The sequence below is a fragment of the Colletes latitarsis genome, chromosome 3, assembly GCF_051014445.1.
Source record: "Colletes latitarsis isolate SP2378_abdomen chromosome 3, iyColLati1, whole genome shotgun sequence".
NCBI lineage: Eukaryota > Metazoa > Arthropoda > Insecta > Hymenoptera > Colletidae > Colletes > Colletes latitarsis.
This window is the reverse complement of record NC_135136.1, coordinates 19687742-19976099: the sequence shown is the minus strand read 5'-3', so window position 1 is coordinate 19976099 and position 288358 is coordinate 19687742.

Sequence of the window (288358 nt, the reverse complement as noted above, 5' to 3'; positions counted from 1 at the left end):
TCAGGCTCATACTTTCGCATAATTCTCATACTTCATGGCTAGATCCTGGGCTGTTTCAGGATTGTATCACGTAGTAATGTGGTAACACGCTGAAACAGTCGATTGAACCTGGTTTCGAACAATATTTTAGAGGATAACGCATGTTAGGTCTGGGTTAGGTCTAGGATTTGCCCTCATCAGGCTCATACTTTCGCATATTTCTCATACTTCATGGCTAGATCCTGGGCTGTTTCAGGATTGTATCACGTAGTAATGTGGTACCACGCTGAAACAGTCGATTGAACCTGGTTTCGATCAATATTTTAGAGGATAACGCATGTTAGGTCTGGGTTAGTTCTAGGATTTGCCCTCATCAGGCTCATACTTTCGCATATTTCTCATACTTCATGGCTGGACCCTGGGCTATTTCTGGATTGGATCACGTAGTAAAGTGGTACCACACTGAAACGTACAATGAAACCTGGTTTGGATAAATATTTTAGAGGATAACGCATCTTAGGTCTGGGTTAGGTCTAGGATTTGCCCTCATCAGGGTCATACTTTCGCATATTTCTTATACTTCATGGATAGATCCTGGGCTATTTCTGGATTGGATCACGTAGTAATGTGGTACCACACCGAAACAGTCAATTAAACCTGGTTTCGTTCAATATTTTCGAGGATAACGCTAGTTATGTCTGGTATAGTTCTGGGATTTGCTCTCATCAGGCTCATTCTTTCGCATATTTCTCATACTTGATGGCTAGATCCGGGGCTTTTTCTGGATTGCGTCACGTAGTATTGAAGTACGACACTGAAACAGTCAATTAAACCTGGTTTCCATCAATATTTTAGAGGACAACGCATGTTAGGTATAGGTTACGCCTGGGATCTGCCCTCATCAGGGTCATACTTTCGCAGTTTTTACATACATGTTGACCTGATCGAGGGTTTTTTCTGCTTTGGATCACGTAGTAAAGTGGTACCACACTGAAGCAGTCCATTAAACCTGGTATCGATCAATATTTTAGAGGATAACGCAAGTTAGGTCTGGGATAGGTCTGGGATTCGCCCTCACCAGGCTCATACTTTCGCATTATTCTAATACTTCATGGCTAGATCCTGGGCTATTTCTGGATTGTATCACGTAGTAATGGGGTACCACACTGAAACATTCAATTGAACCTGGTCTTGATAAATATTTTAGAGGATAACGTATGTTAGGTCTGGGTTACGTCTAGGATTTGCCCTCATCAGGCTCATACTTTCGCATTATTCAAATACTTCATGGCTAGATCCTGGGCTATTTCTGGATTGGATCACGTAGTAATGTGGTACCACACTGAAACAGTCAATTAAACCTGGTTTCGATCATTATTTTTGAGGATAACGCATGATAGGTCTAGGTTTGGCCTGGGATTTTCACTCATCAGACGCATACTTTCGCATTCTTCACATACCTGTTGAACGGATCCTGGGTTTTTTCTGGTGTGGATCGCGTAGTAATGTGGGACCACACTGAAACAATCAATTAAACCTGGTCTTGATAAATATTTTAGAGGATAACGCGTGTTAGGTCTGGGTTAGGTCTAGGATTTGCCCTCATAAGGCTCATACTTTCGCGTTTTTCACATACTTGTTGAACAGATCCTGGATTTTTTCTGTATTGCATCACGTAGTAATGTAGTACCACACTGAAACAGTCAATGAAACCTGGTTTCCATCAATATTTTAGAGGACAACGCTAGTTAGGTCTGGGATAGGTCTGGGATTTGCCCTCATCAGTGTCATACTTTCGCATTTTTCACATACTTGTTGAACGGATCCTGGGTTTTTTCTGGTTTGGTTTACGTAGTAATGTGGTACCACACTGATACATTCAATTAAACCTGGTCTTGATAAATATTTTAGAGGATAACGCTTGATAGGTTTGGGTTAGGTCTAGGATTTGCCCTCATCAGGCTCAAACTTTCGCATATTTCTCATACTTCATGGCTAGATCCTGGGCTGCTTCTGGATTGTATCACGTAGTAAAGTGGTACCACGCTGAAACAGTCAATTAAACCTGGTTTCGATCAATATTTTAGAGGATAACGCAAGTTAGGTCTGGGATAGGTCTGGGATTCGCCCTCATCAGGCTCATACTTTCGCGTTTTTCACATACTTGTTGAACAGATCCTGGATTTTTTCTGTATTGCATCACGTAGTAATGTAGTACCACACTGAAACAGTCAATGAAACCTGGTTTCCATGAATATTTTAGAGGACAACGCTACTTAGGTCTGGGATAGGTCTGGGATTCGCCCTCATCAGGCTCATACTATCGCGTTTTCCACATACTTGTTGAACTGATCCTGGGTTTTTTCTGGTTTGGATCACGTAGCAATGTGGTACCACACTGAAACAGTCGATTAAAGCAGGTTTCGATCAATATTTTTGAGGATAACGCATGTTACGTCTAGGTTAGGCCTGGGATTTTCAGTCATCAGACTCACACTTTCGCATTCTTCACATACTTGTTGAACGGATCCTGGGTTTTCTCTGGTTTGGATCACGTAGTAATGTGGGACCACACTGAAACAATCAATTAAACCTGGTCTGGATAAATATTTTAGAGGATAACGCATGTTAGGTCTGGGTTATGTCTAGGATTTGCCCTCGTCAGGCTCATACTTTCGCATATTTCTCATACTTCATGGCTAGATCCTGGGCTATTTCTGGATTGGATCACGTAGTAATGTGGTACCACACTGAAACAGTCAATTAAACCTGGTTTCGATCAATATTTTAGAGGATAACGCAAGTAAGGCCCGGGATAGGTATGAGATTTGCCCTCATCAGACTCATACTTTCGCACACTTCACATACTCGTTGAACAGATCCTGGGTTTTTTTCTGGTTTGGATCACGTAGTAATGTGGTACCACACTGAAACAGTCGATTAAACCTGGTTTCGATCAATATTATTGAGGATAACGCATGTTAGGTCTTGGTTAGGATTGGGATTTTCACTCATCAGACTAATACTTTCGCATTCTTCACATACTTGTTGGACGGATCTTGGGTTTTTTCTGGTGTGGATCACGTAGTAATGTGGTACCACGCTGAAACAGTCAATTAAACCTGGTCTTGATAAATATTTTAGAGGATAACGCATGTTAGGTCTGGGTTAGGTCTAGGATTTGCCCTCATCAGGCTCATACTTTCGCACATTTCTAATACTTCATGGCTAGATCCTGGGCTATTTCTGGATTGGATCACGTAGTAATGTGGTACCACACTGAAACAGTCGATTAAACCTGGTTTCGATCAATATTTTTGAGGATAACGCTTGTTAGGTCTAGGTTAGGCCTGGGATTTGCCCTCATCAGGCTCATACTTTCGCATATTTCTCATACTTCATAGATAGATCCTGGGCTAGTTCTGCATCGGATCACGCAGTAATGTGGTGCCACACTGAAACAGTCCACTCAACGTGGTTTCGATCAATATTTTAGAGGATAACGCATGTTATGTCTAGGTTAGGCCTAGGATTTGCCCTCATCAGGCTCATACTTTCGCATATTTCTCTTACTTCATAGCTAGATCCTGGGCTAATTCTGCATCGGATCACGCAGTAATGTGGTACCACACTGAAACAGTCCACTCAACGTGGTTTCGATCAATATTTTAGAGGATAACGTATGTTAGGTCAAGTTTAGGCCTGGGATTTGCCCTCATCAGGGACATACTTTCGCAGTTTTAACATACATGTTGACCTAATCGAGGGTTTTTTCTGCTTTGGATCACGTAGTAAAGTGGTACCACACTAAAACAGTCAATTAAACCTGGTTTCGATCAATATTTTAGAGGACAACGCAAGTTAGGTCTGGGATAGTTCTGGGATATGCCCTCATGAGGCTCATACTTTCGCGTTTTTCACATACTTGTTGAACAGATCCTGGGTTTTTTTTTGTTTGGATTAGGTAGTAATGAGGTACCACACTGAAGCAGTCCATTAAACCTGGTTTCGATCAATATTTTAGAGGATAACGCATGTTAGGTCAAGTTTAGGCCTGGGATTTGCCCTCATCAGGGACATACTTTCGCAGTTTTAACATACATGTTGACCTAATCGAGGGTTTTTTCTGCTTTGGATCACGTAGTAAAGTGGTACCACACTAAAACAGTCAATTAAACCTGGTTTCGATCAATATTTTAGAGGACAACGCATGTTAGGTCAAGTTTAGGCCTGGGATTTGCCCTCATCAGGGACATACTTTCGCAGTTTTAACATACATGATGACCTAATCGAGGGTTTTTTCTGCTTTGGATCACGTAGTAAAGTGGTACCACACTAAAACAGTCCATTAAACCTGGTTTCGATCAATATTTTTGGGGATAACGCATGTTAGGTCTAGGTTAGGCCTGGGATTTGCCCTCATCAGTCTCATACTTTCGCATATTTCTCATACTTCATAGCTAGATCCTGGGCTATTTTTGCATTGGATCACGCAGTAATGTGGTACCACACTGAAACAGTCAATTAGACCTGGTTTCGATCAATATTTTAGAGGATAACGCATGTTAGGTCTGGGTTAGGTCTGGGATTTGCCCCCATCAGACTCATAGTTTCGCATTTTTCACATACTGGTTGAACAGATCCTGGGTTTTTTCTGGTTTGGATCAGGCAGTAATGTGGTACCACACTGAAACAGTCCACTCAACGTGGTTTCGATCAATATCTTAGAGGATAACGCATGTTATGTCTAGGTTAGTCCTGGGATTTGCCCTCATCAGGCTCATACTTTCGCATATTTCACATACTTCATAGCTAGATCCAGGGCTATTTCTGCATTGGATCACGCAGTAATGTGGTACCACACTGAAACAGTCCACTCAACGTGGTTTCGATGAATATTTTAAAGGATAACTCATGTTAGGTCTAGGTTAGACCTGGGATTTGCCCTCATCAGAGTCATACTTTCGCATTTTTAACATACATGTTGACCTGATCGAGGGTTTTTTCTGCTTTGGGTCACGTAGTAGAGTGGTACCACACTGCAACAGTCCACTAAACCTGGTTTCGATCAATATTTTAGAGGATAACGCATGTTAGGTCTAGGTTAGGTCTGGGATTTGCTCTCATCAGGCTCATTCTTTCGCATATATCTCATACTTCATGGCTACATCCTCGGCTATTTCTGGATTGGATCACGTAGTAATGTGGTACCACACTGAAACAGTCAATTAAACCTGGTTTCGATGAATATTTTAGAGGATAACGCATGTTAGGTCTGGGATAGGTCTGGGATTTACCCTCATCAGACCCATACTTTCGCATATTTCTCATACTTCATGGCTAGATCCTGGGCTTTTTCTGCATTGGATCACGTAGTAATGTGGTACCACTCTGAAACAGTCCACTCAACGTGGTTTCGATCAATATTTTAGAGGATAACGCATGTTATGTCTGGGTTAGGCCTGGGATTTGCCCTCATCAGACTCATACTTTCGCATTTTTCACATACTTGTTAAACAGATCCATGGGTTTTTTTCTGGTTTCGATCATGTAGTAATGTGGTACCACACTGAAACAGTCGATTAAACCTGGTTTCGCTCAATATTTTTGAGGATAACGCATGTTAGGTCTAGGTTAGGCCTGGGTTTATCACTCATCAGACTCATACTTTCGCATTCTTCACATACTTGTTGAACGGATCCTGGGTTTTCTCTGGTTTGCATCACGTAGTAATGTGGTACCACACTGAAACATTCAATTAAACCTGGTCTTGATAAATATCTTACAGGATAACGCATGTTAGGCCTGGGTAAGGTCTAGGATTTGCCATCATCAGGCTCATACTTTCGCACATTTCTAATACTTCATGGCTAGATCCTGGGCTATTTCTGGATTGGATCACGTAGTAATGTGGTACCACACTGAAACAGTCCATTAAACCTGGTTTCGATCAATATTCTTGAGGATAACGCATGTTAGGTCTAGGTTAGGTCTGGGATTTGCTCTCATCAGGCTCATTCTTTCGCATATATCTCATACTTCATGGCTAGATCCTCGGCTATTTCTGGATTGGATCACGTAGTAATGTGGTACCACACTGAAACAGTCAATTAAACCTGGTTTCGATCAATATTTTTGAGGATAACGCATGTTAGGTCTGGGACAGGTCTGGGATTTGCCCTCATCAGACCCATACTTTCGCATATTTCTCGTACTTCATGGCTAGATCCTGGGCTTTTTCTGCATTGGATCACGTAGTAATGTGGTACCACTCTGAAACAGACCACTCAACGTGGTTTCGATCAATATTTTAGAGGATAACGCATGTTATGTCTAGGTTAGGCCTGGGATTTGCCCTCATCAGACTCATACTATCGCATTTTTCACATACTTGTTGAACAGATCCTGGGTTTTTTTCTGGCTTGGATCACGTAGTAGTGTGGTACCACACTGAAACAGTCGATTAAACCTGGTTTCGATCAATATTTTTGAGGATAACGCATGTTAGGTCTAGGTTAGGCCTGGGATTTGCCCTCATCAGGCTCATACTTTCGCATATTTCTCATACTTCATAGATAGATCCTGGGCTAATTCTGCATCGGATCGCGCAGTAATGTGGTGCCACACTGAAACAGTCCACTCAACGTGGTTTCGATCAATATTTTAGAGGATAACGCATGTTATGTCTAGGTTAGCCCTGGGATTTGCCCTGATCAGGCTCATACTTTCGCATATTTCTCATACTTCATAGCTAGATCCTGGGCTATTTCTGCATCGGATCACGCAGTAATGTGGTACCACAATGAAACAGTTCACTCAACGTGGTTTCGATCAATATTCTAGAGGATAACGCATGTTGTGTCTAGGTTAGGCCTGGGATTTGCCCTCATCAGACTCATACTTTCGCATTTTTCACATACTTGTTGAACAGATCCTGGGTTTTTTTCTGGCTTGGATCACGTAGTAGTGTGGTACCACCCTGAAACAGTCGATTAAACCTGGTTTCGATCAATATTCTAGAGGATAACGCATGTTGTGTCTAGGTTAGGCCTGGGATTTGCCCTCATCAGACTCATACTTTCGCATTTTTCACATACTTGTTGAACAGATCCTGGGTTTTTTTCTGGTTTGGTTCACGTAGTAATGTGGTACCACACTGATACATTCAATTAAACCTGGTCTTGATAAATATTTTAGAGGATAACGCATGTTAGGTCTGGGTTAGGTCTAGGATTTGCCCTCATCAGGCTCATACTTTCGCATAATTCTCATACTTCATGGCTAGATCCTGGGCTGTTTCAGGATTGTATCACGTAGTAATGTGGTACCACGCTGAAACAGTCGATTGAACCTGGTTTCGATCAATATTTTAGAGGATAACGCATGTTAGGTCTGGGTTAGTTCTAGGATTTGCCCTCATCAGGCTCATACTTTCGCATATTTCTCATACTTCATGGCTGGACCCTGGGCTATTTCTGGATTGGATCACGTAGTAAAGTGGTACCACACTGAAACGTACAATGAAACCTGGTTTGGATAAATATTTTAGAGGATAACGCATCTTAGGTCTGGGTTAGGTCTAGGATTTGCCCTCATCAGGGTCATACTTTCGCATATTTCTTATACTTCATGGATAGATCCTGGGCTATTTCTGGATTGGATCACGTAGTAATGTGGTACCACACCGAAACAGTCAATTAAACCTGGTTTCGTTCAATATTTTCGAGGATAACGCTAGTTATGTCTGGTATAGTTCTGGGATTTGCTCTCATCAGGCTCATTCTTTCGCATATTTCTCATACTTGATGGCTAGATCCGGGGCTTTTTCTGGATTGCGTCACGTAGTATTGAAGTACGACACTGAAACAGTCAATTAAACCTGGTTTCCATCAATATTTTAGAGGACAACGCATGTTAGGTATAGGTTACGCCTGGGATCTGCCCTCATCAGGGTCATACTTTCGCAGTTTTTACATACATGTTGACCTGATCGAGGGTTTTTTCTGCTTTGGATCACGTAGTAAAGTGGTACCACACTGAAGCAGTCCATTAAACCTGGTATCGATCAATATTTTAGAGGATAACGCAAGTTAGGTCTGGGATAGGTCTGGGATTCGCCCTCACCAGGCTCATACTTTCGCATTATTCTAATACTTCATGGCTAGATCCTGGGCTATTTCTGGATTGTATCACGTAGTAATGGGGTACCACACTGAAACATTCAATTGAACCTGGTCTTGATAAATATTTTAGAGGATAACGTATGTTAGGTCTGGGTTACGTCTAGGATTTGCCCTCATCAGGCTCATACTTTCGCATTATTCAAATACTTCATGGCTAGATCCTGGGCTATTTCTGGATTGGATCACGTAGTAATGTGGTACCACACTGAAACAGTCAATTAAACCTGGTTTCGATCATTATTTTTGAGGATAACGCATGATAGGTCTAGGTTTGGCCTGGGATTTTCACTCATCAGACGCATACTTTCGCATTCTTCACATACCTGTTGAACGGATCCTGGGTTTTTTCTGGTGTGGATCGCGTAGTAATGTGGGACCACACTGAAACAATCAATTAAACCTGGTCTTGATAAATATTTTAGAGGATAACGCGTGTTAGGTCTGGGTTAGGTCTAGGATTTGCCCTCATAAGGCTCATACTTTCGCGTTTTTCACATACTTGTTGAACAGATCCTGGATTTTTTCTGTATTGCATCACGTAGTAATGTAGTACCACACTGAAACAGTCAATGAAACCTGGTTTCCATCAATATTTTAGAGGACAACGCTAGTTAGGTCTGGGATAGGTCTGGGATTTGCCCTCATCAGTGTCATACTTTCGCATTTTTCACATACTTGTTGAACGGATCCTGGGTTTTCTCTGGTTTGGTTTACGTAGTAATGTGGTACCACACTGATACATTCAATTAAACCTGGTCTTGATAAATATTTTAGAGGATAACGCTTGATAGGTTTGGGTTAGGTCTAGGATTTGCCCTCATCAGGCTCAAACTTTCGCATATTTCTCATACTTCATGGCTAGATCCTGGGCTGCTTCTGGATTGTATCACGTAGTAAAGTGGTACCACGCTGAAACAGTCAATTAAACCTGGTTTCGATCAATATTTTAGAGGATAACGCAAGTTAGGTCTGGGATAGGTCTGGGATTCGCCCTCATCAGGCTCATACTTTCGCGTTTTTCACATACTTGTTGAACAGATCCTGGATTTTTTCTGTATTGCATCACGTAGTAATGTAGTACCACACTGAAACAGTCAATGAAACCTGGTTTCCATGAATATTTTAGAGGACAACGCTACTTAGGTCTGGGATAGGTCTGGGATTCGCCCTCATCAGGCTCATACTATCGCGTTTTCCACATACTTGTTGAACTGATCCTGGGTTTTTTCTGGTTTGGATCACGTAGCAATGTGGTACCACACTGAAACAGTCGATTAAAGCAGGTTTCGATCAATATTTTTGAGGATAACGCATGTTACGTCTAGGTTAGGCCTGGGATTTTCAGTCATCAGACTCACACTTTCGCATTCTTCACATACTTGTTGAACGGATCCTGGGTTTTCTCTGGTTTGGATCACGTAGTAATGTGGGACCACACTGAAACAATCAATTAAACCTGGTCTGGATAAATATTTTAGAGGATAACGCATGTTAGGTCTGGGTTATGTCTAGGATTTGCCCTCGTCAGGCTCATACTTTCGCATATTTCTCATACTTCATGGCTAGATCCTGGGCTATTTCTGGATTGGATCACGTAGTAATGTGGTACCACACTGAAACAGTCAATTAAACCTGGTTTCGATCAATATTTTAGAGGATAACGCAAGTAAGGCCCGGGATAGGTATGAGATTTGCCCTCATCAGACTCATACTTTCGCACACTTCACATACTCGTTGAACAGATCCTGGGTTTTTTTCTGGTTTGGATCACGTAGTAATGTGGTACCACACTGAAACAGTCGATTAAACCTGGTTTCGATCAATATTATTGAGGATAACGCATGTTAGGTCTTGGTTAGGATTGGGATTTTCACTCATCAGACTAATACTTTCGCATTCTTCACATACTTGTTGGACGGATCTTGGGTTTTTTCTGGTGTGGATCACGTAGTAATGTGGTACCACGCTGAAACAGTCAATTAAACCTGGTCTTGATAAATATTTTAGAGGATAACGCATGTTAGGTCTGGGTTAGGTCTAGGATTTGCCCTCATCAGGCTCATACTTTCGCACATTTCTAATACTTCATGGCTAGATCCTGGGCTATTTCTGGATTGGATCACGTAGTAATGTGGTACCACACTGAAACAGTCGATTAAACCTGGTTTCGATCAATATTTTTGAGGATAACGCTTGTTAGGTCTAGGTTAGGCCTGGGATTTGCCCTCATCAGGCTCATACTTTCGCATATTTCTCATACTTCATAGATAGATCCTGGGCTAGTTCTGCATCGGATCACGCAGTAATGTGGTGCCACACTGAAACAGTCCACTCAACGTGGTTTCGATCAATATTTTAGAGGATAACGCATGTTATGTCTAGGTTAGGCCTAGGATTTGCCCTCATCAGGCTCATACTTTCGCATATTTCTCTTACTTCATAGCTAGATCCTGGGCTAATTCTGCATCGGATCACGCAGTAATGTGGTACCACACTGAAACAGTCCACTCAACGTGGTTTCGATCAATATTTTAGAGGATAACGTATGTTAGGTCAAGTTTAGGCCTGGGATTTGCCCTCATCAGGGACATACTTTCGCAGTTTTAACATACATGTTGACCTAATCGAGGGTTTTTTCTGCTTTGGATCACGTAGTAAAGTGGTACCACACTAAAACAGTCAATTAAACCTGGTTTCGATCAATATTTTAGAGGACAACGCAAGTTAGGTCTGGGATAGTTCTGGGATATGCCCTCATGAGGCTCATACTTTCGCGTTTTTCACATACTTGTTGAACAGATCCTGGGTTTTTTTTTGTTTGGATTAGGTAGTAATGAGGTACCACACTGAAGCAGTCCACTAAACCTGGTTTCGATCAATATTTTAGAGGATAACGCATGTTAGGTCAAGTTTAGGCCTGGGATTTGCCCTCATCAGGGACATACTTTCGCAGTTTTAACATACATGTTGACCTAATCGAGGGTTTTTTCTGCTTTGGATCACGTAGTAAAGTGGTACCACACTAAAACAGTCAATTAAACCTGGTTTCGATCAATATTTTAGAGGACAACGCATGTTAGGTCAAGTTTAGGCCTGGGATTTGCCCTCATCAGGGACATACTTTCGCAGTTTTAACATACATGATGACCTAATCGAGGGTTTTTTCTGCTTTGGATCACGTAGTAAAGTGGTACCACACTAAAACAGTCCATTAAACCTGGTTTCGATCAATATTTTTGAGGATAACGCATGTTAGGTCTAGGTTAGGCCTGGGATTTGCCCTCATCAGTCTCATACTTTCGCATATTTCTCATACTTCATAGCTAGATCCTGGGCTATTTTTGCATTGGATCACGCAGTAATGTGGTACCACACTGAAACAGTCAATTAGACCTGGTTTCGATCAATATTTTAGAGGATAACGCATGTTAGGTCTGGGTTAGGTCTGGGATTTGCCCCCATCAGACTCATAGTTTCGCATTTTTCACATACTGGTTGAACAGATCCTGGGTTTTTTCTGGTTTGGATCAGGCAGTAATGTGGTACCACACTGAAACAGTCCACTCAACGTGGTTTCGATCAATATCTTAGAGGATAACGCATGTTATGTCTAGGTTAGTCCTGGGATTTGCCCTCATCAGGCTCATACTTTCGCATATTTCACATACTTCATAGCTAGATCCAGGGCTATTTCTGCATTGGATCACGCAGTAATGTGGTACCACACTGAAACAGTCCACTCAACGTGGTTTCGATGAATATTTTAAAGGATAACTCATGTTAGGTCTAGGTTAGACCTGGGATTTGCCCTCATCAGAGTCATACTTTCGCATTTTTAACATACATGTTGACCTGATCGAGGGTTTTTTCTGCTTTGGGTCACGTAGTAGAGTGGTACCACACTGCAACAGTCCACTAAACCTGGTTTCGATCAATATTTTAGAGGATAACGCATGTTAGGTCTAGGTTAGGTCTGGGATTTGCTCTCATCAGGCTCATTCTTTCGCATATATCTCATACTTCATGGCTACATCCTCGGCTATTTCTGGATTGGATCACGTAGTAATGTGGTACCACACTGAAACAGTCAATTAAACCTGGTTTCGATCAATATTTTAGAGGATAACGCATGTTAGGTCTGGGATAGGTCTGGGATTTACCCTCATCAGACCCATACTTTCGCATATTTCTCATACTTCATGGCTAGATCCTGGGCTTTTTCTGCATTGGATCACGTAGTAATGTGGTACCACTCTGAAACAGTCCACTCAACGTGGTTTCGATCAATATTTTAGAGGATAACGCATGTTATGTCTGGGTTAGGCCTGGGATTTGCCCTCATCAGACTCATACTTTCGCATTTTTCACATACTTGTTAAACAGATCCATGGGTTTTTTTCTGGTTTCGATCATGTAGTAATGTGGTACCACACTGAAACAGTCGATTAAACCTGGTTTCGCTCAATATTTTTGAGGATAACGCATGTTAGGTCTAGGTTAGGCCTGGGTTTATCACTCATCAGACTCATACTTTCGCATTCTTCACATACTTGTTGAACGGATCCTGGGTTTTCTCTGGTTTGCATCACGTAGTAATGTGGTACCACACTGAAACATTCAATTAAACCTGGTCTTGATAAATATCTTACAGGATAACGCATGTTAGGCCTGGGTAAGGTCTAGGATTTGCCATCATCAGGCTCATACTTTCGCACATTTCTAATACTTCATGGCTAGATCCTGGGCTATTTCTGGATTGGATCACGTAGTAATGTGGTACCACACTGAAACAGTCCATTAAACCTGGTTTCGATCAATATTCTTGAGGATAACGCATGTTAGGTCTAGGTTAGGTCTGGGATTTGCTCTCATCAGGCTCATTCTTTCGCATATATCTCATACTTCATGGCTAGATCCTCGGCTATTTCTGGATTGGATCACGTAGTAATGTGGTACCACACTGAAACAGTCAATTAAACCTGGTTTCGATCAATATTTTTGAGGATAACGCATGTTAGGTCTGGGACAGGTCTGGGATTTGCCCTCATCAGACCCATACTTTCGCATATTTCTCGTACTTCATGGCTAGATCCTGGGCTTTTTCTGCATTGGATCACGTAGTAATGTGGTACCACTCTGAAACAGACCACTCAACGTGGTTTCGATCAATATTTTAGAGGATAACGCATGTTATGTCTAGGTTAGGCCTGGGATTTGCCCTCATCAGACTCATACTATCGCATTTTTCACATACTTGTTGAACAGATCCTGGGTTTTTTCTGTATTGCATCACATAGTAATGTAGTACCACACTGAAACAGTCAATGAAACCTGGTTTCCATCAATATTTTAGAGGACAACGCTAGTTAGGTCTGGGATAGGTCTGGGATTTGCCCTCATCAGTGTCATACTTTCGCATTTTTCACATACTTGTTGAACGGATCCTGGGTTTTTTCTGGTTTGGTTCACGTAGTAATGTGGTACCACACTGATACATTCAATTAAACCTGGTCTTGATAAATATTTTAGAGGATAACGCATGTTAGGTCTGGGTTAGGTCTAGGATTTGCCCTCATCAGGCTCATACTTTCGCATAATTCTCATACTTCATGGCTAGATCCTGGGCTGTTTCAGGATTGTATCACGTAGTAATGTGGTAACACGCTGAAACAGTCGATTGAACCTGGTTTCGAACAATATTTTAGAGGATAACGCATGTTAGGTCTGGGTTAGGTCTAGGATTTGCCCTCATCAGGCTCATACTTTCGCATATTTCTCATACTTCATGGCTAGATCCTGGGCTGTTTCAAGATTGTATCACGTAGTAATGTGGTACCACGCAGAAACAGTCGATTGAACCTGGTTTCGATCAATATTTTAGAGGATAACGCATGTTAGGTCTGGGTTAGTTCTAGGATTTGCCCTCATCAGGCTCATACTTTCGCATATTTCTCATACTTCATGGCTGGACCCTGGGCTATTTCTGGATTGGATCACGTAGTAAAGTGGTACCACACTGAAACGTACAATGAAACCTGGTTTGGATAAATATTTTAGAGGATAACGCATCTTAGGTCTGGGTTAGGTCTAGGATTTGCCCTCATCAGGGTCATACTTTCGCATATTTCTTATACTTCATGGATAGATCCTGGGCTATTTCTGGATTGGATCACGTAGTAATGTGGTACCACACCGAAACAGTCAATTAAACCTGGTTTCGTTCAATATTTTCGAGGATAACGCTAGTTATGTCTGGTATAGTTCTGGGATTTGCTCTCATCAGGCTCATTCTTTCGCATATTTCTCATACTTGATGGCTAGATCCGGGGCTTTTTCTGGATTGCGTCACGTAGTATTGAAGTACGACACTGAAACAGTCAATTAAACCTGGTTTCCATCAATATTTTAGAGGACAACGCATGTTAGGTATAGGTTACGCCTGGGATCTGCCCTCATCAGGGTCATACTTTCGCAGTTTTTACATACATGTTGACCTGATCGAGGGTTTTTTCTGCTTTGGATCACGTAGTAAAGTGGTACCACACTGAAGCAGTCCATTAAACCTGGTATCGATCAATATTTTAGAGGATAACGCAAGTTAGGTCTGGGATAGGTCTGGGATTCGCCCTCACCAGGCTCATACTTTCGCATTATTCTAATACTTCATGGCTAGATCCTGGGCTATTTCTGGATTGTATCACGTAGTAATGGGGTACCACACTGAAACATTCAATTGAACCTGGTCTTGATAAATATTTTAGAGGATAACGTATGTTAGGTCTGGGTTACGTCTAGGATTTGCCCTCATCAGGCTCATACTTTCGCATTATTCAAATACTTCATGGCTAGATCCTGGGCTATTTCTGGATTGGATCACGTAGTAATGTGGTACCACACTGAAACAGTCAATTAAACCTGGTTTCGATCATTATTTTTGAGGATAACGCATGATAGGTCTAGGTTTGGCCTGGGATTTTCACTCATCAGACGCATACTTTCGCATTCTTCACATACCTGTTGAACGGATCCTGGGTTTTTTCTGGTGTGGATCGCGTAGTAATGTGGGACCACACTGAAACAATCAATTAAACCTGGTCTTGATAAATATTTTAGAGGATAACGCGTGTTAGGTCTGGGTTAGGTCTAGGATTTGCCCTCATAAGGCTCATACTTTCGCGTTTTTCACATACTTGTTGAACAGATCCTGGATTTTTTCTGTATTGCATCACGTAGTAATGTAGTACCACACTGAAACAGTCAATGAAACCTGGTTTCCATCAATATTTTAGAGGACAACGCTAGTTAGGTCTGGGATAGGTCTGGGATTTGCCCTCATCAGTGTCATACTTTCGCATTTTTCACATACTTGTTGAACGGATCCTGGGTTTTTTCTGGTTTGGTTTACGTAGTAATGTGGTACCACACTGATACATTCAATTAAACCTGGTCTTGATAAATATTTTAGAGGATAACGCTTGATAGGTTTGGGTTAGGTCTAGGATTTGCCCTCATCAGGCTCAAACTTTCGCATATTTCTCATACTTCATGGCTAGATCCTGGGCTGCTTCTGGATTGTATCACGTAGTAAAGTGGTACCACGCTGAAACAGTCAATTAAACCTGGTTTCGATCAATATTTTAGAGGATAACGCAAGTTAGGTCTGGGATAGGTCTGGGATTCGCCCTCATCAGGCTCATACTTTCGCGTTTTTCACATACTTGTTGAACAGATCCTGGATTTTTTCTGTATTGCATCACGTAGTAATGTAGTACCACACTGAAACAGTCAATGAAACCTGGTTTCCATGAATATTTTAGAGGACAACGCTACTTAGGTCTGGGATAGGTCTGGGATTCGCCCTCATCAGGCTCATACTATCGCGTTTTCCACATACTTGTTGAACTGATCCTGGGTTTTTTCTGGTTTGGATCACGTAGCAATGTGGTACCACACTGAAACAGTCGATTAAAGCAGGTTTCGATCAATATTTTTGAGGATAACGCATGTTACGTCTAGGTTAGGCCTGGGATTTTCAGTCATCAGACTCACACTTTCGCATTCTTCACATACTTGTTGAACGGATCCTGGGTTTTCTCTGGTTTGGATCACGTAGTAATGTGGGACCACACTGAAACAATCAATTAAACCTGGTCTGGATAAATATTTTAGAGGATAACGCATGTTAGGTCTGGGTTATGTCTAGGATTTGCCCTCGTCAGGCTCATACTTTCGCATATTTCTCATACTTCATGGCTAGATCCTGGGCTATTTCTGGATTGGATCACGTAGTAATGTGGTACCACACTGAAACAGTCAATTAAACCTGGTTTCGATCAATATTTTAGAGGATAACGCAAGTAAGGCCCGGGATAGGTATGAGATTTGCCCTCATCAGACTCATACTTTCGCACACTTCACATACTCGTTGAACAGATCCTGGGTTTTTTTCTGGTTTGGATCACGTAGTAATGTGGTACCACACTGAAACAGTCGATTAAACCTGGTTTCGATCAATATTATTGAGGATAACGCATGTTAGGTCTTGGTTAGGATTGGGATTTTCACTCATCAGACTAATACTTTCGCATTCTTCACATACTTGTTGGACGGATCTTGGGTTTTTTCTGGTGTGGATCACGTAGTAATGTGGTACCACGCTGAAACAGTCAATTAAACCTGGTCTTGATAAATATTTTAGAGGATAACGCATGTTAGGTCTGGGTTAGGTCTAGGATTTGCCCTCATCAGGCTCATACTTTCGCACATTTCTAATACTTCATGGCTAGATCCTGGGCTATTTCTGGATTGGATCACGTAGTAATGTGGTACCACACTGAAACAGTCGATTAAACCTGGTTTCGATCAATATTTTTGAGGATAACGCTTGTTAGGTCTAGGTTAGGCCTGGGATTTGCCCTCATCAGGCTCATACTTTCGCATATTTCTCATACTTCATAGATAGATCCTGGGCTAGTTCTGCATCGGATCACGCAGTAATGTGGTGCCACACTGAAACAGTCCACTCAACGTGGTTTCGATCAATATTTTAGAGGATAACGCATGTTATGTCTAGGTTAGGCCTAGGATTTGCCCTCATCAGGCTCATACTTTCGCATATTTCTCTTACTTCATAGCTAGATCCTGGGCTAATTCTGCATCGGATCACGCAGTAATGTGGTACCACACTGAAACAGTCCACTCAACGTGGTTTCGATCAATATTTTAGAGGATAACGTATGTTAGGTCAAGTTTAGGCCTGGGATTTGCCCTCATCAGGGACATACTTTCGCAGTTTTAACATACATGTTGACCTAATCGAGGGTTTTTTCTGCTTTGGATCACGTAGTAAAGTGGTACCACACTAAAACAGTCAATTAAACCTGGTTTCGATCAATATTTTAGAGGACAACGCAAGTTAGGTCTGGGATAGTTCTGGGATATGCCCTCATGAGGCTCATACTTTCGCGTTTTTCACATACTTGTTGAACAGATCCTGGGTTTTTTTTTGTTTGGATTAGGTAGTAATGAGGTACCACACTGAAGCAGTCCATTAAACCTGGTTTCGATCAATATTTTAGAGGATAACGCATGTTAGGTCAAGTTTAGGCCTGGGATTTGCCCTCATCAGGGACATACTTTCGCAGTTTTAACATACATGTTGACCTAATCGAGGGTTTTTTCTGCTTTGGATCACGTAGTAAAGTGGTACCACACTAAAACAGTCAATTAAACCTGGTTTCGATCAATATTTTAGAGGACAACGCATGTTAGGTCAAGTTTAGGCCTGGGATTTGCCCTCATCAGGGACATACTTTCGCAGTTTTAACATACATGATGACCTAATCGAGGGTTTTTTCTGCTTTGGATCACGTAGTAAAGTGGTACCACACTAAAACAGTCCATTAAACCTGGTTTCGATCAATATTTTTGAGGATAACGCATGTTAGGTCTAGGTTAGGCCTGGGATTTGCCCTCATCAGTCTCATACTTTCGCATATTTCTCATACTTCATAGCTAGATCCTGGGCTATTTTTGCATTGGATCACGCAGTAATGTGGTACCACACTGAAACAGTCAATTAGACCTGGTTTCGATCAATATTTTAGAGGATAACGCATGTTAGGTCTGGGTTAGGTCTGGGATTTGCCCCCATCAGACTCATAGTTTCGCATTTTTCACATACTGGTTGAACAGATCCTGGGTTTTTTCTGGTTTGGATCAGGCAGTAATGTGGTACCACACTGAAACAGTCCACTCAACGTGGTTTCGATCAATATCTTAGAGGATAACGCATGTTATGTCTAGGTTAGTCCTGGGATTTGCCCTCATCAGGCTCATACTTTCGCATATTTCACATACTTCATAGCTAGATCCAGGGCTATTTCTGCATTGGATCACGCAGTAATGTGGTACCACACTGAAACAGTCCACTCAACGTGGTTTCGATGAATATTTTAAAGGATAACTCATGTTAGGTCTAGGTTAGACCTGGGATTTGCCCTCATCAGAGTCATACTTTCGCATTTTTAACATACATGTTGACCTGATCGAGGGTTTTTTCTGCTTTGGGTCACGTAGTAGAGTGGTACCACACTGCAACAGTCCACTAAACCTGGTTTCGATCAATATTTTAGAGGATAACGCATGTTAGGTCTAGGTTAGGTCTGGGATTTGCTCTCATCAGGCTCATTCTTTCGCATATATCTCATACTTCATGGCTACATCCTCGGCTATTTCTGGATTGGATCACGTAGTAATGTGGTACCACACTGAAACAGTCAATTAAACCTGGTTTCGATCAATATTTTAGAGGATAACGCATGTTAGGTCTGGGATAGGTCTGGGATTTACCCTCATCAGACCCATACTTTCGCATATTTCTCATACTTCATGGCTAGATCCTGGGCTTTTTCTGCATTGGATCACGTAGTAATGTGGTACCACTCTGAAACAGTCCACTCAACGTGGTTTCGATCAATATTTTAGAGGATAACGCATGTTATGTCTGGGTTAGGCCTGGGATTTGCCCTCATCAGACTCATACTTTCGCATTTTTCACATACTTGTTAAACAGATCCATGGGTTTTTTTCTGGTTTCGATCATGTAGTAATGTGGTACCACACTGAAACAGTCGATTAAACCTGGTTTCGCTCAATATTTTTGAGGATAACGCATGTTAGGTCTAGGTTAGGCCTGGGTTTATCACTCATCAGACTCATACTTTCGCATTCTTCACATACTTGTTGAACGGATCCTGGGTTTTCTCTGGTTTGCATCACGTAGTAATGTGGTACCACACTGAAACATTCAATTAAACCTGGTCTTGATAAATATCTTACAGGATAACGCATGTTAGGCCTGGGTAAGGTCTAGGATTTGCCATCATCAGGCTCATACTTTCGCACATTTCTAATACTTCATGGCTAGATCCTGGGCTATTTCTGGATTGGATCACGTAGTAATGTGGTACCACACTGAAACAGTCCATTAAACCTGGTTTCGATCAATATTCTTGAGGATAACGCATGTTAGGTCTAGGTTAGGTCTGGGATTTGCTCTCATCAGGCTCATTCTTTCGCATATATCTCATACTTCATGGCTAGATCCTCGGCTATTTCTGGATTGGATCACGTAGTAATGTGGTACCACACTGAAACAGTCAATTAAACCTGGTTTCGATCAATATTTTTGAGGATAACGCATGTTAGGTCTGGGACAGGTCTGGGATTTGCCCTCATCAGACCCATACTTTCGCATATTTCTCGTACTTCATGGCTAGATCCTGGGCTTTTTCTGCATTGGATCACGTAGTAATGTGGTACCACTCTGAAACAGACCACTCAACGTGGTTTCGATCAATATTTTAGAGGATAACGCATGTTATGTCTAGGTTAGGCCTGGGATTTGCCCTCATCAGACTCATACTATCGCATTTTTCACATACTTGTTGAACAGATCCTGGGTTTTTTTCTGGCTTGGATCACGTAGTAGTGTGGTACCACACTGAAACAGTCGATTAAACCTGGTTTCGATCAATATTTTTGAGGATAACGCATGTTAGGTCTAGGTTAGGCCTGGGATTTGCCCTCATCAGGCTCATACTTTCGCATATTTCTCATACTTCATAGATAGATCCTGGGCTAATTCTGCATCGGATCGCGCAGTAATGTGGTGCCACACTGAAACAGTCCACTCAACGTGGTTTCGATCAATATTTTAGAGGATAACGCATGTTATGTCTAGGTTAGCCCTGGGATTTGCCCTCATCAGGCTCATACTTTCGCATATTTCTCATACTTCATAGCTAGATCCTGGGCTATTTCTGCATCGGATCACGCAGTAATGTGGTACCACAATGAAACAGTTCACTCAACGTGGTTTCGATCAATATTCTAGAGGATAACGCATGTTGTGTCTAGGTTAGGCCTGGGATTTGCCCTCATCAGACTCATACTTTCGCATTTTTCACATACTTGTTGAACAGATCCTGGGTTTTTTTCTGGCTTGGATCACGTAGTAGTGTGGTACCACCCTGAAACAGTCGATTAAACCTGGTTTCGATCAATATTCTAGAGGATAACGCATGTTGTGTCTAGGTTAGGCCTGGGATTTGCCCTCATCAGACTCATACTTTCGCATTTTTCACATACTTGTTGAACAGATCCTGGGTTTTTTTCTGGTTTGGATACCGTAGTAATGTGGTACCACACTGAAACAGTCCACTCAACGTGGTTTCGATCAATATTTTAGAGGATAACGCATGTTATGTCTAGGTTAGGCCTGGGATTTGCCCTCATCAGACTCATACTTTCGGATTTTTCACATACTTGTTGAACAGATCCTGGGTTTTTTCTGGTATGGATCACGCAGTAAAGTGGTGCCACACTAAAACAGTCCATTAAACCTGGATTCGATCAATATTGTAGAGGATAACGCATGTTAGGTCTAGGTTAGGCCTGGGATTTGCCCTCATCAGTGTCACACTTTCGCAGTTTTAACATACATGCTGACCTAATCGAGGGTTCTTTCTGATTTGGATCACGCAGTAATGTGGTACCACACTGCAACAGTCCACTAAACCTGGTTTCGATCAATATTTTAGACGATAACGCATGTTATGTCTAGGTTAGGCCTGGTATTTGCCCCCATCAGACTCATACTTACGCATACTTCACATACTTGTTAAACAGATCCTGGGTTTTTTTCTGGTTTCGATCATGTAGTAATGTGGTACCACACTGAAACAGTCGATTAAACCTGGTTTCGCTCAATATTTTTGAGGATAACGCATGTTAGGTCTTGGTTAGGCCTGGGTTTATCACTCATCAGACTCATACTTTCGCATTCTTCACATACTTGTTGAACGGATCCTGGGTTTTCTCTGGTTTGCATCACGTAGTAATGTGGTACCACACTGAAACATTCAATTAAACCTGGTCTTGATAAATATTTTAGAGGATAACGCATGTTAGGTCCGGGTAAGGTCTAGGATTTGCCATCATCATATATACTTTCGCATATTTCTAATACTTAATGGCTAGATCCTGGGCTATTTCTGGATTGGATCACGTAGTAATGTGGTACCACACTGAAACAGTCCATTAAACCTGGTTTCGATCAATATTTTAGAGGATAACGCAAGTTATGTCTGGGATAGGTCTGGGATTTGCCCTCATCAGGCTCATACTTTCGCATTCTTCACATAGTTGTTGAACGGATCCTGGGTTTTTTCTGGCTTGGATCCCGTAGTAATGTGGTACCACACTGAAACATTCAATTAAACCTGGTCTTGATAAATATTTTACAGGATAACGCATGTTAGGTCTGGGTAAGGTCTAGGATTTGCCATCATCAGGCCCATACTTTCGCATATTTCTAATACTTCATGGCTAGATCCTGGACTATTTCTGGATTGGATTACGTAGTAATGTGGTACCACACTAAAACAGTCCATTAAACCTGGTTTCGATCAATATTTTTGAGGACAACGCATGTTAGGTCTAGGTTAGGTCTGGGATTTGCTCTCATCAGGCTCGTACTTTCGCATATTTCTCATACTTGATGGCCAGATTGTGGGCTTTTTCCGCTTTGGATCACGTAGTAATGTGGTACCACAGTGAAACCGTCGATTAAACCTGGTTTCGATCAATATTTTTGAGGATAACGCATGTTACGTCTAGGTTAGGTCTGGGATTTGCTCTCATCAGGCTCATAATTTCGCATGTTTCTAATACTTCATGGCTAGATCCTGGGCTATTTCTGGATTGGATCACGTAGTAATGTGATGCCACACTGAAACAGTCAATTAAACCTGGTCTTGATAAATATTTTAGAGGATAACGCATGTTAGGTCTGGGTTAGGTCTAGGATTTGCCCTAATCAGGCTCATAATTTCGCATATTTCTCATACTTCATGGCTAGATCCTGGGCTTTGTCTGGATTTGATCACGTAGTAATGTGGTACCACACTGAAACACTAAATTAAACCTGGTTTCGATCAATATTTTAGAGGATAACGCAAGTTTGGTCTGGGATAGGTGTGGGATTTGCCCTCATCAGGCTCATACTTTCGCATTTTTCACATACTTGTAGAACAGATCCTGGGTTTTTTCTGGATTGGATCAGGTAGTAATGTGGTACCACACTGAAACAGTCGGTTGAACCTGGTTTCGATCAATATTTTTGAGGATAACGCATGTTACGTCTAGGTTAGGTCTGGGATTTGCTCTCATCAGGCTCATACTTTCGCATATTTCTCATTCTTGTTGGCCAGATCCAGGGCTTCCACTGGTTTGGATCACGTAGCAATGTGATGCCACACTGAAACAGTCAATTAAACCTGGTCTTGATAAATATTTTAGAGGATAACGCATGTTAGGTCTAGGTTAGGTCTGGGATTTGCCCTAATCAGGCTCATAATTTCGCATGTTTCTAATACTTCATGGCTAGATCCTGGGCTATTTCTGGATTGGATCACGTAGTAATGTGTACCACACTGAAACAGTCCATTAAACCTGGTTTCGATCAATATTTTATAGGATAACGCATGTTAGGTCTAGGTTAGGACTGGGATTTGCCCTCACCAGGGTCATACTTTCACAGTTTTAACTTACATGTTGACCTGATCGAAGGTTTTTTCTGCTTTGGATCACGTAGTAACGTGATGCCACACTGAAACAGTCAATTAAACCTGGTCTTGATAAATATTTTAGAGGATAACGCAAGTTAGGTCTGGGATAGGTCTGGGATTTGCCCTGATCAGTCTCGTACTTTCGCATATTTCTCATACTTGATGGCCAGATTCTGGGCTTTTTAGTGGTTTGGATCCCGTAGTATTGTGGTACCACACTGAAACAGTCAATTAAACCTGGTCTTGATAAATATTTTAGAGGATAACGCATGTTAGATCTGGGTTAGGTCTAGGATTTGCCCTAATCAGGCTCATAATTTCGCATATTTCTCATACTTTATGGCTAGAACCTGGGCTTTTTCTGGATTGGATCACGTAGTAATGTGGTGCCACACTGAAACTGTAAATTAATACTCGTTTCGATCAATATTTTAGAGGATAACGCAAGTTAGGTCTAGGTTAGGTCTGGGATTTGCTCTCATTAGGCTCGTACTTTCACATATTTCTCATACTTGATGGCCAGATTCTGGGCTTTTTGTGGTTTGGATCACGTAGTAATGTGGTACCACACTGAAGCAGTCGATTAAACCTGGTGTCGATAAATATTTTAGAGGATATCGCATGTTAGGTCTGGGTTAGGTCTAGGATTTGCCCTAATCGGGCTCATAATTTCGCATATTTCTCATACTTCATGGCTAGATCCTGGGCTTTTTCTGGTTTGGATCACATTGTAATGTGGTACCACACTGAAACGTTCAATAAAACCTGGTCTTGATAAATATTTTAGAGGATAACGCATGTTATGTCTGGGACAGGTCTGGGATTTGCCCTCGTCAGGCTCAAACTATCGCATTCTTCACATACTTCTTGTACAGATCCTGGGTTTTTTTCTGGTTTGGATCACGTAGTAATGTGGTACCACACTGGAACAGTCGATTAAACCTGGTCTTGATAAATATTCTTGAGGGTAACGCATGTTAGGTCTAGGTTAGGCCTGGTATTTTCCCTCATCAGACACATACTTTCGCATTCTCCACATACTTGTTGGCCAGATTCTGTGCTTTTTCTGGTTTGGATCCCGTAGTAATGTGGTACCACACTGAAACAGTCCATTAAACCTTGTTTCGATCAATATTTTAGAGAATAACGCATGTTAGGTCTTCGTTAGGTCTTGGATTTGATCTCATCAAGCTCGTACTTTCGCATATTTCTCATAGTTGATTGCCAGATTCTGGGCTTTTGCTGGTTTGCATTACGTAGTAATGTGGTACCACACTGAAATAGTCGATTAAACCTGGTCTCGATCAATATTTTAGAGGACAACGCAAGTTAGGTCTGGGATAGGTCTGGGATTTGCCCTGATCAGACTCGTACTTTCGCATTCTTCACATTCTTGTGTACAGATCCCTGGTTTTTTTCTGGTTTGGATCACATAGTAATGTGGTACCACACTGAAACAGTCGATTAAACCTGGTTTGGTCAATATTTTAGAGGATAACGCATGTTAGGTCTGGGATAGGTCTGGAATTTGCCCTCATCAGGCTCATAGTTTCGAGTTTTTCATTATACTTCTTGAACAGATCATGGGGTTTTTCTGGTTTGGATCACGTAGTAATGTAGTACCACACTGAAACAATCAATAAAACCTGGTCTTGATAAATATTTCAGAGGATAACGCATGTCAGGTCTGGGTTAGGTCTGGGATTTTCCCTCGTCAGACACATACTTTCGCATTCTTCACATACATGTTGAACGGATCCTGGGTATTTTTCTGGTTTGCATCACGTAGTGATGTGGTACCACACTGAAACAGTCCATTAAACCTGGTTTCGATCAATATTTTAGAGGGAACGCATGTCAGGTCTAAGTTAGGCCTGGGATTTTCCCTCATCAGTCACATACTTTCGCATTCTTCACATACTTGTTGAACGTATCCTGGGTTTTTTCTGGTTTGGATCACGTAATAATGTGGTACCACACTGAAACTGTCGATTAAACCTGCTTCCGATCAATATTTTTGAGAATAACTCATGTTAGGTCTAGGTTAGGTCTGGGATTTGCTCTCATTAGGCTCGTACTTTCGCAAATTTCTCATACTTGATGGCCAGATTCTGGGCTTTTTCTGGTTTGGATCACGTAGTAATGTGGTACCACACTGAAATAGTCGATTAAGCCTGGTTTCTATCAATATTTTTGAGGGTGACGCATGTTAGGTCTAGGTTAGGCCTGGGATTTTCCCTTATCAGACACAAACTTTCGCATTCTTCACATACTTGTTGAACAGATCCTGCGTTTTTTCTGGTTCGGATCACGTAGTAATGTGGTACCCCACTGAAACAGTCCATTAAACCCGGATTCGATCAATATTTTAGAGAATAACGCATGATAAGTCTTGGTTAGGTCTGGGATTTGATCTCATCAGGCTCGTACTTTCGCATATTTCTCATAGTTGATGGCCAGATTCTGGGCTTTTTCTGGTTTGGATCACGTAGTAATGTGGTGCCACACTGAAACAGTCGGTTAAACCTGATTTCGATCAATATTATTGAGGGTAACGCATGTTAGGTCTAGGTTAGGCCTGGTATTTTCCCTCATCAGACACATACTTTCGCATTCTCCACATACTTGTTGGTCAGATCCTGTGTTTTCTCTGGTTTCGATCACGTAGTAATGTGGTACCACACTGAAACAATCAATTAAACCTGGTCTTGATAAATATTTCAGAGGATAACGCATGTTAGGTCTGGGTTAGGTCTAGGATTTGCCCTAATCTGGCTCATAATTCCGCATATTTCTCATACTTCATGGCTAGATCCTGGACTTTTTCTGGATTGGATCACGTAGTAATGTGGTACCACACTGAAACAGTAAATGAAACTCAGTTTCGAACGATATTTTAGAGGATAACGCATGTTAGGTCTAGGTTAGGCCTGGGATTTGCCCTCATCAGGGTCATAATTCCGCATATTTCTCATACTTTATGGCTAGAACCTGGGCTTTTTCTGGATTGGATCACGTAGTAATGTGGTACCACACTGAAACAGTAAATTAAACCTCGTTTCGATCAATATTTTAGAGGATAACGCAAGTTAGGTCTGGGATAGGTCCGGGATTTGCCCTCATCGGGGTCATATTTTCGCATTTTTCACATACTTAGTTGAACAGATCCCTGGTTTTTTCTGGTTTCGATCGCGTAGTAATGTGGTACCACACTGAAACAGTCGATTAAACCCGATTTCGATCAATATTTTAGTGAATAACTCATGTTAGGTCTAGGTTAGGTCTGGGATTTGCTCTCATTAGGCTCGTACTTTCACATTTTTCTCATACTTGAGGGCCAGATTCTGGGCTTTTTCTGGTTTGGATCACGTAGTAATGTGGTACCACACTGAAATAGTCGATTAAACCTGGTTTCGATCAATATTTTAGAGGATAACGCAAGTTATGTCTGAGATAGGTCCGGGATTTGCCCTCGTCAGGCTCATACTTTCGCATTCTTCACATACTTGTTGTACAGATCCTGGGTTTTTTTCTGGTTTGGAGCACATTGTAATGTGGTACCACACTGAAACATTCAATAAAACCTGGTCTTGATAAATATTTTAGAGGATATCGGATGTTAGGTCTGGGTTAGGTCTAGGATTTGCCCTAATCGGGCTCATAATTTCGCATATTTCTCATACTTCATGGCTAGATTCTGGGCTTTTTCTGGATTGTCTCACGTAGTAATGTGGTACCACCCTGAAACAGTAAATTAAACCCCGTTTCGATCAATATTTTAGAGGATAACGCAAGTTAGGTCTGGGATAGGTCCGGGATTTGCCCTCATCGGGGTCATATTTTCGCATTTTTCACATACTTGTTGAACAGATCCCTGGCTTTTTCTGGTTTGGATCACGTAGTAATGTGGTACCACACTGAAACAGTCGATTAAACCTGGTGTCGATCAATATTTTTGAGGAAAACGCATGTTAGGTCTAGGTTAGTTCTGGGGTTTGCCCTCATCAGGGTCATATTTTCGCATATTTCTCATAGTTGATGGCCAGATTCTGGGCTTTTTCTGGTTTGGATCACATTGTAATGTGGTACCACACTGAAACATTCAATAAAACCTGGTCTTGATAAATATTTTAGAGGATAACGCATGTTAGGTCTGGGTTAGTTCTAGGATTTGCCCTCATCAGACACATACTTTCGCATTCTTCAGATACTTGTTGAACGGATCCTGGGTTTTTTCTGGTTTGGATCACGTAGTAATGTGGTACCACACTGAAACAGTCGATTAAACCTGCTTTCGATCAATATTTTAGAGAATAACTCATGTTAGGCCTAGGTTAGGTCTGGGATTTGCTCTGATCAGGCTCGTACTTTCGCATATTTCTCATACTTGATGGCCAGATTCTGTGCTTTTTCTGGTTTGGATCCCGTAGTAATGTGGTACCACACTCGAAAGTCCATTAATCCTGGTTTCGATCAATATTCTAGAAAATAACGCATGTTAGGTCTTGGTTAGGTCTGGGATTTGCCCTCATCAGACACATACTTTCGCATTTTCCACATACTTGTTAAACAGATCCTGGGGTTTTTCTGGTTTGGATCACGTAGTAATGTGGTACCACACTGAAACATTCAATTAAAACTGGTCTTGATAAATATTTTTGAGGGTAACGCATGTTATGTCTAGGTTAGGCCTGGGATTTGCCCTCATCAGACACATACGTTCGCAATATCCACATACTTCTTGAACAGATCCTGGGTATTTTTCTGGTTTGGATCACGTAGTAATGTGGTACCCCACTGAAACAGTCCATTAAACCTGGTTTCGATCAATATTTTGGAGAATAACTCATGTTAGGCCTAGGTTAGGACTGGGATTTGCTCTGATCAGGCTCGTACTTTCGCATTTTTCTCATACTTGATGGCCAGATTCTGTGCTTTTTCTGGTTTGGATCCCGTAGTAATGTGGTACCACACTCGAACAGTCCATTAATCCTGGTTTCGATCAATATTTTAGAAAATAACGCATGTTAGGTCTTGGTTAGGTCTGGGATTTGCTCTCATCAGGCTCGTACTTTCGCATATGTCTCATACTTGATGGCCAGATTCTGTGCTTTTTCTGGTCTGGATCCCGTAGTAATGTGGTACCACACTGAAACAGTCCATTAATCCTGGTTTCAATCAATATTTTAGAGGATAACGCATGTTACGGCTGGGATAGTTCTGGGATTTGCCCTCATCGGGCTCATAGTTCCGCGTTTTTCACATACTTCTTGAACAGACCCCGGGTTTTTTTTAGTTTGGATCACGTAGTAAGGTGGTACCACACTGAGACATTCAATTAAACCTGGTTTTGATAAATATTTTAAAGGATAACGCATGTTAGGTCTGGGTTAGGTCTAGGATTTGCCCTCATCAGGCTCATACTTTCGCATATTTCTCATACTTGATGGCTAGATCCAGGGCTTTTTCAGGTTTGCATCACGTAGTGATGTGGTACCACACTGAAACAGTCCATTAAACCTGGTTTCGATCAATATTTTAGAGGGTAACACATGTCAGGTCTAAGTTAGGCCTGGGATTTTCCCTCATCAGACACATACTTTCACATTCTTCACATACTTGTTGAACGTATACTGGGTTTTTTTCTGGTTTGGATCACATAGTAATGTGGTACCACACTGAAACAGTCGATTAAACCTGGTTTTGATCAATACTTTACAGGATAACGCATGTTATGTCTAGGTTTGGCCTGGGTTTGAACTCATCAGGCTCATACTGTCGCATATTTCTCATACTTGTTAGCCAGATCCATTGCTTTTTCTGGTTTGGATCATGTCGTAATGTGGTATCACACTGAAACAGTCCATGAAACCTGGTTTCGATCGGTATTTTAGAGGATAACGCATGTTAGGTCTAGGTTAGGCCTGGGGTTTGCCCTTATCAGACTCATACTTTCGCATATTTCACATACCTGTTGAACAGATCCCTGGCTTTTTCTGGTTTGGATCACGTAGTAAAGTGGTACCACACTGAAACAGTCGATTAAACCAGGTAACGATCAATATTCTAGAGAATAACGCATGTTAGGTCTTGGTTAGGTCTGGGATTTGCTCTCAGCTGGCTCGTACGTTCGCATATTTCTCATACTTGATGGCCAGATTCTGGGGCTTTTTCTGGTTTGGATCACGTAGTAAAGTGGTACCACTCAGAAGCAGTCAACTAAACCTGTTTTCGATCAATATTTTAGAGGATAACGCATGCTAGGTCTGGGTTCGGTCTAGGATTTGCCCTCATCAGGCTCATACTGTCGCATATATCTCATACTTGTTAGCCAGATCCATTGCTTTTTCTGATTTGGATCACGTGGTAATGTGGTATCACACTGAAACAGTCCATGAAACCTGGTTTCGATCAGTATTTTAGAGGATAACGCATGTTAGGTCTAGGTTAGGCCTGGGATTTGCCCTCATCAGACTCATACTATCGCATATTTTACATACTTGTTGAACAGATCCCTGGCTTTTTCTGGTTTGGATCACGGAGTATAGTGGTACCACACTGAAACAGTCGATTAATCCTGGTCTCGATCAACATTTTATAGGATAACGCCGGTTAGGACACGGATAGGTGTGGGATTTGGCCTCATCAGGCTCATACTGTCGCATATTTCTCATACTTGTTAGCCAGATCCATTGCTTTCTCTGGTTTGGATCACGTGGTAATGTGGTATCACACTGAAACAGTCCATGAAACCTGGTTTCGACCAATATTTTAGAGGATAACGCATGTTATGTCTGGGAAAGGTCTGGGATTTGCCCTCGTCAGGCTCATACGTTCGCATTTTTCACATACTTGATTTAAAGATCCCTGGCTTTTTCTGGTTTGGATCACGTTCTAAAGTGGTACCACACTGAAACAGTCGATTAATCCTGATCTCGATCAACAATTTATAGGATAACGCCGGGTAGGTCACGGATAGGTGTGGGATTTGCCCTCATCAGGCTCATACTGTCGCATATTCCTCATACTTGTTAGCCAGATCCATTGCTTTTTCTGGTTTGGATCACGTGGTAATGTGGTATCACACTGAAACAGTCCATGAAACCTGGATTCGATCAATATTTTAGAGGATAACGCATGTTAGGTCTAGGTTAGGCCTGGGATTTGCCCTCATCAGACTCATACTTTCGCATATTTCACATACCTGTTGAACAGATCCCTGGCTTTTTCTGGTTTGGATCACGTAGTAAGGTGGTACCACACTGAAACAGTCCATTAAACCTGGTTTTGATCAATATTTTAGATGATAACGCATGTTAGGTCTGGGATAGGTCTGGGATCTGGCCTCATCAGACTCATACCTTCGCATTCTTCACATGCTTGTTGAACAGATCCTGGGTTTTTCTGGTTTGGATCACGTAGTAATGTGGTACCACACTGAAACAGTCGATTAAACCTGGACACGATCAACATTTTAGAGGATAACGCCGGTTAGGACTCGGTTAGGTGTGGGATTTGCACTCACCAGGCTCATACTTTCGCATATTTCTCGTACCTGTTGGTCAGATACGTTGCTTTCTCTGGATTGGATCACATACTGATGTAGTACCACACTGAAACAGTCAATTATACCTGGTCTCGATCAATATTTTAGAGGATAACGCATGTTAGGTCTGGGTCAGGTGCAGGATTTGCCCGCATCAGGCTCATACTTTCGCATATTTCTCATACTTGTCGGCCAGATACAGGGCTTTTTCTGGTCTGGATCACGTAGTAACGTGGTACCACACTGAAACGGTCCATTAGACCTGGTTTCGATCAATATTCTAGAGAATGACGCATGTTAGATCTTGGTTAGGTCTGGGATTTGCTCTCATCAGGCTCGTACGTTCGCATATTTCTCAAACTTGATGACCAGATTCTGGGCTTTCACTGGTCTGGATCACGTAGTAACGTGGTACCACACTGAAACAGTCCATTAAACCTGGTTTCGATCAATGTTTTTGAGGATAACGCATGTTAGGTCTGGATAGGATCTGGGATTTGCCCTCATCAGACTCATACTTTCGCATATTTCACATACTTGTTGAACAGATCCCTGGCTTTTTCTGGTTTGGATCACGTAGTAATGTGATACCACACTGAAACAGTCAATTCAACCTGGTCTCGATAAATATTTTAGATGATAACGCATGTTAGGTCTAGGTTAGGCCTGGGATTTGCCCTCATCAGACTCATACTTTCGCATTCTTCACATACTTGTTGAACGGATCCTGGGTTATTTCTGGTTTGGATCAGGTAGTAATGTGGTACCACTCTGAAACAGTCGATTAAACCCGGTTTCGATCAATATTTTAGAGAATAACGCATGTTAGGTCTTGGTTAGGTCTGGGATTTGCTCTCATCAGGGTCATACATTCGAGTTTTTCACATTCTTGTTGAACAGATCCCTGGCTTATTCTGGTTTGGATCACGTACTAATGTGGTACCACACTGAAACAGTCCATTAAAGCTGCTTTCGATCAATATTTTAGAGGAAAACGCATATTAGGTATAGGTTAGGCCTGGGATTTGCCCTCATCAGACTCATACTTTCGCATAATTCACATACTTGTTGAACAGATCCCTGGCTATTTCTGGTTTGGATCACGTAGTAAAGTGGTACAACACTGAAACAGTCGATTAATCCTGGTCTCGTTCAACATATTATAGGATAACGCCGGTTAGGACACGGTTAGGTGTCGGATTTGCCCTCATCAGGCTCATACTGTCGTATATTTCTCATACTTGTTAGCCAGATCCATTGCTTTTTCTGGTTTGGATCACGTGCAGTGTACTGTGGTATCACACTGAAACAGTCCATTAAACCTGGTTTTGATCAATATTTTAGAGGATAACGCATGTTAGGTCTAGGTTAGGCCTGGGATTTGCCCTTATCAGACTCATACTATCGCATATTTTACATACTTGTTGAACAGATCCCTGGCTTTTTCTGGTTTGGATCACGTAGTAAAGTGGTACCACACTGAAACAGTCAATTCAACCTGGTCTCGATAAATATTTTAGATGATAACGCATGTTAGGTCTAGGTCAGGCCTGGGATTTGCCCTCATCAGACACATACTATCGCATATTTTACATACTTGTTGAACAGATCCCTGGCTTTTTCTGGTTTGGATCACGTAGTATAGTGGTACCACACTGAAACAGTCGATTAATCCTGGTCTCGATCAACGTTCTATAGGATAACGCCGGTTAGGACACGGATAGGTGTCGGATTTTCCCTCATCAACTCATACTTTCGCATTCCTCACATACTTGTTGAACGGATCCTGGGTTTTTTCTGGTTAGGATCACGTAGTAATGTGGTACCACACTGAAACAGTCCATTAAACCTGGTTTTGATCAATATTTTAGAGGATAACGCAAGTTATGTCTGAGATAGGTCCGGGATTTGCCCTCGTCAGGCTCATACTTTCGCATTCTTCACATACTTGTTGTACAGATCCTGGGTTTTTTTCTGGTTTGGAACACATTGTAATGTGGTACCACACTGAAACATTCAATAAAACCTGGTCTTGATAAATATTTTAGAGGATATCGGATGTTAGGTCTGGGTTAGGTCTAGGATTTGCCCTAATCGGGCTCATAATTTCGCATATTTCTCATACTTCATGGCTAGATTCTGGGCTTTTTCTGGATTGTCTCACGTAGTAATGTGGTACCACCCTGAAACAGTAAATTAAACCCCGTTTCGATCAATATTTTAGAGGATAACGCAAGTTAGGTCTGGGATAGGTCCGGGATTTGCCCTCATCGGGGTCATATTTTCGCATTTTTCACATACTTGTTGAACAGATCCCTGGCTTTTTCTGGTTTGGATCACGTAGTAATGTGGTACCACACTGAAACAGTCGATTAAACCTGGTGTCGATCAATATTTTTGAGGAAAACGCATGTTAGGTCTAGGTTAGTTCTGGGGTTTGCCCTCATCAGGGTCATATTTTCGCATATTTCTCATAGTTGATGGCCAGATTCTGGGCTTTTTCTGGTTTGGATCACATTGTAATGTGGTACCACACTGAAACATTCAATAAAACCTGGTCTTGATAAATATTTTAGAGGATAACGCATGTTAGGTCTGGGTTAGTTCTAGGATTTGCCCTCATCAGACACATACTTTCGCATTCTTCAGATACTTTTTTTTTTTTTTTTTTTTTTGTCGTGGGGAAAATCTTCGAAAGACTCCCTCCCACCTCCTTGGGGAGAGGTGGGAGGGGTGTGTGGGATTCCCCGCGCCCGTACAACGACAGGCGCGGGACCTACCCACTAAAAACCCCACGGTGACCCTTCGGCACGCTTTGGGAGGGTACCGGGAATCGCTCGAAGCATTCTTCCGGTATCCTCCCCGTGCCCACGCTTTCGCGCCCATCCCCCGGGGGGACAATCGGTCCCCCCAGTAGACACACTGCCTCATAGCGGCGGGACGGGGCCACTCCATCCCGCCGCTATCCGTCCCGGGGCCGCGTTTAGTGGCGGCTGCGAGCCCCAACTCGCAACCGCCCGCGACCCCGTTTCCACCCCTCGGCGGCCGGGCGTTCATGGCCGCACCAGACCGCCGAGGGTGCCTCCCCTTGCGTCGGACCGGTAGGGGGAGGCACTCCTACCCCCAACCGGTCCGACCCGGCGCCGCCTGGCGGGAGGAGGGTCCCCTCAGGACCCCCCTCCCAGCCTAGGTCATCCGCCACGCCGAGGCGGCCGCCCGCGACGCCTCGCGACCGGGCGACGACCTCGGGCCACCGCACGAGCGCGAGCTTCAGCGCGCCGCTGCACCTCGCGCTCCCTCCCCGCGGCCTCCTTCTGCAACATTACGTTCTCGCAGAAGGAGGCCACGGCCCTCCACTTCTCCTCGCTGCCGAGCATGGCGCGCACCACGCCCGGCAGCGAGACATCCCGCCCGACGACGCCGACCAGGACACGGCGCTCCCCCTCCCACGCGGGGCATACCTCCAGGGTATGATCCGCCGTGTCCTGCTCAGCGTCGCAGTGGCAGCAACGCGCCGTCGGCTCCTTCCCTATCCGGCACAGGTATCTTCCGAAGCTGCCATGCCCGGAAAACACCTGTGCCAGCCGGTAGGTGAGGCTGCCATGGCCTCTGCCCAGCCACTCCTTCAGGAGTGGCCGAACAGCCCCGACAGTCCGGTGCCCCGCGGTTGGCAGAGCCAGCCGCTCCTGCCACGCGAGCAACACGGACTGCCGGGCCTGGCGCTTCAAATCGCCCCAAGCAGGTTCCTGCCCGCCCGGGACCGCCCCCACCCCCGCGCGACGGTCGACGCGGTGCCGGTACATCACCGCGTGCGACCGCGCGAGCAGGTCCATGGGCGGCATCCCCGCTAGAACCGTCGCCGCCTCATGTGACATGGTCCGATACCCGCGGACGACCCTGAGCGCCATGCGCCTCTGCACCCGACGCAGCATAGTCATGCTGCGCCGGGAGGCAGCCAGGTCGTCCGCCCAGACGGGGGCCCCGTATAGGGCCACCGACTGGACCATTGCCACATAGAGGCGACGAACTCGGCCCGTCGGGCCCCCCAGATTGGGCAGGATCTGGCCCAGAGCCGCAACCATCCTTTCCAACCGGGGGACCAGGCAGCGGAAATGCTTCTCGAAACGCCAGTGGCTATCGAGGATCAGCCCCAGATACCTGATCTGGGGCTTCACCTCGATGTCAGCCTCACCCACCCGAATCAGAGGGGGTGGCGGATCCTGCCGAGGTGAATGAAACGCAATCACCTCGGTCTTATGGACCGCCACCGTCATCCTCATCCCCCTGATCCGGTCGACGACGCGTTGCGACCCCTCCTCCGCGCGACGCATGGCCCTCCCCCAGTGCGCCCCGACGGCCAGCACCAGTGTGTCATCCGCATAACACACCGTGCTGACGCCGTCGGGGATTCTTCAGATACTTGTTGAACGGATCCTGGGTTTTTTCTGGTTTGGATCACGTAGTAATGTGGTACCACACTGAAACAGTCGATTAAACCTGCTTTCGATCAATATTTTAGAGAATAACTCATGTTAGGCCTACGTTACGACTGGGATTTGCCCTAATCTGGCTCTTAATTCCGCATATTTCTCATACTTGATGGCCAGATTCTGTGCTTTTTCTGGTTTGGATCCCGTAGTAATGTGGTACCACACTGAAACAGTCCATTAAACCTGGTTTCGATCAATATTTTAGAGGATAACGCATGTTATGTCTAGGTTAGGCCTGGGATTTGCCCTCATCAGACACATACTTTCGCATTTTCCACATACTTGTTGAACAGATCCTGGGTTTTTTCTGGTTTGGATCACGTAGTAATGTGGTACCACACTGAAACATTCAATTAAAACTGGTCTTGATAAATATTTTTGAGGGTAACGCATGTTATGTCTAGGTTAGGCCTGGGATTTGCCCTCATCAGACACATACGTTCGCAATATCCACATACTTCTTGAACAGATCCTGGGTATTTTTCTGGTTTGGATCACGTAGTAATGTGGTACCCCACTGAAACAGTCCATTAAATCTGGTTTCGATCAATATTTTGGAGAATAACTCATGTTAGGCCTAGGTTAGGACTGGGATTTGCTCTGATCAGGCTCGTACTTTCGCATATTTCTCATACTTGATGGCCAGATTCTGTGCTTTTTCTGGTTTGGATCCCGTAGTAATGTGGTACCACACTGAAACAGTCCATTAAACCTGGTTTCGATCAATATTTTAGAGGATAACGCATGTTATGTCTAGGTTAGGCCTGGGATTTGCCCTCATCAGACACATACTTTCGCATTTTCCACATACTTGTTGAACAGATCCTGGGTTTTTTCTGGTTTGGATCACGTAGTAATGTGGTACCACACTGAAACATTCAATTAAAACTGGTCTTGATAAATATTTTTGAGGGTAACGCATGTTATGTCTAGGTTAGGCCTGGGATTTGCCCTCATCAGACACATACGTTCGCAATATCCACATACTTCTTGAACAGATCCTGGGTATTTTTCTGGTTTGGATCACGTAGTAATGTGGTACCCCACTGAAACAGTCCATTAAATCTGGTTTCGATCAATATTTTGGAGAATAACTCATGTTAGGCCTAGGTTAGGACTGGGATTTGCTCTGATCAGGCTCGTACTTTCGCATATTTCTCATACTTGATGGCCAGATTCTGTGCTTTTTCTGGTTTGGATCCCGTAGTAATGTGGTACCACACTGAAACAGTCCATTAAACCTGGTTTCGATCAATATTTTAGAGGATAACGCATGTTATGTCTAGGTTAGGCCTGGGATTTGCCCTCATCAGACACATACTTTCGCATTTTCCACATACTTGTTGAACAGATCCTGGGTTTTTTCTGGTTTGGATCACGTAGTAATGTGGTACCACACTGAAACATTCAATTAAAACTGGTCTTGATAAATATTTTTGAGGGTAACGCATGTTATGTCTAGGTTAGGCCTGGGATTTGCCCTCATCAGACACATACGTTCGCAATATCCACATACTTCTTGAACAGATCCTGGGTATTTTTCTGGTTTGGATCACGTAGTAATGTGGTACCCCACTGAAACAGTCCATTAAACCTGGTTTCGATCAATATTTTGGAGAATAACTCATGTTAGGCCTAGGTTAGGACTGGGATTTGCTCTGATCAGGCTCGTACTTTCGCATTTTTCTCATACTTGATGGCCAGATTCTGTGCTTTTTCTGGTTTGGATCCCGTAGTAATGTGGTACCACACTGGAACAGTCCATTAATCCTGGTTTCGATCAATATTTTAGAAAATAACGCATGTTAGGTCTTGGTTAGGTCTGGGATTTGCTCTCATCAGGCTCGTACTTTCGCATATGTCTCATACTTGATGGCCAGATTCTGTGCTTTTTCTGGTTTGGATCCCGTAGTAATGTGGTACCACACTGAAACAGCCCATTAAACCTGGTTTCAATCAATATTTTAGAGGATAACGCATGTTACGGCTGGGATAGTTCTGGGATTTGCCCTCATCGGGCTCATAGTTCCGCGTTTTTCACATACTTCTTGAACAGACCCCGGGTTTTTTTTAGTTTGGATCACGTAGTAAGGTGGTACCACACTGAGACATTCAATTAAACCTGGTTTTGATAAATATTTTAAAGGATAACGCATGTTAGGTCTGGGTTAGGTCTAGGATTTGCCCTCATCAGGCTCATACTTTCGCATATTTCTCATACTTGATGGCTAGATCCAGGGCTTTTTCTGGATTGGATCACGTAGTAATGTGGTACCACACTGAAACAGTCGATTAAACCTGGTTTCGATCAATATCTTAGATGATAACGCTAGTAATGTCTGGGATAGGTCTGGGATTTGCCCTTGTTAGGCTCATGCTATCGCATTCTTCACATACTTGTTGTAAAGGTCCTGGGTTTTTTTCTGGTTTGGATCACGTAGTAATGTGGTACCACACTGAAACAATCAATTAAACCTGGTCTTGATAAATATTTCAGTGGATAACGCATGGAAGGTCTGGGTTAGGTCTAGGATTTGCCCTAATCAGGCTCATAATTTCGCATATTTCTCATACTTCATGGCTAGATCCTGGACTTTTTCTGGATTGGATCACGTAGTAATGTGGTACCACACTGAAACATTCAATTAAACCTAGTCTTGATAAATATTTCAGAGGATAACGCATGTTAGGTCTGGGTTAGGTCTAGGATTTGCCCTAATCTGGCTCTTAATTCCGCATATTTCTCATACTTCATGGCTAGATCCTGGACTTTTTCTGGATTGGATCACGTAGTAATGTGGTAGCACACTGAAACAGTAAATGAAACTCAGCTTCGATCGATATTTTAGAGGATATCGCATGTTAGGTCTGGGTTAGGCCTAGGATTTGCCCTCATCAGACACATACTTTCGCATTTTCCACATACTTGTTGAACGTATACTGGGTTTTTTTCTGGTTTGGATCACATAGTAATGTGGTACCACACTGAAACAGTCGATTAAACCTGGTTTTGATCAATACTTTACAGGATAACGCATGTTATGTCTAGGTTTGGCCTGGGTTTGAACTCATCAGGCTCATACTGTCGCATATTTCTCATACTTGTTAGCCAGATCCATTGCTTTTTCTGGTTTGGATCATGTCGTAATGTGGTATCACACTGAAACAGTCCATGAAACCTGGTTTCGATCGGTATTTTAGAGGATAACGCATGTTAGGTCTAGGTTAGGCCTGGGGTTTGCCCTCATCAGACTCATACTTTCGCATATTTCACATACCTGTTGAACAGATCCCTGGCTTTTTCTGGTTTGGATCACGTAGTAAAGTGGTACCACACTGAAACAGTCGATTAAACCAGGTATCGATCAATATTCTAGAGAATAACGCATGTTAGGTCTTGGTTAGGTCTGGGATTTGCTCTCAGCTGGCTCGTACGTTCGCATATTTCTCATACTTGATGGCCAGATTCTGGGGCTTTTTCTGGTTTGGATCACGTAGTAAAGTGGTACCACTCAGAAGCAGTCAACTAAACCTGTTTTCGATCAATATTTTAGAGGATAACGCATGTTAGGTCTGGGTTCGGTCTAGGATTTGCCCTCATCAGGCTCATACTGTCGCATATATCTCATACTTGTTAGCCAGATCCATTGCTTTTTCTGATTTGGATCACGTGGTAATGTGGTATCACACTGAAACAGTCCATGAAACCTGGTTTCGATCAGTATTTTAGAGGATAACGCATGTTAGGTCTAGGTTAGGCCTGGGATTTGCCCTCATCAGACTCATACTATCGCATATTTTACATACTTGTTGAACAGATCCCTGGCTTTTTCTGGTTTGGATCACGTAGTATAGTGGTACCACACTGAAACAGTCGATTAATCCTGGTCTCGATCAACATTTTATAGGATAACGCCGGTTAGGACACGGATAGGTGTGGGATTTGGCCTCATCAGGCTCATACTGTCGCATATTTCTCATACTTGTTAGCCAGATCCATTGCTTTCTCTGGTTAGGATCACGTGGTAATGTGGTATCACACTGAAACAGTCCATGAAACCTGGTTTCGACCAATATTTTAGAGGATAACGCATGTTATGTCTGGGAAAGGTCTGGGATTTGCCCTCGTCAGGCTCATACGTTCGCATTTTTCACATACTTGATGTAAAGATCCCTGGCTTTTTCTGGTTTGGATCACGTTCTAAAGTGGTACCACACTGAAACAGTCGATTAATCCTGATCTCGATCAACAATTTATAGGATAACGCCGGGTAGGTCACGGATAGGTGTGGGATTTGCCCTCATCAGGCTCATACTGTCGCATATTCCTCATACTTGTTAGCCAGATCCATTGCTTTTTCTGGTTTGGATCACGTGGTAATGTGGTATCACACTGAAACAGTCCATGAAACCTGGATTCGATCAATATTTTAGAGGATAACGCATGTTAGGTCTAGGTTAGGCCTGGGATTTGCCCTCATCAGACTCATACTTTCGCATATTTCACATACCTGTTGAACAGATCCCTGGCTTTTTCTGGTTTGGATCACGTAGTAAGGTGGTACCACACTGAAACAGTCCATTAAACCTGGTCTCGTTCAACATTTTACAGGATAACGCCGGTTAGGACACGGTTAGGTGTGGGATTTGCCCTCATCAGGCTCATACTGTCGCATATTTCTCATACTTGTCAGCCAGATCCATTGCTTTTTCTGGTTTGGATCACGTCGTAATGTGGTATCACACTGAAACAGTCCATGAAACCTGGTTTCGATCAGTATTTTAGAGGATAACGCATGTTAGGTCTAGGTTAGGCCTGTGGATTGCCCTCATCAGACTCATACTTTCGCATATTTCACATACTTGTTGAACAGATCCCTGGCTTTTTCTGGTTTGGATCACATAGTAATGTGGTACCACACTGTAACAGTCGATTAAACCTGGTTTCGATCAATATTTTAGAGGATAACGCATGTTATGCCTAGGTTAGGCCTGGGATTTGCCCTAATCAGACACATACTTTCGCATTCTACACATACTTGTTGAACAGATCCTGGGTTTTTTCGGGTTTGTATCACGTAGTAATGTGGTACCACACTGAAACAGTCCATTAAACCTGGTTTCGATCAATATCTTAGAGAGTAACTCATGTTAGGTCTAGGTAAGGTCTGGGATTTGCTCTCATCAGGCTCGTATTTTCGGATATTTCTCATACTTGATTACCAGGTTCCGGGCTTTTTCTGGTTTGGATCACGTAGTAATGTGGTACCACACTGAAACAGTCAATTAAACCTGGTTTCGATCAATATTTTGGAGGATAACGCAGGTTATGTCTGGGATAGGTCCGGGATTTGCCCTCGTCAGGCTCATACTTTCGCATTCTTCACATACTAGTTGGCCCGATCCCGGGCTTTTCCTGGTTTGGATCATGTGGTAATGTGGTATCACACTGATACAGCCCATTAAACCTGGTTTCGATGAATAGTTTAGAGGATAACTCATGCTAGGTCAAGGTTAGTCCTGGGATTTGGCCTCATCAGACTCATACTTTCGCATATTTCGCATACTTGTTGGCCAGATCCTGGGTTTTTTTCTGGTCTGGATCACGTAGTAATGTGGTACCACGCTGCATCAGTCCATTAAACCTGGTTTCGATCAATATTTTAGAACTTCGCGCATGTTAGGTCTTGGTTAGGTCTGGGATTTGCTCTCATCAGGATCGTACGTTCGCATATTTCTCATATTTGATGGCCAGATTCTGGGCTTTCACTGATCTGGATCACGTAGTAACGTGGTACCACACTGAGACAGTCCATTAAACCTGGTTTCGACCAATATTTTTGAGGATAACATATGCTAGGTCTGGATAAGGTCTGCGATTTGCTTTCATCAGGGTCATACTTTCGCATATTTCTCATTCTTGTTGGCCAGATACTGGGCTCCCACTGGTTTGGATCACGTAGTAATGTGATGCCACACTGAAACAGTCAATTAAACCTGGTCTTGATAAATATTTTAGAGGATAACGCATGTTAGGTCTGGGTTAGGTCTAGGATTTGCACTCATCAGGCTCATACTGTCGCATATTTCTCATACTTGTTAGCCCGATCCATTGCTTTTTCTGGTTTGGATCATGTCGTAATGTGGTATCACACTGAAACAATCCATGAAACCTGGTTTCGATCAGTATTTTAGAGGATAACGCATGTTATGTCTGGGAAAGGTCTGGGATTTGCCCTCGTCAGGCTCATACGTTCGCATTTTTCACATACTTGATGTAAAGATCCCTGGCTTTTTCTGGTTTGGATCACGTTCTAAAGTGGTACCACACTGAAACAGTCGATTAATCCTGATCTCGATCAACATTTCATAGGATAACGCCGGGTAGGTCACGGATAGGTGTGGGATTTGCCCTCATCAGGCCCATACTGTCGCATATTCCTCATACTTGTTAGCCAGATCCATTGCTTTTTCTGGTTTGGATCACGTGGTAATGTGGTATCACACTGAAACAGTCCATGAAACCTGGATTCGATCAATATTTTAGAGGATAACGCATGTTAGGTCTAGGTTAGGCCTGGGATTTGCCCTCATCAGACTCATACTTTCGCATATTTCACATACCTGTTAAACAGATCCCTGGCTTTTTCTGGTTTGGATCACGTAGTAAGGTGGTACCACACTGAAACAGTCCATTAAACCTGGTTTTGATCAATATTTTAGAGGATATCGCATTTTAGGTCTGGGTTAGGCCTGGGATTTGCCCTCATCAGACACATACTTTCGCATTTTCCACATACTTGTTGAACAGATCCTGGGTTTTTTCTGGTTTGGATCACGTAGAAATGTGGTACCACACTGAAACATTCAATTAAACCTGGTACTGATAAATATTTTTGAGGGAAACGCATGTTAGTACTAGGTTAGGCCTGGGATTTTCCCTCATCAGACACATACTTTCGCATTCTTCACATACATGTTGAACGGAGCCTGGGTATTTTTCAGGTTTGCATCACGTAGTGATGTGGTACCACACTGAAACAGTCCATTAAACCTGGTTTCGATCAATATTTTAGAGGGTAACACATGTCAGGTCTAAGTTAGGCCTGGGATTTTCCCTCATCAGACACATACTTTCGCATTCTTCACATACTTGTTGAACGAATACTGGGTTTTTTTCTGGCTTGGATCACATAGTAATGTGGTACCACACTGAAACAGTCGATTAAACCTGGTTTTGATCAATACTTTACAGGATAACGCATGTTATGTCTAGGTTTGGCCTGGGTTTGAACTCATCAGGCTCATACTGTCGCATATTTCTCATACTTGTTAGCCAGATCCATTGCTTTTTCTGGTTTGGATCATGTCGTAATGTGGTATCACACTGAAACAGTCCATGAAACCTGGTTTCGATCGGTATTTTAGAGGATAACGCATGTTAGGTCTAGGTTAGGCCTGGGGTTTGCCCTCATCAGACTCATACTTTCGCATATTTCACATACCTGTTGAACAGATCCCTGGCTTTTTCTGGTTTGGATCACGTAGTAAAGTGGTACCACACTGAAACAGTCGATTAAACCAGGTATCGATCAATATTCTAGAGAATAACGCATGTTAGGTCTTGGTTAGGTCTGGGATTTGCTCTCAGCTGGCTCGTACGTTCGCATATTTCTCATACTTGATGGCCAGATTCTGGGGCTTTTTCTGGTTTGGATCACGTAGTAAAGTGGTACCACTCAGAAGCAGTCAACTAAACCTGTTTTCGATCAATATTTTAGAGGATAACGCATGTTAGGTCTGGGTTCGGTCTAGGATTTGCCCTCATCAGGCTCATACTGTCGCATATATCTCATACTTGTTAGCCAGATCCATTGCTTTTTCAGATTTGGATCACGTGGTAATGTGGTATCACACTGAAACAGTCCATGAAACCTGGTTTCGATCAGTATTTTAGAGGATAACGCATGTTAGGTCTAGGTTAGGCCTGGGATTTGCCCTCATCAGACTCATACTATCGCATATTTTACATACTTGTTGAACAGATCCCTGGCTTTTTCTGGTTTGGATCACGTAGTATAGTGGTACCACACTGAAACAGTCGATTAATCCTGGTCTCGATCAACATTTTATAGGATAACGCCGGTTAGGACACGGATAGGTGTGGGATTTGGCCTCATCAGGCTCATACTGTCGCATATTTCTCATACTTGTTAGCCAGATCCATTGCTTTCTCTGGTTAGGATCACGTGGTAATGTGGTATCACACTGAAACAGTCCATGAAACCTGGTTTCGACCAATATTTTAGAGGATAACGCATGTTATGTCTGGGAAAGGTCTGGGATTTGCCCTCGTCAGGCTCATACGTTCGCATTTTTCACATACTTGATGTAAAGATCCCTGGCTTTTTCTGGTTTGGATCACGTTCTAAAGTGGTACCACACTGAAACAGTCGATTAATCCTGATCTCGATCAACAATTTATAGGATAACGCCGGGTAGGTCACGGATAGGTGTGGGATTTGCCCTCATCAGGCTCATACTGTCGCATATTCCTCATACTTGTTAGCCAGAACCATTGCTTTTTCTGGTTTGGATCACGTGGTAATGTGGTATCACACTGAAACAGTCGATGAAACCTGGATTCGATCAATATTTTAGAGGATAACGCATGTTAGGTCTAGGTTAGGCCTGGGATTTGCCCTCATCAGACTCATACTTTCGCATATTTCACATACCTGTTGAACACATCCCTGGCTTTTTCTGGTTTGGATCACGTAGTAAGGTGGTACCACACTGAAACAGTCCATTAAACCTGGTCTCGTTCAACATTTTACAGGATAACGCCGGTTAGGACACGGTTAGGTGTGGGATTTGCCCTCATCAGGCTCATACTGTCGCATATTTCTCATACTTGTCAGCCAGATCCATTGCTTTTTCTGGTTTGGATCACGTCGTAATGTGGTATCACACTGAAACAGTCCATGAAACCTGGTTTCGATCAGTATTTTAGAGGATAACGCATGTTAGGTCTAGGTTAGGCCTGGGGATTGCCCTCATCAGACTCATACTTTCGCATATTTCACATACCTGTTGAACAGATCCCTGGCTTTTTCTGGTTTGGATCACGTAGTAAGGTGGTACCACACTGAAACAGTCCATTAAACCTGGTTTCGATCAATATTTTTGAGGATAACGTATGTTAGGTCTGGATAGGATCTGGGATTTGCCCTCATCAGACTCATACTTTCGCATACTTCACATACTTGTTGAACAGATCCCTGGCTTTTTCTGGTTTGGATCACGTAGTATAGTGGTACCACACTGAAACGGCCGAATAATCCTGGTCTCGTTCAACATTTTATAGGATATCGCCGGTTAGGACACGGTTAGGTGTCGGATTTGCCCTCATCAGGCTCATACTGTCGTATATTTCTCATACTTGTTAGCCAGATCCATTGCTTTTTCTGGTTTGGATCACGTACAGTGTACTGTGGTATCACACTGAAACAGTCCATTAAACCTGGTTTTGATCAATATTTTAGATGATAACGCATGTTAGGTCTGGGATAGGTCTGGGATCTGCCCTCATCAGACTCATACCTTCGCATTCTTCACATGCTTGTTGAACAGATCCTGGGTTTTTCTGGTTTGGATCACGTAGTAATGTGGTACCACACTGAAACAGTCGATTAAACCTGGACACGATCAACATTTTAGAGGATAACGCCGGTTAGGACTCGGTTAGGTGTGGGATTTGCACTCACCAGGCTCATACTTTCGCATATTTCTCATACCTGTTGGTCAGATACGTTGCTTTCTCTGGATTGGATCACATACTGATGTAGTACCACACTGAAACAGTCAATTATACCTGGTCTCGATCAATATTTTAGAGGATAACGCATGTTAGGTCTGGGTCAGGTGCAGGATTTGCCCGCATCAGGCTCATACTTTCGCATATTTCTCATACTTGTTGGCCAGATACAGGGCTTTTTCTGGTCTGGATCACGTAGTAATGTGGTACCACACTGAAACGGTCCATTAGACCTGGTTTCGATCAATATTTTAGAGCATAACGCATGATAGGTCTAGGTTAGGCCTGGGATTTGCCCTCATCAGACTCATACTTTCGCATATTTCACATACCTGTTGAACAGATCCCTGGCTTTTTCTGGTTTGGATCACGTAGTAAGGTGGTACCACACTGAAACAGTCCATTAAACCTGGTTTTGGTCAATATTTTAGATGATAACGCATGTTAGGTCTGGGATAGGTCTGGGATCTGCCCACATCAGACTCATACCTTCGCATTCTTCACATGCTTGTTGAACAGGTCCTGGGCTTTTTCTGGTTTGGATCACGCAGTAATGTGATACCACACTGAAACAGTCAATTCAACCTGGTCTCGATAAATATTTTAGATGATAACGCATGTTAGGTCTAGGTTAGGCCTGGGATTTGCCCTCATCAGACTCATACTTTCGCATTCTTCACATACTTGTTGAACGGATCCTGGGTTATTTCTGGTTTGGATCAGGTAGTAATGTGGTACCACTCTGAAACAGTCGATTAAACCTGGTTTCGATCAATATTTTAGAGAATAACGCATGTTAGGTCTTGGTTAGGTCTGGGATTTGCTCTCATCAGGGTCATATATTCGAGTTTTTCACATTCTTGTTGAACAGATCCCTGGCTTATTCTGGTTTGGATCACGTACTAATGTGGTACCACACTGAAACAGTCCATTAAAGCTGCTTTCGATCAATATTTTAGAGGATAACGCATATTAGGTATAGGTTAGGCCTGGGATTTCCCCTCATCAGACTCATACTTTCGCATACTTCACATACTTGTTGAACAGATCCCTGGCTATTTCTGGTTTGGATCACGTAGTAAAGTGGTACCACACTGAAACAGTCGATTAATCCTGGTCTCGTTCAACATTTTATAGGATAACGCCGGTTAGGACACGGTTAGGTGTCGGATTTGCCCTCATCAGGCTCATACTGTCGTATATTTCTCATACTTGTTAGCCAGATCCATTGCTTTTTCTGGTTTGGATCACGTACAGTGTACTGTGGTATCACACTGAAACAGTCCATGAAACCTGGTTTCGATCAGTATTTTAGAGGATAACGCATGTTTGGTCTAGTTCAGGCCTGGGATTTGCCCTCATCAGTCTCATACTATCGCATATTTTAAATACTTGTTGAACAGATCCCTGGCTTTTTCTGGTTTGGATCACGTAGTATAGTGGTACCACACTGAAACAGTCGATTAATCCTGGACTCGATCAACATTTTATAGGATAACGCCGGTTAGGACACGGTTAGGTGTCGGATTTGCCCTCATCAGGCTCATACTGTCGCATATTTCTCATACTTGTTAGCCAGATCCATTGCTTTTTCTGGTTTGGATCACGTGGTAATGTGGTATCACACTGAAACAGTCCATGAAACCTGGTTTCGACCAATATTTTAGAGGATAACGCATGTTAGGTCTAGGTTACGCCTGCGATTTTCCCTCATCAGACTCATACTTTCGCATTCCTCACATACTTGTTGAACGGATCCTGGGTTTTTTCTGGTTAGGATCACGAAGTAATGTGGTACCACACTGAAACAGTCCATTAAACCTGGTTTTGATCAATATTTTAGATGATAACGCATGTTAGGTCTGGGATAGGTCTGGGATCTGCCCTCATCAGACTCATACCTTCGCATTCTTCACATGCTTGTTGAACAGATCCTGGGTTTTTCTGGTTTGGATCACGTAGTAATGTGGTACCACACTGAAACATTCAATTAAACCTGGTCTTGGTAAATATTTTAGAGGATAACGCATGTTAGGTCTGGGATAGGTCTGGGATTTGCCCTCATCAGGCTCATAGTTTCGCATATTTCTCAAACTTGTTGGCCAGATTCTGTGCTTTCACTGGTTTGGATCACGTAGTGATGTTGTACCGCCCTATAGCAGTCAATTCAACCTGGTCTCGATAAATATTTTAGACGATAGCTCATGTTAGGTCTTGGTTAGGCCTGGGATTTGCACTCATCGGGCTCATACTTTCGCATATTTCTCATACTTGTTGGCCAGATCCTGGGTTTTTTTCTGGTCTGGATCACGTAGTAATGTGGTACCACGCTGAAACTGTCCATTAAACCTGGTTTCGATCAATATTTTAGATGATAACGCATGTTAGGTCTAGGTTAGGCCTGGGATTTGCCTTCATCAGACTCATACTTTCGCATTCTTCACATACTTGTTGAACAGATCCTGGGTTATTTCAGGTTTGGATCAGGTAGTAATGTGGTACCACACTGAAACAGCCGATTAAACCTGGACACGATCAACATTTTAGAGGTTAACGCATGTTAGGTCTGGGTTAGGTCCAGGATTTGCCCGCATCAGGCTCATACCTTCGCATTCCTCACATACTTGTTGAACGGATCCTGGGTTTTTTCTGGTTAGGATCACGTAGTAACGTGGTACCACACTGAAACAGTCCATTAAACCTGGTTTTGATCAATATTTTAGATGATAACGCATGTTAGGTCTGGGACAGATCTGGGATCTGCCCTCATCAGACTCATACCTTCGCATTCTTCACATGCTTGTTGAACAGATCCTGGGTTTTTCTGGTTTGGATCACGTAGTAATGTGGTACCACACTGGAACATTCAATTAAACCTGGTCTTGATAAATATTTTAGGGGATAACGCATGTTAGGTCTGGGATAGGTCTAGGATTTGCCCTTATCAGGCTCATACTGTCGCATATTTCTCATACTTGTTAGCCAGATCCATTGCTTTTTCTGGTTTGGATCACGTCGTAATGTGGTACCACACTGAAACAGTCCATTAAACCTGGTTTTGATCAATATTTTAGATGATAACGCATGTCAGGTCTGGGATAGGTCTGGGATCTGCCCCCATCAGACTCATACCTTCGCATATTTCACATACTTGTTGAGCAGATCCCTTGCTTTTTCTGGTTTGGATCACGTAGTAAAGTGGTACCACACTGAAACAGTCGATTAATCCTGGTTTCGTTCAACATTTTATAGGATAACGCCGGTTAGGACACGGTTAGGTGTGGGATTTGCCCTCATCAGGCTCATACTGTCGCATATTTCTCATACTTGTTAGCCAGATCCATTGCTTTTTCTGGTTTGGATCACGTGGTAATGTGGTATCACACTGAAACAGTCCATGAAACCTGGTCTCGACCAATATTTTAGAGGACAACGCATGTTATGTCTGGGATAGGTCTGGGATTTGCCCTCGTCAGGCTCATACGTTCGCATTTTTCACATACTTGTTGTACAGATCCCTGGCTTTTTCTGGTTTGGCTCACGTAGCAAAGTGGTACCACACTGAAACAGTCGATTAATCCTGGTCTCGTTCAACATTTTACAGGATAACGCCGGTTAGGACACGGTTCGGTGTGGGATTTGCCCTCATCAGGCTCATACTGTCGCATATTTCTCATACTTGTTAGCCAGATCCACTGCTTTTTCTGGTTTGGAGCACGTGGTAATGTGGTATCACACTGAAACAGTCCATGAAACCTGGTTCCGACCAATATCTTAGAGGATAACGCATGTTATGTCTGGGATAGGTCTGGGATTTGCCCTCGTCAGGCACGTACTTTCGCATATTTCCCAAACTTGATGGCCAGATTCTGGGCTTTCACTGGTCTGGATCACGTAGTAACGTGGTACCACACTGAAACAGTCCATTAAACCTGGTTTCGATCAATATTTTTGAGGATAACGCATGTTAGGTCTGGATAAGATCTGGGATTTGCTCTCATCAGGCTCATACTGTCGCATATTTCTCATACTTGTTAGCCAGATCCATTGCTTTTTCTGATTTGGATCATGTGGTAATGTGGTATCACACTGAAACAGTCCATGAAACCTGGTTTCGATCAGTATTTTAGAGGATAACGCATGTTAGGTCTAGGTTAGGCCTGGGATTTGCCCTTGTCAGACTCATACTATCGCATATTTTACATACTTGTTGAACAGATCCCTGGCTTTCTCTGGTTTGGATCACGTAGTAATGTGTTACCACACTGAAACAGTCAATTCAACCTGGTCTCGATAAATATTTTAGATGATAACGCATGTTAGGTTTAGGTCAGGCCTGGGATTTGCCCTCATCAGACTCATACTATCGCATATTTTACATACTTGTTGAACAGATCCCTGGCTTTTTCTGGTTTCGATCACGTAGTATAGTGGTACCACACTGAAACAGTCGATTAATCCTGGTCTCGATCAACGTTCTATAGGATAACGCCGGTTAGAACACGGATAGGTGTCGGATTTTCCCTCATCAGACTCATACTTTCGCATTCCTCACATACTTGTTGAACGGATCCTGGGTTTTTTCTGGTTAGGATCACGTAGTAATGTGGTACCACACTGAAACAGTCCATTAAACCTGGTTTTGATCAATATTTTAGATGATAACGCATGTTAGGTCTGGGATAGGTCTGGGATCTGCCCTCATCAGACTCATACCTTCGCATTCTTCACATGCTTGTGGAAACAGATCCTGGGTTTTTCTGGTTTGGATCACGTAGTAATGTGGTACCACACTGAAACATTTAATTAAACCTGGTCTTGATAAATATTTTAGAGGATAACGCATGTTAGGTCTGGGATAGGTCTGGGATTTGCCCTCATCAGGCTCATAGTTTCGCATATTTCTCAAACTTGATGGCCAGATTCTGTGCTTTCACTGGTTTGGATCACGTAGTGATGTTGTACCGCCCTATAGCAGTCAATTCAACCTGGTCTCGATAAATATTTTAGATGATAACTCATGTTAGGTCTTGGTTAGGCCTGGGATTTGCACTCATCGGACTCATACTTTCGCATATTTCTCATACTTGTTGGCCAGATCCTGGGTTTTTTTCTGGTCTGGATCACGTAGTAATGTGGTACCACACTGAAACAGTCCATTAAACCCGGTTTCGATCAATATTTTAGATGATAACGCATGTTAGGTCTAGGTTAGGCCTGGGATTTGCCTTCATCAGACTCATACTTTCGCATTCTTCACATACTTGTTGAACAGATCCTGGGTTATTTCAGGTTTGGATCAGGTAGTAATGTGGTACCACACTGAAACAGTCGATTAAACCTGGACACGATCAACATTTTAGAGGATAACGCATGTTAGGTCTGGGTTAGGTCCAGGATTTGCCCGCATCAGGCTCATACCTTCGCATTCCTCACATACTTGTTGAACGGATCCTGGGTTTTTTCTGGTTTGGATCACGTAGTAATGTGGTACCACACTGAAACATTCAATTAAATCTGGTCTTGATAAATATTTTAGAGGATAACGCAAGTTAGGTCTGGGATAGGTCTAGGATTTGCCCTTATCAGGCTCATACTGTCGCATATTTCTCATACTTGTTAGCCAGATCCATTGCTTTTTCTGGTTTGGATCACGTCGTAATGTGGTACCACACTGAAACAGTCCATTAAACCTGGTTTTGATCAATATTTTAGATGATAACGCATGTCAGGTCTGGGATAGGTCTGGGATCTGCCCCCATCAGACTCATACCTTCGCATATTTCACATACTTGTTGAGCAGATCCCTTGCTTTTTCTGGTTTGGATCACGTAGTAAAGTGGTACCACACTGAAACAGTCGATTAATCCTGGTTTCGTTCACCATTTTATAGGATAACGCCAGTTAGGACACGGTTAGGTGTGGGATTTGCCCTCATCAGGCTCATACTGTCGCATATTTCTCATACTTGTTAGCCAGATCCATTGCTTTTTCTGGTTTGGATCACGTGGTAATGTGGTATCACACTGAAACAGTCCATGAAACCTGGTCTCGACCAATATTTTAGAGGACAACGCATGTTATGTCTGGGATAGGTCTGGGATTTGCCCTCGTCAGGCTCATACGTTCGCATTTTTCACATACTTGTTGTACAGATCCCTGGCTTTTTCTGGTTTGGCTCACGTAGCAAAGTGGTACCACACTGAAACAGTCGATTAATCCTGGTCTCGTTCAACATTTTACAGGATAACGCCGGTTAGGACACGGTTCGGTGTGGGATTTGCCCTCATCAGGCTCATACTGTCGCATATTTCTCATACTTGTTAGCCAGATCCATTGCTTTTTCTGGTTTGGAACACGTGGTAATGTGGTATCACACTGAAACAGTCCATGAAACCTGGTTTCGATCAGTATTTTAGAGGATAACGCATGTTAGGTCTAGGTTAGGCCTGGGATTTGCCCTCATCAGGCTCATACTATCGCATATTTTACATACTTGTTGAACAGATCCCTGGCTTTTTCTGGTTTGGATCACGTAGTATAGTGGTACCACACTGAAACAGTCGATTAATCCTGGTCTCGATCAACATTTTATAGGATAACGCCGGTTAGGACACGGATAGGTGTGGGATTTGGCCTCATCAGGCTCATACTGTCGCATATTTCTCATACTTGCTAGCCAGATCCATTGCTTTCTCTGGTTTGGATCACGTGGTAATGTGGTATCACACTGAAACAGTCCATGAAACCTGGTTTCGACCAATATTTTAGAGGATAACGCATGCTATGTCTGGGAAAGGTCTGGGATTTGCCCTCGTCAGGCTCATACGTTCGCATTATTCACATACTTGTTGTAAAGATCCCTGGCTTTTTCTGGTTTGGATCACGTTCTAAAGTGGTACCACACTGAAACAGTCGATTAATCATGGTCTCGATCAACATTTTATAGGATAACGCCGGGTAGGACACGGATAGGTGTGGGATTTGCCCTCATCAGGCTCATACTGTCGCATATTTCTCATACTTGTTAGCCAGATCCATTGCTTTTTCTGGTTTGGATCACGTGGTAATGTGGTATCACACTGAAACAGTCCATGAAACCTGGATTCGATCAATATTTTAGAGGATAACGCATGTTAGGTCTAGGTTAGGCCTGGGATTTGCCCTCATCAGATTCATACTTTGGCATATTTCACATACCTGTTGAACAGATCCCTGGCTTTTTCTGGTTTGGATCACGTAGTAAGGTGGTACCACACTGAAACAGTCCATTAAACCTGGTCTCGATAAATATTTTAGATGGTAACTCATGTTAGGTCATGGTTAGGCCTGGGATTTGCACTCATCGGACTCATACTTTCGCATATTTCTCATACTTGTTGGCCAGATCCTGGGTTTTTTTCTGGTCTGGATCACGTAGTAATGAGGTACCACACTGAAACAGTCCATTAAACCTGGTTTCGATCAATATTTTAGATGATAACGCATGTTAGGTCTAGGTTAGGTGTGGGATTTGCACTCATCAGGCTCATACTTTCGCATATTTCTCATACCTGTTGGCCAGATACATTGCTTTTTCAGGATTGGATCACATACTGATGTAGTACCACACTGAAACAGTCAATTATACCTGGTCTCGATCAATATTTTAGAGGATAACGCTTGTTAGGTCTTGGTTAGGTCTGGGATTTGCTCTCATCAGGCTCGTACGTTCGCATATTTCTCAAACTTGATGGCCAGATTCTGGGTTTTCACTAGTCTGGATCACGTAGTAACGTGGTACCAGACTGAAGCAGTCCATTAAACCTGGTTTCGATCAATATTTTAGGATAACGCATGTTAGGTCTGGATAAGATCAGGGATTTGCTCTCATCAGGCTCATACTGTCGCATATTTCTCATACGTGTTAGCCAGATCCATTGCTTTTTCTGGTTTGGTTCACGTGCTAATGTGGTATCACACTGAAACAGTCCATGAAACCTGGTTTCGATCAGTATTTTAGAGGATAACGCATGTTAGGTCTAGGTTAGGCCTGGGATTTGCCCTCATCAGACACATACTTTCGCATATATCACATACTTGTTGAACAGATCCCTGGCATTTTCTGGTTTGGATCACGTAGTAAAGTGGTACCACACTGAAACGGTTGATTAATCCTGGTCTCGTTCAACATTTTATAGGATATCGCCGGTTAGGACACGGTTAGGTGTGGGATTTGCCCTCATCAGGCTCATACTGTCGTATATTTCTCATACTTGTTAGCCAGATCCATTGCTTCTTCTGGTTTGGATCACGTGTTAATGTGGTATCACACTGAAACAGTCTATGAAACCTGGTTTCGACCAATATTTTAGAGGATAACGCATGTTACGTCTGGGAAAGGTCTGGGATTTGCCCTCGTCAGGCACGTACTTTCGCATATTTCCCAAACTTGATGGCCAGATTCTGGGCTTTCACTGGTCTGGATCACGTAGTAACGTGGTACCACACTGAAACAGTCCATTAAACCTGGTTTCGATCAATATTTTTGAGGATAACGCATGTTAGGTCTGGATAAGATCTGGGATTTGCTCTCATCAGGCTCATACTGTCGCATATTTCTCATACTTGTTAGCCAGATCCATTGCTTTTTCTGATTTGGATCATGTGGTAATGTGGTATCACACTGAAACAGTCCATGAAACCTGGTTTCGATCAGTATTTTAGAGGATAACGCATGTTAGGTCTAGGTTAGGCCTGGGATTTGCCCTTGTCAGACTCATACTATCGCATATTTTACATACTTGTTGAACAGATCCCTGGCTTTTTCTGGTTTGGATCACGTAGTAATGTGGTACCACACTGAAACAGTCAATTCAACCTGGTCTCGATAAATATTTTAGATGATAACGCATGTTAGGTCTAGGTCAGGCCTGGGATTTGCCCTCATCAGACTCATACTATCGCATATTTTACATACTTGTTGAACAGATCCCTGGCTTTTTCTGGTTTGGATCACGTAGTATAGTGGCACCACACTGAAACAGTCGATTAATCCTGGTCTCGATCAACGTTCTATAGGATAACGCCGGTTAGGACACGGATAGGTGTCGGATTTTCCCTCATCAGACTCATACTTTCGCATTCCTCACATACTTGTTGAACGGATCCTGGGTTTTTTCTGGTTAGGATCACGTAGTAATGTGGTACCACACTGAAACAGTCCATTAAACCTGGTTTTGATCAATATTTTAGATGATAACGCATGTTAGGTCTGGGATAGGTCTGGGATCTGCCCTCATCAGACTCATACCTTCGCATTCTTCACATGCTTGTGGAAACAGATCCTGGGTTTTTCTGGTTTGGATCACGTAGTAATGTGGTACCACACTGAAACATTTAATTAAACCTGGTCTTGATAAATATTTTAGAGGATAACGCATGTTAGGTCTGGGATAGGTCTGGGATTTGCCCTCATCAGGCTCATAGTTTCGCATATTTCTCAAACTTGTTGGCCAGATTCTGTGCTTTCACTGGTTTGGATCACGTAGTGATGTTGTACCGCCCTATAGCAGTCAATTCAACCTGGTCTCGATAAATATTTTAGATGATAACTCATGTTAGGTCTTGGTTAGGCCTGGGATTTGCACTCATCGGACTCATACTTTCGCATATTTCTCATACTTGTTGGCCAGATCCTGGGTTTTTTTCTGGTCTGGATCACGTAGTAATGTGGTACCACACTGAAACAGTCCATTAAACCTGGTTTCGATCAATATTTTAGATGATAACGCATGTTAGGTCTAGGTTAGGCCTGGGATTTGCCTTCATCAGACTCATACTTTCGCATTCTTCACATACTTGTTGAACAGATCCTGGGTTATTTCAGGTTTGGATCAGGTAGTAATGTGGTACCACACTGAAACAGTCGATTAAACCTGGACACGATCAACATTTTAGAGGATAACGCATGTTAGGTCTGGGTTAGGTCCAGGATTTGCCCGCATCAGGCTCATACCTTCGCATTCCTCACATACTTGTTGAACGGATCCTGGGTTTTTTCTGGTTAGGATCACGTAGTAATGTGGTACCACACTGAAACAGTCCATTAAACCTGGTTTTGATCAATATTTTAGATGATAACGCATGTTAGGTCTGGGATAGGTCTGGGATCTGCCCTCATCAGACTCATACCTTCGCATTCTTCTCATGCTTGTTGAACAGATCCTGGGTTTTTCTGGTTTGGATCACGTAGTAATGTAGTACCACACTGAAACATTCAATTAAATCTGGTCTTGATAAATATTTTAGAGGATAACGCAAGTTAGGTCTGGGTTAGGTCTAGGATTTGCCCTTATCAGGCTCATACGGTCGCATATTTCTCATACTTGTTAGCCAGATCCATTGCTTTTTCTGGTTTGGATCACGTCGTAATGTGGTACCACACTGAAACAGTCCATTAAACCTGGTTTTGATCAATATTTTAGATGATAACGCATGTCAGGTCTGGGATAGGTCTGGGATCTGCCCCCATCAGACTCATACCTTCGCATATTTCACATACTTGTTGAGCAGATCCCTTGCTTTTTCTGGTTTGGATCACGTAGTAAAGTGGTACCACACTGAAACAGTCGATTAATCCTGGTTTCGTTCACCATTTTATAGGATAACGCCGGTTAGGACACGGTTAGGTGTGGGATTTGCCCTCATCAGGCTCATACTGTCGCATATTTCTCATACTTGTTAGCCAGATCCATTGCTTTTTCTGGTTTGGATCACGTGGTAATGTGGTATCACACTGAAACAGTCCATGAAACCTGGTCTCGACCAATATTTTAGAGGACAACGCATGTTATGTCTGGGATAGGTCTGGGATTTGCCCTCGTCAGGCTCATACGTTCGCATTTTTCACATACTTGTTGTACAGATCCCTGGCTTTTTCTGGTTTGGCTCACGTAGCAAAGTGGTACCACACTGAAACAGTCGATTAATCCTGGTCTCGTTCAACATTTTACATGATAACGCCGGTTAGGACACGGTTCGGTGTGGGATTTGCCCTCATCAGGCTCATACTGTCGCATATTTCTCATACTTGTTAGCCAGATCCATTGCTTTTTCTGGTTTGGAGCACGTGGTAATGTGGTATCACACTGAAACAGTCCATGAAACCTGGTTTCGATCAGTATTTTAGAGGATAACGCATGTTAGGTCTAGGTTAGGCCTGGGATTTGCCCTCATCAGGCTCATACTATCGCATATTTTACATACTTGTTGAACAGATCCCTGGCTTTTTCTGGTTTGGATCACGTAGTATAGTGGTACCACACTGAAACAGTCGATTAATCCTGGTCTCGATCAACATTTTATAGGATAACGCCGGTTAGGGCACGGATAGGTGTGGGATTTGGCCTCATCAGGCTCATACTGTCGCATATTTCTCATACTTGCTAGCCAGATCCATTGCTTTCTCTGGTTTGGATCACGTGGTAATGTGGTATCACACTGAAACAGTCCATGAAACCTGGTTTCGACCAATATTTTAGAGGATAACGCATGCTATGTCTGGGAAAGGTCTGGGATTTGCCCTCGTCAGGCTCATACGTTCGCATTATTCACATACTTGTTGTAAAGATCCCTGGCTTTTTCTGGTTTGGATCACGTTCTAAAGTGGTACCACACTGAAACAGTCGATTAATCATGGTCTCGATCAACATTTTATAGGATAACGCCGGGTAGGACACGGATAGGTGTGGGATTTGCCCTCATCAGGCTCATACTGTCGCATATTTCTCATACTTGTTAGCCAGATCCATTGCTTTTTCTGGTTTGGATCACGTGGTAATGTGGTATCACACTGAAACAGTCCATGAAACCTGGATTCGATCAATATTTTAGAGGATAACGCATGTTAGGTCTAGGTTAGGCCTGGGATTTGCCCTCATCAGATTCATACTTTCGCATATTTCACATACCTGTTGAACAGATCCCTGGCTTTTTCTGGTTTGGATCACGTAGTAAGGTGGTACCACACTGAAACAGTCCATTAAACCTGGTCTCGATAAATATTTTAGATGGCAACTCATGTTAGGTCATGGTTAGGCCTGGGATTTGCACTCATCGGACTCATACTTTCGCATATTTCTCATACTTGTTGGCCAGATCCTGGGTTTTTTTCTGGTCTGGATCACGTAGTAATGAGGTACCACACTGAAACAGTCCATTAAACCTGGTTTCGATCAATATTTTAGATGATAACGCATGTTAGGTCTAGGTTAGGTGTGGGATTTGCACTCATCAGGCTCATACTTTCGCATATTTCTCATACCTGTTGGCCAGATACATTGCTTTTTCTGGATTGGATCACATACTGATGTAGTACCACACTGAAACAGTCAATTATACCTGGTCTCGATCAATATTTTAGAGGATAACGCTTGTTAGGTCTTGGTTAGGTCTGGGATTTGCTCTCATCAGGCTCGTACGTTCGCATATTTCTCAAACTTGATGGCCAGATTCTGGGTTTTCACTAGTCTGGATCACGTAGTAACGTGGTACCAGACTGAAGGAGTCCATTAAACCTGGTTTCGATCAATATTTTAGGATAACGCATGTTAGGTCTGGATAAGATCAGGGATTTGGCCTCATCAGGCTCATACTGTCGCATATTTCTCATACTTGCTAGCCAGATCCATTGCTTTCTCTGGTTTGGATCACGTGGTAATGTGGTATCACACTGAAACAGTCCATGAAACCTGGTTTCGACCAATATTTTAGAGGATAACGCATGCTATGTCTGGGAAAGGTCTGGGATTTGCCCTCGTCAGGCTCATACGTTCGCATTATTCACATACTTGTTGTAAAGATCCCTGGCTTTTTCTGGTTTGGATCACGTTCTAAAGTGGTACCACACTGAAACAGTCGATTAATCATGGTCTCGATCAACATTTTATAGGATAACGCCGGGTAGGACACGGATAGGTGTGGGATTTGCCCTCATCAGGCTCATACTGTCGCATATTTCTCATACTTGTTAGCCAGATCCATTGCTTTTTCTGGTTTGGATCACGTGGTAATGTGGTATCACACTGAAACAGTCCATGAAACCTGGATTCGATCAATATTTTAGAGGATAACGCATGTTAGGTCTAGGTTAGGCCTGGGATTTGCCCTCATCAGATTCATACTTTCGCATATTTCACATACCTGTTGAACAGATCCCTGGCTTTTTCTGGTTTGGATCACGTAGTAAGGTGGTACCACACTGAAACAGTCCATTAAACCTGGTCTCGATAAATATTTTAGATGGCAACTCATGTTAGGTCATGGTTAGGCCTGGGATTTGCACTCATCGGACTCATACTTTCGCATATTTCTCATACTTGTTGGCCAGATCCTGGGTTTTTTTCTGGTCTGGATCACGTAGTAATGAGGTACCACACTGAAACAGTCCATTAAACCTGGTTTCGATCAATATTTTAGATGATAACGCATGTTAGGTCTAGGTTAGGTGTGGGATTTGCACTCATCAGGCTCATACTTTCGCATATTTCTCATACCTGTTGGCCAGATACATTGCTTTTTCTGGATTGGATCACATACTGATGTAGTACCACACTGAAACAGTCAATTATACCTGGTCTCGATCAATATTTTAGAGGATAACGCTTGTTAGGTCTTGGTTAGGTCTGGGATTTGCTCTCATCAGGCTCGTACGTTCGCATATTTCTCAAACTTGATGGCCAGATTCTGGGTTTTCACTAGTCTGGATCACGTAGTAACGTGGTACCAGACTGAAGGAGTCCATTAAACCTGGTTTCGATCAATATTTTAGGATAACGCATGTTAGGTCTGGATAAGATCAGGGATTTGCTCTCATCAGGCTCATACTGTCGCATATTTCTCATACTTGTTAGCCAGATCCATTGCTTTTTCTGGTTTGGTTCACGTGGTAATGTGGTATCACACTGAAACAGTCCATGGAACCTGGTTTCGATCAGTATTTTAGAGGATAACGCATGTTAGGTCTAGGTTAGGCCTGGGATTTGCCCTCATCAGACTCATACTTTCGCATATATCACATACTTGTTGAACAGATCCCTGGCTTTTTCTGGTTTGGATCACGTAGTAAAGTGGTACCACACTGAAACGGTCGATTAATCCTGGTCTCGATCAACGTTCTATAGGATAACGCCGGTTAGGACACGGATAGGTGTCGGATTTTCCCTCATCAGACTCATACTTTCGCATTCCTCACATACTTGTTGAACGGATCCTGGGTTTTTTCTGGTTAGGATCACGTAGTAATGTGGTACCACACTGAAACAGTCCATTAAACCTGGTTTTGATCAATATTTTAGATGATAACGCATGTTAGGTCTGGGATAGGTCTGGGATCTGCCCTCATCAGACTCATACCTTCGCATTCTTCACATGCTTGTGGAAACAGATCCTGGGTTTTTCTGGTTTGGATCACGTAGTAATGTGGTACCACACTGAAATATTTAATTAAACCTGGTCTTGATAAATATTTTAGAGGATAACGCATGTTAGGTCTGGGATAGGTCTGGGATTTGCCCCCATCAGGCTCATAGTTTCGCATATTTCTCAAACTTGTTGGCCAGATTCTGTGCTTTCACTGGTTTGGATCACGTAGTGATGTTGTACCGCCCTATAGCAGTCAATTCAACCTGGTCTCGATAAATATTTTAGATGATAACTCATGTTAGGTCTTGGTTAGGCCTGGTATTTGCACTCATCGGACTCATACTTGCGCATATTTCTCATACTTGTTGGCCAGATCCTGGGTTTTTTTCTGGTCTGGATCACGTAGTAATGTGGTACCACACTGAAACAGTCCATTAAACCTGGTTTCGATCAATATTTTAGATGATAACGCATGTTAGGTCTAGGTTAGGCCTGGGATTTGCCTTCATCAGACTCATACTTTCGCATTCTTCACATACTTGTTGAACAGATCCTGGGTTATTTCAGGTTTGGATCAGGTAGTAATGTGGTACCACACTGAAACAGTCGATTAAACCTGGACACGATCAACATTTTAGAGGATAACGCATGTTAGGTCTGGGTTAGGTCCAGGATTTGCCCGTATCAGGCTCATACCTTCGCATTCCTCACATACTTGTTGAACGGATCCTGGGTTTTTTCTGGTTAGGATCACGTAGTAATGTGGTACCACACTGAAACAGTCCATTAAACCTGGTTTTGATCAATATTTTAGATGATAACGCATGTTAGGTCTGGGATAGGTCTGGGATCTGCCCTCATCAGACTCATACCTTCGCATTCTTCTCATGCTTGTTGAACAGATCCTGGGTTTTTCTGGTTTGGATCACGTAGTAATGTAGTACCACACTGAAACATTCAATTAAATCTGGTCTTGATAAATATTTTAGAGGATAACGCATGTTAGGTCTGGGATAGGTCTAGGATTTGCCCTTATCAGGCTCATACTGTCGCATATTTCTCATACTTGTTAGCCAGATCCATTGCTTTTTCTGGTTTGGATCACGTCGTAATGTGGTACCACACTGAAACAGTCCATTAAACCTGGTTTTGATCAATATTTTAGAGGATAACGCATGTTAGGTCTAGGTTAGGCCTGGGATTTGCCCTCACCAGATTCATACTTTCGCATATTTCACATACCTGTTGAACAGATCCCTGGCTTTTTCTGGTTTGGATCACGTAGTAAGGTGGTACCACACTGAAACAGTCCATTAAACCTGGTCTCGATAAATATTTTAGATGGTAACTCATGTTAGGTCATGGTTAGGCCTGGGATTTGCACTCATCGGACTCATACTTTCGCATATTTCTCATACTTGTTGGCCAGATCGTGGGTTTTTTCTGGTCTGGATCACGTAGTAATGAGGTACCACACTGAAACAGTCCATTAAACCTGGTTTCGATCAATATTTTAGATGATAACGCATGTTAGGTCTAGGTTAGGTGTGGGATTTGCACTCATCAGGCTCATACTTTCGCATATTTCTCATACCTGTTGGCCAGATACATTGCTTTTTCTGGATTGGATCACATACTGATGTAGTACCACACTGAAACAGTCAATTATACCTGGTCTCGATCAATATTTTAGAGGATAACGCTTGTTAGGTCTTGGTTAGGTCTGGGATTTGCTCTCATCAGGCTCGTACGTTCGCATATTTCTCAAACTTGATGGCCAGATTCTGGGTTTTCACTAGTCTGGATCACGTAGTAACGTGGTACCAGACTGAAGCAGTCCATTAAACCTGGTTTCGATCAATATTTTAGGATAACGCATGTTAGGTCTGGATAAGATCAGGGATTTGCTCTCATCAGGCTCATCCTGTCGCATATTTCTCATACTTGTTAGCCAGATCCATTGCTTTTTCTGGTTTGGTTCACGTGGTAATGTGGTATCACACTGAAACAGTCCATGAAACCTGGTTTCGATCAGTATTTTAGAGGATAACGCATGTTAGGTCTAGGTTAGGCCTGGGATTTGCCCTCATCAGACTCATACTTTCGCATATATCACATACTTGGTGAACAGATCCCTGGCTTTTTCTGGTTTGGATCACGTAGTAAAGTGGTACCACACTGAAACGGTCGATTAATCCTGGTCTCGTTCAACATTTTATAGGATAACGCCGGTTAGGACACGGTTAGGTGTGGGATTTGCCTTCATCAGGCTCATACTGTCGCATATTTCTCATACTTGTTAGCCAGATCCATTGCTTTTTCTGGTTTGGAGCACGTGGTAATGTGGTATCACACTGAAACAGTCCATGAAACCTGGTTCCGACCAATATTTTAGAGGATAACGCATGTTATGTCTGGGATAGGTCTGCGATTTGCACTCGTCAGGCTCGTACTTTCGCATTCTTCACATACTTGTTGAACAGATCCTGGGTTACTTCTGGTTTGGATCAGGTAGTAATGTGGTACCACACTGAAACAGTCGATTAATCCTGGTCTCGTTCAACATTTTACAGGATAACGCCGGTTAGGACACGGTTAGGTGTGGGATTTGCCTTCATCAGGCTCATACTGTCGCATATTTCTCATACTTGTTAGCCAGATCCATTGCTTTTTCTGGTTTGGAGCACGTGGTAATGTGGTATCACACTGAAACAGTCCATGAAACCTGGTTCCGACCAATATTTTAGAGGATAACGCATGTTATGTCTGGGATAGGTCTGCGATTTGCCCTCGTCAGGCACGTACTTTCGCATATTTCACAAACTTGATGGCCAGATTCTGGGCTTTCACTGGTCTGGATCACGTAGTAACGTGGTACCACACTGAAACAGTCCATGAAACCTGGTTTCGATCAATATTTTTGAGGATAACGCATGTTAGGTCTGGATAAGATCTGGGATTTGCTCTCATCAGGCTCATACTGTCGCATATTTCTCATACTCGTTAGCCAGATCCATTGCTTTTTCTGGTTTGCATCACGTGGTAATGTGGTATCACACTGAAACAGTCCATGAAACCTGGTTTCGATCAATATTTTAGAGGACAACGCATGTTAGGTCTGGGTTCGGTCTAGGATTTGCTCTCATCAGGCTCATACTGTCGCATATTTCTCATACCTGTTAGCCAGATCCATTGCTTTTTCTGATTTGGATCACGTGGTAATGTGGTATCACACTGAAACAGTCCATGAAACCTGGTTTCGATCAGTATTTTAGAGGATAACGCATGTTAGGTCTAGGTTTGGCCTGGGATTTGCCCTCATCAGACTCATACTATCGCATATTTTACATACTTGTTGAACAGATCCCTGGCTTTTTCTGGTTTGGATCACGTAGTATAGTGGTACCACACTGAAACAGTCGATTAATCCTGGTCTGGATCAACATTTTATAGGATAACGCCGGTTAGGACACGGATAGGTGTGGGATTTGGCCTCATGAGGCTCATACTGTCGCATATTTCTCATACTTGTTAGCCAGATCCATTGCTTTCTCTGGTTTGGATCACGTGGTAATGTGGTATCACACTGAAACAGTCCATGAAACCTGGTTTCGACCAATATTTTAGAGGATAACGCATGTTATGTCTGGGAAAGGTCTGGGATTTGCCCTCGTCAGGCTCATACGTTCGCATTTTTCACATACTTGTTGTAAAGATCCCTGGCTTTTTCTGGTTTGGATCACGTTCTAAAGTGGTACCACACTGAAACAGTCGATTACTCCTGGTCTCGATCAACATTTTATAGGATAACGCCGGGTAGGACACGGATAGGTGAGGGATTTGCCCTCATCAGGCTCATACTGTCGCATATTTCTCATACGTGTTAGCCAGATCCATTGCTTTTTCTTGTTTGGATCACGTGGTAATGTGGTATCACACTGAAACAGTCCATTAAACCTGGTTTCGATCAATATTTTAGATGATAACGCATGTTAGGTCTAGGTTAGGCCTGGGATTTGCCCTCATCAGACTCATACTTTCGCATATTTCACATACCTGTTGAACAGATCCCTGGCTTTTTCTGGTTTGGATCACGTAGTAAGGTGGTACCACACTGAAACAGTCCATTAAACCTGGTTTTGATCAATATTTTAGATGATAACGCATGTTAGGTCTGGGATAGGTCTGGGATCTGCCCTCATCAGACTCATACCTTCGCATTCTTCACATGCTTGTTGAACAGATCCTGGGTTTTTCTGGTTTGGATCACGTAGTAATGTGGTACCACACTGAAACATTCAATTAAACCTGGTCTTCATAAATATTTTAGAGGATAACGCATGTTAGGTCTGGGATAGGTCTGGGATTTGCCCTCATCAGGCTCATAGTTTCGCATATTTCTCAAACTTGTTGGCCAGATTCTGTGCTTTCACTGGTTTGGATCACGTAGTGATGTTGTACCGCCCTATAACAGTCAATTCAACCTGGTCTCGATAAATATTTTAGATGATAACTCATGTTAGGTCATGGTTAGGCCTGGGATTTGCACTCATCGGACTCATACTTTCGCATATTTCTCATACTTGTTGGCCAGATCCTGGGTTTTTTCTGATCTGGATAACGTAGTAATGTGGTACTACACTGAAACAGTCCATTAAACCTGGTTTCCATCAATATTTTAGATGATAACGCATGTTAGGTCTAGGTTAGGCCTGGGATTTGCCCTCATCAGACTCATGCTTTCGCATTCTTCACATACATGTTGAACAGATCCTGGGTTATTTCTGGTTTGGATCAGGTAGTAATGTGGTACCACACTGAAACAGTCGATTAAACCTGGACACGATCAACATTTTAGACGATAACGCCGGTTAGGACTCGGTTAGGTGTGGGATTTGCACTCATCAGGCTCATACTTTCGCATATTTCTCATACCTGTTGGCCAGATACGTTGCTTTTTCTGGATTGGATCACATACTGATGTAGTACCACACTGAAACAGTCAATTATACCTGGTCTCGATCAATATTTTAGAGGATAACGCATGTTAGGTCTGGGTTAGGTCCAGGATTTGCCCGCATCGGGCTCATACTTTCGCATATTTCTCATACTTGTTGGCCAGATACAGGGCTTTCTCTGGTCTGGATCACGTAGTAAAGTGGTACCATACTGAAACAGTCCATTAAACCTGGTTTCGATCAATATTCTAGGGAATAACGCATATTAGGTCTTGGTTAGGTCTGGGGTTTGCTCTCATCAGGCTCGTACGTTCGCATATTTCTCAAACTTGATGGCCAGATTCTGGGTTTTCACTGGTCTGGATCACGTAGTAACGTGGTACCACACTGAAACAGTCCATTAAACCTGGTTTCGATCAATATTTTAGGATAACGCATGTTAGGTCTGGATAAGATCAGGGATTTGCTCTCATCAGGCTCATACTGTCGCATATTTCTCATACTTGTTAGCCAGATCCATTGCTTTTTCTGGTTTGGATCACGTGGTAATGTGGTATCACACTGAAACAGTCCATGAAACCTGGTTTCGATCAGTATTTTAGAGGATAACGCATGTTAGGTCTAGGTTAGGCCTGGGATTTGCCCTCATCAGACTCATACTTTCGCATATTTCACATACTTGTTGAACAGATCCCTGGCTTTTTCTGGTTTGGATCACGTAGTAAAGTGGTACCACACTGAAACGGTCGATTAATCCTGGTCTCGTTCAACATTTTATAGGATATCGCCGGTTAGGACACGGTTAGGTGTGGGATTTGCCCTCATCAGGCTCATACTGTCGCATATTTCTCATACTTGTTAGCCAGATCCATTGCTTTTTCTGGTCTGGATCACGTGGTAATGTGGTATCCCACTGAAACAGTCCATGAAACCTGGTTTCGATCAGTATTTTAGAGGTCAACGCATGTTAGGTCTAGGTTAGGCCTGGAATTTTCCCTCATCAGACTCATACTTTCGCATTCCTCACATACTTGTTGAACGGATCCTGGGTTTTTTCTGGTTAGGATCACGTAGTAATGTGGTACCTCACTGAAAAAGCCCATTAAAGCTGGTTTTGAGCAATATTTTAGATGATAACGCATATTAGGTCTGGGATAGATCTGGGATCTGCCCTCATCTGACTCATACCTTTGCATTCTTCACATGCTTGTTGAACAGATCCTGGGTTTTTCTGGTTTGGATCACGTAGTAATGTGGTACCACACTGAAACGGTCCATTAAACCTGGTTTTGATCAATATTTTAGATGATAACGCAGGTTAGGTCTGGGATAGGTCTGGGATTTGCCCGCATCAGGCTCATATTTTCGCATATTTCTCAAACTTGTTGGCCAGATTCTGTGCTTTCACTGGTTTGGATCACGTAGTAATGTTGTACCGCCCTGAAACAGTCAATTCAACCTGGTCTCGATAAATTTTTTAGATGATAACGCATGTTAGGTCTAGGTTAGGCCTGGGATTTGCCCTCAACAGACTCATACTTTCGTATATTTGTCATACCTGTTGGCCAGATACGTTGCATTTTCTGGATTGGATCACATACTGATGTAGTACCACACGGAAACAGTCCATTATACCTGGTCTCGATCAATATTTTAGAAGGTAACGCATGTTAGGTCTGGGTTAGGGCTAGGATTTGCCCTCATCAGACACATACTTTCGCATTGTTCACATACTTGTTGAACAGATCCCTGGCTTTTTCTGGTTTGGATCACGTAGTAATGTGATACCACTCTGAAACAGTCGATTAAACCTGGTTTCGATCAATGTTTTAGAGGATAACGCATGTTAGGTCTGGGATAGGTCTGGGATTTGCCCTCATCAGGCTCATAGTTTCGCATATTTCTCAAACTTGTTGGCCAGATTCTGTGCTTTCACTGGTTTGGATCACGTAGTGATGTTGTACCGCCCTATAGCAGTCAATTCAACCTGGTCTCGATAAATATTTTAGATGATAACTCATGTTAGGTCTTGGTTAGGCCTGGGATTTGCACTCATCGGACTCATACTTTCGCATATTTCTCATACTTGTTGGCCAGATCCTGGGATTTTTTCTGGTCTGGATCACGTAGTAATGTGGTACCACACTGAAACAGTCCATTAAACCTGGTTTCGATCAATATTTTAGATGATAACGCATGTTAGGTCTAGGTTAGGCCTGGGATTTGCCTTCATCAGACTCATACTTTCGCATTCTTCACATACTTGTTGAACAGATCCTGGGTTATTTCAGGTTTGGATCAGGTAGTAATGTGGTACCACACTGAAACAGTCGATTAAACCTGGACACGATCAACATTTTAGAGGATAACGCATGTTAGGTCTGGGTTAGGTCCAGGATTTGCCCGTATCAGGCTCATACCTTCGCATTCCTCACATACTTGTTGAACGGATCCTGGGTTTTTTCTGGTTAGGATCACGTAGTAATGTGGTACCACACTGAAACAGTCCATTAAACCTGGTTTTGATCAATATTTTAGATGATAACGCATGTTAGGTCTGGGATAGGTCTGGGATCTGCCCTCATCAGACTCATACCTTCGCATTCTTCTCATGCTTGTTGAACAGATCCTGGGTTTTTCTGGTTTGGATCACGTAGTAATGTAGTACCACACTGAAACATTCAATTAAATCTGGTCTTGATAAATATTTTAGAGGATAACGCATGTTAGGTCTGGGATAGGTCTAGGATTTGCCCTTATCAGGCTCATACTGTCGCATATTTCTCATACTTGTTAGCCAGATCCATTGCTTTTTCTGGTTTGGATCACGTCGTAATGTGGTACCACACTGAAACAGTCCATTAAACCTGGTTTTGATCAATATTTTAGAGGATAACGCATGTTAGGTCTAGGTTAGGCCTGGGATTTGCCCTCATCAGATTCATACTTTCGCATATTTCACATACCTGTTGAACAGATCCCTGGCTTTTTCTGGTTTGGATCACGTAGTAAGGTGGTACCACACTGAAACAGTCCATTAAACCTGGTCTCGATAAATATTTTAGATGGTAACTCATGTTAGGTCATGGTTAGGCCTGGGATTTGCACTCATCGGACTCATACTTTCGCATATTTCTCATACTTGTTGGCCAGATCCTGGGTTTTTTTCTGGTCTGGATCACGTAGTAATGAGGTACCACACTGAAACAGTCCATTAAACCTGGTTTCGATCAATATTTTAGATGATAACGCATGTTAGGTCTAGGTTAGGTGTGGGATTTGCACTCATCAGGCTCATACTTTCGCATATTTCTCATACCTGTTGGCCAGATACATTGCTTTTTCTGGATTGGATCACATACTGATGTAGTACCACACTGAAACAGTCAATTATACCTGGTCTCGATCAATATTTTAGAGGATAACGCTTGTTAGGTCTTGGTTAGGTCTGGGATTTGCTCTCATCAGGCTCGTACGTTCGCATATTTCTCAAACTTGATGGCCAGATTCTGGGTTTTCACTAGTCTGGATCACGTAGTAACGTGGTACCAGACTGAAGCAGTCCATTAAACCTGGTTTCGATCAATATTTTAGGATAACGCATGTTAGGTCTGGATAAGATCAGGGATTTGCTCTCATCAGGCTCATACTGTCGCATATTTCTCATACTTGTTAGCCAGATCCATTGCTTTTTCTGGTTTGGTTCACGTGGTAATGTGGTATCACACTGAAACAGTCCATGAAACCTGGTTTCGATCAGTATTTTAGAGGATAACGCATGTTAGGTCTAGGTTAGGCCTGGGATTTGCCCTCATCAGACTCATACTTTCGCATATATCACATACTTGGTGAACAGATCCCTGGCTTTTTCTGGTTTGGATCACGTAGTAAAGTGGTACCACACTGAAACGGTCGATTAATCCTGGTCTCGTTCAACATTTTATAGGATAACGCCGGTTAGGACACGGTTAGGTGTGGGATTTGCCTTCATCAGGCTCATACTGTCGCATATTTCTCATACTTGTTAGCCAGATCCATTGCTTTTTCTGGTTTGGAGCACGTGGTAATGTGGTATCACACTGAAACAGTCCATGAAACCTGGTTCCGACCAATATTTTAGAGGATAACGCATGTTATGTCTGGGATAGGTCTACGATTTGCACTCGTCAGGCTCGTACTTTCGCATTCTTCACATACTTGTTGAACAGATCCTGGGTTACTTCTGGTTTGGATCAGGTAGTAATGTGGTACCACACTGAAACAGTCGATTAATCCTGGTCTCGTTCAACATTTTACAGGATAACGCCGGTTAGGACACGGTTAGGTGTGGGATTTGCCTTCATCAGGCTCATACTGTCGCATATTTCTCATACTTGTTAGCCAGATCCATTGCTTTTTCTGGTTTGGAGCACGTGGTAATGTGGTATCACACTGAAACAGTCCATGAAACCTGGTTCCGACCAATATTTTAGAGGATAACGCATGTTATGTCTGGGATAGGTCTGCGATTTGCCCTCGTCAGGCACGTACTTTCGCATATTTCACAAACTTGATGGCCAGATTCTGGGCTTTCACTGGTCTGGATCACGTAGTAACGTGGTACCACACTGAAACAGTCCATGAAACCTGGTTTCGATCAATATTTTTGAGGATAACGCATGTTAGGTCTGGATAAGATCTGGGATTTGCTCTCATCAGGCTCATACTGTCGCATATTTCTCATACTCGTTAGCCAGATCCATTGCTTTTTCTGGTTTGCATCACGTGGTAATGTGGTATCACACTGAAACAGTCCATGAAACCTGGTTTCGATCAATATTTTAGAGGACAACGCATGTTAGGTCTGGGTTCGGTCTAGGATTTGCTCTCATCAGGCTCATACTGTCGCATATTTCTCATACCTGTTAGCCAGATCCATTGCTTTTTCTGATTTGGATCACGTGGTAATGTGGTATCACACTGAAACAGTCCATGAAACCTGGTTTCGATCAGTATTTTAGAGGATAACGCATGTTAGGTCTAGGTTTGGCCTGGGATTTGCCCTCATCAGACTCATACTATCGCATATTTTACATACTTGTTGAACAGATCCCTGGCTTTTTCTGGTTTGGATCACGTAGTATAGTGGTACCACACTGAAACAGTCGATTAATCCTGGTCTGGATCAACATTTTATAGGATAACGCCGGTTAGGACACGGATAGGTGTGGGATTTGGCCTCATGAGGCTCATACTGTCGCATATTTCTCATACTTGTTAGCCAGATCCATTGCTTTCTCTGGTTTGGATCACGTGGTAATGTGGTATCACACTGAAACAGTCCATGAAACCTGGTTTCGACCAATATTTTAGAGGATAACGCATGTTATGTCTGGGAAAGGTCTGGGATTTGCCCTCGTCAGGCTCATACGTTCGCATTTTTCACATACTTGTTGTAAAGATCCCTGGCTTTTTCTGGTTTGGATCACGTTCTAAAGTGGTGCCACACTGAAACAGTCGATTACTCCTGGTCTCGATCAACATTTTATAGGATAACGCCGGGTAGGACACGGATAGGTGAGGGATTTGCCCTCATCAGGCTCATACTGTCGCATATTTCTCATACGTGTTAGCCAGATCCATTGCTTTTTCTTGTTTGGATCACGTGGTAATGTGGTATCACACTGAAACAGTCCATTAAACCTGGTTTCGATCAATATTTTAGATGATAACGCATGTTAGGTCTAGGTTAGGCCTGGGATTTGCCCTCATCAGACTCATACTTTCGCATATTTCACATACCTGTTGAACAGATCCCTGGCTTTTTCTGGTTTGGATCACGTAGTAAGGTGGTACCACACTGAAACAGTCCATTAAACCTGGTTTTGATCAATATTTTAGATGATAACGCATGTTAGGTCTGGGATAGGTCTGGGATCTGCCCTCATCAGACTCATACCTTCGCATTCTTCACATGCTTGTTGAACAGATCCTGGGTTTTTCTGGTTTGGATCACGTAGTAATGTGGTACCACACTGAAACATTCAATTAAACCTGGTCTTCATAAATATTTTAGAGGATAACCCATGTTAGGTCTGGGATAGGTCTGGGATTTGCCCTCATCAGGCTCATAGTTTCGCATATTTCTCAAACTTGTTGGCCAGATTCTGTGCTTTCACTGGTTTGGATCACGTAGTGATGTTGTACCGCCCTATAACAGTCAATTCAACCTGGTCTCGATAAATATTTTAGATGATAACTCATGTTAGGTCATGGTTAGGCCTGGGATTTGCACTCATCGGACTCATACTTTCGCATATTTCTCATACTTGTTGGCCAGATCCTGGGTTTTTTCTGATCTGGATAACGTAGTAATGTGGTACTACACTGAAACAGTCCATTAAACCTGGTTTCCATCAATATTTTAGATGATAACGCATGTTAGGTCTAGGTTAGGCCTGGGATTTGCCCTCATCAGACTCATGCTTTCGCATTCTTCACATACATGTTGAACAGATCCTGGGTTATTTCTGGTTTGGATCAGGTAGTAATGTGGTACCACACTGAAACAGTCGATTAAACCTGGACACGATCAACATTTTAGACGATAACGCCGGTTAGGACTCGGTTAGGTGTGGGATTTGCACTCATCAGGCTCATACTTTCGCATATTTCTCATACCTGTTGGCCAGATACGTTGCTTTTTCTGGATTGGATCACATACTGATGTAGTACCACACTGAAACAGTCAATTATACCTGGTCTCGATCAATATTTTAGAGGATAACGCATGTTAGGTCTGGGTTAGGTCCAGGATTTGCCCGCATCGGGCTCATACTTTCGCATATTTCTCATACTTGTTGGCCAGATACAGGGCTTTCTCTGGTCTGGATCACGTAGTAAAGTGGTACCATACTGAAACAGTCCATTAAACCTGGTTTCGATCAATATTCTAGGGAATAACGCATGTTAGGTCTTGGTTAGGTCTGGGGTTTGCTCTCATCAGGCTCGTACGTTCGCATATTTCTCAAACTTGATGGCCAGATTCTGGGTTTTCACTGGTCTGGATCACGTAGTAACGTGGTACCACACTGAAACAGTCCATTAAACCTGGTTTCGATCAATATTTTAGGATAACGCATGTTAGGTCTGGATAAGATCAGGGATTTGCTCTGATCAGGCTCGTACTTTCGCATATTTCTCATACTTGATGGCCAGATTCTGTGCTTTTTCTGGTTTGGATCCCGTAGTAATGTGGTACCACACTGAAACAGTCAATTCAACCTGGTCTCGATAAATTTTTTAGATGATAACGCATGTTAGGTCTAGGTTAGGCCTGGGATTTGCCCTCAACAGACTCATACTTTCGTATATTTGTCATACCTGTTGGCCAGATACGTTGCATTTTCTGGATTGGATCACATACTGATGTAGTACCACACGGAAACAGTCCATTATACCTGGTCTCGATCAATATTTTAGAAGGTAACGCATGTTAGGTCTGGGTTAGGGCTAGGATTTGCCCTCATCAGACACATACTTTCGCATTGTTCACATACTTGTTGAACAGATCCCTGGCTTTTTCTAGTTTGGATCACGTAGTAATGTGATACCACTCTGAAACAGTCGATTAAACCTGGTTTCGATCAATGTTTTAGATGATAACGCATGTTAGGTCTGGGATAGGTCTGGGATCTGCCCTCATCAGACTCATACCTTCGCAATCTTCACATGCTTGTTGAACAGATCCTGGGTTTTTCTGGTTTGGATCACGTAGTACTGTGGTACCACACTGAAACAGTCAATAAAAGCTGGTTCCGAGTAATAGTTTGCAGGATAACGCTGGTTACGTTTGGGTTAGTTCTGGTATTTGCCCTCATCTGGCTCGTACTTTCGCATTTTTCGCATACTTGTCGGCCAGATCTTGGCGTTTTTCTGGCTTGGACCACGTAGTAATGTGGTACCACACTGAAACAGTCAATTAAACCCGGGTCCGATTAATATCTTAGAGGATGACGCCGCTTATGTCTGGGTTAGGTCTGGTATTTGCCCTCATCTGGCTCGTACCTTCGCACTTTTCGCATACTTGTTGGCCAGATTCTGGGTTTTTTCTGGTTTGGATCCCGTAGTAATGTGGTTCCACACCGAAACAGTCAATTAAACCTGCTTGCGATTAATATTTTAGAGGATAACGCCGGTTATGTCTGGGTTACGTCTAGTATTTGCCCTCATGTGTCTCATACTTTCGCGTTTTTCGCATACTTGTTGTCCAGATCCTGGGCATTTTCTCGTTTGGATCACGTAGTAATGTGGTACCACACTGAAACAGTCAATAGAAGCTGGTTCCGCTTAGCATTTTAGAGGATAACGCTGGTTAAGCCTGGGTTAGTTCTGGTATTTGCAATCATCAGGCTCATACTTTCGCGTTTTTCGCATACTTGTTGGCCAGATCCTGGGCTTTTCTGGTTTGGATCCCGTAGTAGTGAGATTCCACAACGAAACAGTCAATTAAACTGGTTGCGATTAATATTTTAGATGATGACGCCGGTTATGCCTCGGGTATGTCTGGGATTTGTCTTCATCTGGCTCGTACTTTCGCGTTTTTCGCATACTTGTTGGGCAGATCCTGGGTTTTTTCTGGTTAGGGTCACGTAGTAACGCGGCACCACACCGATACAGTCAATTAAACCTGGTTGCGATTACTATTTTGGAGGATAACGCCGGTTATGTCTGGGATAGGTCTGGGATTTGCCCTCATCTGGCTCGTACTTTCGCGTTTTTCGCATACTTATTGGCCAGATCCTGAGTTTTTTCTGGTTTGGATCCCATACCAATGTGGTACCACACTGAAACAGTCAATAGAAGCTGGTTCCGCTTAGTATTTTCGAGTATAACGCTGGTTATGCCTGTGTTAGTTCTGGTATTTGCAATCATCTGGCTCATACTTTCGCGTTTTTCGCATAGTTGTTGGCCAGATCCTGGGATTTTTCTGGTTTGGATCACGTAGTAATGTGGTACCACACTGAAACCGTCAATAGAAGCTGGTTCCGATAAGTATTTGAGAGGATAACGCTGTTTATGTCTCGGTTAGGTCTGGGATTTGCCCTCATCTGGCTCGTGCTTTCGTATTTTTCGCATACTTGTTGGCCAGATCCTAGGCTTTTTCTGGTTTGGATCACGTACTAATGTGGTACCACACTGGAACAGTCAATAGAAGCTGGTTCCGAATAGTATTTTAGAGGATAACGCTGGTTATGTCTAGATTAGGTCTGGGATTTGCCATCATCTGGCTCGTACTTTCGTATTTTTCGCATACTTGTTGGCCAGATCCTGAGTTTTTTCTGGTTTGGATCCCGTACCAATGTGGTACCACACCGAAACAGTCAATTAACCCTGGTTGCGAATAATATTTTAGAGGATAACGCTGATTATGTCTGGGTTAGTTCCGGTATTTGCAATCTTCTGGCTCATACTTTCGCGTTCTTCGCATACCTGTTGGCCAGATCCTGGCCTTTTTCTGGCTTTGACATGGCAGTAATGTGGTACCAAACCGAAACAGTCAATTAAATCAGGTTGCGAATAATATTTTAGAGGATAACGCTGGTTACGTCTTGGTTAGGTCTGGGATTTGCAATCATCTGGCTCGTACTTTCGCATTTCTCGCATACTTGTTGGCCAGACCCTGAGTTTTTTCTGGTTTGGATCCAGTAGTAATGCGGTACCACACTGAAACAGTCAATAGAAGCTGGCTCCGATAAGTATTTTAGAGGATAACGCTGGTTATGTCTGGGTTAGTTCTGGTATTTGCTATAATCTGTCACATACCTTCGAGTTTTTCGCATACTTGTTGGCCAGATCCTGGGCTTTTTCTGGTTTGGATCACGTAGTAATGTGGTACCACACTGTAACAGTCAATAGAAGCTGGTTCCGATGAGTATTTGAGAGGATAACGCTGGTTATGTCTGGGTTAGTTCTGGTATTTGCTATCATCTGGCGCATACCTTCGAGTTTTTCGCATACTTGTTGGCCAGATCCTGGCCCTTTTCTGGCAAGGACCACGTAGTAAAGTGGTACCGCACTGAAACAGTCAATAAAACCTGGGTCCGATTAATATTTTAGAGGGTAACGCTGGTTATGTCTGGGTTAGTTCTGGTATTTACTATCATCTGGCGCATACCTTCGAGTTTTTCGCATACTTGTTGGCCAGATCCTGGCCCTTTTCTGGCAAGGACCACGTAGTAAATTGGTACCGCACTGAAACAGTCAATTAAACCTGGTTGCGATTACTATTTTGGAGGATAACGCCGGTTATGTCCCGGTTAGGTCTGGGATTTGCCCTCATCTGGCTCGTACATTCGCGTTTTTCGCATAGTTGATGGCCAGATCCTGGGTGTTTTCTGGTTTGGATCCTGGTAGTAATGTGGTTCCACACCGAAACAGTCAATTAAACCTGGTTGCGATTAATATTTTAGAGGATAACGCCGGTTATGTCTCGGTTAGGTCTGTGATATGCCCTCATGTGGCTCGCACTTTCGCATTTTTCGCATAATTTTTGGCCGGATCCTGGCCTTCTTCTGGCTTGGACCACGTAGTAAAGTGGTACCACACTGAAACAGTCAATTAAACCAGGGTCCGATTAATATTTTAGTGGACAACGCCGGTTCTGTCTCGATTAGGTCTAGGATTTGCCTTCATCTGACTCGTACATTCGCATTTGTCGCATACTTTTTGGCCAGATCATGGCCTTTTTCTGGCTTGGACCGCGTAGTAATGTGGTACCACACTGAAACAGTCAATAGAAGCTGGTTCAGATAAGTATTTTAGAGGATAACGCTGGTTATGTCTGGGTTAGTTCTGGTATTTGCTATCATCTGGCTCATACTTTCGCGCTTTTCGCATACTTGTTGGGCAGATCCTGGGCTTTTCCTGGCTTGGATCACGTAGTAATGTGGTACCACACTGTCAATAAAAGCTGGTTCCGATTAGTATTTTAGAGGATAACGCTGGTTATGTCTGGGTTAGTTCTGGTATTTGCCCTCATCTGGCTCGTCCTTTCGCATTTTTCGCATACTTGTTGGCCAGGTCCTGGGCCTTTTCTGGTTTGGATCACGTAGTAATGCGGTACCACACCGAAACAGTCAATTAAAGCTGGTTGCGATTTGTATTTTAGAGGATAACGCCGGTAACGTCTGGGTTAGGTCTGGTATTTGCCCTCATCTGGCTCGTACTTTCGCATTTTTCGCATACTTGATGGCCAGATCCTGGCCTTTTTCTGGCTTGGACCACGTAGTAATGTGATACCACACCGAAACAATCAATTAATCCTGGTTGCGATTAATATTTTAGAGGATAACGAAGGTTATGTCTCGGTTAGGTCTGGGATTTGCCCTCATCTGGCTCGTACTGTCGCATTTTTCGCTTACTTGTTGGCCAGATCCTGGCCTTTTTCTGGCTTGGACCACGTAGTAATGTGGTACCACACCGAAACAGTCAATTAACCCTGGTGGCGAATAATATTTTAGAGCATAACGCTGATTATGTCTGGGTTAGTTCCGGTATTTGCAATCTTCTGGCTCATACTTTCGCGTTTTTCGCATACTTGTTGGCCAGATCCTGGCCTTTTTCTGGCTTTGACATGGCAGTAATGTGGTACCAAACCGAAACAGTCAATTAAATCAGGTTGCGAATAATATTTTAGAGGATAACGCTGGTTACGTCTGGGTTAGGTCTGGGATTTGCAATCATCTGGCTCGTACTTTCGCATTTCTCGCATACTTTTTGGCCAGATCCTGGCCTTTTTCTGGCTTGGACCACGTAGTAATGTGGTACCACACCGAAACAGTCAATTAAACCTGGTTGCGATTAATATTTTAGAGGATAACGCCGGTAATGTCTCGGTTAGGTCTGGTATTTGCCCTCATCTGGCTTGTACTTTCGCATTTTTCGCATACTTGTTGGCCGGATCCTGGCCTTCTTCTGGCTTGGACCACGTAGTAAAGTGGTACCACACTGAAACAGTTAATTAAACCAGGGTCCGATTAATATTTTAGTGGACAACGCCGGTTATGTCTCGGGTAGTTCTGGGATTTGTCCACATCTGGCTCGTACTTTCGCATTTTTCGCTTACTTGTTGGCCAGATCCTGGGCTTTTTCTGGCTTGGATCACGTAGTAATGTGGTACCACACTGTCAATAAAAGCTGGTTCCGATTAGTATTTTATAGGATAACGCCGGTTATGTCTGGGTTAGTTCTAATATTTGCCCTCATCTGGCTCGTACTTTCGCATTTTTCGCATACTTGTTGGCCGGATCCTGGCCATTTTCTGGTTTGGATCACGTAGTAATGCGGTACCACACCGAAACAGTCAATTAAACCTGGTTGCGATTAATATTTTTGAGGATAACGCCGGTTACGTCTGGGTTAGTTCTGGTATTTCCAACCATCCGGCTCATACTTTCGCATTTTTCGCTTACTTGCCGGGCAGATCCTGGGTTTTTTGTGGTTTGGATACCGTCGTAATGTGGTTCCACACCGAAACAGTCAATTAAACCTGGTTGCGATTAATATTTTACAGGATAACGCCGGTTAAGTCTTGGTTAGTTCTAGTATTTGCCGTCATCTGTCTCATACTTTCGCATGTTTCGCATACTTGTTGGCCAGATCCAGGGCTTTCTCTGGTTTGGATCGCGTACTAATGCGGTACCACACCGAAACAGTCAATTAAACCTGGTTGCGAATAAAATTTTAGAGGATAACGCTGGTTATGTCTGGGTTAGTTCTGGTATTTGCCATCATCTGGCTCATACTTACGCGTTTTTCGCATACTTGTTGGGCATATCCTGGGTTTTTTCTGGTTTGGATAACGTAGTAATGTGGTACTACACTGAAACAGTCAATAAAAGCTGGTTCTTTCGCATTTTTCGCATACTTGTTGGCCAGATCCTGGCCTTTTTCTGGCTATGACAACGTAGTAATGTGGTACCACACTGAAACAGTCAATTAAACCAGGTTGCGATTTATATTTTAGAGGATAACGCCGGTTATGTCTGGGTTACGTCTGGTATTTGCCCTCATCTGGCTCGTACTTTCGCATTTTTCGCATACTTGTTGGGCAGATTCTGGGTTTTTTCTGGTTTGGATAATGTAGTAATGTGGTACCACACTGAAACAGTCAATAAAAGCTGGTTCCGATTAATAGTTTGGAGGATAACGCAGGTTACGTTTGGGTTAGAACTGGTATTTGCAATCATCAGGCACATACTTTCGCATTTTTTGCATACTTGTTGGCCACATCCTGGGATATTTCTGGTTTGGATCACGTATTAATGCGGTACCACACCGAAACAGTCATCTAAACCTGGTTGTGATTAAAATTTTAGAGGGTAACGCCGGTTACGTCTTGGTTAGGTCTGGTATTTGCCCTGATCTGGCTCGTACTTTCGCATCATTCGCATACATGTTGGCCAGATCCAGGCCTTTTTCTGGTTTTGATCACGTAGTAATGCGGTACCTGACCGAAACAGTCAATTAAACCTGGTTGCGATTAATATTTTAGTGGATAGCGCCGGTTATGTCTGGGTTAGGTCTGGAACTTGCCCTCATCTGGCTCGTACTTCTGCGTTTCTCGCATACTTGTTGTCCAGATCCTGAGTTTTTTCTGGTTTGGATCCCGTACCATTGTGGTACCACACTGACACAGTCAATTAAGGCTGGTTCCGATTAATATTTTAGAGGATAACGCTGGTTATGTCTGTGTTAGTTCTGGTATTTGCAATCATCTGGCTCATGCTTTCGCGTATTACGCACACTTGTTGGCCAGATCCAGGTATTTTTTGGTTTGGATCACGTAGTAATGTGGTACCACACTGAAGCAGTCAATTAAACATGTTCGCGATAAATATTTTAGAGGATATCGCCGGTTATGTCTGGGTTAGGTCTGGTATATGCCCTCATCTGGCTCGTACATTCGCGTTTTTCGCATAGTTGTTGGCCAGATCCTGGGATTTTTCTGGTTTGGATCCCGTAGTAATCTGTTTCCACACCGGAACAGTCAATTAAACCTGGTTGCGATTAATATTTTAGAGGATAACGCCGGTTATGTCTGAGTTAGGTCTGGAATTTGCCCTCATCTGGCTCGTACTTTCGGGTTTTTCGCATACTTGTTGGCAGATCGTGAGTTTTTTCTGGTTTGGATCCCGTAGCAATGCGATAGCACACTGAAACAGTCAATAGAAGCTGGTTCCAATAAGTATTTTAGAGGATATCGCTGGTTACGTCTGGGTTAGTTCTGGTATTTGCTATCATCTGGCTCATACTTTCGTGCTTTTCGCATACTTGCTGGCCAGATCCTGGCCTTTTTCTGGCTTGGACCACGTAGTAATGTGGTACCACACTGAAACAGTCAATTAAACCTGGTCCCGATTAATATTTTAGAGGATAACGCCGGTTATGTCTCGGGTAGTTCTGGGATTTGTCCACATCTGGCTCGTACTTTCGCATTTTTCGCTTACTTGTTGGCCAGATCCTGGCCTTTTTCCGGCTTTGACATGGCAGTAATGTGGTACCAAACCGAAGCAGTCAATTAAATCAGGTTGCGAATAATATTTTAGAGGATAACGCTGGTTACGTCTGGGTTAGGTCTGGGATTTGCAATCATCTGGCTCGTACTTTCGCATTTCTCGCATACTTTTTGGCCAGATCCTGGCCATTTTCTGGTTTGGATCACGTAGTAATGCGGTACCACACCGAAACAGTCAATTAAACCTGGTTGCGATTAATATTTTTGAGGATAACGCCGGTTACGTCTGGGTTAGTTCTGGTATTTCCAACCATCCGGCTCATACTTTCGCATTTTTCGCTTACTTGCCGGGCATATCCTGGGTTTTTTGTGGTTTGGATACCGTCGTAATGTGGTTCCACACTGAAACAGTCAATTAAACCTGGTTGCGATTAATATTTTACAGGATAACGCCGGTTAAGTCTTGGTTAGTTCTAGTATTTGCCGTCATCTGTCTCATACTTTCGCATGTTTCGCATACTTGTAGGCCAGATCCAGGGCTTTTTCTGGTTTGGATCGCGTAGTAATGCGGTAGCACACCGAAACAGTCAATTAAACCTGGTTGCGATTAATATTTTCGAGGATAACGCCGGTTATGTCTGGGTTAGTTCTGGTATTTGCCATCATCTGGCTCATACTTACGCGTTTTTCGCATACTTGTTGGGCAGATCCTGGGTTTTTTCTGGTTTGGATAACGTAGTAATGTGGTACTACTCTGAAACAGTCAATAAGAGCTGGTTCTTTCGCATTTTTCGCATACTTGTTGGCCAGATCCTGGCCTTTTTCTGGCTATGACAACGTAGTAATGTGGTACCACACTGAAACAGTCAATTAAACCAGGCTGCGATTAATATTTTAGAGGATAACGCCGGTTATGTCTGGGTTACGTCTGGTATTTGCCCTCATCTGGCTCGTACTTTCGCATTTTTCGCATACTTGTTGGGCAGATTCTGGGTTTTTTTCTGGTTTGAATAATGTAGTAATGTGGTACCACACTGAAACAGTCAATAAAAGCTGGTTCCGATTAATAGTTTGGAGGATAACGCAGGTTACGTTTGGGTTAGGACTGGTATTTGCAATCATCAGGCACATACTTTCGCATTTTTTGCATACTTGTTGGCCACATCCTGGGATATTTCTGGTTTGGATCACGTATTAATGCGGTACCACACCGAAACAGTCATCTAAACCTGGTTGTGATTAAAATTTTAGAGGATAACGCCGGTTACGTCTTGGTTAGGTCTGGTATTTGCCCTCATCTGGCTCGTACTCTCGCATAATTCGCATACTTGTTGGCCAGATCCAGGCCCTTTTCTGGTTTGGATCACGTAGTAATGCGGTACCACACCGAAACAGTCAATTAAACCTGGATGCGATTAATATTTTAGTGGATAACGCCGGTTATGTCTGGGTTAGGTCTGGGATTTGCCCTCATCTGGCTCGTACTTCTGCGTTTCTCGCATACTTGTTGTCCAGATCCTGAGTTTTTTCTGGTTTGGATCCCGTACCATTGTGGTACCACACTGACACAGTCAATTAAGGCTGGTTCCGATTAATATTTTAGAGGATAACGCTGGTTATGTCTGTGTTAGTTCTGGTATTTGCAATCATCTGGCTCATACTTTCGCGTATTACGCACACTTGTTGGCCAGATCCAGGTATTTTTTGGTTTGGATCACGTAGTAATGTGGTACCACACTGAAGCAGTCAATTAAACATGTTCGCGATAAATATTTTAGAGGATATCGCCGGTTATGTCTGGGTTTGGTCTGGTATATGCCCTCATCTGGCTCGTACATTCGCGTTTTTCGCATTGTTGTTGGCCAGATCCTGGGATTTTTCTGGTTTGGATCCCGTAGTAATGTGTTTCCACACCGGAACAGTCAATTAAACCTGGTTGCGATTAATATTTTAGAGGATAACGCCGGTTATGTCTGAGTTAGGTCTGGAATTTGCCCTCATCTGGCTCGTACTTTCGGGTTTTTCGCATACTTGTTGGCAGATCGTGAGTTTTTTCTGGTTCGGATCCCGTACCAATGCGGTACCACACTGAAACAGTCAATAGAATCTGGTTCCGATAAGTATTTTAGAGGATAACGCTGGTTACGTCTGGGTTAGGTCTGGAATTTGCCCTCATCTGGCACGTACTTTCGGGTTTTTCGCATACTTGTTGGCAGATAGTGAGTTTTTTCTGGTTTGGATCCCGTAGCAATGCGATACCACACTGAAACAGTCAATAGAAGCTGGTTCCGATAAGTATTTTAGAGGATATCGCTGGTTACGTCTGGGTTAGTTCTGGTATTTGCTATCATCTGGCTCATACTTTCGCGCTTTTCGCATACTTGCTGGCCAGATCCTGGCCTTTTTCTGGCTTGGACCACGTAGTAATGTGGTACCACACTGAAACAGTCAATTAAGCCTGGTTCCGATTAATATTTTAGAGGATAACGCCGGTTATGTCTCGGGTAGTTCTGGGATTTGTCCACATCTGGCTCGTACTTTCGCATTTTTCGCTTACTTGTTGGGCAGATCCTGGCCTTTTTCTGGCTTGGACCACGTAGTAATGTGGTACCACACCGAAACAGTCAATTAACCCTGGTTGCGAATAATATTTTAGAGGATAACGCTGATTATGTCTGGGTTAGTTCCGGTATTTGCAATCTTCTGGCTCATACTTTCGCGTTTTTCGCATACTTGTTGGCCAGATCCTGGCCTTTTTCTGGCTTTGACATGGCAGTAATGTGGTACCAAACCGAAACAGTCAATTAAATCAGGTTGCGAATAATATTTTAGAGGATAACGCTGGTTACGTCTGGGTTAGGTCTGGGATTTGCAATCTTCTGGCTCGTACTTTCGCATTTCTCGCATACTTTTTGGCCGGATCCTGGCCTTCTTCTGGCTTGGACCACGTAGTAAAGTGGTACGACACTGAAACAGTCAATTAAACCAGGGTCCGATTAATATTTTAGTGGACAACGCCGGTTATGTCTCGGGTAGTTCTGGGATTTGTCCACATCAGGCTCGTACTTTCGCAATTTTCGCTTACTTGTTGGCCAGATCCTGGGCTTTTTCTGGCTTGGATCACGTAATAATGTGGTACCACACTGTCAATAAAAGCTGGTTCCGATTAGTATTTTATAGGATAACGCCGGTTACGTCTGGGTTAGTTCTAATATTTGCCCTCATCTGGCTCGTACTTTCGCATTTTTCGCATACTTTTTGGCCGGATCCTGGCCTTCTTCTGGCTTGGACCACGTAGTAAAGTGGTACGACACTGAAACAGTCAATTAAACCAGGGTCCGATTAATATTTTAGTGGACAACGCCGGTTATGTCTCGGGTAGTTCTGGGATTTGTCCACATCTGGCTCGTACTTTCGCAATTTTCGCTTACTTGTTGGCCAGATCCTGGGCTTTTTCTGGTTTGGATCACGTAGTAATGCGGTACCACACCGAAACAGTCAATTAAACCTGGTTGCGATTAATATTTTCGAGGATAACGCCGGTTATGGCTGGGTTAGTTCTGGTATTTCCAACCATCCGGCTCATACTTTCGCATTTTTCGCTTACTTGCCGGGCAGATCCTGGGTTTTTTGTGGTTTGGATACCGTCGTAATGTGGTTCCACACCGAAACAGTCAATTAAACCTGGTTGCGATTAATATTTTACAGGATCACGCCGGTTAAGTCTTGGTTAGTTCTAGTATTTGCCGTCATCTGTCTCATACTTTCGCATGTTTCGCATACTTGTTGGCCAGATCCAGGGCTTTTTCTGGTTTGGATCGCGTACTAATGCGGTACCACACCGAAACAGTCAATTAAACCCGGTTGCGAATAATATTTTAGAGGATATCGCTGGTTATGTTTGGGTTAGTTCTGGTATTTGCCATCATCTGGCTCATACTTACGCGTTTATCGCATACTTGTTGGCCAGATCCAGGCCTTTTTCTGGTTTTGATCACGTAGTAATGCGGTACCTGACCGAAACAGTCAATTAAACCTGGTTGCGATTAATATTTTAGTGGATAGCGCCGGTTATGTCTGGGTTAGGTCTGGAACTTGCCCTCATCTGGCTCGTACTTCTGCGTTTCTCGCATACTTGTTGTCCAGATCCTGAGTTTTTTCTGGTTTGGATCCCGTACCATTGTGGTACCACACTGACACAGTCAATTAAGGCTGGTTCCGATTAATATTTTAGAGGATAACGCTGGTTATGTCTGTGTTAGTTCTGGTATTTGCAATCATCTGGCTCATGCTTTCGCGTATTACGCACACTTGTTGGCCAGATCCAGGTATTTTTTGGTTTGGATCACGTAGTAATGTGGTACCACACTGAAGCAGTCAATTAAACATGTTCGCGATAAATATTTTAGAGGATATCGCCGGTTATGTCTGGGTTAGGTCTGGTATATGCCCTCATCTGGCTCGTACATTCGCGTTTTTCGCATAGTTGTTGGCCAGATCCTGGGATTTTTCTGGTTTGGATCCCGTAGTAATCTGTTTCCACACCGGAACAGTCAATTAAACCTGGTTGCGATTAATATTTTAGAGGATAACGCCGGTTATGTCTGAGTTAGGTCTGGAATTTGCCCTCATCTGGCTCGTACTTTCGGGTTTTTCGCATACTTGTTGGCAGATCGTGAGTTTTTTCTGGTTTGGATCCCGTAGCAATGCGATAGCACACTGAAACAGTCAATAGAAGCTGGTTCCAATAAGTATTTTAGAGGATATCGCTGGTTACGTCTGGGTTAGTTCTGGTATTTGCTATCATCTGGCTCATACTTTCGTGCTTTTCGCATACTTGCTGGCCAGATCCTGGCCTTTTTCTGGCTTGGACCACGTAGTAATGTGGTACCACACTGAAACAGTCAATTAAACCTGGTCCCGATTAATATTTTAGAGGATAACGCCGGTTATGTCTCGGGTAGTTCTGGGATTTGTCCACATCTGGCTCGTACTTTCGCATTTTTCGCTTACTTGTTGGCCAGATCCTGGCCTTTTTCCGGCTTTGACATGGCAGTAATGTGGTACCAAACCGAAGCAGTCAATTAAATCAGGTTGCGAATAATATTTTAGAGGATAACGCTGGTTACGTCTGGGTTAGGTCTGGGATTTGCAATCATCTGGCTCGTACTTTCGCATTTCTCGCATACTTTTTGGCCAGATCCTGGCCATTTTCTGGTTTGGATCACGTAGTAATGCGGTACCACACCGAAACAGTCAATTAAACCTGGTTGCGATTAATATTTTTGAGGATAACGCCGGTTACGTCTGGGTTAGTTCTGGTATTTCCAACCATCCGGCTCATACTTTCGCATTTTTCGCTTACTTGCCGGGCATATCCTGGGTTTTTTGTGGTTTGGATACCGTCGTAATGTGGTTCCACACTGAAACAGTCAATTAAACCTGGTTGCGATTAATATTTTACAGGATAACGCCGGTTAAGTCTTGGTTAGTTCTAGTATTTGCCGTCATCTGTCTCATACTTTCGCATGTTTCGCATACTTGTAGGCCAGATCCAGGGCTTTTTCTGGTTTGGATCGCGTAGTAATGCGGTAGCACACCGAAACAGTCAATTAAACCTGGTTGCGATTAATATTTTCGAGGATAACGCCGGTTATGTCTGGGTTAGTTCTGGTATTTGCCATCATCTGGCTCATACTTACGCGTTTTTCGCATACTTGTTGGGCAGATCCTGGGTTTTTTCTGGTTTGGATAACGTAGTAATGTGGTACTACTCTGAAACAGTCAATAAGAGCTGGTTCTTTCGCATTTTTCGCATACTTGTTGGCCAGATCCTGGCCTTTTTCTGGCTATGACAACGTAGTAATGTGGTACCACACTGAAACAGTCAATTAAACCAGGCTGCGATTAATATTTTAGAGGATAACGCCGGTTATGTCTGGGTTACGTCTGGTATTTGCCCTCATCTGGCTCGTACTTTCGCATTTTTCGCATACTTGTTGGGCAGATTCTGGGTTTTTTTCTGGTTTGAATAATGTAGTAATGTGGTACCACACTGAAACAGTCAATAAAAGCTGGTTCCGATTAATAGTTTGGAGGATAACGCAGGTTACGTTTGGGTTAGGACTGGTATTTGCAATCATCAGGCACATACTTTCGCATTTTTTGCATACTTGTTGGCCACATCCTGGGATATTTCTGGTTTGGATCACGTATTAATGCGGTACCACACCGAAACAGTCATCTAAACCTGGTTGTGATTAAAATTTTAGAGGATAACGCCGGTTACGTCTTGGTTAGGTCTGGTATTTGCCCTCATCTGGCTCGTACTCTCGCATAATTCGCATACTTGTTGGCCAGATCCAGGCCCTTTTCTGGTTTGGATCACGTAGTAATGCGGTACCACACCGAAACAGTCAATTAAACCTGGATGCGATTAATATTTTAGTGGATAACGCCGGTTATGTCTGGGTTAGGTCTGGGATTTGCCCTCATCTGGCTCGTACTTCTGCGTTTCTCGCATACTTGTTGTCCAGATCCTGAGTTTTTTCTGGTTTGGATCCCGTACCATTGTGGTACCACACTGACACAGTCAATTAAGGCTGGTTCCGATTAATATTTTAGAGGATAACGCTGGTTATGTCTGTGTTAGTTCTGGTATTTGCAATCATCTGGCTCATACTTTCGCGTATTACGCACACTTGTTGGCCAGATCCAGGTATTTTTTGGTTTGGATCACGTAGTAATGTGGTACCACACTGAAGCAGTCAATTAAACATGTTCGCGATAAATATTTTAGAGGATATCGCCGGTTATGTCTGGGTTTGGTCTGGTATATGCCCTCATCTGGCTCGTACATTCGCGTTTTTCGCATTGTTGTTGGCCAGATCCTGGGATTTTTCTGGTTTGGATCCCGTAGTAATGTGTTTCCACACCGGAACAGTCAATTAAACCTGGTTGCGATTAATATTTTAGAGGATAACGCCGGTTATGTCTGAGTTAGGTCTGGAATTTGCCCTCATCTGGCTCGTACTTTCGGGTTTTTCGCATACTTGTTGGCAGATCGTGAGTTTTTTCTGGTTCGGATCCCGTACCAATGCGGTACCACACTGAAACAGTCAATAGAATCTGGTTCCGATAAGTATTTTAGAGGATAACGCTGGTTACGTCTGGGTTAGGTCTGGAATTTGCCCTCATCTGGCACGTACTTTCGGGTTTTTCGCATACTTGTTGGCAGATAGTGAGTTTTTTCTGGTTTGGATCCCGTAGCAATGCGATACCACACTGAAACAGTCAATAGAAGCTGGTTCCGATAAGTATTTTAGAGGATATCGCTGGTTACGTCTGGGTTAGTTCTGGTATTTGCTATCATCTGGCTCATACTTTCGCGCTTTTCGCATACTTGCTGGCCAGATCCTGGCCTTTTTCTGGCTTGGACCACGTAGTAATGTGGTACCACACTGAAACAGTCAATTAAGCCTGGTTCCGATTAATATTTTAGAGGATAACGCCGGTTATGTCTCGGGTAGTTCTGGGATTTGTCCACATCTGGCTCGTACTTTCGCATTTTTCGCTTACTTGTTGGGCAGATCCTGGCCTTTTTCTGGCTTGGACCACGTAGTAATGTGGTACCACACCGAAACAGTCAATTAACCCTGGTTGCGAATAATATTTTAGAGGATAACGCTGATTATGTCTGGGTTAGTTCCGGTATTTGCAATCTTCTGGCTCATACTTTCGCGTTTTTCGCATACTTGTTGGCCAGATCCTGGCCTTTTTCTGGCTTTGACATGGCAGTAATGTGGTACCAAACCGAAACAGTCAATTAAATCAGGTTGCGAATAATATTTTAGAGGATAACGCTGGTTACGTCTGGGTTAGGTCTGGGATTTGCAATCTTCTGGCTCGTACTTTCGCATTTCTCGCATACTTTTTGGCCGGATCCTGGCCTTCTTCTGGCTTGGACCACGTAGTAAAGTGGTACGACACTGAAACAGTCAATTAAACCAGGGTCCGATTAATATTTTAGTGGACAACGCCGGTTATGTCTCGGGTAGTTCTGGGATTTGTCCACATCAGGCTCGTACTTTCGCAATTTTCGCTTACTTGTTGGCCAGATCCTGGGCTTTTTCTGGCTTGGATCACGTAATAATGTGGTACCACACTGTCAATAAAAGCTGGTTCCGATTAGTATTTTATAGGATAACGCCGGTTACGTCTGGGTTAGTTCTAATATTTGCCCTCATCTGGCTCGTACTTTCGCATTTTTCGCATACTTTTTGGCCGGATCCTGGCCTTCTTCTGGCTTGGACCACGTAGTAAAGTGGTACGACACTGAAACAGTCAATTAAACCAGGGTCCGATTAATATTTTAGTGGACAACGCCGGTTATGTCTCGGGTAGTTCTGGGATTTGTCCACATCTGGCTCGTACTTTCGCAATTTTCGCTTACTTGTTGGCCAGATCCTGGGCTTTTTCTGGTTTGGATCACGTAGTAATGCGGTACCACACCGAAACAGTCAATTAAACCTGGTTGCGATTAATATTTTCGAGGATAACGCCGGTTATGGCTGGGTTAGTTCTGGTATTTCCAACCATCCGGCTCATACTTTCGCATTTTTCGCTTACTTGCCGGGCAGATCCTGGGTTTTTTGTGGTTTGGATACCGTCGTAATGTGGTTCCACACCGAAACAGTCAATTAAACCTGGTTGCGATTAATATTTTACAGGATCACGCCGGTTAAGTCTTGGTTAGTTCTAGTATTTGCCGTCATCTGTCTCATACTTTCGCATGTTTCGCATACTTGTTGGCCAGATCCAGGGCTTTTTCTGGTTTGGATCGCGTACTAATGCGGTACCACACCGAAACAGTCAATTAAACCCGGTTGCGAATAATATTTTAGAGGATATCGCTGGTTATGTTTGGGTTAGTTCTGGTATTTGCCATCATCTGGCTCATACTTACGCGTTTATCGCATACTTGTTGGGCAGATCCTGGGTTTTTTCTGGTTTGGATAACGTAGTAATGTGGTACTACACTGAAACAGTCAATAAAAGCTGGTTCTTTCGCATTTTTCGCATACTTGTTGTCCAGATCCTGAGTTTTTTCTGGTTTGGATCCCGTACCATTGTGGTACCACACTGACACAGTCAATTAAGGCTGGTTCCGATTAATATTTTAGAGGATAACGCTGGTTATGTCTGTGTTAGTTCTGGTATTTGCAATCATCTGGCTCATACTTTCGCGTATTACGCACACTTGTTGGCCAGATCCAGGTATTTTTTGGTTTGGATCACGTAGTAATGTGGTACCACACTGAAGCAGTCAATTAAGCATGTTCGCGATAAATATTTTAGAGGATATCGCCGGTTATGTCTGGGTTAGGTCTGGTATATGCCCTCATCTGGCTCGTACTTTCGCGTTTTTCGCATAGTTGTTGGCCAGATCCTGGGATTTTTCTGGTTTGGATCCCGTAGTAATGTGTTTCCACACCGGAACAGTCAATAGAATCTGGTTCCGATAAGTATTTTAGAGGATAACGCTGGTTACGTCTAGGTTAGGTCTGGAATTTGCCCTCATCTGGCTCGTACTTTCGGGTTTTTCGCATACTTGTTGGCAGATCCTGGGCTTTTTCTGGCTTGGATCACATAGTAATGTGGTACCACACTGTCAATAAAAGCTGGTTCCGATTAGTATTTTAGAGGATAACGCTGGTTATGTCTGGGTTAGTTCTGGTATTTGCTATCATCTGGCTCATACTTTCGCGCTTTTCGCATACTTGTTTGGCAGATCCTGGGTCTTTTCTGGCTTGAATCACGTAGTAACGCGGTACCACACCGAAACAGTCAATTAAACCTGGTTGCGATTAATATTTTAGAGGATAACGCCGGTTATGTCTAGGTTAGGTCTGGTATTTGCCCTCATCTGGCTCGTACTATCGCACTTTTCGCATAATTGTTGCCCAGATCCTGCCCTTTTTCTGGTTTGGAACACGTAGTAGTGCGGTACCACACCGAAACAGTCAAATAAACCTGGTTGCGATTAATATTTTAGAGGATAACGCCGGTTATGTCTCGGTTAGGTCTGGGATATGCCCTCATCTGGCTCGTACCTTCGCATTGTTCGCATACTTGTTGGCCAGATCCTGGGCTTTTTCTGGTTTGGATAACGTAGTAATGTGGTACCACACTGAAACAGTCAATAAAAGCTGGTTCTTTCGCATTTTTCGCATACTTGTTGGCCAGATCCTGGGTTTTTTCTGGTTTGGATCATGTAGTAATGTGGTACCACACTGAAACAGTCAATATGAGCTGCTTCCGATTAATAGTTTGGAGGATAACGCTGGTTACGTTTGGGTTAGTTCTGGTACTAGCAATCATCTAGCTCGTACTTTCGCATTTTTGGCATACTTGTTGGCCTGGTCCTGGCCTTTTTCTGGTTTGGATCACGTAGTAATGTGGTACCACACCGAAACAGTCAATTAAACCTGGTTGCGATTAATATTTTAGAGGATAACGCATGTTATGTCTGGGTTAGGTCTGGGATTTGCCCTCATCTGGCTCGTACTTTCGCATTTTTCCCATACTTGCTGGCCAGATCCTGGCCTTTTTCTGGCTTGGACCACGTAGTAATGTGGTACCACACTGAAACAGTCAATTAAACCTGGTTCCGATTAATATTTTAGAGGATAACGCCGGTTATGTCTAGGTTAGGTCTGTAATTTGCCCTCATCTGGCTCGTACTATCGCACTTTTCGCATAATTGTTGCCCAGATCCTGCCCTTTTTCTGGTTTGGAACACAAAGTAGTGCGGTACCACACCGAAACAGTCAAATAAACCTGGTTGCGATTAATATTTTAGAGGATAACGCCGGTTATGTCTCGGTTAGGTCTGGGATATGCCCTCATCTGGCTCGTACCTTCGCATTGTTCGCATACTTGTTGGCCAGATCCTGGGCTTTTTCTGGTTTGGATAACGTAGTAATGTGGTACCACACTGAAACAGTCAATAAAAGCTGGTTCTTTCGCATTTTTCGCATACTTGTTGGCCAGATCCTGGCCTTTTTCTGTCTTTGACAACGTAGTAATGTGGTACCACACTGAAACAGTCAATTAAACCAGGTTGCGATTAATATTTTAGAGGATAACGCCGGTTATGCCTGGGTTACGTCTGGTATTTGCCCTCATCTGGCTCGTACTTTCGCATTTTTCGCATACTTGTTGGCCGGATCCTAGCCATTTTCTGGTTTGGATCACGTAGTAATGCGGTACCACACCGAAACAGTCAATTAAAGCTGGTTGCGATTAATATTTTAGAGGATAACGCCGGTTATGTCTCGGTTAGGTCTGGGATATGCCCTCATCTGGCTCGTACCTTCGCATTGTTCGCATACTTGTTGGCCAGATCCTGGGCTTTTTCTGGTTTGGATAACGTAGTAATGTGGTACCACACTGAAACAGTCAATAAAAGCTGGTTCTTTCGCATTTTTCGCATACTTGTTGGCCAGATCCTGGCCTTTTTCTGTCTTTGACAACGTAGTAATGTGGTACCACACTGAAACAGTCAATTAAACCAGGTTGCGATTAATATTTTAGAGGATAACGCCGGTTATGCCTGGGTTACGTCTGGTATTTGCCCTCATCTGGCTCGTACTTTCGCATTTTTCGCATACTTGTTGGCCGGATCCTAGCCATTTTCTGGTTTGGATCACGTAGTAATGCGGTACCACACCGAAACAGTCAATTAAACCTGGTTGCGATTAATATTTTAGAGGATAACGTCGGTTATGTCTCGGTTAGGTCTGGGATATGCCCTCATCTGGCTCGTACCTTCGCATTGTTCGTATACTTCTTGGCCAGATCCAGGGCTTTTTCTGGTTTGGATCGCGTACTAATGCGGTACCACACCGAAACAGTCAACTAATCCTGGTTGCGATTAATATTTTAGAGGAAAACGCCGATTATGTCTGGGTTAGTTCTGGCATTTGCCCTCATCTGTCTCATACTTTCGCGTCTTTCGCATACTAGTTGGCCAGATCCTGGCCTTTTTATGGTTTGGATCACGTAGTAATGTGGTACCACACTCAAACAGTCAATTAAACCTGGTTGCGATTAATATTTTTGAGGATAACGCTGCTTATGTCTGGGTTAGTTCTGGTATTTGCGTCATCTGGCTCATACTTACGCGTTTTTCGCATACGTGTTGGGCAGATCCTGGGTTTTTTAAGGTTTGGATAACGTAGTAATGTGGTACCACACTGAAACAGTCAATAAAAGCTGGTTCTTTCGCAGTTTTCGCATACTTGTTGGCCAGATCCTGGCCTTTTTCTGGCTCTGACAACGTAGTAATGTGGTACCACACTGAAACAGTCAATTATACCAGGTTGCGATTAATATTTTGGAGGATAACGCCGGTTATGTCTGGGTTGCGTCTGGTATTTGCCCTCATCTGGCTCGAACTTTCGCATTTTTCGCATACTTGTTGGCCGGATCCTGGCCATTTTCTGGTTTGGATCACGTAGTAATGCGGTACCACACCGAAACAATCAATTAAACCTGGTTGCGATTAATATTTTAGAGGATAACGCATGTTATGTCTGGGTTAGGTCTGGGATTTGCCCTCATCTGGCTCGTACTTTCGCATTTTTCGCATACTTGCTGGCCAGATCCTGGCCTTTTTCTGGTTTGGAACACGTAGTAGTGCGGTACCACACCGAAACAGTCAACTAAACCTGGTTGCGATTAATATTTTAGATGATAACGCCGGTTATGTCTCGGTTAGGTCTGGGATATGCCCTCATCTGGCTCGTACCTTCGCATTGTTCGCATACTTGTTGGCCAGATCCTGGGCTTTTTCTGGCTTGGATCACGTAGTAATGTGGTACCACACTGTCAACAAAAGCTGGTTCCGATTAGTATTTTAGAGGATAACGCTGGTTATGCCTGGGTTAGTTCTGGTATTTGCAATCATCTGGCTCATACTTTCGCGTTGTTCACTTACTTGTTGGCCAGATCTCGGGTTTTTTGTGGTTTGGATCCCGTCGTAATGTGGTTCCACACCGAAACAGTCAATTAAACCTGGTTGCGATAAATATTTTGGAGGACTACGCTGGTTATGTTTGGGTTAGTTCTGGTATTTGCAATCATCAGGCACATATGTTCGCATTTCTCGCATACTTGTTGGGCAGATCCTGGCCTTTTACTGGCTTGTACCACGTAGTAATGCGGTACCACACCGAAACAGTCAATCATACCTGGTTGCGATTAATATTTTAGAGGATTACGCTGGTTATCTCTAGATTAGTTTCGGTATTTGCAATCATATGGCTCACACTTTCGCGTTTTTCGCATACTTGTTGGGCAGATCCTGGGTTGTTTCTGGTTTGGATCATGTAGTAATGCGGTACCACACTGAAACAGTCAATAAATGCTGGTTCCAATTAATAGTTCGGAGGATATCGCTGGTTGCGTTTGGGTTAGTTCTAGTATTAGCAATCATCTGGTTCGTACTTACGCGTTTTTCGCATTCTTGTTGGCCAGATCCTGAGTTTTTTCTGGTTTGGATCTCGTACCAATGTGGTACCACACTGAAACAGTCAATTAAAGCTGGTTCCGATTAGTATTTTAGAGGATAACGCTGGTTATGTCTGGGTTAGGTCTGGCATTTGCCCTCATCTGGCTCGTACCTTCGCATTTTTCGCAGACTTGTTGGCCAGATCCTGGACATTTTCTGGCTTGGACCACGTAGTAAAGTGGTTCCACACTGAAACAGTCAATAGAAGCTGGTTCCGATAAGAATTTTAGAGGATAACGCTGGTTATGTCTCGGTTAGGTCTGGGATTTGCCCTCATCTGGCTCGTACTTTCGCGTTTTTCGCATACTTGTTGGCCAGATCCTGGCCTTTTTCTGGCGTGGATCACGTAGTAATGCGGAACCACACCGAAACAGTCAATTAAACCTGGTTGCGATACATATTTTAGAGGATAACGCTGGTTATGTCTGGGTTAGGTCTGGTATTTGCCCTCATCTGGCTCGTACTTTCGCGTTTTTCGCACACTTGTTGGCCAGATCCTGAGTTTTTTCTGTTTTGGATCCCGTAGTAATGCGGTACCACACTGAAACAGTCAATAGAAGCTGGTTCCGATAAGTATTTTAGAGGATAACGCTGGTTATGTCTGGGTTAGTTCTGGTATTTGCTATCATCTGGCGCATACCTTCAAGTTTTTCGCATACTTGTTGGCCAGATCCTGGCCCTTTTCTGGCAAGTACCACGTAGTAAAGTGGTACCGCACTGAAACAGTCAATTAAACCTGGTTGCGATTACTATTTTGGAGGATAACGCCGGTTATGTCTCGGTTAGGTCTGGGATTTGCCCTCATCTGGCTCGTACATTCGCGTTTTTCGCATAGTTGTTGGCTAGATCCTGGGTTATTTCTGGTTTGGATCCCGTAGTTATGTGGTTCCACACCGAAACAGTCAATTAAACCTGGTTGCGATTAATATTTTAGAGGATAACGCCGGTTATGTCTCGGTTAGGTCTGGGATATGCCCTCATGTGGCTCGTACTTTCGCATATTTCGCATACTTGTTGTCCAGATCCTGGGCATTTTCTCGTTTGGATCACGTAGTAATGTGGTACCACACTGAAACAGTCAATTAAACCTGGTTGCGAATAATATTTTAGAGGATAACGCTGGTTATGTCTGTGTTACTTCTGGTATTTGCAATCATCTGGCTCATACTTTTGCGTTTTTCGCACACTTGTTGGCCAGATCCTGGGATTTTTCTGGTTTGGATCACGTAGTAATGTGGTACCACACTGAAACAGTCAATTAAACCTGGTTGCGAATAATATTTTAGAAGATAACGCTGGTTATGTCTGGCATAGTTCTGGTATTTGCAATCATCTGGCTCATACTTTCGCATTTTTCGCATACTTGTTGGCCAGATCCTGAGTTTTTACTGGTTTGGATCCCGTACCAATGTGGTACCACACTGAAACAGTCAATAAAAGCTGGTTCCGATTAATAGTTTGGAGGATAACGCTGGTTACGTTCGGGTTAGTTCTAGTATTAGCAATCATCTGGCTCGTACTTTCGCGTTTATGGCATAGTTGTTGGCCAGATACTGGGCTTTTTCTGGCTTGGATCACGTAATAATGTGGTACCACACTGTCAATAAAAGCTGGTTGCGAATAATATTTTAGAGGATAACGCTGGTTATGTCTGGGAGAGTTCTGGTATTTGCAATCATCTGGCTCATACTTTCGCATTTTTCGCATACTTGTTGGCCAGATCCTGAGTTTTTACTGGTTTGGATCCCGTACCAATGTGGTACCACACTGAAACAGTCAATAAAAGCTGGTTCCGATTAATAGTTTGGAGGATAACGCTGGTTACGTTTGGGTTAGTTCTAGTATTAGCAATCATCTGGCTCGTACTTTCGCGTTTATGGCATACTTGTTGGCCAGATCCTGGGCTTTCTCTGGTTTGGATCACGTAGTAATGTGGTACCACACTGAAACAGTCTATAGAAGCTGGTTCCGATAAGTATTTGAGAGGATAACGCTGGTTATGTCTCGGTTAGTTCTGGGATTTGCCATCATCTGGCTCGTGCATTCGTATTTGTCGCATACTTGTTGGCCAGATCCTAGGCTTTTTCTGGTTTGGATCACGCACTAATGTGGTACCACACTGGAACAGTCAATAGAAGCTGGTTCCGAATAGTAATTTATAGGATAACGCTGGTTATGTCTAGATTAGGTCTGGGATTTGCCATCATCTGGCTCGTGCTTTCGTATTTTTCGCATACTTGTTGGCCAGCTCCTGAGTTTTTTCTTGTTTGGATCCCGTACCAATGTGGTACCACACTGAAACAGTCAATTAAAGCTGGTTCCGATTAGTATTTTCGAGGATAACGCTGGTTATGTCTGTGTTAGTTCTGGTATTTGCAATCATCTGGCTCATACTTTCGCGTTTTTCGCATAATTGTTGGCCAGATCCTGGGATTTTTCTGGTTTATACCGGTATCCTGGTTGGATACCGTAGTAATGTGGTTCCACACCGAAACAGTCAATTAAACCTGGTTGCGATTAATATTTTAGAGGATAGCGCCGGTTATGTCTCGGTTAGGCCTGGTATTTGTCCTCATCTGGCTCGTACTTTCGCATTTTTCGCAGACTTGTTGGCCAGACCCTGGCCTTTTTCTGGCTTGGACCACGTAGTAAAGTGGTTCCACACTGAAACAGTCAATAGAAGCTGGTTCCGATAAGTATTTTAGAGGATAACGCTCGTTATGTCTGGGTTAGTTCTGGTATTTGCTATCATCTGGCACATACCTTCTAGTTTTTCGCATACTTGTTGTCCAGATCCTGGCCTTTTTCTGGTTTGGATCACGTAGTAATGTGGTACCACACTGAAACAGTCAATACAAGCTGGTTCCGATAAGTATTTTAGAGGATGACGCTGGTTATGTCTGGGTTAGTTCTGGTATTTGCTATCATCTGGCACATACCTTCGAGTTTTTCGCATACTTGTTGTCCAGATCCTGGCCTTTTTCTGGTTTGGATCACGTAGTAATGTGGTACCACACTGAAACTGTCAATAGAAGCTGGTTCCGATAAGTATTTGAGAGGATAACGCTGGTTATGTCTCGGTTAGGTCTGGGATTTGCCATCATCTGGCTCGTGCTTTCGTATTTTTCGCATACTTTTTGGCCAGATCCTAGGCTTTTTCTGGTTTGGATCACGTACTAATGTGGTACCACACTGGAACAGTCAATAGACGCTGGTTCCGAATAGTATTTTAGAGGATAACGCTGGTTATGTCTAGATTAGTTCTGGTATTTGCTATCACCTGACTCGTACTTTCGCGTTTTTCGCATACTTGTTGGGCAGATCCTGGGTTTTTTCTGGTTTGGATACCGTAGTAATGTGGTTCCACACCGAAACAGTCAATTAAACCTGGTTGCGATTAATATTTTAGAGGATAGCGCCGGTTATGTCTCGGTTAGGCCTGGTATTTGTCCTCATCTGGCTCGTACTTTCGCATTTTTCGCATACTTCTTGGCCAGATCCTGGCCTTTTTCTGGCGTGGATCGCGTAGTAATGCGGTACCACACCGAAACAGTCAATCAAACCTGCTTGCGATTAATATTTTTGAGGATAACGCCGGTTATGTCTGGGTTAGTTCTGGTATTTCCAACAATCTGGCTCGAATTTTCGTATTTTTCGCATACTTGTCCGGCAGTTCCTGGGTTTTTTGTGGCTTGGATCCCGTTGTAATGTGGTTCCACTCCGAAACAGTCAATTAATCCTGGTTGCGATTAATATTTTAGAGGATAACGCCGGTTATGTCTCGGTTAGGCCTGGTATTTGCCCTCATCTGGCTCGTACTTTCGTATTTTTCGCATACTTTTTGGCCAGATCCTAGGCTTTTTCTGGTTTGGATCACGTACTAATGTGGTACCACACTGGAACAGTCAATAGACGCTGGTTCCGAATAGTATTTTAGAGGATAACGCTGGTTATGTCTAGATTAGTTCTGGTATTTGCTATCACCTGACTCGTACTTTCGCGTTTTTCGCATACTTGTTGGGCAGATCCTGGGTTTTTTCTGGTTTGGATACCGTAGTAATGTGGTTCCACACCGAAACAGTCAATTAAACCTGGTTGCGATTAATATTTTAGAGGATAGCGCCGGTTATGTCTCGGTTAGGCCTGGTATTTGTCCTCATCTGGCTCGTACTTTCGCATTTTTCGCATACTTCTTGGCCAGATCCTGGCCTTTTTCTGGCGTGGATCGCGTAGTAATGCGGTACCACACCGAAACAGTCAATCAAACCTGCTTGCGATTAATATTTTTGAGGATAACGCCGGTTATGTCTGGGTTAGTTCTGGTATTTCCAACAATCTGGCTCGAATTTTCGTATTTTTCGCATACTTGTCCGGCAGTTCCTGGGTTTTTTGTGGCTTGGATCCCGTTGTAATGTGGTTCCACTCCGAAACAGTCAATTAATCCTGGTTGCGATTAATATTTTAGAGGATAACGCCGGTTATGTCTCGGTTAGGCCTGGTATTTGCCCTCATCTGGCTCGTACTTTCGTATTTTTCGCAGACTTGTTGGCCAGATCCTGGCCTTTTTCTGGCTTGGACCACGTAGTAAAGTGGTTCCACACTGAAACAGTCAATTAAACCTTGGTCCGATTAATATTTTAGAGGATAACGCCGGTTATGTCTGCGTTAGGTCTGGTATTTGCCCTCATCTGACTCGTACCTTCGCATTGTTCGCATACTTGTTGGCCAGATCCTGGGCTCTTTCTGGCTTGGATCACGTAGTAATGTGGTACCACACTGTCAATAAAAGCTGGTTCCGATTAGTATTTTAGAGTATAACGCTGGTTACGTTTTGGTTAGTTCTAGTATTAGCAATCATCTGGCTCGTCCTTTCGCATTTTTCGCATACTTGTTGGCCAGGTCCGGCCTTTTCTTGGCTTGGACCACGTAGTAATGTGGTACCACACCGCAACAGTCAGTTAAACCTGGTTGCGATTAATATTTTTGAGGATAACGCCGGTTATGTCTAGGCTAGTTCTGATATTTGCAATCATCAGGCACATACTTTCGCATTTTTCGCATACTTGTTGGCCAGATCCTGGGATATTTCTGGTTTGCATCACGTAGTAATGTGGTACCACAGTGAGATAGTAAATAATAGGTGGTTCCGATTAGTATTTTAGAGGATAACGCTGGTTATGTCTGTGTTAGTTCTGACATTTGCAATCATCTGGCTCATACTTTCGCGTTTTTCGCATGCTGGTTGACCAGATCCTGGCCTTTTTCTGGTTTGGATCACGTAGTAATGTGGTACCACACTGAAACAGTCAATAGAAGCTGGTTCCGCTTAGTATTTTAGAGGATAACGCTGGTTATGCCTGGGTTAGTTCTGGTATTTGCAATCATCAGGCTCATACTTTCGCATTTTTCGCATACTTGTTGGCCAGATCCTGGCCTCTTTCTGGCTTGGACCAAGTAGTAATGTGGGTCCACACTGAAACAGTCAATAAAACCTGGTTGCGATCAATATTTTAGAGGATAATGCCGGTTATGTCTCGGTTAGGTCTAGGATTTGCCATCATCTGGCTCGTACTTTCGCGTTTTTCGCATACTTGTTGGCCAGATCCTGGCCTTTTTCTGGTTTGGATCACGTAGTAATGCGGTACCACACCGAAACAGTCAATTAAAGCTGGTTGCGATTAATATTTTAGAGGATAACGTCGGTTATGTCTCGCTTAGTTCTGGGATTTGCCCTCATCTGGCTCGTACTTTCGGACTTTTCGCATACTTGTTGGCCAGATCCTGGGCTTTTTCTGGCTTGGATCACGTAATAATGTGGTACCACACTGTCAATAAAAACTCGTTCCGATTAGTATTTTAGGGGATAACGGTGGTTATGTCTGGGTTAGTCCTGGTATTTGCCCTCATCTGGCTCAAACTTTCGCATTTTTCGCATACTTGTTGGCCAGATCCTGGCCTTTTTCTGGTTAGGGTCACGTAGTAACGCGGTACCACACCGATACAGTCAATTAAACCTGGTTCCGATTAATATTTTAGAGGATAACGCCGGTTATGTCTCGGTTAGGTCTGGGATATGCCCTCATCTGGCTCGTACCTTCGCATTGTTCGCAGACTTGTTGGCCAGATCCTGGCCTTTTTCTGTCTTTGACAACGTAGTAATGTGGTACCACACTGAAACAGTCAATTAAACCAGGTTGCGATTAATATTTTAGAGGATAACGCCGGTTATGCCTGGGTTACGTCTGGTATTTGCCCTCATCTGGCTCGTACTTTCGCATTATTCGCATACTTGTTGGCCGGATCCTAGCCATTTTCTGGTTTGGATCACGTAGTAATGCGGTACCACACCGAAACAGTCAATTAAACCTGGTTGCGATTAATATTTTTGAGGACAACGCCGGTTATGTCTAGGCTAGTTCTGATATTTGCAGTCATCAGGCACATACTTTCGGACTTTTCGCATACTTGTTGGCCAGATCCTGGGCTTTTTCTGGCTTGGATGACATAATAATGTGGTACCACACTGTCAATAAAAACTCGTTCCGATTAGTATTTTAGAGGATAACGGTGGTTATGTCTGGGTTAGTCCTGGTATTTGCAATCATCTGGCTCGTACTTTCGCATTTTTCGCATACTTGTTGGCCAGATCTTGGCCTTTTTCTGGCTTGGACCACGTAGTAATGTGGTACCACACCGAAACAGTCAATTAAACTTGGTTGCGATTACTATTTTGGAGGATAACGCCGGTTATGTCTGGGATAGGTCTGGGATTTGCCCTCATCTGGCTCGTACTTTCGCGTTTTTGACATACTTGTTGGCCAGATCCTGAGTTTTTTCTGGTTTGGATCCCGTACCAATGTGGTACCACACTGAAACAGTCAATTAAAGCTGGTTCCGATTAGTATTTTCGAGGATAACGCTGGTTTTGTCTGTGTTAGTTCTGGTATTTGCAATCATCTGGCGCATACTTTAGCGTTTTTCGCATAGTTGTTGGCCAGATCCTGGGATTTTTCTGGTTTGGATCACGTAGTAATGTGGTACCACACTGAAACTGTCAATGGAAGCTGGTTCCGATAAGTATTTGAGGGGATAACGCTGGTTATGTCTCGGTTAGGTCTGGGATTTGCCCTCATCTGGCTCGTACTTTCGCGTTTTTCGCATACTTGTTGGCCAGATCCTGGCCTTTTTCTGGTTTGAATCACGTAGTAATGTGGTACCACACTGAAACAGTCAATAGAAGCTGGTTCCGCTTAGTATTTTAGATGATAACGCTGGTTATGCCTGGGTTAGTTCTGGTATTTGCAATCATCTGGCTCGTGCTTTCGTATTTTTCGCATACCTGTTGGCCAGATCCTAGGCTTTTTCTGGTTTGGATCACGTGCTAATGTGGTACCGCACTCGAACAGTCAATAGAAGCTGGTTCCGTATAGTATTTTAGGGGATAACGCTGGTTATGTCTAGATTAGGTCTGGGATTTGCCATCATCTGGCTCGTACTTTCGCGTTTTTCGCACACTTGTTGGCCAGATCCTGGGATTTTTCTGGTTTGGATCACGTAGTAATGTTGTACCACACTGAAGCAGTCAATTAAACATGTTCGCGACAAATATTTTTGAGGATATCGCCGGTTATGTCTGAGTTAGGTCTGGTATTTGCCCTCATCTGGCTCGTACTTTCGCGTTTTTCGCATACTTCTTGGGCAGATCCTGGGTTTTTTCTGGTTTGGATAACGTAGTAATGTGGTACCACACTGAAACAGTCAATAAAAGCTGGTTCCGATTAATAGTTTGGAGGATAACGAAGGTTACGTTTGGGTTAGTACTGGTATTTGCAATCATCAGGCACATACTTTCGCATTTTTCGCATACTTGTTGGCCACATCCTGGGATATTTCTGGTTTTGATCACGTATTAATGCGGTACCACACCGGAACAGTCAACTAAACCTGGTTGCGATTAAAATTTTAGAGGATAACGCCGCTTACGTCTTGGCTAGGTCTGGGATTTGCCCTCATCTGGCTCGTACTTTCGCGTTTTTCGCATACTTCTTGGGCAGATCCTGGGTTTTTTCTGGTTTGGATAACGTAGAAATGTGGTACCACACTGAAACAGTCAATAAAAGCTGGTTCCGATTAATAGTTTGGAGGATAACGAAGGTTACGTTTGGGTTAGTACTGGTATTTGCAATCATCAGGCACATACTTTCGCATTTTTCGCATACTTGTTGGCCAGATCCAGGCCTTTTTCTGGATTGGATCACGTAGTAATGCGGTACCACACCGAAACAGTCAATTAAAGCTGGTTGCGATTAATATTTTAGAGGATAACGGCGGTTATGTCTCGTTTAGGTCTGGGATTTGCCCTAATCTGGCTCGTACTTTCGCACTTTTCGCATACTTGTTGGCCAGATCCTCGGCTTTTTCTGGCTTGGATCACGTAGTAGTGTGGTACCACACTGTCTATAAAAGCTGGTTCCGATTAGTATTTTAGAGGATAACGCTGGTTATGTCTGGGTTAGTCCTGGTATTTGCAATCATCTGGCTCATACCTTCGCGTTTTTCGCATACTTGTTGGGCAGATCCTGGGTTTTTTCTGGTTTGGATCACGTAGTACTGTGGTACCACACTGAAACAGTCAATAAAAGCTGGTTCCGATTAATAGTTTGCCGGATAACTCTGGTTACGTTTGGGTTAGTTCTGGTATTAGCAATCATCTGGCTCGTACTTTCGCATTTTTCGCATACTTGTTCATATCCGGGCCTTCATCTGGCTTGGACCACGTAGTAATGCGGTACCACACCGAAACAGTCATTAAAACCTGGTTGCGATTAATATTTTAGAGGATAACGCCGTATATGTCTCGGTTAGGTCTGGGATTTGCAATCATCTGGCTCGTTCTTTCGCATTTTTCGCATACTTTTTGGCCAGATCCTGGCCTTTTTCTGGCTTGGACCACGTAGTAATGTGGTACCACACCGAAACAGTCAATTAAACTTGGTTGCGAATAATATTTTAGAGGATAACGCTGGTTATGACTGGGTTAGTTCTAATATTTCCAATCATCTGGCTCATACTTTCGCGTCTTTCGCATACTTGTTGGCCAGATCCTGGCCTTTTTCTGGCTTTGACATGACAGTAATGTGGTACCACACTGAAACAGTCAATAAAAGCTGATTCCGATTAATAGTTTGGAGGATAACGCTGGTTACGTTTGGGTTAGTTCTGGTATTAGCAATCACCTGGCTCGTTCTTTCGCATTTTTCGCAAACTTGTTGGCCAGGTCCTGGCCTTTTTCCGGCTTGGATCCCGTAGTAATGTGGTACCACACTGAAACAGTCAATAGAAGCTGGTTCCGATAAGTATTTTAGAGGATAACGCTGGTTATGTCTGGGTTAGTTCTGGTATTTGCTATCATCTGGCACATACTTTCGCGTATTTCGCACACTTGTTGGCCAGATCCTGGGATTTTTTGGTTTGGATCACGTAGTAATGTGGTACCACACTGAAGCAGTCAATTAAACATGTTCGCGATTAATATTTTAGAGGATATCGCCGGTTATGTCTGTGTTAGGTCTGGTATATGCCCTCATCTGGCTCGTACTTTCGCGTTTTTCGCATAGTTGTTTGCCAGATCCTGGGATTTTTCTGGTTTGGACCACGTATTAATGCGGTACCACACCGAAACAGTCAACTAAACCTGGTTGCGATTAATATTTTAGAGGATAACGCCGGTTATGTCTGAGTTAGGTCTGGAATTTGCCATCATCTGGCTCATACTTTCGCGTATTTCGCATACTTGTTGGCCAGATCCTGAGTTTTTTCTGGTTTGGATCCCGTAGTAATGCGGTACCACACTGAAACAGTCAACAGAAGCTGGTTCCGATAAGTATTTTAGAGGATAACGCTGGTTATGTCTGGGTTAGTTCTGGTATTTGCTATCATCTGGCACATACTTTCGCGTTTTTCGCATACTTGTTGGCCAGATCCTGGGCTTTAACTGGTTTGGATCACGTAGTAATGTGGTACCACACTGAGACTGTCAATAGAAGCTGGTTCCGATAAGTATTTTAGAGGATAACGCTGGTTATGTCTGGGTTAGTTCTGGTATTTGCTATCATCTGGCTCATACCTTCGCGCTTTTCGCATACTTGTTGGGCAGATCCTGGGCTTTTTCTGGCTTGGACCACGTAGTAATGTGGTACCACACTGTCAATAAAAGCTGGTTCCGATTAGTATTTTAGAGGATAACGCTGGTTATGTCTGGGTTAGTTCTGGTAATTGCAATCATCTGGCTCATACTTTCGCGATTTTCGGATACATGTTGGGCAGATCCTCGGCTTTTTCTGGCTTGGATCCCGTAGTAATGTGGTACCACACTGTCAATGAAAGCTGGTTCCGATTAGTATTTTAGAGGATAACGCTGGTTATGTCCGGGTTAGTTCTGGTATTTGCTATCATCTGGCACATACTTTCGTGTTTTTCGCATACTTGTTGGCCAGATCCTGGGATTTTTCTGGCTTGGACCACGTAGTAATGTGGTACCACACTGAAACAGTCATTTAAACCTGGTTCCGATTTGTATTTTAGAGGATAACGCTGGTTATGTCGGTGTTAGTTCTGGTATTTGCAATCATCTGGCTCATACTTTCGCGTATTTCGCACACTTGTTGGCCAGATCCAGGCCTTTCTCTGTTTTGGATCACGTAGTAATGCGGTACCACACCGAAGCAGTCAATTAAACCTGGTTGCGATTAATATTTTAGAGGATAACGCCGGTTATGTCTGGGTTAGGTCTGTGATTTGCCCTCATCTGGCTCGTACTTTCGCGTTTCTCGCATACTTGTTGTCCAGATCCTGAGTTTTTTCTGGTCTGGATCCCGTACCAATGTGGTACCACACTGAAACAGTCAATTAAAGCTGGTTCCGATTAGTATTTTAGAGGATAACGCTGGTTATGTCCGGGTTAGTTCTGGTATTTGCTATCATCTGGCACATACTTTCGTGTTTTTCGCTTACTTGATGGCCAGATCCTGGCCTTTCTCTGTTTTGGATCACGTAGTAATGCGGTACCACACCGAAGCAGTCAATTAAACCTGGTTGCGATTAATATTTTAGAGGATAACGCCGGTTATGTCTGGGTTAGGTCTGGTATTTGCAATCATCCGGCTCATACTTTCGCAATTTTCGTGTACTTGTTGGCCAGATCTCGGGTGTTTTGTGGCTTGGATCCCGTCGTAATGTGGTTCCACATCGAAACAGTCAATTAAACCTGGTTGCGATTAATATCTTGGAGGATAGCGCTGGTTATGTTTGGGTTAGTTCTGGTATTTGCAATCATCAGGCACATACTTTCGCATTTTTCGCATACTTGTTGGCCAGATCCTGGGATATTTCTGGTTTGGATCACGTAGTAATGCGGTACCACACCGAAACAGTCAACTAAACCTTTCTGCGATTAATATTTTAGAGGATAACGCCGGTTACGTCTTGGTTAGGTCTGGTATTTGCCCTCATCTGGCTCGAACTTTCGCATTTTTCGCATACTTGTTGGCCAGATCCTGGCCTTTTTCTGGTTTGGATCACGTAGTAATGTGGTACCACACTGAAACAGTCAATTAAACCTGGTCCCGATTAATATTTTATAGGATAACGCCGGTTATGTCTAGGTTAGGTCTGGTATTTGCCCTCATCTGGCTCGTACTTTCGCATCTTTCGCATACTTCTTGGCCAGATCCTGGCCGTTTTCTGGTTTGGATCAGGTAGTAATGTGGTACCACACTGAAACAGTCAATTAAACCTGGTTGCGATTAATATTTTAGAGGATAACGCCGGTTATGTCTCGGGTAGTTCTAGGATTTGTCCGCATCTGGCTCGTACTTTCGCATTTTTCGCATTCTTGTTGGCCGGATCCTGGCTTTTTTCTGGTTTGGACCACGTAGTAATGTGATACCACACCGAAACAGTCAATTAATCCTGTTTGCGATTAATATTTTAGTGGATAACGAAGGTTATGTCATGGTTAGGTCTGGGATTTGCCCTCATATGGCTCGTACTTTCGCATTTTTCGCTTACTTTTTGGCCAGATCCTGGCCTTTTTCTGGTTTGGATCACGTAGTAATGCGGTACCACACTGAAACAGTCAATTAAACCTGGTTCCGATTAATATTTTATAGGATAACGCCGGTTATGTCTAGGTTAGGTCTGGTATTTTCCCTCTGGCTCGTAGTTTCGCATTTTTCGCATACTTGTTGGCCAGATCCTGGCCTTTTTCTGGTTTGGATCACGTAGTAATGTGGTACCACACTGAAACAGTCAATTAAACCTGGTTCCGATTAATATTTTAGAGGATAACGCCGGTTATGTCTGGGTTAGTTCTGGTATTTGCAATCATCCGGCTCATACTTTCGCAATTTTCGTGTACTTGTTGGCCAGATCTCGGGTGTTTTGTGGCTTGGATCCCGTCGTAATGTGGTTCCGCATCGAAACAGTCAATTAAACCTGGTTGCGATTAATATTTTGGAGGATAACGCTGGTTATGTTTGGGTTGGTTCCGGTATATGCAATCATCAGGCACATACTTTCGCATTTTTCGCATACTTGTTGGCCAGATCCTGGGATATTTCTGGTTTGCATCACGTAGTAATGCGGTACCACACCGAAACAGTCAAACAAAACCTGGTTGCGATTAATATTTTAGAGGATAACGCCGGTAATGTCTCGGTTAGGTCTGGTATTTGCAATCGCCAGGCACATACTTTCGCATTTTTCGCATACTTGTTGGCCAGATCCTGGGATAGTTCTCGTTTGGATCAGGTAGTAATGCGGTACCACACCGAAACAGTCAACTAAACCTTTTTGCGATTATTATTTTGGAGGATAACGCTGGTTATGTCTGGGTTAGTTCTGGTATTTGCAATCATCTGGCTCATTCTTTATCGTTTTTCGCATACTTGTTGGGCAGATCCTGGGTTTTTTCTGGTTTGGATCACGTAGTAATGTGGTTTCACACCGAAACAGACAATTAAACCTGGTTGCGATTAATATTTTGGAGGATAATGCTGGTTATGCTTGGGCTAGTTCTGGTATTTGCAATCGCCAGGCACATACTTTCGCATTTATCGCATTCTCGTTGGCCAGATCCTGGGATATTTCTGGTTTGGATCACGTAGTAATGCGGTACCACACCGAAACAGTCCACTAAACCTTTTTGCGATTAATATTTTAGAGGATAACGCCGGTTACGTCTTGGTTAGGTCTGGTATTTGCCCTCATCTGGCTCGAACTTTCGCATTTTTCGCATACTTGTTGGCCAGATCCTGGCCTTTTTCTGGTTTGGACCACGTAGTAATGTGGTACCACACCGAAACAGTCAATTAACCCTGGTTGCGAATAATATTTTAGAGGATAACGCTGGTTATGTCTGGGTTAGTTCCGGTATTTGCAATCTTCTGGCTCATACTTTCGCGTTTTTCGCATACTTGTTGGCCAGATACTGGCCTTTTTCTGGCTTTGACATGGCAGTAATGTGGTACCGCACTGAAACAGTCAATTAAACCTGGTTCCGATTATTATTTTAGAGGATAACGCAGGTTATGTCTGGGTTAGGTCTGGTATTTGCCCTCATCTGGCTCGTACTTTCGCGTTTCTCGCATACTTGTTGTCCAGATCCTGAGTTTTTTCTGGTTTGGATCCCGTACCACTGTGGTACCACACTGAAACAGTCAATCAAACCTGGTTGCGATTAATATTTTAGAGGTTAACGCCGGTTATGTCTCGGTTAGGTTTGGGATTTGCAATCATCTGGATCGTACTTTCGCATTTCTCGCATACTTTCTGGCCAGATGCTGGCTTTTTTCTGGCTTGGACCACGCAGTATTGTGGTACCACACCGAAACGGTCAATTAAACCTGGTTGCGATTAATATTTTGGAGGATAACGCTGGTTATGCTTGGATTAGTTCTGGTATTTGCAATCGCCAGGCACATACTTTCGCATTTTTCGCATACTTGTTGGCCAGATCCTGGGATATTTCTGGTTTGGATCACGTAGTATGCGGTACCACACCGAAACAGTCAACTAAACCTTTTTACGATTAATATTTTAGAGGATAACGCCGGCTACGTCTTGGTTAGGTCTGGTATTTGCCCTCATCTGGCGCGAACTTTCGCATTTTTCGCATACTTGTTGGCCAGATCCTGGCCTTTTTCTGGTTTGGATAACTTAGTAATGTGGTACCACACTGAAACAGTCAATTAAACCTGGTTCCGATTAATATTTTATAGGATAACGCCGGTTATGTCTAGGTTAGGTCTGGTATTTGCCCTCATCTGGCTCGTACTTTCGCATTTTTCGCATACTTGTAGGCCAGATCCTGGCCTTTTTCTGGTTTGGATCACGTAGTAATGTGGTACAACACTGAAACAGTCAATTAAACCTGGTTGCGATTAATATTTTAGAGGATAACGCCGGTTATGTCTCGGGTAGTTCTGGGATTTGTCCACATCTGGCTCGTACTTTCGCATTTTTCGCATTCTTGTTGGCCGGATCCTGGCTTTTTTCTGGTTTGGACCACGTAGTAATGTGATACCATACCGAAACAGTCAATTAAACCTGGTTCCTATTAATATTTTAGAGGATAACGCTGGTTATGTCTGGGTTAGATCTGGTATTTGCAATCATCCGGCTCATACTTCCGCAATTTTCGTGTACTTGTTGGCCAGATCTCGGGTGTTTTGTGGCTTGGATCCCGTCGTAATGTGGTTCCGCATCGAAGCAGTCAATTAAACCTGGTTGCGATTAATATTTTGGAGGATAACGCTGGTTATGTTTGGGTTGGTTCCGGTATATGCAATCATCAGGCACATACTTTCGCATTTTTCGCATACTTGTTGGCCAGATCCTGGGATATTTCTGGTTTGCATCACGTAGTAATGCGGTACCACATCGAAACAGTCAATTAAACCTGGTTGCGACTAATATTTTGGAGGATAACGCTGGTTATGTTTGGGTTAGTTCCGGTATTTGCAATCATCCGGCTCATACTTACGCAATTTTCGCATTCTTGTTGGCCGGATCCTGGCTTTTTTCTGGTTTGGACCACGTAGCAATGTGATACCACACCGAAACAGTCAATTAATCCTGGTTGCGATTAATATTTTAGAGGATAACGAAGGTTATGTCTCGGTTAGGTCTGGGATTTGCCCTCATCTGGCTCGTACATTCGCATTTTTCGCATACTTGTTGGCCAGATCCTGGCCTTTTTCTGGCTTGGATCACGTAGTAATGTGGTACCACACTGAAACAGTCAATTACACCTGGTTCCGATTAATATTTTAGAGGATAACGCCGGTTATGTCTGGGTTACGTCTGGTATTTGCCCTCATATGGCTCGTACTTTCGCATTTTTCGCTTACTTGTTGGCCAGATCCTGGCCTTTTTCTGGTTTGGATCACGTAGTAATGCGGTACCACACCGAAACAGTCAATTAAACATGGTTGCGATTAATATTTTAGAGGATAACGCTGGTTATGTCTGGGTTAGTTCTGGTATTTGCAATCATCCGGCTCATACTTACGCAATTTTCGTGTACTTGTTGGCCAGATCTCGGGTGTTTTGTGACTTGGATCCCGTCGTAATGTGGTTCCACATCGAAACAGTCAATTAAACCTGGTTGCGATTAATATTTTGGAGGATAACGCTGGTTATGTTTGTGTTAGTTCTGGTATTTGCAATCATCAGGCACATACTTTCGCATTTTTCGCATACTTGTTGGCCAGATCCTGGGATATTTCTGGTTTGCATCACGTAGTAATGCGGTACCACACCGAAATAGTCAAACAAAACTTGGTTGCGATTAATATTTTAGAGGATAACGCCGGTTATGTCTCGGTTAGTTCTGGTATTAGCAATCATCTGGCTCGTACTTTCGCATTTTTCGCATACTTTTTGACCAGATCCTGGCCTTTTTCTGGTTTGGACCACGAAGTAATGTGGTACCACACTGTCAATAAAAGCTGGTTCCGATTTGTATTTTAGAGGATATCCCTGGTTATGTCTGGGTTAGTTCTGGTATTTGCTATCATCTGGCACATACTTTCGCGTTTTTCGCATACTTGTTGGCCAGATCCTGGGCTTTTTCTGGTGTGGATCACGTAGTAATGTGGTACCACACTGAAACAGTCAGTAGAAGCTGGTTCCGATAAGTATTTTAGAGGATAACGCTGGTTATGTCTGGGTTAGTTCTGGTATTTGCCATCATCTGGCACATACCTTCGAGTTTTTCGCATACTTGTTGGCCTGGTCCTGGGCTTTTTCTGGTTTGGATCACGTAGTAATGTGGTACCACACGGAAACAGTCAATTAAACCTGGGTCCGATTAATATTTTAGAGGATAACGCCGGTTATGTCTGGGTTAGGTCTGGTATTTGCCCTCATCTGGCTCGAACTTTCGCATTTTTCGCATACTTGGCCAGATCCTGGCCTTTTTCTGGCTTGGACCAAGTAGTAATGTGGGGCCACACTAAAAGAGTCAATTAAACCTGGTTGCGATTAATATTTTAGAGGATACCGCCGGTTATGTCTCGGTTAGGTCTGGTATTTGCCCTCATCTGGCTCGAACTTTCGCATTTTTCGCATACTTGTTGGCCAGATCCTGGCCTTTGTCTGGCTTGGAGCACGTAGTAAAGTGGTACCACACTGAAACAGTCAATTAAACCTGGGTCCGATTAATATTTTAGAAGATAACGCCGGTTATGTCTGGGTTAGGTCTGGTATTTGCCCTTATCTGGCTCGTACTTTCGCATTTTTCGCATACTTGTTGGCCAGATCCTGGCTTTTTTCTGGTTTGAATCACGTAGTAACGCGGTACCACACCGAAACTGTCAATTAAAACTGGTTGCGATTACTATTTTGAAGGATAACGCCGGTTACGTCTGGGTTAGGTCTGGTATTGGCACACATCTGGCTCGTACTTTCGCATTTTTCGCATAGTTGTTGGCCAGATCCTGGCTTTTTTCTGGTTTCGATCACGTAGTAACGCGGTACCACACCGAAACTGTCAATTAAACCTGGTTGCGATTACTATTTTGGAGGATAACGCCGGTTACGTCTGGGTTAGGTCTGGTATTTGCACATATCTGGCTCGTACTTTCGCATTTTTCGCATACTTGTTGGCCAGATCCTGGGTTTCTTCAGGTTTGGATCCCTTAGTAATGTGGTTCCACACCGAAACAGTCAATTAAAGCTGGTTCCGATTTGTATTTTAGAGGATAACGCTGGTTATGTCTGTGTTAGTTCTGGTATTTGCAATCATCTGGCTCATACTTTCGCGTATTACGCACACTTGTTGGCCAGATCCTGGGATATTTCTGGTTTGGATCACGTAGTAATGCGGTACCACACTGAAACAGTCAACTAAACCTTTTTGCGATTAATATTTTAGACGATAACGCCGGTTACGTCTTGGTTAGGTCTGGTATTTGCCCTCATCTGGCTCGAACTTTCGCATTTTTCGCATACTTGTTGGCCAGATCCTGGGTTTCTTCAGATTTGGATCCCGTAGTAATGTGGTTCCACACCGAAACGGTCAATTAAACCTGGTTGCGATTAATATTTTGGAGGATAACGCTGGTTACGCTTGGGTCAGTTCTGGTATTTGCAATCGCCAGGCACATACTTTCGCATTTTTCGCATAATCGTTGGCCAGATCCTGGGATATTTCTGGTTTGGATCACGTAGTAATGCGGTACCACACCGAAACAGTCAACTAAACCTTTTTGCGATTAATATTTTGGAGGATAACGCTGTTTATGTCTGGGTTAGTTCTGGTATTTGCAACCATCTGGCTCATTCTTTCTCGTTTTTCGCATACTTGTTGGGCAGATCCCGGGTTTTTTCTGGTTTGGATCACGTAGTACTGTGGTATCACACAGAAACAGTTAATAAAAGCTGGTTCCGATTAATAGTTTGGAGGATAACGCTGGTTACGTTTGAGTTAGTTCTGGTATTAGCAATCATCTGGCTCGTACTTTCGCATTTTTCGCATACTTTTTGGCCAGATCCTGGCCTTTTTCTGGTTTGGACCACGAAGTAATGTGGTACCACACTGAAACAGTCAGTAGAAGCTGGTTCCGATAAGTATTTTAGAGGATAACGCTGGTTATGTCTGTGTTAGTTCTGGTATTTGCCATCATCTGGCACATACCTTCGAGTTTTTCGCATACTTGTTGGCCTGGTCCTGGGCTTTTTCTGGTTTGGATCACGTAGTAATGTGGTACCACACGGAAACAGTCAATTAAACCTGGGTCCGATTAATATTTTAGAGGATAACGCCGGTTATGTCTGGGTTAGGTCTGGTATTTGCCCTCATCTGGCTCGAACTTCCGCATTTTTCGCATACTTGGCCAGATCCTGGCCTTTTTCTGGCTTGGACCAAGTAGTAATGTGGGACCACACTAAGAGAGTCAATTAAACCTGGTTGCGATTAATATTTTAGAGGATACCGCCGGTTATGTCTCGGTTAGGTCTGGTATTTGCCCTCATCTGGCTCGAACTTTCGCATTTTTCGCATACTTGTTGGCCAGATCCTGGCCTTTGTCTGGCTTGGAGCACGTAGTAAAGTGGAACCACACTGAAACAGTCAATTAAACCTGGGTCCGATTAATATTTTAGAGGATAACGCCGGTTATGTCTGGGTTAGGTCTGGTATTTGCCCTCATCTGGCTCGAACTTTCGCATTTATCGCATACATGGCCAGATCCTGGCCTTTTTCTGGCTTGGACCAAGTAGTAATGTGGGACCACACTAAAAGAGTCAACTAAACCTGGTTGCGATTAATATTTTAGAGGATACCGCCGGTTATGTCTCGGTTAGGTCTGGTATTTGCACTCATCTGGCTCGAACTTTCGCATTTTTCGCATACTTGTTGGCCAGATCCTGGCCTTTGTCTGGCTTGGAGCACGTAGTAAAGTGGTACCACACTGAAACAGTCAATTAAACCTGGGTCCGATTAATATTTTAGAAGATAACGCCGGTTATGTCTGGGTTAGGTCTGGTATTTGCCCTCATCTGGCTCGTACTTTCGCATTTTTCGCATACTTGTTGGCCAGATCCTGGCTTTTTTCTGGTTTGGGTCACGTAGTAACGCGGTACCACACTGAAACAGTCAATTAAACCTGTGTCCGATTAATATTTTAGAGGATAACGCCGGTTATGTCTGGGTTAGGTCTGGTATTTGCCCTTATCTGGCTCGTACTTTCGCATTTTTCGCATACTTGTTGGCCAGATCCTGGCTTTTTTCTGGTTTGGATCACGTAGTAACGCGGTACCACACCGAAACTGTCAATTAAAACTGGTTGCGATTACTATTTTGAAGGATAACGCCGGTTACGTCTGGGTTAGGTCTGGTATTTGCACACATCTGGCTCTTACTTTCGCGTATTACGCACACTTGTTGGCCAGATCCTGGGATATTTCTGGTTTGGATCACGTAGTGATGCGGTACCACACTGAAACAGTCAACTAAACCGTTTTGCGATTAATATTTTGGAGGATAACGCCGGTTACGTCTGGGTTAGGTCTGGTATTTGCACACATCTGGCTCGTACTTTCGCATTTTTCGCATACTTGTTGGCCAGATCCTGGGTTTCTTCAGGTTTGGATCACGTAGTAATGTGGTTCCACACCGAAACAGACAATTAAACCCGGTTGCGATTAATATTTTGGAGGATAACGCTGGTTATGCTTGGGTTTGTTCTGGTGTTTGCAATCGCCAGGCACATACTTTCGCATTTTTCGCATACTTGTTGGCCAGATCCTGGGATATTTCTGGTTTGGATCACGTAGTAATGCGGTACCACACCGAAACAGTCAACTAAACCTTTTTGCGATTAATATTTTAGAGGATAACGCCGGTTACGTCTTGGTTAGGTCTGGTATTTGCCCTCATCTGGCTCGAACTTTCGCATTTTTCGCATACTTGTTAGCCAGATCCTGGCCTCTTTCTGGTTTGGATCACGTAGTAATGCGGTACCACACCGAAACAGTCAATTAAAGCCGGTAGCGATTAATATTTTAGAGGATAACGCCGGTTATGTCTCGGTTAGGTCTGGGATATCCCCTCATCTGGCTCGTACTTTCGCACTTTTCGCATACTTGTTGGCCAGATCCTGGCCTTTTTCCGGCTTGGACCAAGTAGTAATGTGGTGCCACACCGAAACAGTCAGTTATACCTGGTTGCGATTAATATTTTAGAGGATAACGCCGGTTATGTCTAGGTTAGGTCTGGTATTTGCAATTAACTGGCTTGTACTTTCGCGTTTTTCGCATACTTGTTGGGCAGATCCCGGGTTTTTCCTGGTTTGGATCACGTAGTAATGTGGTATCACACTGAAACAGTCAATAAAAGCTGGTTCCGATTAATAGTTTGGAGGATAACGCTGGTTACGTTTGGGTTAGTTCTGGTATTAGCAATCATCTGGCTCGAACTTTCGCATTTTTCGCATACCTGTTGTTCAGATCCTGGCCTTTTTCTGGCTTGGACCACGTAGTAATGCGGTACCACACCGAAACAGTCAATCAAACCTGGTTGCGATTAATATTTTAGAGGTTAACGCCGGTTATGTCTCGGTTAGGTTTGGGATTTGCAATCATCTGGCTCGTACTTTCGCATTTCTCGCATACTTTTTGGCCAGATCCCGTCCTTTTTCTGGCTTGGACCACGTAGTAATGTGGTACCACACCGAAACAGTCAATTAACCCTGGTTGTGAATAATATTTTAGAGGATAACGCTGGTTATGTCTGGGTTAGTTCCGGTATTTGCAATCTTCTGGCTCATACTTTCGCGTTTTTCGCATACTTGTTGGGCAGATCCCGGGTTTTTTCTGGTTTGGATCACGTAGTAATGTGGTATCACACTGAAACAGACAATAAAAGCTGGTTCCGATTAATAGTTTGGAGGATAACGCTGGTTACGTTTGTGTTAGTTCTGGTATTAGCAATCATCTGGCTCGTACTTTCGCGTTTTTTGCATACTTGTTGGGCAGATCCTGGCTTCCTTCTGGCTTGGACCCCTTCGTAATGTGGTCCCACATCGAAACAGTCAATTAAACCTGGTTGCGATTAATATTTTGGAGGATAACGCTGGTTATGTTTGGGTTAGTTCTGGTATTTGCAATCATCAGGCACATACTTTCGCATTTTTCGCATACTTGTTGGCCAGATCCTGGGATATTTCTGGTTTGCATCACGTAGTAATGCGGTACCACACCGAAACAGTCAAACAAACCCTGGTTCCGATTAATATTTTAGAGGATAACGCCGGTTATGTCTCGGTTAGGTCTGGTATTTACAATCATCTGGCTCATACTTTCGCGTTTTTCGCATACTTGTTGGCCAGATCCTGGGTTTCCTCAGGTTTGGATCCCGTAGTAATGTGGTTCCACACCGAAACGGTCAATTAAACCTGGTTGCGATTAATATTTTGGAGGATAACGCTGGTTACGCTTGGGTCAGTTCTGGTATTTGCAATCGCCAGGCACATACTTTCGCATTTTTCGCATAATTGTTGGCCAGATCCTGGGATATTTCTGGTTTGGATCACGTAGTAATGCGGTACCACACCGAAACAGTCAACTAAACCTTTTTGCGATTAATATTTTGGAGGATAACGCCGGTTATGTCTGGGTTAGGTCTGGTATTTGCCCTTATCTGGCTCGTACTTTCGCATTTATCGCATACTTGGCCAGATCCTGGCCTTTTTCTGGCTTGGACCAAGTAGTCATGTGGGACCACACTAAAAGAGTCAATTAAACCTGGTTGCGATTAATATTTTAGAGGATACCGCCGGTTATGTCTCGGTTAGGTCTGGTATTTGCCCTCATCTGGCTCGAACTTTCGCATTTTTCGCATACTTGTTGGCCAGATCCTGGCCTTTGTCTGGCTTGGAGCACGTAGTAAAGTGGTACCACACTGAAACAGTCAATTAAACCTGGGTCCGATTAATATTTTAGAAGATAACGCCGGTTATGTCTGGGTTAGGTCTGGTATTTGACCTCATCTGGCTCGTACTTTCGCATTTTTCGCATACTTGTTGGCCAGATCCTGGCTTTTTTCTGGTTTGGGTCACGTAGTAACGCGGTACCACACTGAAACAGTCAATTAAACCTGTGTCCGATTAATATTTTAGAGGATAACGCCGGTTATGTCTGGGTTAGGTCTGGTATTTGCCCTTATCTGGCTCGTACTTTCGCATTTTTCGCATACTTGTTGGCCAGATCCTGGCTTTTTTCTGGTTTGGGTCACGTAGTAACGCGGTACCACACTGAAACAGTCAATTAAACCTGGGTCCGATTAATATTTTAGAAGATAACGCCGGTTATGTCTGGCTTAGGTCTGGTATTTGACCTCATCTGGTTCGTACTTTCGCATTTTCCGCATACTTGTTGGCCAGATCCTGGCCTTTTTCTGGTTTGTATCACGTAGTAATGCGGTACCACACCGAAACAGTCAACTAAACCTTTTTGCGATTAATATTTTGGAGGATAACGCTGTTTATGTCTGGGTTAGTTCTGGTATTTGCAACCATCTGGCTCATTCTTTCTCGTTTTTCGCATACTTGTTGGGCAGATCCCGGGTTTTTTCTGGTTTGGATCACGTAGTACTGTGGTATCACACAGAAGCAGTTAATAAAAGCTGGTTCCGATTAATAGTTTGGAGGATAACGCTGGTTACGTTTGAGTTAGTTCTGGTATTAGCAATCATCTGGCTCGTACTTTCGCATTTTTCGCATACTTTTTGGCCAGATCCTGGCCTTTTTCTGGTTTGGACCACGAAGTAATGTGGTACCACACTGTCAATAAAAGCTGGTTTCGATTAGTATTTTAGAGGATATCGCTGGTTATGTCTGGGTTAGTTCTGGTATTTGCTATCATCTGGCACATACTTTCGCGTTTTTCGCATACTTGTTGGCCAGATCCTGGGCTTTTTCTGGTGTGGATCACGTAGTAATGTGGTACCACACTGAAACAGTCAGTAGAAGCTGGTTCCGATAAGTATTTTAGAGGATAACGCTGGTTATGTCTGTGTTAGTTCTGGTATTTGCCATCATCTGGCACATACCTTCGAGTTTTTCGCATACTTGTTGGCCTGGTCCTGGGCTTTTTCTGGTTTGGATCACGTAGTAATGTGGTACCACACGGAAACAGTCAATTAAACCTGGGTCCGATTAATATTTTAGAGGATAACGCCGGTTATGTCTGGGTTAGGTCTGGTATTTGCCCTCATCTGGCTCGAACTTCCGCATTTTTCGCATACTTGGCCAGATCCTGGCCTTTTTCTGGCTTGGACCAAGTAGTAATGTGGGACCACACTAAGAGAGTCAATTAAACCTGGTTGCGATTAATATTTTAGAGGATACCGCCGGTTATGTCTCGGTTAGGTCTGGTATTTGCCCTCATCTGGCTCGAACTTTCGCATTTTTCGCATACTTGTTGGCCAGATCCTGGCCTTTGTCTGGCTTGGAGCACGTAGTAAAGTGGAACCACACTGAAACAGTCAATTAAACCTGGGTCCGATTAATATTTTAGAGGATAACGCCGGTTATGTCTGGGTTAGGTCTGGTATTTGCCCTCATCTGGCTCGAACTTTCGCATTTTTCTCATACTTGTTGGCCAGATCCTGGCTTTTTTCTGGTTTGGATCACGTAGTAACGCGGTACCACACCGAAACTGTCAATTAAAACTGGTTGCGATTACTATTTTGAAGGATAACGCCGGTTACGTCTGGGTTAGGTCTGGTATTTGCACACATCTGACTCATACTTTCGCGTATTACGCACACTTGTTGGCCAGATCCTGGGATATTTCTGGTTTGGATCACGTAGTGATGCGGTACCACACTGAAACAGTCAACTAAACCTTTTTGCGATTAATATTTTGGAGGATAACGCCGGTTACGTCTGGGTTAGGTCTGGTATTTGCACACATCTGGCTCGTACTTTCGCATTTTTCGCATACTTGTTGGCCAGATCCTGGGTTTCTTCAGGTTTGGATCACGTAGTAATGTGGTTCCACACCGAAACAGACAATTAAACCCGGTTGCGATTAATATTTTGGAGGATAACGCTGGTTATGCTTGGGTTTGTTCTGGTGTTTGCAATCGCCAGGCACATACTTTCGCATTTTTCGCATACTTGTTGGCCAGATCCTGGGATATTTCTGGTTTGGATCACGTAGTAATGCGGTACCACACCGAAACAGTCAACTAAACCTTTTTGCGATTAATATTTTAGAGGATAACGCCGGTTACGTCTTGGTTAGGTCTGGTATTTGCCCTCATCTGGCTCGAACTTTCGCATTTTTCGCATACTTGTTGGCCAGATCCTGGCCTCTTTCTGGTTTGGATCACGTAGTAATGCGGTACCACACCGAAACAGTCAATTAAAGCCGGTAGCGATTAATATTTTAGAGGATAACGCCGGTTATGTCTCGGTTAGGTCTGGGATATCCCCTCATCTGGCTCGTACTTTCGCACTTTTCGCATACTTGTTGGCCAGATCCTGGCCTTTTTCCGGCTTGGACCAAGTAGTAATGTGGTGCCACACCGAAACAGTCAGTTATACCTGGTTGCGATTAATATTTTAGAGGATAACGCCGGTTATGTCTAGGTTAGGTCTGGTATTTGCAATTAACTGGCTTGTACTTTCGCGTTTTTCGCATACTTGTTGGGCAGATCCCGGGTTTTTCCTGGTTTGGATCACGTAGTAATGTGGTATCACACTGAAACAGTCAATAAAAGCTGGTTCCGATTAATAGTTTGGAGGATAACGCTGGTTACGTTTGGGTTAGTTCTGGTATTAGCAATCATCTGGCTCGTACTTTCGCATTTTTCGCATACCTGTTGTTCAGATCCTGGCCTTTTTCTGGCTTGGACCACGTAGTAATGCGGTACCACACCGAAACAGTCAATCAAACCTGGTTGCGATTAATATTTTAGAGGTTAACGCCGGTTATGTCTCGGTTAGGTTTGGGATTTGCAATCATCTGGCTCGTACTTTCGTATTTCTCGCATACTTTTTGGCCAGATCCCGGCCTTTTTCTGGCTTGGACCACGTAGTAATGTGGTACCACACCGAAACAGTCAATTAACCCTGGTTGCGAATAATATTTTAGAGGATAACGCTGGTTATGTCTGGGTTAGTTCCGGTATTTGCAATCTTCTGGCTCATACTTTCGCGTTTTTCGCATACTTGTTGGGCAGATCCCGGGTTTTTTCTGGTTTGGATCACGTAGTAATGTGGTATCACACTGAAACAGACAATAAAAGCTGGTTCCGATTAATAGTTTGGAGGATAACGCTGGTTACGTTTGTGTTAGTTCTGGTATTAGCAATCATCTGGCTCGTACTTTCGCATTTCTCGCATACTTTTTGGCCAGATCCCGGCCTTTTTCTGGCTTGGACCACGTAGTAATGTGGTACCACACCGAAACAGTCAATTAACCCTGGTTGCGAATAATATTTTAGAGGATAACGCTGGTTATGTCTGGGTTAGTTCCGGTATTTGCAATCTTCTGGCTCATACTTTCGCATTTTTCGCATACCTGTTGTTCAGATCCTGGCCTTTTTCTGGCTTGGACCACGTAGTAATGTGGTACCACACCGAAACAGTCAATTAACCCTGGTTGCGGATAATATTTTAGAGGATAACGCTGGTTAAGTCTGGGTTAGTTCCGGTATTTGCAATCTTCTGGCTCATACTTCCTCGTTTTTCGCATACTTGTTGGGCAGATCCTGGCTTCCTTCTGGCATGGACCACGTAGTAATGTGGTACCACACTGAAACTGTCAATTAAACCTGGTTTCGAATAATATTTAAGAGGATAACGCCGGTTATGTCTGGGTTAGGTCTGGTATTTGCCCTCATCTGGCTCATACTTTCGCAATTTTCATGTACTTGTTGGCCAGATCTCGGGTGTTTTGTGGCTTGGACCCCTTCGTAATGTGGTCCCACATCGAAACAGTCAATTAAACCTGGTTGCGATTAATATTTTGGAGGATAACGCTGGTTATGTTTGGGTTAGTTCTGGTATTTGCAATCATCAGGCACATACTTTCGCATTTTTCGCATACTTGTTGGCCAGATCCTGGGATATTTCTGGTTTGCATCACGTAGTAATGCGGTACCACACCGAAACAGTCAAACAAACCCTGGTTGCGATTAATATTTTAGAGGATAACGCCGGTTATGTCTCGGTTAGGTCTGGTATTTACAATCATCTGGCTCATACTTTCGCGTTTTTCGCATACTTGTTGGCCAGATCCTGGGTTTCCTCAGGTTTGGATCCCGTAGTAATGTGGTTCCACACCGAAACGGTCAATTAAACCTGGTTGCGATTAATATTTTGGAGGATAACGCTGGTTACGCTTGGGTCAGTTCTGGTATTTGCAATCGCCAGGCACATACTTTCGCATTTTTCGCATAATTGTTGGCCAGATCCTGGGATATTTCTGGTTTGGATCACGTAGTAATGCGGTACCACACCGAAACAGTCAACTAAACCTTTTTGCGATTAATATTTTGGAGGATAACGCTGGTTATGTCTGGGTTAGTTCTGGTATTTGCAACCATCTGGCTCATTCTTTCTCGTTTTTCGCATACTTGTTGGGCAGATCCCGGGTTTTTTCTGGTTTGGATCACGTAGTACTGTGGTATCACACAGAAACAGTTAATAAAAGCTGGTACCGATTAATAGTTTGGAGGATAACGCTGGTTACGTTTGAGTTTATTTCTGGTATTAGCAATCATCTGGCTCGTACTTTCGCATTTTTCGCATACTTTTTGGCCAGATCCTGGCCTTTTTCTGGTTTGGACCACGAAGTAATGTGGTACCACACTGTCAATAAAAGCTGGTTCCGATTAGTATTTTAGGGGATATCGCTGGTTATGTCTGGGTTAGTTCTGGTATTTGCTATCATCTGGCACATACTTTCGCGTTTTTCGCATACTTGTTGGCCAGATCCTGGGCTTTTTCTGGTGTGGATCACGTAGTAATGTGGTACCACACTGAAACAGTCAGTAGAAGCTGGTTCCGATAAGTATTTTAGAGGATAACGCTGGTTATGTCTGGGTTAGTTCTGGTATTTGCCATCATCTGGCACATACCTTCGAGTTTTTCGCATACTTGTTGGCCTGGTCCTGGGCTTTTTCTGGTTTGGATCACGTAGTAATGTGGTACCACACGGAAACAGTCAATTAAACCTGGGTCCGATTAATATTTTAGAGGATAACGCCGGTTATGTCTCGGTTAGGTCTGGGTTATCCCCTCATCTGGCTCGTACTTTCGCACATTTCACATACTTGTTGGCCAGATCCTGGCCTTTTTCCGGCTTGGACCAAGTAGTAATGTGGTACCACACCGAAACAGTCAGTTAACCCTGGTTGCGAATAATATTTTAGAGGATAACGCTGGTTATGTCTGGGTTAGTTCCGGTATTTGCAATCTTCTGGTTCATACTTTCGCATTTTTCGCATACCTGTTGTTCAGATCCTGGCCTTTTTCTGGCTTGGACCACGTAGTAATGTGGTACCACACCGAAACAGTCAATTAACCCTGGTTGCGGATAATATTTTAGAGGATAACGCTGGTTATGTCTGGGTTAGTTCCGGTATTTGCAATCTTCTGGCTCATACTTTCTCGTTTTTCGCATACTTGTTGGGCAGATCCTGGCTTCCTTCTGGCATGGACCACGTAGTAATGTGGTACCACACTGAAACTGTCAATTAAACCTGGGTTCGAATAATATTTTAGAGGATAACGCCGGTTATGTCTCTCTTAGGTTTGGGATTTGCAATCATCTGGCTCGTACTTTCGCATTTCTCGCATACTTTCTGGCCAGATCCCGGCCTTTTTCTGGCTTGGACCACGTAGTAATGTGGTACCACACCGAAACAGTCAATTAACCCTGGTTGCGGATAATATTTTAGAGGATAACGCCGGTTATGTCTGGGTTAGGTCTGGTATTTGCCCTCATCTGGCTCATACTTTCGCAATTTTCATGTACTTGTTGGCCAGATCTCGGGTGTTTTGTGGCTTGGACCCCTTCGTAATGTGGTCCCACATCGAAACTGTCAATTAAACCTGGTTGCGATTAATATTTTGGAGGATAACGCTGGTTATGTTTGGGTTAGTTCTGGTATTTGCAATCATCAGGCACATACTTTCGCATTTTTCGCATACTTGTTGGCCAGATCCTGGGATATTTCTGGTTTGCATCACGTAGTAATGCGGTACCACACCGAAACAGTCAAACAAACCCTGGTTGCGATTAATATTTTAGAGGATAACGCCGGTTATGTCTCGGTTAGGTCTGGTATTTACAATCATCTGGCTCATACTTTCGCGTTTTTCGCATACTTGTTGGCCAGATCCTGGGTTTCCTCAGGTTTGGATCCCGTAGTAATGTGGTTCCACACCGAAACGGTCAATTAAACCTGGTTGCGATTAATATTTTGGAGGATAACGCTGGTTACGCTTGGGTCAGTTCTGGTATTTGCAATCGCCAGGCACATACTTTCGCATTTTTCGCATAATTGTTGGCCAGATCCTGGGATATTTCTGGTTTGGATCACGTAGTAATGCGGTACCACACCGAAACAGTCAACTAAACCTTTTTGCGATTAATATTTTGGAGGATAACGCCGGTTATGTCTGGGTTAGGTCTGGTATTTGCCCTTATCTGGCTCGTACTTTCGCATTTATCGCATACTTGGCCAGATCCTGGCCTTTTTCTGGCTTGGACCAAGTAGTCATGTGGGACCACACTAAAAGAGTCAATTAAACCTGGTTGCGATTAATATTTTAGAGGATACCGCCGGTTATGTCTCGGTTAGGTCTGGTATTTGCCCTCATCTGGCTCGAACTTTCGCATTTTTCGCATACTTGTTGGCCAGATCCTGGCCTTTGTCTGGCTTGGAGCACGTAGTAAAGTGGTACCACACTGAAACAGTCAATTAAACCTGGGTCCGATTAATATTTTAGAAGATAACGCCGGTTATGTCTGGGTTAGGTCTGGTATTTGCCCTTATCTGGCTCGTACTTTCGCATTTTTCGCATACTTGTTGGCCAGATCCTGGCTTTTTTCTGGTTTGAATCACATAGTAACGCGGTACCACACCGAAACTGTCAATTAAAACTGGTTACGATTACTATTTTGAAGGATAACGCCGGTTACGTCTGGGTTAGGTCTGGTATTGGCACACATCTGGCTCGTACTTTCGCATTTTTCGCATAGTTGTTGGCCAGATCCTGGGTTTCTTCAGGTTTGGATCCCTTAGTAATGTGGTTCCACACCGAAACAGTCAATCAAAGCTGGTTCCGATTTGTATTTTAGAGGATAACGCTGGTTATGTCTGTGTTAGTTCAGGTATTTGCAATCATCTGGCTCATACTTTCGCGTATTACGCACACTTGTTGGCCAGATCCTGGGATATTTCTGGTTTGGATCACGTAGTAATGCGGTACCACACTGAAACAGTCAACTAAACCTTTTTGCGATTAATATTTTAGACGATAACGCCGGTTACGTCTTGGTTAGGTCTGGTATTTGCCCTCATCTGGCTCGAACTTTCGCATTTTTCGCATACTTGTTGGCCAGATCCTGGGTTTCTTCAGATTTGGATCCCGTAGTAATGTGGTTCCACACCGAAACGGTCAATTAAACCTGGTTGCGATTAATATTTTGGAGGATAACGCTGGTTACGCTTGGGTCAGTTCTGGTATTTGCAATCGCCAGGCACATACTTTCGCATTTTTCGCATAATTGTTGGCCAGATCCTGGGATATTTCTGGTTTGGATCACGTAGTAATGCGGTACCACACCGAAACAGTCAACTAAACCTTTTTGCGATTAATATTTTGGAGGATAACGCTGTTTATGTCTGGGTTAGTTCTGGTATTTGCAACCATCTGGCTCATTCTTTCTCGTTTTTCGCATACTTGTTGGGCAGATCCCGGGTTTTTTCTGGTTTGGATCACGTAGTACTGTGGTATCACACAGAAGCAGTTAATAAAAGCTGGTTCCGATTAATAGTTTGGAGGATAACGCTGGTTACGTTTGAGTTAGTTCTGGTATTAGCAATCATCTGGCTCGTACTTTCGCATTTTTCGCATACTTTTTGGCCAGATCCTGGCCTTTTTCTGGTTTGGACCACGAAGTAATGTGGTACCACACTGTCAATAAAAGCTGGTTTCGATTAGTATTTTAGAGGATATCGCTGGATATGTCTGGGTTAGTTCTGGTATTTGCTATCATCTGGCACATACTTTCGCGTTTTTCGCATACTTGTTGGCCAGATCCTGGGCTTTTTCTGGTGTGGATCACGTAGTAATGTGGTACCACACTGAAACAGTCAGTAGAAGCTGGTTCCGATAAGTATTTTAGAGGATAACGCTGGTTATGTCTGTGTTAGTTCTGGTATTTGCCATCATCTGGCACATACCTTCGAGTTTTTCGCATACTTGTTGGCCTGGTCCTGGGCTTTTTCTGGTTTGGATCACGTAGTAATGTGGTACCACACGGAAACAGTCAATTAAACCTGGGTCCGATTAATATTTTAGAGGATAACGCCGGTTATGTCTGGGTTAGGTCTGGTATTTGCCCTCATCTGGCTCGAACTTCCGCATTTTTCGCATACTTGGCCAGATCCTGGCCTTTTTCTGGCTTGGACCAAGTAGTAATGTGGGACCACACTAAGAGAGTCAATTAAACCTGGTTGCGATTAATATTTTAGAGGATACCGCCGGTTACGTCTCGGTTAGGTCTGGTATTTGCCCTCATCTGGCTCGAACTTTCGCATTTTTTGCATACTTGTTGGCCAGATCCTGGCCTTTGTCTGGCTTGGAGCACGTAGTAAAGTGGAACCACACTGAAACAGTCAATTAAACCTGGGTCCGATTAATATTTTAGAGGATAACGCCGGTTATGTCTGGGTTAGGTCTGGTATTTGCCCTCATCTGGCTCGAACTTTCGCATTTTTCTCATACTTGTTGGCCAGATCCTGGCTTTTTTCTGGTTTGGATCACGTAGTAACGCGGTACCACACCGAAACTGTCAATTAAAACTGGTTGCGATTACTATTTTGAAGGATAACGCCGGTTACGTCTGGGTTAGGTCTGGTATTTGCACACATCTGGCTCATACTTTCGCGTATTACGCACACTTGTTGGCCAGATCCTGGGATATTTCTGGTTTGGATCACGTAGTGATGCGGTACCACACTGAAACAGTCAACTAAACCTTTTTGCGATTAATATTTTGGAGGATAACGCCGGTTACGTCTGGGTTAGGTCTGGTATTTGCACACATCTGGCTCGTACTTTCGCATTTTTCGCATACTTGTTGGCCAGATCCTGGGTTTCTTCAGGTTTGGATCACGTAGTAATGTGGTTCCACACCGAAACAGACAATTAAACCCGGTTGCGATTAATATTTTGGAGGATAACGCTGGTTATGCTTGGGTTTGTTCTGGTGTTTGCAATCGCCAGGCACATACTTTCGCATTTTTCGCATACTTGTTGGCCAGATCCTGGGATATTTCTGGTTTGGATCACGTAGTAATGCGGTACCACACCGAAACAGTCAACTAAACCTTTTTGCGATTAATATTTTAGAGGATAACGCCGGTTACGTCTTGGTTAGGTCTGGTATTTGCCCTCATCTGGCTCGAACTTTCGCATTTTTCGCATACTTGTTGCCCAGATCCTGGCCTCTTTCTGGTTTGGATCACGTAGTAATGCGGTACCACACCGAAACAGTCAATTAAAGCCGGTAGCGATTAATATTTTAGAGGATAACGCCGGTTATGTCTCGGTTAGGTCTGGGATATCCCCTCATCTGGCTCGTACTTTCGCACTTTTCGCATACTTGTTGGCCAGATCCTGGCCTTTTTCCGGCTTGGACCAAGTAGTAATGTGGTGCCACACCGAAACAGTCAGTTATACCTGGTTGCGATTAATATTTTAGAGGATAACGCCGGTTATGTCTAGGTTAGGTCTGGTATTTGCAATTAACTGGCTTGTACTTTCGCGTTTTTCGCATACTTGTTGGGCAGATCCCGGGTTTTTCCTGGTTTGGATCACGTAGTAATGTGGTATCACACTGAAACAGTCAATAAAAGCTGGTTCCGATTAATAGTTTGGAGGATAACGCTGGTTACGTTTGGGTTAGTTCTGGTATTAGCAATCATCTGGCTCGTACTTTCGCATTTTTCGCATACCTGTTGTTCAGATCCTGGCCTTTTTCTGGCTTGGACCACGTAGTAATGCGGTACCACACCGAAACAGTCAATCAAACCTGGTTGCGATTAATATTTTAGAGGTTAACGCCGGTTATGTCTCGGTTAGGTTTGGGATTTGCAATCATCTGGCTCGTACTTTCGTATTTCTCGCATACTTTTTGGCCAGATCCCGGCCTTTTTCTGGCTTGGACCACGTAGTAATGTGGTACCACACCGAAACAGTCAATTAACCCTGGTTGCGAATAATATTTTAGAGGATAACGCTGGTTATGTCTGGGTTAGTTCCGGTATTTGCAATCTTCTGGCTCATACTTTCGCGTTTTTCGCATACTTGTTGGGCAGATCCCGGGTTTTTTCTGGTTTGGATCACGTAGTAATGTGGTATCACACTGAAACAGACAATAAAAGCTGGTTCCGATTAATAGTTTGGAGGATAACGCTGGTTACGTTTGTGTTAGTTCTGGTATTAGCAATCATCTGGCTCGTACTTTCGCATTTCTCGCATACTTTTTGGCCAGATCCCGGCCTTTTTCTGGCTTGGACCACGTAGTAATGTGGTACCACACCGAAACAGTCAATTAACCCTGGTTGCGAATAATATTTTAGAGGATAACGCTGGTTATGTCTGGGTTAGTTCCGGTATTTGCAATCTTCTGGCTCATACTTTCGCATTTTTCGCATACCTGTTGTTCAGATCCTGGCCTTTTTCTGGCTTGGACCACGTAGTAATGTGGTACCACACCGAAACAGTCAATTAACCCTGGTTGCGGATAATATTTTAGAGGATAACGCTGGTTAAGTCTGGGTTAGTTCCGGTATTTGCAATCTTCTGGCTCATACTTCCTCGTTTTTCGCATACTTGTTGGGCAGATCCTGGCTTCCTTCTGGCATGGACCACGTAGTAATGTGGTACCACACTGAAACTGTCAATTAAACCTGGTTTCGAATAATATTTAAGAGGATAACGCCGGTTATGTCTGGGTTAGGTCTGGTATTTGCCCTCATCTGGCTCATACTTTCGCAATTTTCATGTACTTGTTGGCCAGATCTCGGGTGTTTTGTGGCTTGGACCCCTTCGTAATGTGGTCCCACATCGAAACAGTCAATTAAACCTGGTTGCGATTAATATTTTGGAGGATAACGCTGGTTATGTTTGGGTTAGTTCTGGTATTTGCAATCATCAGGCACATACTTTCGCATTTTTCGCATACTTGTTGGCCAGATCCTGGGATATTTCTGGTTTGCATCACGTAGTAATGCGGTACCACACCGAAACAGTCAAACAAACCCTGGTTGCGATTAATATTTTAGAGGATAACGCCGGTTATGTCTCGGTTAGGTCTGGTATTTACAATCATCTGGCTCATACTTTCGCGTTTTTCGCATACTTGTTGGCCAGATCCTGGGTTTCCTCAGGTTTGGATCCCGTAGTAATGTGGTTCCACACCGAAACGGTCAATTAAACCTGGTTGCGATTAATATTTTGGAGGATAACGCTGGTTACGCTTGGGTCAGTTCTGGTATTTGCAATCGCCAGGCACATACTTTCGCATTTTTCGCATAATTGTTGGCCAGATCCTGGGATATTTCTGGTTTGGATCACGTAGTAATGCGGTACCACACCGAAACAGTCAACTAAACCTTTTTGCGATTAATATTTTGGAGGATAACGCTGGTTATGTCTGGGTTAGTTCTGGTATTTGCAACCATCTGGCTCATTCTTTCTCGTTTTTCGCATACTTGTTGGGCAGATCCCGGGTTTTTTCTGGTTTGGATCACGTAGTACTGTGGTATCACACAGAAACAGTTAATAAAAGCTGGTACCGATTAATAGTTTGGAGGATAACGCTGGTTACGTTTGAGTTTATTTCTGGTATTAGCAATCATCTGGCTCGTACTTTCGCATTTTTCGCATACTTTTTGGCCAGATCCTGGCCTTTTTCTGGTTTGGACCACGAAGTAATGTGGTACCACACTGTCAATAAAAGCTGGTTCCGATTAGTATTTTAGGGGATATCGCTGGTTATGTCTGGGTTAGTTCTGGTATTTGCTATCATCTGGCACATACTTTCGCGTTTTTCGCATACTTGTTGGCCAAATCCTGGGCTTTTTCTGGTGTGGATCACGTAGTAATGTGGTACCACACTGAAACAGTCAGTAGAAGCTGGTTCCGATAAGTATTTTAGAGGATAACGCTGGTTATGTCTGGGTTAGTTCTGGTATTTGCCATCATCTGGCACATACCTTCGAGTTTTTCGCATACTTGTTGGCCTGGTCCTGGGCTTTTTCTGGTTTGGATCACGTAGTAATGTGGTACCACACGGAAACAGTCAATTAAACCTGGGTCCGATTAATATTTTAGAGGATAACGCCGGTTATGTCTCGGTTAGGTCTGGGTTATCCCCTCATCTGGCTCGTACTTTCGCACATTTCACATACTTGTTGGCCAGATCCTGGCCTTTTTCCGGCTTGGACCAAGTAGTAATGTGGTACCACACCGAAACAGTCAGTTATCCCTGGTTGCGAATAATATTTTAGAGGATAACGCTGGTTATGTCTGGGTTAGTTCCGGTATTTGCAATCTTCTGGTTCATACTTTCGCATTTTTCGCATACCTGTTGTTCAGATCCTGGCCTTTTTCTGGCTTGGACCACGTAGTAATGTGGTACCACACCGAAACAGTCAATTAACCCTGGTTGCGGATAATATTTTAGAGGATAACGCTGGTTATGTCTGGGTTAGTTCCGGTATTTGCAATCTTCTGGCTCATACTTTCTCGTTTTTCGCATACTTGTTGGGCAGATCCTGGCTTCCTTCTGGCATGGACCACGTAGTAATGTGGTACCACACTGAAACTGTCAATTAAACCTGGGTTCGAATAATATTTTAGAGGATAACGCCGGTTATGTCTGGGTTAGGTCTTGTATTTGCCCTCATCTGGCTCATACTTTCGCAATTTTCATGTACTTGTTGGCCAGATCTCGGGTGTTTTGTGGCTTGGACCCCTTCGTAATGTGGTCCCACATCGAAACAGTCAATTAAACCTGGTTGCGATTAATATTTTGGAGGATAACGCTGGTTATGTTTGGGTTAGTTCTGGTATTTGCAATCATCAGGCACATACTTTCGCATTTTTCGCATACTTGTTGGCCAGATCCTGGGTTTCTTCAGGTTTGGATCCCGTAGTAATGTGGTTCCACACCGAAACGGTCAATTAAACCTGGTTGCGATTAATATTTTGGAGGATAACGCTGGTTATGCTTGGGTCAGTTCTGGTATTTGCAATCGCCAGGCACATACTTTCGCATTTTTCGCATAATTGTTGGCCAGATCCTGGGATATTTCTGGTTTGGATCACGTAGTAATGCGGTACCACACCGAAACAGTCAACTAAACCTTTTTGCGATTAATATTTTGGGGGATAACGCTGGTTATGTCTGGGTTAGTTCTGGTATTTGCAACCATCTGGCTCATTCTTTCTCGTTTTTCGCATACTTGTTGGGCAGATCCCGGGTTTTTTCTGGTTTGGATCACGTAGTACTATGGTATCACACTGAAACAGTTAATAAAAGCTGGTTCCGATTAATAGTTTGGAGGATAACGCTGGTTACGTTTGAGTTAGTTCTGGTATTAGCAATCATCTGGCTCGTACTTTCGCATTTTTCGCATACTTTTTGGCCAGATCCTGGCCTTTTTCTGGTTTGGACCACGAAGTAATGTGGTACCACACTGTCAATAAAAGCTGGTTCCGATTAGTATTTTAGAGGATATCGCTGGTTATGTCTGGGTTAGTTCTGGTATTTGCTATCATCTGGCACATACTTTCGCGTTTTTCGCATACTTGTTGGCCAGATCCTGGGCTTTTTCTGGTGTGGATCACGTAGTAATGTGGTACCACACTGAAACAGTCAGTAGAAGCTGGTTCCGATAAGTATTTTAGAGGATAACGCTGGTTATGTCTGGGTTAGTTCTGGTATTTGCCATCATCTGGCACATACCTTCGAGTTTTTCGCATACTTGTTGGCCTGGTCCTGGGCTTTTTCTGGTTTGGATCACGTAGTAATGTGGTACCACACGGAAACAGTCAATTAAACCTGGGTCCGATTAATATTTTAGAGGATAACGCCGGTTATGTCTGGGTTAGGTCTGGTATTTGCCCTCATCTGGCTCGAACTTTCGCATTTTTCGCATACTTGGCCAGATCCTGGCCTTTTTCTGGCTTGGACCAAGTAATAATGTGGGGCCACACTAAAAGAGTCAATTAAACCTGGTTGCGATTAATATTTTAGAGGATACCGCCGGTTATGTCTCGGTTAGGTCTGGTATTTGCCCTCATCTGGCTCGAACTTTCGCATTTTTCGCATACTTGTTGGCCAGATCCTGGCCTTTGTCTGGCTTGGAGCACGTAGTAAAGTGGTACCACACTGAAACAGTCAATTAAACCTGGGTCCGATTAATATTTTAGAAGATAACGCCGGTTATGTCTGGGTTAGGTCTGGTATTTGACCTCATCTGGCTCGTACTTTCGCATTTTTCGCATACTTGTTGGCCAGATCCTGGCTTTTTTCTGGTTTGGGTCACGTAGTAACGCGGTACCACACTGAAACAGTCAATTAAACCTGTGTCCGATTAATATTTTAGAGGATAACGCCGGTTATGTCTGGGTTAGGTCTGGTATTTGCCCTTATCTGGCTCGTACTTTCGCATTTTTCGCATACTTGTTGGCCAGATCCTGGCTTTTTTCTTGTTTGTATCACGTAGTAACGCGGTACCACACCGAAACTGTCAATTAAAACTGGTTGCGATTACTATTTTGAAGGATAACGCCGGTTACGTCTGGGTTAGGTCTGGTATTGGCACACATCTGGCTCGTACTTTCGCATTTTTCGCATAGTTGTTGGCCAGATTCTGGCTTTTTTCTGGTTTCGATCACGTAGTAACGCGGTACCACACCGAAACTGTCAATTAAACCTGGTTGCGATTACTATTTTGGAGGATAACGCCGGTTACGTTTGTGTTAGTTCTGGTATTAGCAATCATCTGGCTCATACTTTCGCGTTTTTCGCATACTTGTTGGGCAGATCCCGGGTTTTTTCTGGTTTGGATCACGTAGTAATGTGGTATCACACTGAAACAGACAATAAAAGCTGGTTCCGATTAATAGTTTGGAGGATAACGCTGGTTACGTTTGTGTTAGTTCTGGTATTAGCAATCATCTGGCTCATACTTTCGCGTATTACGCACACTTGTTGGCCAGATCCTGGGATATTTCTGGTTTGGATCACGTAGTAATGCGGTACCACACTGAAACAGTCAACTAAACCTTTTTGCGATTAATATTTTAGACGATAACGCCGGTTACGTCTTGGTTAGGTCTGGTATTTGCCCTCATCTGGCTCGAACTTTCGCATTTTTCGCATACTTGTTGGCCAGATCCTGGGTTTCTTCAGATTTGGATCCCGTAGTAATGTGGTTCCACACCGAAACGGTCAATTAAACCTGGTTGCGATTAATATTTTGGAGGATAACGCTGGTTACGCTTGGGTCAGTTCTGGTATTTGCAATCGCCAGGCACATACTTTCGCATTTTTCGCATAATTGTTGGCCAGATCCTGGGATATTTCTGGTTTGGATCACGTAGTAATGCGGTACCACACCGAAACAGTCAACTAAACCTTTTTGCGATTAATATTTTGGAGGATAACGCTGTTTATGTCTGGGTTAGTTCTGGTATTTGCAACCATCTGGCTCATTCTTTCTCGTTTTTCGCATACTTGTTGGGCAGATCCCGGGTTTTTTCTGGTTTGGATCACGTAGTACTGTGGTATCACACAGAAACAGTTAATAAAAGCTGGTTCCGATTAATAGTTTGGAGGATAACGCTGGTTACGTTTGAGTTAGTTCTGGTATTAGCAATCATCTGGCTCGTACTTTCGCATTTTTCGCATACTTTTTGGCCAGATCCTGGCCTTTTTTTGGTTTGGACCACGAAGTAATGTGGTACCACACTGTCAATAAAAGCTGGTTCCGATTAGTATTTTAGAGGATATCGCTGGTTATGTCTGGGTTAGTTCTGGTATTTGCTATCATCTGGCACATACTTTCGCGTTTTTCGCATACTTGTTGGCCAGATCCTGGGCTTTTTCTGGTGTGGATCACGTAGTAATGTGGTACCACACTGAAACAGTCAGTAGAAGCTGATTCCGATAAGTATTTTAGAGGATAACGCTGGTTATGTCTGTGTTAGTTCTGGTATTTGCCATCATCTGGCACATACCTTCGAGTTTTTCGCATACTTGTTGGCCTGGTCCTGGGCTTTTTCTGGTTTGGATCACGTAGTAATGTGGTACCACACGGAAACAGTCAATTAAACCTGGGTCCGATTAATATTTTAGAGGATAACGCCGGTTATGTCTGGGTTAGGTCTGGTATTTGCCCTCATCTGGCTCGAACTTCCACATTTTTCGCATACTTGGCCAGATCCTGGCCTTTTTCTGGCTTGGACCAAGTAGTAATGTGGGACCACACTAAGAGAGTCAATTATACCTGGTTGCGATTAATATTTTAGAGGATACCGCCGGTTATGTCTCGGTTAGGTCTGGTATTTGCCCTCATCTGGCTCGAACTTTCGCATTTTTCGCATACTTGTTGGCCAGATCCTGGCCTTTGTCTGGCTTGGAGCACGTAGTAAAGTGGAACCACACTGAAACAGTCAATTAAACCTGGGTCCGATTAATATTTTAGAGGATAACGCCGGTTATGTCTGGGTTAGGTCTGGTATTTGCCCTCATCTGGCTCGAACTTTCGCATTTATCGCATACTTGGCCAGATCCTGGCCTTTTTCTGGCTTGGACCAAGTAGTAATGTGGGACCACACTAAAAGAGTCAATTAAACCTGGTTGCGATTAATATTTTAGAGGATACCGCCGGTTATGTCTCGGTTAGGTCTGGTATTTGCCCTCATCTGGCTCGAACTTTCGCATTTTTCGCATACTTGTTGGCCAGATCCTGGCCTTTGTCTGGCTTGGAGCACGTAGTAAAGTGGTACCACACTGAAACAGTCAATTAAACCTGGGTCCGATTAATATTTTAGAAGATAACGCCGGTTATGTCTGGGTTAGGTCTGGTATTTGCCCTCATCTGGCTCGTACTTTCGCATTTTTCGCATACTTGTTGGCCAGATCCTGGCTTTTTTCTGGTTTGGGTCACGTAGTAACGCGGTACCACACTGAAACAGTCAATTAAACCTGTGTCCGATTAATATTTTAGAGGATAACGCCGGTTATGTCTGGGTTAGGTCTGGTATTAGCCCTTATCTGGCTCGTACTTTCGCATTTTTCGCATACTTGTTGGCCAGATCCTGGCTTTTTTCTGGTTTGGATCACGTAGTAACGCGGTACCACACCGAAACTGTCAATTAAAACTGGTTGCGATTACTATTTTGAAGGATAACGCCGGTTACGTCTGGGTTAGGTCTGGTATTTGCACACATCTGGCTCATACTTTCGCGTATTACGCACACTTGTTGGCCAGATCCTGGGATATTTCTGGTTTGGATCACGTAGTGATGCGGTACCACACTGAAACAGTCAACTAAACCTTTTTGCGATTAATATTTTGGAGGATAACGCCGGTTACGTCTGGGTTAGGTCTGGTATTTGCACACATCTGGCTCGTACTTTCGCATTTTTCGCATACTTGTTGGCCAGATCCTGGGTTTCTTCAGGTTTGGATCACGTAGTAATGTGGTTCCACACCGAAACAGACAATTAAACCCGGTTGCGATTAATATTTTGGAGGATAACGCTGGTTATGCTTGGGTTTGTTCTGGTGTTTGCAATCGCCAGGCACATACTTTCGTATTTTTCGCATACTTGTTGGCCAGATCCTGGGATATTTCTGGTTTGGATCACGTAGTAATGCGGTACCACACCGAAACAGTCAACTAAACCTTTTTGCGATTAATATTTTAGAGGATAACGCCGGTTACGTCTTGGTTAGGTCTGGTATTTGCCCTCATCTGGCTCGAACTTTCGCATTTTTCGCATACTTGTTGGCCAGATCCTGGCCTCTTTCTGGTTTGGATCACGTAGTAATGCGGTACCACACCGAAACAGTCAATTAAAGCCGGTAGCGATTAATATTTTAGAGGATAACGCCGGTTATGTCTCGGTTAGGTCTGGGATATCCCCTCATCTGGCTCGTACTTTCGCACTTTTCGCATACTTGTTGGCCAGATCCTGGCCTTTTTCCGGCTTGGACCAAGTAGTAATGTGGTGCCACACCGAAACTGTCAGTTATACCTGGTTGCGATTAATATTTTAGAGGATAACGCCGGTTATGTCTAGGTTAGGTCTGGTATTTGCAATTAACTGGCTTATACTTTCGCGTTTTTCGCATACTTGTTGGGCAGATCCCGGGTTTTTCCTGGTTTGGATCACGTAGTAATGTGGTATCACACTGAAACAGTCAATAAAAGCTGGTTCCGATTAATAGTTTGGAGGATAACGCTGGTTACGTTTGGGTTAGTTCTGGTATTAGCAATCATCTGGCTCGTACTTTCGCATTTTTCGCATACCTGTTGTTCAGATCCTGGCCTTTTTCTGGCTTGGACCACGTAGTAATGCGGTACCACACCGAAACAGTCAATCAAACCTGGTTGCGATTAATATTTTAGAGGTTAACGCCGGTTATGTCTCGGTTAGGTTTGGGATTTGCAATCATCTGGCTCGTACTTTCGCATTTCTCGCATACTTTTTGGCCAGATCCCGGCCTTTTTCTGGCTTGGACCACGTAGTAATGTGGTACCACACCGAAACAGTCAATTAACCCTGGTTGCGAATAATATTTTAGAGGATAACGCTGGTTATGTCTGGGTTAGTTCCGGTATTTGCAATCTTCTGGCTCATTCTTTCGCGTTTTTCGCATACTTGTTGGGCAGATCCCGGGTTTTTTCTGGTTTGGATCACGTAGTAATGTGGTATCACACTGAAACAGACAATAAAAGCTGGTTCCGATTAATAGTTTGGAGGATAACGCTGGTTACGTTTGTGTTAGTTCTGGTATTAGCAATCATCTGGCTCATACTTTCGCGTATTACGCACACTTGTTGGCCAGATCCTGGGATATTTCTGGTTTCGATCACGTAGTAATGCGGTACCACACTGAAACAGTCAACTAAACCTTTTTGCGATTAATATTTTAGACGATAACGCCGGTTACGTCTTGGTTAGGTCTGGTATTTGCCCTCATCTGGCTCGGACTTTCGCATTTTTCGCATACTTGTTGGCCAGATCCTGGGTTTCTTCAGATTTGGATCCCGTAGTAATGTGGTTCCACACCGAAACGGTCAATTAAACCTGGTTGCGATTAATATTTTGGAGGATAACGCTGGTTACGCTTGGGTCAGTTCTGGTATTTGCAATCGCCAGGCACATACTTTCGCATTTTTCGCATAATTGTTGGCCAGATCCTGGGATATTTCTGGTTTGGATCACGTAGTAATGCGGTACCACACCGAAACAGTCAACTAAACCTTTTTGCGATTAATATTTTGGAGGATAACGCTGTTTATGTCTGGGTTAGTTCTGGTATTTGCAACCATCTGGCTCATTCTTTCTCGGTTTTCGCATACTTGTTGGGCAGATCCCGGGTTTTTTCTGGTTTGGATCACGTAGTACTGTGGTATCACACAGAAACAGTTAATAAAAGCTGGTTCCGATTAATAGTTTGGAGGATAACGCTGGTTACGTTTGAGTTAGTTCTGGTATTAGCAATCATCTGGCTCGTACTTTCGCATTTTTCGCATACTTTTTGGCCAGATCCTGGCCTTTTTCTGGTTTGGACCACGAAGTAATGTGGTACCACACTGTCAATAAAAGCTGGTTCCGATTAGTATTTTAGAGGATATCGCTGGTTATGTCTGGGTTAGTTCTGGTATTTGCGATCATCTGGCACATACTTTCGCGTTTTTCGCATACTTGTTGGCCAGATCCTGGGCTTTTTCTGGTGTGGATCACGTAGTAATGTGGTACCACACTGAAACAGTCAATTAAACCTGGGTCCGATTAATATTTTAGAGGATAACGCCGGTTATGTCTGGGTTAGGTCTGGTATTTGCCCTCATCTGGCTCGAACTTCCGCATTTTTCGCATACTTGGCCAGATCCTGGCCTTTTTCTGGCTTGGACCAAGTAGTAATGTGGGACCACACTAAGAGAGTCAATTAAACCTGGTTGCGATTAATATTTTAGAGGATACCGCCGGTTATGTCTCGGTTAGGTCTGGTATTTGCCCTCATCTGGCTCGAACTTTCGCATTTTTCGCATACTTGTTGGCCAGATCCTGGCCTTTGTCTGGCTTGGAGCACGTAGTAAAGTGGAACCAGACTGAAACAGTCAATTAAACCTGGGTCCGATTAATATTTTAGAGGATAACGCCGGTTATGTCTGGGTTAGGCCTGGTATTTGCCCTCATCTGGCTCGAACTTTCGCATTTATCGCATACTTGGCCAGATCCTGGCCTTTTTCTGGCTTGGACCAAGTAGTAATGTGGGACCACACTAAAAGAGTCAATTAAACCTGGTTGCGATTAATATTTTAGAGGATACCGCCGGTTATGTCTCGGTTAGGTCTGGTATTTGCCCTCATCTGGCTCGAACTTTCGCATTTTTCGCATACTTGTTGGCCAGATCCTGGCCTTTGTCTGGCTTGGAGCACGTAGTAAAGTGGTACCACACTGAAACAGTCAATTAAACCTGGGTCCGATTAATATTTTAGAAGATAACGCCGGTTATGTCTGGGTTAGGTCTGGTATTTGCCCTCATCTGGCTCGTACTTTCGCATTTTTCGCATACTTGTTGGCCAGATCCTGGCTTTTTTCTGGTTTGGGTCACGTAGTAACGCGGTACCACACTGAAACAGTCAATTAAACCTGTGTCCGATTAATATTTTAGAGGATAACGCCGGTTATGTCTGGGTTAGGTCTGGTATTTGCCCTTATCTGGCTCGTACTTTCGCATTTTTCGCATACTTGTTGGCCAGATCCTGGCTTTTTTCTGGTTTGGATCACGTAGTAACGCGGTACCACACCGAAACTGTCAATTAAAACTGGTTGCGATTACTATTTTGAAGGATAACGCCGGTTACGTCTGGGTTAGGTCTGGTATTTGCACACATCTGGCTCATACTTTCGCGTATTACGCACACTTGTTGGCCAGATCCTGGGATATTTCTGGTTTGGATCACGTAGTGATGCGGTACCACACTGAAACAGTCAACTAAACCTTTTTGCGATTAATATTTTGGAGGATAACGCCGGTTACGTCTGGGTTAGGTCTGGTATTTGCACACATCTGGCTCGTACTTTCGCATTTTTCGCATACTTGTTGGCCAGATCCTGGGTTTCTTCAGGTTTGGATCACGTAGTAATGTGGTTCCACGCCGAAACAGACAATTAAACCCGGTTGCGATTAATATTTTGGAGGATAACGCTGGTTATGCTTGGGTTTGTTCTGGTGTTTGCAATCGCCAGGCACATACTTTCGCATTTTTCGCATACTTGTTGGCCAGATCCTGGGATATTTCTGGTTTGGATCACGTAGTAATGCGGTACCACACCGAAACAGTCAACTAAACCTTTTTGCGATTAATATTTTAGAGGATAACGCCGGTTACGTCTTGGTTAGGTCTGGTATTTGCCCTCATCTGGCTCGAACTTTCGCATTTTTCGCATACTTGTTGGCCAGATCCTGGCCTCTTTCTGGTTTGGATCACGTAGTAATGCGGTACCACACCGAAACAGTCAATTAAAGCCGGTAGCGATTAATATTTTAGAGAATAACGCCGGTTATGTCTCGGTTAGGTCTGGGATATCCCCTCATCTGGCTCGTACTTTCGCACTTTTCGCATACTTGTTGGCCAGATCCTGGCCTTTTTCCGGCTTGGACCAAGTAGTAATGTGGTGCCACACCGAAACAGTCAGTTATACCTGGTTGCGATTAATATTTTAGAGGATAACGCCGGTTATGTCTAGGTTAGGTCTGGTATTTGCAATTAACTGGCTTATACTTTCGCGTTTTTCGCATACTTGTTGGGCAGATCCCGGGTTTTTCCTGGTTTGGATCACGTAGTAATGTGGTATCACACTGAAACAGTCAATAAAAGCTGGTTCCGATTAATAGTTTGGAGGATAACGCTGGTTACGTTTGGGTTAGTTCTGGTATTAGCAATCATCTGGCTAGTACTTTCGCATTTTTCGCATACCTGTTGTTCAGATCCTGGCCTTTTTCTGGCTTGGACCACGTAGTAATGCGGTACCACACCGAAACAGTCAATCAAACCTGGTTGCGATTAATATTTTAGAGGTTAACGCCGGTTATGTCTCGGTTAGGTTTGGGATTTGCAATCATCTGGCTCGTACTTTCGCATTTCTCGCATACTTTCTGGCCAGATCCTGGCCTTTTTCTGGCTTGGACCACGTAGTAATGTGGTTCCACACCGAAACGGTCAATTAAACCTGGTTGCGATTAATATTTTGGAGGATAACGCTGGTTATGTCTGGGTTAGATCCGGTATTTGCAATCGCCAGGCACATACTTTCGCATTTTTCGCATAATTGTTGGCCAGATCCTGGGATATTTCTGGTTTGGATCACGTAGTAATGCGGTACCACACCGAAACAGTCAACTAAACCTTTTTGCGATTAATATTTTGGAGGATAACGCTGTTTATGTCTGGGTTAGTTCTGGTATTTGCAACCATCTGGCTCATTCTTTCTCGTTTTTCGCATACTTGTTGGGCAGATCCCGGGTTTTTTCTGGTTTGGATCACGTAGTACTGTGGTATCACACAGAAACAGTTAATAAAAGCTGGTTCCGATTAATAGTTTGGAGGATAACGCTGGTTACGTTTGAGTTAGTTCTGGTATTAGCAATCATCTGGCTCGTACTTTCGCATTTTTCGCATACTTTTTGGCCAGATCCTGGCCTTTTTCTGGTTTGGACCACGAAGTAATGTGGTACCACACTGTCAATAAAAGCTGGTTCCGATTAGTATTTTAGTGGATATCGCTGGTTATGTCTGGGTTAGTTCTGGTATTTGCAATCATCTGGCTCATACTTTCGCGTTTTTCGCATACTTGTTGGGCAGATCCCGGGTTTTTCCTGGTTTGGATCACGTAGTAATGTGGTATCACACTGAAACAGTCAATAAAAGCTGGTTCCGATTAATAGTTTGGAGGATAACGCTGGTTACGTTTGGGTTAGTTCTGGTATTAGCAATCATCTGGCTCGTACTTTCGCATTTTTCGCATACCTGTTGTTCAGATCCTGGCCTTTTTCTGGTTTGGACCACGTAGTAATGCGGTACCACACCGAAACAGTCAATCAAACCTGGTTGCGATTAATATTTTAGAGGTTAACGCCGGTTATGTCTCGGTTAGGTTTGGGATTTGCAATCATCTGGCTCGTACTTTCGCATTTTTCGCATACCTGTTGTTCAGATCCTGGCCTTTTTCTGGCTTGGACCACGTAGTAATGCGGTACCACACCGAAACAGTCAATTAACCCTGGTTGCGAATAATATTTTAGAGGATAACGCTGGTTATGTCTGGGTTAGTTCCGGTATTTGCAATCTTCTGGCTCATACTTTCGCGTTTTTCGCATACTTGTTGGGCAGATCCCGGGTTTTTTCTGGTTTGGATCACGTAGTAATGTGGTATCACACTGAAACAGACAATAAAAGCTGGTTCCGATTAATAGTTTGGAGGATAACGCTGGTTACGTTTGTGTTAGTTCTGGTATTAGCAATCATCTGGCTCGTACTTTCGCGTTTTTCGCATACTTGTTGGGCAGATCCTGGCTTCCTTCTGGCTTCGACCACGTAGTCATGTGGTACCACACTGAAACTGTCAATTAAACCTGGTTTCGAATAATATTTTAGAGGATAACGCCGGTTATTTCTGGGTTAGGTCTGGTATTTGCCCTCATCTGGCTCATACTTTCGCAATTTTCATGTACTTGTTGGCCAGATCTCGGGTGTTTTGTGGCTTGGACCCCGTCGTAATGTGATTCCGCATCGAAACAGTCAATTAAACCTGGTTGCGATTAATATTTTAGAGGTTAACGCCGGTTATGTCTCTCTTAGGTTTGGGATTTGCAATCATCTGGCTCGTACTTTCGCATTTCTCGCATACTTTCTGGCCAGATCCTGGCCTTTTTCTGGCTTGGACCACGTAGTAATGTGGTACCACACCGAAACAGTCAATTAACCCTGGTTGCGAATAATATTTTAGAGGATAACGCTGGTTATGTCTGGGTTAGTTCCGGTATTTGCAATCTTCTGGCTCATACTTTCGCATTTTTCGCATACCTGTTGTTCAGATCCTGGCCTTTTTCTGGCTTGGACCACGTAGTAATGTGGTTCCACACCGAAACGGTCAATTAAACCTGGTTGCGATTAATATTTTGGAGGATAACGCTGGTTACGCTTGGGTCAGTTCTGGTATTTGCAATCGCCAGGCACATACTTTCGCATTTTTCGCATAATTGTTGGGCAGATCCTGGCCTTTTTCTGGTTTGGACCACGAAGTACTGTGGTATCACACAGAAACAGTTAATAAAAGCTGGTACCGATTAATAGTTTGGAGGATAACGCTGGTTACGTTTGAGTTTATTTCTGGTATTAGCAATCATCTGGCTCGTACTTTCGCATTTTTCGCATACTTTTTGGCCAGATCCTGGCCTTTTTCTGGTTTGGACCACGAAGTAATGTGGTACCACACTGTCAATAAAAGCTGGTTCCGATTAGTATTTTAGGGGATATCGCTGGTTATGTCTGGGTTAGTTCTGGTATTTGCTATCATCTGGCACATACTTTCGCGTTTTTCGCATACTTGTTGGCCAGATCCTGGGCTTTTTCTGGTGTGGATCACGTAGTAATGTGGTACCACACTGAAACAGTCAGTAGAAGCTGGTTCCGATAAGTATTTTAGAGGATAACGCTGGTTATGTCTGGGTTAGTTCTGGTATTTGCCATCATCTGGCACATACCTTCGAGTTTTTCGCATACTTGTTGGCCTGGTCCTGGGCTTTTTCTGGTTTGGATCACGTAGTTATGTGGTACCACACGGAAACAGTCAATTAAACCTGGGTCCGATTAATATTTTAGAGGATAACGCCGGTTATGTCTGGGTTAGGTCTGGTATTTGCCCTCATCTGGCTCGAACTTTCGCATTTTTCGCATACTTGGCCAGATCCTGGCCTTTTTCTGGCTTGGACCAAGTAGTAATGTGGGACCACACTAAAAGAGTCAATTAAACCTGGTTGCGATTAATATTTTAGAGGATACCGCCGGTTATGTCTCGGTTAGGTCTGGTATTTGCCCTCATCTAGCTCGTCCTTTCGCGTTTTTCGCATAGTTGCTGGCCAGATCCTGGGATTTTTCTGGTTTGGATCCCGTAGTAATGTGGTACCAGACTGAAACAGTCAATAAAAGCTGGTTCCGATTAGTATTTTAGAGGATAACGCTGGTTATGTCTCTGTTAGTTCTGGTATTTGCAATCATCTGGCTCATACTTTCGCGTTTTTCGCATACTTGTTGGCCAGATCCTGGGTTTTTTCTGGTCTGGATCCCGTTGTAATGAGGTTCCACACCGAAACAGTAAATTAAACTGGTTGCGATTAATATTTTAGAGGATAACGCCCGTTATGTCTCGGGTAGGTCTGGGATTTGTCCTCATCTGGCTCGTACTTTCGCGTTTTTCGCATACTTGTTGGCCAGATCCTGGGCATTTTCTGGTGTGGATCACGTAGTAATGTGGTACCACACTGAAACAGTCAGTAAAAGCTGGTTCCGATTAGTATTTTAGAGGATGACGATGGTTATGTCTGTGTCAGTTCTGGTATTTGCAATCATCTGGGTCATAGTTTCGCGTTTTTCGCACACTTGTTGGCCAGATCCTGGCCCTTTTCTGGTTTGGATCACGTACTAATGTGGTACCACACTGAAACAGTCAATAGAAGCTGGTTCCGATACGTATTTTAGAGGATAACGCTGGTTATGTCTGGGTTAGTTCTGGTATTTGCTATCATCTGGCACATACTTTCGCGTTTTTCGCATACTTGTTCGCCAGATCCTGGGCTTTTTCAGGTGTGGATCACGTAGTAATGTGGTTCCACACTGAAACAGTCAGTAGAAGCTAGTTCCGATAAGTATTTTAGAGGATAACGCTGGTTATGCCTGGGTTAGTTCTGGTATTTGCCATCATCTGGCACATACCTTCGAGTTTTTCGCATACTTGTTGGCCTGATCCTGGGCTTTTTCTGGTTTGGATCACGTAGTAATGTGGTACCACACGGAAACAGTCAATTAAACCTGGGTCCGATTAATATTTTAGAGGATAACGCCCGTTATGTCTGGGTTAGGTCTGGTATGTGCCCTCATCTGGCTCGTACCTTCGCATTTTCCGCGTACTTGTTGGCCAGATCCTGGCCTTTTTCTGGTTTGGATCACGTAGTAATGTGGTACCACACTGAAACAGTCAATAGAAGCTGGTTCCGATAAGTATTTTAGAGGATAACGCTGGTTATGTCTGGGTTAGTTCTGGTATTTGCTATCATCTGGCACATACTTTCGCGTTTTTCGCATACTTGTTGGCCAGATCCTGGGCTTTTTCTGGTGTGGATCACGTAGTAATGTGGTACCACACTGAAACAGTCAGTAGAAGCTGGTTCCGATAAGTATTTTAGAGGATAACGCTGGTTATGCCTGGGTTAGTTCTGGTATTTACCAACATCTGGCACATACCTTCGAGTTTTTCGCATACATGTTGGCCAGATCCTGGCCTTTTTCTGGTTTGGATCACGTAGTAATGTGGTACCACACTGAAACAGTCAGTAGAAGCTGGTTCCGATAAGTATTTTAGAGGATAACGCTGGTTATGTCTGGGTTAGTTCTGGTATTTGCTATCATCTGGCACATACTTTTGCGTTTTTCGGATACTTGTTGGCCAGATCCTGGGCTTTTTCTGGTCGGGATCCCGTTGTAATGAGGTTCCACACCGAAACAGTAAATTAAACTGGTTGCGATTAATATTTTAGAGGATAACGCCCGTTATGTCTCGGGTAGGTCTGGGATTTGTCCTCATCTGGCTCGTACTTTCGCGTTTTTCGCATACTTGTTTGCCAGATCCTGGGCTTTTTCTGGTGTGGATCACGTAGTAATGTGGTACCACACTGAAACAGTCAGTAGAAGGTGGTTCCGATAAGTATTTTAGAGGATATCGCTGGTTACGTCTGGGTTAGTTCTGGTATTTGCTATCATCTGGCTCATACTTTCGCGCCTTTCGCATACTTGTTGGCCAGATCCTGGGCTTTTTCTGGTGTGGATCACGTAGTAATGTGGTACCACAATGAAACAGTCAGTAGAAGCTGGTTCCGGTAAGTATTTTAGAGGATAACGCTGGTTATGCCTGGGTTAGTTCTCGTATTTGCCATCATCTGGCACATACCTTCGAGTTTTTCGCATACTTGTTGGCCTGATCCTGGGCTTTTTCTGGTTTGGATCACGTAGTAATGTGGTACCACACGGAAACAGTCAATCAAACCTGGGTCCGAGTAATATTTTAGAGGATAACGCCGGTTATGTCTGGGTTAGGTCTGGTATGTGCCCTCATCTGGCTCGTACCTTCGCATTTTTCGCATACTTGTTGGCCAGATCCTGGCCTTTTTCTTGTTTGGATCACGTAGTAACGCGGTGCCACACCGAAACAGTCAATTAAACCTGGTTGCGATAACTATTTTGGAGTATAACGCCGGTTATGTCTGGGTTAGGTCTGGTATTTGCCCTCATCTGGCACGTACTTTCGCGTTTTTCGCATAGTTGTTGGCCATATCCTGGGATTTTCCTGGCTTGGATCCCGTAGTAATGTGGTTCCACACCGAATGAGTCAATTAAACCTGGGTCCGATTAATATTTTAGAGGATAACGCCGGTTATGTCTCGGGTAGGTCTGGGATTTGCCGTCATGTGGCTCGTACTTTCGCATTTTTCGCATACTTGTTGGCCAGATCCTGGGATTTTTCTGGCTTGGATCCCGTAGTAATGTGGTTCCACACAGAAACAGTCAATTAAAGCTGGTTGCGATTAATATTTTTGAGGATAACGCAGGTTATATCTGGGTTAGGTCTGGTATTTGCCCTCATCTGGCTCGTACTTTCGCATTTTTCGCATACTTGTTGGCCAGATCTTGGGCTTTTTCTGGTTTGGATCACGTAGTAATGTGGTACCACACTGAAACAGTCAGTAGAAGCTGGTTCCGGTAAGTATTTTAGAGGATAACGCTGGTTATGTCTGGGTTAGTTCTGGTATTTGCTACCATCTGGCACATACCTTCGAGTTTTTCGCATACTTGTTGGCCAGATCCTGGGCTTTTTCTGGTTTAGATCACGTAGTAATGTGGTACCACACTGAAACAGTCAATTAAACCTGGTTGCGATTAATATTTTAGAGGATAACGCCGGTTATGTCTCGGGTAGGTCTGGAATTTGTCCACATCTGGCACGTACTTTCGCATTTTTCGCATTCTTTTTGGCCAGATCCTGGCCTTTTTCTGGCTTGGACCACGTAATAATGTGTTACCAAACCGAAACAGTCAATTAAATCTGGTTGCGAATAATATTTTAGAGGATAACGCTGGTTATGTCGGGGATAGTTCTGGTATTTGCAATCATTTGGCTCAAACATTCGCGTTTTTCGCATAGTTGTTGGCCAGATCCTGGGCTTTTTCATGTTTGGATCCCGTAGTAATGTGGTTCCACACCGAAACAGACAGTTAAACCTGGTTGCGATTAATATTTTAGAGAATAACGCCGGTTATGTCTCGGTTAGGTCTGGTATATGCCCTCATCTGGCTCGTACTTTCGCATTTTTGGCATACTTGTTGGCCAGATCCTGGACTTTTTCTGGCTTGGACCACGTAGTAATGTGGTATCGCACTGAAACAGTCAATTAAACCAGGGTCCGATTAATATTTTAGAGGATAACGCCGGTTATGTCTCGGGTAGGTCTGGGATTTGTCCACATCTGGCTCGTACTTTCGCATTTTTCGCATACTTGTTGGCCAGATCCTGGCTTTTTTCTGGTTTGGATCACGTAGTAACGCGGTACCACACCGAAACTGTCAATTAAACCTCGTTGCGATTACTATTTTGGAGGATAACGCCGGTTACGTCTGGGTTAGGTCTGGTATTTGCACTCATCTGGCTCGTACTTTCGCATTTATCGCATACTTGTTGGCCAGATCCTGGGTTTCTTCAGGTTTGGATCCCGTAGTAATGTGGTTCCACACCGAAACGGTCAACTAAACCTGGCTGCGATTAATATTTTAGAGGATAACGCCGGTAATGTCTGGGTTAGGTCTGGTATTTGCCCTCATTAAGCTCGTACTTTCACATTTTTCGCATACTTGTTGGCCAGATCCTGGCCTTTTTCTGGCTTGAACCACGTAGTAAAGTGGTACCACACTGAAACAGTCAATTAAACCTAGGTCCGTTTAATATTTTAGAGAATAACGCCTGTTAAGTCTGGGTTAGGTCTGGTATTTGCCCTCATCTGGCTCGAACTTTCCCATTTTTCGCATACTTGGTGGCCAGATCCTGGCCTTTGTCTGGCTTGGAGCACGTAGTAAAGTGGTACCACACTGAAACAGTCAATTAAACCTGGGTCCGATAAATATTTTAGAGGATAACGCCGGTTATGTCTGGGTTAGGTCTGGTATTTGCCCCCATCTGGCTCGTACTTTCGCATTTTTCGCATACTTGTTGGCCAGATCCTGGCTTTTTTCTGGTTTGGATCACGTAGTAACGCGGTATCACACCGAAACAGTCAATTAAACCTGGTTGCGATTACTATTTTGGAGGATAACGCCGGTTATGTCTGGGGTAGGTCTGGTATTTGCCCTCATCTGGCTCGTACTTTCGCGTTTTCGCGTAGTTGTTGGCCAGATCCTGGGCTTTTTCTGGTTTGGATCACGTAGTAATGTGGTACCACACTGAAACAGTCAGTAGAACCTGGTTCCGATAAGTATTTTATAGGATAACGCTGGTTATGTCTGGGTTAGTTCTGGTATTTGCTATCATCTGGCACATACCTTCGAGTTTTTCGCATACTTGTTGGACAGATCCTGGCCTTCTTCTGGCTTGGACCACGTAGCAAAGTGGTACCTCACCGAAACAGTCAATTAAACCAGGTTCCGATTAATATTTTAGAGGATAACGCCGGTAATGTCTCTGGTAGGTCTGGTATTTGCCCTCATCTGGCTCGTACTTTCGCATTTTTGGCATACTTGTTGGCCAGATCCTGGGCTTTTTCTGGCTTGGACCACGTAGTAATGTGGGACCACACTAAGACAGTCAATTAAACCTGGTTGCGATTAATATTTTAGAGGATAACGCCGGTTATGTCTGGGTTGGGTCTGGTATTTGCCCTCATCTGGCTCGTACTTTCGCATTTTTCGCATACTTGTTGGCCAGATCATGGACTTTTTCTGGCTTGGACCACGTAGTAATGTGGTACCGCACTAAAACAGTCAATTAAACCTGCGTCCGATTAATATTTTAGAGGATAACGCCGGTTATGTCTCGGGTAGGTCTGGGATTTGTCCACATCTGGCTCGTACTTTCGCATTTTTCGCATTCTTGTTGGCCGGATCCTGGCCTTTGTCTGGCTTGCAGCACGTAGTAAAGTGGTACCACACTGAAACAGTCAATTAAACCTGCGTCCGATTAACATTTTAGAGGATAACGCCGGTTATGTCTGGGTTAGGTCTGGTATTTGCCCTCATCTGGCTCGTACTTTCGCATTTTTCGCATACTTGTTGGCCAGATCCTGGCTTTTTTCTGGTTTGGATCACGTAGTAACGCGGTACCACACCGAAACAGTCAATTAAACCTTGTTGCGATTACTATTTTGGAGGATAACGCCGGTTATGTCTGGGGTATGTCTGGTATTTGCCCTCATCTGGCTCGTACTTTCGGATTTTTCGCACACTAGTTGGCCAGATCCTGGACTTTTTCTGGCTTGCAGTACGTAGTAAAGTGGTACCACACTGAAACAGTCAATTAAACCTGCGTCCGATTAATATTTTAGAGGATAACGCCGGTTATGTCTGGGTTAGGTCTGGTATTTGCCCTCATCTGGCTCATACTTTCGCAATTTTCATGTACTTGTTGGCCAGATCTCGGGTGTTTTGTGGCTTGGACCCCGTCGTAATGTGATTCCACATCGAAACAGTCAATTTAACCTGGTTGCGATTAATATTTTAGAGGTTAACGCCGGTTATGTCTCGGTTAGGTTTGGGATTTGCAATCATCTGGCTCGTACCTTCGCATTTCTCGCATACTTTCTGGCCAGATCCTGGCCTTTTTCTGGCTTGGACCACGTAGTAATGTGGTACCACACCGAAACAGTCAACTACCCTGGTTGCGAATAATATTTTAGAGGATAACGCTGGTTATGTCTGGGTTAGTTCCGGTATTTGCAATCTTCTGGCTCATACTTTCTCGTTTTTCGCATACTTGTTGGGCAGATCCTGGCTTCCTTCTGGCATGGACCACGTAGTAATGTGGTACCACACTGAAACTGTCAATTAAACCTGGTTTCGAATAATATTTTAGAGGATAACGCCGGTTATGTCTGGGTTAGGTCTGGTATTTGCCCTCATCTGGCTCATACTTTCGCAATTTTCATGTACTTGTTGGCCAGAACTCGGGTGTTTTGTGGCTTGGACCCCTTCGTAATGTGGTCCCACATCGAAACAGTCTATTAAACCAGGTTGCGATTAATATTTTGGAGGATAACGCTGGTTATGTTTGGGTTAGTTCTGGTATTTGCAATCATCAGGCACATACTTTCGCATTTTTCGCATACTTGTTGGCCAGATCCTGGGATATTTCTGGTTTGCATCACGTAGTAATGCGGTACCACACCGAAACAGTCAAACAAACCCTGGTTGCGATTAATATTTTACAGGATAACGCCGGTTATGTCTCGGTTAGCTCTGGTATTTACAATCATCTGGCTCATACTTTCGCGTTTTTCGCATACTTGTTGGCCAGATCCTGGGTTTCTTCAGGTTTGGATCCCGTAGTAATGTGGTTCCACACCGAAACGGTCAATTAAACCTGGTTGCGATTAATATTTTGGAGGATAACGCTGGTTATGCTTGGGTCAGTTCTGGTATTTGCAATCGCCAGGCACATACTTTCGCATTTTTCGCATAATTGTTGGCCAGATCCTGGGATATTTCTGGTTTGGATCACGTAGTAATGCGGTACCACACCGAAACAGTCAACTAAACCTTTTTGCGATTAATATTTTGGAGGATAACGCTGGTTATGTCTGGGTTAGTTCTGGTATTTGCAACCATCTGGCTCATACTTTCTCGTTTTTCGCATACTTGTTGGGCAGATCCCGGGTTTTTTCTGGCTTGGATCACGTAGTACTGTGGTATCACACTGAAACAGTTAATAAAAGCTGGTTCCGATTAACAGTTTGGAGGATAACGCTGGTTACGTTTGAGTTAGTTCTGGTATTAGCAATCATCTGGCTCGTACTTCCGCATTTTTCGCATACTTTTTGGCCAGGTCCTGGCCTTTTTCTGGTTTGGGTCACGTAGTAACGCGGTACCACACTGAAACAGTCAATTAAACCTGTGTCCGATTAATATTTTAGAGGATGACGCCGGTTATGTCTGGGTTAGGTCTGGTATTTGCCATCATCTGGCTCGTATCTTCGCATTTTTCGCATACTTGTTGGCCAGATCCCGGCCTTTTTCTGGTTTGGATCACGTAGTAGCGCGATGCCACACCGAAACGGTCAATTAATCCTGGTTGCGATAACTATTTTGGAGTATAACGCCGGTTATGTCTGGGTTAGGTCTGGTATTTGCCCTTATCTGGCTCGTACTTTCGCATTTTTCGCATACTTGTTGGCCAGATCCTGGCTTTTTTCTGGTTTGGATCACGTAGTAACGCGGTACCACACCGAAACTGTCAATTAAAACTGGTTGCGATTACTATTTTGAAGGATAACGCCGGTTACGTCAGGGTTAGGTCTGGTATTTGCACACATCTGGCTCGTACTTTCGCATTTTTCGCATAGTTGTTGGCCAGATCCTGGCTTTTTTCTGGTTTGGATCACGTAGTAACGCGGTACCACACCGAAACTGTCAATTAAACCTGGTTGCGATTACTATTTTGGAGGATATCGCCGGTTATGTCTGGGTTAGGTCTGGTATTAGCCCTCATCTAGTACGTACTTTCGCGTTTTTCGCATAGTTGTTGGCCAGATCCTGGGATTTTTCTGGCTTGGATCCCGTAGTAATGTGGTTCCACACCGAAACAGTCAATTAAACCTGGTTCCGATTAATATTTTAGAGGATAACGCCGGTTATGTCTAGGTTAGGTCTGGTATATGCCCTCATCTGGCTCGTACTTTCGCATTTTTCGCATACTTGTTGGCCAGATCCTGGCTTTTTTCTGGTTTGGATCACGTAGTAACGCGGTACCACACCGAAACAGTCAATTAAACCTGGTTGCGATTAATATTTTAGAGAATAACGCCGGTTATATCTCGGTTAGGTCAGGTATTTGCCCTCATCTGGCTCGCACTTTCGCATTTTTCGCACACTTGTTGGCCAGATCCTGGGCTTTTTCTGGTTTGGATCACGTAGTCATGTGGTACCACACTGAAACAGTCAATTAAACCTGGGTCCGATTAATATTTTAGAGGTTAACGCCGGTAATGTCTGGGTTAGGTCTGGGATTTGCCCTCATCTGGCTCGTACTTTCGCATTTTCCGCATTCTTTTTGGCCAGATCCTGGCCTTTTTCTGGCTTAGACCACGTAGTAGTGCGGTACCAAACCGAAACAGTCAATTAAATCTGGTTGCGAATAATATTTTATAGGATGACGCTGGTTATGGCTGGGTTAGTTCTGGTATTTGCTATCATCTGGCACATACCTCCGAGTTTTTCGCATACTTGTTGGCCAGATCCTGGGCTTTTTCTGGTTTGGACCACGTAATAATGTGGTACCAAACCGAAACAGTAAATTAAATCTGGTTGCGAATAACATTTTAGAGAATAACGCTGGTTATGTCTGGGTTAGGTCTGGTATTTGCCCTCATCTGGCTCGTACTTTCGCATTTTTCGCATACTTGTTGGCCAGATCCTGGCTTTTTTCTGGTTTGGATCACGTAGTAACGCGGTTCCACACGGAAACAGTCAGTTAAACCTGGTTGCGATTAATATTTTAGAGAATAACGCCGGTTATATCTCGGTTAGGTCAGGTATTTGCCCTCATCTGGCTCGTACTTTCGCATTTTTGGCATATTTGTTGGCCAGATCCTGGACTTTGTCTGGCTTGGAGCACGTAGTAAAGTGGTACCACACTGAAACAGTCAATTAAACCTGCGTCCCATTAATATTTTAGAGGATAACGCCGGTTATGTCTGGGTTAGGTCTGGTATTTGCCCTCATCTGGCTCGAACTTTCGCATTTTTCGCATACTTGTTGGCCAGATCCTGGCCTTTGTCTGGCTTGGAGCACGTAGTAACGCGGTACCACACCGAAACCGTCAATTAAACCTTGTTGCGATTACTATTTTGGAGGATAACGCCGATAATGTCTGGGTTAGGTCTGGTATGTGCCCTCATATGTCTCGAACTTTCGCATTTTCCGCATACTTGTTGGCCAGATCCTGGCCTTTGTCTGGCTTGGAGCTCGTAGTAAAGTGGTACCACACTGAAACAGTCAATTAAACCTGCATCCGATTAATATTTTAGAGGATAACGCCGGTTATGTCTGGGTTAGGTCTGGTATTTGCCCTCATCTGGCTCGTACTTTCGCATTTTTCGCATACTTGTTGGCCAGATCCTGGCTTTTTTCTGGTTTGGATCACGTAGTAACGCGGTACCACACCGAAACCGTCAATTAAACCTTGTTGCGATTACTATTTTGGAGGATAACGCCGGTAATGTCTGGGTTAGGTCTGGTATGTGCCCTCATATGTCTCGAACTTTCGCATTTTTCGCATACTTGTTGGCCAGATCCTGGCCTTTGTCTGGCTTGGAGCACGTAGTAAAGTGGTACCACACTGAAACAGTCAATTAAACCTGCGTCCGATTAATATTTTAGAGGATAACGCCGGTTATGTCTGGGTTAGGTCTGGTATTTGCCCTCATCTGGCTCGTACTTTCGCATTTTTCGCATACTTGTTGGCCAGATCCTGGGCTTTTTCTGGCTTGGACCACGTAGTAATGTGGGACCACACTACAACAGTCAATTAAACCTGGTTGCGATTAATATTTTAGAGGATAACGCCGGTTATGTCTGGGTTGGGTCTGGTATTTGCCCTCATCTGGCTCGTACTTTCGCATTTTTCGCATACTTGTTGGCCAGATCCTGGACTTTTTCTGGCTTGGACCATGTAGTAATGTGGTACCACACTGAAACAGTCAATTAAACCTGGGTCCGATTAATATTTTAGAGGATAACGCCGGTTATGTCTCGGGTAGGTCTGGGATTTGTCCACATCTGGCTCGTACTTTCGCATTTTTCGCACACTTGTTGGCCAGATCCTGGGCTTTTTCTGGTTTGGATCACGTAGTCATGTGGTACCACACTGAAACAGTCAATTAAACCTGGGTCCGATTAATATTTTAGAGGTTAACGCCGGTAATGTCTGGGTTAGGTCTGGTATTTGCCCTCATCTGGCTCGAACTTTCGCATTTTTCGCATACTTGTTGGCCAGATCCTGGCCTTTGTCTGGCTGGGAGCACGTAGTAAAGTGGTACCACACTGAAACAGTCAATTAAACCTGCGTCCGATTAATATTTTAGAGGATAACGCCGGTTATGTCTGGGTTAGGTCTGGGATTTGCCCTCATCTGGCTCGTTCTTTCGCATTTTCCGCATTCTTTTTGGCCCGATCCTGGCCTTTTTCTGGCTTAGACCACGTAGTAGTGCGGTACCAAACCGAAACAGTCAATTAAATCTGGTTGCGAATAATATTTTATAGGATAACGCTGGTTATGTCTGGGTTAGTTCTGGTATTTGCTATCATCTGGCACATACCTCCGAGTTTTTCGCATACTTGTTGGCCAGATCCTGGGCTTTTTCTGGTTTGGACCACGTAATAATGTGGTACCAAACCGAAACAGTAAATTAAATCTGGTTGCGAATAACATTTTAGAGAATAACGCTGGTTATGTCTGGGTTAGGTCTGGTATTTGCCCTCATCTGGCTCGTACTTTCGCATTTTTGGCACATTTGTTGGCCAGATCCTGGACTTTGTCTGGCTTGGAGCACGTAGTAAAGTGGTACCACACTGAAACAGTCAATTAAACCTGCGTCCGATTAATATTTTAGAGGATAACGCCGGTTATGTCTGGGTTAGGTCTGGTATTTGCCCTCATCTGGCTCGAACTTTCGCATTTTTCGCATACTTGTTGGCCAGATCCTGGCCTTTGTCTGGCTTGGAGCACGTAGTAACGCGGTACCACACCGTAACAGTCAATTAAACCTGGTTGCGATTACTATTTTGGAGGATAACGCCGGTAATGTCTGGGTTAGGTCTGGTATGTGCCCTCATATGTCTCGAACTTTCGCATTTTTCGCATACTTGTTGGCCAGATCCTGGCCTTTGTCTGGCTTGGAGCACGTAGTAAAGTGGTACCACACTGAAACAGTCAATTAAACCTGCGTCCGATTAATATTTTAGAGGATAACGCCGGTTATGTCTGGGTTAGGTCTGGTATTTGCCAGATCATTTCTGGTTTGGATCACGTAGTAACGCGGTACCACACCGAAACTGTCAGTTAAACCTGGTTGCGATTAATATTTTAGAGAATAACGCCGGTTATATCTCGGTTAGGTCAGGTATTTGCCCTCATCTGGCTCGCACTTTCGCATTTTTCGCACACTTGTTGGCCAGATCCTGGGCTTTTTCTGGTTTGGATCACGTAGTCATGTGGTACCACACTGAAACAGTCAATTAAACCTGGGTCCGATTAATATTTTAGAGGTTAACGCCGGTAATGTCTGGGTTAGGTCTGGGATTTGCCCTCATCTGGCTCGTACTTTCGCATTTTCCGCATTCTTTTTGGCCAGATCCTGGCCTTTTTCTGGCTTAGACCACGTAGTAGTGCGGTACCAAACCGAAACAGTCAATTAAATCTGGTTGCGAATAATATTTTATAGGATGACGCTGGTTATGGCTGGGTTAGTTCTGGTATTTGCTATCATCTGGCACATACCTCCGAGTTTTTCGCATACTTGTTGGCCAGATCCTGGGCTTTTTCTGGTTTGGACCACGTAATAATGTGGTACCAAACCGAAACAGTAAATTAAATCTGGTTGCGAATAACATTTTAGAGAATAACGCTGGTTATGTCTGGGTTAGGTCTGGTATTTGCCCTCATCTGGCTCGTACTTTCGCATTTTTCGCATACTTGTTGGCCAGATCCTGGCTTTTTTCTGGTTTGGATCACGTAGTAACGCGGTTCCACACGGAAACAGTCAGTTAAACCTGGTTGCGATTAATATTTTAGAGAATAACGCCGGTTATATCTCGGTTAGGTCAGGTATTTGCCCTCATCTGGCTCGTACTTTCGCATTTTTGGCATATTTGTTGGCCAGATCCTGGACTTTGTCTGGCTTGGAGCACGTAGTAAAGTGGTACCACACTGAAACAGTCAATTAAACCTGCGTCCCATTAATATTTTAGAGGATAACGCCGGTTATGTCTGGGTTAGGTCTGGTATTTGCCCTCATCTGGCTCGAACTTTCGCATTTTTCGCATACTTGTTGGCCAGATCCTGGCCTTTGTCTGGCTTGGAGCACGTAGTAACGCGGTACCACACCGAAACCGTCAATTAAACCTTGTTGCGATTACTATTTTGGAGGATAACGCCGATAATGTCTGGGTTAGGTCTGGTATGTGCCCTCATATGTCTCGAACTTTCGCATTTTCCGCATACTTGTTGGCCAGATCCTGGCCTTTGTCTGGCTTGGAGCTCGTAGTAAAGTGGTACCACACTGAAACAGTCAATTAAACCTGCGTCCGATTAATATTTTAGAGGATAACGCCGGTTATGTCTGGGTTAGGTCTGGTATTTGCCCTCATCTGGCTCGTACTTTCGCATTTTTCGCATACTTGTTGGCCAGATCCTGGCTTTTTTCTGGTTTGGATCACGTAGTAACGCGGTACCACACCGAAACCGTCAATTAAACCTTGTTGCGATTACTATTTTGGAGGATAACGCCGGTAATGTCTGGGTTAGGTCTGGTATGTGCCCTCATATGTCTCGAACTTTCGCATTTTTCGCATACTTGTTGGCCAGATCCTGGCCTTTGTCTGGCTTGGAGCACGTAGTAAAGTGGTACCACACTGAAACAGTCAATTAAACCTGCGTCCGATTAATATTTTAGAGGATAACGCCGGTTATGTCTGGGTTAGGTCTGGTATTTGCCCTCATCTGGCTCGTACTTTCGCATTTTTCGCATACTTGTTGGCCAGATCCTGGGCTTTTTCTGGCTTGGACCACGTAGTAATGTGGGACCACACTACAACAGTCAATTAAACCTGGTTGCGATTAATATTTTAGAGGATAACGCCGGTTATGTCTGGGTTGGGTCTGGTATTTGCCCTCATCTGGCTCGTACTTTCGCATTTTTCGCATACTTGTTGGCCAGATCCTGGACTTTTTCTGGCTTGGACCATGTAGTAATGTGGTACCACACTGAAACAGTCAATTAAACCTGGGTCCGATTAATATTTTAGAGGATAACGCCGGTTATGTCTCGGGTAGGTCTGGGATTTGTCCACATCTGGCTCGTACTTTCGCATTTTTCGCACACTTGTTGGCCAGATCCTGGGCTTTTTCTGGTTTGGATCACGTAGTCATGTGGTACCACACTGAAACAGTCAATTAAACCTGGGTCCGATTAATATTTTAGAGGATAACGCCGGTAATGTCTCTGGTAGTTCTGGGATTTGTCCACATCTGGCTCGTACTTTCGCATTTTTCGCATACTTGTTGGCCAGATCCTGGCCTTTTTCTGGCTTGGACCAAGTAGTAATGTGGGACCACACTAAAACAGTCAATTAAACCTGGTTGCGATTAATATTTTAGAGGATAACGCCGGTTATATCTCGGTAAGGTCTGGTATTTGCCCTCATCTGGCTCGTACTTTCGGATTTTTCGCATTCTTGATGGCCGGATCCTGGCCTTTTTCTGGTTTGGATCACGTAGTAATGCGGTACCACACCGAAACAGGCAATTAAATCTGGTTGCGATTACTACTTTGGAGGATAACGCCGGTTATGTCTGGTGAAGGTCTGGTATTTGCCCTCATCTGGCTCGTACTTTCGCGTTTTCGCATAGTTGTTGGCCAGATCCTGGGATTTTTCTGGTTTGGATCCCGTAGTAATGTGGTTCCACACAGAAACAGTCAATTAAAGCTGGTTGCGATTAATATTTTAGAGGATAACGCCAGTTATGTCCTGGTTAGGTCTGGTATTTGCCCTCATCTGGCTCGTACTTTCGCACTTTCCGCATGCTTGTTGGCCAGATCCTGGCCTTTTTCTGGCTTGGACCACGTAGTAAAGTGGTACCACACTGAAACAGTCAATTAAACCTGGGTCCGTTTAATATTTTAGAGGATAACGCCGGTTATGTCTGGGTTAGGTCTGGTATTTGCCCTCATCCGGCTCGTACTTTCGCATTTTTCGCATACTCGTTGGCCAGATCCTGGCTTTTTTCTGGTTTGGATCACGTAGTAACGCGGTACCACACCGAAACTGTCAATTAAACCTGGTTGCGATTACTATTTCGGAGGATAACGCCGGTTACGTCTGGGTTAGGTCTGGTATTTGCACTCATCTGGCTCGTACTTTCGCATATTTCGCATACTTGTTGGCCAGATCCTGGGTTTCTTCAGGTTTGGATCCCGTAGTAATGTGGTTCCACACTGAAGCGGTCAACTAAACCTGGCTGCGATTAATATTTTAGAGGATAACGCCGGTAATGTCTGTGTTTGGTCTGGTATTCGCCCTCATCAGGCTCGTACTTTCACATTTTTCGCATACTTGTTGGCCAGATCCTGGCCTTTTCCTGGCTTGGACCAAGTAGTAATGTGGGACCACACTAAAACAGTCAATTAAACCTGGTTGCGATTAATATTTTAGAGGATAACGCCGGTTATGTCTGGGTTAGGTGTGGTATTTGCCCTCATCTGGCTCGTACTTTCGCATTTTTCGCATACTTGTTGGCCAGATACTGGGCTTTTTCTGGTTTGGATCACGTAGTAATGTGGTACCACACTGAAACAGTCAGTAGAAGCTGGTTCCGATAAGTATTTTATAGGATAACGCTGGTTATGTCTGGGTTAGTGCTGGTAGTTGCTATCATCTGGCACATACCTTCGAATTTTTCGCATACTTTTTGGCAGGATCCTGGCCTTTTTCTGGTTTGGATCACGTAGTAATGCGGTACCACACCGAAACAGGCAATTAAACCTGGTTGCGATTAATATTTTAGAGGATAACGCCGGTCCTGTCTCGGTTACGTCCGGGATTTGCCCTCATCTGGCTCGTACTTTCGCATTTTTCGCATACTTGTTGGCCAGAACCTGGCCATTGTCTGGCTTGGAGCACGTAGTATAGTGGTACCACACTGAAACAGTCAATTAAACCTGGGTCCGATTAATATTTTAGAGGATAACGCCGGTTATGTCTGGGTTAGGTCTGGTATTTGCCAGATCATTTCTGGTTTGGATCACGTAGTAACGCGGTACCACACCGAAACTGTCAATTAAACCTGGTTGCGATTACTATTTTGGAGGATAACGCCGGTTACGTCTGGGTTAGGTCTGGTATTTGCACTCATCTGGATCGTACTTTCGCACTTTTCGCATACTTGTTGGCCAGACCCAGGGTTTCTTCAGGTTTGGATCCCGTAGTAATGTGGTTCCACACCGAAACGGTCAACTAAACCTGGCTGCGATTAATATTTTAGAGGAAAACGCCGGTAATGTCTGGGTTAGGTCTGGTATTTGCCCTCATCAGGCTCGTACTTTCACATTTTTCGCATTCTTGTTGCCGGATCCTCGCCTTTTTCTGGTTTGGATCACGTAGTAATGCGGTACCACACCGAAACAGTCAATTAAACCTGGTTGCGATTAATATTTTAGAGGATAACGCCGGTTATGTCTCGGGTAGGTCTGGGATTTCTCCACATCTGGCTCGTACTTTCGTATTTTTCGCATTCTTGTTGCAGGATCCTGGCCTTTTTCTGGCTTGGATCACGTAGTAATGCGGTACCACACCGAAACAGTCAACTAAACCTGGTTGCGATTAATATTTTAGAGGATAACGCCGGTTATGTCTCGGGTAGGTCTGGGATTTGTCCACATCTGGCTCGTACTTTCGCATTTTTCGCATTCTTGTTGCTGGATCCTGGCCTTTTTCTGGTTTGGATCACGTAGTAATGCGGTACCACACCGAAACAGGCAATTAAACCTGGTTGCGATTAATATTTTAGAGGTTAACGCCGGCAATGTCTCTGGCAGGTCTGGGATTTGTCCACATCAGGCTCGTACTTTCGCATTTTTCGCATTCTTGTTGGCCGGATCCTGGCCTTTTTCTGGTTTGGATCACGTAGTAATGCGGTACCACACCGAAACAGGCTATTAAACCTGGTTGCGATTAATATTTTAGAGGATAACGCCGGTAATGTCTCTGGTAGTTCTGGGATTTGTCCACATCTGGCTCGTACTTTCGCATTTTTCGCATACTTGTTGGCCAGATCCTGGCCTTTTTCTGGCTTGGACCAAGTAGTAATGTGGGACCACACTAAAACAGTCAATTAAACCAGGTTCCGATTAATATTTTAGAGGATAACGCCGGTTCTGTCTCGGTCAGGTCTGCGATTTGCCCTCATCTGGCTCCAACTTTCGCATTTTTCGCATTCTTTTTGGCCAGATCCTGGCCTTTTTCTGGCTTGGACCACGTAATAATGTGGTACCAAACCGAAGCAGTCAATTAAATCTGGTTGCGAATAATATTTTGGAGAATAACGCTGGTTATGTCTGGGATAGTACTGGTATTTGCAATCATCTGGCTCATACATTCGCGTTTTTCGCATAGTTGTTGGCCAGATCCTGGGTTTTTTCTGGTTTGGATCCCGTAGTAATGTAGTTCCACACGGAAACAGTCAGTTAAACCTGGTTGCGATTAATATTTTAGAGAATAACGCCGGTTATATCTCGGTAAGGTCTGGTATTTGCCCTCATCTGGCTCGTACTTTCGGATTTTTCGCACACTTGTTGGCCAGATCCTGGACTTTTTCTGGCTTGGACCACGTAGTAATGTGGTACCACACTGAAACAGTCAATTATACCTGGGTCCGATTAATATTTTAGAGGATATCGCCGGTTATGTCTCGGGTAGGTCTGGGATTTGTCCACATCTGGCTCGTACTTTCGCATTTTTCGCATACTTGTTGGCCAGATCCTGGCTTTTTTCTGGTATGGATCACGTAGTAACGCGGTACCACACCGAAACTGTCAATTAAACCTGGTTGCGATTAATATTTTAGAGAATAACGCCGGTTATATCTCGGTAAGGTCTGGTATTTGCCCTCATCTGGCTCGTACTTTCGGATTTTTCGCATTCTTGATGGCCGGATCCTGGCCTTTTTCTGGTTTGGATCACGTAGTAATGCGGTACCACACCGAAACAGGCAATTAAACCTGGTTGCGATTAATATTTTAGAGGATAACGCCGGTTATGTCTGGGTTAGGTCTGGTATTTGCCCTCATCTGGCTCGTACTTTCGCATTTTTCGCATACTTGTTGGCCAGATCCTGGCTTTTTTCTGGTTTGGATCCCGTAGTAATGTAGTTCCACACGGAAACAGTCAGTTAAACCTGGTTGCGATTAATATTTTAGAGAATAACGCCGGTTATATCTCGGTAAGGTCTGGTATTTGCCCTCATCTGGCTCGTACTTTCGGATTTTTCGCATTCTTGATGGCCGGATCCTGGCCTTTTTCTGGTTTGGATCACGTAGTAATGCGGTACCACACCGAAACAGGCAATTAAATCTGGTTGCGATTACTACTTTGGAGGATAACGCCGGTTATGTCTGGTGAAGGTCTGGTATTTGCCCTCATCTGGCTCGTACTTTCGCGTTTTCGCATAGTTGTTGGGCAGATCCTGGGATTTTTCTGGTTTGGATCCCGTAGTAATGTGGTTCCACACAGAAACAGTCAATTAAAGTTGGTTGCGATTAATATTTTAGAGGATAACGCCAGTTATGTCCTGGTTAGGTCTGGTATTTGCCCTCATCTGGCTCGTACTTTCGCACTTTCCGCATGCTTGTTGGCCAGATCCTGGCCTTTTTCTGGCTTGGACCACGTAGTAAAGTGGTACCACACTGAAACAGTCAATTAAACCTGGGTCCGTTTAATATTTTTGAGGATAACGCCGGTTATGTCTGGGTTAGGTCTGGTATTTGCCCTCATCCGGCTCGTACTTTCGCATTTTTCGCATACTTGTTGGCCAGATCCTGGCTTTTTTCTGGTTTGGATCACGTAGTAACGCGGTACCACACCGAAACTGTCAATTAAACCTGGTTGCGATTACTATTTCGGAGGATAACGCCGGTTACGTCTGGGTTAGGTCTGGTATTTGCACTCATCTGGCTCGTACGTTCGCATATTTCGCATACTTGTTGGCCAGATCCTGGGTTTCTTCAGGTTTGGATCCCGTAGTAATGTGGTTCCACACTGAAGCGGTCAACTAAACCTGGCTGCGATTAATATTTTAGAGGATAACGCCGGTAATGTCTGTGTTTGGTCTGGTATTCGCCCACATCAGGCTCGTACTTTCACATTTTTCGCATACTTGTTGGCCAGATCCTGGCCTTTTCCTGGCTTGGACCAAGTAGTAATGTGGGACCACACTAAAACAGTCAATTAAACCTGGTTGCGATTAATATTTTAGAGGATAACGCCGGTTATGTCTGGGTTAGGTGTGGTATTTGCCCTCATCTGGCTCGTACTTTCGCATTTTTCGCATACTTGTTGGCCAGATACTGGGCTTTTTCTGGTTTGGATCACGTAGTAATGTGGTACCACACTGAAACAGTCAGTAGAAGCTGGTTCCGATAAGTATTTTATAGGATAACGCTGGTTATGTCTGGGTTAGTGCTGGTAGTTGCTATCATCTGGCACATACCTTCGAATTTTTCGCATACTTTTTGGCAGGATCCTGGCCGTTTTCTGGTTTGGATCACGTAGTAATGCGGTACCACACCGAAACAGGCAATTAAACCTGGTTGCGATTAATATTTTAGAGGATAACGCCGGTCCTGTCTCGGTTACGTCCGGGATTTGCCCTCATCTGGCTCGTACTTTCGCATTTTTCGCATACTTGTTGGCCAGAACCTGGCCATTGTCTGGCTTGGAGCACGTAGTATAGTGGTACCACACTGAAACAGTCAATTAAACCTGGGTCCGATTAATATTTTAGAGGATAACGCCGGTTATGTCTGGGTTAGGTCTGGTATTTGCCAGATCATTTCTGGTTTGGATCACGTAGTAACGCTGTACCACACCGAAACTGTCAATTAAACCTGGTTGCGATTACTATTTTGGAGGATAACGCCGGTTACGTCTGGGTTAGGTCTGGTATTTGCACTCATCTGGCTCGTACTTTCGCATTTTTCGCATACTTGTTGGCCAGATCCTGGGTTTCTTCAGGTTTGGATCCCGTAGTAATGTGGTTCCACACCGAAACGGTCAACTAAACCTGGCTGCGATTAATATTTTAGAGGAAAACGCCGGTAATGTCTGGGTTAGGTCTGGTATTTGCCCTCATCAGGCTCGTACTTTCACATTTTTCGCATACTTGTTGGCCATATCCTGGGCTTTTTCTGGTTTGGATCACGTAGCAATGTGTTACCGCACTGAAACAGTCAATTAAACCTGGTTGCGATTAATATTTTAGAGGATAACGCCGGTTATGTCTCGGGTAGGTCTGGGATTTGTCCACATCTGGCTCGTACTTTCGCATTTTTCGCATACTTGTTGGCCAGATCCTGGGCTTTTTCTGGTTTGGATCACGTAGTAATGTGTTACCGCACTGAAACAGTCAATTAAACCTGGTTGCGATTAATATTTTAGAGGATAACGCCGGTTATGTCTCGGGTAGGTCTGGGATTTGTCCACATCTGGCTCGTACTTTCGCATTTTTCGCATACTTGTTGGCCAGATCCTGGCTTTTTTCTGGTATGGATCACGTAGTAACGCGGTACCACACCGAAACTGTCAATTAAACCTGGTTGCGATTAATATTTTAGAGAATAACGCCGGTTATATCTCGGTAAGGTCTGGTATTTGCCCTCATCTGGCTCGTACTTTCGGATTTTTCGCATTCTTGATGGCCGGATCCTGGCCTTTTTCTGGTTTGGATCACGTAGTAATGCGGTACCACACCGAAACAGGCAATTAAACCTGGTTGCGATTAATATTTTAGAGGATAACGCCGGTTATGTCTGGGTTAGGTCTGGTATTTGCCCTCATCTGGCTCGTACTTTCGCATTTTTCGCATACTTGTTGGCCAGATCCTGGCTTTTTTCTGGTTTGGATCCCGTAGTAATGTAGTTCCACACGGAAACAGTCAGTTAAACCTGGTTGCGATTAATATTTTAGAGAATAACGCCGGTTATATCTCGGTAAGGTCTGGTATTTGCCCTCATCTGGCTCGTACTTTCGGATTTTTCGCATTCTTGATGGCCGGATCCTGGCCTTTTTCTGGTTTGGATCACGTAGTAATGCGGTACCACACCGAAACAGGCAATTAAATCTGGTTGCGATTACTACTTTGGAGGATAACGCCGGTTATGTCTGGTGAAGGTCTGGTATTTGCCCTCATCTGGCTCGTACTTTCGCACTTTCCGCATGCTTGTTGGCCAGATCCTGGCCTTTTTCTGGCTTGGACCACGTAGTAAAGTGGTACCACACTGAAACAGTCAATTAAACCTGGGTCCGTTTAATATTTTTGAGGATAACGCCGGTTATGTCTGGGTTAGGTCTGGTATTTGCCCTCATCCGGCTCGTACTTTCGCATTTTTCGCATACTTGTTGGCCAGATCCTGGCTTTTTTCTGGTTTGGATCACGTAGTAACGCGGTACCACACCGAAACTGTCAATTAAACCTGGGTCCGTTTAATATTTTTGAGGATAACGCCGGTTATGTCTGGGTTAGGTCTGGTATTTGCCCTCATCCGGCTCGTACTTTCGCATTTTTCGCATACTTGTTGGCCAGATCCTGGCTTTTTTCTGGTTTGGATCACGTAGTAACGCGGTACCACACCGAAACTGTCAATTAAACCTGGTTGCGATTACTATTTCGGAGGATAACGCCGGTTACGTCTGGGTTAGGTCTGGTATTTGCACTCATCTGGCTCGTACTTTCGCATATTTCGCATACTTGTTGGCCAGATCCGGGGTTTCTTCAGTTTTGGATCCCGTAGTAATGTGGTTCCACACCGAAGCGGTCAACTAAACCTGGCTGCGATTAATATTTTAGAGGATAACGCCGGTAATGTCTGAGTTTGGTCTGGTATTTGCCCTCATCAGGCTCGTACTTTCACATTTTTCGCATACTTGTTGGCCAGATCCTGGCCTTTTCCTGGCTTGGACCAAGTAGTAATGTGGGACCACACTAAAACAGTCAATTAAACCTGGTTGCGATTAATATTTTAGAGGATAACGCCGGTTATGTCTGGGTTAGGTCTGGTATTTGCCCTCATCTGGCTCGTACTTTCGCATTTTTCGCATACTTGTTGGCCAGATACTGGGCTTTTTCTGGTTTGGATCACGTAGTAATGTGGTACCACACTGAAACAGTCAGTAGAAGCTGGTTCCGATAAGTATTTTATAGGATAACGCTGGTTATGTCTGGGTTAGTGCTGGTATTTGCTATCATCTGGCACATACCTTCGAGTTTTTCGCATACTTTTTGGCAGGATCCTGGCCATTTTCTGGTTTGGATCACGTAGTAATGCGGTACCACACCGAAACAGGCAATTAAACCTGGTTGCGATTAATATTTTAGAGGATAACGCCGGTCCTGTCTCGGTTGCGTCCGGGATTTGCCATCATCTGGCTCGTACTTTCGCATTTTTCGCATACTTGTTGGCCAGATCCTGGCCTTTGTCTGGCTTGGAGCACGTAGTAAAGTGGTACCACACTGAAACAGTCAATTAAACCTGGGTCCGATTAATATTTTAGAGGATAACGCCGGTTATGTCTGGGTTAGGTCTGGTATTTGCCAGATCATTTCTGGTTTGGATCACGTAGTAACGCGGTACCACACCGAAACTGTCAATTAAACCTGGTTGCGATTACTATTTTGGAGGATAACGCCGGTTACGTCTGGGTTAGGTCTGGTATTTGCACTCATCTGGCTCGTACTTTCGCATTTTTCGCATACTTGTTGGCCAGATTCTGGGTTTCTTCAGGTTTGGATCCCGTAGTAATGTGGTTCCACACCGTAACGGTCAACTAAACCTGGCTGCGATTAATATTTTAGAGGAAAACGCCGGTAATGTCTGGGTTAGGTCTGGTATTTGCCCTCATCAGGCTCGTACTTTCACATTTTTCGCATACTTGTTGGCCAGGTCCTGGCCTTTTTCTGGCTTGGACCAAGTAGTAAAGTGGGACCACACTAAAACTGTCAATTAAACCTGGTTGCGATTAATATTTTAGAGGATAACGCCGGTTTTGTCTGGGATAGTTCTGGTATTTGCAACCATCTGGCTCATACATTCGCGTTTTTCGCATAGTTATTGGCCAGATCCTGGGTTTTTTCTGGTTTGGATCCCGTAGTAATGTGGTTCCACACGGAAACAATCAGTTAAACCTGGTTGCGATTAATATTTTAGAGGAAAACGCCGGTAATGTCTGGGTTAGGTCTGGTATTTGCCCTCATCAGGCTCGTACTTTCACATTTTTCGCATACTTGTTGGCCAGGTCCTGGCCTTTTTCTGGTTTGGATCACGTAGTAAAGTGGTACAACACTGAAACGGTCAACTAAACCTGGCTGCGATTAATATTTTAGAGGATAACGCCGGTTATGTCTGGGTTAGGTCTGGTATTTGCCCTCATCTGGCTCGTACTTTCGCGTTTTTCGCATACTTGTTGGCCAGATCCTGGGTTTTTTCTGGTTTGGATCACGTAGTAATGTGGTACCACACTGAAACAGTCAATAGAAGCTGGTTCCGGTAAGTATTTTAGAGGATAACGCTGGTTATGTCTGGGTTAGTTCTGGTATTTGCTATCATCTGGCTCATACTTTCGTGTTTTTCGCATAGTTGTTGGCCAGATCCTGGGATTTTTCCGGTTTGGATCCCGTAGTAATGTGGTTCCACACCGAAACTGTCAATTAAACCTGGCTGCGATTAATATTTTAGAGGATAACGCCGGTTATGTCTCGGTTAGGTCTGGTATTTGCCCTCATCTGGCTCGTACTTTCGCATTTTTCGCATACTTGTTGGCCAGATCCTGGCCACTTTCTGGTTTGGATCACGTAGTAACGCTGTACCACAACGAAACAGTCAATTAAACCGGGTAGCGATTACTATTTTGGAGGATAACGCCGGTTATGTCTGGGTTAGGTCTGGGATTTGCCCTGATCTGGCTCGTACTTTCGCGTTTTTCGCATATTTGTTGGCCAGATCGTGGGTTTTTTCTCGTTTGGATCCCGCAGTAATGTGGCACCAAACTGAAACAGTCAATAGAAGCTGGTTCCGGTAAGTATTTTAGAGGATAACGCTGGTTATGTCTGGGTTAGTTCTGGTACTTGCTATCATCTGGCACATACTATCGCGTTTTTCGCATACTTGTTGGCCAGATCCTGCGTTTTTTTCTGGTTTGGATCCCGTAGTAATGCGGTACCACACCGAAACAGTCAATTAAAGCTGGTTGCGATTAATATTTTAGGGGATAACGCCGGTTATGTCTCGGTTAGGTCTGGGATTTGCACTCATCTGTCTCGTACATTCGCTCTTTTCGCATACTTGTTGGCCAGATCCTGGGCTTTTTCTGGCTTGGATCACGTAGTAATGTGGTCCCACACTGTCAATAAAAGCTGCTTCCGATTAGTATTATAGAGGATAACGCCGGTTATGTCTAGGTTAGCTCTGGTATTTGCAATTATGTGGCTCATACTTTCGCGGTTTTCGCATACTTGTTGGGCAGATCCTGGGTTTTTTCTGGTTTGGATCACGTAGAAATGTGGTAGCACACTGAAACAGTCAATAAAAGCTGGTTCCGGTTAATAGTTTGGAGGATAACGCTGGTTATGTTTGGGTTAGTTCTGGTATCAGCAATCATCTTGCTCATACTTTCGTGTTTTTCCCATAGTTGTTGGACAGATCCTGGGATTTTTCAGGTTTGGATCCCGTAGTAATGTGGTTCCACACCGAAACAGTCAATTAATCCTGGTTGCGATTACTATTTTGGAGGATAACGCCGGTTATGTCTGGGTTAGGTCTGGGATTTGCCCTCATCTGGCTCGTACTTTCGCACTATTCGCATACTTGTTGGCCACATCCTGGGCTTTTTCTGGTTTGGATCACGTAGTAATGTGGTCCCACACTGTCAACAAAAGCTGGTTCCGATTAGTATTTTAGAGGATAACGCTGGTTATGTCTGGGTTAGTTCTGGTATTTGTTATCATCTGGCACATACATTCGCATTTTTCGCATTCTTGTTGGCCAGATCCTGGGCTTTTTCTGGCTTGGATCACGTAGTAATGTGGTCCCACACTGTCAATAAAAGCTGGTTCCGGTTAATAGTTTGGAGGATAACGCTGGTTATGTTTGGGTTAGTTCTGGTATTAGCAATCATCTGCCTCGTACTTTCGTATTTTTCGCATACTTGTTGGTCAGATCCTGGGCTTTTTCTGGCTTGGATCACGTAGTAATGTGGCCCCACACTGTCAATAAAAGCTGGTTCCGATTAGTATTTTAGAGGATAACGCCGGTTATGTCTAGGTTAGCTCTGGTATTTGCAATCATGTGTCTCATACTTTTGCGTTTTTCGCATACTTGTTGGCCAGATCCTGGCCACTTTCTGGTTTGGATCACGTAATAACGCGGTACCACACCGAAACAGTCAATTAAACCGGGTAGCGATTACTATTTTGGAGGATAACGCCGGTTATGTCTGGGTTAGGTCTGGGATTTGCCCTCATCTGGCTCGTACTTTCGCGTTTTTCGCATATTTGTTGGCCAGATCGTGGGTTTTTTCTGGCTTGGATCCCGTAGTAATGTGGTACCACACCGAAACAGTCAATTAAACCTGGTTGCGAATAATATTTTAGAGGATAACGCTGGTTATGTCTGGGATAGTTCTGGTATTTGCAATCATCTGGCTCATACTTTCGCGTTTTTCGCATAGTTGTTGGCCAGATCCTGGGATTTTTCTGGTTTGGGTCACGTAGTAATGTGGTACCACACCGATACAGTCAATAGAAGCTGGTTCTGCTTAGTAATTTAGAGGATAACGCTGGTTATGCCTGGGTTAGTTCTGGTATTTGCAATCATCTGGCTCGTACTTTCACATTTTTCGCATTCTTGTTGGCCAGATCCTGGCCTTCTTCTGGCTGGACCACGTAGTAAAGTGGTACCACACTGAAACAGTCAATTAAACCTGGTTGCGAATAATATTTTAGAGGATAACGCCGGCAATGTCTCGGTTAGGTCTGGTATTTGCCCTCATCTGGCTCGTACTTTCTCATTTTTCGCATACTTGTTGGCCAGATCCTGGCCTTCTTCTGGCTGGACCACGTAGTAAAGTGGTACCACACTGAAACAGTCAATTAAACCTGGTTACGATTAATATTTTAGAGGATAACGCCGGTTATGTCTCGGTTAGGTCTGGGATTTGCCCTCATCTGGCTCGTACTTTCGCATTTTTCGCATACTTTTTGCCAGATCCTGGCCGTTTTCTGGCTTGAACCACGTAGTAATGTGGTACCACACCGAAACAGTCAATTAAACCTGATTGCGAATAATATTTTAGAGGATAACGCTGGTTATGTCTGGGATAGTTCTGGTATTTGCAATCATCTGGCTCATACTTTCGCGTTTTTCGCATAGTTGTTGGCCAGATCCTGGGATTTTTCTGGTTTGGATCCCGTAGTAATGTGGTTCCACACCGAAACAGTCAATTAAACCTGGTTGCGATTAATATTTTAGAGGATAACGCCGGTAATGTCTCGGTTAGTTCTGGTATTTGCCCTCATCTGGCTCGTTCTTTCGCTTTTTTCGCATACTTGTTGGCCAGATCCTGGCCTTCTTCTGGCTGGACCACGTAGTAAAGTGGTACCACACTGAAACAGTCAATTAAACCTGGTTACGATTAATATTTTAGAGGATAACGCCGGTTATGTCTCGGTTAGGTCTGGGATTTGTCCTCATCTGGCTCGCACTTTCGCATTTTTCGCATATTTTTGGCCAGATCCTGGCCGTTTTCTGGCTTGGACCACTTAGTAATGTGGTACCACGCCGAAGCAGTCAATTAAACCTGGTTGCGAATAATATTTTAGAGGATAACGCTGGTTATGTCTGGGATAGTTCTGGTATTTGCAATCATCTGGCTCATACTTTCGCGTTTTTCGCATAGTTGTTGGCCAGATCCTGGGATATTTCTGGTTTGCATCACGTAGTAATGCGGTAGCACACCGAAACAGTCAATCGAAACCTGGTTGCGATTAATATTTTAGAGGATAAAGCCGGTTATGTCTCGGTTAGGTTTGGTATTTACAATAATCTGGCTCATACTTTCGCGTTTTTCGCATACTTGTAGGCCTGATCATGGGTTTCTTCGGGTTTGGATCCCGTAGTAGTAGTGTGGTTCCACACCGAGACGGTCAATTAAACCTGGTTGCGATTAATTTTTTAGAGGATAACGCCGGTTATGTCTGGGTTAGGTCTGGTATCAGCAATCATCTGGCTCGTACTTTCGCATTTTTCGCATACTTGTTGTTCAGATCCTGGCCTTTTTCTGGCTTGGACCACGTAGTTATGTGGTACCACACTGTCAATAAAAGCTGGTTCCGATTAGTATTTTAGAGGATAACGCCGGTTACGTCTTGGTTAGGTCTGGTATTTGCCATCATCTGGCTCGAACTTTCGCATTTTTCGCATACTTGTTGTTCAGATCCTGGCCTTTTTCTGGCTTGGACCACGTAGTAATGTGGTACCACACTGAAACAGTCAACTAACCCTGGTTGCGAATAATATTTTAGAGGATAACGCTGGGTATGTCTGGTTTAGTTCCGGTATTTGCAACCTTCTGGCTCATACTTTCGCGTTTTTCGCATACTTGTTTGGCAGATCCTGGGTTTTTTCTGGCTTGGACCACGTAGTAACGCGGTACCAGTCAAATAATCCTGGTTGCGATTAGTATTTTAGAGGATAAAGCCGGTTATGTCTCGGTTAGGACTGGTATTTACAATCATCTGGCTCATACTTTCGCGTTTTTCGCATACTTGTAGGCCTGATCCTGGGTTTCTCCGTGTTTGGATCCCGTAGTAATGTGGTTCCACACCGAGACGGTGAATTAAACCTGGTTGCGATGAATTTTTTAGAGGATAACGCCGGTTATGTCTCGGTTAGGTCTGGGATTTGCCCTCATCCGGCTCATACTTCCCGCAATTTTCGTGTACTTGTTGACCAGATCTCGGGTGTTTTGTGGCTTGGATCCACGCGTAATGCGGTACCACACCGAAACAGTCAATTGAGCCTGGTTCCGATTAATATTTTAGAGGATAACGCTGGTTATGTCTGGGTTAGTTCTGGTAGATACCACATTACCACGTGATCCAAATCAGAAAAAGCAATGGATCTGGCTAACAAGTATGAGAAATATGCGACAGTATGAGCCTGATGAGGGCAAATCCTAGACCTATCCCAGACATAACATGCGTTATCCTCTAAAATATTGATCGATACCAGGCTTAATCGAATGTTTCAGTGTGGTACCACATTACTACGTGATCCACACCAGAAAAAAACCCAGAATCTGGCCATCAACTATGAGAAATATGCGAAAGTATGAGCCTGCTGAGGGCAAATCCCAGGCCTAACCTAGACCTAACATGCGTTATCATCTAAAATGTTGATCGAAACCAGGTTTAATGGACTGTTTCAATGTGGTACCACATTACTACGTGAACCAGACCAGAAAAAGCCCTGGATCTGGCGAACAAGTATGAGAAATATGCGAAAGTATGAGCCTGATACGGGCAAATCCTGGACCTAACCCAGACCTAACATGCGTTATCCTCTAAAATATTGATCGAGACCAGGTATAATTGACTGTTTCAGTGTGGTACTACATCAGTATGTGATCCAATCCAGAAAAAGCAACGTATCTGGCCAACAGGTATGAGAAATATGCGAAAGTATGTGCCTGATGAGGGCAAATGCCTCACCTAACCGAGTCCTAACCGGCGTTATCCCCTAAAATGTTGATTGTGTCCAGGTTTAATCGACTGTTTCAGTGTGGAACCACATTACTACCTGATCCAAACCAGAAATAACCCAGGATCTGTTCAACAAGTATGTGTAGAACGCGGAAATATGACCCTGATGAGGGCAAATCCCAGGCCTAACCTAGACCTAACATGCGTTACCCTCAATAATACTGATCGAAACCAGGTTTAATCGACTGTTTCAGTGTGGTACCACATTACTATGTGATCCAAACCAGAAAAAAACCCAGGATCTGTTAAACAAGTATGTGAAGAACGCGAAAATATGACCCTGATGAGGGCAAATCCCAGACCTATACCAGACCTAACTTGCGTTGTCCTGTAAAATATTGATGGAAACCAGGTTTAATTGAATGTTTCAGTGTGGTACCACATTACTACGTGTTCCAATCCAGAAAAAACCCAGGATCTGTTCAACAAGTATGTGGAGGATGCGAAAGTATGTGTCTGATGAGGGCAAATCCCAGGCCTAACCTAGACATAACATGCGTTATCCTCTATAATATTGATCGAAACCAGGTTAAATGGAATGTTTCAGTGTGGTACCACATTACTACAGGATCCAATCCAGAAAAAGCCCTGGATCTAGCCATCAAGTATGAGATATATGCGAAAGTATGAGCCTGATGAGGGCAAATCCTAGACCTAACCCAGACCTAACATGCGTTATCCACTAAAATATTTATCAAGACCAGGTTTAATTGAATGTTTCAGTGTGGTACCACATTACTACGTGATCCAAGCCTGAAAAAACCCAGGATCTGTTCAACAAGTATGTGGAGAATGCGAAAGTATGTGTCTGATGAGGGCAAATCCCAGGCCTAACCGAGACATGACATGCGTTATCCTCTATAATATTGATCGAAACCAGGTTAAATGGACCGTTTCAGTGTGGTACCACATTACTACAGGATCCAAACTAGAAAAAGCCCAGAATCTGGCCATCAAGTATGAGAAATATGCGAAAGTACGAGCCTGATGATACCAAATCCCAGACATAACCATGACCTAACATGCGTTATTCTCTAAAATATTGATCGAAACCAGGATTAATGGACTGTTTCAGTGTGGTACCACATTACTACGTGATCCAAACCAGAAAAAACCCAGGATCTGTTCAACAAGTATGTGAAGAATGAGAAAGTATGTGTCTGATGAGGGCAAATCCTAGCCCTAACCCAGACCTAACATGCGTTATCATCTAAAATATTGATCGAAACCAGGTTTAATCGACTGTTTCAGAGTGGTACCACATTAGTACGTGATCCAAACCAGAAAAAGCCCTGGATCTGACCAACAAGTATGAGAAATATGCGAAAGTATGAGCCTGATGCGGGCAAATCCTGCACCTAACCCAGATCTAACATGCGCTATCCTCTAAAATATTGATCGAGACCAGGTATAATTGACTGTTTCAGTGTGGTACCACATTACTACGTGATCCAAACCAGAAAAAGCCAGGGATCTGTTCAACAAGTATGTGAAATATGCGAAAGTATGAGTCTGATGAGGGCAAATCCCAGGCCTAACCTAGACCTATCATGCGTTATCCTCTAAAATATTGATCGAAACCAGGTTTCATGGACTGTTTCAGTGTGATACCACATTACCGGGTGATCCAAACCAGAAAAAGCAATGGATCTGGTTAACAAGTATGAGAAATATGCGACAGTATGAGCCTGATTAGGGCAAATCCCACACCTAACCGTGTCCTAACCGGCGTTATCCTTTAAAGTGTTGATCGAGACCAGGATTAATCGACCGTTTCAGTGTGGTACCACTTTACTACGTGATCCAAACCAGAAAAAGCCAGGGATCTGTTCAACAAGTATGTGAAATATGCGAAAGTATGAGTCTGATGAGGGCAGATCCCAGGCCTAACCTAGACCTAACATACGTTATCCTCTAAAATACTGACCGAAACCAGTTTTCATGGACTGTTTCAGTGTGATACCACATTACCACGAGATCCAAACCAGAAAAAGCAATGGATCTGGCTAACAAGTATGAGAAATATGCGACAGTATGAGCCTGATGAGAGCAAATCCCAGACCTTATCCAGACCTAACATGCGTTATCCTCAAAAATATTGATCGAAACCAGGTTTAATGGACTGTTTCAGTGTGGTGCCACGTTACTACGTGATCCAGACCAGTGAAAGCCCAGAATCTGGCCATCAAGTTTGAGGAATATGCGAACGTACGAGCCTGATGAGAGCAAATCCCAGACCTAACCAAGACCTAACATGCGTTATTCTCTAGAATATTGATCGAAACCAGGTTTAATGGACTGTTTCAGTATGGTACCACGTTACTACGTGATCCAGACCAGTGAAAGCCCAGAATCTGGCCATCAAGTATGAGAAATATGCGAAAGTATGAGCCTGATGCGGGCAAATCCTGGACCTAACCCAGACCTAACATGCGTTATCCTCTAAAATATTGATCGAGACCAGGTATAATTGACTGTTTCAGTGTGGTACCACTTCACTATGTGATCCAATCCAGAAAAAGCAACGTATCTGGCCAACAGGTATGAGAAATATGCGAAAGTATGAGCCTGATGAGGGCAAATCCCACACCTAACCGAGTCCTAACCGGCGTTATCCTCTAAAATGTTGATCGTGTCCAGGTTTAATCGACTGTTTCAGTGTGGTACCGCATTACTACCTGATCCAAACCAGAAATAACCCAGGGTCTGTTCAACAAATATGTGAAGAATGCGAAAGTATGTGCCTGATGAGAGCAAATCCCAGACCTAACCAAGACCTAACATGCGTTATTCTCTAGAATATTGATCGAAACCAGGTTTCATGGACTGTTTCAGTGTGATACCACATTGCCGCGTGCTCCAAACCAGAAAAAGCAATGGATCTGTCTAACAAGTATGAGAAATATGCGACAGTATGAGCCTAATGAGGCAAATCCCACACCTAACCGTGTCCTAACCGGCGTTATCCTGTGAAATGTTGAACGAGACTAGGATTAATCGACTGTTTCAGTGTGGTAGCACATTACTACCTGATCCAAACCAGAAAAATACCCAGGATCTGTTCAACAAGTTTGTGAAGAACGCGAAAATATGACCCTGATGAGGGCAAATCCCAGACCTATACCAGACCTAACTTGCGTTATCCTCTAAAATATTGATCGAAACCAGGTTTAATCGACTATTTCAGTGTGGTACCACATTACTACGTGATCCAATCCTGAAAAATCCCAGGATCTGTTCAACAAGTATGTGAAGTATGCGAAAGTATGTGTCTGATGAGGGAAAATCCCAGGCCTAACCTAGACCTAACATGCGTTACCCTCAATACTACTGATCGAAACCAGGTTTAATCGACTGTTTCAGTGTGGCACCACATTACTATGTGATCCAAACCAGAAAAAAACCCAGGATCTGTTAAACAAGTATGTGAAGATCGCGGAAATATGACCCTGATGTGAGCAAATCCCGGGCCTAACCTAGACCTAACATGCGTTATCCTCAAAAATATTGATCGAAACCAGGTTTAATCGACTGTTTCAGTGGGGTACCACATTACTACGTGTTCCAATCCAGAAGAAACCCAGGATCTGTTCAACAAGTATGTGGAGGATGCGAAAGTATGTGTCTGATGAGGGCAAATCCCAGGCCTAACCTAGACCTAACATGCGTTATCATCTAAAATATTGATCGAAACCAGGTTGAATTGACTGTTATAGGGCGGTACAACATCACTACGTGATCCAACCCAGTGAAAGCACAGAATCTGGCCAACAAGTTTGAGAAATATGCGAAACTATGTGCCTGATGAGAGCAAATCCCAGACCTAACCAAGACCTAACATGCGTTATTCTCTAGAATATTGATCGAAACCAGGTTTCATGGACTGTTTCAGTGTGATACCACATTACCGCGTGCTCCAAACCAGAAAAAGCAATGGATCTGTCTAACAAGTATGAGAAATATGCGACAGTATGAGCCTGCTGAGGGCAAATCCCACACCTAACCGTGTCCTAACCGGCGTTATCCTGTAAAATGTTGAACGAGACCAGGATTAATCGACTGTTTCAGTGTGGTACCACATTACTACCTGATCCAAACCAGAAAAAGCCCAGAATATGGCCATCAAGTATGAGAAATATGCGAAAGTACGAGCCTGATGATAGCAAATCCCAGAACTAACCATGACCTAACATGCGTTATTCTCTAAAATATTGATCGAAACCAGCTTTAATGGACTGTTTCAGTGTGGTACCACATTACTACGTGATCCAAACTAGAAAAAACCCAGGATATGTTCAACAAGTATGTGAAGAATGCGAAAGTATGTGTCTGATGAGGGCAAACCCTAGCCCTAACCCAGACCTAACATGCGTTATCATCTAAAATATTCATCGAAACCAGGTTTAATCGACTGTTTCAGAGTGGTACCACATTACTACGTGATCCAAACCAGAAAAAGCCCTGGACCTGGCCAACAAGTATGAGAAATATGCGAAAGTATGAGCCTGATGCGGGCAAATCCTGCACCTAACCCAGATCTAACATGCGCTATCCTCTAAAATATTGATCGAGACCAGGTATAATTGACTGTTTCAGTGTGGTACCACATTGCTACGTGATCCAAACCAGGAAAACCCAGGAACTGTTCAACAAGCATGTGAAGAATGCGAAGGTATGAGTCTGATGAGGGCAGATCCCAGACCTATCCCAGACCTAACATGCGTTATCCTCAAAAATATTGATCGAAACCAGGTTTAATGGACTGTTTCAGTGTGGTGCCACGTTACTACGTGATCCAGACCAGTGAAAGCCCAGAATCTGGCCATCAAGTTTGAGAAATATGCGAACGTACGAGCCTGATGAGAGTAAATCCCAGACCTAACCAAGACCTAACATGCGTTATTCTCTAGAATATTGATCGAAACCAGGTTTAATGGACTGCTTCAGTGTGGTACCACGTTACTACGTGATCCAGACCAGTGAAAGCCCAGAATCTGGCCATCAAGTATGAGAAATATGCGAAAGTATGAGCCTGATGCGGGCAAATACTGGACCTAACCCAGCCCTAACATGCGTTATCCTCTAAAATATTGATCGAGACCCGGTATAATTGACTGTTTCAGTGTGGTACCACTTCAGTATGTGATCCAATCCAGAAAAAGCAACGTATCTGGCCAACAGGTATGAGAAATATGCGAAAGTATGAGCCTGATGAGGGCAAATCCCACACCTAACCGAGTCCTAACCTGCGTGATCCTCTAAAATGTTGATCGTGTCCAGGTTTAATCGACTGTTTCAGTGTGGTACCGCATTACTACCTGATCCAAACCAGAAATAACCCAGGGTCTGTTCAACAAATATGTGAAGAATGCGAAAGTATGAGTCTGATGAGGGCAAATCCCAGGCCTAAGCTAGACCTAACATGCGTTATCATCTAAAATATTGATCGAAACCAGGTTGAATTGACTGTTATAGGGCGGTACAACATCACTACGTGATCCAACCCAGTGAAAGCACAGAATCTGGCCAACAAGTTTGAGAAATATGCGAAACTATGTGCCTGATGAGAGCAAATCCCAGACCTAACCAAGACCTAACATGCGTTATTCTCTAGAATATTGATCGAAACCAGGTTTCATGGACTGTTTCAGTGTGATACCACATTACCGCGTGCTCCAAACCAGAAAAAGCAATGGATCTGTCTAACAAGTATGAGAAATATGCGACAGTATGAGCCTGATGAGGGCAAATCCCACACCTAACCGTGTCCTAACCGGCGTTATCCTGTAAAATGTTGAACGAGACCAGGATTAATCGACTGTTTCAGTGTGGTACCACATTACTACCTGATCCAAACCAGAAAAATACCCAGGATATGTTCAACAAGTATGTGAAGAACGCGAAAATATGACCCTGATGAGGGCAAATCCCAGACCTATACCAGACCTAACTTGCGTTATCCTCTAAAATATTGATAGAAACCAGGTTAAATCGACTATTTCAGTGTGGTACCACATTACTACGTGATCCAATCCTGAAAAATCCCAGGATCTGTTAAACAAGTATGTGAAGATCGCGGAAATATGACCCTGATGTGAGCAAATCCCGGGCCTAACCTAGACCTAACATGCGTTATCCTCAAAAATATTGATCGAAACCAGGTTTAATCGACTGTTTCAGTGGGGTACCACATTACTACCTGATCCAAACCAGAAAAATACCCAGGATCTGTTCAACAAGTATGTGAAGAACGCGAAAATATGACCCTGATGAGGGCAAATCCCAGACCTATACCAGGCCTAACTTGCGTTGTCCTCTAAAATATTGATGGAAACCAGGTTTAATTGAATGTTTCAGTGTGGTACCACATTACTACGTGTTCCAATCCAGAAAAAACCGAGGATCTGTTCAACAAGTATGTGGAGGATGCGAAAGTATGTGTCTGATGAGGGCAAATCCCAGGCCTAACCTAGACATAACATGCTTTATCCTCTATAATATTGATCGAAACCAGGTTAAATGGACTGTTTCAGTGTGGTACCACATTACTACAGGATCCAAACCAGAAAAAGCCCTGGATCTAGCCGTCAAGTATGAGAAATATGCGAAAGTATGAGCCTGATGAGGGCAAATCCTAGACCTAACCCAGACCTAACATGCGTTATCCTCTAAAATATTTATCAAGACCAGGTTTAATTGAATGTTTCAGTGTGGTACCACATTACTACGTGATCCAAACCTGAAAAAACCCAGGACCTGTTCAACAAGTATGTGGAGAATGCGAAAGTATGTGTCTGATGAGGGCAAATCCCAGGCCTAACCGAGACATAACATGCGTTATCCTCTATAATATTGATCGAAACCAGGTTAAATGGACTGTTTCAGTGTGGTACCACATTACTACAGGATCCAAACTAGAAAAAGCCCAGAATCTGGCCATCAAGTATGAGAAATATGCGAAAGTACGAGCCTGATGATAGCAAATCCCAGACCTAACCATGACCTAACATGCGTTATTCTCTAAAATATTGATCGAAACCAGGTTTAATGGACTGTTTCAGTGTGGTACCACATTACTACGTGATCCAAACCAGAAAAATCCCAGGATCTGTTCAACAAGTATGTGAAGAATGCGAAAGTATGTGTCTGATGAGGGCAAATCCTAGCCCTAACCCAGACCTAACATGCGTTATCATCTAAAATATTGGTCGAAACCAGGTTTCATGAACTGTTTCAGTGTGATACCACATTACCACGTGATCCAAACCAGAAAAAGCAATGGATCTGGCTAACAAGTATGAGAAATATGCGACAGTATGAGCCTGATGAGAGCAAATCCCAGACCTTATCCAGACCTAACATGCTTTATCCTCATAAATATTGATCGAAACCAGGTTTAATGGACTGTTTCAGTGTGGTACCACGTTACTACGTGATCCAGACGAGGGCAGATCCCAGGCCTAACCTAGACCTAACATACGTTATCCTCTAAAATACTGACCGAAACCAGTTTTCATGGACTGTTTCAGTGTGATACCACATTACCACGAGATCCAAACCAGAAAAAGCAATGGATCTGGCTAACAAGTATGAGAAATATGCGACAGTATGAGCCTGATGAGAGCAAATCCCAGACCTTATCCAGACCTAACATGCGTTATCCTCAAAAATATTGATCGAAACCAGGTTTAATGGACTGTTTCAGTGTGGTGCCACGTTACTACGTGATCCAGACCAGTGAAAGCCCAGAATCTGGCCATCAAGTTTGAGGAATATGCGAACGTACGAGCCTGATGAGAGCAAATCCCAGACCTAACCAAGACCTAACATGCGTTATTCTCTAGAATATTGATCGAAACCAGGTTTAATGGACTGTTTCAGTATGGTACCACGTTACTACGTGATCCAGACCAGTGAAAGCCCAGAATCTGGCCATCAAGTATGAGAAATATGCGAAAGTATGAGCCTGATGCGGGCAAATCCTGGACCTAACCCAGACCTAACATGCGTTATCCTCTAAAATATTGATCGAGACCAGGTATAATTGACTGTTTCAGTGTGGTACCACATCACTATGTGATCCAATCCAGAAAAAGCAACGTATCTGGCCAACAGGTATGAGAAATATGCGAAAGTATGAGCCTGATGAGGGCAAATCCCACACCTAACCGAGTCCTAACCGGCGTTATCCTCTAAAATGTTGATCGTGTCCAGGTTTAATCGACTGTTTCAGTGTGGTACCGCATTACTACCTGATCCAAACCAGAAATAACCCAGGGTCTGTTCAACAAATATGTGAAGAATGCGAAAGTATGTGCCTGATCAGAGCAAATCCCAGACCTAACCAAGACCTAACATGCGTTATTCTCTAGAATATTGATCGAAACCAGGTTTCATGGACTGTTTCAGTGTGATACCACATTGCCGCGTGCTCCAAACCAGAAAAAGCAATGGATCTGTCTAACAAGTATGAGAAATATGCGACAGTATGAGCCTAATGAGGCAAATCCCACACCTAACCGTGTCCTAACCGGCGTTATCCTGTAAAATGTTGAACGAGACTAGGATTAATCGACTGTTTCAGTGTGGTACCACATTACTACCTGATCCAAACCAGAAAAATACCCAGGATCTGTTCAACAAGTTTGTGAAGAACGCGAAAATATGACCCTGATGAGGGCAAATCCCAGACCTATACCAGACCTAACTTGCGTTATCCTCTAAAATATTGATCGAAACCAGGTTTAATCGACTATTTCAGTGTGGTACCACATTACTACGTGATCCAATCCTGAAAAATCCCAGGATCTGTTCAACAAGTATGTGAAGTATGCGAAAGTATGTGTCTGATGAGGGAAAATCCCAGGCCTAACCTAGACCTAACATGCGTTACCCTCAATACTACTGATCGAAACCTGGTTTAATCGACTGTTTCAGTGCGGCACCACATTACTATGCGATCCAAACCAGAAAAGAACCCAGGATCTGTTAAACAAGTATGTGAAGATCGCGGAAATATGACCCTGATGTGAGCAAATCCCGGGCCTAACCTAGACCTAACATGCGTTATCCTCAAAAATATTGATCGAAACCAGGTTTAATCGACTGTTTCAGTGGGGTACCACATTACTACGTGTTCCAATCCAGAAGAAACCCAGGATCTGTTCAACAAGTATGTGGAGGATGCGAAAGTATGTGTCTGATGAGGGCAAATCCCAGGCCTAACCTAGACATAACATGCGTTATCCTCTATAATATTGATCGAAACCAGGTTAAATGGACTGTTTCAGTGTGGTACCACATTAGTACAGGATCCAAACTAGAAAAAGCCCAGAATATGGCCATCAAGTATGAGAAATATGCGAAAGTACGAGCCTGATGATAGCAAATCCCAGAACTAACCATGACCTAACATGCGTTATTCTCTAAAATATTGATCGAAACCAGCTTTAATGGACTGTTTCAGTGTGGTACCACATTACTACGTGATCCAAACTAGAAAAAACCCAGGATATGTTCAACAAGTATGTGAAGAATGCGAAAGTATGTGTCTGATGAGGGCAAACCCTAGCCCTAACCCAGACCTAACATGCGTTATCATCTAAAATATTCATCGAAACCAGGTTTAATCGACTGTTTCAGAGTGGTACCACATTACTACGTGATCCAAACCAGAAAAAGCCCTGGACCTGGCCAACAAGTATGAGAAATATGCGAAAGTATGAGCCTGATGCGGGCAAATCCTGCACCTAACCCAGATCTAACATGCGCTATCCTCTAAAATATTGATCGAGACCAGGTATAATTGACTGTTTCAGTGTGGTACCACATTGCTACGTGATCCAAACCAGGAAAACCCAGGAACTGTTCAACAAGCATGTGAAGAATGCGAAGGTATGAGTCTGATGAGGGCAGATCCCAGACCTATCCCAGACCTAACATGCGTTATCCTCAAAAATATTGATCGAAACCAGGTTTAATGGACTGTTTCAGTGTGGTGCCACGTTACTACGTGATCCAGACCAGTGAAAGCCCAGAATCTGGCCATCAAGTTTGAGAAATATGCGAACGTACGAGCCTGATGAGAGTAAATCCCAGACCTAACCAAGACCTAACATGCGTTATTCTCTAGAATATTGATCGAAACCAGGTTTAATGGACTGTTTCAGTGTGGTACCACGTTACTACGTGATCCAGACCAGTGAAAGCCCAGAATCTGGCCATCAAGTATGAGAAATATGCGAAAGTATGAGCCTGATGCGGGCAAATACTGGACCTAACCCAGCCCTAACATGCGTTATCCTCTAAAATATTGATCGAGACCCGGTATAATTGACTGTTTCAGTGTGGTACCACTTCAGTATGTGATCCAATCCAGAAAAAGCAACGTATCTGGCCAACAGGTATGAGAAATATGCGAAAGTATGAGCCTGATGAGGGCAAATCCCACACCTAACCGAGTCCTAACCTGCGTGATCCTCTAAAATGTTGATCGTGTCCAGGTTTAATCGACTGTTTCAGTGTGGTACCGCATTACTACCTGATCCAAACCAGAAATAACCCAGGGTCTGTTCAACAAATATGTGAAGAATGCGAAAGTATGAGTCTGATGAGGGCTAATCCCAGGCCTAACCTAGACCTAACATGCGTTATCATCTAAAATATTGATCGAAACCAGGTTGAATTGACTGTTATAGGGCGGTACAACATCACTACGTGATCCAACCCAGTGAAAGCACAGAATCTGGCCAACAAGTTTGAGAAATATGCGAAACTATGTGCCTGATGAGAGCAAATCCCAGACCTAACCAAGACCTAACATGCGTTATTCTCTAGAATATTGATCGAAACCAGGTTTCATGGACTGTTTCAGTGTGATACCACATTACCGCGTGCTCCAAACCAGAAAAAGCAATGGATCTGTCTAACAAGTATGAGAAATATGCGACAGTATGAGCCTGATGAGGGCAAATCCCACACCTAACCGTGTCCTAACCGGCGTTATCCTGTAAAATGTTGAACGAGACCAGGATTAATCGACTGTTTCAGTGTGGTACCACATTACTACCTGATCCAAACCAGAAAAAGCCCAGAATATGGCCATCAAGTATGAGAAATATGCGAAAGTACGAGCCTGATGATAGCAAATCCCAGAACTAACCATGACCTAACATGCGTTATTCTCTAAAATATTGATCGAATCCAGCTTTAATGGACCGTTTCAGTGTGGTACCACATTACTACGTGATCCAAACTAGAAAAAACCCAGGATATGTTCAACAAGTATGTGAAGAATGCGAAAGTATGTGTCTGATGAGGGCAAACCCTAGCCCTAACCCAGACCTAACATGCGTTATCATCTAAAATATTCATCGAAACCAGGTTTAATCGACTGTTTCAGAGTGGTACCACATTACTACGTGATCCAAACCAGAAAAAGCCCTGGACCTGGCCAACAAGTATGAGAAATATGCGAAAGTATGAGCCTGATGCGGGCAAATCCTGCACCTAACCCAGATCTATCATGCGCTATCCTCTAAAATATTGATCGAGACCAGGTATAATTGACTGTTTCAGTGTGGTACCACATTGCTACGTGATCCAAACCAGGAAAACCCAGGAACTGTTCAACAAGCATGTGAAGAATGCGAAGGTATGAGTCTGATGAGGGCAGATCCCAGACCTATCCCAGACCTAACATGCGTTATCCTCAAAAATATTGATCGAAACCAGGTTTAATGGACTGTTTCAGTGTGGTGCCACGTTACTACGTGATCCAGACCAGTGAAAGCCCAGAATCTGGCCATCAAGTTTGAGAAATATGCGAACGTACGAGCCTGATGAGAGTAAATCCCAGACCTAACCAAGACCTAACATGCGTTATTCTCTAGAATATTGATCGAAACCAGGTTTAATGGACTGTTTCAGTGTGGTACCACGTTACTACGTGATCCAGACCAGTGAAAGCCCAGAATCTGGCCATCAAGTATGAGAAATATGCGAAAGTATGAGCCTGATGCGGGCAAATACTGGACCTAACCCAGCCCTAACATGCGTTATCCTCTAAAATATTGATCGAGACCCGGTATAATTGACTGTTTCAGTGTGGTACCACTTCAGTATGTGATCCAATCCAGAAAAAGCAACGTATCTGGCCAACAGGTATGAGAAATATGCGAAAGTATGAGCCTGATGAGGGCAAATCCCACACCTAACCGAGTCCTAACCTGCGTGATCCTCTAAAATGTTGATCGTGTCCAGGTTTAATCGACTGTTTCAGTGTGGTACCGCATTACTACCTGATCCAAACCAGAAATAACCCAGGGTCTGTTCAACAAATATGTGAAGAATGCGAAAGTATGAGTCTGATGAGGGCAAATCCCAGGCCTAACCTAGACCTAACATGCGTTATCATCTAAAATATTGATCGAAACCAGGTTGAATTGACTGTTATAGGGCGGTACAACATCACTACGTGATCCAACCCAGTGAAAGCACAGAATCTGGCCAACAAGTTTGAGAAATATGCGAAACTATGTGCCTGATGAGAGCAAATCCCAGACCTAACCAAGACCTAACATGCGTTATTCTCTAGAATATTGATCGAAACCAGGTTTCATGGACTGTTTCAGTGTGATACCACATTACCGCGTGCTCCAAACCAGAAAAAGCAATGGATCTGTCTAACAAGTATGAGAAATATGCGACAGTATGAGCCTGATGAGGGCAAATCCCACACCTAACCGTGTCCTAACCGGCGTTATCCTGTAAAATGTTGAACGAGACCAGGATTAATCGACTGTTTCAGTGTGGTACCACATTACTACCTGATCCAAACCAGAAAAATACCCAGGATATGTTCAACAAGTATGTGAAGAACGCGAAAATATGACCCTGATGAGGGCAAATCCCAGACCTATACCAGACCTAACTTGCGTTATCCTCTAAAATATTGATAGAAACCAGGTTTAATCGACTATTTCAGTGTGGTACCACATTACTACGTGATCCAATCCTGAAAAATCCCAGGATCTGTTCAACAAGTATGTGAAGTATGCGAAAGTATGTGTCTGATGAGGGAAAATCCCAGGCCTAACCTAGACCTAACATGCGTTACCCTCAATAATACTGATCGAAACCAGGTTTAATCGACTGTTTCAGTGTGGTACCACATTACTATGTGATCCAAACCAGAAAAAAACCCAGGATCTGTTAAACAAGTATGTGAAGATCGCGGAAATATGACCCTGATGTGAGCAAATCCCGGGCCTAACCTAGACCTAACATGCGTTATCCTCAAAAATATTGATCGAAACCAGGTTTAATCGACTGTTTCAGTGGGGTACCACATTACTACGTGTTCCAATCCAGAAAAAACCGAGGATCTGTTCAACAAGTATGTGGAGGATGCGAAAGTATGTGTCTGATGAGGGCAAATCCCAGGCCTAACCTAGACATAACATGCGTTATCCTCTATAATATTGATCGAAACCAGGTTAAATGGACTGTTTCAGTGTGGTACCACATTACTACAGGATCCAAACCAGAAAAAGCCCTGGATCTAGCCGTCAAGTATGAGAAATATGCGAAAGTATGAGCCTGATGAGGGCAAATCCTAGACCTAACCCAGACCTAACATGCGTTATCCTCTAAAATATTTATCAAGACCAGGTTTAATTGAATGTTTCAGTGTGGTACCACATTACTACGTGATCCAAACCTGAAAAAACCCAGGACCTGTTCAACAAGTATGTGGAGAATGCGAAAGTATGTGTCTGATGAGGGCAAATCCCAGGCCTAACCGAGACATAACATGCGTTATCCTCTATAATATTGATCGAAACCAGGTTAAATGGACTGTTTCAGTGTGGTACCACATTACTACAGGATCCAAACTAGAAAAAGCCCAGAATCTGGCCATCAAGTATGAGAAATATGCGAAAGTACGAGCCTGATGATAGCAAATCCCAGACCTAACCAAGACCTAACATGCGTTATTCTCTAAAATATTGATCGAAACCAGGTTTAATGGACTGTTTCAGTGTGGTACCACATTACTACGTGATCCAAACCAGAAAAATCCCAGGATCTGTTCAACAAGTATGTGAAGAATGCGAAAGTATGTGTCTGATGAGGGCAAATCCTAGCCCTAACCCAGACCTAACATGCGTTATCATCTAAAATATTGGTCGAAACCAGGTTTCATGAACTGTTTCAGTGTGATACCACATTACCACGTGATCCAAACCAGAAAAAGCAATGGATCTGGCTAACAAGTATGAGAAATATGCGACAGTATGAGCCTGATGAGAGCAAATCCCAGACCTTATCCAGACCTAACATGCTTTATCCTCATAAATATTGATCGAAACCAGGTTTAATGGACTGTTTCAGTGTGGTACCACGTTACTACGTGATCCAGACCAGTGAAAGCCCAGAACCTGGCCATCAAGTTTGAGAAATATGCGAACGTACGAGCCTGATGAGAGCAAATCCCAGACCTAACCAAGACCTAACATGCGTTATTCTATAGAATATTGATCGAAACCAGGTTTAATGGACTGTTTCAGTGTGGTACCACGTTACTACGTGATCCAGACCAGTGAAAGCCCAGAATCTGGCCATCAAGTATGAGAAATATGCGAAGGTATGAGCCCGATGAGGGCAAATCCCACACCTAACCGAGCCCTAACATGCGTTATCCTCTAAAATACTGATCGAAACCAGGTTTAGTTGACAGTTTCTGTGTGGTACCACTTTACTACGTGATCCAAACCACAAAAAACCCAGGATCCGTCAACAAGTATGTGACGAATGCGAAAGTATGTGTCTGATGAGGGCAAATCCCAGGCCTAACCTAGACAGAACATGCGTTATCCTCTAAAATATTGATCGAAACCAGGTTTAATGGACTGTTTCAGTGTGCGACCACATTACTACGTGATCCAAACCAGAAAAAACCCAGGATCTGTACAACAAATATGTGAAGAATGCGAAAGTATGTGCCTGCTGAGGGCAAATCCCAGGCCTAACCTAGACCTAACATGCGTTAAGTTCTAAAATATTGATCGAAACCAGGTTTAATGGACTGATTCAGTGTGGTACCACATTACTACGTGATCCAGGCCAGAAAACAACCCAGGATCTGGCCAACAAGTACGAGAAATATGCGAAAGTATGAGTCTGATGAGGGCAAATCCCAGGACTAACCTTGACCTAACATGAGTTATCCTCTAAACTATTCATTGAAACCAGGTTTAATGGGCTGCATCAGTGTGATACCACATTACCACATGATCCAAACCAGAAAAAGCAATGGATCTGGCCATCAAGTTTGAGAAATATGCGAAAATATGAGCCTGATTAGGGCAAATCCTAGACCTAACCCAGACCTAACATGCGTTATCCTCCAAAATATTTATCAAGACCAGGTTTAATTGAATGTTTCAGTGTGGTACCACATTACTACGGCATCCAAACCAGAAAAAGCCCAGAATCCGTTCAACAAGTCTGCGAAGAATGTGAAAGTATGTGTCTCATGCGGGAAAATACCAGGCCTAACCTAGACCTAAAATGCGTTACCCTCAAAAAAATTGATCGAAACTAGGTTTTTATCGACTGTTTCAGTGTGGTACCACATTACTACCAGATCCAAGCCAGAAAAATACCCAGGATCCGTCAACAAGTATGTGACGAATGCGAAAGTATGTGTCTGATCCCCGACGGCGTCAGCACGGTGTGTTATGCGGATGACACACTGGTGCTGGCCGTCGGGGCGCACTGGGGGAGGGCCATGCGTCGCGCGGAGGAGGGGTCGCAACGCGTCGTCGACCAGATCAGGGGGATGGGGATGACGGTGGCGGTCCATAAGACCGAGGTGATTGCGTTTCATTCACCTCGGCAGGATCCGCCACCCCCTCTGATCCGGGTGGGTGGGGCTGACATCGAGGTGAAGCCCCAGATCAGGTATCTGGGGCTGATCCTCGATAGCCACTGGCGTTTCGTGGAGCATTTCCGCTGCCTGGCCCCCGGTTGGAAAGGATGGTTGCGGCTCTGGGCCGGATCCTGCCCAACCTGGGGGGCCCGGCGGGCCGAGTTCGTCGCCTCTATGTGGCAATGGTCCAGTCGGTGGCCCTATACGGGGCCCCCGTCTGGGCGGACGACCTGGCTGCCTCCCGGCGCAGCATGACTATGCTGCGTCGGGTGCAGAGGCGCATGGCGCTCAGGGTCGTCCGCGGGTATCGGACCGTGTCACATGAGGCGGCGACGGTGCTAGCGGGGATGCCGCCCATGGACCTGCTCGCGCGGTCGCACGCGGTGATGTACCGGCACCGCGTCGACCGTCGCGCGGGGGTGGGGGCGGTCCCGGGCGGGCAGGAACCTGCTTGGGGCGATTTGAAGCGCCAGGCCCGGCAGTCCGTGTTGCTCGCGTGGCAGGAGCGGCTGGCTCTGCCAACCGCGGGGCACCGGACTGTCGGGGCTGTTCGGCCACTCCTGAAGGAGTGGCTGGACAGAGGCCATGGCAGCTTCACCTACCGGCTGGCACAGGTGTTTTCCGGGCATGGGAGCTTCGGAAGATACCTGTGCCGGATAGGGAAGGAGCCGACGGCGCGTTGCTGCCACTGCGACGCTGAGGAGGACACGGCGGATCATACCCTGGAGGTATGCCCCGCGTGGGAGGGGGAGCGCCGTGTCCTGGTCGGCGTCGTCGGGCGGGATGTCTCGCTGCCGGGCGTGGTGCGCGCCATGCTCGGCAGCGAGGAGAAGTGGAGGGCCGTGGCCTCCTTCTGCGAGAACGTAATGTTGCAGAAGGAGGCCGCGGGGAGGGAGCGCGAGCTTCAGCGGCGCGCTGAAGCTCGCGCTCGTGCGGTGGCCCGAGGTCGTCGCCCGGTCGCGAGGCGTCGCGGGCGGCCGCCTCGGCGTGGCGGATGACCTAGGCTGGGAGGGGGGTCCTGAGGGGACCCTCCTCCCGCCAGGCGGCGCCGGGTCGGACCGGTTGGGGGTAGGAGTGCCTCCCCCTACCGGTCCGACGCAAGGGGAGGCACCCTCGGCGGTCTGGTGCGGCCAAGAACGCCCGGCCGCCGAGGGGTGGAAACGGGGTCGCGGGCGGTTGCGAGTTGGGGCTCGCAGCCGCCACTAAACGCGGCCCCGGGACGGATAGCGGCGGGATGGAGTGGCCCCGTCCCGCCGCTATGAGGCAGTGTGTCTACTGGGGGGACCGATTGTCCCCCCGGGGGATGGGCGCGAAAGCGCGGGCACGGGGAGGATACCGGAAGAATGCTTCGAGCGATTCCCGGTATCCTCCCAAAGCGTGCCGAAGGGTCACCGTGGGGTTTTTAGTGGGTAGGTCCCGCGCCTGTCGTTGTACGGGCGCGGGGAATCCCACACACCCCTCCCACCTCTCCCCAAGGAGGTGGGAGGGAGTCTTTCGAAGATTTTCCCCACGACAAAAAAAAAAAAAAAAAAAAAAAAAAAGTATGTGTCTGATGAGGGCAAATCCCGGACCTCTCCCAGACATAACATGCGTTATCCTCAAAAATATTGATCGAAACCAGGTTTAATCGACTGCTTCAGTGTGGTACCACGTTACTACCTGATCCAAACCAGAAAAATACCCAGGATCCGTCAACAAGTATGTGACGAATGCGAAAGTATGTGTCTGATGAGGGCAAATCCCAGGCCTAACCTAGATCTAACATGCGTTATCCTCAAAAATATTGATCGAAACCAGGTTTAATGGACTGTTTCAGTGTGCTACCATATTACTACGTGATCCAAACCAGAAAAAACCCAGGACCTGTTCAACATGTATGTGGAAAATGCGAAAGTATGTGTCTGATGAGGGCAAATCCCAGGCCTAACCTAGACAGAACATGCGTTATCCTCTAAAATATTGGTGAAACAAGGTTTAATGGACAGTTTTAGTGTGGTACCACATTACTACGTGATCCAAACTAGAAAAATACCCAGAATCTGTTTAACAAGAATGTGAAGAACGCGAAAATATGAACCTGATGAGGGCAAATCCCAGACCTAACCTAGACCTAACATGAGTTATTCTCTAAAATATTGATCGAAACCAGGTTTAATGGTCTGTTTCAGTGTGCTACCACATTACTACGTGATCCAAACCAGAAAAAACCCAGGATCCGTTCAGCAAGTATCTGAAGAATGCGAAAGTATGTGTCTGATGAGGGCAAATCACAGGCCTAACCTAGACATAACATGAGTTATCCTCTAAAATATTGATCGAAACAAGGTTTAATGGACTGTTTTAGTGTGGTACCACATTACTACGTGATCCAAACCAGAAAAATGCCCAGGATCTGTTTAACAAGTATGTAAAGAACGCGAAAATATGAACCTGTTGAGGGCAAATCCCAGACCTAACCTAGACCTAACATGAGTTATTCTCTAAAATATTGATCGAAACCAGGTTTAATGGACTGTTTCAGTGTGCTACCACATTACTACGTTATCCAAACCAGAAAAAACCCAGGATCCGTTCAACAAGTATGTGAAGAATGCGAAAGTATGTGTCTGATGAGGGAAAATCCCAGGCCTAACCTAGACCTAACATCCGATTCCCTCAAAAATATTTATCAGTACCAGGTTTAATTGAATGTTTCAGTGTGGTACCACATTTCTACGTGATCCAAACCTGAAAAAACCCCGGATCTGTTCAACAAGTATGTGAAGAATGCGAAAGTATGTGTCTGATGAGGGAAAATCCCAGGCCTAACCTAGACCTAACATGCGTTACCCTCAAAAATACTGACCGAAACCGGGTTTAATCGACTGTTTCAGTGTGGTACCACATTACTATGTGATCCAAACCAGAAAAAGCCCAGAATCAGGCCATGAACTATGAGAAATATTCGAAAGTACGAGCCTGATGAGGGCAAATCCTAGACCTAACCCTGACCTAACATGCGTTATCCTCTAAAATATTTATCAAGACCAGGTTTAATTGAATGTTTCAGTGTGGTACCACATTACTACGTGATCCAAACCTGAAAAAACCCAGGATCCGTTCAACAAGTATGTGAAGAATGCGAAAGTATGAGCCTGACGAGGGCAAATCCCGGAACTATCCCAGACATAACTTGCGTTATCCTCAAAAATATTGATCGAAACCAGGTTTAATCGACTGCTTCAGTGTGGTACCACGTTACTACCTGATCCAAACCAGAAAAATACCCAGGATCTGTTCAACAAGTATGTGAAGAACGCGAAAATATGACCCTGGTAATGGCAAATCCCAGGCCTAACCTAGACCTAACTTGCGTTAAGTTCTAAAATATTGATCGAAACCAGGTTTAATGGACTGATTCAGTGTGGTACCACATTACTACGTGATCCAGACCAGAAAAAAACCCAGGATTTGGCCAACAAGTATGAGAAATATGCGAAAGTATGAGTCTGATGAGGGCAAATCCCAGGACTAACCTTGACCTAACATGAGTTATCCTCTAAACTATTCATCGAAACCGGGTTTAATGGGCTTTATCAGTGTGATACCACATTACCACATGATCCAAACCAGAAAAAGCAATAGATGTGGCCATCAAGTTTGAGAAATATGCGAAAATATGAGCCTGATTAGGGCAAATCCTAGACCTAACCCAGACCTAACATGCGTTATCCTCCAAAATATTTATCAAGACCAGGTTTAATTGAATGTTTCAGTGTGGTACCACATTACTACGTGTCCAAACCTGAAAAAACCCAGGATCTGTTCAACAAGTATGTGGAGAATGCGAAAGTATGTGTCTGATGAGGGCAAATCCCAGGCCTAACCGAGACATAACATGCGTTATCCTCTATAATATTGATCGAAACCAGGTTAAATGGACTGTTTCAGTGTGGTACCACATTACTACAGGATCCAAATTTAATTAGAAAAAGCCCAGAATCTGGCCATCATGTATGAGGAATTTGCGAAAGTACGAGCCTGATGAGAGCAAATCCCAGACCTAACCATGACCTAACATGCGTTAATCTCTAAAATATTGATCGAAAACCGGTTTAACCGACTATTTCAGTGTGGTACCACATTACTGCGTGATCCAAACCAGAAAAATACCTAGGATCTGTTCAACAAGTATGTGAAGAACGCGGAAATATGACCCTGGTGAGGGCAAATCCCGGGCCTAACCTAGACCTAACATGCGTTATCCTCAAAAATATTGATCGAAACCAGGTTTAATCGACTGCTTCAGTGTGGTACCACGTTACTACCTGATCCAAACCAGAAAAATACCCAGGATCTGTTCAACAAGTATGTGAAGAACGTGAAAATATGACCCTGATGAGGGCAAATCCCAGACCTATACCAGACCTAACTTGCGTTGTCCTCTAAAATATTGATGGAAACCAGGTTTAATTGACTGTTTCAGTGTGGTACCACATTACTACGTGATCCAATCCAGAAAAAGCCCTGGATCTAGCCATCAAGTATGGGAAATATGCGAAAGTATGAGCCTGATCAGGGCAAATCCTAGACCTAACCCATAACCTAACATGCGTTATCCTCTAATATATTTATCAAGACCAGGTTTAATTGAATGTTTCAGTGTGGTACCTCATTACTGCGTGATCCAAACCTGAAAAAACCCTGGATCTAGCCATCAAGTATGAGTAATATGCGAAAGTATGAGCCTGATGAGGGCAAATCCCAGACCTAACCTAGACCTAACATGAGTTATTCTCTAAAATATTGATCGAAACCAGGTTTAATGGACTGTTTCAGTGTGCTACCACATTACTACGTTATCCAAACCAGAAAAAACCCAGGATCCGTTCAACAAGTATGTGAAGAATGCGAAAGTACGAGCCTGATGAGAGCAAATCCCAGACCTAACCATGACCTAACATGCGTTATTCTCTAAAATATTGATCGAAACCAGGTTTAATGGACTGTTTCTGTGTGGTACCACATTACAACGTGATCCAAACCAGAAAAAACCCAGGATCTGTTCAACAAGTATGTGAAAAACGCGAAACTATGAGCCTGATGAGGGCAAATCCCAGACCTAACCATGACCTAACATGCGTCAGTCTCTAAAATATTGATCGAAACCAGGTTTAATGGACTGTTTCAGTGTGGTACCACATAACTACGCGATCCAAAACAGAAAAAGCCCAGGATCTAGCCATTAAGTATGAGAAATATGCGAACTTATGAGCCTGATTAGGGCAAATCCTAGACATAACCCAGATCTAACATGCGTTATCATCTAAAATATTTATCAAGACCAGGTTTAATTGAACGTTTCAGTGTGGTACCACAATACTACGGGATCCAAACCAGAAAAAGCCCAGAATCTGGCAACCAACTATGAGAAATATGCGAAAGTACGAGCCTGATCAGGGCAAATCCCAGACCTATCCCAGACCTAACTTGCGTTGTCCTCTAAAATATTGATCGAAACCAGGTTTAATCGACTATTGCAGTGTGGTACCACATTACTACGTGATCCAAACCAGAAAAATACCCAGGATCTGTTCAACAAGTATGTGAAAAACGCGGAAATATGACCCTGATGACGGCAAATCCCGGGCCTAACCTAGACCTAACATGAGTTATCCTCAAATATATTGATCGAAACCAGGTTTAATGGACTGTTTCAGTGTGGTACCACATTACTACCTGATCCAAACCAGAAAAATACCCAGGATCTGTTCAACAAGTATGTGAAGAACGCGAAAATGTGACCCTGATGAGGCCAAATCCCAGACCTATCCCAGATCTTACTTGCGTTATCCTCGAAAATATTGATCGAAACCAGGTATAATCGGCTGCTTCAGTGTGGTGCCACATTACTACCTGATCCAAACCAGAAAAATACCCAGGACCTGTTCAACAAGTATGTGAAGAACGCGAAAATATGACCCTGATGGGGGCAAATCCCAGACCTATACCAGGCCTAACTTACGTTGCCCTCTAAAATATTGATGGAAACCAGGTTTAATGGACTGTTTCAGTGTGGTACCACATTACTACGTGATCCAATCCAGAAAAAGCCCTGGATCTAGCCATCAAGTATGAGTAATATGCGAAAGTATGAGCCTGATGAGGGCAAATCCTAGACCTAACCCAGACCTAACATGCGTTATCCTCTAAAATATTTATCAAGACCAGGTTTAATTGAATGTTTCAGTGTGGTACCACATTACTACGTGATCCAAACCAGAAAAATACCCAGGATCTGTTCAACAAGTATGTGAAGAACGCGGAAATATGACCCTGATGAGGGCAAATCCCGGGCCTAACCTAGGTCTAACATGAGTTATCCTCAAAAATATTGATCGAAACCAGGATTAATCGACTGTTTCAGTGTGGTACCACATTACTACCTGATCCAAACCAGAAAAATACCCAGGATCTGTTCAACAAGTATGTGAAGAACGCGAAAATATGACCCTAATGAGGGCAAATCCCAGACCTATACCAGACCTAACTTACGTTGTCCTCTAAAATATTGATGGAAACCAGGTTTAATGGACTGTTTCTGTGTGGTACCACATTACTACGTAACCCAATCCAGAAAAAGCCCTGGATCTAGCCATCAAGTATGAGAAATATGCGAAGGTACGAGCCTGATGAGAGCAAATCCCAGACCTAACCATGACCTAACATGCGTTATTCTCTAAAATATTGATCGAAACCAGGTTTAATGGACAGTTTCAGTGTGGCACCACATTACAACGTGATCCAAAACAGAAAAACCCAGGATCTGTTCAACAAGTATGTGAAAAACGCGAAACTATGAGCCTGATGAGGGCAAATCCCAGACCTATCCCAGACCTAACTTGCGTTGTCCTCTAAAATATTGATCGAAACCAGGTTTAATCGACTACTACAGTGTGGTACCACATTACTACGTGATCCAAACCAGAAAAATACCCAGGATCTGTTCAACAAGTATGTGAAGAACGCGGAAATATGAGCCTGATGAGGGCAAATCCCAGACCTATCCCAGACCTAACTTGCGTTATCCTCTAAAACATTGATCGAAACTAGGTTTAATTTACTGTTTAAGTGTGGTACCACATTACTACGTGATCCAATCCTGAAAAAGACCAGTATCTAGCCATGAAGTATGAGAAATATGCGAATTTATGAGCCTGATTTGGACAAATCCTAGACATAACCCAGATCTAACATGCGTTATCCTCTAAAATATTTATCAAGACCAGGTTTAATTGAATGTTTCAGTGTGGTACCACAATACTACGGGATTCAAACCAGAAAAAGCCCAGAATCTGGCAACCAAGTATGAGAAATATGCGAAAGTACGAGCCTGGTCAGGGCAAATCCCAGACCTATCCCAGACCTAACTTGCGTTGTCCTCTAAAATATTGATCGAAACCAGGTTTAATCGACTATTGCAGTGTGGTACCACATTACTACGTGATCCATACCAGAAAAATACCCAGGATCTGTTCAACAAGTATGTGAAGAACGCGAAAATGTGACCCTGATGAGGGCAAATCCCAGACCTATTCCAGACCTAACTTGCGTTATCCTCGAAAATATTGATCGAAACCAGGTTTAATCGGCTGCTTCTGTGTGGTACCTCATTACTACCTGATCCAAACCAGAAAAAACGCAGGATCTGTTCAACAAGTATGTGAAGAACGCGGAAATATGACCCTGATGAGGGCAAACCCCGGGACTAACCTAGACCTAACATGAGTTATCCCCAAATATATTGATCGAAACCAGGCTTAATGGACTGTTTCATTGTGCTACCACATTACTACGTGATCCAAACCAGAAAAAACCCAGAATCTGTTCAACATGTATGCGGAAAATGCGAAAGTATGTGTCTGATGAGGGGAAATCCCAGGCCTAACCTAGACAGAACATGCGTTATCCTCTAAAATATTGATCGAAACCAGGTTTAGTGGACTGTTTCAGTGTGCCACCACATTACTACGTGATCCAATCCTGAAAAAGCCCAGTATCAAGCCATGAAGTATGAGAAATATGCGAATTTATGAGCCTGATTTGGGCAAATCCTAGACATAACCCAGATCTAACATGCGTTATCCTCTAAAATATTTGTCAAGACCAGGTTTAATTGAATGTTTCAGTGTGGTACCACAATACTACGGGATCCAAACCAGAAAAAGCCCAGAATCTGGCCACCGAGTATGAGAAATATGCGAAAGTGCGAGCCTGATCAGGGCAAATCCCAGACCTATCCCAGACCTAACTTGCGTTGTCCTCTAAAATATTGATCGAATCCGGGTTTAATGGACTGTTTCAGTGTGGTACCACATTACTACCTGATCCAATCCAGAAAAAGCCCAGGATCTGTTCAACAAGTATGTGAAGAACGCGGAAATATGACCCTGATGAGGGCAAATCCCGGGCCTAACCTAGACCTAACATTAGTTATCCTCAAATATATTGATCGAAACCAGGTTTAATCTACTGCTTCAGTGTGGTACCACATTACTACCTGATCCAAACCAGAATAATACCCAGGATCTGTTCAACATGTATGTGGAAAATGCAAAAGTATGTGTCTGATGAGGGCAAATCCCAGGCCTAACCTAGACAGAACATGCGTTAACCTCTAAAATATTGATCGAAACTAGGTTTAATTTACTGTTCCAGTGTGGTACCACATTACTACGTGATCCAATCCTGAAAAAGCCCAATATCTAGCCATGAAGTATGAGAAATATGCGAATTTATGAGCCTGATTTGGGCAAATCCTAGACATAACCCAGATCTAACATGCGTTATCCTCTAAAATATTTATCAAGACCAGGTTTAATTGAATGTTTCAATGTGGTACCACAATACTACGTCATCCAAACCAGAAAAAACCCAGGGTCTGTTCAACATGTATGTGGAAAATGCGAAATTATGTGCCTGATTAGGGCAAATCCTAGACCTATCCCAGACCTAACTTGCGTTGTCCTCTAAAATATTGATCGAAACCAGGTTAAATGTACTGTTTCAGTGTGGTACCACATTACTACGTGATCCAATCCTGAAAAAGCCCAGTATCTAGCCATGAAGTATGAGAAATATGCGAATTTATGAGCCTGATTTGGGCAAATCCTAGACATAACCCAGATCTAACATGCGTTATCCTCTAAAATATTTATCAAGACCAGGTTTAATTGAATGTTTCAGTGTGGTACCACAATACTACAGGAGCCAATCTAGAAAAAGCCCAGAATCTGGCCATGAACCATGAGGAATATGCGAAAGTACGAGCCTGATGAGAGCAAATCCCAGGCCTAACCTAGACCTAACATGCGTTACCCTCAAAAATACTGATCGAAACCAGGTTTAATCGACTGTTTCAGTGTGCTACCACATTACTACGTGATCCAAACCAGAAAAATACCCAGGATCTGTTCAACAAGTATGTGAAGAACGCGGAAATATGACCCTGATGAGGGCAAATCCCGGGCCTAACCTAGACCTAACATGCGTTACCCTCAAAATTATTTATCAGTACCAGGTTTAATTGAATGTTTCAGTTTGGTACCACATTTCTACGTGATTCAAACCAGAAAAAGCCAGGGATCTGTTCAACAAGTATGTGAAAAATGCGATAATATGACCCTGATGAGGGCAAATGCCAGACCTATCCCAGACCTAACTTGCGTTATCCTCTAAAACATTGATCGAAACTAGGTTTAATTTACTGTTTAAGTGTGGTACCACATTACTACGTGATCCAATCCTGAAAAAGCCCAGTATCTAGCCATGAAGTATGAGAAATATGCGAATTTATGAGCCTGATTTGGACAAATCCTAGACATAACCCAGATCTAACATGCGTTATCCTCTAAAATATTTATCAAGACCAGGTTTAATTGAATGTTTCAGTGTGGTAGCACAATACTACGGGATCCAAACCAGAAAAAGCCCAGAATCTGGCCACCGAGTATGAGAAATATGCGAAAGTGCGAGCCTGATCAGGGCAAATCCCAGACCTATCCGAGACGTAACTTCCGTTGTCCTCTAAAATATTGATCGAAACCAGGTTTAATGGACTGTCTCAGTGTGGTACCACATTACTACCTGATCCAATCCAGAAAAAGCCCAGAATCTGGCCATGAATTATGAGAAATATGCGAAAGTACGAGCCTGATGAGAGCAAATCCCAGGCCTAACCTAGACATAACATGCGTTATCCTCTAAAATATTGATAGAAACCAGGTTAAATGGACTGTCTCAGTGTGGCACCACATTACTACAGAATCCAAACTAGAAAAAGCCCAGAATCTGGCCATCAAGTATGAGAAATATGCGAAACTACGAGCCTGATGAGAGCAAATCCCAGACCTACCCCAGACCTAAAATGCGTTATCCTCTAAAATATTGATAGAAACCAGGTTAAATGGACTGTCTCAGTGTGGCACCACATTACTACAGAATCCAAACTAGAAAAAGCCCAGAATCTGGCCATCAAGTATGAGAAATATGCGAAAGTACAAGCCTGATGAGAGCAAATCCCAGACCTACCCCAGACCTAACATGCGTTATCCTCTAAAATATTGATCGAAACCAGGTTTAATGGACTGTATCAGTGTGGTACCACATTACTACCTGATCCAATCCAGAAAAAGCCCAGGATCTGTTCAACAAGTATGTGAAGAACGCGGAAATATGACCCTGATGAGTGCAAATCCCGGGCCTAACCTAGACCTAACATGAGTTATCCTCAAATATATTGATCGAAACCAGGTTTAATGGACTGTTTCAGTGTGCTACCACATTACTACGTGATCCAAACCAGAAAAATACCCAGGATCTGTTCAACATGTATGTGGAAAATGCGAAAGTATGTGTCTGATGAGGGCAAATCCCAGGCCTAACCTAGACAGAACATGCGTTATCCTCTAAAATATTGATCGAAACCAGGTTTAATGGACTGTTTCAGTGTGCTACCACATTACTACGTGATCCAATCCTGAAAAAGCCCAGTATCTAGCCATGAAGTATGAGAAATATGCGAATTTATGAGCCTGATTTGGACAAATCCTAGACATAACCCAGATCTAACATGCGTTATCCTCTAAAATATTTATCAAGACCAGGTTTAATTGAATGTTTCAGTGTGGTAGCACAATACTACGGGATCCAAACCAGAAAAAGCCCAGAATCTGGCCACCGAGTATGAGAAATATGCGAATGTGCGAGCCTGATCAGGGCAAATCCCAGACCTATCCGAGACGTAACTTCCGTTGTCCTCTAAAATATTGATCGAAACCAGGTTTAATGGACTGTCTCAGTGTGGTACCACATTACTACCTGATCCAATCCAGAAAAAGCCCAGAATCTGGCCATGAATTATGAGAAATATGCGAAAGTACGAGCCTGATGAGAGCAAATCCCAGGCCTAACCTAGACATAACATGCGTTATCCTCTAAAATATTGATAGAAACCAGGTTAAATGGACTGTCTCAGTGTGGCACCACATTACTACAGAATCCAAACTAGAAAAAGCCCAGAATCTGGCCATCAAGTATGAGAAATATGCGAAACTACGAGCCTGATGAGAGCAAATCCCAGACCTACCCCAGACCTAAAATGCGTTATCCTCTAAAATATTGATAGAAACCAGGTTAAATGGACTGTCTCAGTGTGGCACCACATTACTACAGAATCCAAACTAGAAAAAGCCCAGAATCTGGCCATCAAGTATGAGAAATATGCGAAAGTACGAGCCTGATGAGAGCAAATCCCAGACCTACCCCAGACCTAACATGCGTTATCCTCTAAAATATTGATCGAAACCAGGTTTAATGGACTGTTTCAGTGTGGTACCACATTACTACCTGATCCAATCCAGAAAAAGCCCAGGATCTGTTCAACAAGTATGTGAAGAACGCGGAAATATGACCCTGATGAGTGCAAATCCCGGGCCTAACCTAGACCTAACATGAGTTATCCTCAAATATATTGGTCGAAACCAGGTTTAATGGACTGTTTCAGTGTGCTACCACATTACTACGTGATCCAAACCAGAAAAATACCCGGGATCTGTTCAACATGTATGTGGAAAATGCGAAAGTATGTGTCTGATGAGGGCAAATCCCAGGCCTAACCTAGACAGAACATGCGTTATCCTCTAAAATATTGATCGAAACCAGGTTTAATGGACAGTTTCAGTGTGCTACCACATTACTACGTGATCCAATCCTGAAAAAGCCCAGTATCTAGCCATGAAGTATGAGAAATATGCGAATTTATGAGCCTGATTTGAACAAATCCTAGACATAACCCAGATCTAACATGCGTTATCCTCTAAAATATTTATTAAGACCAGGATTAATTGAATGTTTCAGTGTGGTAGCACAATACTACGGGATCCAAACCAGAAAAAGCCCAGAATCTGGCCACCGAGTATGAGAAATATGCGAAAGTGCGAGCCTGATCAGGGCAAATCCCAGACCTATCCCAGACCTAACTTGCGTTGTCCTCTAAAATATTGATCGAAACCGGGTTTAATGGACTGTTTCAGTGTGGTACCACATTACTACCTGATCCAATCCAGAAAAAGCCCAGGATCTGTTCAACAAGTATGTGAAGAACGCGGAAATATGACCCTGATGAGGGCAAATCCCGGGCCTAACCTAGACCTAACATTAGTTATCCTCAAATATATTGATCGAAACCAGGTTTAATCGACTGCTTCAGTGTGGTACCACATTACTACCTGATCCAAACCAGAAAAATACCCAGGATCTGTTCAACATGTATGTGGAAAATGCGAAAGTATGTGTCTGATGAGGGCAAATCCCAGGCCTAACCTAGACAGAACATGCGTTATCCTCTAAAATATTGATCGAAACTAGGTTTAATTTACTGTTTCAGTGTGGTACCACATTACTACGTGATCCAATCCTGAAAAAGCCCAGTATCTAGCCATGAAGTATGAGAAATATTCGAATTTATGAGCCTGATTTGGGCAAATCCTAGACATAACCCAGATCTAACATGCGTTATCCTCTAAAATATTTATCAAGACCAGGTTTAATTGAATGTTTCTGTGTGGTACCACAATACTACGGGATCCAAACCAGAAAAAGCCCAGAATCTGGCCACCGAGTATGAGAAATATGCGAAAGTGCGAGCCTGATCAGGGCAAATCCCAGACCTATCCGAGACCTAACTTCCGTTGTCCTTTAAAATATTGATCGAAACCAGGTTTAATGGACTGTCTCAGTGTGGTACCACATTACTACCTGATCCAATCCAGAAAAAGCCCAGAATCTGGCCATGAATTATGAGAAATATGCGAAAGTACGAGCCTGATGAGAGTAAATCCCAGGCCTAACCTAGACATAACATGTGTTATCCTCTAAAATATTGATAGAAACCAGGTTAAATGAACTGTCTCAGTGTGGCACCACATTACTACAGAATCCAAACTAGAAAAAGCCCAGAATCTGGCCATCAAGTATGAGAAATATGCGAAACTACGAGCCTGATGAGAGCAAATCCCAGACCTACCCCAGACCTAACATGCGTTATCCTCAAATATATTGATCGAAACCAGGTTTAATCGACTGCTTCAGTGTGGTACCACATTACTACCTGATCCAAACCAGAAAAATACCCAGGATCTGTTCAACATGTATGTGGAAAATGCGAAAGTATGTGTCTGATGAGGGCAAATCCCAGGCCTAACCTAGACAGAACATGCGTTATCCTCTAAAATATTGATCGACACTAGGTTTAATTTACTGTTTCAGTGTGGTACCACATTACTACGTGATCCAATCCTGAAGAAGCCCAGTATCTAGCCATGTAGTATGAGAAATATGCGAATTTATGAGCCTGATTTGTGCAAATCCTAGACATAACCCAGATCTAACATGCGTTATCCTCTAAAATATTTATCAAGACCAGGTTTAATTGAATGTTTCAGTGTGGTAGCACAATACTACGGGATCCAAACCAGAAAAAGCCCAGAATCTGGCCACCGAGTATGAGAAATATGCGAAAGTGCGAGCCTGATCAGGGCAAATCCCAGACCTATCCGAGACGTAACTTCCGTTGTCCTCTAAAATATTGATCGAAACCAGGTTTAATGGACTGTCTCAGTGTGGTACCACACTGATCCAATCCAGAAAAAGCCCAGAATCTGGCCATGAATTATGAGAAATATGCGAAAGTACGAGCCTGATGAGAGCAAATCCCAGGCCTAACCTAGACATAACATGCGTTATCCTCTAAAATATTGATAGAAACCAGGTTAAATGGACTGTCTCAGTGTGGCACCACATTACTACAGAATCCAAACTAGAAAAAGCCCAGAATCTGGCCATCAAGTATGAGAAATATGCGAAACTACGAGCCTGATGAGAGCAAATCCCAGACCTACCCCAGACCTAAAATGCGTTATCCTCTAAAATATTGATAGAAACCAGGTTAAATGGACTGTCTCAGTGTGGCACCACATTACTACAGAATCCAAACTAGAAAAAGCCCAGAATCTGGCCATCAAGTATGAGAAATATGCGAAAGTACGAGCCTGATGAGAGCAAATCCCAGACCTACCCCAGACCTAACATGCGTTATCCTCTAAAATATTGATCGAAACCAGGTTTAATGGACTGTTTCAGTGTGGTACCACATTACTACCTGATCCAATCCAGAAAAAGCCCAGGATCTGTTCAACAAGTATGTGAAGAACGCGGAAATATGACCCTGATGAGTGCAAATCCCGGGCCTAACCTAGACCTAACATGAGTTATCCTCAAATATATTGGTCGAAACCAGGTTTAATGGACTGTTTCAGTGTGCTACCACATTACTACGTGATCCAAACCAGAAAAATACCCGGGATCTGTTCAACATGTATGTGGAAAATGCGAAAGTATGTGTCTGATGAGGGCAAATCCCAGGCCTAACCTAGACAGAACATGCGTTATCCTCTAAAATATTGATCGAAACCAGGTTTAATGGACTGTTTCAGTGTGCTACCACATTACTACGTGATCCAATCCTGAAAAAGCCCAGTATCTAGCCATGAAGTATGAGAAATATGCGAATTTATGAGCCTGATTTGGACAAATCCTAGACATAACCCAGATCTAACATGCGTTATCCTCTAAAATATTTATTAAGGCCAGGATTAATTGAATGTTTCAGTGTGGTAGCACAATACTACGGGATCCAAACCAGAAAAAGCCCAGAATCTGGCCACCGAGTATGAGAAATATGCGAAAGTGCGAGCCTGATCAGGGCAAATCCCAGACCTATCCCAGACCTAACTTGCGTTGTCCTCTAAAATATTGATCGAAACCGGGTTTAATGGACTGTTTCAGTGTGGTACCACATTACTACCTGATCCAATCCAGAAAAAGCCCAGGATCTGTTCAACAAGTATGTGAAGAACGCGGAAATATGACCCTGATGAGGGCAAATCCCGGGCCTAACCTAGACCTAACATTAGTTATCCTCAAATATATTGATCGAAACCAGGTTTAATCGACTGCTTCAGTGTGGTACCACATTACTACCTGATCCAAACCAGAAAAATACCCAGGATCTGTTCAACATGTATGTGGAAAATGCGAAAGTATGTGTCTGATGAGGGCAAATCCCAGGCCTAACCTAGACAGAACATGCGTTATCCTCTAAAATATTGATCGAAACTAGGTTTAATTTACTGTTTCAGTGTGGTACCACATTACTACGTGATCCAATCCTGAAAAAGCCCAGTATCTAGCCATGAAGTATGAGAAATATGCGAATTTATGAGCCTGATTTGGGCAAATCCTAGACATAACCCATTTCTAACATGCGTTATCCTCTAAAATATTTATCAAGACCAGGTTTAATTGAATGTTTCTGTGTGGTACCACAATACTACGGGATCCAAACCAGAAAAAGCCCAGAATCTGGCCACCGAGTATGAGAAATATGCGAAAGTGCGAGCCTGATCAGGGCAAATCCCAGACCTATCCGAGACCTAACTTCCGTTGTCCTTTAAAATATTGATCGAAACCAGGTTTAATGGACTGTCTCAGTGTGGTACCACATTACTACCTGATCCAATCCAGAAAAAGCCCAGAATCTGGCCATGAATTATGAGAAATATGCGAAAGTACGAGCCTGATGAGAGTAAATCCCAGGCCTAACCTAGACATAACATGTGTTATCCTCTAAAATATTGATAGAAACCAGGTTAAATGAACTGTCTCAGTGTGGCACCACATTACTACAGAATCCAAACTAGAAAAAGCCCAGAATCTGGCCATCAAGTATGAGAAATATGCGAAACTACGAGCCTGATGAGAGCAAATCCCAGACCTACCCCAGACCTAACATGCGTTATCCTCAAATATATTGATCGAAACCAGGTTTAATCGACTGCTTCAGTGTGGTACCACATTACTACCTGATCCAAACCAGAAAAATACCCAGGATCTGTTCAACATGTATGTGGAAAATGCGAAAGTATGTGTCTCATGAGGGCAAATCCCAGGCCTAACCTAGACAGAACATGCGTTATCCTCTAAAATATTGATCGAAACTAGGTTTAATTTACTGTTTCAGTGTGGTACCACATTACTACGTGATCCAATCCTGAAAAAGCCCAGTATCTAGCCATGAAGTATGAGAAATATGCGAATTTATGAGCCTGATTTGGGCAAATCCTAGACATAACCCAGATCTAACATTCGTTATCCTCTAAAATATTTATCAAGACCAGGTTTAATTGAATGTTTCTGTGTGGTACCACAATACTACGGGATCCAAACCAGAAAAAGCCCAGAATCTGGCCACCGAGTATGAGAAATATGCGAAAGTGCGAGCCTGATCAGGGCAAATCCCAGACCTATCCGAGACCTAACTTCCGTTGTCCTTTAAAATATTGATCGAAACCAGGTTTAATGGACTGTCTCAGTGTGGTACCACATTACTACCTGATCCAATCCAGAAAAAGCCCAGAATCTGGCCATGAATTATAAGAAATATGCGAAAGTACGAGCCTGATGAGAGTAAATCCCAGGCCTAACCTAGACATAACATGTGTTATCCTCTAAAATATTGATAGAAACCAGGTTAAATGGACTGTCTCAGTGTGGCACCACATTACTACAGAATCCAAACTAGAAAAAGCCCAGAATCTGGCCATCAAGTATAAGAAATATGCGAAACTACGAGCCTGATGAGAGCAAATCCCAGACCTACCCCAGACCTAACATGCGTTATCCTCTAAAATATTGATAGAAACCAGGTTAAATGGACTGTCTCAGTGTGGCACCACATTACTACAGAATCCAAACTAGAAAAAGCCCAGAATCTGGCCACCGAGTATGAGAAATATGCGAAAGTGCGAGCCTGATCAGGGCAAATCCCAGACCTATCCCAGACCTAACTTGCGTTGTCCTCTAAAATATTGATCGAAACCGGGTTTAATGGACTGTTTCAGTGTGGTACCACATTACTACCTGATCCAATCCAGAAAAAGCCCAGGATCTGTTCAACAAGTATGTGAAGAACGCGGAAATATGACCCTGATGAGGGCAAATCCCGGGCCTAACCTAGACCTAACATGCGTTATCCTCAAAAATATTGATCGAAACCAGGTTTAATCGACTGTTTCAGTGTGGTGCCACATTACTACCTGATCCAAACCAGAAAAATACTCAGGATCTGTTCAACAAGTATGTGGAGAACGCGAAAATATGACCCTGATGAGGGCAAATCCCAGACCTATCCCAGACCTAACTTGCGTTATGCACTAAAATATTGATCGAAACCGGGTTTAATGGACTGTTTCAGTGTGGTACCACATTACTACGTGATCCAAACCAGAAGAATACCTAGGATCTGTTCAACAAGTATGTGGAGAATGCGAAAGTATGTGTCTGATGAGGGCAAATCCCAGGCCTAACCACGATCTAACATGCGTTATCCTCAAAAATATTGATCGAAACCGGGTTTAATGGACTGTTTCAGTGTGCTACCACATTACTACGTGATCCAAACCAGAAAGAACCCAGGATCTGTTCAACAAGTATGTGGAGAATCCGAAAGTATGTGTCTGATGAGGGCAAATCCCAGGCCTAACCTAGACCTAACATGCGTTATCCTCTAAAATATTTATCAAGACCAGGTTTAATTGAATGTTTCTGTGTGGTACCACAATACTACGGGATCCAAACCAGAAAAAGCCCAGAATCTGGCCACCGAGTATGAGAAATATGCGAAAGTGCGAGCCTGATCAGGGCAAATCCCAGACCTATCCGAGACCTAACTTCCGTTGTCCTTTAAAATATTGATCGAAACCAGGTTTAATCGACTGTTTCAGTGTGGTACCACATTACTACGTGATCCAAACCAGAAAAATACCCAGGATCTGTTCAACAAGTATGTGAAGATCGCGGAAATATGACCCTGATGAGGGCAAATCCCGGGCCTAACCTAGACCTAACATGCGTTATCCTCAAAAATATTGATCGAAACCAGGTTTAATCGACTGTTTCAGTGTGGTGCCACATTACTACAGAATCCAAACTAGAAAAAGCCCAGAATCTGGCCACCGAGTATGAGAAATATGCGAAAGTGCGAGCCTGATCAGGGCAAATCCCAGACCTATTCCAGACCTAACTTGCGTTGTCCTCTAAAATATTGATCGAAACCAGGTTAAATGTACTGTTTCAGTGTGGTACCACATTACTACGTGATCCAATCCTGAAGAAGCCCAGTATCTAGCCATGAAGTATAAGAAATATGCGAATTTATGAGCCTGATTTGGGCAAATCCTAGACATAACCCAGATCTAACATGCGTTATCCTCTAAAATATTTATCAAGACCAGGTTTAATTGAATGTTTCAGTGTGGTACCACAATACTACAGGATCCAATCTAGAAAAAGCCCAGAATCTGGCCATGAACCATGAGGAATATGCGAAAGTACGAGCCTGATGAGAGCAAATCCCAGACCTAACCATGACCTAACATGCGTTATTCTCTAAAATATTGATCGAAACCAGGTTTAATGGACTGTTTCAGTGTGGTACCACATTACTACGTGATCCAAAACAGAAAATACCCAGGATCTGTTCAGCAAGTATGTGAAAAACGCGAAAGTACGAGCCTGATGAGAGCAAATCCCAGACCTAACCATGACCTAACATGCGTTATTTCTCTAAAATATTGATCGAAACCAGGTTTAATGGGCTGTTTCAGTGTGGTACCACATTACTACGTGGTCCAAACCAGAAAAATACCCAGGATCTGTTCAACAAGTATGTGAAGAACGCGGAAATGTGACCCTGATGAGGGCAAATCCCGGGCCTAACCTAGACCTAACATGCGTTATCCTCAAAAATATTGATCGAAACCAGGTTTAATCGACTGTTTCAGTGTGGTGCCACATTACTACCTGATCCAAACCAGAATAATACTCAGGATCTGTTCAACAAGTATGTGGAGAACGCGAAAATATGACCCTGATGAGGGCAAATCCCAGACCTATCCCAGACCTAACTTGCGTTATGCACTAAAATATTGATCGAAACCGGGTTTAATGGACTGTTTCAGTGTGGTACCACATTACTACGTGATCCAAACCAGAAGAATACCTAGGATCTGTTCAACAAGTATGTGGAGAATGCGAAAGTATGTGTCTGATGAGGGCAAATCCCAGGCCTAACCAAGATCTAACATGCGTTATCCTCAAAAATATTGATCGAAAACGGGTTTAATGGACTGTTTCAGTGTGCTACCACATTACTACGTGATCCAAACCAGAAAGAACCCAGGATCTGTTCAACAAGTATGTGGAGAATCCGAAAGTATGTGTCTGATGAGGGCAAATCCCAGGCCTAACCTAGACCTAACATGCGTTATCCTCTAAAATATTTATCAAGACCAGGTTTAATTGAATGTTTCTGTGTGGTACCACAATACTACGGGATCCAAACCAGAAAAAGCCCAGAATCTGGCCACCGAGTATGAGAAATATGCGAAAGTGCGAGCCTGATCAGGGCAAATCCCAGACCTATACGAGACCTAACTTCCGTTGTCCTTTAAAATATTGATCGAAACCAGGTTTAATCGACTGTTTCAGTGTGGTACCACATTACTACGTGATCCAAACCAGAAAAATACCCAGGATCTGTTCAACAAGTATGTGAAGAACGCGGAAATATGACCCTGATGAGGGCAAATCCCGGGCCTAACCTAGACCTAACATGCGTTATCCTCAAAAATATTGATCGAAACCAGGTTTAATCGACTGTTTCAGTGTGGTGCCACATTACTACAGAATCCAAACTAGAAAAAGCCCAGAATCTGGCCACCGAGTATGAGAAATATGCGAAAGTGCGAGCCTGATCAGGGCAAATCCCAGACCTATCCCAGACCTAACTTGCGTTCTCCTCTAAAATATTGATCGAAACCAGGTTAAATGTACTGTTTCAGTGTGGTACCACATTACTACGTGATCCAATCCTGAAGAAGCCCAGTATCTAGCCATGAAGTATAAGAAATATGCGAATTTATGAGCCTGATTTGGGCAAATCCTAGACATAACCCAGATCTAACATGCGTTATCCTCTAAAATATTTATCAAGACCAGGTTTAATTGAATGTTTCAGTGTGGTACCACAATACTACAGGATCCAATCTAGAAAAAGCCCAGAATCTGGCCATGAACCATGAGGAATATGCGAAAGTACGAGCCTGATGAGAGCAAATCCCAGACCTAACCATGACCTAACATGCGTTATTCTCTAAAATATTGATCGAAACCAGGTTTAATGGACTGTTTCAGTGTGGTACCACATTACTACGTGATCCAAAACAGAAAATACCCAGGATCTGTTCAGCAAGTATGTGAAAAACGCGAAACTATGAGCCTGATGAGGGCAAATCCCAGACCTATCCCAGACCCAACATGCGTTATCCTCTAAAACATTTATCAAGACCAGGTTTAATTGAATGTTTCAGTGTGTTACCACATTACTACGTGATCCAAACCACAAAAAACCCAGGATCCGTTCAACAAGTATGTGAAGAATGCGAAAGTATGTGGCTGATCAGGGAAAATCCCAGGCCTAACCTAGGCCTAACATGCGTTACCCTCAAAAATACTGATCGAAACCAGGTTTAATCGACTGTTTCAGTGTGGTACCACATTACTACGTGATCCAAACCAGAAAAATACCCAGGATCTGTTCAACAAGTATGTGAAAAACGCGGAAATATGACCCTGATGAGGGCAAATCCCGGGCCTAACCTAGACAGAACATGCGTTATCCTCTAAAATATTTATCGAGACCAGGTTTAATTGAATGTTTCAATGTGGTACCACAATACTACGTGATCCAAACCAGAAAAAACCCAGGATCTGTTCAACATGTATGTGGAAAATGCGAAATTATGTGCCTGATTAGGGCAAATCCTAGACCTATCCCAGACCTAACTTGCGTTGTCCTCTAAAATATTGATCGAAACCAGGTTAAATGTACTGTTTCAGTGTGGTACCACATTACTACGTGATCCAATCCTGAAAAAGCCCAGTATCTAGCCATGAAGTATGAGAAATATGCGAATTTATGAGCCTGATTTGGGCAAATCCTAGACATAACCCAGATCTAACATGCGTTATCCTCTAAAATATTTATCAGGACCAGGTTTAATTGAATGTTTCAGTGTGGTACCACAATACTACAGGATCCAATCTAGAAAAAGCCCAGAATCTGGCCATGAACCATGAGGAATATGCGAAAGTACGAGCCTGATGAGAGCAAATCCCAGACCTAACCATGACCTAACATGCGTTATTTCTCTAAAATATTGATCGAAACCAGGTTTAATGGGCTGTTTCAGTGTGGTACCACATTACTACGTGGTCCAAACCAGAAAAATACCCAGGATCTGTTCAACAAGTATGTGAAGAACGCGGAAATATGACCCTGATGAGGGCAAATCCCGGGCCTAACCTAGACCTAACATGCGTTATCCTCAAAAATATTGATCGAAACCAGGTTTAATCGACTGTTTCAGTGTGGTGCCACATTACTACCTGATCCAAACCAGAAAAATACTCAGGATCTGTTCAACAAGTATGTGGAGAACGCGAAAATATGACCCTGATGAGGGCAAATCCCAGACCTATCCCAGACCTAACTTGCGTTATGCACTAAAATATTGATCGAAACCGGGTTTAATGGACTGTTTCAGTGTGGTACCACATTACTACGTGATCCAAACCAGAAGAATACCTAGGATCTGTTCAACAAGTATGTGGAGAATGCGAAAGTATGTGTCTGATGAGGGCAAATCCCAGGCCTAACCAAGATCTAACATGCGTTATCCTCAAAAATATTGATCGAAACCGGGTTTAATGGACTGTTTCAGTGTGCTACCACATTACTACGTGATCCAAACCAGAAAGAACCCAGGATCTGTTCAACAAGTATGTGGAGAATCCGAAAGTATGTGTCTGATGAGGGCAAATCCCAGGCCTAACCTAGACCTAACATGCGTTATCCTCTAAAATATTTATCAAGACCAGGTTTAATTGAATGTTTCTGTGTGGTACCACAATACTACGAGATCCAAACCAGAAAAAGCCCAGAATCTGGCCACCGAGTATGAGAAATATGCGAAAGTGCGAGCCTGATCAGGGCAAATCCCAGACCTATCCGAGACCTAACTTCCGTTGTCCTTTAAAATATTAATCGAAACCAGGTTTAATCGACTGTTTCAGTGTGGTACCACATTACTACGTGATCCAAACCAGAAAAATACCCAGGATCTGTTCAACAAGTATGTGAAGAACGCGGAAATATGACCCTGATGAGGGCAAATCCCGGGCCTAACCTAGACCTAACATGCGTTATCCTCAAAAATATTGATCGAAACCAGGTTTAATCGACTGTTTCAGTGTGGTGCCACATTACTACAGAATCCAAACTAGAAAAAGCCCAGAATCTGGCCACCGAGTATGAGAAATATGCGAAAGTGCGAGCCTGATCAGGGCAAATCCCAGACCTATCCCAGACCTAACTTGCGTTGTCCTCTAAAATATTGATCGAAACCAGGTTAAATGTACTGTTTCAGTGTGGTACCACATTACTACGTGATCCAATCCTGAAGAAGCCCAGTATCTAGCCATGAAGTATAAGAAATATGCGAATTTATGAGCCTGATTTGGGCAAATCCTAGACATAACCCAGATCTAACATGCGTTATCCTCTAAAATATTTATCAAGACCAGGTTTAATTGAATGTTTCAGTGTGGTACCACAATACTACAGGATCCAATCTAGAAAAAGCCCAGAATCTGGCCATGAACCATGAGGAATATGCGAAAGTACGAGCCTGATGAGAGCAAATCCCAGACCTAACCATGACCTAACATGCGTTATTCTCTAAAATATTGATCGAAACCAGGTTTAATGGACTGTTTCAGTGTGGTACCACATTACTACGTGATCCAAAACAGAAAATACCCAGGATCTGTTCAGCAAGTATGTGAAAAACGCGAAACTATGAGCCTGATGAGGGCAAATCCCAGACCTATCCCAGACCCAACATGCGTTATCCTCTAAAACATTTATCAAGACCAGGTTTAATTGAATGTTTCAGTGTGTTACCACATTACTACGTGATCCAAACCACAAAAAACCCAGGATCCGTTCAACAAGTATGTGAAGAATGCGAAAGTGTGTGGCTGATCAGGGAAAATCCCAGGCCTAACCTAGGCCTAACATGCGTTACCCTCAAAAATACTGATCGAAACCAGGTTTAATCGACTGTTTCAGTGTGGTACCACATTACTACGTGATCCAAACCAGAAAAATACCCAGGATCTGTTCAACAAGTATGTGAAAAACGCGGAAATATGACCCTGATGAGGGCAAATCCCGGGCCTAACCTAGACCTAACATGCGTTATCCTCAAAAATATTGATCGAAACCAGGTGTAATCGACTGTTTCAGTGTGGTGCCACATTACTACCTGATCCAAACCAGAAAAATACCCAGGATCTGTTCAACAAGTATGTGGAGAACGCGAAAATATGACCCTGATGAGGGCAAATCCCAGACCTATCCCAGACCTAACTTGCGTTATGCATTAAAATATTGATCGAAACCGGGTTCAATGGACTGTTTCAGTGTGGTACCACATTACTACGTGATCCAAACCAGAAGAATACCTAGGATCTGTTCAGCAAGTATGTGGAGAATGCGAAAGTATGTGTCTGATGAGGGCAAATCCCAGGCCTAACCAAGATCGAACATGCGTTATCCTCAAAAATATTGATCGAAACCAGGTTTAATGGACTGTTTCAGTGTGCTACCACATTACTACGTGATCCAAACCAGAAAGAACCCAGGATCTGTTCAACAAGTATGTGGAGAATGCGAAAGTATGTGTCTGATGAGGGCAAATCCCAGGCCTAACCTAGACCTAACATGCGTTACCCTCAAAATTACTTATCAGTACCAGGTTTAATTGAATGTTTCAGTGTGGTACCACATTTCTACGTGATTCAAACCAGAAAAAGCCCAGAATCTGGCCACCGAGTATGAGAAATATGCGAAACTACGAGCCTGATGAGAGCAAATCCCAGACCTACCCCAGACCTAAAATGCGTTATCCTCTAAAATATTGATAGAAACCAGGTTAAATGGACTGTCTCAGTGTGGCACCACATTACTACAGGATCCAAACTAGAAAAAGCCCAGAATCTGGCCATCAAGTATGAGAAATATGCGAAAGTACGAGCCTGATGAGAGCAAATCCCAGACCTACCCCAGACCTAACATGCGTTATCCTCTAAAATATTGATCGAAACCAGGTTTAATGGACTGTTTCAGTGTGGTACCACATTACTACCTGATCCAATCCAGAAAAAGCCCAGGATCTGTTCAACAAGTATGTGAAGAACGCGGAAATATGACCCTGATGAGTGCAAATCCCGGGCCTAACCTAGACCTAACATGAGTTATCCTCAAATATATTGATCGAAACCAGGTTTAATGGACTGTTTCAGTGTGCTACCACATTACTACGTGATCCAAACCAGAAAAAACCCAGAATCTGTTCAACATGTATGTGGAAAATGCGAAAGTATGTGTCTGATGAGGGCAAATCCCAGGCCTAACCTAGACAGAACATGCGTTATCCTCTAAAATATTGATCGAAACCAGGTTTAATGGACTGTTTCAGTGTGCTACCACATTACTACGTGATCCAATCCTGAAAAAGCCCAGTATCTTGCCATGAAGTATGAGAAATATGCGAATTTATGAGCCTGATTTGGTCAAATCCTGGACATAACCCAGATCTAACATGCGTTATCCTCTAAAATATTTATCAAGACCAGGATTAATTGAATGTTTCAGTGTGGTACCACAATACTACGGGATCCAAACCAGAAAAAGCCCAGAATCTGGCCACCGAGTATGAGAAATATGCGAAAGTGCGAGCCTGATCAGGGCAAATCCCAGACCTATCCCAGACCTAACTTGCGTTGTCCTCTAAAATATTTATCGAAACCGGGTTTAATGGACTGTTTCAGGGTGGTACCACATTACTACCTGATCCAATCCAGAAAAAGCCCACAATCTGGCCATGAATTATGAGAAATATGCGAAAGTACGAGCCTGATGAGAGTAAATCCCAGGCCTAACCTAGACATAACATGTGTTATCCTCTAAAATATTGATAGAAACCAGGTTAAATGGACTGTCTCAGTGTGGCACCACATTACTACAGAATCCAAACTAGAAAAAGCCCAGAATCTGGCCATCAAGTATGAGAAATATGCGAAAGTACGAGCCTGATGAGAGCAAATCCCAGACCTACCCCAGACCTAACATGCGTTATCCTCTAAAATATTTACCAAGACCAGGTTTAATTGAATGCTTCAGTGTGGTACCACATTACTACGTGATCCAAACCAAAAAAATACCCAGGATCTGTTCAACAAGTATGTGAAGAACGCGAAAATATGACCCTGATGATGGCAATTCCCAGACCTATCGCAGACCTAACTTGCGTTGTCCTCTAAAATATTGATCGAAACCAGGTTAAATGTACTGTTTCAGTGTGGTACCACATTACTACGTGATCCAATCCTGAAAAAGCCCAGTATCTAGCCATGAAGTATGAGAAATATGCGAATTTATGAGCCTGATTTGGGCAAATCCTAGACATAACCCAGATCTAACATGCGATATCCTCTAAAATATTTATCAAGACCAGGTTTAATTGAATGTTTCAGTGTGGTACCACAATACTACAGGATCCAATCTAGAAAAAGCCCAGAATCCGGCCATGAACCATGAGGAATATGCGAAAGTACGAGCCTGATGAGGGCAAATCCCGGGCCTAACCTAGACCTAACATGCGTTATCCTCAATAATATTGATCGAAACCAGGTTTAATCGACTGTTTCAGTGTGGTGCCACATTACTACCTGATCCAAACCAGAAAAATACCCAGGATCTGTTCAACAAGTATGTGAAGAACGCGAAAATATGGCCCTGATGAGGGCAAATCCCAGACCTATCCCAGACCTAACTTGCGTTATCCACTAAAATATTGATCGAAACCGGGTTTAATGGACTCTTTCAGTGTGGTACCACATTACTACGTGATCCAAACCAGAAGAATACCTAGGATCTGTTCAACAAGTATGTGGAGAATGCGAAAGTATGTGTCTGATGAGGGCAAATCCCAGGCCTAACCAAGATCTAACATGCGTTATCCTCAAAAATATTGATCGAAACCAGGTTTAATGGACTGCTTCAGTGTGGTACCACATTACAACCTGATCCAATCCAGAAAAAGCCCAGGATCTGTTCAACAAGTATGTGAAGAACGCGGAAATATGACCCTGATGAGGGCAAATCCCGGGCCTAACCTAGACCTAACATGAGTTATCCTCAAAGATATTGATCGAAACCAGGTTTAATGGACTGTTTCAGTGTGCTACCACATTACTACGTGATCCATACCAGAAAAAACCCAGGATCTGTTCAACAAGTATGCGGAAAATGCGAAAGTATGTGTCTGATGAGGGCAAATCCCAGGCCTAACCTAGACAGAACATGCGTTATCCTGTAAAATATTGATCGCAACCAGGTATAATGGACTCTTTCAGTGTGCTACCACATTACTACGTGATCCAAACCAGAAAACACCCAGGATCCGTTCAACAAGTATGTGAAGAGTGCGAAAGTATGTGTCTGATGAGGGAAAATCCCAGGCCTGACCTAGACCTAACATGCGTTACCCTCAAAAATATTTATCAGTACCAGGTTTAATTGAATGTTTAAGTGTGGTACCACATTTCTACGTGATCCAAACCAGAAAAAGCCAGGGATCTGTTCAACAGGTATGTGAAAAATGCGAAAATATGACCCTGGTGAGGGCAAATCCCAGACCTATCCTCTAAAATATTGATCGAAACTAGGTTTAATTTACTGTTTCAGTGTGGTACCACATTACTACCTGATCCAATCCTGAAAAAGCCCAGTATCTGGCCATGAAGTATGAGAAATATGCGAATTTATGAGCCTGATTTGGGCAAATCCTAGACATAACCCAGATCTAACACGCGTTATCCTCTAAAATATTTATCAAGACCAGGTTTAATTGAATGTTTCAGTGTGGTACCACAATACTACGGGATCCAAACCAGAAAAAGCCCAGAATCTGGCCACCGAGTATGAGAAATATGCGAAAGTGCGAGCCTGATCAGGGCAAATCCCAGACCTATCCCAGACCTAACTTACGTTGTCCTCTAAAATATTGATCGAAACCAGGTTTAATGGACTGTTTCAGTGTGGTACCACATTACTACCTGATCCAATCCAGAAAAAGCCCAGTATCTGGCCATGAGCCATGAGGAATATGCGAAAGTACGAGCCTGATGAGAGCAAATCCCAGACCTAACCATGACCTAACATGCGTTATTCTCTAAAATATTGATCGAAACCAGGTTCAATGGACTGTTTCAGTGTGGTACGACATTACTACGTGATCCAAAACAGAAAAAACCCAGGATCTGTTCAGCAAGTATGTGAAAAACGCGAAACTATGAGCCTGATGAGGGCAAATCCCAGACTTATCCCAGACTCAACATGCGTTATCCTCTAAAACATTTATCAAGTCCAGGTTTAATTGAATGCTTCAGTGTGGTACCACATTACTACGTGATCCAAACCACAAAAAACCCAGGATCCGTTCAACAAGTATGTGAAGAATGCGAGAGCATGTGGCTGATCAGGGAAAATCCCAGGCCTAACCTAGACCTAACATGCGTTACCCTCAAAAATACTGATCGAAACCAGGTTTAATCGACTGTTTCAGTGTGGTACCACATTACTACGTGATCCAAACCAGAAAAATACCCAGGATCTGTTCAACAAGTATGTGAAGAACGCGGAAATATGTCCCTGGTGAGGGCAAATCCCGGGCCTAACCTAGACAGAACATGCGTTATCCTCTAAAATATTGATCGAAACTAGGTTTAATTTACTGTTTCAGTGTGGTACCACATTACTACGTGATCCAATCCTGAAAAAGCCCAGTATCTAGCCATGAAGTATGAGAAATATGCGAATTTATGAGCCTGATTTGGGCAAATCCTAGACATAACCCAGATCTAACATGCGTTATCCTCTAAAATATTTATCAAGACCAGGTTTAATTGAATGTTTCTGTGTGGTACCACAATTCTACGGGATCCAAACCAGAAAAAGCCCAGAATCTGGCCACCGAGTATGAGAAATATGCGAAAGTGCGAGCCTGATCAGGGCAAATCCCAGACCTATCCGAGACCTAACTTCCGTTGTCCTTTTAAATATTGATCGAAACCAGGTTTAATGGACTGTCTCAGTGTGGTACCACATTACTACCTGATCCAATCCAGAAAAAGCCCAGAATCCGGCCATGAATTATGAGAAATATGCGAAAGTACGAGCCTGATGAGAGTAAATCCCAGGCGTAACCTATACATAACATGTGTTATCCTCTAAAATATTGATAGAAACCAGGTTAAATGGACTGTCTCAGTGTGGCACCACATTACTACAGAATCCAAACTAGAAAAAGCCCAGAATCTGGCCATGAATTATGAGAAATATGCGAAAGTACGAGCCTGATGAGAGCAAATCCCAGACCTACCCCAGACCTAACATGCGTTATCCTCTAAAATATTTACCAAGACCAGGTTTAATTGAATGCTTCAGTGTGGTACCACATTACTACGTGATCCAAACCAGAAGAAACCCAGGATCTGTTCAACATGTATGTGGAAAATGCGAAATTATGTGCCTGATTAGGGCAAATCCTAGACATTACCTAGATCTAACATGCGTTATCTTCTAAAATATTTATCAAGACCAGGTTTAATCGACTATTTCAGTGTGGTACCACATTACTGCGTGATCCAAACCAGAAAAATACCCAGGATCTGTTCAACAAGTATGTGAAGAACGCGAAAATATGACCCTGGTGAGGGCAAATCCCGGGCCTAACCTAGACCTAACATGCGTTATCCTCAAAAATATTGATCGAAACCAGGTTTAATCGACTGCTTCAGTGTGGTACCACATTACTACGTGATCCAAACCAGAAGAATACCTAGGATCTGTTCAACAAGTATGTGGAGAATGCGAAAGTATGTGTCTGATGAGGGCAAATCCCAGGCCTAACCTAGACCTAACTTGCGTTATCCTCTAAAATATTGATCGAAACTAGGTTTAATTTACTGTTTCAGTGTGGTACCACATTACTACGTGATCCAATCCTGAAAAAGCCCAGTATCTAGCCATGAAGTATGAGAAATATGCGAATTCATGAGCCTGATTTGGGCAAATCCTAGACATAACCCAGATCTAACATGCGTCATCCTCTAAAATATTTATCAAGACCAGGTTTAATTGAATGTTTCAGTGTGGTACCACAATACTACGGGATCCAAACCAGAAAAAGCCCAAAATCTGGCCACCGAGTGCGAGAAATATGCGAAAGTGCGAGCCTGATCAGGGCAAATCCCAGACCTATCCGAGACCTAACTTCCGTTGTCCTTTAAAATATTGATCGAAACCAGGTTTAATGGACTGTCTCAGTGTGGTACCACATTACTACCTGATCCAATCCAGAAAAAGCCCAGGATCTGTTCAACAAGTATGTGAAGAACGCGGAAATATGACCCTGATGAGGGCAAATCCCGGGCCTAACCTAGACCTAACATGAGTTATCCTCAAAGATACTGATCGAAACCAGGTTTAATGGACTGTTTCAGTGTGCTACCACATTACTACGTGATCCAAACCAGAAAAAACCCAGGATCTGTTCAACAAGTATGCGGAAAATGCGAAAGTATGTGTCTGATGAGGGCAAATCCCAGGCCTAACCTAGACAGAACATGCGTTATCCTCTAAAATATTGATCGCAACCAGGTTTAATGGACTCTTTCAGTGTGCTACCACATTACTACGTGATCCAAACCAGAAAACACCCAGGATCCGTTCAACAAGTATGTGAAGAGTGCGAAAGTATGTGTCTGATTAGGGAAAATCCCAGGCCTGACCTAGACCTAACATGCGTTACCCTCAAAAATATTTATCAGTACCAGGTTTAATTGAATGTTTCAGTGTGGTACCACATTTCTACGTGATCCAAACCAGAAAAAGCCAGGGATCTGTTCAACAGGTATGTGAAACATGCGAAAATATGACCCTGATGAGGGCAAATCCCAGACCTATCCTCTAAAATATTGATCGAAACTAGGTTTAATTTACTGTTTCAGTGTGGTACCACATTACTACCTGATCCAAACCAGAAAGAACCCAGGATCTGTTCAACGAGTATGTGGAGAATGCGAAAGTATGTGTCTGATGAGGGCAAATCCCAGGCCTAACCTAGACCTAACATGCGTTACCCTCAAAATTATCTATCAGTACCAGGTTTAATTGAATGTTTCAGTGTGGCACCACATTTCTACGTGATTCAAACCAGAAAAAGCCCAGAATCTTGCCACCGAGTATGAGAAATATGCGAAAGTGCGAGCCTGATCAGGGCAAATCCCAGACCTATCCGAGACGTAACTTCCGTTGTCCTCTAAAATATTGATCGAAACCAGGTTTAATGGACTGTCTCAGTGTGGTACCATATTACTACCTGATCCAATCCAGAAAAAGCCCAGAATCTGGCCATGAATTATGAGAAATATGCGAAAGTACGAGCCTGATGAGAGCAAATCCCAGGCCTAACCTAGACATAACATGCGTTATCCTCTAAAATATTGATAGAAACGAGGTTAAATGGACTGTCTCAGTGTGGCACCACATTACTACAGAATCCAAACTAGGAAAAGCCCAGAATCTGGCCATCAAGTATGAGAAATATGCGAAACTACGAGCCTGATGAGAGCAAATCCCAGACCTACCCCAGACCTAAAATGCGTTATCCTCTAAAATATTGATAGAAACCAGGTTAAATGGACTGTCTCAGTGTGGCACCACATTACTACAGAATCCAAACTAGAAAAAGCCCAGAATCTGGCCATCAAGTATGAGAAATATGCGAAAGTACGAGCCTGATGAGAGCAAATCCCAGACCTACCCCAGACCTAACATGCGTTATCCTCTAAAATATTGATCGAAACCAGGTTTAATGGACTGCTTCAGTGTGGTACCACATTACTACCTGATCCAAACCAGAAAAAACCCAGAATCTGTTCAACATGTATGTGGAAAATGCGAAAGTATGTGTCTGATGAGGACAAATCCCAGGCCTAACCTAGACAGAACATGCGTTATCCTCTAAAATATTGATCGAAGCCAGGTTTAATGGACTGTTTCAGTGTGCTACCACATTACTACGTGATCCTATCCTGAAAAAGCCCAGTATCTTTCCATGAAGTATGAGAAATATGCGAATTTATGAGCCTGATTTGGACAAATCCTAGACATAACCCAGATCTAACATGCGTTATCCTCTAAAATATTTATCAAGACCAGGATTAATTGAATGTTTCAGTGTAGTACCACAATACTACGGGATCCAAACCAGAAAAAGCCCAGAATCTGGCCACCGAGTATGAGAAATATGCGAAAGTGCGAGCCTGATCAGGGCAAATCCCAGACCTATCCCAGACCTAACTTGCGTTGTCCTCTAAAATATTTATCGAAACCGGGTTTAATGGACTGTTTCAGTGTGGTACCACATTACTACCTGATCCAATCCAGAAAAAGCCCAGGATCTGTTCAACATGTATGTGAAGAACGCGGAAATATGACCCTGATGAGGGCAAATCCCGGGCCTAACCTAGACCTAACATTAGTTATCCTCAAATATATTGATCGAAACCAGGTTTAATCGACTGCTTCAGTGTGGTACCACATTACTACCTGATCCAAACCAGAAAAATACCCAGGATCTGTTCAACATGTATGTGGAGAATGCGAAAGTATGTGTCTGATGAGGGCAAATCCCAGGCCTAACCAAGATCTAACATGCGTTATCCTCAAAAATATTGATCGAAACCAGGTTTAATGGACTGTTTCAGTGTGCTACCACATTACTACGTGATCCAAACCAGAAAGAACCCAGGATCTGTTCAACAAGTATGTGGAGAATGCGAAAGTATGTGTCTGATGAGGGCAAATCCCAGGCCTAACCTAGATAGAACATGCGTTATCCTCTAAAATATTGATCGAAACCAGGTTTAATGGTCTGTTTCAGTGAGCTACCACATTACTACGTGATCCAAACCTGAAAAACCACAGGATCCGTTCAACAAGTATGTGAAGAATGCGAAAGTATGTGTCTGATGAGGGAAAATCCCAGGCCTAACCTAGACCTAACTTGCGTTATCCTCTAAAATATTGATCGAAACTAGGTTTAATTTACTGTTTCAGTGTGGTACCACATTACTACGTGATCCAATCCTGAAAAATACCCAGGATCTGTTCAACAAGTATGTGAAGAACGCGAAAATATGACCCTGATGAGGGCAAATCCCAGACCTATCCCAGACCTAACTTGCGTTATCCACTAAAATATTGATCGAAACCGGGTTTAATGGACTCTTTCAGTGTGGTACCACATTACTACGTGATCCAAACCAGAAGAATACCTAGGATCTGTTCAACAAGTATGTGGAGAATGCGAAAGTATGTGTCTGATGAGGGCAAATCCCAGGCCTAACCAAGATCTAACATGCGTTATCCTCAAAAATATTGATCGAAACCAGGTTTAATGGACTGTTTCAGTGTGCTACCACATTACTACGTGATCCAAACCAGAAAGAACCCAGGATCTGTTCAACAAGTATGTGGAGAATGCGAAAGTATGTGTCTGATGAGGGCAAATCCCAGGCCTAACCTAGATAGAACATGCGTTATCCTCTAAAATATTGATCGAAACCAGGTTTAATGGACTGTTTCAGTGAGCTACCACATTACTACGTGATCCAAACCTGAAAAACCCCAGGATCCGTTCAACAAGTATGTGAAGAATGCGAAAGTATGTGTCTGATGAGGGAAAATCCCAGGCCTAACCTAGACCTAACTTGCGTTATCCTCTAAAATATTGATCGAAACTAGGTTTAATTTACTGTTTCAGTGTGGTACCACATTACTACGTGATCCAATCCTGAAAAAGCCCAGTATCTAGCCATGAAGTATGAGAAATATGCGAATTCATGAGCCTGATTTGGGCAAATCCTAGACATAACCCAGATCTAACATGCGTTATCCTCTAAAATATTTATCAAGACCAGGTTTAATTGAATGTTTCAGTGTGGTACCACAATACTACGGGATCCAAACCAGAAAAAGCCCAAAATCTGGCCACCGAGTGCGAGAAATATGCGAAAGTGCGAGCCTGATCAGGGCAAATCCCAGACCTATCCCAGACCTAACTTGCGTTCTCCTCTAAAATATTGATCGAAACCAGGTTCAATGGACTGCTTCAGTGTGGTACCACATTACAACCTGATCCAATCCAGAAAAAGCCCAGGATCTGTTCAACAAGTATGTGAAGAACGCGGAAATATGACCCTGATGAGGGCAAATCCCGGGCCTAACCTAGACCTAACATGAGTTATCCTCAAAGATATTGATCGAAACCAGGTTTAATGGACTGTTTCAGTGTGCTACCACATTACTACGTGATCCATACCAGAAAAAACCCAGGATCTGTTCAACAAGTATGCGGAAAATGCGAAAGTATGTGTCTGATGAGGGCAAATCCCAGGCCTAACCTAGACAGAACATGCGTTATCCTGTAAAATATAGATCGCAACCAGGTATAATGGACTCTTTCAGTGTGCTACCACATTACTACGTGATCCAAACCAGAAAACACCCAGGATCCGTTCAACAAGTATGTGAAGAGTGCGAAAGTATGTGTCTGATGAGGGAAAATCCCAGGCCTGACCTAGACCTAACATGCGTTACCCTCAAAAATATTTATCAGTACCAGGTTTAATTGAATGTTTAAGTGTGGTACCACATTTCTACGTGATCCAAACCAGAAAAAGCCAGGGATCTGTTCAACAGGTATGTGAAAAATGCGAAAATATGACCCTGATGAGGGCAAATCCCAGACCTATCCTCTAAAATATTGATCGAAACTAGGTTTAATTTACTGTTTCAGTGTGGTACCACATTACTACCTGATCCAATCCTGAAAAAGCCCAGTATCTGGCCATGAAGTATGAGAAATATGCGAATTTATGAGCCTGATTTGGGCAAATCCTAGACATAACCCAGATCTAACATGCGTTATCCTCTAAAATATTTATCAAGACCAGGTTTAATTGAATGTTTCAGTGTGGTACCACAATACTACGGGATCCAAACCAGAAAAAGCCCAGAATCTGGCCACCGAGTATGAGAAATATGCGAAAGTGCGAGCCTGATCAGGGCAAATCCCAGACCTATCCCAGACCTAACTTGCGTTGTCCTCTAAAATATTGATCGAAACCAGGTTTAATGGACTGTTTCAGTGTGGTACCACATTACTACCTGATCCAATCCAGAAAAAGCCCAGAATCTGGCCATGAACCATGAGGAATATGCGAAAGTACGAGCCTGATGAGAGCAAATCCCAGACCTAACCATGACCTAACATGCGTTATTCTTTAAAATATTGATCGAAACCAGGTTTAATGGACTGTTTCAGTGTGGTACGACATTACTACGTTATCCAAAACAGAAAAAACCCAGGATCTGTTCAGCAAGTATGTGAAAAACGCGAAACTATGAGCCTGATGAGGGCAAATCCCAGACTTATCCCAGACTCAACATGCGTTATCCTCTAAAACATTTATCAAGTCCAGGTTTAATTGAATGCTTCAGTGTGGTACCACATTACTACGTGATCCAAACCACAAAAAACCCAGGATCCGTTCAACAAGTATGTGAAGAATGCGAAAGTATGTGGCTGATCAGGGAAAATCCCAGGCCTAACCTAGACCTAACATGCGTTACCCTCAAAAATACTGATCGAAACCAGGTTTAATCGACTGTTTCAGTGTGGTACCACATTACTACGTGATCCAAACCAGAAAAATACCCAGGATCTGTTCAACAAGTATGTGAAGAACGCGGAAATATGTCCCTGGTGAGGGCAAATCCCGGGCCTAACCTAGACCTAACATGCGTTATCCTCAAAAATATTGATCGAAACCAGGTTTAATCGACTGTTTAAGTGTGGTGCCACATTAGTGCCTGATCCAAACCAGAAAAATACCCAGGATCTGTTCAACAAGTATGTGAAGAACGCGAAAATATGACCCTGATGAGGGCAAATCCCAGACCTATCCCAGACCTAACCTGCGTTATCCACTAAAATATTGATCGAAACCGGGTTTAATGGACTGTTTCAGTGTGCTACCACATTACTACGTGATCCAATCCTGAAAAAGCCCAGTATCTAGCCATGAAGTATGAGAAATATGCGAATTTATGAGCCTGATTTGGACAAATCCTAGACATAACCCAGATCTAACATGCGTTATCCTCTAAAATATTTATCAAGACCAGGATTAATTGAATGTTTCAGTGTGGTACCACAATACTACGGGATCCAAACCAGAAAAAGCCCAGAATCTGGCCACCGAGTATGAGAAATATGCGAAAGTGCGAGCCTGATCAGGGCAAATCCCAGACCTATCCCAGACCTAACTTGCGTTGTCCTCTAAAATATTTATCGAAACCGGGTTTAATGGACTGTTTCAGTGTGGTACCACATTACTACCTGATCCAATCCAGAAAAAGCCCAGGATCTGTTCAACATGTATGTGAAGAACGCGGAAATATGACCCTGATGAGGGCAAATCCCGGGCCTAACCTAGACCTAACATTAGTTATCCTCAAATATATTGATCGAAAGCAGGTTTAATCGACTGCTTCAGTGTGGTACCACATTACTACCTGATCCAAACCAGAAAAATACCCAGGATCTGTTCAACATGTATGTGGAAAATGCGAAAGTATGTGTCTGATGAAGGCAAATCCCAGGCCTAACCTAGACAGAACATGCGTTATCCTCTAAAATATTGATCGAAACTAGGTTTAATTTACTGTTTCAGTGTGGTACCACATTACTACGTGATCCAATCCTGAAAAAGCCCAGTATCTAGCCATGAAGTATGAGAAATATGCGAATTTATGAGCCTGATTTGGGCAAATCCTAGACATAACCCAGATCTAACATGCGTTATCCTCTAAAATATTTATCAAGACCAGGTTTAATTGAATGTTTCTGTGTGGTACCACAATTCTACGGGATCCAAACCAGAAAAAGCCCAGAATCTGGCCACCGAGTATGAGAAATATGCGAAAGTGCGAGCCTGATCAGGGCAAATCCCAGACCTATCCGAGACCTAACTTCCGTTGTCCTTTTAAATATTGATCGAAACCAGGTTTAATGGACTGTCTCAGTGTGGTACCACATTACTACCTGATCCAATCCAGAAAAAGCCCAGAATCTGGCCATGAATTATGAGAAATATGCGAAAGTACGAGCCTGATGAGAGCAAATCCCAGACCTACCCCAGACCTAACATGCGTTATCCTCTAAAATATTTACCAAGACCAGGTTTAATTGAATGCTTCAGTGTGGTACCACATTACTACGTGATCCAAACCAGAAGAAACCCAGGATCTGTTCAACATGTATGTGGAAAATGCGAAATTATGTGCCTGATTAGGGCAAATCCTAGACATTACCCAGATCTAACATGCGTTATCTTCTAAAATATTTATCAAGACCAGGTTTAATCGACTATTTCAGTGTGGTACCACATTACTGCGTGATCCAAACCAGAAAAATACCCAGGATCTGTTCAACAAGTATGTGAAGAACGCGAAAATATGACCCTGGTGAGGGCAAATCCCGGGCCTAACCTAGACCTAACATGCGTTATCCTCAAAAATATTGATCGAAACCAGGTTTAATCGACTGCTTCAGTGTGGTACCACATTACTACGTGATCCAAACCAGAAGAATACCTAGGATCTGTTCAACAAGTATGTGGAGAATGCGAAAGTATGTGTCTGATGAGGGCAAATCCCAGGCCTAACCTAGACCTAACTTGCGTTATCCGCTAAAATATTGATCGAAACTAGGTTTAATTTACTGTTTCAGTGTGGTACCACATTACTACGTGATCCAATCCTGAAAAAGCCCAGTATCTAGCCATGAAGTATGAGAAATATGCGAATTCATGAGCCTGATTTGGGCAAATCCTAGACATAACCCAGATCTAACATGCGTTATCCTCTAAAATATTTATCAAGACCAGGTTTAATTGAATGTTTCAGTGTGGTACCACAATACTACGGGATCCAAACCAGAAAAAGCCCAAAATCTGGCCACCGAGTGCGAGAAATATGCGAAAGTGCGAGCCTGATCAGGGCAAATCCCAGACCTATCCCAGACCTAACTTGCGTTCTCCTCTAAAATATTGATCGAAACCAGGTTTAATGGACTGTTTCAGTGTGGTACCACATTACAACCTGATCCAATCCAGAAAAAGCCCAGGATCTGTTCAACAAGTATGTGAAGAACGCGGAAATATGACCCTGATGAGGGCAAATCCCGGGCCTAACCTAGACCTAACATGAGTTATCCTCAAAGATATTGATCGAAACCAGGTTTAATGGACTGTTTCAGTGTGCTACCACATTACTACGTGATCCAAACCAGAAAAAACCCAGGATCTGTTCAACAAGTATGCGGAAAATGCGAAAGTATGTGTCTGATGAGGGCAAATCCCAGGCCTAACCTAGACAGAACATGCGTTATCCTCTAAAATATTGATCGCAACCAGGTTTAATGGACTCTTTCAGTGTGCTACCACATTACTACGTGATCCAAACCAGAAAACACCCAGGATCCGTTCAACAAGTATGTGAAGAGTGCGAAAGTATGTGTCTGATGAGGGAAAATCCCAGGCCTGACCTAGACCTAACATGCGTTACCCTCAAAAATATTTATCAGTACCAGGTTTAATTGAATGTTTCAGTGTGGTACCACATTTCTACGTGATCCAAACCAGAAAAAGCCAGGGATCTGTTCAACAGGTATGTGAAAAATGCGAAAATATGACCCTGATGAGGGCAAATCCCAGACCTATCCTCTAAAATATTGATCGAAACTAGGTTTAATTTACTGTTTCAGTGTGGTACCACATTACTACCTGATCCAAACCAGAAAGAACCCAGGATCTGTTCAACAAGTATGTGGAGAATGCGAAAGTATGTGTCTGATGAGGGCAAATCCCAGGCCTAACCTAGACCTAACATGCGTTACCCTCAAAATTATTTATCAGTACCAGGTTTAATTGAATGTTTCAGTGTGGTACCACATTTCTACGTGATTCAAACCAGAAAAAGCCCAGAATCTGGCCACCGAGTATGAGAAATATGCGAAAGTGCGAGCCTGATCAGGGCAAATCCCAGACCTATCCGAGACGTAACTTCCGTTGTCCTCTAAAATATTGATCGAAACCAAGTTTAATGGACTGTCTCAGTGTGGTACCATATTACTACCTGATCCAATCCAGAAAAAGCCCAGAATCTGGCCATGAATTATGAGAAATATGCGAAAGTACGAGCCTGATGAGAGCAAATCCCAGGCCTAACCTAGACATAACATGCGTTATCCTCTAAAATATTGATAGAAACCAGGTTAAATGGACTGTCTCAGTGTGGCACCACATTACTACAGAATCCAAACTAGGAAAAGCCCAGAATCTGGCCATCAAGTATGAGAAATATGCGAAACTACGAGCCTGATGAGAGCAAATCCCAGACCTACCCCAGACCTAAAATGCGTTATCCTCTAAAATATTGATAGAAACCAGGTTAAATGGACTGTCTCAGTGTGGCACCACATTACTACAGAATCCAAACTAGAAAAAGCCCAGAATCTGGCCATCAAGTATGAGAAATATGCGAAAGTACGAGCCTGATGAGAGCAAATCCCAGACCTACCCCAGACCTAACATGCGTTATCCTCTAAAATATTGATCGAAACCAGGTTTAATGGACTGTTTCAGTGTGGTACCACATTACTACCTGATCCAATCCAGAAAAAGCCCAGGATCTGTTCAACAAGTATGTGAAGAACGCGGAAATATGACCCTGATGAGTGCAAATCCCGGGCCTAACCTAGACCTAACATGAGTTATCCTCAAATATATTGATCGAAACCAGGTTTAATGGACTGTTTCAGTGTGCTACCACATTACTACGTGATCCAAACCAGAAAAAACCCAGAATCTGTTCAACATGTATGTGGAAAATGCGAAAGTATGTGTCTGATGAGGACAAATCCCAGGCCTAACCTAGACAGAACATGCGTTATCCTCTAAAATATTGATCGAAACCAGGTTTAATGGACTGTTTCAGTGTGCTACCACATTACTACGTGATCCTATCCTGAAAAAGCCCAGTATCTTGCCATGAAGTATGAGAAATATGCAAATTTATGAGCCTGATTTGGACAAATCCTAGACATAACCCAGATCTAACATGCGTTATCCTCTAAAATATTTATCAAGACCAGGATTAATTGAATGTTTCAGTGTAGTACCACAATACTACGGGATCCAAACCAGAAAAAGCCCAGAATCTGGCCACCGAGTATGAGAAATATGCGAAAGTGCGAGCCTGATCAGGGCAAATCCCAGACCTATCCCAGACCTAACTTGCGTTGTCCTCTAAAATATTTATCGAAACCGGGTTTAATGGACTGTTTCAATGTGGTACCACATTACTACCTGATCCAATCCAGAAAAAGCCCAGGATCTGTTCAACATGTATGTGAAGAACGCGGAAATATGACCCTGATGAGGGCAAATCCCGGGCCTAACCTAGACCTAACATTAGTTATCCTCAAATATATTGATCGAAACCAGGTTTAATCGACTGCTTCAGTGTGGTACCACATTACTACCTGATCCAAACCAGAAAAATACCCAGGATCTGTTCAACATGTATGTGGAGAATGCGAAAGTATGTGTCTGATGAGGGCAAATCCCAGGCCTAACCAAGATCTAACATGCGTTATCCTCAAAAATGTTGATCGAAACCAGGTTTAATGGACTGTTTCAGTGTGCTACCACATTACTACGTGATCCAAACCAGAAAGAACCCAGGATCTGTTCAACAAGTATGTGGAGAATGCGAAAGTATGTGTCTGATGAGGGCAAATCCCAGGCCTAACCTAGATAGAACATGCGTTATCCTCTAAAATATTGATCGAAACCAGGTTTAATGGACTGTTTCAGTGAGCTACCACATTACTACGTGATCCAAACCTGAAAAACCACAGGATCCGTTCAACAAGTATGTGAAGAATGCGAAAGTATGTGTCTGATGAGGGAAAATCCCAGGCCTAACCTAGACCTAACTTGCGTTATCCTCTAAAATATTGATCGAAACTAGGTTTAATTTACTGTTTCAGTGTGGTACCACATTACTACGTGATCCAATCCTAAAAAAGCCCAGTATCTAGCCATGAAGTATGAGAAATATGCGAATTCATGAGCCTGATTTGGGCAAATCCTAGACATAACCCAGATCTAACATGCGTTATCCTCTAAAATATTTATCAAGACCAGGTTTAATTGAATGTTTCAGTGTGGTACCACAATACTACGGGATCCAAACCAGAAAAAGCCCAAAATCTGGCCACCGAGTGCGAGAAATATGCGAAAGTGCGAGCCTGATCAGGGCAAATCCCAGACCTATCCCAGACCTAACTTGCGTTCTCCTCTAAAACATTGATCGAAACCAGGTTTAATGGACTGCTTCAGTGTGGTACCACATTACAACCTGATCCAATCCAGAAAAAGCCCGGGATCTGTTCAACAAGTATGTGAAGAACGCGGAAATATGACCCTGATGAGGGCAAATCCCGGGCCTAACCTAGACCTGACATGAGTTATCCTCAAAGATATTGATCGAAACCAGGTTTAATGGACTGTTTCAGTGTGCTACCACATTACTACGTGATCCAAACCAGAAAAAACCCAGGATCTGTTCAACAAGTATGCGGAAAATGCGAAAGTATGTGTCTGATGAGGGCAAATCCCAGGCCTAACCTAGACAGAACATGCGTTATCCTGTAAAATATTGATCGCAACCAGGTATAATGGACTCTTTCAGTGTGCTACCACATTACTACGTGATCCAAACCAGAAAACACCCAGGATCCGTTCAACAAGTATGTGAAGAGTGCGAAAGTATGTGTCTGATGAGGGAAAATCCCAGGCCTGACCTAGACCTAACATGCGTTACCCTCAAAAATATTTATCAGTACCAGGTTTAATTGAATGTTTCAGTGTGGTACCACATTTCTACGTGATCCAAACCAGAAAAAGCCAGGGATCTGTTCAACAGGTATGTGAAAAATGCGAAAATATGACCCTGATGAGGGCAAATCCCAGACCTATCCTCTAAAATATTGATCGAAACTAGGTTTAATTTACTGTTTCAGTGTGGTACCACATTACTACCTGATCCAATCCTGAAAAAGCCCAGTATCTAGCCATGAAGTATGAGAAATATGCGAATTTATGAGCCTGATTTGGGCAAATCCTAGACATAACCCAGATCTAACATGCGTTATCCTCTAAAATATTTATCAAGACCAGGTTTAATTGAATGTTTCTGTGTGGTACCACAATACTACGGGATCCAAACCAGAAAAAGCCCAGAATCTGGCCACCGAGTATGAGAAATATGCGAAAGTGCGAGCCTGATCAGGGCAAATACCAGACCTATCCGAGACCTAACTTCCGTTGTCCTTTAAAATATTGATCGAAACTTGGTTTAATGGACTGTCTCAGTGAGGTACCACATTACTACCTGATCCAATCCAGAAAAAGCCCAAAATCTGGCCATGAATTATGAGAAATATGCGAAAGTACGAGCCTGATGAGAGTAAATCCCAGGCCTTACCTAGACATAACATGTGTTAACCTCTAAAATATTGATAGAAACCAGGTTAAATGGACTGTCTCAGTGTGGCACCACATTACTACAGAATCCAAACTAGAAAAAGCCCAGAATCTGGCCATCAAGTATGAGAAATATGCGAAAGTACGAGCCTGATGAGAGCAAATCCCAGACCTACCCCAGACCTAACATGCGTTATCCTCTAAAATATTTACCAAGACCAGGTTTAATTGAATGCTTCAGTGTGGTACCACATTACTACGTGATCCAAACCAGAAGAAACCCAGGATCTGTTCAACATGTATGTGGAAAATGCGAAATTATGTGCCTGATTAGGGCAAATCCTAGACATTACCCAGATCTAACATGCGTTATCTTCTAAAATATTTATCAAGACCAGGTTTAATCGACTATTTCAGTGTGGTACCACATTACTGCCTGATCCAAACCAGAAAAATACCCAGGATCTGTTCAACAAGTATGTGAAGAACGCGGAAATATGACCCTGGTGAGCGCAAATCCCGGACCTATCCTAGACCTAACATGCGTTATCCTCAAAAATATTAATCGAAACCAGGTTTAATCGACTGCTTCAGTGTGGTACCACGTTACTACCTGATCCAAACCAGAAAAATACCCAGGATCTGTTCAACAAGTATGTGAAGAACGCGAAAATATGACCCTGATGATGGCAATTCCCAGACCTATCGCAGACCTAACTTGCGTTGTCCTCTAAAATATTGATCGAAACCAGGTTAAATGTACTGTTTCAGTGTGGTACCACATTACTACGTGATCCAATCCTGAAAAAGCCCAGTATCTAGCCATGAAGTATGAGAAATATGCGAATTTATGAGCCTGATTTGGGCAAATCCTAGACATAACCCAGATCTAACATGCGATATCCTCTAAAATATTTATCAAGACCAGGTTTAATTGAATGTTTCAGTGTGGTACCACAATACTACAGGATCCAATCTAGAAATAGCCCAGAATCCGGCCATGAACCATGAGGAATATGCGATAGTACGAGCCTGATGAGGGCAAATTCCGGGCCTAACCTAGACCTAACATGCGTTATCCTCAATAATATTGATCGAAACCAGGTTTAATCGACTGTTTCAGTGTGGTACCACATTACTACCTGATCCAAACCAGAAAAATACCCAGGATCTGTTCAACAAGTATGTGAAGAACGCGAAAATATGACCCTGATGAGGGCAAATCCCAGACCTATCCCAGACCTAACTTGCGTTATCCACTAAAATATTGATCGAAACCGGGTTTAATGGACTCTTTCAGTGTGGTACCACATTACTACGTGATCCAAACCAGAAGAATACCTAGGATCTGTTCAACAAGTATGTGGAGAATGCGAAAGTATGTGTCTGATGAGGGCAAATCCCAGGCCTAACCAAGATCTAACATGCGTTATCCTCAAAAATATTGATCGAAACCAGGTTTAATGGACTGTTTCAGTGTGCTACCACATTACTACGTGATCCAAACCAGAAAGAACCCAGGATCTGTTCAACAAGTATGTGGAGAATGCGAAAGTATGTGTCTGATGAGGGCAAATCCCAGGCCTAACCTAGATAGAACATGCGTTATCCTCTAAAATATTGATCGAAACCAGGTTTAATGGACTGTTTCAGTGAGCTACCACATTACTACGTGATCCAAACCTGAAAAACCACAGGATCCGTTCAACAAGTATGTGAAGAATGCGAAAGTATGTGTCTGATGAGGGAAAATCCCAGGCCTAACCTAGACCTAACTTGCGTTATCCTCTAAAATATTGATCGAAACTAGGTTTAATTTACTGTTTCAGTGTGGTACCACATTACTACGTGATTCAATCCTGAAAAAGCCCAGTATCTAGCCGTGAAGTATGAGAAATATGCGAATTCATGAGCCTGATTTGGGCAAATCCTAGACATAACCCAGATCTAACATGCGTTATCCTCTAAAATATTTATCAAGACCAGGTTTAATTGAATGTTTCAGTGTGGTACCACAATACTACGGGATCCAAACCAGAAAAAGCCCAAAATCTGGCCACCGAGTGCGAGAAATATGCGAAAGTGCGAGCCTGATCAGGGCAAATCCCAGACCTATCCCAGACCTAACTTGCGTTCTCCTCTAAAATATTGATCGAAACCAGGTTTAATGGACTGCTTCAGTGTGGTACCACATTACAACCTGATCCAATCCAGAAAAAGCCCAGGATCTGTTCAACAAGTATGTGAAGAACGCGGAAATATGACCCTGATGAGGGCAAATGCCGGGCCTAACCTAGACCTAACATGAGTTATCCTCAAAGATATTGATCGAAACCAGGTTTAATGGACTGTTTCAGTGTGGTACCACATTACTACCTGGTCCAATCCAGAAAAAGCCCAGGATCTGTTCAACAAGTATGTGAAGAACGCGGAAATATGACCCTGATGAGTGCAAATCCCGGGCCTAACCTAGACCTAACATGAGTTATCCTCAAATATATTGATCGAAACCAGGTTTAATGGACTGTTTCAGTGTGCTACCACATTACTACGTGATCCAAACCAGAAAAAACCCAGAATCTGTTCAACATGTATGTGGAAAATGCGAAAGTATGTGTCTGATGAGGACAAATCCCAGGCCTAACCTAGACAGAACATGCGTTATCCTCTAAAATATTGATCGAAACCAGGTTTAATGGACTGTTTCAGTGTGCTACCACATTACTACGTGATCCAAACCAGAAAAAACCCAGAATCTGTTCAACATGTATGTGGAAAATGCGAAAGTATGTGTCTGATGAGGACAAATCCCAGGCCTAACCTAGACAGAACATGCGTTATCCTCTAAAATATTGATCGAAACCAGGTTTAATGGACTGTTTCAGTGTGCTACCACATTACTTCGTGATCCAAACCAGAAAGAACCCAGGATCTGTTCAACAAGTATGTGGAGAATGCGAAAGTATGTGTCTGATGAGGGCAAATCCCAGGCCTAACCTAGATAGAACATGCGTTATCCTCTAAAATATTGATCGAAACCAGGTTTAATGGACTGTTTCAGTGAGCTACCACATTACTACGTGATCCAAACCTGAAAAACCACAGGATCCGTTCAACAAGTATGTGAAGAATGCGAAAGTATGTGTCTGATGAGGGAAAATCCCAGGCCTAACCTAGACCTAACTTGCGTTATCCTCTAAAATATTGATCGAAACTAGGTTTAATTTACTGTTTCAGTGTGGTACCACATTACTACGTGATTCAATCCTGAAAAAGCCCAGTATCTAGCCATGAAGTATGAGAAATATGCGAATTCATGAGCCTGATTTGGGCAAATCCTAGACATAACCCAGATCTAACATGCGTTATCCTCTAAAATATTTATCAAGACCAGGTTTAATTGAATGTTTCAGTGTGGTACCACAATACTACGGGATCCAAACCAGAAAAAGCCCAAAATCTGGCCACCGAGTGCGAGAAATATGCGAAAGTGCGAGCCTGATCAGGGCAAATCCCAGACCTATACCAGACCTAACTTGCGTTCTCGTCTAAAATATTGATCGAAACCAGGTTTAATGGACTGCTTCAGTGTGGTACCACATTACAACCTGATCCAATCCAGAAAAAGCCCAGGATCTGTTCAACAAGTATGTGAAGAACGCGGAAATATGACCCTGATGAGGGCAAATGCCGGGCCTAACCTAGACCTAACATGAGTTATCCTCAAAGATATTGATCGAAACCAGGTTTAATGGACTGTTTCAGTGTGCTACCACATTACTACGTGATCCAAACCAGAAAAAACCCAGGATCTGTTCAACAAGTATGCGGAAAATGCGAAAGTATGTGTCTGATGAGGGCAAATCCCAGGCCTAACCTAGACCTAACATGCGTTACCCTCAAAAATACTGATCGAAACCAGGTTTAATCGACTGTTTCAGTGTGGTACCACATTACTACGTGATCCAAACCAGAAAAATACCCAGGATCTGTTCAACAAGTATGTGAAGAACGCGGAAATATGACCCTGATGAGGGCAAATCCCGGGCCTAACCTAGACCTAACATGCGTTATCCTCAAAAATATTGATCGAAACCAGGTTTAATCGACTGTTTAAGTGTGGTGCCACATTACTGCCTGATCCAAACCAGAAAAATACCCAGGATCTGTTCAACAAGTATGTGAAGAACGCGAAAATATGACCCTGATGTGGGCAAATCCCAGACCTATCCCAGACCTAACCTGCGTTATCCACTAAAATATTGATCGAAACCGGGTTTAATGGACTGTTTCAGTGTGCTACCACATTACTACGTGATCCAATCCTGAAAAAGCCCAGTATCTAGCCATGAAGTATGAGAAATATGCGAATTTATGAGCCTGATTTGGACAAATCCTAGACATAACCCAGATCTAACATGCGTTATCCTCTAAAATATTTATCAAGACCAGGATTAATTGAATGTTTCAGTGTGGTACCACAATACCACGGGATCCAAACCAGAAAAAGCCCAGAATCTGGCCACCGAGTATGAGAAATATGCGAAAGTGCGAGCCTGATCAGGGCAAATCCCAGACCTATCCCAGACCTAACTTGCGTTGTCCTCTAAAATATTGATCGAAACCAGGTTTAATGGACTGTTTCAGTGTGGTACCACATTACTACCTGATCCAAACCTGAAAAACCACAGGATCCGTTCAACAAGTATGTGAAGAATGCGAAAGTATGTGTCTGATGAGGGAAAATCCCAGGCCTAACCTAGACCTAACTTGCGTTATCCTCTAAAATATTGATCGAAACTAGGTTTAATTTACTGTTTCAGTGTGGTACCACATTACTACGTGATTCAATCCTGAAAAAGCCCAGTATCTAGCCATGAAGTATGAGAAATATGCGAATTCATGAGCCTGATTTGGGCAAATCCTAGACATAACCCAGATCTAACATGCGTTATCCTCTAAAATATTTATCAAGACCAGGTTTAATTGAATGTTTCAGTGTGGTACCACAATACTACGGGATCCAAACCAGAAAAAGCCCAAAATCTGGCCACCGAGTGCGAGAAATATGCGAAAGTGCGAGCCTGATCAGGGCAAATCCCAGACCTATCCCAGACCTAACTTGCGTTCTCCTCTAAAATATTGATCGAAACCAGGTTTAATGGACTGCTTCAGTGTGGTACCACATTACAACCTGATCCAATCCAGAAAAAGCCCAGGATCTGTTCAACAAGTATGTGAAGAACGCGGAAATATGACCCTGATGAGGGCAAATGCCGGGCCTTACCTAGACCTAACATGAGTTATCCTCAAAGATATTGATCGAAACCAGGTTTAATGGACTGTTTCAGTGTGCTACCACATTACTACATGATCCAAACCAGAAAAAACCCAGGATCAGTTCAACAAGTATGCGGAAAATGCGAAAGTATGTGTCTGATGAGGGCAAATCCCAGGCCTAACCTAGACAGAACATGCGTTATCCTGTAAAATATTGATCGCAACCAGGTATAATGGACTTTTTCAGTGTGCTACCACATTACTACGTGATCCAAACCAGAAAACACCCAGGATCCGTTCAACAAGTATGTGAAGAGTGCGAAAGTATGTGTCTGATGAGGGAAAATCCCAGGCCTGACCTAGACCCAACATGCGTTACCCTCAAAAATATTTATCAGTACCAGGATTAATTGAATGTTTCAGTGTGGTACCACATTTCTACGTGATCCAAACCAGAAAAAGCCAGGGATCTGTTCAACAGGTATGTGAAAAATGCGAAAATATGACCCTGATGAGGGCAAATCCCAGACCTATCCTCTAAAATATTGATCGAAACTAGGTTTAATTTACTGTTTCAGTGTGGTACCACATTACTACCTGATCCAATCCTGAAAAAGCCCTGTATCTGGCCATGAAGTATGAGAAATATGCGAATTTATGAGCCTGATTTGGGCAAATCCTAGACATAACCCAGATCTAACATGCGTTATCCTCTAAAATATTTATCAAGACCAGGTTTAATTGAATGTTTCAGTGTGGTACCACAATACTACGGGATCCAAACCAGAAAAAGCCCAAAATCTGGCCACCGAGTGCGAGAAATATGCGAAAGTGCGAGCCTGATCAGGGCAAATCCCAGACCTATACCAGACCTAACTTGCGTTCTCGTCTAAAATATTGATCGAAACCAGGTTTAATGGACTGCTTCAGTGTGGTACCACATTACAACCTGATCCAATCCAGAAAAAGCCCAGGATCTGTTCAACAAGTATGTGAAGAACGCGGAAATATGACCCTGATGAGGGCAAATGCCGGGCCTAACCTAGACCTAACATGAGTTATCCTCAAAGATATTGATCGAAACCAGGTTTAATGGACTGTTTCAGTGTGCTACCACATTACTACGTGATCCAAACCAGAAAAAACCCAGGATCTGTTCAACAAGTATGCGGAAAATGCGAAAGTATGTGTCTGATGAGGGCAAATCCCAGGCCTAACCTAGACCTAACATGCGTTACCCTCAAAAATACTGATCGAAACCAGGTTTAATCGACTGTTTCAGTGTGGTACCACATTACTACGTGATCCAAACCAGAAAAATACCCAGGATCTGTTCAACAAGTATGTGAAGAACGCGGAAATATGACCCTGATGAGGGCAAATCCCGGGCCTAACCTAGACCTAACATGCGTTATCCTCAAAAATATTGATCGAAACCAGGTTTAATCGACTGTTTAAGTGTGGTGCCACATTACTGCCTGATCCAAACCAGAAAAATACCCAGGATCTGTTCAACAAGTATGTGAAGAACGCGAAAATATGACCCTGATGTGGGCAAATCCCAGACCTATCCCAGACCTAACCTGCGTTATCCACTAAAATATTGATCGAAACCGGGTTTAATGGACTGTTTCAGTGTGCTACCACATTACTACGTGATCCAATCCTGAAAAAGCCCAGTATCTAGCCATGAAGTATGAGAAATATGCGAATTTATGAGCCTGATTTGGACAAATCCTAGACATAACCCAGATCTAACATGCGTTATCCTCTAAAATATTTATCAAGACCAGGATTAATTGAATGTTTCAGTGTGGTACCACAATACTACGGGATCCAAACCAGAAAAAGCCCAGAATCTGGCCACCGAGTATGAGAAATATGCGAAAGTGCGAGCCTGATCAGGGCAAATCCCAGACCTATCCCAGACCTAACTTGCGTTGTCCTCTAAAATATTGATCGAAACCAGGTTTAATGGACTGTTTCAGTGTGGTACCACATTACTACCTGATCCAAACCTGAAAAACCACAGGATCCGTTCAACAAGTATGTGAAGAATGCGAAAGTATGTGTCTGATGAGGGAAAATCCCAGGCCTAACCTAGACCTAACTTGCGTTATCCTCTAAAATATTGATCGAAACTAGGTTTAATTTACTGTTTCAGTGTGGTACCACATTACTACGTGATTCAATCCTGAAAAAGCCCAGTATCTAGCCATGAAGTATGAGAAATATGCGAATTCATGAGCCTGATTTGGGCAAATCCTAGACATAACCCAGATCTAACATGCGTTATCCTCTAAAATATTTATCAAGACCAGGTTTAATTGAATGTTTCAGTGTGGTACCACAATACTACGGGATCCTAACCAGAAAAAGCCCAAAATCTGGCCACCGAGTGCGAGAAATATGCGAAAGTGCGAGCCTGATCAGGGCAAATCCCAGACCTATCCCAGACCTAACTTGCGTTCTCCTCTAAAATATTGATCGAAACCAGGTTTAATGGACTGCTTCAGTGTGGTACCACATTACAACCTGATCCAATCCAGAAAAAGCCCAGGATCTGTTCAACAAGTATGTGAAGAACGCGGAAATATGACCCTGATGAGGGCAAATGCCGGGCCTTACCTAGACCTAACATGAGTTATCCTCAAAGATATTGATCGAAACCAGGTTTAATGGACTGTTTCAGTGTGCTACCACATTACTACATGATCCAAACCAGAAAAAACCCAGGATCTGTTCAACAAGTATGCGGAAAATGCGAAAGTATGTGTCTGATGAGGGCAAATCCCAGGCCTAACCTAGACAGAACATGCGTTATCCTGTAAAATATTGATCGCAACCAGGTATAATGGACTTTTTCAGTGTGCTACCACATTACTACGTGATCCAAACCAGAAAACACCCAGGATCCGTTCAACAAGTATGTGAAGAGTGCGAAAGTATGTGTCTGATGAGGGAAAATCCCAGGCCTGACCTAGACCCAACATGCGTTACCCTCAAAAATATTTATCAGTACCAGGATTAATTGAATGTTTCAGTGTGGTACCACATTTCTACGTGATCCAAACCAGAAAAAGCCAGGGATCTGTTCAACAGGTATGTGAAAAATGCGAAAATATGACCCTGATGAGGGCAAATCCCAGACCTATCCTCTAAAATATTGATCGAAACTAGGTTTAATTTACTGTTTCAGTGTGGTACCACATTACTACCTGATCCAATCCTGAAAAAGCCCTGTATCTGGCCATGAAGTATGAGAAATATGCGAATTTATGAGCCTGATTTGGGCAAATCCTAGACATAACCCAGATCTAACATGCGTTATCCTCTAAAATATTTATCAAGACCAGGTTTAATTGAATGTTTCAGTGTGGTACCACAATACTACGGGATCCAAACCAGAAAAAGCCCAGAATCTGGCCACCGAGTATGAGAAATATGCGAAAGTGCGAACCTGATCAGGGCAAATCCCAGACCTATCCCAGACCTAACTTGCGTTGTCCTCTAAAATATTGATCGAAACCAGGTTTAATGGACTGTTTCAGTGTGGTACCACATTACTACCTGATCCAATCCAGAAAAAGCCCAGAATCTGGCCATGAACCATGAGGAATATGCGAAAGTACGAGCCTGATGAGAGCAAATCCCAGACCTAACCGTGACCTAACATGCGTTATTCTCTAAAATATTGATCGAAACCAGGTTTAATGGACTGTTTCAGTGTGGTACCACATTACTACGTGATCCAAAACAGAAAAAACCCAGGATCTGTTCAGCAAGTATGTGAAAAACGCGAAACTATGAGCCTGATGAGGGCAAATCCCAGACTTATCCCAGACTCAACATGCGTTATCCTCTAAAACATTTATCAAGTCCAGGTTTAATTGAATGTTTCAGTGTGGTACCACATTACTACGTGATCCGAACCACAAAAAACCCAGGATCCGTTCAACAAGTATGTGAAGCATGCGAAAGTATGTGGCTGATCAGGGAAAATCCCAGGCCTAACCTAGACCTAACATGCGTTACCCTCAAAAATACTGATCGAAACCAGGTTTAATCGACTGTTTCAGTGTGGTACCACATTACTACGTGATCCAAACCAGAAAAATACCCAGGATCTGTTCAACAAGTATGTGAAGAACGCGGAAATATGACCCTGATGAGGGCAAATCCCGGGCCTAACCTAGACCTAACATGCGTTATCCTCAAAAATATTGATCGAAACCAGGTTTAATCGACTGTTTAAGTGTGGTGCCACATTACTGCCTGATCCAAACCAGAAAAATACCCAGGATCTGTTCAACAAGTATGTGAAGAACGCGAAAATATGACCCTGATGAGGGCAAATCCCAGACCTATCCCAGACCTAACCTGCGTTATCCACTAAAATATTGATCGAAACCGGGTTTAATGGACTGTTTCAGTGTGCTACCACATTACTACGTGATCCAATCCTGAAAAAGCCCACTATCTAGCCATGAAGTATGAGAAATATGCGAATTTATGAGCCTGATTTGGACAAATCCTAGACATAACCCAGATCTAACATGCGTTATCCTCTAAAATATTTATCAAGACCAGGATTAATTGAATGTTTCAGTGTGGTACCACAATACTACGGGATCCAAACCAGAAAAAGCCCAGAATCTGGCCACCGAGTATGAGAAATATGCGAAAGTGCGAGCCTGATCAGGGCAAATCCCAGACCTATCCCAGACCTAACTTGCGTTGTCCTCTAAAATATTTATCGAAACCGGGTTTAATGGACTGTTTCAGTGTGGTACCACATTACTACCTGATCCAATCCAGAAAAAGCCCAGGATCTGTTCAACATGTATGTGAAGAACGCGGAAATATGACCCTGATGAGGGCAAATCCCGGGCCTAACCTAGACCTAACATTAGTTATCCTCAAATATATTGATCGAAACCAGGTTTAATCGACTGCTTCAGTGTGGTACCACATTACTACCTGATCTAAACCAGAAAAATACCCAGGATCTGTTCAACATGTATGTGGAAAATGCGAAAGTATGTGTCTGATGAGGGCAAATCCCAGGCCTAACCTAGACAGAACATGCGTTATCCTCTAAAATATTGATCGAAACTAGGTTTAATTTACTGTTTCAGTGTGGTACCACATTACTACGTGATCCAATCCTGAAAAAGCCCAGTATCTAGCCATGAAGTATGAGAAATATGCGAATTTATGAGCCTGATTTGGGCAAATCCTAGACATAACCCAGATCTAACATGCGTTATCCTCTAAAATATTTATCAAGACCAGGTTTAATTGAATGTTTCTGTGTGGTACCACAATACTACGGGATCCAAACCAGAAAAAGCCCAGAATCTGGCCACCGAGTATGAGAAATATGCGAAAGTGCGAGCCTGATCAGGGCAAATCCCAGACCTATCCGAGACCTAACTTCCGTTGTCCTTTAAAATATTGATCGAAACCAGGTTTAATGGACTGTCTCAGTGTGGTACCACATTACTACCTGATCCAATCCAGAAAAAGCCCAGAATCTGGCCATGAATTATGAGAAATATGCGAAAGTACGAGCCTGATGAGAGTAAATCCCAGGCCTAACCTAGACATAACATGTGTTATCCTCTAAAATATTGATAGAAACCAGGTTAAATGGACTGTCTCAGTGTGGCACCACATTACTACAGAATCCAAACTAGAAAAAGCCCAGAATCTGGCCATCAAGTATGAGAAATATGCGAAAGTACGAGCCTGATGAGAGCAAATCCCAGACCTACCCCAGACCTAACATGCGTTATCCTCTAAAATATTTACCAAGACCAGGTTTAATTGAATGCTTCAGTGTGGTACCACATTACTACGTGATCCAAACCAGAAGAAACCCAGGATCTGTTAAACATGTATGTGGAAAATGCGAAATTATGTGCCTGATTAGGGCAAATCCTAGACATTACCCAGATCTAACATGCGTTATCTTCTAAAATATTTATCAAGACCAGGTTTAATCGACTATTTCAGTGTGGTACCACATTACTGCGTGATCCAAACCAGAAAAATACCCAGGATCTGTTCAACAAGTATGTGAAGAACGCGGAAATATGACCCTGGTGAGGGCAAATCCCGGGCCTAACCTAGACCTAACATGCGTTATCCTCAAAAATATTGATCGAAACCAGGTTTAATCGACTGCTTCAGTGTGGTACCACGTTACTACCTGATCCAAACCAGAAAAATACCCAGGATCTGTTCAACAAGTATGTGAAGAACGCGAAAATATGACCCTGATGATGGCAATTCCCAGACCTATCGCAGTCCTAACTTGCGTTGTCCTCTAAAATATTGATCGAAACCAGGTTAAATGTACTGTTTCAGTGTGGTACCACATTACTACGTGATCCAATCCTGAAAAAGCCCAGTATCTAGCCATGAAGTATGAGAAATATGCGAATTTATGAGCCTGATTTGGGCAAATCCTAGACATAACCCAGATCTAACATGCGTTATCCTCTAAAATATTTATCAAGACCAGGTTTAATTGAATGTTTCAGTGTGGTACCACAATACTACAGGATCCAATCTAGAAAAAGCCCAGAATCCGGCCATGAACCATGAGGAATATGCGAAAGTACGAGCCTGATGAGGGCAAATCCCGGGCCTAACCTAGACCTAACATGCGTTATCCTCAAAAATATTGATCGCAACCAGGTTTAATCGACTGTTTCAGTGTGGTGCCACATTACTACCTGATCCAAACCAGAAAAATACCCAGGATCTGTTCAACAAGTATGTGAAGAATGCGAAAATATGACCCTGATGAGGGCAAATCCCAGACCTATCCCAGACCTAACTTGCGTTATCCACTAAAATATTGACCGAAACCGGGTTTAATGGAATGTTTCAGTGTGGTACCACATTAGTACGTGATCCAAACCAGAAGAATACCTAGGATCTGTTCAACAAGTATGTGGAGAATGCGAAAGTATGTGTCTGATGAGGGCAAATCCCAGGCCTAACCAAGATCTAACATGCGTTATCCTCAAAAATATTGATCGAAACCAGGTTTAATGGACTGTTTCAGTGTGCTACCACATTACTACGTGATCCAAACCAGAAAGAACCCAGGATCTGTTCAACAAGTATGTGGAGAATGCGAAAGTATGTGTCTGATGAGGGCAAATCCCAGGCCTAACCTAGATAGAACATGCGTTATCCTCTAAAATATTGATCGAAACCAGGTTTAATGGACTGTTTCAGTGAGCTACCACATTACTACGTGATCCAAACCAGAAAGAACCCAGGATCTGTTCAACAAGTATGTGGAGAATGCGAAAGTATGTGTATGATGAGGGCAAATCCCAGGCCTAACCTAGAGAGAACATGCGTTATCCTCTAAAATATTGATCGAAACCAGGTTTAATGGACTGTTTCAGTGAGCTACCACATTACTACGTGATCCAAACCTGAAAAACCCCAGGATCCGTTCAACAAGTATGTGAAGAATGCGAAAGTATGTGTCTGATGAGGGAAAATCCCAGGCCTAACCTAGACCTAACTTGCGTTATCCTCTAAAATATTGATCGAAACTAGGTTTAATTTACTGTTTCAGTGTGGTACCACATTACTACGTGATCCAATCCTGAAAAAGCCCAGTATCTAGCCATGAAGTATGAGAAATATGCGAATTCATGAGCCTGATTTGGGCAAATCCTAGACATAACCCAGATCTAACATGCGTTATCCTCTAAAATATTTATCAAGACCAGGTTTAATTGAATGTTTCAGTGTGGTACCACAATACTACGGGATCCAAACCAGAAAAAGCCCAAAATCTGGCCACCGAGTATGAGAAATATGCGAAAGTGCGAACCTGATCAGGGCAAATCCCAGACCTATCCCAGACCTAACTTGCGTTGTCCTCTAAAATATTGATCGAAACCAGGTTTAATGGACTGTTTCAGTGTGGTACCACATTACTACCTGATCCAATCCAGAAAAAGCCCAGAATCTGGCCATGAACCATGAGGAATATGCGAAAGTACGAGCCTGATGAGAGCAAATCCCAGACCTAACCATGACCTAACATGCGTTATTCTCTAAAATATTGATCGAAACCAGGTTTAATGGACTGTTTCAGTGTGGTACCACATTACTACGTGATCCAAAACAGAAAAAACCCAGGATCTGTTCAGCAAGTATGTGAAAAACGCGAAACTATGAGCCTGATGAGGGCAAATCCCAGACTTATCCCAGACTCAACATGCGTTATCCTCTAAAACATTTATCAAGTCCAGGTTTAATTGAATGTTTCAGTGTGGTACCACATTACTACGTGATCCAAACCACAAAAAACCCAGGATCCGTTCAACAAGTATGTGAAGCATGCGAAAGTATGTGGCTGATCAGGGAAAATCCCAGGCCTAACCTAGACCTAACATGCGTTACCCTCAAAAATACTGATCGAAACCAGGTTTAATCGACTGTTTCAGTGTGGTACCACATTACTACGTGATCCAAACCAGAAAAATACCCAGGATCTGTTCAACAAGTATGTGAAGAACGCGGAAATATGACCCTGATGAGGGCAAATCCCGGGCCTAACCTAGACCTAACATGCGTTATCCTCAAAAATATTGATCGAAACCAGGTTTAATCGACTGTTTAAGTGTGGTGCCACATTACTGCCTGATCCAAACCAGAAAAATACCCAGGATCTGTTCAACAAGTATGTGAAGAACGCGAAAATATGACCCTGATGAGGGCAAATCCCAGACCTATCCCAGACCTAACCTGCGTTATCCACTAAAATATTGATCGAAACCGGGTTTAATGGACTGTTTCAGTGTGCTACCACATTACTACGTGATCCAATCCTGAAAAAGCCCACTATCTAGCCATGAAGTATGAGAAATATGCGAATTTATGAGCCTGATTTGGACAAATCCTAGACATAACCCAGATCTAACATGCGTTATCCTCTAAAATATTTATCAAGACCAGGATTAATTGAATGTTTCAGTGTGGTACCACAATACTACGGGATCCAAACCAGAAAAAGCCCAGAATCTGGCCACCGAGTATGAGAAATATGCGAAAGTGCGAGCCTGATCAGGGCAAATCCCAGACCTATCCCAGACCTAACTTGCGTTGTCCTCTAAAATATTTATCGAAACCGGGTTTAATGGACTGTTTCAGTGTGGTACCACATTACTACCTGATCCAATCCAGAAAAAGCCCAGGATCTGTTCAACATGTATGTGAAGAACGCGGAAATATGACCCTGATGAGGGCAAATCCCGGGCCTAACCTAGACCTAACATTAGTTATCCTCAAATATATTGATCGAAACCAGGTTTAATCGACTGCTTCAGTGTGGTACCACATTACTACCTGATCTAAACCAGAAAAATACCCAGGATCTGTTCAACATGTATGTGGAAAATGCGAAAGTATGTGTCTGATGAGGGCAAATCCCAGGCCTAACCTAGACAGAACATGCGTTATCCTCTAAAATATTGATCGAAACTAGGTTTAATTTACTGTTTCAGTGTGGTACCACATTACTACGTGATCCAATCCTGAAAAAGCCCAGTATCTAGCCATGAAGTATGAGAAATATGCGAATTTATGAGCCTGATTTGGGCAAATCCTAGACATAACCCAGATCTAACATGCGTTATCCTCTAAAATATTTATCAAGACCAGGTTTAATTGAATGTTTCTGTGTGGTACCACAATACTACGGGATCCAAACCAGAAAAAGCCCAGAATCTGGCCACCGAGTATGAGAAATATGCGAAAGTGCGAGCCTGATCAGGGCAAATCCCAGACCTATCCGAGACCTAACTTCCGTTGTCCTTTAAAATATTGATCGAAACCAGGTTTAATGGACTGTCTCAGTGTGGTACCACATTACTACCTGATCCAATCCAGAAAAAGCCCAGAATCTGGCCATGAATTATGAGAAATATGCGAAAGTACGAGCCTGATGAGAGTAAATCCCAGGCCTAACCTAGACATAACATGTGTTATCCTCTAAAATATTGATAGAAACCAGGTTAAATGGACTGTCTCAGTGTGGCACCACATTACTACAGAATCCAAACTAGAAAAAGCCCAGAATCTGGCCATCAAGTATGAGAAATATGCGAAAGTACGAGCCTGATGAGAGCAAATCCCAGACCTACCCCAGACCTAACATGCGTTATCCTCTAAAATATTTACCAAGACCAGGTTTAATTGAATGCTTCAGTGTGGTACCACATTACTACGTGATCCAAACCAGAAGAAACCCAGGATCTGTTAAACATGTATGTGGAAAATGCGAAATTATGTGCCTGATTAGGGCAAATCCTAGACATTACCCAGATCTAACATGCGTTATCTTCTAAAATATTTATCAAGACCAGGTTTAATCGACTATTTCAGTGTGGTACCACATTACTGCGTGATCCAAACCAGAAAAATACCCAGGATCTGTTCAACAAGTATGTGAAGAACGCGGAAATATGACCCTGGTGAGGGCAAATCCCGGGCCTAACCTAGACCTAACATGCGTTATCCTCAAAAATATTGATCGAAACCAGGTTTAATCGACTGCTTCAGTGTGGTACCACGTTACTACCTGATCCAAACCAGAAAAATACCCAGGATCTGTTCAACAAGTATGTGAAGAACGCGAAAATATGACCCTGATGATGGCAATTCCCAGACCTATCGCAGTCCTAACTTGCGTTGTCCTCTAAAATATTGATCGAAACCAGGTTAAATGTACTGTTTCAGTGTGGTACCACATTACTACGTGATCCAATCCTGAAAAAGCCCAGTATCTAGCCATGAAGTATGAGAAATATGCGAATTTATGAGCCTGATTTGGGCAAATCCTAGACATAACCCAGATCTAACATGCGTTATCCTCTAAAATATTTATCAAGACCAGGTTTAATTGAATGTTTCAGTGTGGTACCACAATACTACAGGATCCAATCTAGAAAAAGCCCAGAATCCGGCCATGAACCATGAGGAATATGCGAAAGTACGAGCCTGATGAGGGCAAATCCCGGGCCTAACCTAGACCTAACATGCGTTATCCTCAAAAATATTGATCGCAACCAGGTTTAATCGACTGTTTCAGTGTGGTGCCACATTACTACCTGATCCAAACCAGAAAAATACCCAGGATCTGTTCAACAAGTATGTGAAGAATGCGAAAATATGACCCTGATGAGGGCAAATCCCAGACCTATCCCAGACCTAACTTGCGTTATCCACTAAAATATTGACCGAAACCGGGTTTAATGGAATGTTTCAGTGTGGTACCACATTAGTACGTGATCCAAACCAGAAGAATACCTAGGATCTGTTCAACAAGTATGTGGAGAATGCGAAAGTATGTGTCTGATGAGGGCAAATCCCAGGCCTAACCAAGATCTAACATGCGTTATCCTCAAAAATATTGATCGAAACCAGGTTTAATGGACTGTTTCAGTGTGCTACCACATTACTACGTGATCCAAACCAGAAAGAACCCAGGATCTGTTCAACAAGTATGTGGAGAATGCGAAAGTATGTGTCTGATGAGGGCAAATCCCAGGCCTAACCTAGATAGAACATGCGTTATCCTCTAAAATATTGATCGAAACCAGGTTTAATGGACTGTTTCAGTGAGCTACCACATTACTACGTGATCCAAACCAGAAAGAACCCAGGATCTGTTCAACAAGTATGTGGAGAATGCGAAAGTATGTGTATGATGAGGGCAAATCCCAGGCCTAACCTAGAGAGAACATGCGTTATCCTCTAAAATATTGATCGAAACCAGGTTTAATGGACTGTTTCAGTGAGCTACCACATTACTACGTGATCCAAACCTGAAAAACCCCAGGATCCGTTCAACAAGTATGTGAAGAATGCGAAAGTATGTGTCTGATGAGGGAAAATCCCAGGCCTAACCTAGACCTAACTTGCGTTATCCTCTAAAATATTGATCGAAACTAGGTTTAATTTACTGTTTCAGTGTGGTACCACATTACTACGTGATCCAATCCTGAAAAAGCCCAGTATCTAGCCATGAAGTATGAGAAATATGCGAATTCATGAGCCTGATTTGGGCAAATCCTAGACATAACCCAGATCTAACATGCGTTATCCTCTAAAATATTTATCAAGACCAGGTTTAATTGAATGTTTCAGTGTGGTACCACAATACTACGGGATCCAAACCAGAAAAAGCCCAAAATCTGGCCACCGAGTGCGAGAAATATGCGAAAGTGCGAGCCTGATCAGGGCAAATCCCAGACCTATCCCAGACCTAACTTGCGTTCTCCTCTAAAATATTGATCGAAACCAGGTTTAATGGACTGTTTCAGTGTGGTACCACATTACAACCTGATCCAATCCAGAAAAAGCCCAGGATCTGTTCAACAAGTATGTGAAGAACGCGGAAATATGACCCTGATGAGGGCAAATCCCGGGCCTAACCTAGACCTAACATGAGTTATCCTCAAAGATATTGATCGAAACCAGGTTTAATGGACTGTTTCAGTGTGCTACCACATTACTACGTGATCCAAACCAGAAAAAACCCAGGATCTGTTCAACAAGTATGCGGAAAATGCGAAAGTATGTGTCTGATGAGGGCAAATCCCAGGCCTAACCTAGACAGAACATGCGTTATCCTCTAAAATATTGATCGCAACCAGGTTTAATGGACTCTTTCAGTGTGCTACCACATTACTACGTGATCCAAACCAGAAAACACCCAGGATCCGTTCAACAAGTATGTGAAGAGTGCGAAAGTATGTGTCTGATGAGGGAAAATCCCAGGCCTGACCTAGACCTAACATGCGTTACCCTCAAAAATATTTATCAGTACCAGGTTTAATTGAATGTTTCAGTGTGGTACCACATTTCTACGTGATCCAAACCAGAAAAAGCAGGGATCTGTTCAACAGGTATGTGAAAAATGCGAAAATATGACCCTGATGAGGGCAAATCCCAGACCTATCCTCTAAAATATTGATCGAAACTAGGTTTAATTTACTGTTTCAGTGTGGTACCACATTACTACCTGATCCAATCCTGAAAAAGCCCAGTATCTGGCCATGAAGTATGAGAAATATGCGAATTTATGAGCCTGATTTGGGCAAATCCTAGACATAACCCAGATCTAACATGCGTTATCCTCTAAAATATTTATCAAGACCAGGTTTAATTGAATGTTTCAGTGTGGTACCACAATACTACGTGATCCAAAACAGAAAAAACCCAGGATCTGTTCAGCAAGTATGTGAAAAACGCGAAACTATGAGCCTGATGAGGGCAAATCCCAGACTTATCCCAGACTCAACATGCGTTATCCTCTAAAACATTTATCAAGTCCAGGTTTAATTGAATGTTTCAGTGTGGTACCACATTACTACGTGATCCAAACCACAAAAAACCCAGGATCCGTTCAACAAGTATGTGAAGAATGCGAAAGTATGTGGCTGATCAGGGAAAATCCCAGGCCTAACCTAGACCTAACATGCGTTACCCTCAAAAATACTGATCGAAACCAGGTTTAATCGACTGTTTCAGTGAGGTACCACATTACTACGTGATCCAAACCAGAAAAATACCCAAGATCTGTTCAACAAGTATGTGAAGAACGCGGAAATATGACCCTGATGAGGGCAAATCTCGGGCCTAACAAAGACCTAACATGCGTTATCCTCAAAAATATTGATCGAAACCAGGTTTAATCGACTGTTTAAGTGAGGTGCCACATTACTGCCTGATCCAAACCAGAAAAATACCCAGGATCTGTTCAACAAGTATGTGAAGAACGCGAAAATATGACCCTGATGAGGGCAAATCCCAGACCTATCCCAGACCTAACCTGCGTTATCCAGTAAAATATTGATCGAAACCGGGTTTAATGGACTGTTTCAGTATGGTACCACATTACTACGTGATCCAAACCAGAAGAATACCCAGGATCTGTTCAACAAGTATGTGGAGAATGCGAAAGTATGTGTCTGATGAGGGCAAATCCCAGGCCTAACCAAGATCTAACATGCGTTATCCTCAAAAATATTGATCGAAACCAGGTTTAATGGACTGTTTCAGTGTGCTACCACATTACTACGTGATCCAAACCAGAAAGAACCCAGGATCTGTTCAACAAGTATGTGGAAAATGCGTAAGTATGTGTCTGATGAGTGCAAATCCCAGGCCTAACCTAGACAGAACATGCGTTACCCTCAAAAATATTTATCAGTACCAGGTTTAATTGAATGTTTCAGTGTGGTACCACATTTCTACGTGATCCAAACCAGAAAAAGCAAGGGATCTGTTCAACAAGTATGTGAAAATTGCGATAATATGACCCTGATGAGGGCAAATGCCAGACCTATCCCAGACCTAACTTGCGTTATCCTCTAAAACATTGATCGAAACTAGGTTTAATTTACTGTTTAAGTGTGGTACCACATTACTACGTGATCCAATCCTGAAAAAGCCCAGTATCTAGCCATGAAGTATGAGTAATATGCGAATTTATGAGCCTGATTTGGACAAATCCTAGACATAACCCAGATCTAACTTGCGTTATCCTCTAAAATATTTATCAAGACCAGGTTTAATTGAATGTTTCAGTGTGGTACCACAATACTACGGGATCCAAACCAGAAAAAGCCCAGAACCTGGCCACCGAGTATGAGAAATATGCGAAAGTGCGAGCCTGATCAGGGCAAATCCCAGACCTATCCGAGACCTAACTTCCGTTGTCCTCTAAGATATTGATCGAAACCAGGTTTACTGGACTGTCTCAGTGTGGTACCACATTACTACCTGATCCAATCCAGAAAAAGCCCAGAATCTGGCCATTAATTATGAGAAATATGCGAAAGTACGAGCCTGATGAGAGCAAATCGCAGGCCTAACCTAGACATAACATGCGTTATCCTCTAAAATATTGATGGAAACCAGGTTTAATTGAATGTTTCAGTGTGGTACCACATTACTACGTGATCCAAACCAGAAGAAACCCAGGATCTGTTCAACAAGTATGCGGAAAATGCGAAAGTATGTGTCTGATGAGGGCAAATCCCAGGCCTAACCTAGACAGAACATGCGTTATCCTGTAAAATATTGATCGCAACCAGGTATAATGGACTTTTTCAGTGTGCTACCACATTACTACGTGATCCAAACCAGAAAACACCCAGGATCCGTTCAACAAGTATGTGAAGAGTGCGAAAGTATGTGTCTGATGAGGGAAAATCCCAGGCCTGACCTAGACCCAACATGCGTTACCCTCAAAAATATTTATCAGTACCAGGATTAATTGAATGTTTCAGTGTGGTACCACATTTCTACGTGATCCAAACCAGAAAAAGCCAGGGATCTGTTCAACAGGTATGTGAAAAATGCGAAAATATGACCCTGATGAGGGCAAATCCCAGACCTATCCTCTAAAATATTGATCGAAACTAGGTTTAATTTACTGTTTCAGTGTGGTACCACATTACTACCTGATCCAATCCAGAAAAAGCCCAGAATCTGGCCATGAACCATGAGGAATATGCGAAAGTACGAGCCTGATGAGAGCAAATCCCAGACCTAACCATGACCTAACATGCGTTATTCTCTAAAATATTGATCGAAACCAGGTTTAATGGACTGTTTCAGTGTGGTACCACATTACTACGTGATCCAAAACAGAAAAAACCCAGGATCTGTTCAGCAAGTATGTGAAAAACGCGAAACTATGAGCCTGATGAGGGCAAATCCCAGACTTATCCCAGACTCAACATGCGTTATCCTCTAAAACATTTATCAAGTCCAGGTTTAATTGAATGTTTCAGTGTGGTACCACATTACTACGTGATCCAAACCACAAAAAACCCAGGATCCGTTCAACAAGTATGTGAAGCATGCGAAAGTATGTGGCTGATCAGGGAAAATCCCAGGCCTAACCTAGACCTAACATGCGTTACCCTCAAAAATACTGATCGAAACCAGGTTTAATCGACTGTTTCAGTGTGGTACCACATTACTACGTGATCCAAACCAGAAAAATACCCAGGATCTGTTCAACAAGTATGTGAAGAACGCGGAAATATGACCCTGATGAGGGCAAATCCCGGGCCTAACCTAGACCTAACATGCGTTATCCTCAAAAATATTGATCGAAACCAGGTTTAATCGACTGTTTAAGTGTGGTGCCACATTACTGCCTGATCCAAACCAGAAAAATACCCAGGATCTGTTCAACAAGTATGTGAAGAACGCGAAAATATGACCCTGATGAGGGCAAATCCCAGACCTATCCCAGACCTAACTTGCGTTATCCACTAAAATATTCATCGAAACCAGGTTTAATCGACTGCTTCAGTGTGGTACCACATTACTACCTGATCTAAACCAGAAAAATACCCAGGATCTGTTCACCATGTATGTGGAAAATGCGAAAGTATGTGTCTGATGAGGGCAAATCCCAGGCCTAACCTAGACAGAACATGCGTTATCCTCTAAAATATTGATCGAAACTAGGTTTAATTTACTGTTTCAGTGTGGTACCACATTACTACGTGATCCAATCCTGAAAAAGCCCAGTATCTAGCCATGAAGTATGAGAAATATGCGAATTTATGAGCCTGATTTGGGCAAATCCTAGACATAACCCAGATCTAACATGCGTTATCCTCTAAAATATTTATCAAGACCAGGTTTAATTGAATGTTTCTGTGTGGTACCACAATACTACGGGATCCAAACCAGAAAAAGCCCAGAATCTGGCCACCGAGTATGAGAAATATGCGAAAGTGCGAGCCTGATCAGGGCAAATCCCAGACCTATCCGAGACCTAACTTCCGTTGTCCTTTAAAATATTGATCGAAACCAGGTTTAATGGACTGTCTCAGTGTGGTACCACATTACTACCTGATCCAATCCAGAAAAAGCCCAGAATCTGGCCATGAATTATGAGAAATATGCGAAAGTACGAGCCTGATGAGAGTAAATCCCAGGCCTAACCTAGACATAACATGTGTTATCCTCTAAAATATTGATAGAAACCAGGTTAAATGGACTGTCTCAGTGTGGCACCACATTACTACAGAATCCAAACTAGAAAAAGCCCAGAATCTGGCCATCAAGTATGAGAAATATGCGAAAGTACGAGCCTGATGAGAGCAAATCCCAGACCTACCCCAGACCTAACATGCGTTATCCTCTAAAATATTTACCAAGACCAGGTTTAATTGAATGCTTCAGTGTGGTACCACATTACTACGTGATCCAAACCAGAAGAAACCCAGGATCTGTTAAACATGTATGTGGAAAATGCGAAATTATGTGCCTGATTAGGGCAAATCCTAGACATTACCCAGATCTAACATGCGTTATCTTCTAAAATATTTATCAAGACCAGGTTTAATCGACTATTTCAGTGTGGTACCACATTACTGCGTGATCCAAACCAGAAAAATACCCAGGATCTGTTCAACAAGTATGTGAAGAACGCGGAAATATGACCCTGGTGAGGGCAAATCCCGGGCCTAACCTAGACCTAACATGCGTTATCCTCAAAAATATTGATCGAAACCAGGTTTAATCGACTGCTTCAGTGTGGTACCACGTTACTACCTGATCCAAACCAGAAAAATACCCAGGATCTGTTCAACAAGTATGTGAAGAACGCGAAAATATGACCGTGATGATGGCAATTCCCAGACCTATCGCAGTCCTAACTTGCGTTGTCCTCTAAAATATTGATCGAAACCAGGTTAAATGTACTGTTTCAGTGTGGTACCACATTACTACGTGATCCAATCCTGAAAAAGCCCAGTATCTAGCCATGAAGTATGAGAAATATGCGAATTTATGAGCCTGATTTGGGCAAATCCTAGACATAACCCAGATCTAACATGCGTTATCCTCTAAAATATTTATCAAGACCAGGTTTAATTGAATGTTTCAGTGTGGTACCACAATACTACAGGATCCAATCTAGAAAAAGCCCAGAATCCGGCCATGAACCATGAGGAATATGCGAAAGTACGAGCCTGATGAGGGCAAATCCCGGGCCTAACCTAGACCTAACATGCGTTATCCTCAAAAATATTGATCGAAACCAGGTTTAATCGACTGTTTCAGTGTGGTGCCACATTGCTACCTGATCCAAACCAGAAAAATACCCAGGATCTGTTCAACGAGTATGTGAAGAATGCGAAAATATGACCCTGATGAGGGCAAATCCCAGACCTATCCCAGACCTAACTTGCGTTATCCACTAAAATATTGACCGAAACCGGGTTTAATGGAATGTTTCAGTGTGGTACCACATTACTACGTGATCCAAACCAGAAGAATACCTAGGATCTGTTCAACAAGTATGTGGAGAATGCGAAAGTATGTGCCTGATGAGGGCAAATCCCAGGCCTAACCAAGATCTAACATGCGTTATCCTCAAAAATATTGATCGAAACCAGGTTTAATGGACTGTTTCAGTGTGCTACCACATTACTACGTGATCCAAACCAGAAAGAACCCAGGATCTGTTCAACAAGTATGTGGAGAATGCGAAAGTATGTGTCTGATGAGGGCAAATCCCAGGCCTAACCTAGATAGAACATGCGTTATCCTCTAAAATATTGATCGAAACCAGGTTTAATGGACTGTTTCAGTGAGCTACCACATTACTACGTGATCCAAACCAGAAAGAACCCAGGATCTGTTCAACAAGTATGTGGAGAATGCGAAAGTATGTGTATGATGAGGGCAAATCCCAGGCCTAACCTAGAGAGAACATGCGTTATCCTCTAAAATATTGATCGAAACGAGGTTTAATGGACTGTTTCAGTGAGCTACCACATTACTACGTGATCCAAACCTGAAAAACCCCAGGATCCGTTCAACAAGTATGTGAAGAATGCGAAAGTATGTGTCTGATGAGGGAAAATCCCAGGCCTAACCTATACCTAACTTGCGTTATCCTCTAAAATATTGATCGAAACTAGGTTTAATTTACTGTTTCAGTGTGGTACCACATTACTACGTGATCCAATCCTGAAAAAGCCCAGTATCTAGCCATGAAGTATGAGAAATATGCGAATTCATGAGCCTGATTTGGGCAAATCCTAGACATAACCCAGATCTAACATGCGTTATCCTCTAAAATATTTATCAAGACCAGGTTTAATTGAATGTTTCAGTGTGGTACCACAATACTACGGGATCCAAACCAGAAAAAGCCCAAAATCTGGCCACCGAGTGCGAGAAATATGCGAAAGTGCGAGCCTGATCAGGGCAAATCCCAGACCTATCCCAGACCTAACTTGCGTTCTCCTCTAAAATATTGATCGAAACCAGGTTTAATGGACTGTTTCAGTGTGGTACCACATTACAACCTGATCCAATCCAGAAAAAGCCCAGGATCTGTTCAACAAGTATGTGAAGAACGCGGAAATATGACCCTGATGAGGGCAAATCCCGGGCCTAACCTAGACCTAACATGAGTTATCCTCAAAGATATTGATCGAAACCAGGTTTAATGGACTGTTTCAGTGTGCTACCACATTACTACGTGATCCAAACCAGAAAAAACCCAGGATCTGTTCAACAAGTATGCGGAAAATGCGAAAGTATGTGTCTGATGAGGGCAAATCCCAGGCCTAACCTAGACAGAACATGCGTTATCCTCTAAAATAATGATCGCAACCAGGTTTAATGGACTCTTTCAGTGTGCTACCACATTACTACGTGATCCAAACCAGAAAACACCCAGGATCCGTTCAACAAGTATGTGAAGAACGCGAAAATATGACCCTGATGATGGCAATTCCCAGACCTATCGCAGACCTAACTTGCGTTGTCCTCTAAAATATTGATCGAAACCAGGTTAAATGTACTGTTTCAGTGTGGTACCACATTACTACGTGATCCAATCCTGAAAAAGCCCAGTATCTAGCCATGAAGTATGAGAAATATGCGAATTTATGAGCCTGATTTGGGCAAATCCTAGACATAACCCAGATCTAACATGCGTTATCCTCTAAAATATTTATCAAGACCAGGTTTAATTGAATGTTTCAGTGTGGTACCACAATACTACAGGATCCAATCTAGAAAAAGCCCAGAATCCGGCCATGAACCATGAGGAATATGCGAAAGTACGAGCCTGATGAGGGCAAATCCCGGGCCTAACCTAGACCTAACATGCGTTATCCTCAAAAATATTGATCGCAACCAGGTTTAATCGACTGTTTCAGTGTGGTGCCACATTACTACCTGATCCAAACCAGAAAAATACCCAGGATCTGTTCAACAAGTATGTGAAGAATGCGAAAATATGACCCTGATGAGGGCAAATCCCAGACCTATCCCAGACCTAACTTGCGTTATCCACTAAAATATTGACCGAAACCGGGTTTAATCGAATGTTTCAGTGTGGTACCACATTAGTACGTGATCCAAACCAGAAGAATACCTAGGATCTGTTCAACAAGTATGTGGAGAATGCGAAAGTATGTGTCTGATGAGGGCAAATCCCAGGCCTAACCAAGATCTAACATGCGTTATCCTCAAAAATATTGATCGAAACCAGGTTTAATGGACTGTTTCAGTGTGCTACCACATTACTACGTGATCCAAACCAGAAAGAACCCAGGATCTGTTCAACAAGTATGTGGAGAATGCGAAAGTATGTGTCTGATGAGGGCAAATCCCAGGCCTAACCTAGATAGAACATGCGTTATCCTCTAAAATATTGATCGAAACCAGGTTTAATGGACTGTTTCAGTGAGCTACCACATTACTACGTGATCCAAACCAGAAAGAACCCAGGATCTGTTCAACAAGTATGTGGAGAATGCGAAAGTATGTGTATGATGAGGGCAAATCCCAGGCCTAACCTAGAGAGAACATGCGTTATCCTCTAAAATATTGATCGAAACCAGGTTTAATGGACTGTTTCAGTGAGCTACCACATTACTACGTGATCCAAACCTGAAAAACCCCAGGATCCGTTCAACAAGTATGTGAAGAATGCGAAAGTATGTGTCTGATGAGGGAAAATCCCAGGCCTAACCTATACCTAACTTGCGTTATCCTCTAAAATATTGATCGAAACTAGGTTTAATTTACTGTTTCAGTGTGGTACCACATTACTACGTGATCCAATCCTGAAAAAGCCCAGTATCTAGCCATGAAGTATGAGAAATATGCGAATTCATGAGCCTGATTTGGGCAAATCCTAGACATAACCCAGATCTAACATGCGTTATCCTCTAAAATATTTATCAAGACCAGGTTTAATTGAATGTTTCAGTGTGGTACCACAATACTACGGGATCCAAACCAGAAAAAGCCCAAAATCTGGCCACCGAGTGCGAGCCTGATCAGGGCAAATCCCAGACCTATCCCAGACCTAACTTGCGTTCTCCTCTAAAATATTGATCGAAACCAGGTTTAATGGACTGTTTCAGTGTGGTACCACATTACAACCTGATCCAATCCAGAAAAAGCCCAGGATCTGTTCAACAAGTATGTGAAGAACGCGGAAATATGACCCTGATGAGGGCAAATCCCGGGCCTAACCTAGACCTAACATGAGTTATCCTCAAAGATATTGATCGAAACCAGGTTTAATGGACTGTTTCAGTGTGCTACCACATTACTACGTGATCCAAACCAGAAAAAACCCAGGATCTGTTCAACAAGTATGCGGAAAATGCGAAAGTATGTGTCTGATGAGGGCAAATCCCAGGCCTAACCTAGACAGAACATGCGTTATCCTCTAAAATATTGATCGCAACCAGGTTTAATGGACTCTTTCAGTGTGCTACCACATTACTACGTGATCCAAACCAGAAAACACCCAGGATCCGTTCAACAAGTATGTGAAGAGTGCGAAAGTATGTGTCTGATGAGGGAAAATCCCAGGCCTGACCTAGACCTAACATGCGTTACCCTCAAAAATATTTATCAGTACCAGGTTTAATTGAATGTTTCAGTGTGGTACCACATTTCTACGTGATCCAAACCAGAAAAAGCAGGGATCTGTTCAACAGGTATGTGAAAAATGCGAAAATATGACCCTGATGAGGGCAAATCCCAGACCTATCCTCTAAAATATTGATCGAAACTAGGTTTAATTTACTGTTTCAGTGTGGTACCACATTACTACCTGATCCAATCCTGAAAAAGCCCAGTATCTGGCCATGAAGTATGAGAAATATGCGAATTTATGAGCCTGATTTGGGCAAATCCTAGACATAACCCAGATCTAACATGCGTTATCCTCTAAAATATTTATCAAGACCAGGTTTAATTGAATGTTTCAGTGTGGTACCACAATACTACGTGATCCAAAACAGAAAAAACCCAGGATCTGTTCAGCAAGTATGTGAAAAACGCGAAACTATGAGCCTGATGAGGGCAAATCCCAGACTTATCCCAGACTCAACATGCGTTATCCTCTAAAACATTTATCAAGTCCAGGTTTAATTGAATGTTTCAGTGTGGTACCACATTACTACGTGATCCAAACCACAAAAAACCCAGGATCCGTTCAACAAGTATGTGAAGAATGCGAAAGTATGTGGCTGATCAGGGAAAATCCCAGGCCTAACCTAGACCTAACATGCGTTACCCTCAAAAATACTGATCGAAACCAGGTTTAATCGACTGTTTCAGTGAGGTACCACATTACTACGTGATCCAAACCAGAAAAATACCCAAGATCTGTTCAACAAGTATGTGAAGAACGCGGAAATATGACCCTGATGAGGGCAAATCTCGGGCCTAACAAAGACCTAACATGCGTTATCCTCAAAAATATTGATCGAAACCAGGTTCAATCGACTGTTTAAGTGAGGTGCCACATTACTGCCTGATCCAAACCAGAAAAATACCCAGGATCTGTTCAACAAGTATGTGAAGAACGCGAAAATATGACCCTGATGAGGGCAAATCCCAGACCTATCCCAGACCTAACCTGCGTTATCCAGTAAAATATTGATCGAAACCGGGTTTAATGGACTGTTTCAGTATGGTACCACATTACTACGTGATCCAAACCAGAAGAATACCCAGGATCTGTTCAACAAGTATGTGGAGAATGCGAAAGTATGTGTCTGATGAGGGCAAATCCCAGGCCTAACCAAGATCTAACATGCGTTATCCTCAAAAATATTGATCGAAACCAGGTTTAATGGACTGTTTCAGTGTGCTACCACATTACTACGTGATCCAAACCAGAAAGAACCCAGGATCTGTTCAACAAGTATGTGGAAAATGCGTAAGTATGTGTCTGATGAGTGCAAATCCCAGGCCTAACCTAGACAGAACATGCGTTACCCTCAAAAATATTTATCAGTACCAGGTTTAATTGAATGTTTCAGTGTGGTACCACATTTCTACGTGATCCAAACCAGAAAAAGCAAGGGATCTGTTCAACAAGTATGTGAAAATTGCGATAATATGACCCTGATGAGGGCAAATGCCAGACCTATCCCAGACCTAACTTGCGTTATCCTCTAAAACACTGATCGAAACTAGGTTTAATTTACTGTTTAAGTGTGGTACCACATTACTACGTGATCCAATCCTGAAAAAGCCCAGTATCTAGCCATGAAGTATGAGTAATATGCGAATTTATGAGCCTGATTTGGACAAATCCTAGACATAACCCAGATCTAACTTGCGTTATCCTCTAAAATATTTATCAAGACCAGGTTTAATTGAATGTTTCAGTGTGGTACCACAATACTACGGGATCCAAACCAGAAAAAGCCCAGAACCTGGCCACCGAGTATGAGAAATATGCGAAAGTGAGAGCCTGATCAGGGCAAATCCCAGACCTATCCGAGACCTAACTTCCGTTGTCCTCTAAGATATTGATCGAAACCAGGTTTACTGGACTGTCTCAGTGTGGTACCACATTACTACCTGATCCAATCCAGAAAAAGCCCAGAATCTGGCCATTAATTATGAGAAATATGCGAAAGTACGAGCCTGATGAGAGCAAATCGCAGGCCTAACCTAGACATAACATGCGTTATCCTCTAAAATATTGATGGAAACCAGGTTTAATTGAATGTTTCAGTGTGGTACCACATTACTACGTGATCCAAACCAGAAGAAACCCAGGATCTGTTCAACAAGTATGCGGAAAATGCGAAAGTATGTGTCTGATGAGGGCAAATCCCAGGCCTAACCTAGACAGAACATGCGTTATCCTGTAAAATATTGATCGCAACCAGGTATAATGGACTTTTTCAGTGTGCTACCACATTACTACGTGATCCAAACCAGAAAACACCCAGGATCCGTTCAACAAGTATGTGAAGAGTGCGAAAGTATGTGTCTGATGAGGGAAAATCCCAGGCCTGACCTAGACCCAACATGCGTTACCCTCAAAAATATTTATCAGTACCAGGATTAATTGAATGTTTCAGTGTGGTACCACATTTCTACGTGATCCAAACCAGAAAGAGCCAGGGATCTGTTCAACAGGTATGTGAAAAATGCGAAAATATGACCCTGATGAGGGCAAATCCCAGACCTATCCTCTAAAATATTGATCGAAACTAGGTTTAATTTACTGTTTCAGTGTGGTACCACATTACTACCTGATCCAATCCTGAAAAAGCCCTATATCTGGCCATGAAGTATGAGAAATATGCGAATTTATGAGCCTGATTTGGGCAAATCCTAGACATAACCCAGATCTAACATGCGTTATCCTCTAAAATATTTATCAAGACCAGGTTTAATTGAATGTTTCAGTGTGGTACCACAATACTACGGGATCCAAACCAGAAAAAGCCCAGAATCTGGCCACCGAGTATGAGAAATATGCGAAAGTGCGAACCTGATCAGGGCAAATCCCAGACCTATCCCAGACCTAACTTGCGTTGTCCTCTAAAATATTGATCGAAACCAGGTTTAATGGACTGTTTCAGTGTGGTACCACATTACTACCTGATCCAATCCAGAAAAAGCCCAGAATCTGGCCATGAACCATGAGGAATATGCGAAAGTACGAGCCTGATGAGAGCAAATCCCAGACCTAACCATGACCTAACATGCGTTATTCTCTAAAATATTGATCGAAACCAGGTTTAATGGACTGTTTCAGTGTGGTACCACATTACTACGTGATCCAAAACAGAAAAAACCCAGGATCTGTTCAGCAAGTATGTGAAAAACGCGAAACTATGAGCCTGATGAGGGCAAATCCCAGACTTATCCCAGACTCAACATGCGTTATCCTCTAAAACATTTATCAAGTCCAGGTTTAATTGAATGTTTCAGTGTGGTACCACATTACTACGTGATCCAAACCACAAAAAACCCAGGATCCGTTCAACAAGTACGTGAAGCATGCGAAAGTATGTGGCTGATCAGGGAAAATCCCAGGCCTAACCTAGACCTAACATGCGTTACCCTCAAAAATACTGATCGAAACCAGGTTTAATCGACTGTTTCAGTGTGGTACCACATTACTACGTGATCCAAACCAGAAAAATACCCAGGATCTGTGCAACAAGTATGTGAAGAACGCGGAAATATGACCCTGATGAGGGCAAATCCCGGGCCTAACCTAGACCTAACATGCGTTATCCTCAAAAATATTGATCGAAACCAGGTTTAATCGACTGTTTAAGTGTGGTGCCACATTACTGCCTGATCCAAACCAGAAAAATACCCAGGATCTGTTCAACAAGTATGTGAAGAACGCGAAAATATGACCCTGATGAGGGCAAATCCCAGACCTATCCCAGACCTAACTTGCGTTATCCACTAAAATATTCATCGAAACCAGGTTTAATCGACTGCTTCAGTGTGGTACCACATTACTACCTGATCTAAACCAGAAAAATACCCAGGATCTGTTCAACATGTATGTGGAAAATGCGAAAGTATGTGTCTGATGAGGGCAAATCCCAGGCCTAACCTAGACAGAACATGCGTTATCCTCTAAAATATTGATCGAAACTAGGTTTAATTTACTGTTTCAGTGTGGTACCACATTACTACGTGATCCAATCCTGAAAAAGCCCAGTATCTAGCCATGAAGTATGAGAAATATGCGAATTTATGAGCCTGATTTGGGCAAATCCTAGACATAACCCAGATCTAACATGCGTTATCCTCTAAAATATTTATCAAGACCAGGTTTAATTGAATGTTTCTGTGTGGTACCACAATACTACGGGATCCAAACCAGAAAAAGCCCAGAATCTGGCCACCGAGTATGAGAAATATGCGAAAGTGCGAGCCTGATCAGGGCAAATCCCAGACCTATCCGAGACCTAACTTCCGTTGTCCTTTAAAATATTGATCGAAACCATGTTTAATGGACTGTCTCAGTGTGGTACCACATTACTACCTGATCCAATCCAGAAAAAGCCCAGAATCTGGCCATGAATTATGAGAAATATGCGAAAGTACGAGCCTGATGAGAGTAAATCCCAGGCCTAACCTAGACATAACATGTGTTATCCTCTAAAATATTGATAGAAACCAGGTTAAATGGACTGTCTCAGTGTGGCACCACATTACTACAGAATCCAAACTAGAAAAAGCCCAGAATCTGGCCATCAAGTATGAGAAATATGCGAAAGTACGAGCCTGATGAGAGCAAATCCCAGACCTACCCCAGACCTAACATGCGTTATCCTCTAAAATATTTACCAAGACCAGGTTTAATTGAATGCTTCAGTGTGGTACCACATTACTACGTGATCCAAACCAGAAGAAACCCAGGATCTGTTAAACATGTATGTGGAAAATGCGAAATTATGTGCCTGATTAGGGCAAATCCTAGACATTACCCAGATCTAACATGCGTTATCTTCTAAAATATTTATCAAGACCAGGTTTAATCGACTATTTCAGTGTGGTACCACATTACTGCGTGATCCAAACCAGAAAAATACCCAGGATCTGTTCAACAAGTATGTGAAGAACGCGGAAATATGACCCTGGTGAGGGCAAATCCCGGGCCTAACCTAGACCTAACATGCGTTATCCTCAAAAATATTGATCGAAACCAGGTTTAATCGACTGCCTCAGTGTGGTACCACGTTACTACCTGATCCAAACCAGAAAAATACCCAGGATCTGTTCAACAAGTATGTGAAGAACGCGAAAATATGACCCTGATGATGGCAATTCCCAGACCTATCGCAGTCCTAACTTGCGTTGTCCTCTAAAATATTGATCGAAACCAGGTTAAATGTACTGTTTCAGTGTGGTACCACATTACTACGTGATCCAATCCTGAAAAAGCCCAGTATCTAGCCATGAAGTATGAGAAATATGCGAATTTATGAGCCTGATTTGGGCAAATCCTAGACATAACCCAGATCTAACATGCGTTATCCTCTAAAATATTTATCAAGACCAGGTTTAATTGAATGTTTCAGTGTGGTACCACAATACTACAGGATCCAATCTAGAAAAAGCCCAGAATCCGGCCATGAACCATGAGGAATATGCGAAAGTACGAGCCTGATGAGGGCAAATCCCGGGCCTAACCTAGACCTAACATGCGTTATCCTCAAAAATATTGATCGAAACCAGGTTTAATCGACTGTTTCAGTGTGGTGCCACATTACTACCTGATCCAAACCAGAAAAATACCCAGGATCTGTTCAACGAGTATGTGAAGAATGCGAAAATATGACCCTGATGAGGGCAAATCCCAGACCTATCCCAGACCTAACTTGCGTTATCCACTAAAATATTGACCGAAACCGGGTTTAATGGAATGTTTCAGTGTGGTACCACATTACTACGTGATCCAAACCAGAAGAATACCTAGGATCTGTTCAACAAGTATGTGGAGAATGCGAAAGTATGTGTCTGATGAGGGCAAATCCCAGGCCTAACCAAGATCTAACATGCGTTATCCTCAAAAATATTGATCGAAACCAGGTTTAATGGACTGTTTCAGTGTGCTACCACATTACTACGTGATCCAAACCAGAAAGAACCCAGGATCTGTTCAACAAGTATGTGGAGAATGCGAAAGTATGTGTCTGATGAGGGCAAATCCCAGGCCTAACCTAGATAGAACATGCGTTATCCTCTAAAATATTGATCGAAACCAGGTTTAATGGACTGTTTCAGTGAGCTACCACATTACTACGTGATCCAAACCAGAAAGAACCCAGGATCTGTTCAACAAGTATGTGGAGAATGCGAAAGTATGTGTATGATGAGGGCAAATCCCAGGCCTAACCTAGAGAGAACATGCGTTATCCTCTAAAATATTGATCGAAACGAGGTTTAATGGACTGTTTCAGTGAGCTACCACATTACTACGTGATCCAAACCTGAAAAACCCCAGGATCCGTTCAACAAGTATGTGAAGAATGCGAAAGTATGTGTCTGATGAGGGAAAATCCCAGGCCTAACCTATACCTAACTTGCGTTATCCTCTAAAATATTGATCGAAACTAGGTTTAATTTACTGTTTCAGTGTGGTACCACATTACTACGTGATCCGATCCTGAAAAAGCCCAGTATCTAGCCATGAAGTATGAGAAATATGCGAATTCATGAGCCTGATTTGGGCAAATCCTAGACATAACCCAGATCTAACATGCGTTATCCTCTAAAATATTTATCAAGACCAGGTTTAATTGAATGTTTCAGTGTGGTACCACAATACTACGGGATCCAAACCAGAAAAAGCCCAAAATCTGGCCACCGAGTGCGAGAAATATGCGAAAGTGCGAGCCTGATCAGGGCAAATCCCAGACCTATCCCAGACCTAACTTGCGTTCTCCTCTAAAATATTGATCGAAACCAGGTTTAATGGACTGTTTCAGTGTGGTACCACATTACAACCTGATCCAATCCAGAAAAAGCCCAGGATCTGTTCAACAAGTATGTGAAGAACGCGGAAATATGACCCTGATGAGGGCAAATCCCGGGCCTAACCTAGACCTAACATGAGTTATCCTCAAAGATATTGATCGAAACCAGGTTTAATGGACTGTTTCAGTGTGCTACCACATTACTACGTGATCCAAACCAGAAAAAACCCAGGATCTGTTCAACAAGTATGCGGAAAATGCGAAAGTATGTGTCTGATGAGGGCAAATCCCAGGCCTAACCTAGACAGAACATGCGTTATCCTCTAAAATAATGATCGCAACCAGGTTTAATGGACTCTTTCAGTGTGCTACCACATTACTACGTGATCCAAACCAGAAAACACCCAGGATCCGTTCAACAAGTATGTGAAGAACGCGAAAATATGACCCTGATGATGGCAATTCCCAGACCTATCGCAGACCTAACTTGCGTTGTCCTCTAAAATATTGATCGAAACCAGGTTAAATGTACTGTTTCAGTGTGGTACCACATTACTACGTGATCCAATCCTGAAAAAGCCCAGTATCTAGCCATGAAGTATGAGAAATATGCGAATTTATGAGCCTGATTTGGGCAAATCCTAGACATAACCCAGATCTAACATGCGTTATCCTCTAAAATATTTATCAAGACCAGGTTTAATTGAATGTTTCAGTGTGGTACCACAATACTACAGGATCCAATCTAGAAAAAGCCCAGAATCCGGCCATGAACCATGAGGAATATGCGAAAGTACGAGCCTGATGAGGGCAAATCCCGGGCCTAACCTAGACCTAACATGCGTTATCCTCAAAAATATTGATCGCAACCAGGTTTAATCGACTGTTTCAGTGTGGTGCCACATTACTACCTGATCCAAACCAGAAAAATACCCAGGATCTGTTCAACAAGTATGTGAAGAATGCGAAAATATGACCCTGATGAGGGCAAATCCCAGACCTATCCCAGACCTAACTTGCGTTATCCACTAAAATATTGACCGAAACCGGGTTTAATGGAATGTTTCAGTGTGGTACCACATTAGTACGTGATCCAAACCAGAAGAATACCTAGGATCTGTTCAACAAGTATGTGGAGAATGCGAAAGTATGTGTCTGATGAGGGCAAATCCCAGGCCTAACCAAGATCTAACATGCGTTATCCTCAAAAATATTGATCGAAACCAGGTTTAATGGACTGTTTCAGTGTGCTACCACATTACTACGTGATCCAAACCAGAAAGAACCCAGGATCTGTTCAACAAGTATGCGGAAAATGCGAAAGTATGTGTCTGATGAGGGCAAATCCCAGGCCTAACCTAGACGGAACATGCGTTATCCTCTAAAATATTGATCGCAACCAGGTTTAATGGACTCTTTCAGTGTGCTACCACATTACTACGTGATCCAAACCAGAAAACACCCAGGATCCGTTCAACAAGTATGTGAAGAACGCGAAAATATGACCCTGATGATGGCAATTCCCAGACCTATCGCAGACCTAACTTGCGTTGTCCTCTAAAATATTGATCGAAACCAGGTTAAATGTACTGTTTCAGTGTGGTACCACATTACTACGTGATCCAATCCTGAAAAAGCCCAGTATCTAGCCATGAAGTATGAGAAATATGCGAATTTATGAGCCTGATTTGGGCAAATCCTAGACATAACCCAGATCTAACATGCGTTATCCTCTAAAATATTTATCAAGACCAGGTTTAATTGAATGTTTCAGTGTGGTACCACAATACTACAGGATCCAATCTAGAAAAAGCCCAGAATCCGGCCATGAACCATGAGGAATATGCGAAAGTACGAGCCTGATGAGGGCAAATCCCGGGCCTAACCTAGACCTAACATGCGTTATCCTCAAAAATATTGATCGCAACCAGGTTTAATCGACTGTTTCAGTGTGGTGCCACATTACTACCTGATCCAAACCAGAAAAATACCCAGGATCTGTTCAACAAGTATGTGAAGAATGCGAAAATATGACCCTGATGAGGGCAAATCCCAGACCTATCCCAGACCTAACTTGCGTTATCCACTAAAATATTGACCGAAACCGGGTTTAATGGAATGTTTCAGTGTGGTACCACATTAGTACGTGATCCAAACCAGAAGAATACCTAGGATCTGTTCAACAAGTATGTGGAGAATGCGAAAGTATGTGTCTGATGAGGGCAAATCCCAGGCCTAACCAAGATCTAACATGCGTTATCCTCAAAAATATTGATCGAAACCAGGTTTAATGGACTGTTTCAGTGTGCTACCACATTACTACGTGATCCAAACCAGAAAGAACCCAGGATCTGTTCAACAAGTATGTGGAGAATGCGAAAGTATGTGTCTGATGAGGGCAAATCCCAGGCCTAACCTAGATAGAACATGCGTTATCCTCTAAAATATTGATCGAAACCAGGTTTAATGGACTGTTTCAGTGAGCTACCACATTACTACGTGATCCAAACCAGAAAGAACCCAGGATCTGTTCAACAAGTATGTGGAGAATGCGAAAGTATGTGTATGATGAGGGCAAATCCCAGGCCTAACCTAGAGAGAACATGCGTTATCCTCTAAAATATTGATCGAAACCAGGTTTAATGGACTGTTTCAGTGAGCTACCACATTACTACGTGATCCAAACCTGAAAAACCCCAGGATCCGTTCAACAAGTATGTGAAGAATGCGAAAGTATGTGTCTGATGAGGGAAAATCCCAGGCCTAACCTAGACCTAACTTGCGTTATCCTCTAAAATATTGATCGAAACTAGGTTTAATTTACTGTTTCAGTGTGGTACCACATTACTACGTGATCCAATCCTGAAAAAGCCCAGTATCTAGCCATGAAGTATGAGAAATATGCGAATTCATGAGCCTGATTTGGGCAAATCCTAGACATAACCCAGATCTAACATGCGTTATCCTCTAAAATATTTATCAAGACCAGGTTTAATTGAATGTTTCAGTGTGGTACCACAATACTACGGGATCCAAACCAGAAAAAGCCCAAAATCTGGCCACCGAGTGCGAGAAATATGCGAAAGTGCGAGCCTGATCAGGGCAAATCCCGGACCTATCCCAGACCTAACTTGCGTTCTCCTCTAAAATATTGATCGAAACCAGGTTTAATGGACTGCTTCAGTGTGGTACCACATTACAACCTGATCCAATCCAGAAAAAGCCCAGGATCTGTTCAACAAGTATGTGAAGAACGCGGAAATATGACCCTGATGAGGGCAAATCCCGGGCCTAACCTAGACCTAACATGAGTTATCCTCAAAGATATTGATCGAAACCAGGTTTAATGGACTGTTTCAGTGTGCTACCACATTACTACGTGATCCAAACCAGAAAAAACCCAGGATCTGTTCAACAAGTATGCGGAAAATGCGAAAGTATGTGTCTGATGAGGGCAAATCCCAGGCCTAACCTAGACAGAACATGCGTTATCCTGTAAAATATTGATCGCAACCAGGTATAATGGACTTTTTCAGTGTGCTACCACATTACTACGTGATCCAAACCAGAAAACACCCAGGATCCGTTCAACAAGTATGTGAAGAGTGCGAAAGTATGTGTCTGATGAGGGAAAATCCCAGGCCTGACCTAGACCCAACATGCGTTACCCTCAAAAATATTTATCAGTACCAGGATTAATTGAATGTTTCAGTGTGGTACCACATTTCTACGTGATCCAAACCAGAAAAAGCCAGGGATCTGTTCAACAGGTATGTGAAAAATGCGAAAATATGACCCTGATGAGGGCAAATCCCAGACCTATCCTCTAAAATATTGATCGAAACTAGGTTTAATTTACTGTTTCAGTGTGGTACCACATTACTACCTGATCCAATCCTGAAAAAGCCCTGTATCTGGCCACGAAGTATGAGAAATATGCGAATTTATGAGCCTGATTTGGGCAAATCCTAGACATAACCCAGATCTAACATGCGTTATCCTCTAAAATATTTATCAAGACCAGGTTTAATTGAATGTTTCAGTGTGGTACCACAATACTACGGGATCCAAACCAGAAAAAGCCCAGAATCTGGCCACCGAGTATGAGAAATATGCGAAAGTGCGAACCTGATCAGGGGAAATCCCAGACCTATCCCAGACCTAACTTGCGTTGTCCTCTAAAATATTGATCGAAACCAGGTTTAATGGACTGTTTCAGTGTGGTACCACATTACTACGTGATCCAAAACAGAAAAAACCCAGGATCTGTTCAGCAAGTATGTGAAAAACGCGAAACTATGAGCCTGATGAGGGCAAATCCCAGACTTATCCCAGACTCAACATGCGTTATCCTCTAAAACATTTATCAAGTCCAGGTTTAATTGAATGTTTCAGTGTGGTACCACATTACTACGTGATCCAAACCACAAAAAACCCAGGATCCGTTCAACAAGTATGTGAAGAATGCGAAAGTATGTGGCTGATCAGGGAAAATCCCAGGCCTAACCTAGACCTAACATGCGTTACCCTCAAAAATGCTGATCGAAACCAGGTTTAATCGACTGTTTCAGTGTGGTACCACATTACTACGTGATCCAAACCAGAAAAATACCCAGGATCTGTTCAACAAGTATGTGAAGAACGCGGAAATATGACCCTGATGAGGGCAAATCCCGGGCCTAACCAAGACCTAACCTGCGTTATCCACTAAAATATTGATCGAAACCGGGTTTAATGGACTGTTTCAGTGTGCTACCACATTACTACGTGATCCAATCCTGAAAAAGCCCAGTATCTAGCCATGAAGTATGAGAAATATGCGATTTTATGAGCCTGATTTGGACAAATCCTAGACATAACCCAGATCTAACATGCGTTATCCTCTAAAATATTTATCAAGACCAGGATTAATTGAATGTTTCAGTGTGGTACCACAATACTACGGGATCCAAACCAGAAAAAGCCCAGAATCTGGCCACCGAGTATGAGAAATATGCGAAAGTGCGAGCCTGATCAGGGCAAATCCCAGACCTATCCCAGACCTAACTTGCGTTGTCCTCTAAAATATTTATCGAAACCGGGTTTAATGGACTGTTTCAGTGTGGTACCACATTACTACCTGATCCAATCCAGAAAAAGCCCAGGATCTGTTCAACATGTATGTGAAGAACGCGGAAATATGACCCTGATGAGGGCAAATCCGGGGCCTAACCTAGACCTAACATTAGTTATCCTCAAATATATTGATGGAAACCAGGTTTAATCGACTGCTTCAGTGTGGTACCACATTACTACCTGATCTAAACCAGAAAAATACCCAGGATCTGTTCAACATGTATGTGGAAAATGCGAAAGTATGTGTCTGATGAGGGCAAATCCCAGGCCTAACCTAGACAGAACATGCGTTATCCTCTAAAATATTGATCGAAACTAGGTTTAATTTACTGTTTCAGTGTGGTACCACATTACTACGTGATCCAATCCTGAAAAAGCCCAGTATCTAGCCATGAAGTATGAGAAATATGCGAATTTATGAGCCTGATTTGGGCAAATCCTAGACATAACCCAGATCTAACATGCGTTATCCTCTAAAATATTTATCAAGACCAGGTTTAATTGAATGTTTCTGTGTGGTACCACAATACTACGGGATCCAAACCAGAAAAAGCCCAGAATCTGGCCACCGAGTATGAGAAATATGCGAAAGTGCGAGCCTGATCAGGGCAAATCCCAGACCTATCCGAGACCTAACTTCCGTTGTCCTTTAAAATATTTATCGAAACCAGGTTAAATGTACTGTTTCAGTGTGGTACCACATTACTACGTGATCCAATCCTGAAAAAGCCCAGTATCTAGCCATGAAGTATGAGAAATATGCGAATTTATGAGCCTGATTTGGGCAAATCCTAGACATAACCCAGATCTAACATGCGTTATCCTCTAAAATATTTATCAAGACCAGGTTTAATTGAATGTTTCAGTGTGGTACCACAATACTACAGGATCCAATCTAGAAAAAGCCCAGAATCCGGCCATGAACCATGAGGAATATGCGAAAGTACGAGCCTGATGAGGGCAAATCCCGGGCCTAACCTAGACCTAACATGCGTTATCCTCAAAAATATTGATCGCAACCAGGTTTAATCGACTGTTTCAGTGTGGTGCCACATTACTACCTGATCCAAACCAGAAAAATACCCAGGATCTGTTCAACAAGTATGTGAAGAATGCGAAAATATGACCCTGATGAGGGCAAATCCCAGACCTATCCCAGACCTAACTTGCGTTATCCACTAAAATATTGACCGAAACCGGGTTTAATGGAATGTTTCAGTGTGGTACCACATTAGTACGTGATCCAAACCAGAAGAATACCTAGGATCTGTTCAACAAGTATGTGGAGAATGCGAAAGTATGTGTCTGATGAGGGCAAATCCCAGGCCTAACCAAGATCTAACATGCGTTATCCTCAAAAATATTGATCGAAACCAGGTTTAATGGACTGTTTCAGTGTGCTACCACATTACTACGTGATCCAAACCAGAAAGAACCCAGGATCTGTTCAACAAGTATGTGGAGAATGCGAAAGTATGTGTCTGATGAGGGCAAATCCCAGGCCTAACCTAGATAGAACATGCGTTATCCTCTAAAATATTGATCGAAACCAGGTTTAATGGACTGTTTCAGTGAGCTACCACATTACTACGTGATCCAAACCAGAAAGAACCCAGGATCTGTTCAACAAGTATGTGGAGAATGCGAAAGTATGTGTATGATGAGGGCAAATCCCAGGCCTAACCTAGAGAGAACATGCGTTATCCTCTAAAATATTGATCGAAACCAGGTTTAATGGACTGTTTCAGTGAGCTACCACATTACTACGTGATCCAAACCTGAAAAACCCCAGGATCCGTTCAACAAGTATGTGAAGAATGCGAAAGTATGTGTCTGATGAGGGAAAATCCCAGGCCTAACCTAGACCTAACTTGCGTTATCCTCTAAAATATTGATCGAAACTAGGTTTAATTTACTGTTTCAGTGTGGTACCACATTACTACGTGATCCAATCCTGAAAAAGCCCAGTATCTAGCCATGAAGTATGAGAAATATGCGAATTCATGAGCCTGATTTGGGCAAATCCTAGACATAACCCAGATCTAACATGCGTTATCCTCTAAAATATTTATCAAGACCAGGTTTAATTGAATGTTTCAGTGTGGTACCACAATACTACGGGATCCAAACCAGAAAAAGCCCAAAATCTGGCCACCGAGTGCGAGAAATATGCGAAAGTGCGAGCCTGATCAGGGCAAATCCCAGACCTATCCCAGACCTAACTTGCGTTCTCCTCTAAAATATTGATCGAAACCAGGTTTAATGGACTGCTTCAGTGTGGTACCACATTACAACCTGATCCAATCCAGAAAAAGCCCAGGATCTGTTCAACAAGTATGTGAAGAACGCGGAAATATGACCCTGATGAGGGCAAATCCCGGGCCTAACCTAGACCTAACATGAGTTATCCTCAAAGATATTGATCGAAACCAGGTTTAATGGACTGTTTCAGTGTGCTACCACATTACTACGTGATCCAAACCAGAAAAAACCCAGGATCTGTTCAACAAGTATGCGGAAAATGCGAAAGTATGTGTCTGATGAGGGCAAATCCCAGGCCTAACCTAGACAGAACATGCGTTATCCTGTAAAATATTGATCGCAACCAGGTATAATGGACTTTTTCAGTGTGCTACCACATTACTACGTGATCCAAACCAGAAAACACCCAGGATCCGTTCAACAAGTATGTGAAGAGTGCGAAAGTATGTGTCTGATGAGGGAAAATCCCAGGCCTGACCTAGACCCAACATGCGTTACCCTCAAAAATATTTATCAGTACCAGGATTAATTGAATGTTTCAGTGTGGTACCACATTTCTACGTGATCCAAACCAGAAAAAGCCAGGGATCTGTTCAACAGGTATGTGAAAAATGCGAAAATATGACCCTGATGAGGGCAAATCCCAGACCTATCCTCTAAAATATTGATCGAAACTAGGTTTAATTTACTGTTTCAGTGTGGTACCACATTACTACCTGATCCAATCCTGAAAAAGCCCTGTATCTGGCCACGAAGTATGAGAAATATGCGAATTTATGAGCCTGATTTGGGCAAATCCTAGACATAACCCAGATCTAACATGCGTTATCCTCTAAAATATTTATCAAGACCAGGTTTAATTGAATGTTTCAGTGTGGTACCATAATACTACGGGATCCAAACCAGAAAAAGCCCAGAATCTGGCCACCGAGTATGAGAAATATGCGAAAGTGCGAACCTGATCAGGGGAAATCCCAGACCTATCCCAGACCTAACTTGCGTTGTCCTCTAAAATATTGATCGAAACCAGGTTTAATGGACTGTTTCAGTGTGGTACCACATTACTACGTGATCCAAAACAGAAAAAACCCAGGATCTGTTCAGCAAGTATGTGAAAAACGCGAAACTATGAGCCTGATGAGGGCAAATCCCAGACTTATCCCAGACTCAACATGCGTTATCCTCTAAAACATTTATCAAGTCCAGGTTTAATTGAATGTTTCAGTGTGGTACCACATTACTACGTGATCCAAACCACAAAAAACCCAGGATCCGTTCAACAAGTATGTGAAGAATGCGAAAGTATGTGGCTGATCAGGGAAAATCCCAGGCCTAACCTAGACCTAACATGCGTTACCCTCAAAAATGCTGATCGAAACCAGGTTTAATCGACTGTTTCAGTGTGGTACCACATTACTACGTGATCCAAACCAGAAAAATACCCAGGATCTGTTCAACAAGTATGTGAAGAACGCGGAAATATGACCCTGATGAGGGCAAATCCCGGGCCTAACCAAGACCTAACCTGCGTTATCCACTAAAATATTGATCGAAACCGGGTTTAATGGACTGTTTCAGTGTGCTACCACATTACTACGTGATCCAATCCTGAAAAAGCCCAGTATCTAGCCATGAAGTATGAGAAATATGCGATTTTATGAGCCTGATTTGGACAAATCCTAGACATAACCCAGATCTAACATGCGTTATCCTCTAAAATATTTATCAAGACCAGGATTAATTGAATGTTTCAGTGTGGTACCACAATACTACGGGATCCAAACCAGAAAAAGCCCAGAATCTGGCCACCGAGTATGAGAAATATGCGAAAGTGCGAGCCTGATCAGGGCAAATCCCAGACCTATCCCAGACCTAACTTGCGTTGTCCTCTAAAATATTTATCGAAACCGGGTTTAATGGACTGTTTCAGTGTGGTACCACATTACTACCTGATCCAATCCAGAAAAAGCCCAGGATCTGTTCAACATGTATGTGAAGAACGCGGAAATATGACCCTGATGAGGGCAAATCCGGGGCCTAACCTAGACCTAACATTAGTTATCCTCAAATATATTGATGGAAACCAGGTTTAATCGACTGCTTCAGTGTGGTACCACATTACTACCTGATCTAAACCAGAAAAATACCCAGGATCTGTTCAACATGTATGTGGAAAATGCGAAAGTATGTGTCTGATGAGGGCAAATCCCAGGCCTAACCTAGACAGAACATGCGTTATCCTCTAAAATATTGATCGAAACTAGGTTTAATTTACTGTTTCAGTGTGGTACCACATTACTACGTGATCCAATCCTGAAAAAGCCCAGTATCTAGCCATGAAGTATGAGAAATATGCGAATTTATGAGCCTGATTTGGGCAAATCCTAGACATAACCCAGATCTAACATGCGTTATCCTCTAAAATATTTATCAAGACCAGGTTTAATTGAATGTTTCTGTGTGGTACCACAATACTACGGGATCCAAACCAGAAAAAGCCCAGAATCTGGCCACCGAGTATGAGAAATATGCGAAAGTGCGAGCCTGATCAGGGCAAATCCCAGACCTATCCGAGACCTAACTTCCGTTGTCCTTTAAAATATTTATCGAAACCGGGTTTAATGGACTGTTTCAGTGTGGTACCACATTACTACCTGATCCAATCCAGAAAAAGCCCAGGATCTGTTCAACATGTATGTGAAGAACGCGGAAATATGACCCTGATGAGGGCAAATCCGGGGCCTAACCTAGACCTAACATTAGTTATCCTCAAATATATTGATCGAAACCAGGTTTAATCGACTGCTTCAGTGTGGTACCACATTACTACCTGATCTAAACCAGAAAAATACCCAGGATCTGTTCAACATGTATGTGGAAAATGCGAAAGTATGTGTCTGATGAGGGCAAATCCCAGACCTACCCCAGACCTAACATGCGTTATCCTCTAAAATATTTACCAAGACCAGGTTTAATTGAATGCTTCAGTGTGGTACCACATTACTACGTGATCCAAACCAGAAGAAACCCAGGATCTGTTCAACATGTATGTGGAAAATGCGAAATTATGTGCCTGATTAGGGCAAATCCTAGACATTACCCAGATCTAACATGCGTTGTCTTCTAAAATATTTATCAAGACCAGGTTTAATCGACTATTTCAGTGTGGTACCACATTACTGCGTGATCCAAACAGAAAAATACCCAGGATCTGTTCAACAAGTATGTGAAGAACGCGGAAATATGACCCTGGTGAGGGCAAATCCCGGGCCTAACCTAGACCTAACATGCGTTATCCTCAAAAATATTGATCGAAACCAGGTTTAATCGACTGCTTCAGTGTGGTACCACGTTACTACCTGATCCAAACCAGAAAAATACCCAGGATCTGTTCAACAAGTATGTGAAGAACGCGAAAATATGACCCTGATGATGGCAATTCCCAGACCTATCGCAGACCTAACTTGCGTTGTCCTCTAAAATATTGATCGAAACCAGGTTAAATGTACTGTTTCAGTGTGGTACCACATTACTACGTGATCCAATCCTGAAAAAGCCCAGTATCTAGCCATGAAGTATGAGAAATATGCGAATTTATGAGCCTGATTTGGGCAAATCCTAGACATAACCCAGATCTAACATGCGTTATCCTCTAAAATATTTATCAAGACCAGGTTTAATTGAATGTTTCAGTGTGGTACCACAATACTACAGGATCCAATCTAGAAAAAGCCCAGAATCCGGCCATGAACCATGAGGAATATGCGAAAGTACGAGCCTGATGAGGGCAAATCCCGGGCCTAACCTAGACCTAACATGCGTTATCCTCAAAAATATTGATCGAAACCAGGTTTAATCGACTGTTTCAGTGTGGTGCCACATTACTACCTGATCCAAACCAGAAAAATACCCAGGATCTGTTCAACAAGTATGTGAAGAATGCGAAAATATGACCCTGATGAGGGCAAATCCCAGACCTATCCCAGACCTAACTTGCGTTATCCACTAAAATATTGACCGAAACCGGGTTTAATGGAATGTTTCAGTGTGGTACCACATTACTACGTGATCCAAACCAGAAGAATACCTAGGATCTGTTCAACAAGTATGTGGAGAATGCGAAAGTATGTGTCTGATGAGGGCAAATCCCAGGCCTAACCAAGATCTAACATGCGTTATCCTCAAAAATATTGATCGAAACCAGGTTTAATGGACTGTTTCAGTGTGCTACCACATTACTACGTGATCCAAACCAGGAAGAACCCAGGATCTGTTCAACAAGTATGTGGAGAATGCGAAAGTATGTGTCTGATGAGGGCAAATCCCAGGCCTAACCTAGATAGAACATGCGTTATCCTCTAAAATATTGATCGAAACCAGGTTTAATGGACTGTTTCAGTGAGCTACCACATTACTACGTGATCCAAACCAGAAAGAACCCAGGATCTGTTCAACAAGTATGTGGAGAATGCGAAAGTATGTGTCTGATGAGGGCAAATCCCAGGCCTAACCTAGACAGAACATGCGTTACCCTCAAAAATATTTATCAGTACCAGGTTTAATTGAATGTTTCAGTGTGGTACCACATTTCTACGTGATCCAAACCAGAAAAAGCAAGGGATCTGTTCAACAAGTATGTGAAAATTGCGATAATATGACCCTGATGAGGGCAAATGCCAGACCTATCCCAGACCTAACTTGCGTTATCCTCTAAAACATTGATCGAAACTAGGTTTAATTTACTGTTTAAGTGTGGTACCACATTACTACGTGATCCAATCCTGAAAAAGCCCAGTATCTAGCCATGAAGTATGAGTAATATGCGAATTTATGAGCCTGATTTGGACAAATCCTAGACATAACCCAGATCTAACATGCGTTATCCTCTAAAATATTTATCAAGACCAGGTTTAATTGAATGTTTCAGTGTGGTACCACAATACTACGGGATCCAAACCAGAAAAAGCCCAGAACCTGGCCACCGAGTATGAGAAATATGCGAAAGTGCGAGCCTGATCAGGGCAAATCCCAGACCTATCCGAGACCTAACTTCCGTTGTCCTCTAAGATATTGATCGAAACCAGGTTTACTGGACTGTCTCAGTGTGGTACCACATTACTACCTGATCCAATCCAGAAAAAGCCCAGAATCTGGCCATTAATTCTGAGAAATATGCGAAAGTACGAGCCTGATGAGAGCAAATCGCAGGCCTAACCTAGACATAACATGCGTTATCCTCTAAAATATTGATGGAAACCAGGTTTAATTGAATGTTTCAGTGTGGTACCACATTACTACGTGATCCAAACCAGAAGAAACCCAGGATCTGTTCAACATGTATGTGGAAAATGCGAAATTATGTGCCTGATTAGGGCAAATCCTAGACAATACCCAGATCTAACATGCGTTATCCTCTAAAATATTTATCGAAACCAGGTTAAATGTACTGTTTCAGTGTGGTACCACATTACTACAGGATCCAATCTAGAAAAAGCAATGGATCTGGCCATCAAGTTTGAGAAATATGCGAAAATATGAGCCTGATTAGGGCAAATCCTAGACCTAACCCAGACCTAACATGCGTTATCCTCCAAAATATTTATCAAGACCAGGTTTAATTGAATGTTTCAGTGTGGTACCACATTACTACGGCATCCAAACCAGAAAAAGCCCAGAATCCGTTCAACAAGTCTGCGAAGAATGTGAAAGAATGTGTCTGATGCGGGAAAATACCAGGCCTAACCTAGACCTAACATGCGTTATCCTCAAAAATATTGATCGAAACCAGGTTTAATCGACTGTTTCAGTGTGGTACCACATTACTACCAGATCCAAACCAGAAAAATACCCAGGATCCGTCAAGAAGTATGTGACGAATGCGAAAGTATGTGTCTGATGAGGGCAAATCCCGGACCTCTCCCAGACATAACATGCGTTATCCTCAAAAATATTTATCAGTACCAGGTTTAATCGACTGTTTCAGTGTGGTACCACATTACTATGTGATCCAAACCAGAAAAAGCCCAGAATCAGGCCATGAACTATGAGAAATATTCGAAAGTACGAGCCTGATGAGGGCAAATCCTAGACCTAACCCTGACCTAACATGCGTTATCCTCTAAAATATTTATCAAGACCAGGTTTAATTGAATGTTTCAGTGTGGTACCACATTACTACGTGATCCAAACCTGAAAAAACCCAGGATCCGTTCAACAAGTATGTGAAGAATGCGAAAGTATGAGCCTGACGAGGGCAAATCCCGGAACTATCCCAGACATAACTTGCGTTATCCTCTAAAATATTGATCGAAAACAGGTTTAATCGACTATTTCAGTGTGGTACCACATTACTGCGTGATCCAAACCAGAAAAATACCCAGGATCTGTTCAACAAGTATGTGTAGAACGCGGTAATATGACCCTGGTGAGGGCAAATCCCGGGCCTAACCTAGACCTAACATGCGTTATCCTCAAAAATATTGATCGAAACTAGGTTTAATTTACTGTTTCAGTGTGGTACCACATTACTACGTGATCCAATCCAGAAAAAGCCCAGAATCTGGCCACCGAGTATGAGAAATATGCGAAAGTGCGAGCCTGATCAGGGCAAATCCCAGACCTATCCGAGACCTAACTTCCGTTGTCCTTTAAAATATTGATCGAAACCAGGTTTAATGGACTGTCTCAGTGTGGTACCAAATTACTACCTGATCCAATCCAGAAAAAGCCCAGAATCTGGCCATGAATTATGAGAAATTTGCGAAAGTACGAGCCTGATGAGAGTAAATCCCAGGCCTAACCTAGACATAACATGTGTTATCCTCTAAAATATTGATAGAAACCAGGTTAAATGGACTGTCTCAGTGTGGCACCACATTACTACAGAATCCAAACTAGAAAAAGCCCAGAATCTGGCCATCAAGTATGAGAAATATGCGAAAGTACGAGCCTGATGAGAGCAAATCCCAGACCTACCCCAGACCTAACATGCGTTATCCTCTAAAATATTTACCAAGACCAGGTTTAATTGAATGCTTCAGTGTGGTACCACATTACTACGTGATCCAAACCAGAAGAAACCCAGGATCTGTTCAACATGTATGTGGAAAATGCGAAATTATGTGCCTGATTAGGGCAAATCCTAGACATTACCCAGATCTAACATGCGTTATCTTCTAAAATATTTACCAAGACCAGGTTTAATCGACTATTTCAGTGTGGTACCACATTACTGCGTGATCCAAACCAGAAAAATACCCAGGATCTGTTCAACAAGTATGTGAAGAACGCGGAAATATGACCCTGGTGAGGGCAAATCCCGGGCCTAACCTAGACCTAACATGCGTTATCCTCAAAAATATTGATCGAAACCAGGTTTAATCGACTGCTTCAGTGTGGTACCACGTTACTACCTGATCCAAACCAGAAAAATACCCAGGATCTGTTCAACAAGTATGTGAAGAACGCGAAAATATGACCCTGATGATGGCAATTCCCAGACCTATCGCAGACCTAACTTGCGTTGTCCTCTAAAATATTGATCGAAACCAGGTTAAATGTACTGTTTCAGTGTGGTACCACATTACTACGTGATCCAATCCTGAAAAAGCCCAGTATCTAGCCATGAAGTATGAGAAATATGCGAATTTATGAGCCTGATTTGGGCAAATCCTAGACATAACCCAGATCTAACATGCGTTATCCTCTAAAATATTTATCAAGACCAGGTTTAATTGAATGTTTCAGTGTGGTACCACAATACTACAGGATCCAATCTAGAAAAAGCCCAGAATCCGGCCATGAACCATGAGGAATATGCGAAAGTACGAGCCTGATGAGGGCAAATCCCGGGCCTAACCTAGACCTAACATGCGTTATCCTCAAAAATATTGATCGAAACCAGGTTTAATCGACTGTTTCAGTGTGGTGCCACATTACTACCTGATCCAAACCAGAAAAATACCCAGGATCTGTTCAACAAGTATGTGAAGAATGCGAAAATATGACCCTGATGAGGGCAAATCCCAGACCTATCCCAGACCTAACTTGCGTTATCCACTAAAATATTGACCGAAACCGGGTTTAATGGAATGTTTCAGTGTGGTACCACATTACTACGTCATCCAAACCAGAAGAATACCTAGGATCTGTTCAACAAGTATGTGGAGAATGCGAAAGTATGTGTCTGATGAGGGCAAATCCCAGGCCTAACCAAGATCTAACATGCGTTATCCTCAAAAATATTGATCGAAACCAGGTTTAATGGACTGTTTCAGTGTGCTACCACATTACTACGTGATCCAAACCAGAAAGAACCCAGGATCTGTTCAACAAGTATGTGGAGAATGCGAAAGTATGTGTCTGATGAGGGCAAATCCCAGGCCTAACCTAGATAGAACATGCGTTATCCTCTAAAATATTGATCGAAACCAGGTTTAATGGACTGTTTCAGTGAGCTACCACATTACTACGTGATCCAAACCAGAAAGAACCCAGGATCTGTTCAACAAGTATGTGGAGAATGCGAAAGTATGTGTATGATGAGGGCATATCCCAGGCCTAACCTAGAGAGAACATGCGTTATCCTCTAAAATATTGATCGAAACCAGGTTTAATGGACTGTTTCAGTGAGCTACCACATTACTACGTGATCCAAACCTGAAAAACCCCAGGATCCGTTCAACAAGTATGTGAAGAATGCGAAAGTATGTGTCTGATGAGGGAAAATCCCAGGCCTAACCTATACCTAACTTGCGTTATCCTCTAAAATATTGATCGAAACTAGGTTTAATTTACTGTTTCAGTGTGGTACCACATTACTACGTGATCCAATCCTGAAAAAGCCCAGTATCTAGCCATGAAGTATGAGAAATATGCGAATTCATGAGCCTGATTTGGGCAAATCCTAGACATAACCCAGATCAAACATGCGTTATCCTCTAAAATATTTATCAAGACCAGGTTTAATTGAATGTTTCAGTGTGGTACCACAATACTACGGGATCCAAACCAGAAAAAGCCCAAAATCTGGCCACCGAGTGCGAGAAATATGCGAATGTGCGAGCCTGATCAGGGCAAATCCCAGACCTATCCCAGACCTAACTTGCGTTCTCCTCTAAAATATTGATCGAAACCAGGTTTAATGGACTGTTTCAGTGTGGTACCACATTACAACCTGATCCAATCCAGAAAAAGCCCAGGATCTGTTCAACAAGTATGTGAAGAACGCGGAAATATGACCCTGATGAGGGCAAATCCCGGGCCTAACCTAGACCTAACATGAGTTATCCTCAAAGATATTGATCGAAACCAGGTTTAATGGACTGTTTCAGTGTGCTACCACATTACTACGTGATCCAAACCAGAAAAAACCCAGGATCTGTTCAACAAGTATGCGGAAAATGCGAAAGTATGTGTCTGATGAGGGCAAATCCCAGGCCTAACCTAGACAGAACATGCGTTATCCTCTAAAATATTGATCGCAACCAGGTTTAATGGACTCTTTCAGTGTGCTACCACATTACTACGTGATCCAAACCAGAAAACACCCAGGATCCGTTCAACAAGTATTTGAAGAGTGCGAAAGTATGTGTCTGATGAGGGAAAATCCCAGGCCTGACCTAGACCTAACATGCGTTACCCTCAAAAATATTTATCAGTACCAGGTTTAATTGAATGTTTCAGTGTGGTACCACATTTCTACGTGATCCAAACCAGAAAAAGCCAGGGATCTGTTCAACAGGTATGTGAAAAATGCGAAAATATGACCCTGATGAGGGCAAATCCCAGACTTATCCCAGACTCAACATGCGTTATCCTCTAAAACATTTATCAAGTCCAGGTTTAATTGAATGTTTCAGTGTGGTACCACATTACTACGTGATCCAAACCACAAAAAACCCAGGATCCGTTCAACAAGTATGTGAAGAATGCGAAAGTATGTGGCTGATCAGGGAAAATCCCAGGCCTAACCTAGACCTAACATGCGTTACCCTCAAAAATACTGATCGAAACCAGGTTTAATCGACTGTTTCAGTGAGGTACCACATTACTACGTGATCCAAACCAGAAAAATACCCAAGATCTGTTCAACAAGTATGTGAAGAACGCGGAAATATGACCCTGATGAGGGCAAATCTCGGGCCTAACCTAGACCTAACATGCGTTATCCTCAAAAATATTGATCGAAACCAGGTTTAATCGACTGTTTAAGTGTGGTGCCACATTACTGCCTGATCCAAACCAGAAAAATACCCAGGATCTGTTCAACAAGTATGTGAAGAATGCGAAAGTATGAGCCTGACGAGGGCAAATCCCGGAACTATCCCAGACATAACTTGCGTTATCCTCTAAAATATTGATCGAAAACAGGTTTAATCGACTATTTCAGTGTGGTACCACATTACTGCGTGATCCAAACCAGAAAAATACCCAGGATCTGTTCAACAAGTATGTGTACAACGCGGTAATATGACCCTGGTGAGGGCAAATCCCGGGCCTAACCTAGACCTAACATGCGTTATCCTCAAAAATATTGATCGAAACTAGGTTTAATTTACTGTTTCAGTGTGGTACCACATTACTACGTGATCCAATCCAGAAAAAGCCCAGAATCTGGCCACCGAGTATGAGAAATATGCGAAAGTGCGAGCCTGATCAGGGCAAATCCCAGGACTAACCTTGACCTAACTTGCGTTATCCTCTAAAATATTGATCGAAACTAGGTTTAATTTACTGTTTCAGTGTGGTACCACATTACTACGTGATCCAATCCAGAAAAAGCCCAGAATCTGGCCACCGAGTATGAGAAATATGCGAAAGTGCGAGCCTGATCAGGGCAAATCCCAGACCTATCCGAGACCTAACTTCCGTTGTCCTTTAAAATATTGATCGAAACCAGGTTTAATGGACTGTCTCAGTGTGGTACCACATTACTACCTGATCCAATCCAGAAAAAGCCCAGAATCTGGCCATCAAGTATGAGAAATATGCGAAAGTACGAGCCTGATGAGAGCAAATCCCAGACCTACCCCAGACCTAACATGCGTTATCCTCTAAAATATTTACCAAGACCAGGTTTAATTGAATGCTTCAGTGTGGTACCACATTACTACGTGATCCAAACCAGAAGAAACCCAGGATCTGTTCAACATGTATGTGGAAAATGCGAAATTATGTGCCTGATTAGGGCAAATCCTAGACATTACCCAGATCTAACATGCGTTATCTTCTAAAATATTTACCAAGACCAGGTTTAATCGACTATTTCAGTGTGGTACCACATTACTGCGTGATCCAAACCAGAAAAATACCCAGGATCTGTTCAACAAGTATGTGAAGAACGCGGAAATATGACCCTGGTGAGGGCAAATCCCGGGCCTAACCTAGACCTAACATGCGTTATCCTCAAAAATATTGATCGAAACCGGGTTTAATGGACTGTTTCAGTATGGTACCACATTACTACGTGATCCAAACCAGAAGAATACCCAGGATCTGTTCAACAAGTATGTGGAGACCGCGAAAGCATGTGTCTGATGAGGGCAAATCCCAGGCCTAACCAAGATCTAACATGCGTTATCCTCAAAAATATTGATCGAAACCAGGTTTAATGGACTGTTTCAGTGTGCTACCACATTACTACGTGATCCAAACCAGAAAGAACCCAGGATCTGTTCAACAAGTATGTGGAAAATGCGAAAGTATGTGTCTGATGAGTGCAAATCCCAGGCCTAACCTAGACAGAACATGCGTTACCCTCAAAAATATTTATCAGTACCAGGTTTAATTGAATGTTTCAGTGTGGTACCACATTTCTACGTGATCCAAACCAGAAAAAGCAAGGGATCTGTTCAACAAGTATGTGAAAAATGCGATAATATGACCCCGATGAGGGCAAATGCCAGACCTATCCCAGACCTAACTTGCGTTATCCTCTAAAACATTGATCGAAACTAGGTTTAATTTACTGTTTAAGTGTGGTACCACATTACTACGTGATCCAATCCTGAAAAAGCCCAGTATCTAGCCATGAAGTATGAGAAATATGCGAATTTATGAGCCTGATTTGGACAAATCCTAGACATAACCCAGATCTAACATGCGTTATCCTCTAAATTATTTATCAAGACCAGGTTTAATTGAATGTTTCAGTGTGGTACCACAATACTACGGGATCCAATCTAGAAAAAGCAATGGATCTGGCCATCAAGTTTGAGAAATATGCGAAAATATGAGCCTGATTAGGGCAAATCCTAGACCTAACCCAGACCTAACATGCGTTATCCTCCAAAATATTTATCAAGACCAGGTTTAATTGAATGTTTCAGTGTGGTACCACATTACTACGGCATCCAAACCAGAAAAAGCCCAGAATCCGTTCAACAAGTCTGCGAAGAATGTGAAAGTATGTGTCTGATGCGGGAAAATACCAGGCCTAACCTAGACCTAAAATGCGTTACCCTCAAAAAAATTGATCGAAACCAGGTTTAATGGTCTGTTTCAGTGAGGTACCAGATTACTACTTGATCCAAACCAGAAAAATACCCAGGATCTGTTCAACAAGTATGCGAAGAACGCGAAAATATGACCCTGATGAGGGCAAATCCCAGGCCTAACCTAGACATAACATGCGTTATCCTCTAAAATATTGATCGAAACCAGGTTTAATGGACTGTTTCAGTGTGGTACCACATTACTATGTGATCCAAACCAGAAAAAGCCCAGAATCAAGCCATGAACTATGAGAAATATTCGAAAGTACGAGCCTGATGAGGGCAAATCCTAGACCTAACCCAGACCTAACATGCGTTATCCTCCAAAATATTTTTCAAGACCAGGTTTTATTGAATGTTTCAGTGTGGTACCACATTACTACGGCATCCAAACCAGAAAAAGCCCAGAATCCGTTGAACAAGTCTGTGAAGAATGTGTAAGTATGTGTCTGATGAAGGAAAATCCCAGGCCTAACCTAGACCTAACATGCGTTATCCTCAAAAATATTGATCGAAACCAGGTTTAATCGACTGTTTCAGTGTGGTACCACATTACTACCAGATCCAAACCAGAAAAATACCCAGGATCCGTCAACAAGTATGAGACGAATGCGAAAGTATGTGTCTGATGAGGGCAAATCCCGGACCTCTCCCAGACATAATATGCGTTATCCTCTAAAATATTGATCGAAACCAGGTATAATTGACTGTTTCAGTGTGGTACCACATTACTACGTGATCCAAACCACAAAAAACCCAGGATCCGTCAACAAGTATGTGACGAATGCGAAAGTATGTGTCTGATGAGGGCAAATCCCAGGCCTAACCTAGATCTAACATGCGTTATCCTCAAAAATATTGATCGAAACCAGGTTTAATGGACTGTTTCAGTGTGCTACCATATTACTACGTGATCCAAACCAGAAAAAACCCAGGATCTGTTCAACATGTATGTGGAAAATGCGAAAGTATGTGTCTGATGAGGGCAAATCCCAGGCCTAACCTAGACAGAACATGCGTTATCCTCTAAAATATTGGTGAAACAAGGTTTAATGGACAGTTTTAGTGTGGTACCACATTACTACGTGATCCAAACTAGAAAAATACCCAGAATCTGTTTAACAAGTATGTGAAGAACGCGAAAATATGAACCTGTTGAGGGCAAATCCCAGACCTAACCTAGACCTAACATGAGTTATTCTCTAAAAGATTGATCGAAACCAGGTTTAATGGACTGCTTCAGTGTGCTACCACATTACTACGTTATCCAAACCAGAAAAAACCCAGAGTCCGTTCAACAAGTCTGTGAAGAATGCGAAAGTATGTGTCTGATGAGGGAAAATCCCAGGCCTAACCTAGACCTAACATGCGTTACCCTCAAAAATACTGACCGAAACCAGGTTTAATCGACTGTTTCAGTGTGGTACCACATTACTATGTGATCCAAACCAGAAAAAGCCAGGGATCTGTTCAACAAGTATGTGAAAAATGCGAAAATATGACCCTGATGTGGGCAAATCCCAGACCTATCCCAGACCTAACTTGCGTTATCCTCTAAAATATTGATCGAAACTGGGTTTAATTTACTGTTTCAGTGTGGTACCACATTACTACGTGATCCAAACCTGAAAAAACCCCGGATCAGTTCAACAAGTATGTGAAGAATGCGAAAGTATGTGTCTGATGAGGGCAAATCCCAGGACTAACCTTGACCTAACATGAGTTATCCTCTAAACTATTCATCGAAACCAGGTTTAATGGGCTTTATCAGTGTGATACCACATTACCACATGATCCAAACCAGAAAAAGCAATAGATCTGGCCATCAAGTTTGAGAAATATGCGAAAATATGAGCCTGATTAGGGCAAATCCTAGACCTAACCCAGACCTAACATGCGTTATCCTCCAAAATATTTATCAAGACCAGGTTTAATTGAATGTTAAAGTGTGGTACCACATTACTACGGCATCCAAACCAGAAAAAGCCCAGAGTCCGTTCAACAAGTCTGTGAAGAATGCGAAAGTATGTGTCTGATGAGGGAAAATCCCAGGCCTAACCTAGACCTAACATGCGTTACCCTCAAAAATACTGACCGAAACCAGGTTTAATCGACTGTTTCAGTGTGGTACCACATTACTATGTGATCCAAACCAGAAAAAGCCCAGAATCAGGCCATGAACTATGAGAAATATGCGAAAGTACGAGCCTGATGAGAGCAAATCTCAGACCTAACCAAGACCTATCAAGCGTTATTCTCTAAAATATTGATCGACACCAGGTTTAATCGACTGCTACAGTGTGGTACCACGTTACTACCTGATCCAAACCAGAAAAATACCCAGGATCTGTTCAACAAGTATGTGAAGAACGCGAAAATATGACCCTGATGATGGCAAATCCCAGAACTATACCAGACCTAACTTGCGTTGTCCTCTAAAATATTGATGGAAACCAGGTTTAATTGACTGTTTCAGTGTGGTACCACATTACTACGTGATCCAATCCAGAAAAAGCCCTGGATCTAGCCATGAAGTATGAGAAATATGCGAATTTATGAGCCTGATTTGGACAAATCCTAGACATAACCCAGATCTAACATGCGTTATCCTCTAAAATATTTATCAAGACCAGGTTTAATCGACTGCTTCAGTGTGGTACCACGTTACTACCTGATCCAAACCAGAAAAATACCCAGGATCTGTTCAACAAGTATGTGAAGAACGCGAAAATATGACCCTGATGATGGCAATTCCCAGACCTATCGCAGACCTAACTTGCGTTGTCCTCTAAAATATTGATCGAAACCAGGTTAAATGTACTGTTTCAGTGTGGTACCACATTACTACGTGATCCAATCCTGAAAAAGCCCAGTATCTAGCCATGAAGTATGAGAAATATGCGAATTTATGAGCCTGATTTGGGCAAATCCTAGACATAACCCAGATCTAACATGCGTTATCCTCTAAAATATTTATCAAGACCAGGTTTAATTGAATGTTTCAGTGTGGTACCACAATACTACAGGATCCAATCTGGAAAAAGCCCAGAATCCGGCCATGAACCATGAGGAATATGCGAAAGTACGAGCCTGATGAGGGCAAATCCCGGGCCTAACCTAGACCTAACATGCGTTATCCTCAAAAATATTGATCGAAACCAGGTTTAATCGACTGTTTCAGTGTGGTGCCACATTACTACCTGATCCAAACCAGAAAAATACCCAGGATCTGTTCAACAAGTATGTGAAGAATGCGAAAATATGACCCTGATGAGGGCAAATCCCAGACCTATCCCAGACCTAACTTGCGTTATCCACTAAAATATTGACCGAAACCGGGTTTAATGGAATGTTTCAGTGTGGTACCACATTACTACGTGATCCAAACCAGAAGAATACCTAGGATCTGTTCAACAAGTATGTGGAGAATGCGAAAGTATGTGTCTGATGAGGGCAAATCCCAGGCCTAACCAAGATCTAACATGCGTTATCCTCAAAAATATTGATCGAAACCAGGTTTAATGGACTGTTTCAGTGTGCTACCACATTACTACGTGATCCAAACCAGAAAGAACCCAGGATCTGTTCAACAAGTATGTGGAGAATGCGAAAGTATGTGTCTGGTGAGGGCAAATCCCAGGCCTAACCTAGATAGAACATGCGTTATCCTCTAAAATATTGATCGAAACCAGGTTTAATGGACTGTTTCAGTGAGCTACCACATTACTACGTGATCCAAACCAGAAAGAACCCAGGATCTGTTCAACAAGTATGTGGAGAATGCGAAAGTATGTGTATGATGAGGGCAAATCCCAGGCCTAACCTAGAGAGAACATGCGTTATCCTCTAAAATATTGATCGAAACCAGGTTTAATGGACTGTTTCAGTGAGCTACCACATTACTACGTGATCCAAACCTGAAAAACCCCAGGATCCGTTCAACAAGTATGTGAAGAATGCGAAAGTATGTGTCTGATGAGGGAAAATCCCAGGCCTAACCTAGACCTAACTTGCGTTATCCTCTAAAATATTGATCGAAACTAGGTTTAATTTACTGTTTCAGTGTGGTACCACATTACTACGTGATCCAATCCTGAAAAAGCCCAGTATCTAGCCATGAAGTATGAGAAATATGCGAATTCATGAGCCTGATTTGGGCAAATCCTAGACATAACCCAGATCTAACATGCGTTATCCTCTAAAATATTTATCAAGACCAGGTTTAATTGAATGTTTCAGTGTGGTACCACAATACTACGGGATCCAAACCAGAAAAAGCCCAAAATCTGGCCACCGAGTGCGAGAAATATGCGAAAGTGCGAGCCTGATCAGGGCAAATCCCAGACCTATCCCAGACCTAACTTGCGTTCTCCTCTAAAATATTGATCGAAACCAGGTTTAATGGACTGCTTCAGTGTGGTACCACATTACAACCTGATCCAATCCAGAAAAAGCCCAGGATCTGTTCAACAAGTATGTGAAGAACGCGGAAATATGACCCTGATGAGGGCAAATCCCGGGCCTAACCTAGACCTAACATGAGTTATCCTCAAAGATATTGATCGAAACCAGGTTTAATGGACTGTTTCAGTGTGCTACCACATTACTACGTGATCCAAACCAGAAAAAACCCAGGATCTGTTCAACAAGTATGCGGAAAATGCGAAAGTATGTGTCTGATGAGGGCAAATCCCAGGCCTAACCTAGACAGAACATGCGTTATCCTCTAAAATATTGATCGCAACCAGGTTTAATGGACTCTTTCAGTGTGCTACCACATTACTACGTGATCCAAACCAGAAAACACCCAGGATCCGTTCAACAAGTATGTGAAGAGTGCGAAAGTATGTGTCTGATGAGGGAAAATCCCAGGCCTGACCTAGACCTAACATGCGTTACCCTCAAAAATATTTATCAGTACCAGGTTTAATTGAATGTTTCAGTGTGGTACCACATTTCTACGTGATCCAAACCAGAAAAAGCCAGGGATCTGTTCAACAGGTATGTGAAAAATGCGAAAATATGACCCTGATGAGGGCAAATCCCAGACTTATCCCAGACTCAACATGCGTTATCCTCTAAAACATTTATCAAGTCCAGGTTTAATTGAATGTTTCAGTGTGGTACCACATTACTACGTGATCCAAACCACAAAAAACCCAGGATCCGTTCAACAAGTATGTGAAGAATGCGAAAGTATGTGGCTGATCAGGGAAAATCCCAGGCCTAACCTAGACCTAACATGCGTTACCCTCAAAAATACTGATCGAAACCAGGTTTAATCGACTGTTTCAGTGAGGTACCACATTACTACGTGATCCAAACCAGAAAAATACCCAAGATCTGTTCAACAAGTATGTGAAGAACGCGGAAATATGACCCTGATGAGGGCAAATCTCGGGCCTAACCTAGACCTAACATGCGTTATCCTCAAAAATATTGATCGAAACCAGGTTTAATCGACTGTTTAAGTGTGGTGCCACATTACTGCCTGATCCAAACCAGAAAAATACCCAGGATCTGTTCAACAAGTATGTGAAGAATGCGAAAGTATGAGCCTGACGAGGGCAAATCCCGGAACTATCCCAGACATAACTTGCGTTATCCTCTAAAATATTGATCGGAAACAGGTTTAATCGACTATTTCAGTGTGGTACCACATTACTGCGTGATCCAAACCAGAAAAATACCCAGGATCTGTTCAACAAGTATGTGTACAACGCGGTAATATGACCCTGGTGAGGGCAAATCCCGGGTCTAACCTAGACCTAACATGCGTTATCCTCAAAAATATTGATCGAAACTAGGTTTAATTTACTGTTTCAGTGTGGTACCACATTACTACGTGATCCAATCCAGAAAAAGCCCAGAATCTGGCCACCGAGTATGAGAAATATGCGAAAGTGCGAGCCTGATCAGGGCAAATCCCAGGACTAACCTTGACCTAACTTGCGTTATCCTCTAAAATATTGATCGAAACTAGGTTTAATTTACTGTTTCAGTGTGGTACCACATTACTACGTGATCCAATCCAGAAAAAGCCCAGAATCTGGCCACCGAGTATGAGAAATATGCGAAAGTGCGAGCCTGATCAGGGCAAATCCCAGACCTATCCGAGACCTAACTTCCGTTGTCCTTTAAAATATTGATCGAAACCAGGTTTAATGGACTGTCTCAGTGTGGTACCACATTACTACCTGATCCAATCCAGAAAAAGCCCAGAATCCGGCCATCAAGTATGAGAAATATGCGAAAGTACGAGCCTGATGAGAGCAAATCCCAGACCTACCCCAGACCTAACATGCGTTATCCTCTAAAATATTTACCAAGACCAGGTTTAATTGAATGCTTCAGTGTGGTACCACATTACTACGTGATCCAAACCAGAAGAAACCCAGGATCTGTTCAACATGTATGTGGAAAATGCGAAATTATGTGCCTGATTAGGGCAAATCCTAGACATTACCCAGATCTAACATGCGTTATCTTCTAAAATATTTACCAAGACCAGGTTTAATCGACTATTTCAGTGTGGTACCACATTACTGCGTGATCCAAACCAGAAAAATACCCAGGATCTGTTCAACAAGTATGTGAAGAACGCGGAAATATGACCCTGGTGAGGGCAAATCCCGGGCCTAACCTAGACCTAACATGCGTTATCCTCAAAAATATTGATCGAAACCGGGTTTAATGGACTGTTTCAGTATGGTACCACATTACTACGTGATCCAAACCAGAAGAATACCCAGGATCTGTTCAACAAGTATGTGGAGACCGCGAAAGCATGTGTCTGATGAGGGCAAATCCCAGGCCTAACCAAGATCTAACATGCGTTATCCTCAAAAATATTGATCGAAACCAGGTTTAATGGACTGTTTCAGTGTGCTACCACATTACTACGTGATCCAAACCAGAAAGAACCCAGGATCTGTTCAGCAAGTATGTGGAAAATGCGAAAGTATGTGTCTGATGAGTGCAAATCCCAGGCCTAACCTAGACAGAACATGCGTTACCCTCAAAAATATTCATCAGTACCAGGTTTAATTGAATGTTTCAGTGTGGTACCACATTTCTACGTGATCCAAACCAGAAAAAGCAAGGGATCTGTTCAACAAGTATGTGAAAAATGCGATAATATGACCCCGATGAGGGCAAATGCCAGACCTATCCCAGACCTAACTTGCGTTATCCTCTAAAACATTGATCGAAACTTGGTTTAATTTACTGTTTAAGTGTGGTACCACATTACTACGTGATCCAATCCTGAAAAAGCCCAGTATCTAGCCATGAAGTATGAGAAATATGCGAATTTATGAGCCTGATTTGGACAAATCCTAGACATAACCCAGATCTAACATGCGTTATCCTCTAAATTATTTATCAAGACCAGGTTTAATTGAATGTTTCAGTGTGGTACCACAATACTACGGGATCCAAACCAGAAAAAG